We start from the raw sequence: 223,128 nt of genomic DNA on the forward strand, positions 1-223,128 counted from the left end.
GGGGCGCGTTCTCAGAGCAGTAAACATGACTAGCTAACCAAGGTAAACACAGACATGGAAGCTGCTAGAAACAGGACATGAAACAGCAAGACAGGCAGGCAGCCCAGTTGGGCCTGGTTCCTACACACACACACCCTTTTTTTTTTTTTTTTTGGTTTTTCGAGACAGGGTTTTTCTGTGGCACCATGCCCAGTTCACTTTAAGTTTTGATGGCTTAACATTGGTTATGTCAGCTGTGTGTCCGTGTGTGTGTGGAAGCACTCAAGTACCCAATGAATGTGTGAAGATCAGAGAACTTAAAAGAGTCAGTTTGCTCCCTCTACAGCAGTATTTCTCAACCTGTGGGTTGTGGCCCTGGGGGGGGGGGGGGCAGGGAGGGGGGTGGTGTCACATTATCAGATATCCTTCATATCAGATACTTACATTACAGTTCATAACAGTAGCAAAACTACAGTTATAAAGTAGCAATGGGGTGTTGGCTGGAGCGGTTTAAAGAGACCAGAGATGGATGGCGTGGCAGATTGGAACTGCTGGCTGCATCTGCTGTTGATGGAAATTAGTATAGACCCAAAGACCCTGCAACCCTAAACAGCAAAGAGAAGTAAAGGGGCCCCCTCTCCCCACTAACCTTCTCTCTCCTATGTAGCGTTGGGAGGTTGGAAGGGAGGTTGAGGCCTAAGCACCCCAAATAAAGTAGAGTTTTAAAAAAAAAATTTTAAAGCTCTACACTTACCTACATAAGCCATGTTTGGGCAACATGAGGCACTGGCTCTAAACAAACAAAGCAAAATTGCCTTAACTGCTAACAAGGAAGGCAGGAGCCTCAGATAAACTGACCCGGAAGATCACTCTGGGAGGAGTTCAAGGGAAAGAGATGAGTAAAGCACCTGAGATTCAACGATTTGCAGAGTGGACAGCGGCCATGTGATGGTACACCTTTAATCCCAACACTCAGGAGGCAGACAGATCTCTGCGTTCAAGGCCAGCCTGGTCGACACAGAGAAACCCTGTCTCAAAAAAAAAAAGAAAAGAAAAAAAAAGATTTTACAGAAATGAAAAACACACCACTTTTGAGTGTGGGGAGAAGGAGGATGAAATTGAGCTGGCCTTTGGCCAGGCCTGTGGTCACTCAGCTCTGTCATTTGTTACCTCAGTTGCCAGTGCTCCACAGAAACCTGGCCTGGTTTGGCAGCTAGCCCTGGATGTGGCAAGGCTAGGGGTGCCACAGGCCTCCTAAGAGATGTCTCTAGAATATTAGCTCAGCCCTTAGCAGGATACATTTCGTGTATCAGTAGAGTCTGTTTGGTGTTTAGGCAGGCGACTTGTACTTTCTGTCTTTCCCATTGCTAGTCCTTGTCCTCAGAGACTGAAGTGAAGGCAGGAATCAACTGTGGGCCTGTCCTTACCTGCTCTGCAGAAGGCAGCTTCCACACCCTCTCAAAGAAAGGCCTGAGTCATTTCAGCGCACAAACTGACTCCCCGGGAGGGTAAAAACACACCTTTGTTCTGCTGTTGAGAACCCAGAAATGCCACTGTGGTATGCAGCAGGTGCTCATTAAATGGAACCTTCAACTTTTTCACTTAAGACCAGAGGAGTTGCCTCATTAGTTCCAGAGCTGCTCTTGGGAGAGGTCTCTTTGTAATGAGTAGGGAGGTTTTTTGTTTTGTTTTAAGTGTATATTTATTATTATTATTATTAATTCACATTATATTATTATACTCTCGCTCTTATCTTCCCATTCCTACTCTCCCTCCCTCCTCTGCCTAGTCCCCTCCCCTAGACCTCTGAGGGGGCGGGGCCCTCCTATCTGATGACAGACTATTAGGTCTCATCAGGATAGCCTTGCATCCCCTTTCTCTGTGTGCCTGCTAGACCATCTTGCCAAGGGGCCACTAGTGACCAAATCATGGGCACCAGAGTGCACGTCCGAGGTTCAGCAGCAGTCCCTCCCTCCCCCGTCCGAGGTTCAGCAGTAGTCCCTCCCTCCCCAGCCCTCATGTGGAGAATCGGCCGTCCATAGGACACATCTGAACAGGGGGTCTTGGTTTTCCCATGCATTGTCCTTGGTTGGTACTTCAGTCTGTGCAGGATTTGAGCAGGGAGGTTTACCAACAGTGCACTATTCTGTGCATCACAAGCTGGGGAGCACAGGAAGTGACATCGATGCGGGAGGATGTGGTGGCCTGTCCAATGGGCTCTTTTAGATTTTTTTCTTTGATCTTTATATCCTCCTAACCTTTCACTCTTACAAAATAAACAGAAAAGTGATGTGGTACGGATGTGTCTGCCTGCACAGGCCAGAAGAGGACGTCAGATTCCCCCTGGAGCTGGAGTTACTGACATTAGTGAGCCATCATGTAGGTTCCGGGAATTCTGGGAATTGAACTTGGGTTCTCTGCCAAGGCAGCCAGTGTTCATTGCTGAGCCATCTCTCCAACCTCCAAAATACTAAAATATAAATATTAAAAAAGAAAGAGAGAGTTAGGATAAACTGGTTATGGTCTTGACCTGTAAATATTTGAGGAGTGAATTTTCCTTATCAAAATGGAGAAGAAATCTGGAGGCGAGATTTGTTGCAATTCTAAATGTGTTCACCAGGTGGCACAGGAGCACAAAATATGGCTCAGCCACTTTCTATGATTAGAAAGGACATATCCTATTTTTTTTCTTTTTCTTTTTTTTTTTTAAGATTTATTTATTTATTATTATGTATACAGAGCTCTGCCTGCATGTACACCTGCAGGCCAGAGGAGGGTATCAGATCACATTACAGATGCTTGTGAGCCACCATGTGGTTGCTGGGAATTGAACTCATGACCTCTGGAAGAGCAGTCAGTGCTCTTAACCGCTGAGCCATCTCTCCAGCCCCCCTATTTTTTTTTCTTGTTTAAGAAAAAAAAGCACAGCAAATAGGACTTCTCTGTCTCTGTCTCTGTCTCTGTCTCTGTCTCTGTCTCTGTCTCTCTCCCCTCCCCCCCATCAGATGTATATTACCTTTGGATTTTTTTCTTGGGATCTAGGTGTGTTATAGAGTGTGTCTGCACATATGTGTACATCCCTGACTTTGTCCTCCAGGCACCACCCTCACTGTATTTTGAGACAATGTCTCCCAGGGACATGGTGCTGGCCAACTTGACCATGGACTTACTGGCCAGGAATCCCCAGGGATCAGCTTGTCTCTGCCTTCCCAGCACCGGGGACAGCAAACTCGTGTCTCTATCCACTGCTTTCAAAGGGTCAGACAGAGGTCCTTGAATTTGTTCTGTGAGCAGTTGACTCACCTGGCCATCTTCCACAGAGACCTGTTTATGGAATTTTGGAGAACGTCTCACTATGTAGCCAGGGCTGGCTTCAAATTCACAGCAACAATCCTGACTCAACCACCACCTAAAAAGCTATGAATCACCTTGCTTTTTTTTTTGTTTTGTTTTGTTTTTTGATTTTTGATTTTTGTTTTTCGAGACAGGGTCTCTCTGTGTAGCCTTGGCTGTCCTGGACTCACTTTGTAGACCGGCTTGAGACAACTTGTCTTAAAAAAAAAAAAAAAAAAGCCGGGCGTGGTGGCGCACGCCTTTAATCCCAGCACTCGGGAGGCAGAGGCGGGTGGATCGCTGTGAGTTCGAGGCCAGCCTGGTCTACAAAGTGAGTCCAGGACAGCCAAGGCTAACACAGAGAGACCCTGTCTCGAAAAACCAAAAAAAAAAAAAAAAAAAAAAAAAAAGACAAGTTGTCTCTATGTAGTCCTGGCTGTCCTGGCCCTCAGTATGTAGACCAGGCTGGACTTACAGATATTCTCCTGCCTCTGCCTCCATATGTGATTAAAGGCGTGTGCCACCCTTCCCACCCTTACATGTGGAATTATTTCAATGCCTTCTAGATGTGGTTCAATTGTTTGTAGACAGCATCTCACATAGCCCAGGCTGGCTTCAAATTCACTACATAGTCAAAAATGACCTTGGAGCTAGGCATGATAGTATACACCTTTGATCCCAGCACTGAGAAGGCAGAGGCAGTGTTCTGTGGGTTTGAGTCCTGTCTGGTCTACTGTAGAGACCTGTCTAAAAACAAAACAAACAAACAAACAAACAAAAGAAAACGAAAACAAAAAACCCCACAAAGAAACAAAAACCTTGAACTTCTAAGGCCCCATCTCACTTCCCAGTTACTGAGCTGTGAGCTGCTTCTGTGTCTAAGGTTTAGGTAACTGTTTCCTTGTTGAATTTCACCAAGGCAGCACTAATGTGCACTCTCACCACATGCAGGTAGGAGGGGAGTTTCTCTAGTTCACACAGCCTCCTCTCAAAAGTTTAGATCTTTGGCAATTTTGTGGTGAAAGTATGTTCTAAGCCTGGCGGTATTAGCGGTGCCTTTAATCCCAGCACTCGGGAGGCAGAGGCAGATGGATCACTGTGAGTTCAAGGCCAGCCTGGTCTACATAGAGAGTCCCAGACAGCCAAGGCTACACAGAGAAACCCTGTCTCAAAAAACAAACAGACAAAAAACCAAAACAACAACAACAACAAAAAACCCAAACCAAAAAAAGAAAGAAAAGTATGTTCTAACTTTCCATGATTCAGATGTCATGAATACCAATTTTTGTATTGTCAAATGTTTGAGATGAATTTGTTGCTTTAGCATTTGTTAAAAGTATGTGCATTGGCAGGAGAGATTGCTCAGTGGTTAGAGCACTGTCTGCTCTTCCAGCAGTCCTGAGTTCAATTCCCAGCAACCACCTGGTGGCTCACAACCATCTATAGATCCATTAATGAGAGCTGTGCCTTCTTTTGGTGTGCAGGTGTACATGCAGATAGAGCACCCCGACATAAAATAAATATAAATAAGGAAATCTTTCAAAAACATTTTATGTGTGCGTGTTTGTTTGTTCCCTGTGTGCACAGGTACCCACAGGAGCCGGAGGAGGGTGTCTCCTGGAGGTGCAGTTACTAGCAATTATGGACAACCTCATGTGGAAACCTCTAGAAGAGCAGCGAACACTGAAGTGCTGAGCCATCCCTGTGGCCCTTGCTTCAGACAAGCTCATATTTCTTTTCCTTTGATCCTGTTCTGTGGCCCTTAGTGTTTTGTGATCGTCTCCACCTTCTTTTTCCATTATTATTTGTTTTATGTGTGTGTGGGGGGGGGGGACTTGCCTGCATGCATGACTTTGCACCAAATGCCTGTGTGCTGCCGGCAGAGGATAGAAGAGGGTGTCAGGTGACCTGGAATTGGTTAGAGACTATTTGTGAGGCACCATGTGGGTGCTGGCAACTAAGCTTGGATTCCCCCTGTGAAACCAGCCAGTGCTCTTAACCACTGAGCCCTGCATTTATACTTTCTACTAAGGTGCTTAACTATATGCCACCCATAAGCATCTTAGACCAGGCGTCGTAGTGGCACACGCCTATAATCCCAGCACTTGGGAGGCAGAGGCAGGAGGATCTCTGTGAGTTCGAGGCCAGCCTGGTCTACAGAATGAGTCCAGCACAGCCAAGGCTACACAGAGAAACCCTGTCTTGAAAATCAAAAAAACTAAAAACAACAACAAAAAACCCAAAATGGCGTCTTAGTTAGGGTTTCTATTATTGTAATAAACACCATGACAAAACACAACTCGGGGAGGAAAGGGTTCATTTCTTCTTATACTTCCAGGTCACTGAGGGAAGTCAGGGCAGGCACTCAAGGCGGGAGCCTAAGGACAGGAACGGATGCAGAGGCCATGCAGGAAGGTGCTTACTGGCTTGCTCCCTGTGTGATGCTCAGTTTGTTCTCTTTCATACCTAAAACCCACCTGCCGAGGGATGGTACCATCCACAGTGGGCCGTACCCTGCAACACGAATCATCAATCAAGAAGATTCCCCCAGAAGCTGGGGCGTGGTGGCACACGCCTGTAATCCCAGCACTGGGGAGACAGAAGCTGCCAGATTGATGTGAGTTCGAGGCCAGGCTGGTCTACAAAGCAAGTCCAGGACAGCCAAGGCTACACTGAGAAATCCTGTCTTGAGAAAAAAAAGAAGATTCCCCAGCCTGATGGAGACATTTTCTCAACTGAAGATCCCTCTTCTTGAATGACTCTAGCTAGTGTCAAGCTAACAACAAAACAGGACAGAGGACATTTCGACCGACCACCCCATAAACAGCTTACCATTTCACCATGGGATTTTTGTTTTACTATTATCATTTTGTTTTGTTTTTGTTTGTTTGCTTTTCGGGACAGGGTTTCCCTGTTACACAGAACCTTGGCTGTCCTGTACTTTCTTTGTAGACCAGGTTGACCTTGAACTCACAGAGATCTGCCTGCCTCTGCCTCCTGACTGCTGGGACGAAAGTCACATGCCACCACTGCCTGGCTACCGGGCTTCTTTTTTAAAAATAAAGTCTTGTGTAGCCCAGGCTGTCTTTGAACTCTCTGTGAAGCTGAGCTGAGAATTACCTTATACACTTGCTTCTCCTGCCTCCACTGCCTGAGTGCTGAGATCACAGTGTGCCACATGCTGGGCAGGGGTAAGTACCTCAGGGGTAAGGACTAGGAGAAACAATTGTGAGCTTTCTAGAAAAGAACAGGTTAAGATGAATGTGATTCTGAACCTGCTGCTGCAGACACCGGAAGGCTCTGTGCAGGCCCTGAAGGGTGAAGCTTGTCAGGCGAAGGATGGCGCCATAGCTCCTGGGAACTCTGCCTAGTAACCAGATAGCCTGGAAAGTGTCCCAGCATGCTTTGAGGGCTATGGTCCAATCCCTGTCCTCCTCATGAATATGTATGAGTCTCCAGATGTCAGCTGAACCCCCTCCTTCCTGCTCAAACAGAGCAAACCCCGCCCCCACTCTTCTTCCTTCTCTATAATAGCTGGCATCATCTTCAGCTCTTTGCTTCAGAACTGGAAAAATAATGTGTACATTGCATTTTGGGGCCCGAGGATACACCCACAGAATGTTCCAGGGACTAGCATCTCCAATAGGAACCTGGCTTCTAGTAGTGGTTTCACAACTATGTCCCGGGTAACAATGGATCTTGCCATGACAATGAGAAAATGAAACAAGGGCTGAGTCGGGAGAGCTCAGTGCATAGCATAGCTTGTGACCTCCAGCACAGAAAAGAAAGGAAAAGGGGCTGGAGCTGCAGCTCAGTGGCTAGTGTTTGCCCAGCAGGGATGAAGCCCCGGGTTCGAACCCCAGCACCACGTAAAGTGTGGTGGCACACACCTGTAATTCCAGCACTTGGGAGGCAGAGGCAGAAGGCTCTCCACAACAATAAATAATAGAATGTAGTACAATAACTATGGTATAAATCCAGCCACAAGAGTTTGCTGACTGTATGCTTCTTTTTACAAGAAATGCCCAGGCAAGGCCTTGGAAACAGAAACTAGTGAAGAAAATGGGTAAAGATGATGCCACTTCTGTGAGGGCTAATGACAATTCTCCTCAATTAGATGCCAGGAATTAGTTGGCTCCACAACTGTGAATAGATTTTTTTCCTTTTTTAAATATTTGCTTTAGTTTTTTTTTTTTTTTTTTTTTTTTTTTGAGGCAAGGTTTTCTCTTTATAGCCCTTGCTGCCCTGAAACTCTCTCTGTAGACCAGGCTGGAGATCCACCTGCCACTGCCTCCTGAGTGCTGCACTGCCACCGCTGCCACCGCTGCCACCGCCTGCTTGCACCACCGCAGCCTCCAACACCACAGATGGCTCATAAATAAATAAATGTAATAAAAACATAAACTTTACTGTATGTAATTATACTCCAATACAATGTAAAATGACACAAACTTACAGCTCCGTTGTCCCAGCAGTGTTGGAAGAGATGGTGGAAGAAGAAAAGGTCTCTAGGGTGGGGCATCGGCTGCCTCGCTGAGGATCCAGAGACTCTCTCCCAGCTAGAGAATACAAAGGAACGTCAGGCTGGTGACATGGCTTCCTGTGATTCTCGGAACCTACATGGCCGGAAGGAGAGAACTGATTCTTTTTTTTATTTTTTTTTTTGGTTGTTTTTTTTTTTTTTTAGAGACAGGGTTTCTCTGTGTAGCCTTGGCTGCCCTGGACTTACTTTGTAGACCAGGCTGGCCTCGAACTCACAGCGATCCGCCCGACTCTGCCTCCCGAGTGAGTGCTGGGATTAAAGGCGTGCGCCACCACGCCCAGCTGAGAACTGATTCTTGAAGGTGTCCTCTGACCTCCTTATTCATGGCCAAACCCACACTAACATCATCCCTGTTACACACAACAACAGCACTAATGAATAAAATACATTTTAAAGAAGGAACTCAGTCCCATACTACATTTGGGGGGTGGGTGTCAGGCTCACGTGGTTGGTGCATGGCTTTAAACCCCACACTCAGGCAGAGCTTTGTGGATATGAGGCCAGTTTGGTCTATACAAGCAGTTTCAGGGCAGCCAGGGCTACACACTGAGATCCTGTCTCAAAAGAAAACAAACCGGTGTCAGTCAGTTACTGGAAGAGTAACTTTTTTGTTTTTGTTTTTTTAAACTTTTTTGTTTTGTTTTGTTTTTTCGAGACAGGGTTTCTCTGTGTAGCCCTGGCTGTCCTGGATTCGTTTTTGTAGACCAGGCTGGCCTCGAACTCATAGTGATCTGCCCGTCTCCGGAGTGCTGGGATTACAGGCATGCGTAAAAACAAACCCCTCAACCGGAAGAAACTGGAGTTAAAACCTAAGGGCACCTGGACATAACCCAGCAAGTATGGAGACTCCTCTATGAGGCCTGGTCCAAGCTGGGCATCAGGCCAGGGATCCGCAAACCTCTGCAGCTGCTCAGAAATCAAAAAGGGAGGGAGCGAAAAGGGCTGGAAGCAAGGACCAGGACCTGAAGCTTCCTGTCAGAGAGAGGCCCCAGCCTTGAGCCGGGGTAGGAAGGCTGAGGATGGAGGGGGTGGGGCTAGGACATGTGGCTGCCCCCCTCCCCCAGCCTGGCTGGGCCTTCAGCCTGGCTAGGCTGAGAAGGGCAGGGCACCACCTCCTTTGGGGCTTTATCCAAATTCCACACAGTCAGTGTTGAGCTGTCTGAGCCCCAGAGGGGATGTTTAGACTATGACATTCGAATTCAGTTAATCTGCTACATGTGTGGAGACAGAGGGCTCTCCAAAACCAAGTATTAATCTTAAATGCTTTTAGTAGCCTGTTTCATTATGACATTTCTCACACATTTTACCCTCTCATGTCTCCCTCTTCTCTTTCCTCTTTTCCACTAACCCCATTCTCCTTTCATGCCTTTGTTTGTTTGCATTTTATTTATTTATTTATTATTTTTATGGTTTTTGAGACAGAGTTTCTTTGTGTATCTCTGGCTGTCCTGGAACTAGCTCTGTAGACCAGGCTGGCTCCTAACTCAAAGAGATCCGCTGCCGCTGCCTCTCCAGTGCTGGGATTAAAGGTGTGTGCCACCATCAGAGCCAAAAACTTTAAATTTTAACTAACTCAGAAGGTTAAGCAGAGCCTGAAGTGGCAGGAGTTTCCACACTATTCCTCTTCCTCCTGGCCTACCCTTTGTCCTTTCCTCCCCCTGAAAACGAACTCAAAGGAGCCTCTGAGTCACTTTCACAGGGAGGACAGTGAGCTGTTGCCAGGAAACTCGACTGCCATTTTCTTGTTTATTTCTTCAGGATGTATTTATATCACATTGGGAACATGTGGGGCATCTAGAACTTTCCTCCACTCCCGATGGGAATGTTAAACGATGCCATCACTTTCGGAAACAGTTTGCCAGCTAAAAACAAAACAGAAACATGGGTAACCACAGCAGCCAAGCCAAAAGTGAGCCCACAGTTCTGACTTCAAATATTTATTTGAGAGAAGTAAAAACATATGGCAGTTAGCTAGGTGCCTTAGCATAAGCCTGCAAAACCAGCAAGCAGGAGATAGAGGTAGGAGGATATCGAGTTTAAGGGCATCCTTGGTACATAGGAAGCTGAGGCCAGAGTGCTGGGATTAAAGGCACTGCCTCTGTGCTCTGCTTTTCTAAACTGTTGTTGTTAAAAGCTGTGGCTATCCTGGAGCTGGATTTACAGGCAGTTGTGGGTGCTGAGAACTCAAGTCGGGTCCTCTACAACAGCGGCAAACGCTCTTAACGGCAGAGCGCTCTCTCCAGCCCCACAGCTCTAAGTATGTTGTTTACAGTGTACATGCCAGCTCAGCGTAGACTTAGACTTTCCCCTTTGTATCCGTTAGGTATGAGGCGCTCAGGGAATCCACCAAGGCCCAGCAAGGAGACCCTGGCTGTCACATCGGAGGAGGTCTGATACGAGGAAGCGTTAATGACAAGGATGACGAGTGGGTATTAACGGCCCATGACGGGGCTCAAACGCCACCCGCTGTCTTACTAGGCACATTCCATCTTGCTAGGAATGTCTGCCCAGCACTATTAAGGCAATCAGTGCAGGAGTCCGCAGGGGCCTCCGCTTCCAGATGTGAGGGGGGCGGGGACCTTCAGGAGACGCCCCTATGCTCCGTGAGCCAATGAAGGATGAGAGGGCGGGCCAGAGGGAGCGGCAGCGCTGCCATCCAATGGGCGTCCGTCAGGGCCCCGCAGCGGGCCAATGGGAGTGCCCCTCGGCCACGGTGGGAAGCGGCCGGGTGGCTGGGCCGTTGTTGGCGCGGGGCGGCCGAGGCGGCTGTGGCGGTGGCGTTCCCGCTGGGCTCTGAGGTGAACGCGGGCGGCGGGGTGGTGCGGGGCGGGCGGCGGCGGCGGAGGCTCAGGCTCGCGGCGGGAGGCCGAGGCGGAGGCCGGGCCGGCACCAACCGCCCGGGCCCGCAGAGCGCAGCGCCGCCTCTCCCCGAGGCGCCGCCGTGGCGAGTGGCCGGGCCTGAGTCCGCCTCCCCGGGCCTCCCGCCTGCCGAGTCTTCCCTGCCAGAGGTCCGTCCGCCCCTCCGCTCTCTTTGTCTGCGTGTTTTCCCGTCGACAGTCACCTTAGGTTACTGAGTTTCTTTTGCTTGCTTTCCGGGCTCTGCTGCATTGGACTCTTGAATTCGTTAAACAGTCTCAGTTGCCAGGGCAGTGAGGATGGCAGGTGGCCTGACAATGCCCACATCAGCCTGGCCCCTTGTAGCTTTCCGTACCTAAGTCTATTTCTGTGTCATGGGAAGGAGTGATGTAAACATTGGCGCTGCAGTTGCCAGCGCTTGGTCCTCTGCCTTGTATCCTGTATGGAAAGCGAAAGAAAGGCCTGGCATGCCGGGGTGGGAGGGCCTCAATCGTGACAGAAAAACCATGGTAGGGCACCATCTCACCTAAGGAGGCAGCGTCAGCATCAACTAGTCATCCTGTGGCTTTGGATATGATGTACCAGCATTAGCTCTCTGCTTCGGTTTGGTCTGTATGTGTGTGTTTGAAATAGGGTCTATTGCATCCCAGGTTGGCCTTGAGCTTACTAGGTCACCAAGATGGTTTTGAACTTGTGGTTGGTTCTCTGACCCGGTATCCCTAGTGGTAAGATTCAGGCATGAATCATCACGCCCAGTTTTATGGCTGGTCAGGGAACACAGGGCCCTGTATCACTTGAGCCCCAGTCTAGGCTTATCACTTTGATGGTAGTCTTGCCAAAAGTGTATAACCTGAGTTTAGTCCAAGAAAACATCAGATAAACCCGAACTGACCGTCTACAAAATAACTAGCCAGTAGCTGGAAATTCTTAGTAACTGCTGGTAGCTAGCAAGCTCTGATTAAGGTACTAATTAGCCAAATAAGGCAGTGGGAGATGAAACACTAGAGAGTTTTCAAATCAGAGGAAGAAGTAACATCTAAGTGCTTTATGTGAGCCAGGATTGAAACTGAAGCACAAAAGGGGAGCTGGTGGTCTCTTCCTGACATTTGAATAAGGTCAAATGAGATTTGTTACATTTAGTAGATTAGTTACATTTTTTTTTTAAAGTTAGGATTTAAGACTATTAACTTTAACTGCAGTTGGGTAAGTTCTTTGTATTTTAAGGTTTTTTTATTTTTTTGTAACATTTTGTAAGTCTAATTATTCTTTAAATTGAGAAATTAAAAACAATAAAAAGGAATCCCCAAAGTTTTTATTCTTTTGCATGTCATCCCTAAAGCAGAAATGAAACAGAAAGTGACACTTCTTCTTTGCAGTTTTCAGGAAGAGCTAAGATGGCTGAGTTTCCAGACGACCAGGCTGCCCGGCTGTGTGACAACTGGTAAGACATGGAATCTAAAGGTTTGACATGCAGACAAGGTAGCTCTGTAAAGACTTGGGTGGTTTATTGGTAGATTGTAACTGAGGCCATATGGGATTCTAAACTATGCAAGTCATTGTAACTAAAGCCTTTTAACCTTGTGTGTAAATTGCTTGTTTAGAATTTGACAGGGACATTTGTCTGGATAGATTAGGAATTAGAATGGATAAAGCTGGGACTTGGACCTCTGTTCTGTCTTTAATTAATGACCTAGCAAGATGGAGCTAAGGGTGGAGAGATGGCTCAGTGGTTAAGGGCACTGCTTGCTTTTTCAGAGGACCCAGGTTTGGTTCCCATCACCCAAAGATGGCTCACAGCCATCTGTAACTCCAGTGGCCTCTGGCCTCTCTAGACACTGGGCACGCATGTCGTATACAGACATGCATGCAGGCAAAAACACCCATACACATAAAATGAAACCTTTTTTTTTTTTTAAAGATCTTGGAGCTGGGTGTAGTGGCACACACCTTAATCCCAGCACTCAGGAGGCAGAGTCAGGAAGACCTTTCTGAGTTCTAGGCCAACCTGGTCTATATATAGGGAGACCCTTTTCAAAAAACAAAACAACAACAAACCTGGAATGGTTTGGATCCTCACCTTCTGTGGGTGTGGGCAGTGGTGGAAATTGTACACAGTCTTATGTGTGGTCAAGGTCTGCCACTGAGCTACCCGCAGCCCCTAAAGCCTTTACTCACATATAAGAAGTAACTGATTTGTTTTGCTTTTGAGACAGGGTTTCTCTGTGTAGCCCTGGCTGTCTTGGAACTCAGAGATCCACTTGCCTCTTCTTCCCAAGTGCTGAGTGGGATTAAAGATATACCACTGCTGCCCAGCTGAGAACTGATTTTTGTTTGTTTTTTCAAGACAGGGTCTCTCTGTGTAGCCTTGGCTGTCATGGACTCCCTTTGTAGACCAGGCTGGCCTTGAACTCACAGAGATCTGCCTGCCTCTGCCTCCCGAGTGCTGGGATTACAGGTGTGTGCCACCATGCCTGGCTAGAACTGATTTTTTTTTTTTTTAAAGATTTATTATTTATTATGTATACAGCATTCTGCCTGCAGGCCAGAAGAGATGGTTGTGAGCCACCATGTGGTTTCTGGGAATTGAACTCATGACCTTTGGAAGAGCAGTCAGTGCTCTTAACCTCTGAGCCATCTCTCCAGCCCCGATTTTTTTTTTTAATGTCTGAAAAAGTATAAAAAATTGTGTTTGTTTGTTTGAGACAGGGTCTTGCTGGCTAGCCTGGAACTCTTTTTGCAGACCCAGCTGCCATTGAGGTCACAGAGATCCACCTGCTTTTGCCAGTGTGGTGGAAGGAAGGGTTTCCCTTCCCAGAGCCTGGCTTGGGTGTTTGGAACTGAGTCTTGGTGAACTAGATGTAACTAGTGCTGAGCAGCTTAGGAGGAATGTTTTCTTTCTTCTGTTGTGGGGGTGTCTTAAGATAGGGTCTTGCTATATAGCCCAGGCTACCTCAGGACTGGATGACAAGTATGAGTCGCATACTGGCCTTTTCTTTTTGAGATGGTTCACATAGCTCAAGCTAGTTTCAAACTCAGCAACTAATAAAAAATGACCTAAATTGCAGAGCTTCTGTCTTTACCTTCCAAGCACTGGGTTAAGAGATGTGAGTTATCACGGGTAACTACAGCATTAACCCCTCTTTTTCAGTACTGGGGACCCAACTCAGGCTTTCTCAGGAAGCATCATACCTGAGTGTTACAGTATTTTGTATCCGTTCAGCCTACCAAGCAAATAACTGACACAGAGAGACTGAAATGTACTTTAAAGCTGCCAGCACTTCGCCGGGCAGAGTCTGAACTGATTTTAATCTACTCATAAACTAAACAAACTACTCTAAACCTTATAACATACATATATTCCAAGCACTTGCCACTATGACCCCAGGGCCAGTCCTCATCAAGTCCCCACCATCATCCTCCAACCATCAGACTTTCTCCCTCCCTTCCAGGAAGTCCCGCCTTCCACTTCCTGTCCTTCTGCCCAGCTGATTGACTAAACAGCGCTTTTGACGGTTGACACATTCAGCATGCCTCTACAATCCCCCCTTTTAGTCTAATTAAAAAAAACCACAACTTTTACATATATAGTTATATCATTATGCCAATATATATACACAAGAACCACAAAACAATCATTATGCTATAATGTTTTGCTGTCTTCAACCCCATCAGAGACTTGAGACTGAGTAACAGGAAGTGCAGGCTAGCAGCTTTTTTGTATGTGAATATGAGGGTGTGTGAACGGTGCTGTATATCTGTGGTCAGAGGACATCTTGCAGGACTTAATTCTTGCTTTCCAACATGTGGCACCTTTACCTGAGGAATGAGACCTAGACAGGTAGGTGAGAGTAGCCGGTTCCTGGTGTGGTTTTCTCAAGGAAATATCTCTCGCAAGGCAGTGGTGGCGCATGGCTTTAATCCCAGCACTCTGGAGGCAGAGGCAGGTGGATTGCCATGAGTTCAAGGCCAGCCTGGTCTACAAGCGAGTCCAGGACAGCCAAGGCTACACAGAGAAACTCTGTCTCCAAAAAAAAAAAAAAAAAAAAAGTTTTTCTCTGTTTTGCTGGTGGTACATGTTATTTATTTATTTATTTTTTTACGTTATGTTTTTTTGGTTTTGTTTTGTTTTTCTTCTTCCTTTGAAACAAAGTTTTGCTGTACCCCCAGACTATTCCTGGCTCTACTAACTCTCTTTCTCTTTTTTCCCCTTAAGATTTGTATAATTTAGCCGGGCGTGGTGGCGCACGCCTTTAATCCCAGCACTCGGGAGGCAGAGGCAGGCGGATCACTGTGAGTTTGAGGCCAGCCTGGTCTACAAAGCGAGTCCAGGACAGCCAAGGCTACACAGAGAAACCCTGTCTCGAAAAAAAAAAAAAAGATTCGTATAATTTATGTGGATGAATGATTTGTCTGCATGTGTCTATGTGCTCCATATGTGTACCTTGTGCCTGTGGAGACCAGAAGAGGCCACTGGAGTTAGAGGGGATAGTGAGCTACCTTGTAGGTTCTGGGAACGGACCCTTGGTCCTCTGCAACAGCCCTGAGTGTCCTTATCTGCTGAGCCATCTCTCCAGCCCCTTCACTAGTACTTCTACTGAAAACTAATGAGGGAAGAACGGTTTATTCTTTTTAATGTGTCTGAGAGGGTGTCTTGCCACTTCAGAAAGACTGGCGGTCATAAGCCTTGAATCTGCTTGTCTCTGCCATGGCACTGGCTTTTACATGTGCCTGGGAATCTAAACGCAGATCCTCATGCCAAGCTCTCTACCCACTGAGCGAGTGAGCCAGCCTGTTCTGTGTTTCATGTACTGCATGGCGGCAGGAGGGAGATGCTGGTGGAGGAGGGTGCCATGCTGTTGAGAGCTAGAGGAGAGCGCTCTTATAAGTTTTGCTGCTTTTCTCCTCTCAGCTTTGAGCATATCTCCATTGCTGGCCCTGTCCTTGTGGTGAAGGTGCATTGCAGAGAGTGGCTTTCCACTGGTGCTCCCTGCCTCCCACATTAGAGACTCCCCAAATGTCATGTGCATGTCTGTGTAAGTCAGTGACTCCATCATCATTGACATGGATAAAATAAGAAAATGTGACTTGGCTGAGACATCCTGATTTCAGTCTGTTCTAATTTGAAGAAGTCTGAGGTCTGGGACAGTGTATAAATAACTGTGCTAAGGGAGTTCAAACAGCACAGTGGAGAAACTAGTGAAAGCAAGGTTACCTGCAGCAGAGCCAATAAAGAAGACAAGCAGTTTAGCATGGAGGAATGACCTAGCCCACCCCTGTCTGCCTGAGGAACTGTTTACATTGCAGGTTTTGAAAGCTGGTCTTTCAAAGCTGGGGGTGAGCTGTAGAGATAGCTCAGTGGTTAAGAGCTTGTACTACTCCAGCAGAGGGCTTTACAACTTTCTATAATGTGATGTAATGCCCTCTTCTGGCATGCAGGTAGAGCACTCATAATCATTAAATAAATACATACATAAATAAATACATAAATTAAAATCTTTCAAAACAATGTTGGGGGCTGGAGAGATGGCTCAGAGGTTAAGAGCACTGGCTATTCATTTTTTATTTTATTATATTATTATTATTATTATTTTTTTGCACTGGCTATTCTTACAAAGGTCCTGAGTTCAATTTCCAGCAACCACATTGTGGATCATAATCATCTATAATGAGATCTAGTGCCTTCTTCTGGCCTGCAGGTATACATGCAGGTAGAACATTGTATACATAAAAAATAAATAAATAAACCTAGCTGTCCTAGACTTGCTTTGTGGAACAGGCTGGCCTTGAACTCACAGAGATCTACCTACCTTTGCCTTCTGAGTGCTGGGATTAAAGGCATGCACCACCACTGCTGGCTAATAAATAAATCTTAAAAAAAAAAAAAACCAAAAACTTGGAGCACATGCCTTTAATCCAAGCACTTGGGAAGTAGAGGCAGGAGGATCTCTTTGAGTTTGAGGCTAGCCTGGTCTACAAAGTGAGATCCAGGACAGCCAGGGCTTTAAAAAAAAAAAAGTTGGTATTGGACTGGATAGCTCGTTCAGTGGTTAAGAGCACTTATTGCAGGGGCTGAGGAGATGGCACAGAGGTTAAAAGCACCGCCTGCTTTTCCAAAGATCCTGAGTTCAATTCCTAGCAACCACATGGTGCCTCACAACCATCTGTAATGTGATCTGGTGCCCTCTTCTGGTGGGTAGGTGTATATGCAGGTAGAACACTATACATAATAAATAAATAAATCTTTATTTTATTTATTTATTTATTTATTTTTGTTTTTGTCGAGACAGGTTTCTCTGTGTAGCCTTGGCCATCCTGGACTCACTTTGTAGACCAGGCTGGCCTCGAACTCACAGCGATCTGCCTGCCTCTGCCTCCCGAGTGCTGGGATTAAAGGCGTGCGCCACCACGCCCGGCTCAAATCTTTTTTTAAAAAGAGTGCTGGATATTGTGGCACACGCCTTTAATCCCAGTACTTGGGAGGCACAGAGGCAGGTGGATCGCTGTGAGTTTGAGGCCAGCCTGGTCTACAAAGTGAGTCTAGGACAGCCAAGGCTACACAGGGAAACCCTGTCTTGAAAAACCAAAACAAACAAACAAACAAACAAACAAGCACTTGTTGCTCTTACAGAGGACTAGGCTCAGTTCCAGTGTTCAGTTCCCACATTATAACTCAAAGCTGCCCATAAATCCAGTTCCTGGGGATCCAGTGCTCCCTTCTGGCCTCTGTGGGCACCAGGCATCCACATGGAGCACAAACATACATGCATGCAAAACACTTATATGCAGAAATGGTGGTACATGCCTTTGATTCCAGCACTTGGAAAGCAGAATCAGGTGGATGGGTTTCTTGTGAGTTTGTGGCCAGCCTGGTCTACATATAGAGACCCTGTTTCATAAAATAAACCAACCCTTCCGCCATCCACCCACAAACAAGGAAAAAACCCCAACCAACCAAAACCCAAACCAGTTGGGCTTTGAAGCCTTCTCTGTCATCTCTCTTCCCCTGCCCCCTGCCCCCTTGGTTTTCAAGGCAGGGTTTTTCTGTGTAGCCCTGGCCATTCTGGAACTCACTCTGCAGTCAAAGCTGGCCTGGCTCTGCCTATCTGCCTCCTGAGTTGTACACTACTATGCCTGGTTCTCTGTCATCTTAAGAAAAGGATAAGGTACAGCCGGGCGTGGTGGCGCACGCCTTTAATCCCAGCACTCGGGAGGCAGAGGCAGGCGGATCGCTGTGAGTTCAAAGCCAGCCTGGTCTACAAAGTGAGTCCAGGATGGCCAAGGCTACACAGAGAAACCCTGTCTCGAAAAACCAAAAAAAAAAAAAAAAGAAAAGGATAAGGCATTCTTAAGCATTGCTGTTGCATTGTCCACAAGTAGGCAGTTAGTAGGAAAGAAAAGTTGTTGTGATGGAAAATACTTTTTTCTGGGGCTGGAGAGATGACTCAGCGGTTAGGAGCACTGACTGTTCTTCCAGAGGTCCTGAGTTCAATTCCCAGCAACCACATGGTGGCTCACAACCATCTGTAATGTGATCTGATGCCCTCTTCTAGCCTGCAGATGTACATGCAGGCAGAGCTCTGTATACATAATAATAAACAAATAAATCATAAAAGAAAATACTTTTTTTCTAACCAGTATCCTAGTTTAAGCATTGTGTGTGTGTGTGTGTGTGCGCGTGCGTGCACATGCACATGTGTACCACATTGTGCAAGTTAGGGTCAGAGGACACCCTTTTGCGATCAGCTCTTTCCAGCTACCACATGGATCCTGGGATCACATTTAGGTTGCCAGGCTTGGCAGCAATTGCTTTCCTTCACCGAGCCATATCCTGAAATATTTTGTAGTTGGCACTTTTCTTCTGGTTTTGGTTATTCCAGGACATGGGAATATCAGTGATAGAAGGCTTCTAGGACCTGGAAATTGTTCCAGTCCAACCAGAGCTACAAAAACAAGACCCTGTCTCAGCAAAAAGAAAGCCATTAGCCAGGCAAGGTAGTTCATACCTCCATTCCAACACTCAGTAGCTAGGGTAGGAAGAGGGCTATAAATTTGTGAGAACTTGTCTCAAAAAACAAGCTTGGTAGGGGGGATGGCACTGGAGAGATGGCTCAGAAGTTGAGGGTACTGCGGGGCGTGGTGGCGCACGCCTTTAATCCCAGCACTTGGGAGGCAGAGGCAGGCGGATCGCTGTGAGTTCGAGGCCAGCCTGGTCTACAAAGTGAGTCCAGGATGGCCAAGGCTACACAAAGAAACCCTGTCTCGAAAAACCAAAAAAAAAAAAAAAAAAAAAAAGAAGAAGAAGAAGAAGTTGAAGGTACTGACTGCTCTTCCAGAGGTCCTGAGTTCAATTCCCAGCAACTACATGGTGGCTCACATCCATCAATGGTGTGATCTGATGCCCTTCTGGCCTGCAGGTGTGCATGCAGATAGAGCACTCAATAAATAAATAAATAAATATTTCAAAGAACAGAAAAAACAAGAAACCAACCCAAAACAAAACAAGCTGGGCATGGCTGTCTTTGCCTGTAGTCTCACCTTTGGGAGGTAGATAGGAAGAGTTAAGGTGTTTTTCTGCATGGGGATGTGAGGCCAGCCTGGGCTTTGTGAGATCCTGTGGGAAAACACAAACACAAAACCAAAAATGTCAATGGAGACAAAACTGATAGGACATGTATCCATGTGATATCACTGTATGGAAAAAGGATTTGATCAGTAGTAATGCTTACCTTTTTCTTTGGCTTCTTTCTGTAGCAAAAAGGAAATTCCTGTGTTTAATTTTACCATCCATGAAATCCATTGTCAAAGGAACATTGGTGTGTGTCCTGTCTGCCAGGAACCATTCCCCAAATCCGACATGGACATTCACATGGCCACAGAGCACTGTCAGGTGAACTGCCCACTCCCAGATGTGCAATAGAAAAGCCTGTTGTTCCAGAGCCACTTGATTGACTCTTTTTATCCTAGGTGACCTGCAAATGCAGCATGAAGTTGGAGAAGAGGCAGTTACAGCAGCATGAGGTTAGTGTCACCCTGAGAAAGAGGGACAGACTTCTGGGGTCAGGCCTGCCAATATCACAGAGCCATGTGCAGAAAGCCGGCACACAGCCTTTTCTCCATCAGCTCCCATCAAACCCATGCTAAAAGCCCAGTTGAAGCTTTGACTGAGGCCTGCAGATGGGACTGCCCAGCTCTTGCACTCCCCCTTCGAGTGTTCTTTGCCTTTGGAACCACGTCTGTCTGCTGGGGTTTCCCTATTGGTGCCTTCATGGGGTATATGAAACCAGATCTGTGGCTTGTTCTCTATGTTGAAGAATGGCTTTTCCTTTCATTTGTAATTATTTTCAGATAGTGTGTGGGTGTGCTGTCTGTGTGCCACAGTGCACTTGTGGAGGTCAAAGGTCAGTTCTCTGTCCACCATGTAAGTCCCGGACCTCAAAGTCAGGCTGTCAGCTTTGGCAGCAAGCACTCATGTTTCCTGATTCCTGTTTTGTTTGTTTGTTTTTCAAGACAAGGTTTCTCTATGTAGCCCTGGCTGTCCTCGACTCCCTTTGTAAACCAGGCTGGCCTCGAACTGACAGCCATCTTCCTGCCTCTCCCTCCTGAGTGCTGGGATTTAAAGGCCTGTGCTACCATGCCGGGCTATGTTTCCTGATTCTTATAAAGTGTAACATTCCAGCCGGGCTTGGAGAAGAATGAAGCAGATACTTAGTTTCTTGCCCTGTGCTAAACTCTAGCCTCTGTGTGCCTTCCTGCCTTGCCTTGCAGGAGACTGAGTGTCCTCTGCGGCTTGCTGTCTGCCAGCACTGTGATCTGGAGCTTTCTGTTCTCAAGCTCAAGGAGCATGAAGATTATTGTGGTGCCCGGACAGAGCTGTGTGGCAGCTGTGGGCGCAATGTGCTTGTGAAGGAGCTGAAGACTCACCCTGAAGTCTGTGGGAAAGTAGAGGAGGAAAAGAGAAATGAGGCTGCCATCCCTCCTGATGCCTATGATGAATCTTGGAGTCAGGATGGAATCTGGATTGCATCCCAGCTCCTCAGACAAATTGAGGCTTTGGACCCACCCATGAGGCTCCCTGGAAGGCCCCTGAGAGCCTTTGAGTCGGACCCTTTCTACAGTAGCACTGCCAGCCAGAGAAGCATGACACCCCATTTTCCAATTCAGAATAATCTGTGTGAGTTGTGCTTAGCATTAGGAATTGGGTAGTGCCACCATCTCAGGACAGAGGGCAGCTGGAAAACATGCCAGTCACTGGGTGACACTGAGCAGGGTACCAGACTTGCCTATATGTTGTTGCTGTTAGGACTGATGGTGGTGGGCTGACAGTGTCTTAGTCCCCGAGGCACCCAGAGCATGCCTGCAGGTTGTTAACTGGCTCAAGTGTTGTCCAGGTGGCCTGCCTGTGCTTACTCATTCTGCCATCATGCAGATAGGTGAGAGCAGCGTTGAGTCTGGAGAGTAATCCTTCTGATTAGTCATTAGCATGATCATAATGGAGCATTGCTTCATGGTAGAAGTCAGCCTCAGAGGCCCCTGAAGGCAGAGGGCTCAGGGTACTGGTGGGTTGGCAGCTTGTGTTGATCTTGACAGCTTCTCAGGCATGGATGGTGGCTTTCTCTAATGTGCTAGTTGTTGTTTTCTTCCCAGATGAAGAACAACAAAGGCAGGAAAGGAATAGAAGCCGGCAGTCTCCAAAAGAGAGTGCTGAAAATAATGCACACTTGGACTTCATGTTGGCCCTGAGTCTGCAGAATGAGGGACAGGCCTCCAGCATGGCAGAGCAGGGCTTCTGGGGTTCAGTGCCTGAGGCTGATCCAGCTCATGGTGGGCCCACATCTCTCGGTGACCTAAAGGGTAAGTTTGCTTCTTTTGCATAGTCAACAGTTTTTTTTTAAATCAATGTTTTGCTTGCTTGTATGTATATGCATTAAGTGCCTTGGGAGGTCAGAAGAGGGTGTGGATCCCCAAGAACTGGGGTTACTAGGTTATGAGCTACTATGCAGGTGCCAGAAACTGAACCTAGGTTTTCTGCAAGAACAGCAAGTTCTCTTTAACCACCGAGCCATCTCTCCAGCCCCCAGTCACTATAATTTTTGTTAGTCTTATATAACTCATATAAAATTAGAATGTTGAGCTGGAAGATGGCTCAATGGGTAAAGGCATTTGTTGCCAAAACTAACAGGTTTGGAATCAATTCCCATAGTTGGTCTTTGAGCCCCATGGATTGATTGTGCTCATCTCTGAATACAAACATCTTAAATAAATACAGTCAAATGGCACCCACACACCTTTTAATCCCAGTCCTTGGGAGGTAGAGGCGAGCAGATCTCTGTGAGTTCCAGGCCAGGTGTATATAGTGAGATAGTGTCTCGGGGTGGGGGGCAGGGAATATATATATATATATATATAATTTTTTAAAATTTTTATTTATTTTGGATTTTCTTTTTTTTTTTTTTTTTTTTTTTTTTTTTTTTTTTGGGTTTTCGAGACAGGGTTTCTCTGTGTAGCCTTGGTCATCCTGGACTCACTTTGTAGACCAGGCTGGCCTCGAACTCACAGCGATCCGCCTGCCTCTGCCTCCCGAGTGCTGGGATTAAAGGCGTGCGCCACCACGCCCGGCTTTATTTTGGATTTTCAAGACAGGGTTTCTCTGTGTAGCCTTGGCTGTCCTGGACTCACTTTGTAGACCAGGCTGGCCTTGAACTCACAGCAATCCACCTACTGGGATTAAAGGCCTGCACCAGCACACCCGGTTGTATCATACAGCTCTTATTTATTTATTTATAGAATATTCTGCCTGCATGTGTGTCTGCAGCTAGAAAAGGGCACCAGATCTCATTATAGATGGCTGTGAGCCACCATGTGGTTGCTGGGAATTGAACTCAGGACCTTTGTAAGAACAGCCAGTGCTCTTAACCTCTGAGCCATCTCTCCAGCCCCAGCATATAGTTCTTTTTTTAGTGTATTTTTAAGGTTTATTTATTATTGTGCATACAGTGCTCTGTCTATATGTATAACTGCAGGCCAGAAGTGGGCATCAGATTACATTATAGATGGTTGTGAGCCACCATGTGGTTGCTGGGAGTTGAACTCCAGTCCTTTGGAAGAGCAGTCAGTGCAGTCAGTGCTCTTACCCTCTGAGCCATCTCTCCAGCCCCAGCATATAGTTCTTAACAAGAGCCTCTCCTATGTAAACAAGACAAATGTCACAGAAGTCTTCCCTCTTTCTTAAATACTATTCTGTAGCACATGTCGTTCCAAGATTTTATGCATTGGCATTTTAAATTTTGTTGTTGTTATTTTTTGTTTTGGGGGTTTATTTGGTTTTGTTGTTGTTGTTGTTGTTGTTGTTTTTGAGACAGGGTCTAACTATGTAGTCCTGGCTAGCCTGGAAATCAGAGAGCTACCTGTCTCTCCAGCTGAATGGTGGGATTAAAGGTGTGTGCCATACCAGGCTACATTGGTACTCTTATTTGTTTTTGAGACAGGGTTTCTCTGTGTAGCCTTGACTGTCCTGGACTTCCTTTGTAGACCAGGGTGACCTTGAACTGACAGAGATCTGCCTACCTCTGCCTCCCTAGTGCTGGGATTACAGGTGTGTGCCATGGCTCCATTGGTACTTTTGAAAAGTCCATGGTAGCTGTTTGCAAAGCAATTGTCCTTTGTGTCTGACTGTTTTCCATGCCTAGTGTCAGGATACACTTAGGACCCTCTATTGGTGTTCCTACAGCTTTTCTTTTCCTTTTTTTTTTTTTTTTTTTTTTTTTTTTTTTTGAGATAAGCTATGTCTGTATAGCCTAGGCTGGACTCTCCTGCCTCCTGCTTGCAAATACTGAGGCTATAGGGTGTCCATCACGCCAAAATTCTTGCAAGAAGTCTATGCTTGGTAGCCCTTTATGGGTTCTTCCTTATGTAGCTCACTCCTTCTTTACCTAATTGTTTCTTTACTTTTAAAAAGTGTCCTGTTTCCAAATAGTCTCTCCCAAATTTTAGAGAACTTCCTTTTTCCTGTGAAACCTCTCTTTGAAGCAGTTTGGAATTTGTATTGTGTCCTCTTCATTGGCAATCCAATGCCCACTCCCACCCCAAGTCAGACATCCTACAGGGTGAAAGGGTTGACCAGCAGTTGCTCGTTCCTGTGGCCCCAGGTGCTGCTGACGAGACTCTGCTACCCTGTGAGTTCTGTGAGGAGCTGTACCCGGAGGAACTGCTCATTGACCATCAGGTGTGTGTCACTTGACAGCTTCGGACAGGAATGTGAACAGGCTGTGGTCCGTGTGACAGCCACAATAGGCCTTCCTGTGTACAGTGCCTGTGGAGAGGTGTAACTTTTTACCATATGGCTGTGGCACTCAGTGTCAAGTGACCCTTCTGCCTCAGTGTCCCAAGCAACTGGGACCCAGTGCACACAGCACTGTGCCTGATCATAAGGGAGCCATGTTTCCCTTTATGCTCATGTGGTGAGGCTTAGTCCACCATTTCTAAAGCTGCCAAGTAGTGATGAGACATACCCTGCTCTCAGAAATGGAACTGACCACTTTGAATACATCTACTGTTTGGCCCTTTACCAAGCATAAAAAAAACTATTTGGCTTTTGTTTTATCAAATGGTGGTGGGCAGTGTGTGATAGAGGACACGGGGCAGTAGGGAACAGCACAACATGGACATACTCTCCCTGGCTTTTCTAGCTCCACTGCACTAGGATTTAAGTAGTTTCTTGGAGGAAATGTTTAGTAATATAATTTTGCTTAACCTCTTATTTTTTTAACATGTTTTTGAATGACAGACAAGCTGCAACCCTTCACATGCCTTACGTCCACTCAGTACTGGCAGCTCTTCTGTCAGGGGGGTGGAGGATCCTGGTGTCATCTTCCAGAACTTTCTACAACAAGCAACAAGTAACCAGTTAGACACTTTAATGGGCCTGAGGAACTCAGCTGCTGTGGAAGATAGCATTATCATCCCGTGTGAGTTCTGTGGGGTGCAGCTGGAAGAGGAGGTGCTGTTCCATCATCAGGTGAGAGTCCTTCACCTGGAGGCTTTTCTCTAGTCTCCATGTGGGTCACCTGGGAGTGCAGCTGAGCGCATGGCATCACAGACTGCATTTGAGCAGAGAGCTGGCTGATGGAGCGTCACCTTAAAGAGTACAGGTGCATCTTGATTCTGACAGGCAGGCTCTCCTGTTGTGCTATTTGAGAGTTGTGCTCCAGCTCTGGCTTTGCCATGTGGTGGCCTGGGCTCCAAATACTCCTCACAAGTGTCTGGAAAAAGGGTGCCATACTATATACTGGAAAGTTCTTTTCTACTATTTCCATTCTGGAATCCCAGGTTGTTGGCAGAAAATACTGTCGTTCCCCCCCCCCCCCCCCCAAGTTACAATTTCATGAAGAGCTAGCAGTGCAGGCATCGTTCTTTCATTGCTCTTTGTACATCTTGCATCTCAAGGACAAACCTGTTGTTTGTCAGCTAGGAGAGGCCGAATAAGCCACCACAAAAACACTGCAGACTAAGTATGCTTTTCTGACCTCTCAACACCAGCCCTTGCTTCATCTGCCCAGAACCTCAGGAGCCCACAATGTCTGTCCATTCCACTCTCAGGATTTTCTTTGTGGTCTTCAGAGTCTGCTGTAGGTGATGACCTCCCAACTTGCTGCTGCTCTTCTCTCCTTAATATCTGATTTTTCTTTCTTTTTGTTTAGGACCAATGTGACCAACGCCCAGCCACAGCAAACCACCGTGCGATGGAGGGCATCCCTACACAGGACTCCCAGCCTGAAGACACTTCATCCGAACTGTCCAGGAGGCCGGTCAAACACCAGGGTATCAGCTGGGGCTAATTTAGGCCACAGCCACTGCTGGCTCAGGCCAGCTTCCCAGCCCTGCTCTGCAGGAGGCTAGCCTATACCTCTAGTTGGCATGCATGAGGGTCTCCTGGGGAGCTGTGCTGAGGCTAAGTGGGCCCTACATTACCCCAAGCTGTCCTAAGTGCAGACTTCATAGGGTTATGGCTTCCGAGGGAGCTGTGAATCACAGTGCTGTGTGAGCTGTGGCTCCTGACTGCCTTATTATCCTCTGGCTGGGCATGTGCTTCTGAAACCTCCCACCACAACGTGAACTGTGAACAGCTTTTCAGAGTTTGCTCAACAGTTAGGAGACTGTCCTTGAGGATCAGGACATCAGCATGTAGAGTGGACAGTCGGCCCCAGATCCAGCACTAACAGCTAGGGTAGCCTTTCCCTAAAGCCCTTGCCACCTTTTCTTCCCAGGAGACCTGTCTTCTGGTTACATGGATGATGTCAAGCAGGAAGCAGCGAAAGGCTCCGCCTACTCCATGTCTCCCAGCAGAACCATGAACAGTGTGACTACCTGTAACCGACTGTTGAACTCACCATCAGGCCCCAGGTCTGACTGCCAGCCTAGCCCTCCTGGTGTGCTGAAGCTCAACAACTCAGAAAGCCAGGACATCCGCAGGCGGAGTCAGGGCAGCCAGAATGGGCCCATAGCATCTGGGCACACTCCAGTGATCCACTCTATTCGAAATCTTTATCCCGAAAACCTTGCGCCTGCTTTTCCTCATGGGCCCCCTGGGAGATACGGAGCTAGGTAAGCAGCAGCTGCAGAATGGAGCTGATGGTGACTGAGGAAAGCATGGGCAAGGCAGTCTGGGGCTGGTGGGATGGCTCAGTGATGAAAAGCACTTGCTACGAAAGCCTGGTAACCTGAGTTCGATCCTCAGAAACCAAGTTGTCCTCTGACCACCCCACATATGCCGTACCCACATATATTGCACACACACAAAGTAATTAATACAGTGCATTTAAAGAAAAAAAAAAAAAAGGAAGAGTGTCTTCCAGTGGTGCTGGGGATGGAACCCAGGACCTCACACTTCCTTAGCTCAGCCCCCACCTTCATCAAGGAGTCTGGGTTTTCCTGCTGGTGTGCACAGAGGGTTGCTGTGTAGTCGTCACTTCCCCCCACATCGAAGCATGGTTCCTAATCTCTTTTTGCAGTGGGAGGAGTGAAAGTAGTCGGAGCTCTCGGGTCACCCCTGCAGCTGCCAGCTACCACAGCAGAGCAGCAAAGGTAATGGCTTCTGCAGATGCAGATGTGGGTGTGGCTGTTGGGGTTGTGAATTAGAGACCTTGCTGGGCACTCCCAGTGGCTTAGGATCTATACCTTGGATTTTTGGGAGAGGAGCTTTTGGGGAACCAGGCAGCTTCAGCATGTGTGTTCTTTCACTACTAAATGTTGTGTTGTCCAATAGGCAAAGCCTCCAAAGCAGCAGGGAGCAGGGGATGCGGAAGAGGAAGAAGAGGAGTAATGGTGACTGTGGGGGAGGGCCTCTTGCAGCCCACCCCTATGCAGAGCAGCACGTGCTAGTGCAGTGTCCAGCTGCCTCTCAGGCTCATCGAGCAGGAGAGACTCCAGATTGTAATTTTTCCTATGTTATGGCCATTTTGTGTCTTTGAGATTGTGCTGTGGGTGTTTGGGTTTGAGGGAGGGCTAGAAGGGAGGCCCTAGCTGCCACTGTTGGGCAGTAGTGAAATCAGTGCATCTGTGGCCCTCTTGGCCCAGAAGGGCTCATTCTTAGAGATACTATCACCACTGCTTCTTGGTGCTTTGTGGTCCTGGTGGACAGAGAGGAGGGTTCTGGGAATCTTAGAGCTACCAGTGAAGCAATGCTCAGCCTGTGGGGGCCTAAGCTTGGATTTGCAGCATGTTAGGAGCAAGTTGAGCTGCAGGTACATGGATTAGAGGCCACTTTGGTGCTTGTGGGTCACTCATCACCCTCTGTTCTTGATGGGGAATGTACTGCTTTGTTGTTGCTGCCCCCACCAGGGCCACACCTGCCTTCATGAGGACCAAGGCTCTAGTCCCCTCCCTTTTTATTTTACTGTTCTAATTATCTATTTCCTTGTAATAGAAATAAAGTTTGTATTTAGAGCCCAGCTGAGGCTTGTGTTCTTTCTATAGAGATGGAGGAGAGTGTGCACAGTCTCATTGTGTAGCTCGGCTGGCTTTGAACTTGCAATCTCCCTACTTCAGCTTCTAGACTGCAGGTACAGAGGACCGGGCTCTTGGTCAGATGCTCCAGCATGGGTTCTTTCTCAGAGTGCTCAGAATTCAAGGGGTCATGTTCTTTTTCCTTCCTTCCTTTTTTTTTTTAATCCCCGCCTTCGCCAGAGCTGAGGATTGAACCCAGGGCCATGTGCTTGCTAGGCAAGTGCTCTACCACTCAGCTAAATCCCCAACCTCTTTTTTTCCTTCCTAAGACATCTCATGTAGACCAGGCTGGCCTCCAGCTCTCGACTCTCCTGCCTGCCCTCATTGTAATTGCTGCTAGTTTCCTCCAAACTTTGCCCTTTGAAGGAAACTCAGGTTCACTGCACCTAGACTTGGGGCCTAGGGAGGTTTCTCAGACAGAAGAGACACTGGAGGGTTCTCAGTAGCCTCAGCCCTGGGCCAGCTACCATGGCTGAGAAAGACTGCTCAGGATATGTCTCAAGGCAAAACACATGCAATCCTGAATCCCCTAAGGAGCCCAAAAAGGAGCCAAGCCTTTGAAGGACAACCAATCCTACTAAAGTCTGGGAGGATGGGAGAACTGCCTTCCATCAGGTGGCCATGCTGCTAATTCTTAGCAGAGCCAGGACATTGAGAAGAATTATTCTGTCCCCCCCAAATGGGACACACTGTAGGTCAGGTGTGTCACTCACTCATACCTCAGACACCAGGCTCACTGAGGGTGGCTAGCTCAGAAAAGCCTTCCTCAGGAGCCAGAGAGCATGGCTCCTGCTGTCACTGTCATCCTCTTGGCATTTCAAACAGGTGGCAGGAAGGGTCCACAGCAACTTAGGCTTGTCCCTGGTGGGGATGGAGCACAGGCCTGCCAGAAAGCAGAACTCTCACCCCAGGACACTGTGGATTGGACATGGTAAAATGACAGCGGATTGGCTTATGGCTTGTTAGTAATTTGCTGTCCTGAATAGCTATGGAGACACTTTTAAAAAACAGCTGGGGGTGGTGATGCACACCTGTAATCCCAGCACTCGGGAGGCAGAGGCAGACGGATCTCTGTGTGAGTTTGAGGCCAGCCTGGTCTACAGAGTGAATCCAGGACAGCCAAGGTTCTGTGTAACAGAGAAACTGGAAAAACTAAAAAAACAAAAAACCACACAAACAAAAAACACATGCAACTAAATGTAGCTAGACGTTAAGGTCTCCCTGAAGTCTCTACAGTCTGCACTTTTTAATTTCTCAGCCATTCTGGTGTTTACAGCCACAGTTCTAAGGCATTCCTTTGACACTTGTTCAAACTGTCATGTGTGCTTCAGTGTCTGCAATTCCCTCTGACTTCTCTGAGTTGCAGGTACTATATGCCCTTGTTTAGACTTTTTAAAAAATTAGTGTATAGTAGTTGGAGGAGATGGTTTCATTATGACTTCTTCATAATAAAATGCACATTTTGTATGGGCTGAGTCATGTCTCACTGTGTAGTCCTAGCTGGCCTAGCATTTACTACATAGATCAGACTGGCCTTGAACTTCTGGCAGTCCTTGCCTTCTGGGGGTGGTGGTGTGAGAGACTGAGTCTCATGTAGCACAGGCTAGCCTTGAGCTTTCCCTTTTCCTTCTCAGTGCACCACCATGCCTAGCCCCATCTGAGCTGTTCGTCATGAACTGGTGCTACATATCTGGCCGTCCCAGTTGGGTTTTTTTGAGACAAGGTTTCTCAGTTTGGCCTTGGCTGTCCTGGACTCCCTGTATAGACCAGGCTGGCCTTGAACTCACAGCGATCTGCCTGCCTTTGCCTCCCGAGTACTGGGATTAAAGTTGTTTTGTGTGCCGGGTGAACCTGGCTCTTACAGCCTGTCTTGGCTAGGGTTAGAAGACATCTTTCACTTTCTAGGTTAAAGTCTGACACGAGGATGATTTTCTCTTAAGCTTTGGACTCTTCCTAGGATTGGAAGTCCACCCTGTGTCGTGTGCTGCATCCATCTGCTGGTGATAAATGTCCACTTATCTCTTCAGAGGCTTCCTGATTACAGCTGTACTTATCCCAACAACTTAAAAATGTCCCTTTCCTTTGTCTTTCTGTCCTCCAGACTGTGACTTCTTTTTCATCTTAAGCTGTTTGATGCTAATCCTCAAAGCCTCTCTTCTGTCATCTCACATATTTTTTCTGATTTAATGGAATGAATACTTTTACTGGGTTGTGGATATCTTGTCTTTGTTGTCCGTTTCCAGTGTGGACTTTCTCACTCATCATGTCAGGATGGACACAAAGTGCTAAGGCAGCTCCCAATAGCCTTCACTATGGCAATCAGCTGGCACTTTGCCCAGACACCCCAGAAGCTTGTCTTGCAGGTCCTTCCTCTAGGTCAGTTGAGAGAAAATCCCCCAGACCCCATGTGCTTGAAATTCCATTGTTTTCTCCTGGTTCACAGGCCCTCCAGTCCCTTCCTTTATACTTACCTCAGCCCAGCTCCCAGCCTATTTCTTGAGGCGGTCTCCTCATACACCAGGCTGGCCTCAAACTCATAGACATCCACCTGCTTCTGCCACCTGCCTCTGATGCTCAGATTAAAGGCATGCACCACTATTCTTGGCTATGTTCCTTTTAAAATGTAAACAGGAAACAGCCTGATTCCTATGCGGATGTCCTTCAGCTCAGTTATTTCAGAAATTGTAAATTAAAAGGAACCACTACACAGATTTTTCATAGTTTTGAACAGATCTGTGCCCCTGGTCCCCTTGTCTTGTGGTTCTCTAAATAGAGACTCACAGTGCAGCATCCCTGCAGATCTGTGCACACCCAGGGATGTCTGAGATGTTGCAGGTCGGTTGCTTCATTCTGCTCTTGCAGACCTCACCTTGTAGGCTGGGTTGGGGCTATGGTCTGTGTAGTCTCTCAAATGGGTGAACACGCATCCCTTTCTACTGGTTTTCCGCCCAGTAGAGCTGCCATGCATGCATTGTGCGAAGCCCCCAAACAGGGTCATACTGCCACAGCCCTGCCCATGCGAGTGCTGCCCTCTATCCCAGCAATGCTCCCCTGCCGAGGACAGCTGCAGCACAGAGTGAGGGGCCTGGTTCTGTGGAGCAGGAAGTCCTTGCTGTGCCACAGGTGTGAGCAGAGCAGTGAGTTGAGTGGTGGCTTGTGCTGTTTCCATGACAGGATAAGGAAGGAGAGCTGTTTGGTTGGCACCCACATGGTCCTTTCTGTCCCTGTGATGAAGATGTATTTAGGAGTCTGGGTGAGGATGACCATGGAGCAGTAGGAACGGACAAGCAGGTCAGAATGGAGATGGGATCCCTGAGACAACAGAGGCTCTTTGGGGTGGGTGGTTGCTGTTGAAACAGGTCTAGATGCACTGCCACCCCAGGAGGACTGTTTAGGAACGGCCAAGTTCATCCAAGGTAACAGTTGGCTCCAAGAACCCAGACTGCCTGTCAGGGCAGAGTGGGCAGCACATGCAGGGCTAGGCTGAGCTCTGACCGTGGCTCTACCCTTCCGTGTGGAAAGTAGACTGAGGAGTTTCATGGAACAGGAGGAAAGCAGTTCAAAGGCTAATGGAGTGCACAGAGACCCTGCTAACTACAGATGTTAATTCCTAGCCTCTTGTGACACATAAGCATCAGAGCCATCTAGCAGTGCCAGGCCGTGAGCTTGCTTAGCAAGAGGAAAGGATCACACACTCTTAGGGTCAATCAGTTAGATGAAGGTTATTTATTGGTGTGACTTTTTCCTGTAGTGAGCTTCCTTTACACAGCAGAGTGTAAATAGCATCAGACTGAATGGGAAGTCTGTTAATGCAATCATAAATAATTATAATAAATATACATCAAGTAACTTTACAGCACACATTGTTCAGGGCCAAGGCTGGGTCTGTCTGGACCTCAGTGTGCTCGCTCTCTGGGAGAAGCAGCTGAGTCAGCAGCAGAGATCTGATCTCACAGCATCATCTAACCAAGGAATGGGCCAACAGAAGCTTCCAGAACCCTCCTGGGGAGGTAGCTGACAGAATCTCAAGTCCACTCATGGGAAGAGGATCAGAGGGAACCAAAGATTTGGGGTACAGGAATGAAAACCCACATTAGTAAATTCAAAGGCTCCTTCCTTCTGTAGAATGGAGTCAGGATCCTTGAGGTCGCTGGGCGGTCTCAAGCAGCGGCCACTATCTTCTGTGGGAGCAGGGCCTGCTCGGGCCCTCACCTCCAGGTGAGTGCTGCAGCTCAGTGACTGATGTGGCCCTCACACTGAGCTGGGGCGTATCACTTCCTCTGGTGGGGTTGAGTGGGGGTCTTTTCTGTAACGGTCCTCAATGCATTTCCTAAGCGTAACAGGGAGGAGATGGATGCTGGCATGCCAGCCCTGAAGCTTGCACACCTTCCAAGCAGGCCAGGTGCTGTGGAGAGAGGAGCACACCCTCCTCACGCTCCTCAGGACTTCTGTGTGCACAGTATCATACAACAGCGACAGCACTGCTGTGACAACTGGCAAGGCCCAAATGACAGTGTCCAACTGTTGGCATGTGCTGTTCTTGAATGAAGTACCATTGGACAAAGACTTAGTTGGGGCACAAATGCACTAGGATAGTGGGTGAGCCTGCAGGCAGCTCAGCCCTGGCACACACACATGGGGCGTGAAGGGTGTTGGGTAGGCCAGCCAGGGCACAGACGAATGCCCTGCAGTCTCCCTCTGGGTCACTGATGCAGCCCTGGTTGGGCAGAGCACCTCAGACAGTCTTTAGAGGCGGGTTGTGACCCTTTCCTGGGCTGCTTACAGCACTGTGGTGAGGAAGGGCCATCTGAGCACAGAGTCGGGTAGGCTTGAGTCATGTGCTTTCCTGTGCAGTCAGTTGTAGAAAAGGCTTGTTCAGCACTAACCCTCCAGCTCCATGGTCTTTTCAGCTCCAGCCTCCAGACAGACCCAACCTGTCTGGGAACTAAGGCCTGGAGTAGCTCCTGGTGTCTACTCCTGAGGTGTCCTCAGGGGAGACTCTGCCCAGGGCCCAGAAGAGACAGGCGGCAGATAGGGCTGCCTGGATGGAAGAGACAAGAGGCCTCTGGAATTTCCTTTAAAAGTAAAAAAAGAAAACAAGGCCAGGAACGCACAGAAAAGCAGGAAGGTTAACTCAAGCGCCCCGTGTCCTTGAATGTTTGAGCACTGGCTCAACCATTTCAAGATGGGAGGAGGGAGACCTGCAGACCTGCAGAAGCCGCCTCTGGGAGAGATGCCAGCTCAGGGCAGGACTAGCCATACACATCTGTGGAGACACTGTAGCCAGAACAGGACACTTTGTGTGGCTGAGGTCGTCTCACCCCCAGCTTTCCACTGGTGGTTCTATGATGAGGAAACAGCTGGAACCTTGTGGCAGCAGACTCTGGTAGCCATCAAGGACCGTGTCCAGGAAGATCAAATTAGACACAAACTGTCTAGGAACTAAACTATCCTACAAATGTACCACAAACAGGCAGCAAAAGAACGGACCCTCACAAAACGTACACATACAAAAGGTGTCTTCCAGGTGGCCCTGGGACACGGATGAAAGTTCAGAAAAGCAAATGTGGCCAGCTCCTCACTCGGGGCCCCAGAGGGATGTGCCTGCACTGGCAAGCTTCCCAAGCCGGCAGAATGGTGCCTTGGTGACAGCCTTAATCCTTCGACTCACTCCCATCAGCCACTCAGAGGATCTTCTCGGTAGTGAATGGCACAGCGCAGCTTCTCCAGCATGATCTCCAGGGAGGAGTACTGGGGGAGCTTGATCATGAACATGCAGGTCTCCACGCGGATGTAGCGCGAGTCAGGGGAACCTACAGAAGATACAACATCCACTTTGGAGGGCTGGAGACTGGCTGGCTTGTGCCTCCAGTCTGGCCTCTTGGGCACCCACCTGCATATCTGATAGATAGGTAGGTAGAGGGAGGGCGTGTGTATGTGTGTGTGTTTGTGTGTGTGTGTGTGTGTATGCGTGCATTGTATGTGTGGGTTTCTGTGCATGTGTGCCTGCATGTTCTGCAGTTTAAAAGGACAGAAGGAGCAGTTTATCCCCTCACTTTGGAGCTGGTCAAGCAGGCTGGATTGGCTACAGTAAACCTGTCTCTGCTTCGCCACTGCTGGGATCATAAGTACTCCACCATGCCTGGCTTTTAAAACTATCAAACAAACAAAAAACAGGGACAGAGTAGTGGTAGTGGTGATGGTAGCAGCAGTGGTACATGCCTTTAATCCCAGCAGCACTCAGGAGGCAGAGACAGGTGGGTCTCTGTGAGTTTGAGGCCAGCCTGGTCTACAGAATGAATTCCAGGACAGCCAGGGTTACACAGAGAAACCCTGTTTCAAAAAGAAAAACAAGAAACAAAAAAGTGTATGTCTGTGTGTGTCTGTAGTGTTCCACATGTGTGCAGTCAGGGGACAACTTGCAGGAGTCAGCTCTCTCTCCACCCCATCAGTCCCAGGGATAGAATTCAAGTCAGGCTTGAGTCATCTTGCTGGTCCCAGGCTATCCTTCCCTTCAAATGTGGGTTCCATGGGCCAAACTCCTATTGTCCTCAATACACCTGTCACACTAGGGTTTGATTCCCCAATAGGGAGACAAAGCTATCCTTTTAACTGGGCATGGTGATACACACCTATAATCCCAGCACTTGGAAGGTAGAGGCATGAGGGCCAGAAGTTCAAAGTCACCCTCAACTACATAGTGAGTTTGAGGCTAGCCTATGATACACATGATGCTGTCAAAAACCCAAAGAACAAATTGTCTTTTTTTCCCTGTCCCCGCCCCTGAAACAAGGTTTCACTGTGTAGCCTTGGCTGTCCTGGACTCACTTTGAGGACCAGGCTGGCCTCGAACTCACAGTGTTCTGCCTGCCTCTGCCTCCTGAGTGTACGAATTATCTTTATGCATTTGAAAGATTAGAAACTAGGGGTATGGGGCTGGAGAGATGGCTCAGAGGTTGAGAGCACTGCCTGCTCTTCCAGAGGTACTGAGTTCATTCCCAGCAACTACATGGTGGCTCACAACCATCTGTAATGTAATCTGATACCCTCTTCTGCAGATAAAGCACTCATATGCAATAAATAAAATAAATCTATTAAAAAAAAAAAGAAACTAGGGGTATGTCTTGAAGGTATTTAGCCTCCCTAGCTCACTGGAGTCCCTGGTTTTTTTTTTTAATATTTATTTTTATGAATGAGTGTTCTATCTGCATGTACACCTGCAGGCCAGAAGAGGGCATCAGATCACATTAGAGATGGCTGTGAACCACCATGTCGTTGTTAGGAATTGAACTCAGGACCTCTAGAAGAGCACCACTGCTCTTTATGTTTGTTTGTTTTTGGAGACAAGGTTTCTCTGTGTAGCCTTGGCTGTCCTAGACTCACTTTGTAGACCAGGCTGACCTTGAACGCACAGTGATCCGCCTGTCTCTGCCTCCCGAGTGCTAGGATTACAGGCATGTACTACTGTGCCTGGTGCAGCCAGTGCTCTTAACCACTAAGCCATCTCTCCAGCCCAGGAGTCCCTGGATTTAATCTCTAGCACTGCAGAACTAGAAATAAAATAATAAAAGGGTAAGCAATTTACAATTTACAAGCTGTGGCTCTTGGGCTACCTTTAAAATGCTGGATGATTGCAGCTTCAGGGCTGGATGGCCACAGTGCTCACCATGCCTCCCCATTCACACTTGAGTCCTGGTGTGTGGGGTCTTGGTCACTGATCTCAACAAGGACCTACGGGTTGGTCCTACCTAGAGCAGGAGCTGGGAAGTTCAATACCTGCTGTGCCATCTGGAGGGGCAATCTTCATGGGGTATGGTGGCACATGGGCTGTGTCAGGACCCCCATCCTTGCAAGGGCAGGTGAAAGGGATGCGCTCCTGGTTGCAGGCAAACTTGATGAACTTGCACAGTTCCTCCTGCGTGAACATCTCCAGAGCCCCCCAGAAAAGCTCGATATGCTGGTCTGTCTCCATCAGCCCCACCTGGTACATGGTGTGGGCCTGGGGAAGAGAGGCGCAGGTGTGAGCTGGCCTGGCCCAGTCCCAGGTAGGGTGGGAGCGGGGCTGCATGTGGACCAGAACACAGGGCAGTTGTGGTGAGGGCAGAGTGCTGAGCCAGGCCTGAAGGAACTGCCTACCTTCAGGAACTCCAGGTTGATGTACGGGAGACCACAGGTACGCAGTTCCATCTCCAGCGGGCTGAGGGTGGTGAGCAACTGCAGGGGGATGATGGAGCCCAGGCCAGCACGCACAGCAGTCACACACTCCATGTTCTGTAGCTCACGCAGCCGCAGGCTCCGGATGGCTGCCGCGTAGATATCCTTGTTCTCCCAACTGCTGGGTCGAGGACCACCAGTGAGTGGAGAGTGATGGCACAGCTCTTGGGCTTGAAGGCCATATCCACCCAGGCAGACATGCCCTGGCTTCACAGCTCACCCCTCCCCTCAGAGCTGTTGCCTGAAGCCAGTGGCTCTTAACCTCCTAATGCTGTGACTGATACAGTTCCTCACATTGTGGTGACCCCCAACTATAAAATTATTTTTATTGCTACTTCATAACTATAATTTTGCTACCACCAAATTGTAATGTAAATATCTGTGTTTTCTGATGGTCTTAGGCGACCCCATGTGAAAGGGTCATTCAACCCCAAAGAGGTCAGGGACCCACATGTTGAGAACCACTGCCTAGAGGGAAGCCTTTGGCTAAAGATCATCTTCTTGCCTCCTATCTTACGCCCCCCTCTCTGGGAACATACCCCTTTCCCTAGCCCGGTCCATCCCCTCCATATCACACACTCACGCCACAGGCATGTGCCGACCACGGCTGCACAGCTCCACCTCCTCGCCAGTCATGGTCAGGTAGGTGAATCGGCAGCAGGGCTTCGGCCCTTCAGGGCTCTCCGTGGCCAGGTGCTGGGAGGCAATCTCGGCACACAAAGCCTCTAGCTCGCTCTCGTCGTTGATCTGTGGGGCACAGGCAGGGTGAGGCTATCTGCTGCTCTGCTGCCAAGGTCCCTGGTGGATACTGACATGCTCAGGGCCCATGAGGGGCCTCGACAGAGTCGCCCACAGTTGAAGGCTGTGCCTGCAGCATGGTAAGCAGGCTCATGGGACCTGAAGTCTAGGCTATCTAGAGGCTGTAGCCCTCTTCCTTGTATATCTGAAGATATTCTTGCTGCCACCATTCTTTTTTATTGTTGCTGCTTTTCAAGACAGGGTCTCTCTGTGTAGCCCTGGCTGTCCTGGACTCGCTCTGTAGACCAGGATGGCCTTGAACTCACAGATCTGCCTGCCTCTGTCTCCTTGAGTTCTGGGACTAAAGCGTGTGCCACCCACACCTAGCTGCCACCATTTTTTAACAGTTTGAGGCAAGGTCTTGCTAAGTTGCCTTATGTGATGTGTAGGCCCGACAGACCTTGAACCTACTATCCTACTGTCTCAGGTAACTAGGATTAAAGACCTGCTCTGGACACCTGGTCTGAGACTGACTTTTTGGTCTGGTTTGGTTTGTTGGTTTGAGCCATGGTCTCACTGTGGCCCTCAACTCCCTATGATGCTGGAATAACCTTGAACGCTTGAATCTTATGCCTCCACCTCCACTGGGGTGCACTTCTGAGACTGACTGTTTATGTGTGTGTGTTGCCTGCACTTGTTTCTGTGCATCACATGTATGCAGTGCACAGAAGAGTGTCTAGGCCAGAAGAAGCCATTGGATTCCTTGAGACTGAAGCTACATATGGTTGTGAGGTGCCATGTGGGCTGCTCCAGCACTGTGCCTGTCTGGTTCCCACTATGATGATAATGGACAAAGCCTCTGAAACTGCAAGCCCCAATTAAATGCTTTGTTTTATAAGAGTTGCCTTGCTTGTGCTGTTCTGAGAGGGCAAAGCAGAGGCAAGAATGCCATCTCCACACATGCCTGCATCTGGATGGGCCCCATGCTCACCTCTTGCTCCCTTTCTGAAGCCCTCAAAACAGTTCAACATTGAAACCCAACCTGGTATATGTGTGCATGCACACATCGAGACACACACCTCATCTTTCAGCTGCCTGGAACATTCCTTTGAGTTGTATCCTTGGTTACAGACATGGTAAATGGGCCCCATAGGGTGGCAGCAGCCTGGGATGCCAGAGGCTCTGCCCCTGAGACAAGCTTTCTGTGGAGGGTCCCAGGCCCGCTCCCTGGAAGATTGGGTCCTTATGGAGTGCTAACCCACATGACCATGGGGCCCTGTTGCCCTCAATGTGCCTTCACTCACACTCTCAAACTTCTTGACGTAATTGTAGGTGAGGATGTCTGCTTCCTGCAGGTCCTGGTCGGGGTCAAGGGGCTCGCCAACCAGTGTCTTCCAGAAGGAGGGCAGCAGGTCCAGTGGGAGAGGCACATCTGCACGAATGGCGATCCCCAGCAGCTGGCCTAAGAAGTGCAGCAGCTGCTCCTCCCCGTAGGTGATGGGGCTTGGTGTCAGGATGTACTTGCCCTGCAAGAGCGAGGTCAGGCTAGCTCTGAGCATGTGCCCAGGCTGGAGGGAAGCTGCGGAGAGGGCACACCCAATTTCCGTGCTTGGTCAGCTGGGCATCAAAGCTGTCCCACCTGGGCCAGGAAGGTGTGTGGAGAGGGGCAGGACCACGGGGACACTGAGCCCAGCCCCTGCCTCACCTTGTTCTTGTTGACAGCAGAGCTGGGGCAGAGCAGGAGCAGTGAGAGTGAGGAACTCTGCAGCTCCTTACACACCTGCCACAGGAAGTGACGGAAGGAGCCACCTGCAGAGCACACAGACTGTCAGGTCTCAGCATGGACTTAAGAGTTAGCTGGATAGCACTGCCTCCATACCACCATCTGCTGGGACCACAAGATCAGCTCATTTGCCAACTCTTGAGATGTGTGGAAAGATGCTTGCCTGTTTCAACATGGAGGCCTGGGGTTGGGTCTGCTGAACTGCTGACTCCAGCTCTCCACAAAGCTACCTGTGCCCAGGCTTAGCTGTCTCCTGTCATGTGGGATGGGGGTGGGGTGGGGTGGGGAAATAGAATCTGAAGCCTAAGAAGCAAGGGAGACCAGTGGCAGTCCCAGGCTTGGTTTAACCCGGTTGGCATCCCCAGCTGACGGGCTCGCTTTTGGCCAGTGCTGCCTCCCACCATCTCTCAGAACTGGCTGTGCCTCAGTGAATACATGTGCGGACGGCCAGAGTGGCAGCCTTGCAGAAACAGCTGGGACTCCTGTTGTCCTTCCCACTCAGAATGCTCCTGCTGGTGCCCACAGGTCAGGAGGCTACAGCAATTCAGGATACTGTAGGCTGGAAGTGGGCCTTGGGGAAGCCCAGTCTGGGGCAATTGTCAAAGCCTGAGAGGCTAGAGCCTGTTGCCTGCAGGGCCTCAGTGTGGAGCAGCAGCGGCCTGGCTGACTGTAGAGGCTGCTGAGCTTTCTGCTCCCATCAGTGCATAGGTAAGAGGCAGGTGCTGCAGCAAGGCTGCACCTGACACTTAGGGATGCAGCTGCCCACAGAAGCAGGGGTCTGTCTACAGTGCTCCCTGACTGTGAGGCTGCTTGTGTGCCCATGGGGCAGGACAGAAGGAAATGGGGGTGGTGGTAGAGGGGTTTCTTCACCGACTTACAACAGGAAAAAATTCCTGAATGGCTGGGACCAAGCATGATTAGCAGGGCCAAGGGACATCTCAGCTGTTCTCCATTGCCTCTGAGTGTCATGATGCTGGGTGCCACATTAACGGAAGGACTCCAATGTCTATGTCTCATGGGCAGCTCAAGTTTTGGGCTCCAGCAACTGCTCAGCTGTGCCTCTTGCTGTGAAAGGTGCGTGGGTGGCTGTTCAATGTCACAAATAAGAATGGGACTAGTGTGCTAAGAGGGGTATGGTTCCCAGAACTGGAGAAACCAGTCAAGGTCCCCCACACTAGTGCAGGCACCAGTTCTCGTATGCCTGAGGACAAGTCAATGGAGGCTAGCCTGACTTCTGTAGCCCAGGACAGTGAGGCGATGGCATTTACTTTCTTCCCCTTGTATTGAGGATGGAGCCTAAGACCTCACAAAAGTACTCTACAACTGAGCTCCACCCCTAGTCCTCTGCACCCCGCCCTCCAGTGTCTCTACCCCATTCCTCTGCCCCGACTCTTCCCCATCCCATCCCTCTGCTCCTCCAGCTTCTACACCCCTATTCCTCTCCACCCCATCACTTCATGCCTCCAGCCCTGTACGTCCCTGTCTGCACCCCCAGCTCCCCACATACCGCGCTCTTTCTACCCTGAGCCCTCTCCACTCCCAGTCCTCCCTTTCCCTGTTTTTTTTACGTTGAAGACAAGGTTTCACTGAATTGCCTGGGTTGGACTTGAACTTAACTTTATTCCCCTAAACTGCCTCAGTCCTCCAAGTGACTGGGATGACAGGACTGTGCCACCAGACCTGGCTGTGGCATTTCTTCTTGCCAGCAGGGTGTCATTCTGTCCCATCCCTCCCCACAATGGGAGTCTGTGCATCTGCACCCAGCCCAAGAGCCACTCACTGGTGCCATGAACCTCTTCCCCAGTGAAGCGGATGTTGAAGGCATATGTGGGGTCACCGCCACTAGCCAGCTTGACGCAGAGCTGAGAGGATGGCACGGAGGCCAGCTGCCGGGCAGCCTGGCAAAAGTAGGAATTTTCAGAAGCTCGGATTTCCCCTGGAAGTGAGAAGGGACCATAAGCTATGGTGGCCATGCCCTGCCTGTTCAGCAGAACACACTCAAGCCAGGCCAGCTGTGAGCAGAGCTCTCTGCCTGTGCCTGTGTGGTGCTCTGGCAGCTAACCTAGAGGCTCCCAGAGGCTTTCCTCAAAATTCACACCTGGCTCCTCTCTCGAAATTTTCATGTCTCTTTCTGCCCCACATAACAATCCCGTCCTTAACTATAAGATTGGGGCTTGTTAGCAGTCAGGCCAGCTTCTGCAGCCCTCTTTAGTCGAGAGGAAAGGCATGGGGGATTGGGGTGGGGCCCGGTGAGCTGAGCCCCTCTGCTTGTCTGTCCTGGAGCTGGAGGGCCCACATCAGGAGCCTAGTGCACAGACAGCGCAGCCAGATGAGCCGTGGCTGGAACTGCTCCGCCATTCTCTGGGCCCTTCCCTCGGGGTTTCAGGGCCAGCTTGTCTAAGCACTGCGGTCTTCAGAGCCAGCCGTACCTCCCACAATTTCCAGTGGGTCTAAGGTGATCTCAGGTGCTGCATGGTCAGCTGTCCTCTGCACAGTGGCATTTAGCACCCGATTCATCACAGTCACCTTTGTGTCATAGAAGATCAGCCCTGAAGAGGAATATGGGAGAGAGGTGGAGGTGTAGTTGCTTTTCCTTATTCCAGTCACCCCCATAACCACTGGGTAGCTGTGTTTATCTCCCAACCCTTTGGAATATCTCCTAGTCAGGCTGTAAGTGGGAGATAAAGACAATATGTAAAGTGCCATCTATTTATGTGTGTGGCCATGTGTGCACAGGAACACATGTGTGCCTATGGGGAGGGCAGAAGTCACCAGCAGGTATCTTTATCATTGCTCATCTTATTTTGTGTGTGTGTGTGTATGCGCACACGCATGCACATTCCTGTTTGAGTGTGATACATACAGAACAGCCAAAGGACAGAACAGAACAGTGAACTCCCTGAATCTACCTGTGTCTGCCCTACCCATCCTTATGACATGCTGAGTACATAAGATTGGACAGACAGCCTTGAACTTACTGGTTCCTAAGGGCACCTTGGGCAGATGGCACCAACCTTATTTCTGAACGCTTTGAACTGTTACAGTTTTTCTCTTTTTCAGAGCTCAGCCTACTTTGGATTAGCTTCTCTTGGGGCTCCTGGTGCTTGACAGAAGGCCTGCCCACCAGCAGTAAAGGGTGGGCCTTCCTGCTCCCCAGCTCTGACAGCAGCCCCACCACTGACCTTTGGCCTCCTTCAGCAGGGCAGCAATGCTGTGCGTGTACATGGGTGTCTGACGCAGCTCCACCAGGGGCAGGAAGAAGGTCTCCAGTGTGGTGTTGAGAGACTGGAGCAGTGCAAAGCGCAGGCGCAAGCTCTCGATGGGCACATCTGCAAGGAGAAGGTGGTCAGCTGAAGGTCAGCCAAGCCAGAGAGGCAAACTCAGGAAGTGTCTGCTCCTAAGGGGGACAACTAGAGTGGTGTCAGGGGCTCCCCTCAGTGGACATTTATCCCTGGGAGCCTGGAGATACTGAGGTCCCTTCCTATGTCTTCCCTGGGCCATGCCAGGGCTGCATATGGTTTTAGTAACTTTGTGGAGACAGAACCCAGGGCCTTATGCATACCAGGCCACCACTCACTCCTGAGTTACATACTTGGCCCTTGGGTATTGGTTTCTTTGTTTGTTTTGAGACAGGGTTTCTCTGTGTAGCCATGGCTGTCCTGAACTTGCCTTGTAGACCAGGCTGGCCTTGAACTCATAGAGATCCACCAGCCTCTGCCTCCGGAGTGCTGGGATTAAAGGTGTGTGCCACCATGCCCGGCCCCCTACAAGGTTTTTAAACTTTGAAGTAATTACAGATTATAAGAAGTGTCAAAAGCAGCTCAGAGTCCAGGATGCTAATCACCCATCTGCCTTCAGCAGTGGCAAGAAAACTGCTCCTGGGAGCTGTGCCACTGGCACACTGCCTTTCAGCTAGTTACCCCTTGTAGCTATGTCCCTTCCCTTGTGAGAGACTTATATCAGACAACTTGCCCATCTTTGTCTCCTGGCATCCAGAAGAACCTGGTCCTTGCTGCCAGGTGAGGCTGTGGCCCTATGGTGCCTGTGCACAGCCCTGCCATGGCTCTACCAGGGTGATGCTTGTGTGGAATAATGGACTCCCTAGTGCTTTGTTGCTGTTCATTCCTTGCTTTTAAGAAAAATATACTGCCCTCCCTGAGAGCAGGTCAGCAGAGATCTGACCTCTCACCTCATAGCAGCCTGACCTCAGTGGCCATGAGGGAAGGTACGTCTGTCCACTCTGAGCTCATTCCCCTACCTGGGCTTTGTTTTCATGAGCATTAAACGAAGAGACTAATTTGGCCAGTGTGCTAGCCCTTGCAGTTGATGCACATAGGGAGCCCTAAGTATTTCTGAAGCATGGAGTACCCCTAGAGGCCACATACTTGAGAGACAGGCCATCCTGGGGTCGGTGGCATCAGCTGGGTCAAGGTACACTTCATGAGGGTGGAGCCGTGCTGGTGTGACAGCAAGATGGCGACACAGCCGGTTGATGTACTGCACTAGAGCCACATCCATCTCCAGGGTCCACTTCCGGGAGGCTTTCTGTGCATGTCGGACATCGATGCAGGCACACCTGGGGCAACACAGGGGTGTCTTTCAAAGATTTGAGGGGGAGGTGAGGGAAACCTCTTTCACAGCACATGGGCATGGAGGAGTCTTATGGGGAGCCTGGAAACCCACACGCACAAGTGCTTTCCTCTTGTTAGGCAGGGGAACGGGGTCCTTGGGTGACCTGGGGTAAAAGCACACCCACATCTGAGCTTGGTTTTACATAGCTCAGGTTCCTGTGAAGCATGGGGCATGGTGCCCACCTCATCCATGTGTACTGGTCAGCTCCTGCCGGTACCAACATGATTCCCCTTAGCCAGTCACCACATTCCAGCATTTACCTGCACAGCTCTTAGGACAGACAGACCAAGGTGTACCCACAGGGCCTTACTGCAAGACTGTATTAATGCAGTAATACTAGGTGCAACCTACATGCCCATCCCTGGAGACAGCTGCCTAAACTGCTGTACTTTACAATGGAACTCTGGGCAGCCAAGAGAGTGACAGCAATGGAACCCTGTAACATCAAGGAGGTGAAACACCGGGAAACCCAGACTGTTGGCAATGTCTTCAACAGGGCTGAAGACACCACCTTCTAAGCCACATGGGGAGAGATGGGTCCTGAGCATCACAAGCTGCTTCCCTGGGCAGAGCCAGGTATGTGGGCTGTGTGTACATTCCTCTCCCACAATCTCAGAGCTGTCAGCTGGGGCAGGCTGGGCTCCCCAGCAGCCAGAGGTCATGTGCTAGGTTGACGAAAGCATCTTGGGAGGGGACAGGAGAGTGCAGCGTTGCTCTCTTCACACTGGAGAGTTCTTGCTGGCCCCACTTGAGCTGCCCTTAGACAAGCCTGTGGTGAGGAGGGAAGAATCCTTCCACTGTCACATACAAGAACAGTCACCACAGACTCCATCGATGGCCCTGTTAATTCCCTCTGACTCAGATCACAGCTCGTAGTCCAAAAAGTCCTCTAACCTAATTAATATCTACAGTAAATAAGCAGATTCTCAAGTCAGGGTAGAGTGCAAACAGTCCCCCAGGACCACAAAGGATTGGCTAGGTTTCCTACAGCTGGCTACATGGTCAGAGTGTACTGAATGAGCGTCTCTCTGGAGAAGCACTCTGTGAGCATGGGGTCTCTTCTGCCAAGGAGTTCTCTGAGATCGGATTTCTCACAAAGTCTGGATTCGACAGCCCCTCCTTTGTGGCTACGCATGTCCAACCATGGACAAGGCTGAGGGAATCTGTGTGTAATTTAGAGTGATGACTTCCTGCTTGGGATTCATCTGTAGACAGGTGTGGGCCTGGGAGAGCTGCTGAGCCTTGCCTTACTGGGCCTTTTCTGAGATGGGAAGCAATGGAGGCCAGAGGAAATCTGAGGAAGACTTTAGAGTAAGTGTCCTGGTTTGGACCAAATCATGTGTCCCAAATGCAATGTGATAGTATTTAGAGAGGTAATTATGTTAATTACAGGAGTAATTAAAGGTAAATGAAAATCATGCAAGTGGGCCCCAACACAACAGGCCTCACGTCCTTTTAACAAAAAAGAGAGCTGGTCAGTAGTGAAACATAATTTTAATCCCCCAGCAAGACTGTAGCTAAGATAACTACCTGCTAAAACCAGTTCTTTCTTCCTTTCTTTTCTTTTCTTTTCTTTTTTTTTTTTGTTTTTTTTTTTTTGTTTTTTTTTTTGAGACATGGTTTCTCTGTGTAGCACTGGCTGGCCTGGAACTCACAGAGTTCCCAAGTGCTCAGATTAAAGGCATGTGCCACCACCACCCGGTTCTATCCAGGGCTCAGCCTAGAGGAAGGGCAGTGTCTCACCTCTCAAAATGAAGATCAAAACCACAGGATAAGATTGCCCTCCAGACACTTCGGATATCTTGCTTGGCTCGGTCAATGACGAATTTGTGAAATCCCTCTAGAGTCAGGTACTTTTCCTCAGGAACTGATGGCACAGCATGTGCACAGTCAGGGGTGGGAAGGAGGGGCACGGACAGTCAGTCAGGGGTGGGAAGCTCACACACTGTAATCCTTCCTGTGACTCTCTTTGTGGCCTCCTGTCCATGGCCTGCTCTACCTAGCTCTCCGGTGCTGCCTTGCTGTCCCCAGTCCTGCCTCACTCAGCCTCCCGCCCAGGCTTTGGCCTGGTTTCCCATCTTCCCAGGCCTTGGCCTGGCTTCCCGTCTTCCCAGGCTGTGGCCTGGCTTCCCGTCTTCCCCATTTCTCCGAGTCTCAGCAGCACAAGACCTACAGAAGAATTCATACAGCAGTAAGCAGCTCCCTCCGTCTCTGCTTCAGATATCAGGAGGCTCATGTCTTACAGCCCCTCATTGGTTCATGGGTTCAGGCAAGTGCCTTCTAGGAACCCCAAGCAGATTTCCAAATCTTTCCTTTTCAGCTATAACTATCCATTCTTCACCTTAGTTTTGCCTCCCTTAAGCTGATGGCCATCAAAGTTGGCAGCCAGCAATAGTTGCCACAGCCTACACTGCCCTGACTCAGCTAAGACTCAGAGGAGCTGGGCCATCTGGTGAGTCGTCTGTCCTGGAGTGGCTGCTGCCCTTGGGATGGAAGCAGGCTCGCAGCTACTAAGGTACCTTCTTGCTTTTTGGTGGGTGACTTTTCTGGATCCTTCTCATCTGGTTTGCTCTTCTCAGGTGACTTTGGCTTCACAGTAGGCTTCTTCTCACTTAGCGCAGTCCTGCTACAGACCAGAGCTCTGCAGTTAGGAGGGGCGTGCCCACACTGCCTCCCAGCAGGGAGCACAGAACCTCACACACCCCAACTCTGGCACAGGGGTCCCCCAGGGCTCAGTGTAAGGCTTTGTTGAGAGTACATTACAAAGACAGACCAATGCTTTAAGATGGGAGAACTCAGAGACTCTTTCCAGACCTTTCCTTTACACTCAGAGTGGCACTGCTTGGTAAAGTAGGCAGGAGCAAGATTAGCTCCACAAGATCAAGTAAACCTGGGTTGAGTCACATACTCAGGCTCTCAGCTGCACTTGCATCTCAATGCTCCCGAGAGACCACAGGGCAGCGGTGCCCAGCAGCACATGGACCGCACCATGTGCAAGCCATTTGCACACAGCCAGTTAATGAGAGGGTGTAGGATTTCCCTAGTCACTCACACAATTCCTTTAGACACACAGTGCAAGGGCTATCAAAATGGTGAGGATCTGAGCTGTAAACTAAGGCTAGGCATGGCAGCAAATGCCTGTGCTTCCTGACGTGAGGCAGGAGGCTCTCTAGGCTGGGCCTAGCTGGAGTTTTATAGTAAGACCCTGTCTTTTGTGTTTTCTGAAACTGAAACACAATCTCACATAGTCTAGGTTGGAACACACTATAGTAATCTTGGACTCTTGAGTCTGTCTCCACTCCCAAGTGTACAACCCTGCCCTCACCAGCCTTGAGACTCTGTCCCAATAAAATTATGCTCAACATATAGGAAAACTCAAATGTGGAATATTATATAGCTACCAATAAGAAACAAAGTAGGAGGCAGAGCGGTGGCTTGGCAGTTAAGAGTGCTTCTTGTTCTTGCAGAGGCCCAGATCTGACCCTCAACACTCACAAGGTAGCTCACAGCCAATTCTAGGCCCCCTTCAGGCACCTGTAAGCATGGGGTGTACATATATACACTCAGCCAGGGCATACACACCTGCACATAAGTAACAAATACATCTTGTGGGGTTTTTTTGTTTTTGTTTTTTTTTCCTGGAGACAGGGTTTTTCTGTGTAGCCTGGACTCACTTTGTAGACCAGGCTGGCCTCGAACTCACAGGGATTCACTTGCTTCTGCCTCCTGAGTGCTGGGATTAAAGGTGTGTGCCACCACTGCCTGGTGTAGCAAATAAATCTTTGTAAACATTTTTTTAAAAGATGGGGAGGTTAAAGCCAGGTGTGGTGATGCACACCTTTAATCCCAGCACTCAGGGAGACAGAGGCAGAGGCAGGTGTGGATTTCTGTGAGTTGAAGGCCAGTCTAGTCTACAAAGCTAGTCCAGGGCAGCCAAAGCTACACAGAGAAACCTTGTCTCAGAAAAGAAAAAAGAAAACAAAAAACCAAGATGGAGAGGTTTTTTTTTTTTTTTTGGTTTTTCAAGACAGTATCTCTCTGTATAGCCTTGGCTGTCCCGGACTCGCTTTGTAGACCAGGCTGGCCTCAAACTCACAGCAATCCACCTGCCTCTGCCTCCCGAGTGCTGGGATTAAAGGCGTGCGCCACCACGCCCAGCTGGAGAGGTTATTTTTGTCCTGAGCCAAGACCAGTGTTAAACCAGAAATAGGAGGGTGCTCACACTGTACCCAGTACCCACAGAGCTTCATGCATGTTTAGCAAATGCTCTACTACTGAGCTATCTCTCCAGCCCCATCCATCCATCCATCCATCCATCGGAGGCAGGGTTTCACTGTGTAGTCTTGGCTGGCCTGGGGGTGGCTATGTAGAACTATATAGAACAGACTGGCCACAAACTCATAGAGATCCAATTGCCCTAGTCCTCCTCTGAGTGCTAGGATTAGAGGTGTGTGCTGTCATGTCTGGCTAGTTCCAGTCCTCTTTTGACTTTTTGCTTTGAGACAGTCAACTTAGGAACTCACTCACTGGCCGGCTAGGCCTTCAGCTGGTGATCTTTCTGCATTTTGTGCCTGTTATGAAATGAACCATGTATATAGCTCAAAGGACCTGAGGCCCTGCACATGCAGAGTATACACCCTGCTGCTGAGCTACACCCCCAGGCCACACCAGCTTTCCCCACATGCATTAGGAAAGCTTTCTAAAATGACTGCTTTATGTGTACAGAGAAAGTATGACTTATTTGAATATATACACTTTTGCTGCCTTCTCAGTGCCAGCCCACATGCCCAGGCAAGGTGAAATGTTAGCTTGCAGTGGATGAGGCTGAGGACTGAGGGGAATGGAGTGACCTCAGCATCAGAGCAGAAGACAGCTGGCATGCCTGGCTGCCCGAGGGGTGCCGCACTCTCTTGGCCACCCTCTTCCTGAGCTCTGTGGGTGCACACCTGAGGCTGCTGAGCACAGCTTTGTCCTTGGCAGGTGGCTTGGTGACTGGCCGCTTGGTGCTCACCACCTTTACCGGGTGCTGCTCCTTCCCAGCTTTGCTGTACTTGCTCTTATCCAGCTTGGGCTTGGGCACGCCGTATTTCCTCAGGATCTGTGCAGCACAGAAGTACACAAGGAGATTCTCAGGCCAGCCCAGAAGAGGAACCCATGGCTCAGCACAGAGACTGTGGACAGTGAGGTACCTGTGTGAGCTGGTCCTCCAGCACCTTCTTCGGAGGCCGGACGTTGGTGAAGAAGAGGTGTAGGAGGTTGCCTGGGGTCTGGGAGTTGATCTGCTCTTTGCTAAGATAGATGTCAGAGACCCTGATGGGTTTTGCTGGTGTCAGGCTCAGTGTCTGCTCTGAGTGGGCACAGCTTTTAAATATTTCTGTCAGGACCTCTCTGGCCCCAGGCACCAGTTTCTCACCTGTTACAAAATAGGACAAGTCCAGATAATTCTCAGGAACATACTATGCCAGGATACACCCTGCAGGCATCTTTTCTAGCAACCGTACATTTTGTTTTCAGAGACAAGGTCTCATGTAGCTGAAGCTGGTCTTGAATTTCTGATCCTCTTGCCTGGATAGCAACTACACATTTAGAAAGTTAATTAATTAGTGTGTGTGTGTGTGTGTGTGTGTGTGTGTGTGGTGTGTGTGTGTGTGCGTGCGCTACGTTTCTGTAGGTAGATGATGCACATTAGGTGAAAGTAGATAACTGGGTCCTCATCCTTAGGTACCCGCCTTAGTCACATGAGCAGCCTTGCTTACAGTCAGGTGTTACCCTCTGAGCATGTGCTCTAGGCCTCTGCTGTCCTCTCTCTCCAGCTGCTTGGAGCTATAGGCCTCCTTGCTCACTCTAGACTTAAGTCAGCTGTTTATCATCTATTTTTCAAAGGTGTGCACCACCACACTCAGCCTGATTCTATTTTCAGATTTATTTATGTGCACGATTGTTCTGTCTACATGTAAGTGTGTGCACCACAGAAACGCCTGGCATTAGAGGAGGTAAGAGAAGGTAGTACTAGATCCCCTGCGACTGGAGTTATGGACGCTTGGGAGGGGCCATGTAGGTGCTGAGAACCAAACCTAGGTCCTCTGCAAGAGCAACAAGTACCGTCTGGCCGAGCCACTTCTCCAGCCCCAGCTTATATTAAACAGCACCAATGTACTAGACAATCCAAAGAAGAAAAAGACCACACGGGCAGTCAGGACTTGTAGCATGGCAGAGCAGGAACTGAGATGCTGTGCTGTCAGAGAGACGGTGAAGCTGCCAGGGAGAAAAGCAGGGTCTGCACAGCCAGGCATGGCGCCACACGCCTGTAATCTCAGCACTTGGGAAGCTGAGTATGAGGACAAGGAATTCAACATCAACGTTGGCTACATGGTGAGTTTGAAGCCAGCCTAATCTGTAAGAAACGTGTGTGTGTGTGTGTGTGTGTGTGTGTGTGTGTGTGTGTGTGTGTGTAGGGGAGTGCATAAGGCAAAATGAGGCCAAAATCTGCATTAACAAAGCCTTGGGCACCGTCAGGAGAATAACAGAATCAGGGGCTAAAACAGCATTCCAGATTCAAAGTGGAGGAGTCCAGGCAGCGGTAGTGACAGGAAGCCCCTGGCATCCTGTCAATACCCTCTGCTCTCCATCTGTTAAGGGGACTGCTGAGGCGAGGGGATAAATACACCCTCAAAGGGGCAGTACAGGTCCTTGGGGGCAGCAGGCGCACCTCCCTCCAAGGCCTGTGGCTGATGAACAGTCCATGTCAACAGTGCTGCTTTGCATTTGCTGGGCCTGGGATAAAAGCCACTCACATTTTATCCATTTACTTATTTAGTTTTGAAAAAGTGTGCGTGTAAGTCAGAAGACAACTACTTCAAGTAGTCTTTCTCCTTCCACCATGTAGATCCCAGGCACATTTATCCACTAAGCCATCTTGCCAGCCGTCCTCCTTACTGGAAAAGTAGAGGCAGGAGCAACAAGGAGTTCAAGGTGAACCTGGGTTACATAACTAAAAAACTGAAAACTGCCAGTCTGCCCCCCCCCCCCCCCCCCAGCCTGCAGCTCACCTTTCATGGACTTGTCATTGAAGTAATCTTCTAGTCCTGGGCTCCCCTGAGTGTCAAACAGACTCTGATTCACCACAGACACTGTCAGAATCTCCTCTGTTGACATTTCCATCAACTCATCTTCACCGTCCAGACTTGACAAACCAATCAAATCATTATTGTTAAATAAACTTGCTCGGATTTTCTCGATTTTGGCTCGGGACCTTATCTGTATAGACAAAGAGAAAGGTTGGGCTCTGGATGGGTCTGCCCTGGGCAGGCATGGGTGCCGCTGACCTTGTTTCCAGAGAGGCTCCCTCCCAATGCCAACGTGGCCATCACAGAACAGCTCACCTGGGAAGCTCTGGAGCCTAAAGGCTGGCCAGTCCCCAGGAAGGTGGCCCAGCTGGGAGAGGCTCATGAAGGCTCTCGCCTGGGGCTTTATGCAGTCAATGGAGAGGGCACTTACTCTGACAGAGGTGCTGGAGTATAAGCCCAGGGCTTCGCGCGCACCCAGCAAGTGCTGTAGCCAGTGCTGGGTTTTACCTTTCGGCCTAACTCATGCAGAAGTGCAAGAAGTCATCAGATGCCTCATTTCTAAACAAGGAGGCCCAAGAAACATGTGGCATCTGAAGCAGCAATCACCAGGTCCCACACAGCAGCTGCACTCTACATGCCTGGAGTACAGTGTGCGTGGTTCTCGCGCTGCCACCATGCACAGTGCCTCTCACACACTGCGTGGTCCCGAGTGTATCTCCCAGAGACCATCAACCCACCCACAGCAAGGAACTGCCTGTGCCTCATAACACCAGACTGAACGTCCCTCTTAGAGTTGACCTCAAGAAAAGCAGCTGCTCAGAGTTGCCCAGGAGCTCCTCTGAATCCCATTTCGCCTACCAGCTAACTCCTTAGAAGTAACATGGAGAGGCCATGTTGGCCAGGTCAGGGCTGAGTGGCTTTAGAGGCTGAGAGCTATTACCTCCACTACTGCAAAGCCTTTGATAGGACGCGCTGTGAGGGGCTGGGTGTCCAGGGAAGTGACTGTGTACAAGGAGCCCACGTCTGACACAGATACTGTCTCTGCATTGTCCAGCGGTTCCCCTAGGCTGCCCAGGCTACCCAGGCTGCCAGTGCTGCATAAGGAAATGTCCAGGCTCTCCTGGCTGGACACCACATGGGGCTCCAACAGGACAGGAGGAACAGGCAGCTCTAGGCCTGACGGCAGCGGGTCTACTGAGAGGTCACTAGCGGTCTGTGAAACACCTTGGGAGCTGCAGACCGAGGCCTGGCTGGTGGAAGCCGAGGCACTGATGCTCATGGCAGGGGCCAGGCTGCTTGACGTGCTCCCCTCCAAGCTGTCCACACTGGGGAAGCCCAGCAACTTCTCAGACTCCACCTTGCTGTCACCGCCCTCAGCCTTGTCTTTTGGCTTCTTGGGGTCCTCGTCCTGCAGTGGGATGTAGATCTCATCTTTGAAGACGCCACCATGGGCATTGCAGGCCTTGCGGATAGCCCCTCTGACAACAGCCTCATCCAGGTGGGTGGGAATGCCGGAGATCACTAGCAGGCGGCTGTGGGCAGTGGGGCCTACTAGGGCCTGGCAGGCATCGGCAATGGCATCACTCGTCACACCCAGGCCCTGTGGGTCCTTTCTGGTGAGGTGGCGGAGAATGATGAGCAAGGTGAGGGCGCGGTGGAACCACAGCATGTCCTCAGGCTTGCTCCCTGCGATGCTGAGCACAGTGGAGTCTGCGTCGGAGGCACGGGAGGACTGGCGCTTGCTGGAGGAAGAAGCCTTCTCCCGCTTCATCTTGACTTTCTTTCTCTTGGACAGGAGGCTAGGGCTCTGTGGTGTCTGTCCTGGGGAGGAGGAGGAGGAGGAGGAAGAGTCGCTGAGGTTTGGAGTGGTTGTTGAGGTCACCCCGCTAGCTGTGACACTGATATTTGTAGGCAGGGTTACTTCTGCAACTGCCAGGCAGCCTTCCATGAGGGCGTGGAAGTAGGTAGAAAACCTGCCCTGATCGCCCACAGCTACTGCTCCAGAGCCCCCACAGGCACTGCCCGAGACCCAGCTCTGGGTCTCCTCATCGTATAGCTTATGGAGTTCTGACTGTAAGGCCATCAACATGGCCAGGCAGGGGTTGAGCTGGAGCGCGATAGAGGAGGACAGGCCAGATGGGTGCTTCCGCTGCTCCAGGGTGTGTACTGTACGCAACAGCTCAGCCAAGAGGTGGAAGACCAACTCCTTCACACAGGCCGCCATGTCTGTGGTCCACAGGAAGTTTCCTGAGACAGAGGGAAGACAGAGTAAGCATGTAACCACTGTTGCTCACTTCCCAGGAACAGCTCTGAGCTGTTACAGATGGAACTCCACCGATGGCTAGCTGGCTGGACATGGCCTTTAGCCCATGCCTGGGACAGCATGCCCTGCTGCCTGCTTCTGGAGCTCAGGCCAGATGTTACTGCTTTGCAGAGGGTTGGTGTCAAGTCACTAGAATACGTCTCAAGCATGAGTAATTCAGCTCAGTTTCAAAATATGCTGAGCAAGTTGTCCTGCCTTAGTCAACAAGACAGCCTCACTCTGGGCTGGGCATAGCTCTAGTACTGCCAAGGGCAGGAAAGGGAGGAAGAAAGGAATGAACAGAGGGGACTTAGGTAGGGGAGGGGAAGGGAGAGAAAAAAGGAGGGAGGAAGGGGAGTAGTAGAGAAAGCACAAGAGTAAGGAGCGAAGGAAGAAAAGGGAAGGGAGGAAGGATTTTGAGATAATCTCTTTTTTCATTTATTTTTAACTGATGTGTCTGTGTGCCATGCATAACTTTATGTGTACCACATGTGTGCAGGTTGAGGTCAGAGAGTGTCAGATCTCCTGGAACTGGAGTTCATGTGGTTGTGAGACGTCTGATGTGGGTGCAGGGAACTGAACCCAGGTCCTCTGGAAGAGCAGCCAGTGGTCTTAGTTGCTGAGGCACCTTTCCAGCTCATGGCTTACTTTTATTTATTTGTCTGTGTTGTGTCTGTGGGCCGTGTGTGTGCATTATGCACAAAGGTCAGAAGATGATTTCAGATCCTGTGAAACTGGAGTTATAGGTGGTTGTAAGCTCCTGCATCCTACACATGGCTGCTGGGAACCGAACACAGGCGCTCTGCAAGAGCAGCAAATGCTCTTAACTGTTGAGGTGTCCTCAACCCTCACATATTTATGTTTAACACAGCAGCTTTTGATGGGCTACAATATTTAGCTAAACTTTTATAATGGCATTGTTTTCCTTGTATTTTCTCTTATACTCACATTTTATAGTTATGGTAAGATATACTAATTTTCCATTTATAGCAGGGATGCAAAATTTTCTTGAAAATTAAGTATAAAAAAAGAAAGAGGCTAGGAGGCGGCTCAGTTGGTAAAGTTCTTGCCGTTTAAGCATGAAGACCTGAGTCTGATTCTCCCACCCACATATAAGCTGAGCACAGTGTAACTTTGGCTGCTGGGTGGCAAACAACTGCTGCCAGGAGCTTGTTGGGAGCCAGCAGAGCCAAGTCAGTGAGCTCGAGATGCAGTAAGAGACTCTTTCAACACACACACACACACACACACACACACACACACACACACACACACACACACGCTCGTGTACACACGCACACACAGAGAGAAAGGAGTCAAGTGTGGTTGTGCATACCTGTAATTCTAGCATTCTGAAGGTAAAGGCAGAAGTAACAGGAATTCAAAATCATCCTTTGCTACATAAGCCAGTTCAAGACCAGCTGGCTAAACATGACTCAGTCTCAAAAAAGAAAAAAAAAAAATCAAATAACAAATGAGAAACCACCAAAAAACAAGAAAGAAAGGAAGGAAGGAAGGAAGGTAGGTAGGAAGAAAGAAAGAAAGAAAGAAAGAAAGAAAGAAAGAAAGAAAGAAAGAGAGTCTTACACTACCCAGGCACAGTTGATGTGCACAGGAGAGTCCAGGAAAGGAGCATGACAATTGAGGACTGTCCCCAGATAGTAGAGTGCCTGCCTAGCGTGCATAAGGTCTTGGGTTTTGTCCAAAACAAGACAGACATGGTACTGCACACAGGTAACCCCAGTACCTCCAGCCAAGAGAATGACAAGTTTGAGACCACCCTTCCTACACAGTTAGTGCCTGTGTAGGCTATATAGATCTTGGCTTAAAGAAAATCCTACTTGAGGAGAAGAAAGGACTTATGGGAAAGGGAAGGAACAAGAGATGATAAAGAGGAGGTGGAGTGTCTGATTTAAGAAACATATGGTGGCCAGGCGTGGTGGCGCACGCCTTTAATCCCAGCACTCAGGAGGCAGAGGCAGGCGGATTGCTATGAGTTCGAGGCCAGCCTGGTCTACTAAGTGAGTCCAGGATGGCCAAGGCTACACAGAGAAACCCTGTCTCAAAAAAAAAACAAAAAACAAAAACAACAACAACAACAAAAAGAAACACATGGTGTATGAAACTGTGAACAATAAAGTTAAAAAGAAACACCAACAAGAAGATGTACCAATATCTCTGCACACAGGAGTATGCAGTGTTAGGAGATCGAACTCAGGGCTTTGAGCATGCTACGCAGGCACTCTGCCAACTTTGCTCTAGCTCAGGTTCCCAGATGCTCCTATTCCTGTTGCCTGGAATAGAGGGAGGTGGCTGTAGCTGGCTCTATTGAGATGGGGCCTGCAGTGGGTAGGACTCTTCTTGGGGCTCCCAAAGCTGAGCAGGTGTAGGGCCTTGCAGGGAGGACAGTGAACTTGAGCCTCCTGCTCTCTCAGGAGGAGCCTCCTTGCAAGTTCTTACTGAAAACAAGTAACAGCTTCCTGAGGAGCTTTCCAAAGACCAAAGATCAAAGCTCCCAGTACCTAGACTCAAGGCTTATGTCACTTCTTCCATGTCTTTACCATAGGACACTTGTGTAAGAGGACAGACATCCTCCAAGAGAATTCTTCAGCGAACTGCTAATGGTGGCACAGACATCTGTTCCTGCAATAAGCATAGTCCAGAGTAGTGGAAATAACCTACAGGCTTGACCTAGATGCCAATGTCTAAAATTTGGGAGGATCACACACACGCACACACGAAATGTACTTTTCTAGTTTTTTTAAAATAAAAATTCTGGCCAGGAATGGTGGCGTATGCCTTTTGTCACAGTTTGAGACCACCTGGTTTCCATGGAGTAGCCAGGGCTATAAAGTGAGACACTGCTTGCATTTAAAAAAAAAAAAAAAAAAAGACAAAACAAAAAGGCAAACCCACCCAGCTCTGTTAAGACCTCCTTTGACAGTGAACAGTCAGGGCCGGGTCACTGCCTGTATGTCAACAACCCCTTCCCTCTGGTTGTTGTTTCAATGATACATGGCCCCAAGGCATCTGGATTTGCCACCTGGTCTGTTTCACTTTTCAGCAGGGTCTCATTCCTCTGTGTCCATCACCCCAACTCCACCGTACCAAGTTGTTAGAATTGCTTTAGCACACACTCACCTGAACCTCTAGCCATTCAGCTCCCACCTTATGTCCTGATTAATTTTAATCAATATGATTCACCTCAAACCATGAACAGGCAAACATGGATTAAAGTTCAATGTTTCCTTCACATATTTTGGATATGGTTAAAACATCTGACCCCTAAGTTGACCATTACAGTGTTGTATGCTTTAAGTCTACCAGTACTAGCTCTGTGGTTGTAATGTTTCATTTGGTAGCATTGGTTACCTCCATGCCACCCTTCACCATCAAAGTTATAACACACAGCATATGAGACGGTCATTTACACTTTGGTATTGGTGTTTTTAGACAGGGTCTCACTGTGCAGGCCTGGCTGGCCCAGAACTCACTATGCAGACCAGGTTGGTGCCTGCCTCTGCCTCCATGGCAAGCAAACATTTAACACTTTAAAGCATGGCCATGTTACACTTTGCTGCAAGGGCGGCTGCCACCATGCAGTACATGGACTTGGAGTCAGGAAGTCAGGACTGGAATGTCTATTCCCAAGCCCACTTTGGGCGGCAGTGCTCTGACAGGGTGCAACTACTGGGACTACCGCCCACGCAATCCTCCACACTGGTTCCAAGAAAGAGCACCTTACCCAGCAGTTCCACCACGTGCAGGAGGACGGAGGTAGGAATGGCATCAGGCTCATCCTCTGACTTCCCATCACTGTCCTCTGATTTCCAGGACAGCAGCTGCTCAGCAAAGGCCATCGCCAGAGGGAACTCCAGGGGCAGAGAGTGCAAGACAAGCACGGCTCCAGGAGGTGGGGACACTCCTGAGAGAAGGAGCCAGAAAAAAAACACATGTGACTGGTAGCACCTGACCCAAGCAGGTTTGAGAAAGCACCTGCTGCAAGGATGGCAAACAGAAGCGAGCCCTGGACTGCACCTGCTGTTGTGGCAATGGGACAAAAGAGCAACTTCAGGAACTGTCTGGTGAGGTGCTAATTGGCAGGTCAGACATACTGGCTTATATCTGCCACCCTAGCACCTGCAAGGCTGAGGCAGAAAGATTTTGCATTTGAAGCCAGTCTGGGCTATATAGCAAAATAAAAAAATAAGTAATAAGTAAGGAATGGAAAAGATACCAAATGTCTCAAGACCCAGAACTATAGGCAGCGGTGGCACACGCCTTTAATCCCAACACTCAGAGGCAGAGGCAGGTGGACATCTGAGTTTGAGGCTAGCCTGGTCTACAGAGCAAGTTCCAAGACAGCTAAGGCTACATAGAGAGATACTCTCTTAAAAAAAAAAAAAAAAAAAAAAAAAAAAGAAAGAAAGAAAGAAAGGAGAGAAAAAAGAAATTAAAAGAGACTATGCAGTGGTGACAAGATCATAAGGAAATACCCTTCATCCCCTGAGCTCAGCTAGAGCTGAGGCTGACTCGGGCAGACATATGCTGCTCTTTTCTTGTTATACTGAGGAAGAGTGGAGGTCTGGGGTTAAGATTCCTTTCCTTTCTGCTGCCTTTGACCAGGACAGGCAGTAACAGCTTCAAGAGATAGGAACAGCAGGTGCTCACAGGCCACACCAGACCCCAGAAGATTTGTAATAAAGGCTCCGGGAACATTCAGAAACTGGGATTGCTGGAGTCTGCAATGGCTGCAAGGATGAAACTGCAGCTCTGCGCAGATGGAAGGCAGTCCCTCTGTGCCTGGGTGGCCTCGGCCACGCCTTTAATCTACTGTCTCAAACACACTGCCCCAGCAGTCTCTTTCCTCACTCTTAGCCACAGTGACTGGCAGCCCCCAAAGGCAGGCCAGCAGAGCACTGCTGCCTGCCATGTGCATCAGTGTGAGCTGAAAAAAGACTCACCGAGTTTGATGTGTACTTTGTCTGTAGAGAGAACCACGGAAGGGTACTGGTCAGCTGTGGGTGGAGGGGCGAGCCCAGTATTGGCTGGGGAGGCGTCTCGAGGGTAACAGGCAGCTTCGATGAGGTTCAGCTGGCCGGTGCGCTTCACTTTGTGGCCAAGCCCATACACGAGCACACGTGCCCACGGAGCCTTGTACAGAGAGGAGCTGAGAGGAAGTGGGGGTTAACACAGACTTGGCCAGGCCATGCACTGGGCATAAGTCATCTCCATCACCTTTAGAAGGTCGTTCTCTATAAAGCCTAGGTCCCCACAGAAGGAAATACAGGAAGAACTGCAAGTTAGCTTTAAAGGCAGTGTACAGTCGAGGGCAAGGACAGCTGGAGGCACAGTCCTGGGACAGTGCTGCTGGAGTGAAGCCACTGAGCTCTCTCTCCCCAGAACCATCTTCTGGAGAAAGAACAACTTACTCTTTGCGGAATCCAGACTGACTTTCTTTGCAAGACACAACAACAAAAGCCGCTCCAGGGAAATTCACATCCATATTGACTTTGGACTCAGAAATTGGGAATTCTTCGGAGGGGAACCGCTCCGGTGCTGTCTGAAAGGACATGCGTAATAAGCGAGGTGGGTTAGCCACGGGAAGCACACTCCATCTTCTCACCTCATCTAGGACACATGCTGAGAGACAGGCAGGAGGCTGAGAGCTCCCACAGAATGGCCGCCCAGGGGTGGCTCATGGGATGAGCACTATTTAGCAAGCCAATGAACCCCTATTCAGTGGTGTCCACGGGTTTGGCCACCAGCTCAAGCCTGTACCTGCAGGAAGGCGCAGATCTGCTTCGTCAGCTCCAGGAGGTTCTCCTCGCCCTGGTGCAGGGTGCGGGTGATGGCCACGCCGAGCCACTCCCTCAGCGTCTGAGAGCTGCCCTGGTAGAAGAGGTCGGTGGCAGAGCAGCTCTGTGAGTGGATGCAGTGCTGCAGAGACTGCGCCAGGAGGATGGAGCTGGAGCTGATGGTGCCGTCTGTGGACAGGAAAAGAGAGGGACGGTGACAGAACTGCAGTGGCTAGGGCCTGGGAGAGCCTGAGAAACAGACAAGGGAGGAACGATTCCTCAGGAAGGATGGAGTGGGTGCAAGTGGGAGATGGAAAGCCCTGGGCCACCAGGAAAGTGGGAGGGAGTCAAGAGTTTGTGGCCTTGAAACCTGTGCTTTCTTTTTAGCAGTAATATAGTGCCTCAAATAACACCTTCAGTGGGCACCCAGGCCTCTCTTGTTCTGTGCACATGTATGCACACTGTGTATGTGCATGCCTGTGGAAGGCAGGGCCTGGTGTTGGGTGTCTTCCTCAGTAGCTCTTCACAGTAGTTCTTGAGCAGGGTCTCTCGCTGCAGCTGGAGCTCACTGACTAGATTGACCTCTGCTCAGGGATCCTGGGTCTCCAGCTCCTGAAGACTGAGATTATAGATGCACACCACACCACTGTGCCCAGCTTGGTTTTTCAAGACAGAGTTTCTCTGGGTAGCCTTGGTGATCCTGGGCTCACTTTGTAGACCACGCTGGCCTCGAACTCACAGTGGTCTGCCTGCCTCTGCCTCCTGAGTGCTGGGATTAAAGGCGTGCGCCACCACGCCCGGCTGTGCCCAGCTTTTTATGTGGCTGCTGGTGACCTGAACTGAGGGTCCTTGTGCTTGTGTAGCAGGCACTTTCCTCATAGCCAGCTCCCCTGCTGAGTTTCTTAGAGAGCAGTGTGGGGTGGTCTGTGCAGCTGCTCTGGGCCAGCCTCTGCTCCACTGAGGTTTGCTGAGGTGAGGGTGACTGCTCGGTCTTCACGGCAAAGCTCTTCTTGCAGGTATGTTCCTCTAAGTTGGCTTGTGGACCCTGGAGCTGGCAGGCTAGTGGGGATATGCTGACTGGGACGCTGTGGCTGCCCAACATGCCATGGGCTCACAGTGCTGCTTGCACCAGGGTCTGGGAGGGCGCCTGTGCTTCCTACCTTAGGTGCTCAGAGATAAAAGGGAAGTTGAGGTGTCATAGGCAGACAGAGGAGCCCTCAGTCTGGGGCGAACCGAAGAATGATTGTCACACTTAGTACTGCTCAGCTGGGCATAGAAAGCCCTTGGCCCAAGTATCCCAGGCTTAGCTGACTCACATGAGCAGTTACAAAGCAGGCCCTGGCACGGGAACTTCTGCTGTTTCCCCAGGGTCAAGCAGAACACTGTGACATCAGTCCCATGTACAGTGAGGAGTCAGTGGATTAAATGATGAGAGCGAGTGTGCATATCCGCTGTCTAAGAGCAGACGGCATGGCTATGACAGGCCTCCCTGACTCAGTCTGTGTGACCTGGGGCTCAACCGTGGGGCTCTTTTCCTCTTGCCAAGTCTTACCTGGGAGGGGAGGAGCGAGAAGCTGATTGGACAGGAGCTGCAGGTGCTCTAGCGTGATGTCTCGGATGGCAGGTATGTGGAAGAGACGAGTGAATAAGTGAGGTAGCTTGGGGGCGAAGATGTTGAGCAGGGCCATGCGACAGTACAGCCGGGCCAGTGCAGCCTCACAACGCAGCAGCTCTCTGAGGGAAAAGAAAGGTGAGACTTGCTGAGTGTGATGATGGTCTGGCCGTCACACCTGAGCAGAGCTCTTGGGGATGGGGTGGGGATGAAGGTGATGATAGATGACACTTCATCGCAAGTTTCTCTGCTGGCTCTATGTTCTGTGTTTCAAGTAACTCACTTGAGTTTTAAATAAAAGCCACAGTAGTTTTCCTTGTTTTCTTTCCTCCCCAACTCAAAACACCCTGGATAAAGAAATGAAGATGTGTGTCCACACAAAACTTGTAAACAAATTCATAGCTACAGTGTTTATTAGAAGTGTCATATAGTGAGTGGTAATTCCACATGACTGGCTGCTACAAGGTAAGATAAAGGGATAACACAGATTGGCATAATCAGAGTGAGATGACCACACAGATCCCTGAGGCAGAAATGAGTCCAGTGTGCAAAGATCAGAAAGACCAGCGTGGCCCAAGGAGGGAAGATGCCTCAGAGGCTCACAGGGTACTAGGAGCGGGTATGGTCTGAAGTCCTTCATGTGAGGAGCAAGCTCTGCCTCACAGCTGACACCACTCTTTCAGAGTGCACACGCACCAGCTGCCTCTGCAGAGAGCTTACCAGGAGGCCTATAGGTGCAGTCTACAGCAGCAGTTCTCAACCTTCTTAATGCTGCAACCCTTTAATACAGAGCCTCATGGTGTGGTGACCACCCCCAGCCATAAAATGATTTCGTTCCTACTTCATAACTGTAACTTTGCTTCTAGTATGAATTGAAATGTAAACGTCCGCTATGTAGGAGATCTGATATGTGACCCCAATGAGATGGCGCATGTTGACCCCCAGATTGAGAGGATCAAAGAAGGAAGTTTGGTATAAAATCTAATTCCATCTCACATGCCACGTTTGGGTCATCCAAACCCTTTCCTCAGACCCAAAAAAACAGCCTTTGTCCAGATCTCCACTCAGCTCTTCTGCAAGTTGGGCAGCAGCTCATCATCCTGAGACGCACTGCAGGTGGGGTGGTGGAGAGGAACTGCTCCGGTGGCAGCAACTGGGCAGAAGAGCCTGGAGCTCTGCCCAAAGTGCTCTCAAAGGTACTGGCTCTGACAACTACTACAGGCTGTGTAGTCAGCAAGCACACACCTGAGTTGTCACTTGGCCCTGACCTTCGTGGATGAGAGTGCAGACTCCTGTTGAAGTGCCAGTGTTGCATGCCACTCTTCCTGCCCTGTTGTCTTGCCTAACTGTTACCAACTGTGCCCTGTTGTTTTTGTTGTTCTGGTTTTTTTGTCTATTTGTTAGTTTTTGTTTTTTGAGACAGGTCTAACTATGTAGTCCTCACTGTCCTGGAACTTGCTCTGTAGACCAGGCTGGCCCGGAACTCAGAAACTGACTTGCCTCTGCCTCCTGAGTGCAGGGACTAAAGGCATGGGTCTGTGGTCTGTTTTGATCTGGTGACTAACTGAACTTCAGACAATCCTATGGAGTGAAGTGATAGTCCAGTGGCACAGCATTAGGTGGAGGAGGCTAGGTGGAGGTGGAAGCCTGGAGCTGCCAAACAGAGGCAAGCTGAGCATGGCGGCTCACTCCTACACCCTCAGCACTTGGGAAGCAGAGGCAAGAGGACCAACGATGTGAGTCCGAAGCCAGCCAGGACGATCTAGTCTTAAACGGGGAGAGGGAGTTAGAGACATACTCAGCTCAGTTCCACACTGACGCCCTGGAGAGAAACCGGTTCTTGTAGCTGTTGCCTGCACTTTAGCTAGGGCTGTATGTGTTAGATTCAGGTGATCTTGAAGCACAGGGACACACCGCAGGGTCTGGCTGAGGAGGGACTGTGATGTACGGACAGGCAGTGTGACCCTGGTCTGCAGAGGCTCTTACTAGAGAACCCACTTGTTACTCTGCCTTCCTCTCAACTGCACCAGGGATTTCTATGAGGAAAGGAATGTGTCATAGCCGAGATTTTGTATATGTTTATTTTTTTAAATAAACATGATCCTTTGGTGGCCTGGAGTTCATATGCAGACCAGGCTAGCCTCCAACTCACAAAGATTCTCTTGCTCTCTTGAGTTACAGGGACATTATTTAACAGTGCATGACAGGGAATGGTGACTAATTACCATTAGGCCTTCCCATGTATAGGGCAGGCTCGTATCCACGGTAGCCCTGTGCCTCCCAGAATTCTGCACACAGCCTGTGTTCAGGGTGTACTTGGTCACCAAGAAAGAGCCAGCTGGCTGCTCCTGTCACATGGATGAACTGGGTGTCTCATCTGCTCCCTCCTCTGCGTGTCCTCATCTCTCTAGTTGGCTCTAGCCTCACGAACACATTAGAGTGCATGTAACATCGGCCATGTGCTTCTAGATCTGCTTCTGCCCGACCCCTGCCATTGCTCTATTGCCTTCCACCTCTTAGCTTTGAAGAAAAAGTATAAATGGAACATATGGAGAAACACAGTAACTAAATCTGTATTCCCCCAAAGAAGGAAGGCCCAGATTTACCTGTGAATTTGAAGGTTGGTATTGTCCAGTGTGACCAGCCCATTGGTGGCAGTCCTTCGGTAGCCTGCAGGGGGTCGTTCTAACATATCAATGGGGTACCAGTACCGCACCAGCACCCCTTCACTCCTGAGGTATGTTTCCACCTGCACCAATTCATTCACCTGTAGTGGAAAAGTCAAATTCCAACCTTATTTTCTGAGAATTGACTTTGGTTTTCAAGTTTATGCAAATATATATGTATACATATGTATGTGTATACATACATATATAATCTTTAGATATTATGCTATAATTTATATTTAGTTGCTATTTTATGAGTAAAATTAATGAACCCAAAGGGAATTTACAATACACAAGTTTATCTAATTCCACCCCCCCCAGTGTGTGTACATACACACATACACACACATACACACACACACACAAACACACACATATATATATTTTTTAAAGGCATGGTCTTATTGTATACTCCTTGCTGGCCTGGAAATAACAGAGATCCACCTGTCCCTGCCTCCAGAGTGCTGGAATTAAAAGCACACAATACTACACCTGGCTAAAGGATTCATTTTTATTATGCACATTGAGAGCAGAGGACCTTGGCGGCCAGAAGAAGGTGTTGAGTCCCCTGGAGCTGGAGCTACAGGAGGTTTGAGCTGCCAAATGTGGGTGCTGGTAACTGAACTCAAGTCCTCCATATGAGCAGCATAGGCTGTTTTTTTTTTTTTTTTTGGTTTTTCGAGACAGGGTTTCTCTGTGTAGCCTTGGCCATCCTGGACTCACTTTGTAGACCAGGCTGGCCTCGAACTCACAGCGATCCGCCTGCCTCTGCCTCCCGAGTGCAGTATAGGCTCTTAACTGTTGAGCCATCTCTGAAAGCCCAATCTATTGTTTTGTTTTGTTTGTTTGTTTTGTGCGTGTGTGTAGCAAACCCAAGGCCTTGTACATGAGGGTATCTACTATTGAGCCTACCTAAAAATTATTTTTTGTTCATTTTGTTTTTATTAAGAAAGGTCTTGGGGGAGGGCAGGGCTGGAGAGATGGCTCAGCAATTAAGAGGTCTGCTCTTCCAGAGGTCCTGAGTTAAATTCCAGACAACCACATGGTGGCTCACAACCATCTATGATGTGATCTAATGCCCTCTTCTGGTACACAGGTGTACGTATACAGGTGTACATGCAAATGGAGCATCATATACAATAAATAAACAAAATCTTAAAAAAAAAAAAAAAAGGGTCTTGGGCTGGAGAGATGCCTCAGAGGTTACAAGCACTGCCTGTTCTTCTAAAGGTCCTGAGTTCAATTTCTAGCAACGACACAGTGGCTCACAGCCTTCTATAATGAGATCTGGTGCCCTCTCTGGTATGTTTGTGTACATTCAGGCAGAACACTGTATACTTAATAAATAAATAATAAAGAAAGGGTCTTACACTGGGCTGTGGTGGCGCACGCCTTTAATCCCAGCACTCGGGAGGCAGAGGCAGGCGGATCGCTGTGAGTTCAAGGCCAGCCTGGTCAAAAAAAAAAAGGGGGGGGGGGTTGCCTTGCGATATAGCTCTCCATTCCCCTGCCTCAGTCTCCTGACTGCTGAGGTTGTTGGTGTGAAGCACCACTCCAACTTCTGTTGTGTTTTGATGTGTTTATATGTGTTGGGGGGGTGGGGGGCGGAGTACGTGCTCATGTGTACACGTGTGCTGTGTGGGTGTGCATGCTCAAGTGTACATGTGTGTGGAGGCTAGAGGCTGATGTTTGGGGTCCCTAAGGTAGTTGCTTTCTACCTTACTTTTTTGAGACAGGGCCTCCCACTGAACGCAGAGCTCCCCAACTTGGCACTGTGGTTGGTCAGCAAGCCCTGGGGTTCCTTCTGGAGTCTTCCTATCCTAGCACTGAGATCACAGATACACTGCTGGGTTTGAACTAGGTCCTAATGCTTGGGCTGTAAGGACTTTACTGACTGAGCCACTTTTCCACTCTATCTCTTTCTCTTAAAGATTTGTTTTTATGTATTTGACTGTTTACTTGCATGTACTCCACATGTGCTTCATGCACAGAGTTACAGAGCGTTGTGGGTTACAAACACAGGTCCTCTGTGGGAGCAGCAAGTACTCAGAACTGTTAAGCTAGTCTTCAGTATCTACTTCCAATAAATCCTTAAAGTATAAGGTAATACAAATAAACCAGTTATTTTTTAAAGTCTTCAGGAAAAACACGAAAAAACTTCAAGTAAAAATTAGAAAACACAAGTTTTGTTAAAATAACCCTTGTGTTATTTTGTAAGTAATTTTTTGTTTGTTTGTTGCTTTTGTTTTTTGAGGCAGGGTTTCTCTGTGTAGCCTTGGCTGTCCTGGACTGGCTTTGTAGACCAAGCTGGCCTCACACTCACAGAGATCGGCCTGCCTCTGTCTCCCAAGTGCTGGGATTACAGGTGTGACCCACTATACTCGGCTTATGAGAAACTTTTTATTGCCTATATTTTAAGTAAGTCTTTGATAATCCCTAAGTAAAAGCTATATTGGTATTTGACTCCAGAATGCTTATGTATGAGCTTACTTTTAATTTCTACCAATGAAATACAGCTATCAGACAGATTCCTTGCTTTTAAAAATTACTAGCATAGAGGCTGGGAATGAGGCCAGTCACAGCTTTCAAAGCTCTGTCCCCACTCTGCCCCATGACATTTCCCTCTGTCTCTCCTCTACTCATGTCCCTTCAAGTCCTTTTGAGCCTTAGAGAGCTCAATAAAATGGAGACAACTATTGATGAGCTAAGACCCTCATGTGACAGAGGGGAAACAGATGCTCAAAAGGCAGTGGGATCATGTGCTCAGAACAGCTTCTCTCTCTCCCACGTCTCTGCAGTCACAGAGCCCCAGCCTACATTTTTAGGGCTTGTCTGTATAACAATCCGGATGCTGTCCTCAAGGATAACAGGCTACTCTGCTCTGTACTGAACAGATGTGAGACAGTGACAGTGGATGTGACTGGCAGCACGGAACCGCAGGGGCTCCAGGTGTAGCTTCACTCCCATAAGCATTAGATGTTCTCATCGAGTCTTCCTGCAGCTGTACTGCTGTTTGGTGCACCGCCCCCCCGCACCCCCCACACACGGGGTTTCTCTGTCTAGCCCTGGCTGTCCTGGATCAGGCTGGCCTTGAGTTTACAGAGATCTGCTTGCCTCTGCCTCCCTGAATGCTGGGATTATAGACTTGAGCCACAGAGCCTGGCTTCCCTCTTTTCTTTTCTAAGATTTATTTTATGTTTATTTATGTGTGTCTGCGTGATTGTATGCACATGTGTGTGTTGGGTGTTAGGGTGATGCCCTGGCGCTAGAGTTAAGGCATCTGTGAACCTGACATGGGTCCTGAGATCTGAACTCCGTTCCTAATGATAGAGTGAGTGCTTCTAACCACTGAGCCACCTCTCCAGCTCAGTTTCCTTGTTTCTAACTTGAAGAGAAATCTGAAAGCACACTGCCTATTTTGTGAGTCTGTGTAGGGCGGAGGACAGCACCCCAGGGCTTTGTACGTTTACACAGGTTTAGCATCCCAGCCCATAGTCTCTTACAGGAGCCTCTCTACATACAGGACTGGAGTAATCAGAGAGGCTGGCTGTTCACTTACTGAGTCAACATCTAGGACGACTCCGTGAAGGCCGAAGGTTTTTAGCATCCCCCGGATGGCAAATTTTGGCAAGGCAGTTCCCACGGTACTGCTGGCTACATTGCTGCTGTCTGGAGAGCGGGTTACAACCGTGAGACCTGAGGAGGTAGAGGAAGAGCTGCTGGCAATGCTGGAATGATCTAGTTGGCTTGAGAAGTATTCTGGCAGTTTCTCAAAAGGTTAAACACTGAGTTACCAGATCACTCAACAACTGTACTCAGTTCTCCACTCCGATCTATACAGTACATATGTGTTTCTCCTGGAGAAATGAAGATGTGGGTCCACACAAGAGTGTGTACACAGATGTTTAGAGCAACAGCATCCTAAGAGGCAAAGAGTAGGGCCAATTCAAAGGCCATCAGTGATGAACAGAAACAACTACGGGGTCAAGCTATACAATGGAGTATTGCTTTGATCCATGCTACATGGACCGGGCAGCCAGGCCTGAAGGATCACATGATAAAGGATTCCATTTGTCACAAAGGTCCACAACAGGTAAGTCTACAGACAGGAAGTAGAGGCACAGTCCAGAGACTAGCAAGAGGGAAGGACAGGCAGATAGGAGAACACAGGATTTCTCGGAGGATATGAACATGCTAAAGAATTACAGAAGAAATGGTTTGGTGGTTACATAGCTGTGTGATGACAGTAAAAGCTGCTGAGACAAACAGTTAAAAAGGTAATTCTTGCCGGGCATGGTGGCACATGTCTTTAATCCTAGCACTCAGGAGGCAGAGGCAGGTGGATCTTTTTGAGTTTGAGGCCAGCCTCGCCTACAAAGAGAGTCCAGGACAGCCAAGGCTATACAGAGAAACCCTGTCTTGAAAAACCAAAAAAGAAAAAAAAAAAAGTAATTCTTTCGTTGGTGGTAGTCACGCTGGGAATAATTGAACCAAACATCTAAGCAGTTGGGTGTGCATTCTACCACTAAGCCATGCTCTCCCAGCCCTCACAAGAATAAAAAAAAGAAATGGGGTGAGCTGGGGGAGGAGCCACAAATATAAATATTCCTCCACTTATCTGTGATGTACCTTTTTTTTTTCTGAGACAGGGTCTCTCTGTGTAGCCCTGACTGTCCTTGAACTCACTCTGTAGACCAAATTGGCCTCGAACTCACAGAGATCCGCCTGCCTCTGTCTCCCTGGTGCTGGGATGAAAGGATGTGCTTTTATTTATATTTATGTCTACATGTGTGTGTGTGCCACATTGTCTAGGTGCCCACAGAGGCTAAAAGACAGCATGTGATCCCTGGAGTTGGTGTTCTAGGTGGTTGTGAGGCACCATGTGGGTGCTGGGAGCCAAACTCAGCTCCTCTACAAGAGTAGCCAGCACCCTTAACCACTGAGCCATTTCTCTAGCCCCAACTATGATGTATTTTTCTGAGGAGTATGAGGCAGAATATAATGAGTGGCTTTACAATTTTTTGTGTATACATTTTTCTGTTGTTTCTTCAAAATATGTAACAGACTATCTTAGGGAAAAGCACATGTGTTATAAAAAGCTCTGCAAACCAAGAGCACATGTTTGGGGTTGTGTTGTCTGCTTGCTTGTTTTTGAGACAGATCTTCGCATAACCTTGGCTATCCTCAAACTCAGTAAGGCCAAGGCCGACCTTGAATGGATCTTGTTACTTACTTCTCCCAAGTGCTTAGAAGACAAGAGAACACCATCGTGCCCAGGCCAGGAAGCCCACCTGAAGCCCTTAGTACAGGCCCCGCCTCCTCCCTCTACTCTCTGCCCAGACAGCTGCTTATGCCATGAGCTTTGGGCATGTGGGAGACACTGACTGCCCGAAGCTGCATGCTCCCCCGTGGCCCACAGGACACTTGAGGGCTTCCTGTCAGAGCCTGGAAGAAGTCAAGTCACTCAGAGTAAGAGCACCCTAGGGGAGCCAGCAGCTGCTCCTTCCAGAGGAAATGTCACACACAGAGCAAGGAGGAAGCAAAAGCAAAACCTTTTCGAACTTTGTCAATTGTGAACTTGTTTGCTTCATCTTTAATGTCCTCAATGGTGGGAAGATAAAGGTCTCTCGGGATGCCGCCATTCTCCTCATAGAGAAATTCAACGGTCTGCCGGGCGATGTCCACCATGCCTGCAAACACAGCAGCACACTGAGTAACTTCTCAGGGAACACAACAGGGCACTGACTCATGCTTGGAATGAACCGATGCTGGGACAACAGTTTGGACGCGATTTAAATACTGACTGTGTCACTTCCAGGGCCTCAGAGCTGTGCTCAGGGCTGAGAGCACCTGAGTCAGCACTGATGGTGTGCAACAAGGTGGGAATAGCTGGAGTTGCTCAGGACAGGGTGGTTGCCAACAAGGGCACACAACTATGGGGACATTTAACTTGAGCTAACTCTGAAGAACAAGGAACAGGGCAAATGGGGAAGCTGTTTGTTTCTGATTTGCTTGTTTGTTTTTGAAGACAGGGTTTCTCTGTGTAGCCTTGGCTCTCCTTGACTCTCTTTGGAGACCAGGCTGGCCTCAAACTCACAGTGGTCCATCTGCTTCTGCCTTCCGAGTGCTGGATTAAAGGCGTGCGCCACCATACCCGGCTTGCTTGTTTTGTTTTTGAGATAGGGTCTCACTATGCAGCCCAGGATGGTCTTGAACTTGCCACCTCTTGTCTGGTATTATCTTTATATCCAGCTGCTCTGTTTCTTCCCATAGGGAGGGGATATAGTTACGCTTAACAGCAAAATCAGCACTATCATATTAATTATTCTAAGGCAAGAAAAGAGAGGTCTAAGTATTTGGGAACAAAAAGAAAAAGGAAAGTGCTGTGGGAAGTTCAGCAAGGGGCCTGGTTTCTTTTCTGTGGCCATCTAAGACCCACAGTGCTTAGACACTGTGTGCAAAAACATGTGGGCTGGCATGAGACTGCTGCTGCTTTTAAACAAGGCCAGCCACCACATAGCTACAGTCCTCCCTTCCGTTTGCTGGTCTTGCTATAATGAAGAGAAGGACGGCATAGAAGGAGGCAGCTGCTAGGGTAGGCAAGAAGCTGGACTCCACTTGACAAAACTACAGAACAATAATCTTGGAAGCCAGGTGTGGTGGTACACACCTTCAATCCTAGCAGAGGCAAGTGTATCTCTGTGAGTTCAAGGCCAGCCTGGTCTGCAAAGAGAGTATGGGACAGCCAAGGCTACACAGAGAAACCCTGTATTGAAAAACAAAAACAAAACAAAAAAAAATTTAAAAATTAAAATAAATAAATAAATAAAATCTTTGCAACTGCAGAGGAGGAACAAAGATACTGTTTGAGGAACAAGCCAAGGGACAATGGAAAATCTCTGTCAAACCTTGCAGAGCATGTGGGTGGCCCATTAGCTTTTCTCATGGAACCTGGTATCAGAAGTTGTCCTCTGGGCAGGAGGAGCCATCCCCATCCTCCTTGTTGTCTTTGCCACTGATAGCACCATCACCATTGCTACTGTGACCCTAAGCGCACTTCCAGGATCTGCTCTTAGGTCATGTGACTGGCCCACTTCACACATGCAGATGAGCTAGAGGTCACTACTGAGTCCATTGAAAGTGAGGCAGCCTGAGCTCCACCAGCTGATAAGCCACCATCTGTGATCTCAGCTGGGAGCATTCTCCCGTGGGGCCACACAGCCTCCCAGGACAACTCTTCTAGCTGTACCAGCACATTCCAGCTTCACAAGTCACACTGCCATGGAAAAGAAAGCCTAGCGATGATGGCAAAAGACCCTGCACTCACTGAAATAGGAGGCAAGACACTACCGAGCCAGACACGGCCATCTGAGGCCCTCTCCCTGAACTGTGTCTCCCTGATCCCTCCAGCCTCTCAATGACTCTTCAGAACAGAACACAGCAGACCTAGTTGTAAAGCACCCTTGATCTGGTCCAGGCCTGACTTTCGCTCAGCTTCATTGCGGAAGCGTCTTCGGATGGTAGGGAAAACCTTGGTCTCCCACGCTTTCACAAGCAGAGCGTAGTGGTCCTCCTGTGGGGAAAGGAAGCTCGTGAGCTGAGGAAGAGCTTCATCAGGCTCTGGTGGTAGCTCTACACAAGGATCCGCATTACTCAAGCCTAAACACAGCCCTGCCTCCCCTGCCATCCAAACCCTTCCTTCCCCTCACAGCGAGCCACTCCCCATCCCTCCCAGCAAACCCTTCCTTTCTCTCCAGGCCACCCAAATATTCTAATGAAAGCTCATTTCCTGCTGAGTTACCATCAAGGCCCTTCACCTTTCAACTCGTAGACCTCTCTCCTGAACATCCCAGCCTAGCAGACAGCACTACTCATGGGCAGTGCAGCGCGATGAATGTGTCAAGGACACAGCTGAAAGCTAACAGCATCGGCCTTCTCTCCGAGAGTCACCAGGGAGCTAAGCAAGTGCTTCCCAGCCCCGACCCAGGCTGTGGATTCTTACCTGTGGAATGTCATCATCGTCATCATCATCACTTTCATCATCTGCAATGGGAGGTGGGTGGGGATCCGGGCCAGAGGTGATGAAATTTTCATAGCTGAGCTCAACTTTATAATGGCAGGAGGTGTCACTATCATATTCTGTAACAAAACACAATGAGACCCTTCTTTTCTTCTCTTTCCTTTCACAGGTCTAGGTATGGAATCTTGTCCATTCTAGGTATGGCTTCTACCACTGAGACATGAACCCAGCTTCTGTCTGTCTGTCTGTCCACCTATGTATCTATCTATGTGTCTATATATCTATGTATGTCTGTATGCATCTATACCTATCTATATACCTATCTATGTTTCTATGTGTCTATCTATCTATTTATCTATCTAAATGTTGAGATAGGGTCTTGCTAAATTGCTCAGGCTGGCCTTGAACACCCTGTAGCCCACACAGGCATTAGATTTATTATCTTCCCGCTTCAGCCGCCTGAATTCCTGGGATTATAAACCTGAATCACCCAAGTTGGTTTATTATGAATTTTTAAATGATCAGGAAACATTGTAGCATACAATTTTCCACCATGTCCTTAATTCTATCATTTTATTATTACTCAGTAATTATTATAACTGATGATCTCAGTTTAGAGAGATTTTTAAAAATGGGTTTAAAAAAATGAGCAATACTATAAAGTTAAGTGACTGTATACAAACGTCTGGGCTTTTAGCTTCCTACACCATACTTCCTACACCTACATTTTTAGCACCATGTAATAGGAACGTTCCCAGTCTGACCCACCTCCTGTGTCTTTCATTATGAGAGTCTCTCACTGCACTGAGAATGCCTGAATTTAGTGGGCTTGTAGAGTTCACAGCACTCCCGATAACACTAGCAATAGGGCGAAAGGATGACATATGTGGCTTACGTTGCTGGGCTGTGGCCACTGCTGCAATGCGGCATGGTGGTCCATGAGTGCCTGGGTCTGATGCAATACTGGTACCAGCATCGTTGTCACTGTCAGATGCCATGGCAAATGGCAAGGCCTCAAAGTTGGCGCTGATCTCCTCCGCCAGGTCAGTACACAGGTCAGCTGCATTGCGATGGGCCTGCCCTTCAGCATATGCAAAGGGGCGGGAGCCAAAATTGGCTCGAGTTTTTGTATTCTAGAAAGAGCAAATAAAGGATTTAGAATTATTTACATTTTCTTTTTCTTTTCTTTCTTTTTAAACAAAGTGTTGAGGCCTGCTTTCCTTTTTAGCTTAATTGTAGCTCCTCTGTTAACACTTGCTTTCATCTTTAGCATAACCGAAGCCATTTTAGCTTTAGTCTCCATTGTGATAAGGTGAAATTGAGTCCAAGTTCTCAGGCTCTGCCTGCCTGACACAAGAATAGCCTTTACTTATAATTCCATACTTGCTTAGAATAAAACAATGGATGATAAATGCATGTTCAGCCTGAGTTAAAGATAAATGTATAGCAAGGCATGGTGATGCCTATACTCCCAGCACTCCGGGGGGCAGAGGGAAGTGGATCTCTGTGAGTTCAAGGCCAGTATGGTCTACAGAATGAGTTCCAGGACAGCCAGGACTACACAGAGAAATCCTATCTTGAAAAAGCAAAAAGAAAGAAAGAAAGAAAAAAAAGAAAGAAAAAATAATATATAAGTATATGCTCTGTTAGAATTAAACCTCAATACCCTGCTATGTTTCTTTCTCCTGGAAAACTATAAAGTCCTCAAAAGTTCCCCTCCCCTAAATCCCAGCCAGTCAGCTTAAAATCCTTGTCTAGTTACCTAGATACAATGTACCTAGAACAGAATTGATTCTTCTTACTTGGTTATGGTCTTTTTTCTTTAAAAACTCTGAGAACAGCTCAGTGTCAGTTTTGGTTCCTGAATCAAGACTGTGTCCCTGACTGGTCAGACTTTGCTAAGCGTTCAAATAAAATTCCATTTCTCTAGGTCTGGTGTCCAAGGGGTCAGCGTGCAGCTATTCCTGAACCCCCAAAGTGCACCTTCACTGAATGTTAAGTCTAAAGAACAGTCCAAGAGTGGGCAGGCAGGGAAAACAGGCAAAGATGCAGGTGTAGGTGAGCTGTGCCTGGAGTGCTGCATACACTGTCTGCCTCCCTCCTGCCCTCCCCTCACACATGCTCAGGCTCCTTGCCACTCACGGTCTCTAACACTCTTATCCTTTCCTGGTCAACAGGGCTTTGCTCTGTAGCCCAGGCTAGCCTCAAACTCTTAATAATCATCTTCTTTTAAAAATTTATTTAGTTTTCATATGTACGAGGATTTTGCATGCACCTATGTCCATATGTCTGTACACCATATGTGTGCTTGGTGACCACAGATGCCAAAAGAGAGTGTCAGATCCCTTACAGATCTGGCGTTACAGATAGCTGATCAGCTCTCCAGTTCCATCAGTCTTGACTTGTCTCTCAGGAGCAGGACAACAAGTGTGCACTACCACACCTGACCAGTAAGTAGCTTTGCTCAACACCACTGCACCTGTGCTCATCTCTCTGCCTGGAGCATTCTTCTCATTGATTTTCCAAGATGAGCTAATCTCCAGGTTTGGCTTAAAGAGCCTGCTTCAGAGGGCAGAGAGATGCTTGGTACTCAGAGACTAGATTCCCACCCTAAGGATTTATTAGTTTGTTGTTCCATGACTATCTGACTAATACACTATCTGTTGCTCCTATGACTATCTGACTAATGTCTAATTGCTCCATTTGGTTATAACATGACACAGACAGATAGCATCAATGCCTTGTTCTCTGCCTCAGTTCAATGTGGCACTTGCATACAGACACTGGGCACATATTTGCTGAGTGAATGAAAGCATGGGACAGGGAAGGAAACGCCATTCTTCTTGAGACAGGCGTGTGCTGCTGATGACTGGCTGCTGAGTACATGAGGATGGGTGCTGGAGCATGGCCTGGGAAGTGGATCTAGATGAGGAGCTGCAGCATGTCATCAGTAATAATAGCAGGTGTTCCTAGGTGCTTCTTCAAAGTCAAGACACCCTTGAAGTGTGCGTACATGGGTGAGGGCATGCCTATGTGTGTGGATGTGCTTGTGTGCCTGCATTTGTGTGAGTGTATGTGCACGTGTGTGCGTGGGTACATGTGAGTGTATGCATGCACACCTGGTGTGTGTGTGTATGTGTGTGTGTGTGTTGAGGTGGAGGAGTGTTGAACTTTTGAGTCTTCACCAAAGAACAAATCTCCAAGCTCCTGCCACTCTACATGACTCAGAGGGTTGGTCTCATAAGCCATCTTCAGAGATATTTCATGGAAGGTCAGATGCAGGTACACACTAAATTCTGGACACAGCATCACTGGGCCCAAGACTACAGGGTCCACCAGGGAAGAAAGCACTTGTCCAGGCTCACTGAGCCCCATCCTGTGCAGGGAATGGTTACATAAAAGCCTTTCTCCTTCCCTTCTGGCCAGGACACATTTCTGAAGAGAATTCACTCTTCTTTCCTATTCAGGTAACTCACCTTTTTCTGAATGTGAACCACAGGCCACATCCCACCAGAGACGTCCTCCAGGTGCGGTGTAAGGTGCTGCCCGCAGTATGTGAAATACACCCGGCCTTTGGCTGGCTGCCCTGGAGGAGGTGGAGTCCCGTCGGTCCTTTCCCAGCCGATCCCTGCCACATCACCTACAGCAGGAAGGGCACACACATTTCCCTAGTTTATTATCAAGTGAACTTCTAATTTGCAACTACGTGACTGAGGGACAAACGCAGATATATCTGTTTCCCGAGTTAGAACACAGAATATGAGAGCTGTGGTGTAAATATTGGACAAGGGCACGTGTTTGGTTTTCACTCAAAGACAAATGACCTCATTTCCAATTGCTAAGTTTATTTAACTTTAACCCATCTAGGTCCAAGGCTGGCACCCACAGAAGCACGCAGAGCAAGAAGGCCCCACTGCACTCACCAGGAGAGAGTGTGACATCTAAGCGCACGCTCTTCCACTGCAGCAGACTGGAGCCATTGTAGTGTACAGCTCGGCCATTGCTGGGAGGAGAACAAGAGGGTCAAGGCTGAGACTCGCCAGCCATGTGGAGGGACAGAAGGAAGGGGCATGCAAGCAGGGAATGCTTTCCTAAACACTTGCAGATTTCCAACTAGCACTGTCCACAGTAGGCTTATATTACAACAGTCCAGAAGACCCTAGGCTACATCACTCCATCGTGGTATACGGACTCACATATGTTTGGGAGTGAAGAAAGCCAAGGTTGTTGATGGAGGACAATCAGCAAAGAACCATATGGAGGAACCATAAGCACCCACAGTGGAAAGTAACACTTTCTGTGCCAACTTCCTCAAACACAAGAATGCACTTTGGTTCCCTGAATGTCTATAAACACCCATGGGAAGTCACTCTCTATGGGACACTGACCCACTTTTACAACAGAGCATCACTATGTAGCCATGGTAGGCCTGCAACTCATCAGTAGACCAGGCAGCCCTCAATCTCACAAAGATCTGCTGCCTCTTGAGTGCTGGAATTAAAGGCGAGCCCGGCCATGCCTGGCAGCACTTTATTCTTTTAGCTGATGCGGGAACAGCCATTTACTTGTGGAAGAGGCAAGTGCCCACTGGATTGGTCCATGCCCCATCACGCTTCTCAGCTTCTGTAGCAAAGCCAAATGAGACGATTGGTCCAGTGTCATCATCAGTGTCTCCATAGGAAACAATCTCAATTTCCCAGTAAAAAGATGGGGCCTGAAGAGATAGCAGCACAGGGTGACAGTCAGAGGAGACAACTGGCCAGGCCTACCACCTGCCACTTCTTTCTGGTCTGAGATACAGGAACAGGCAAGTTGCCATGAGCCTTCTCACCTGAACTGGCAGGGGGGAGGTGGCATAGATGAACGTGCCTCGGGGAAGGCCTCCTCCAGCGCTGGGGTCAGCCAGGAAGGTGACGGAGGTGAGGCGAGCGGAGAACATGCAGGCGCGGACTGGAGGGAACACCCGGGAAGGGCTCCAGGTGACCTCTTTGGGCTGCGATGGGGGAAGGAAGGAGGATTTCACTCCACAAAAGCAGGTAAATCTCATTATGCTCTCACAGGAGAAAATAATTTTTATCTGATATGATTAAAACACTGGTTCTCTTTTTCTCTCTTTTTCATTTCTGGTTTTAGTGCTGGGAAGTGGACCCCAAAGTCTCACACCTATTAGGCAAGGCCTCCCATCAACTACACAGTCCCTGCCCACCCCTATATTTACATGACTTAAAAGTTTATTGTCTGGGCTACAGAGAGGGCTCAGAGGCCTGCAGAGGGCCTGAATTTATTCCCAGTACCCAGTTCCAGGATGTCTGATGCCCTCTTCTGGTTTCAGATGCAGCATGCACGTGGTACACACACAGGCAGGCAGAACACACTGACACACACACAAATTTTTTTTAAAGATTTCTTTATTTATTATTTATATTCTGCCTGCATGAATACCTGCATACCAGAAAAGGGCATCAGATCACATTATAGATGGTTGTGAGCCACCATGTGTGTTCTGGGAATTGAACTCAGGACTTCTGGAAGAACAGACAGTGTTCTTAACAGCTAAGCCATCTCTCCAGCCCACAAAAACAAATCTTTTTTTTTTTTTCTTTTAAATTTATTTAATTTTATTTTAGCATGAGGGTGTCAGATCCATTCGAACTGGAATTACAGACAGTTGTGAGCTGCCATGTGGTGGCTGGGAATTGAACCCGGGTGGGTCCTTTGGAAGAGCAGACAGTGCTCTTAACCGCTGAGCCATCTCTCCAGCCCCAAAAACAAATCTTTAAAAGAGAAAGCTTTACAAGTTTGTTTTTGGTTTTTCAAGATATGGTTCTCTGTGTAGCCCTGGCTGTCCTGGCACTCACTCTGTAGACCAGGCTGGCCCTGAACTCATAGAGATCTGCCTGCCTTGGCCTCCCAAATGCTGGGATTAAAGGTGTGCGCCACCACCACTACCCAGCATGAAAGTTTAATCATTTGGTTTTGTTTTATAAAGATTATCTTATGTATTTTCAAGGTGATCATGTTCCCTATGCCCAATCCTGCTGCAGTCACTCCCCTGAACCCCAACTGCTCATTTTCCTACTTGGCTCTCTATTTCTCCCAGGTCTTGGCTTTCCCTTTAAAGGACATTCTCCTGTCATCATGCTCATCCTCCCATAGTCCCATGCTCACACAGGACAATCTCAGGTCAGGGTTTAAAGAGAAGCTGCGTTCCGAGCTCACTGCTCAGCCGGGCAGCGGGGTCTTCCTCAGGTTGGCTGCCTCATGCTTCCAATACTTAAGCCTGCAGTGCAGGCTTCCCGAGGAGACAGCTCTCTCCAGCCACCAATTCCAACACATCCTACACAAACAACTGCAGCCACTGAAGGTCCTGACTGCAAGGGCATCATCAGATCACAGGCTGCCAGTGCAGCCTGGTGTGCACAGCACGGGGTGGACTCTGTGGTCGAGGAGCAGCATAGAAAGGGCCTCACCCTCTGCTGAGAAGGAAAAGCTGGATGTGAACACAGGAACCCGGTGGCCAGCAGAAAGCACACCTCAGTGTGTTCACCATGGTAACTGAAGATGCTGAGGTGCCAGGTGATGTTTATACATGCTTTTATTTATATGCACCACTACATGGCTCTCATAATGCACACTTTGACGTCTCTAGTTGAAAGTCCGTGGCTTCAGGCATGTTGCTGGAGCTGTGCAGCCATGAGCACATTCTGGTCTAAAGCAAACTGAGTTCCCACACTCGCTGGACGTCAAGCCCTAGTCTCACACTCACTCCTCTCCATCCCAGCCCCTGCTGCTTCATCCATGGGTTTGCTGACTGCATAAATGCAATCAGGAAATGTGTGGTACTGTGTGGGCAGCCTTTTTAGGTCATGTCATGGCCCACTGCTTGGATATTATCATATTTTGCCAATCCATTTAACATTTGATGGACATTGAGGCTGTTTTCACTTCTGACTATTGTGAATAAAGCTGCTACAAAGACAAATGTAGCAAATTTTCAGATTGGCTATTTCTGTGTTTTAGTTACTCTCAGTCATGCTCTAAGAGTCAGAGTTTAACACAGAACATAACGCTTTTAGTATTGTGTGGCTTTTTAAATTTTTTTATTTTTTATTTGGTTTATCGAGATAGGGTTTCTCTGTGTAACCTTGGCTGTCCTGGACTCACTTTGTAGACCAGGCTGGCCTCAAACTCACAGTGATCCACCTGCCTCTGCCTCCCGAGTGCTGGGATTAAAGGCGTGCCCCACCACGCCTGGCTAGTTTTGTGTAGTTTTGCACATATGCATGTAGAATCACTGGGCCTCCCTCAATCACAGCCACTTCATTTTTTGAGACAGAGTCTTCCACTGATTCCGCCAGACTGGCTGGCCAGTGAACCCTAGGGACTTCTGTCTCTACTACCCCAACACTGGGACTATAGGTGCATGTCTGCAGGCCTGGCTTTCACATAGGTGCTGGGAAGCCAAACTCAGGTTTTCAAATGTTCATTGCTAGACCTTTACCATCTCTCTGGTTCCCTAACTTTTAAAAAAGCTGGGTGTTTTTGATTGTTGTTTTTTCCCCCTGAGACAGGCTCTCTCTGTGTTGCTTTGACTGTCCTGTACTCACTTTGTAGACCAGGCTGGCCTTGAACTCATAGTGATCCACCTGCCTCTGCCTCCCCAGTGCTGGGATTAAAGGTGTGCACCACCATGCCTGGCTGGGTTTTGTTTTTGTTTTTTTTTTTAATGTTATTAAGACATCAAAGAAATTAATAAATTTCAGCTCATTATTCTTTGGCATCCAGAGGTGACAGTGTAGCTGTCAAAGGACTGCACATGCTCATTCTAGGCACACACCCTACCTCGAGCTCTATCCTCAGCCCCACACGCTCTCTCTATGCCACACCCTTTAATGGCAGCCACAGCCTGCAAGGAGGCACTGAGCCTTCTCACCTGTCTCCGGTCAGCCTGCAGTGGAGGTGGCGGGGGCCGAGCACAGTCCCGGTACAGCATCCGGAGCCTCTCACATTGTACCTCTACAACTGCCAGCCGCTCTCCTGTGGAGGGATACAGCAAATCATCCAACAGCTCCCAGGAATGGCGCCAAGCCAATGACATCACCTACAGTGACCACTGACGTCTTTACAAAAGATGAAACGCCCTGAGCCCCTGCCTCCTCAGCTCAGCAGCTGTGCTGGGTGGGTGCAGGTGGGCTTTGGAGCAGAGTATCCTGGACTTGGCGTTCCCTGTGTCTTCCAACCCTAACCCCAGAGCAGTGAGGGTACCTAGGCCTGCAGGGCTTTTGAAGAGGAGATGGTGTAACTCGAACAAAGCTCTTAGATAAGACAAACTCTCAGCAAATGACACTTGTGATTCTTATTGTCTGAAAAATGGAGCTCTACCCTCTTGATTTTATTTTACTCTTTTAAACAGGGCCTTTGAGTTAAGGCTGGCCTAAAACTCAAGCTCTATCTGGCCTCAGAGTTCTGATCCTCTTGCCCCAACCTCCAAAGCTATAGGATTGTAGGCATGCCCCCACTCATACCAGGTGAAGGCCATTACACTTAAAATTTAAATTGATTTTATATATTAATGTTGACTGGGCATGTGGTACCTGCCTTTAATGCCAGCCTCCAGGCAGGTGGATCTGAGTTTGAGGCTATCCTAGTCTACATCAATAGTTCCAGGCCTGCTGCAGCTACATAAGACTCAAAACAAAAACAAAAACAAAAACAGCAAGCAAGCAAAAAAATAAAAACCCACCCAACCAAACAACCTAAGAACAACAAAGAACAAAAACCAACAAACAAAAACCTTGTACTTTGTTGTTGTTTTTTTACTTTTTTGTTTGTTTGTTTTGGCTTTTTGACATAGGGTTTTTCTGTGTAATCTTGGCTGTCCTCAAACTCACTGTGATCCACCTGCCCCTGCCTCATGAGTGTTGGGATTAAAGGCAAGCACCCCCACACCCAAATATTTAATTTTTAAAAATTGATTATTATATATAAAGTGTTCTGTCTGCACGCCAGAAGAGGGCACCAGATCTCATTGTAGATGGTTGTAAGCTACCATGTATTGCTGGGACTCGAACTCAGGAACTTTGGAAGAGCAGTCAGTGCTCTTAACATTTGAGCCATCTCTCCAGCCTCTTGTTTTGTTTTGTTTTTGAGACAGGGTTTCTCTGTGTAGCCTTGGCTGTCTTGGACTCAATTTGTAAACCAGGCTGGCCTTGAACTCACAAAGATCCGCCTGCCTCTGCCTGCCAAGTGCTGGAATTAAAGGCATGCGCCACCCCCACGCCCCTAGCCCCAGGTCCTGTAATCTTAAATCCAGGATGTCAATACAAACTCTGCACTTAGAGTTTGTTCCCGACCCACAGGCAGAATGCACAGCAATCAGTGAGTTCATGTGAACACAGAAAGAAAAACTCAGGCATGGCTTGGTGCTGGCTGAAGAAGAGTACTGCTTTCCTACAAAGCTGAGGCCAAAAGCCCGTGTGCAGCAAAAAAAAAAAAAAAAAAAAAATGTGAGGAGAGCTGTCTCTGGAGCTCAGTGTATGCTGACTGTGGACACATCATATTCCATGCGGCACTGTGCAGGAGCTCACTGGACACTCACCAGCGCTGCACTCCTGGGCCACGAGGTTCAGAACTTCCACAGCTGCTGGACACTGCTGGATGAATTCTTCACAAAACAGGCTGTCTTCTAAAAGCTGCGCCATGACCAGGCATGCTCTTAATGTTAAAAGATTCACATTTCAAAATCATCAATGTTCATTCTTTAAGATATCAACTGTGAAAATATTTCAGTTTTTCATTTGTACTTCTTATTTATCCACAGCAGACCAGCTTAGAAATATACAGTTGGCTCTCCATATCCACGGGGGTCTGGACCTATGGATTTGACCATCCAAACTGAAAATATTTGAAAAAAGCTTCCCTTGTAATGACTGTGTATGGACATTCCCTTCTGGTCACTGTCCCCAAACAACACTGCTAGCACAGCGGTCCTTTCACAGTACTGGCCCTGCACAGGGAAGCTAAGAAGTCCAGAGACATCTTATAGCAGTGCAGGCCCTGTGGGCTCCACATGTGTGGTATTTGAGGATGGCTCTGTAAGGCTGCCCCCATCCCCATGGACTGTTGTGATGCAGTTTCCACTAGAAGAAGACACAAAGTGCTGTGTGACCAGTAGTCAAAGTCTGCCTCACTGTGCCTTGTGAGCAATGACAGAGCTCTGGAAGTAGGAAGGAATCCAGAGGAGGCAAATCTGCCTCCTGATTTTGCTCAGGTAAGTTTCTGAGAAGTCTACAGTGAGGAGAGCCGTGTTACTGTTGTTTGTAGGGAGACAGCTCCTCTCTGACACAGTGCTGAGAGCATTCTCTTGTTTTCCTGTCACCAGGTTGGAAAGGAGTCATTTAATGAAGTGGCCATGTGACTCCTGCAGTAAGGCAGGTTCATTAGCAGAGCAGTCAGTGCAGAAGCACATGTGAGCCCACCCTGCATGGCACACAGTAGCAGTCACTAGGGATGCAAACAGAGCTGAAGGAAGTGGGAACACAGCTGTGACAATGGTGCCTGTTACTTAACTGACATGAGCTTCGGGCTATGGACCCTGAAGGCCAGGCCAACTTACCTTGTTCTGATTTCAGCCAGGAGCCGGACAACTGCCATGACAGGTGCTGAGCCGTCTCCTGTTGCAGGAAGAGAGGTGTGGATAGAGAGGCTTCCTTCCTGAGGGAGCAGCATGGACTGGACTGCCTGGACTACTTTCTCAGTAATGGACAGCTTATGAAGAGGCAGCGCCTGTGGCAGAGTGAGGGCCAGAGCAAAAAGGACAGGAAACAAAGGCATCATCAATATGTGGCTATCAAAATCACCACAGAAAATCAGAAACCAGGTCAAAGCAACCAAAAATAACATATACTATGGAATATCCACAGCTAACATCTAGATGAAAACTCTCCCACAAATGTTACTGTGACATCATTACAGCCAGGACCACAGGTTAGAGTGAAGCCCCTCACTTCCCTACAGCACTTGTCCACCCCACAGCAACAGTCAGCATCTACACAGGTGCCTGACAAAGCAGGCGAACATCACCTTACCTCTGACCTCGGAACACAAAGTCTAGACAAAGGAATAGTCAGCGTGTCTGTTGCTTGTGACGTCCTTCGGCAGTCCACAGGAGGGAATCTGACTGTAGCTATTCCTTCCTGCTCATTGATAGAAGCCACAACTCCGATGCTGCCTGATATTCCTCTACCTAAAACCTGAGGATGGAGATTGTTAGCACCACTTGCCAGGGTCAAGTGGAATCAACTATTTAAAAGGACAAGAGGAAGGCTTTGCGGCTGCCACATCAGAGCTATAGTCATCACTGATTCTGATGTAGGGCCAAGCCCAGGACATGAGCAGGCCCACAACCTCACAGTATTATGAGCCATGCCATCATCTCAAACCTTCAGCATTAATGACACCACAGGACACAAGTACCACAGCTAACACCATCCAATGCTGCCTGAGCATTTGAGGAATGCACAGAATGATGCCGATGAAAACTCGCAGTTTCTCAGATGTGCTCCTTAGCTTGAAGGAATAAGACTAGTTGTCCTTCTGGGTAAATGATAGCATTCTACGTAAGGGCTGGTTCATGGGGAGAAGGTAGCAATGCCTGGGGAAAGCTGGGTGGGTTACCTGGACCTCAGAGCCTATCTTGATTGTCTCTTTAAAGCCTCCAAGTGCACAGAGTGCGGCAACAGCCTGGCGTGCGATCCTCTGAAGTTTGGCAAGTTTCCTGCCACTGCTGCTCCCATTTTCCAGGATGCTTTCTGCATATTTCCCCAGCTGTGGAATGTACATCAGTGCTCGAGACAGAACCTGTGTGTAAGGAGGAGGATGACAGGCGCTGGGAAGACAGCTCAGTGCTTAAGAGCACTTGCTGTTCTTGCAGAGGACCTGGGTTTGGTTCCCAGTGCCTACATGGTGGTTCACAACCATCTGTAACTCCAGGTCCAGATACACGTGGTACACATACATATATAAATGTAGGCAAAGCACACACACACAAGATAAAATACATCTAAAAAAAGGAGGGCAGGCATTGGAAGTTAAAGCATTGGTTATTCACTAGTCATCCCAAGAATAATGGAATGATTAACACTGCCCTGGGGCCCAGCTATCACAAGAACTCTGGATATACAGATAAAAACTAGGGCTGAAGAGATGGCGCAGAAGTTAAGAGCACTGGCTGCTCTTCCAAAAGTCCTGAGTTCAATTCCCACTGACCACATGGTGGCTCACAACCATCTACAATGAGGTCTGGTGCCCTCTTCTAGCCTGCAGATGTACATGCAGGCAGAGCACTGTATACATAATAATAAATAATAAATAATAAATAGTGGGAGGACAGAAATAGGACTACATATCCTCATAATATGGGAGAATGTAGCACTCTATTGCAAACTCACTAAAATCAAGCAGTCGTTCGTCTGAGGGAAAGCCATTCTCATGGTCTGCATCTTGGGCTTAAGCACTAGGGCCTGAAGAGTGGCAGTGGGAAGGGGAACTGATTATCGACCTGTGGTTCAGGCAACTAGATTACTGTGATAGAGCAGTGCAAGACAGCACTCGGCAGTGCATCTACACAGAGGCTGCCCCAAGACTGCAAGCACACTGAACATGGCCAAGAAACCAAGAATACGTGATGCCATAATGCCAGGACCACTCTGATGCAAACAAAAAGAAGTAAGGCCTGCCATCGTCTCTCTGACGTACTGTCCTGACTTCTGAAGAGTCAGAACTAGCAGGGGCAGGAGAGACTGCAGGAATGCAGGTGCGTCTGACTCGCTTGGGAATGCTGTCTCCTGGATGACCTTTGCTATGTGTGGCTGGAATGCTGCTTCACTCGCACTCCCTGGGCTAAGCGGCAGGCCCGTGCTCACCTTTTCTGCCGTTGTGGTCCATATTTGAGCAGCGTTAGACTCAGGCGCCATCAGGAGGCTGTGAAGCAAGGCGATCACTTCTGCAGCCATGCTATTTGCCACATGCCCGCTGATGAAGGGTCGCACAGGGTCAGTCCTGCAAGTGTGAACATGGAGACCTTTCAATGCTTAGTGATGTTTAAAAGTACAGAAAAAAAGACTGGCAGTGGTGGCACAAGCATTTAAGCCCAGCACTGGGAAGGTAGAGGCAGGTGGATCTCTGTGAGTTTGAGGCCAGCCTGGTCTATAAAGTGAGACTAGGACAGCCAAGGCTACACAGAGAAACCCTGTCTCAGAAAAAAAAAAAAAGTACAGAAAAGCGAGTTAATGTAGGATGGAAAGATTTCTTGTTTACTCATGAGAAGGGCTCACACAGGACAGACAGATTTGTTGACTGATAAATGAGAAGCAAAATTGACACTAGAAAGAACCACTTCATGACTTTTTTTTTGTTTTGTTTTTGTGTGGTATGTGAGGAATCCTCTGTGCTATTCTCTAAGTCTCTTTTGTCTCCCAAGGGTCCACAGTGATTAAAAGTGTGGTCCCAGGTGGTGCTAATGGGAGGCAGTATAATGTATGGGAGGTTGGAAGGCTTGTAGGTCACTGGGGACTTGGCTTTGCAAGAGCTATTTACAGACAGGGCTGTATAAAAGCCTGAGTTCGGCGCCTCCAACTATCCCTTTGCTCCTAAACGGAGATGTAAACACTTGCCCAGGCACATGATCTGTCATGTTGTGACCAAGAACTGGGCAGAACCAGTACTATACCCCAGAGCCTCCTAACTTAGGAATGCTCTGCAGCAAGGGACACAAGTTTCTTACCTGGGGATCAAAGAAAGTCACAGCTACTCCCCACCTACAGGTGTACACAGCAGCATGAAAAGCTCCTGCCAGGCGACACTCTCCCAGGAAGAAAGTGGGGAAGGAAGCACTATGCGCAGGGCAGCTCCCTAACAGCAGCCTCAGCACCGCCTCTGTGCTCTCCCTGAGCCGTCCAGTGCTCTGGGAGCAGCCTCTATAACAGTGAGGAGCGTGTGCTGCCTCCTCCTCATCTTCAGCAGGTGAAGGGAGGGCATATGATTCAAATCCTACTTGTTAACCTTCTGCAGTGCACCTGGAGGAGCTTGGGCAGGTGGCCCCTCCCTGAGGGGCTTACCTGGCCAGTTCAGAGTTCCTTTCTCGGCAGATGGAGGTTTGGGCAGTTTTCTTCTTGTCCCCTGTGGACAGCCCGCTAACAGTCTCTGGGTTGATGGATTCTACCGGTGGCCCAACACTGACAATAAGGCCCGACTGTGCCCACTTGGTTGCTTTCCGGAGGGCGGCTGAGGCCTCTTCGGTGATCACTTCACAGCAGCCACCCTGGGGTGTGGGTTGAAGATACCTGCATTGCTCATTTCATTCTTCCCAGCTCACTCTCTCTTAGATTTCTTCCCTATCACTAAAGTGATAAATACCACAAACACCAGAAAACACATACACAGGGTACAAATTCCCATAACTCTAGGTCCTCTAGAGTTTGCCTTTAGAAATGGCGACTTTTGGGATTACAGCGTACAGTCTGCTTGACTAGTTTTGGCTTTTGCTTCTAGATGCCTGGCATTTCATTATTCAAGCGTGCTAATATCTTTAGCCATGCCTTACTTATAGATACATAGATTCTATTCTGCTTGGTTTTCAAGGAAAACTGAAGAACATGCTATGGCCTCGCTATGTAGCCCTGGCTAGCCTAGACCTCAGCTCTGCCTGCATCTGCCTCCTGAGTGCTGGGTTAGAAGGTGTACGTACCACTGTGTGTTTCACCCTTGATCTTGAGATGTCTATTTATCTACACCTGACGCTAATGAAGATTTCTATCTGACATGTTAAAAAAAAATTGTTCATCACTTGCTTTTATTCCTTTAATGAGTTGTGAATATGAGTGGACGTTATCTATAGTGATGGCAACCCTTTAACTACTGGTCCCCCTGCCTCCTCCACCTCTGGAGCAGCACGCCTGGTTTACAGAGTGCTGTGGATCACACCCAGGGCTTAGTGCATGCTAGGCAAGCACTGGCGCAGTGGAGCCACGTCCTCATCCCTAGAAATTCTTGACTATTATTCTCTGAGCAGCTTTTCACTTCTTCAATTTCATTTTAAAACTACAGACCTTTCTTAAAAGGGCTAAGAAAATTTTGTAGGCAAAAAACAAAAACAAAAACAAAAACAAAAAAACCCTCTTACTAGGAATGTCACACAGTGGTACAGTGCTTACCAGACATGGATGGGGTCTGGGTTCAGCCCCCAGCACCGCATAAGCCACAAGAGTGGTACACATCTGTAACCCTGGCCCTGGGGAATTGGGGGCAGTAGGGTCAGAATTTGAAAATCATTTTGGCTTAGTAAGTTTGAGTGGACATCTCATTTATGTTATTTATGTTGCTCAGGCTAGCCTCAAATTGAGCTTCAGCTGGGACTACAGGCCATGCTACCACAACCAGCTGAATTAATTTTTAAAAGAACAATTTCTTTAAAAACAAACAAACAAATAAACAAACAAACAAACAAAGGAAACCAGACTTGGTGGTGCAAGCCTTTAATCCCAGCACTCGGGAGGCAGAGGCAGATCAATCTCTTTGAGTTCAAGGCCAGCCTGGTCTACAAAGTTAAGTCCAGGACAGTCAAGGCTACACAGAGAAACTCTATCTCAAAAAACCAAAAAAGAAAACAAACAAACAAAAAAAAAAACAAAAACCAAACAAACAAAAAAACCAAACAACCCCCCCCCCCCCCCAGCTTCTTCTGGAAGTCCACAGTGTGGCAAATGCTCTCCCGTTAGTTTTATCCATGTTGTTACCTTGGTCATGTCTCGATCCATCTTCACAACTTTTTCCATGTTTGCCCCAGTACCAAGTCGAAAGGGCCGTCCTTCTGAGCTACTGTAAGACAGAAGGCAGAGAAGCTGAGCCACTTTAATGTGAGAAGAGGCATGAGTCACACCCAGTAACCAAGTCATGTGCATGTCCTGTTTAGTGCTAAAACTGGCTTGTATGTGTGTCTGTGTCTATATGTGCATGTGTGTGTGTGTGTGTGTCAATGTGTATGCGTGCACCACAGGCTGGCTATAGATATTAAAGGACAACTCATATGATTCTGTTTTCTTCTTCCATCAAGTAGATCTAGAGACAAAACTCAGGTCATTAGGTTTAGCGGCAATGCATTTTTTCTTTCTTTCTTTCTTTCTTTTTTTTTTTTTTAGCTGAACCATCTTACTGGATATAAAACTAGCTTTTAAAATCCATAGACTTTTCCTTAATAAAAAACCTTTTTCATAATTATAGATATTTTAGGACCCAAAATGTTTTTTGTTTTTCGAGACAGGGTTTCTCTGTGTAGCCCTGGCTGTCCTGGACTTGCTTTGTAGACCAGGCTGGCCTCAAACTGACAGAGATCCCCCTCCTGAGTGCTGGGATTAAAGGCGTGCACCACCACGCATGGCCATTTTTTTTTTTAATGATATTGACTTATTTATGTGTATTGGTATTTTGCCTGTATATATGTCTGGGCAAAGGTGTTAGGTTCCCTGAAACTGGAGTTACAGACCATTGTGAGTTGCCATGTGGGTGCGGAGCCATCTCTCCAGGCCCACAAAGTCTGTTTTTAAGAATTCTAATATTAAAGCTGGGCATGGTGGCTTTACTCACAGCACTGGAGAGGCTGAGGCAGGTGGATCTCTGTGAATTTGAGGCCAGCCTGGTCTACAAAGTGAGTCCTGGTCAGCCAGGGCTGTTACATAGAGAAACCCTGCCTTGAATAACCAAAAAAAAAAAAAAAAAAAAAAAAAAAAAAAATCTGATATTAGCACTAAGGAGGCAGAGGCAGGTGGATCTCTGAGTTGGAGGCCAGCCTGGTCTACAGAGCAAGTTCCAAGACAGCCAGGGCCACACAGACAAACCCTGTCTTTAAAAAAAAAATTAAAAGTTTATGTGAAAATGAAGCATAAACAATAGTATAGGACAAACATGACATTTTTGGACAGTCCTTCACCTGAGCACTTACTATGGCCATGCTCAGATGGGGCCACCTGCTTCCATACACCATCCTGGCCAGCAAGGGACCCACCCATGTGTATAACTTCACAGATGACTCAGATGAAGAGATGTTGGTCTAAGTGACCCTGGGCTATAGAGCAGGCCTCCCCACTGCCTTGTAAGGAAAACAATGACATGCTTTGTTTCCTGGTTGAATCATTGTATTATTTATACTTTAGTCAGTTAACAGTTTAAAAACTCTCATTTTCAACCTTGGCAGAATTTGCAGATGGCTGAAGAAGCACTGACTGTCTTTCTCACAGCTACAGTCACTGCAGACCCCACAGGACACAGGAGTGACTGAGCGTGCTTGAGCTCCCTGCTGGCTTACACAGGAAGTACCGAGTGCCTGCTCACACTAGGGTTCTAGAGGCCTAGGCCTGCAGTCAGGGGTGTCAGGGGTGTCAGACACCGGTGTGTGCCTACTTGGGTTGTCAAGATGGCTCAGGCAGCACCATAGCACATGGTTAGCAGTGCCTGTGACATGGGTGGTCTCTGGTGGCATGTAGCTATCAGAGTCATTGCAGTCACCTCAGCAACGGCTGCAGGACTTCATGTGAGGACTGGTCTTCCCGCTTGTGGATAAATATGGAGAGCTTGCCGTCCACTGCTTCACTCTCTTCTCCAGGATCTTTATCTCCTTTTAAGGAGTTCTTAGGACTGGTTTTTGTCAATGTGGTGTCCGGTTCAGAAGCAGTTGGAGAAAGAACCGTCTGACATCCTTAAAGCAAAAACCAAGGCCCATTCAGAAACACTGCATCCCTGTTTGTGTGGCTCCCCCATACATGAAAACCCCTTTCACCCCTCCCTCTCCTGTCTCCTTTATCACAGAATGCACAGGCGCATCTGGGGCCTGGCCACAAGCAGGAACTGATCTCCAGACACCTTCCCTGTGTCCAGGCACTCCTCACCTGGTACCACATAGTCGGCCAGCTTGGCTAAAAGCAGGGAGGCGATCTTGGAGGCAGGGTCACTCGGGTCCTCCTGCTCACTGTTCAAGGAGGGGACGGAGTAGCTCCAGGGTGGAAGCTCCACATTCCCACAGTCCTCTACGCTCATCAGTGGTAGAGCGGCCCGGCACAGCTGAAGAATGATCAGCACCAGCTTTGGGGATGGACGCTGGTCCAGCAGTAGGGAGAGGAGCTTGGACACACAGGCTGGCTGGCTCAAGATGGCTTTCCCTATGTGGCTCCTGCAAGAGGCGGATGAAAAGGGCTCAGTGTCAAGGTCACCCACAGACATCGGAAGCAAGTGTCCCCTAGGTAAAGCTGGCTGGACAAACCAGCAAGCTCAGACCTCAGGAAGAAGACACAGACTTGACACTGTGCACATGGAATAATTGTCTGGAGCAAACATTCAATGAGTGCTTGTAAAACTGAGCAATACCACCTGGAAGGAGTCATTTCTTCACCCTTTCTGATCTCTGGTGTCTCAAGCTCAAGTGTTCAAGACATTTGAGGGAGCACCAAGACTAGAAGCTGAAACTAAAAGCTTTGCAATTCTGCTCTTGTGCCTTCAGAACATGTGTGCCCAGAGCAAAGCTGTCACATGGTGTTACAGCCCCCAATACGGGTGACCTGCCACAGCCAAACCTACTGAGCCAGCAAAAGGCAAAGAATACATTACCATGTACATGACATGGGAACGTGGGGTAATTAAGCCCACAGAGAATCACCCCTGTTTAAAGATGCAGTGCAAAAGAACAAAGTAATTACAGGCCCCGACTGAGTCTGTGAGTGTGTGGTGCTGAGAATGGAAGCTGGCTGGGGTCCTGTGCACATCAGACAGCACTCCGCCCGCCAGCCTGACTGATCCTCTACATCACTCTGACTTGGCTGACATTTGTGTTTGGATGCAGGTGCATATGCCTGCAAGGCCAGTGGCTCGTACCATCAAGTCACAAAGCAAACAACAGCTCATTGTTCCTTTAGATAGCCTCACGTTTTGAGACTAAATACTCTGTTTCAATGACTTTACTCACTACCATTTTCTTGAAGCATCAGTGTGTCAAAAAGGTCTGGGAACTCAGACGTTCCAAAAACCAACAGAAGCAAAAGTTATTTCAACCACTGACGGGAAAACGGGGCCGGCCATACCTGGAGAGGTCATTGAGAAGACTCAGGACATCCTGCAGGGCGTCGTTCCCAGCAGCCTGATTGCCACAGCACTCTGTGGCTCGAGCAAGGTGGTTGGTGAGGAGACTGGACACCTGTCGGGCCAGCCCTGAGTGCACAGCCTCTGTGGAGCCACCTTCAGAGTTGAAGAGAGGAAGGAATAGTGAGGAGCACACTAGCTTGTAATGTGGGGAATTCTCCCTCTTGGGCTCCTTGCATGGGGAGTCCTCCATCTTGGTCTCCTTGCATTAAAGCATCCTTTGGTCTCATTTTATCATTTTTTCCCCCCTCCGAGTAGCCCTGGCTCTCCTGAACTCACTTTGTAGACCAGGCTGGCCTGGAACTCACTGAGTTCTTCCTGCCTCTGCCTCTCTAGTACTGGGATCAGCATGTGCCACCACGCCCAGCTGGACACATTTTCATCTTGTTCAGTGTTCCCCTAACCCATCAGAGCCTCATTGGAGAGCATCTACACATCAGCATACAGTGCTGAGGGGAGGCCTTCTCATGAGAATGAGATACAGTTAGTTCCTATTTATAGACTGAGTGACACCAACTTCCATGTTCACTCTAGTTTCACTTCCTAAGTATCCTTCGTGAAGGCCACAGCATACCCTGGGTCCCCATGCATACACAGAACCTGGGTCCACACATACACACTGTCTTTTCAGCTTTTCAGTCCTCTTGCTCACATCCCCGCCCCTCAAAAGCTGTGCTTGATCTCCAGCTCAGCTAGTCTGATCCATAGCACCCAATGTGCCCTGGCTCCTGCCACACTGTCATTATCTGTTCACCAATTTCCTTGGCCAGATGTACTTATTTTAAATGTGTGTGTGTGCACACTTGAATGTATGCACAAGTGTGTGCAGATACCAAACAGGCCAGAAGAGGGCAGCAGGTCCCCTGAAGATGGAGGTACAGGGGTTGTGGGTACTGGGAACTGTACTCTGTCCTCTGAAGAGCAGCAAGCACTTTTAACTGCTGAACCAATTTCCAGCCTCCAGACCACAGTTCTTAAAGGACAATGGCTTAATTCCTCTGCTGTCTACTGTGTAATATAATAGGCTATTAGGACATTAGAATACTAAGTGAGGGTTTGCAAATTGGCTCAGTAGGGAAACATGCTTATTGGCAAGACCAACAACCTGAGTACACTGCCTGGGACACACAGGATGAAAGGAAATAACTCCCACAAGTTGTCTTCTGGCCTTCATGTATGTACACAAATGAATAAAAACTACACGTATGACCAGGTCCGGTGGTGCATGCCTTTAATCCCAGCACTTGGGAAGGCAAAGGGCAGGTGGATCTCTGTGAATTTGAGGCTAGCCTGGTCTACAAAGTGAGAACAGGACAGCTAAGGCTACACAAGAGGAACTCTGTCTCGAAAAACAAAACAAACAAACAAAACACTCCAAAAATCCTACATATACATATGCACACACATAAATACATGTAATAAAAATTAGGGCATGGTGGCACATACATTTAATCCCAGCACTCACAGGGCAGAAGCACGTGGATCTCTGTGAGTTCAAGGATAGTTTGGTCGACATAACGAATTCTAGGGTGGCCTGGGCTATTAGGAAATGCTGACTAAAGAAACAAAAACAAAAGCCAAAAACCAAACAGAAAAGTATAAACACAGATCTTGTACACTGAGGAAAAGTGCTTTCTAGTTAACATTAAAAAAATTAAATGTAGCTAAGTGGTGGCTACATGCATCTTTAATTCCAACACTTGGGAGGCAAACACAGATGGATCTCTGAGTTTGAGGTCAAGCTGGTCTACAGAGTGAGTTCTAGGACAAGCAGAGCTACACAGAGAAACTTGGTCTCAAAAAAACAAACAAATAAGGCCCAGCACATTGGTGCATGCCTCTAATCTCAGCACTCGGGAGGCAGAGGCAGGCAGATCGCTGTGAGTTCGAGGCCAGCCTGGTCTACAAAGTGGGTACAGGACAGCCAAGGCTACACAGAGAGACCGTGTCTTGAAAAGCAAAAACAAAAAACAAAACAACCCCCACAAAACAACCAACCAAAATACATAAAAAATACGCAAGCGATTTGAAAATTAAATATATGAGCGTTTCCCCTGCATGTGTGTATGGGAGGGAAGAAGAGGCTGCCAGGTTCTCTTGGACTAGAGTTATATATAGTAGTAAGTCAACATGTGGGTGCTGGGACTCGAACCCAGGTCCTTTGCAAGAGCAACAAGTGCTCTTAACCACTGAGCCAAGTCTTCGGCTTTTTAATTAACTTTTAAAATTGGACTAAAAGTAGAATTTGAAAATATCCTCTTTAAAATACAATGACACAATCATTTCACAGAGATATTTACATGGAGACTGTTGGTGTCACAGGAATATTTATATAGAAACTTTCTCAATTTGGGGGCACCTTCCTTTCAGGGCTGGTGTTGTCAGGTACCGTAGGGTAGCTGTGAGTTTTCACAGAACCATGCCCACGTAGAGTCTTATGACCTTGTCAGCCTGTGAAGGCCATGGGACTAGTAGTTGGATACGGATGGCCATTTCCTTTGTCACCCACAGGAAGTAGAAGAGTCCGGCTGCTCACCTTCCTCTTTCTCCCACTCCACACAGCGGTTGGCCAACACCTGGAAGGCAGCCCAGGCCATGGTGGCCACCTTCTGCTTCTTGGTCTGCTTCTCACTGGAGCTGGACTCGGTCTGACTGCTCAGACTGCAGAGCCGGTCCATGAGCTGCACAAGGCCACTGCGGACCAGGCACTTCTCTTCACTCCTGATGAAGGGCAGAGAAGGGATGCAGCACACCGACCAGCCTTTGGGAAGGCCAGGGTATCAGAGAGGGCTGCAACATATCAGCTCTTTTGGTTAAGGGTGCTGCCATGCACAATGGCCCCGAACGCTTTTCCTGCTATGGTGATGTCTGTGAAGAAGGCCATTCAGAATCAGGGCTGTTCACACAGAACACCCAGCCAGGAACCGAGGGGTCATCTCAGGAACAGACAACATGGTAATCTCTTATCAAAAAAATCACCCTGTGTTTTGTCTCCATGCTTCTCTGTGCATTCTGTATGTCTGGTGCCTTTGGAGGCCATGGGACTGGAGTTACAGACGCTGTGAGGCACCATGTGGGTGCCTGGAACTGAGCTTGGGCCCTTAGGAAGAGCAGCCAGCGCTCTTAACAACTGAGCAATCCCCTCCCAGTAGTTATCGTATTAAGAAGGAGTCCATGAATACTGAACAGCTCCAAGCTACTAGTTAAGTGACCCAAGAAATAAAAGAATTGTGCCAAGATGAAAGAGTCTTATCAGATATGTATTTTTTTGAACCTCCAAATCTGCATGGTATAATACAATCCTAGTGGCAACATTTGGTCACAAGCAACTTACCTAAGGAGCTGTCAGTAGGACAGAATCATTAGGAGGTATTAGATAACCAAAACCAAAAAATCCAATTTGACTATTTTATTTTTATTTATGTGTACGCATTTGTGTCTAGTGTAATGTTTATGTATATTTGTGTCTAGTGTATGTGCAGGTGCCTGCACATGCAAGAATAAGGTATTGGATCCCTTGGAGCTAGAAACTGAAGTTATATCCTCAGCAATAGCAATATGTGCTTTTAACTTTTGAGACATCTTTGTAGCTCCCCAAATCCAATTTTATAAAGTAAAAGAACAAGATGAACAAAACAAGCTGCCTTCTACTTATCTGACCACTTTGGGTATAAGCTACACATGGTAAAGGGCACGCCGTACTCACCTGGTGTAAGGTATGGTACACAGGAGTCCAATGCTGTTTGCACAAGCAATAGGGTAACGAGCACACAGAGACACCACAGAGGTCATGGTCTCACCGAAGGCTTCCTGGACCTGTTCCACCATCCCGCCACAGGTGAGCTCTTCAATTCTACGAGACAAAATCAAGCTCAGATCTCCAGAAGACATCAACAAGGGAAGCACATTTGCTCTGGCAGGAAGCCCAGTGGCAAGAATCCAGAGCTAAAAGTATCTTGGAGCCCGTCAAGCTCAGTGTCAAGGGCCACAGAGCCACAGGACAGTGCTGGGAAGGATTCCCAGGGGTCCCTCAACCAAGATGGCCCACACTTTAGAAACCTCAGGCAATAGTGCCTTAGGGAGCACTAGATGGGGCTCTCTACTGCAGGGTTCTTCAGACCCTTTGGTGAGGCTAAGACACACAGCAGTTGTCAGAGCAGGGAACAGTCACTCATTCCCCAAATGTAGCTGATAAGAAACCAATGATCTGAGACACTTCTGTCATATCCTGCGCAGCACTGAGGACCGGCCATGTACTTACACTAATGCAAGAATGGAGGCCTAGACGGATTAGCTAAGTGTCCCTGTCCAGCTCATGCTCCAATTACCAGCAGAGGATGGGAGCCCAGGTGATAAGAAACAATCCTTTCCCAATGTAGAGACACAATATGGGGCAGATTCTATTTTAATTAATATTAACTATGGGCTCTGGCACAGAAACCATCCCAGACACATGCCAAAGCCTTCTACTGAGTTAGGATCTCTAACGCTGGCTTTAGAACTAATCAAATAAAAATTGTCACTAAAGTGTGTAAAAGGAGCTGACTGAATCACTGGAGTCAATGCAAAACCGAAGGCGACAGTGGGTGATCCTGTGTGTCCATGATTAAACAAGAGCTAAGCGTAAAAACAAACGAACAGTGGAGCTCTGGGACACAGGTCCCTAAGGACGGCTAGAGAAACAGTGTTAGCTAAGATGTACAGAGAACAATCATAACTCTAGGGGCAAACATCACAACTCACCTATGTGAGAACATCGCACATGCACACATTCACACGGACAAAGAGAATCAAGGAGTTGTTTATACGTACACAGTTAGTTCAACAAACCCAAAAAGGACAGGGGGCAATTTAGGACTGAAGGTGTGAAAGAGGGCTTCTTCACACTGTTATGTATCCTGTAGTGATTTTCAAAATCATACACCACTATAAAAATATTTGAGGACAGCTGAACAGTTGCAGCACACACCTTTAATCCTAGCACTCTAAAGTCAGAGGCAGGTGGGTTTCTGAGTTCGAGGACAGCCTGGTCTACTGAGTGAGTTTCAGGACAGCCAGGACTACACAGAGAAATCCTGTCTCAAAAAAAAAAAAAAAAAAAAAAGCTGAGGAAAGACATTAGCAAATGCCACTGTGTGCTTTTGCTCATGGTGGATGGAGCAGTGTGAACTAACAGACACCACTGAACTGACCTGGGTCCCCGCTGGAGGACCATCGTCACTGGCCTCCACCAGGTGAGTCACTCCACTGACCTGGGTCCCCCCTGGAGGACCACTGTCACCGGCCCCGCCAGGTGAGTCACTCCACTGACCTGGGTCCCCGCTGGAGGACCATCGTCACTGGCCCCCACCAGGTGAGTCACTCCACTGACCTGGGTCCCCCCTGGAGGACCACTGTCACCGGCCCCGCCAGGTGAGTCACTCCACTGACCTGGGTCCCCCCTGGAGGACCATCGTCACAGGCCCCACCAAGTGAGTCACTCCACCGACTCGCACAGCAGCAGTCAGCAGCTCCCGCATGTGCACCAGGGCCTGCTTTCGAGTGTTTCCCCGCCGCCACCTTGTCTGTGCAGCCAGAAGGAAGCTGCTGCTGGACACCTGAAATGCACAGAAGAGAGTATGCTGACTCCCAGGGTTGTGCATGCTCCAGCTGCCAGGGGCCGTTCATCAGAGGTCCCCCACATTGTGACCTACCGCTTGGTCAGGGTTGGTGCCAATGAAAGCAAACAGCTGCCCCAGCAGGACGCTGTAAGTGGGCTTGTCCCTGCTGTCTTCAATGGCCAGTGACTGCAGGAGCGTAAAGGAGCTGCTGCGGTGGCTGGTCACATGACGACGCCTACAGAAAACAAAACTGTAATAGATGAGCAAACAAGAACCACACTTAGGGAGGCCATTGTGAAAACCGAGTGCAACTCCACATTGGGATCCCCACCCTGGCCAAAGACTTTTTACCTCTGATTTGCTCGAGTAAATTCCAAGTCTTCATTACCAATCATTTCCAGGTCAGAAGGAGCAGACATGCTTCGAAGGAAAACAGGCTGCCGGACAGCATGCGACGCCACCTTTGTCTCTGAGGCTGATTTGCATGCTGCAAGAAAAAGGAAAAGTGCTTAATACTTCTGCTGTCTGATCTGTGTGGAGGCAGGGAGACAGCTAAGCACAAAGGAAGGACCGTGCTAAGAGCATCTTCACTCGAAGGGAGTGAAAGTAACTTTAAAAACTTAAATTTGTGGATAAACTTCATTTCAGTTTGAATTTTTTCTGTTTTGGTTTTTCGAGAGAGGGTTTCTCTGTGTAGCCCTGGCTGTCCTAGATTCACTTTGTAGACCTGGCCTTGAACTCACAGCGATCTGCCTGCCTCTGCCTCCCGAGTGCTGGGATTAAAGGCCGCCACCACACCTGGCCAGTTTGAAATTAAGTCTTTTTTATTAAATTGGTTTTCCAAAGAGAGGACAAACATTCATTTAATAACTAACAGTGTCCACCATTCACTGTAAGCCCTCTAGGGAGTAGGAGTGCTGGGGCTGGAGCTCAGGTCCCTGGCATTGGCCTAGCATGCGGAAGGAAGGCCTGAGAGAGAAAAAGGGCGAGAAGGCAAAATGGAAGCATTCTCTCTCTCTCTGTGTCTCTCTTATCTCTCTCTTTCTCTGGTAATGGCAGACTGTGTATTAATTAGTAGGCAGGTACTAAGCCACTGTGCTATGTCCCTGTATCTTCACAGGGTCTCTTTGTTGCCCAGACTGGGTTTTGTTTTGTAGCTGTATAATCTGGAACTTGGAATTGTTTTTGCCTCACCTTCCAAATTTCTTAATTAAAATAAACACAGAGTCATTTATTTCAGAAACTGCCTTTGACCCTGTGTACTCCTATGAATATTAAGCTGACTTTGGGCTATCTGATGATGTCTCTACTTTCAGATAGTTGGTAGAGTAAATACTACATTTGAGCTAAACTATGGTTGGCTTTCCTGCTAGACATTCCACTAACCACATCAAGACAATGGTTGTATTACTTTAATTTTTTTTCAAATGATAAATTATATTTATACAGTAAATAAGTATCAACAGTCAACACAAATCAAAACCAACCACCAGCCCAGGGACTGAGAAACAGCTTGGGTGACTTCCTTCAGGGTGTTCATCAGGAAGGGCATGGTGGCACGTGTGCAACACACATGGCAGTGGCCAGTGGCTTCATGATCAGTGCAGCGGGTAACTGGGACATGCGCTGGGTGGCCTGTGGGTAGAGGAAGCCTAGTGGCTATTGGGATGGGGCCCCAGTCAGAAAGGCTCTTGTCTTCGCAGCATAATCACTGGCCCTTATTTTAATTTTTAAAAACATTTATTTCAGCTAGGCGGTGGTGACACATGCCTTTAATCCCAGCACTTGAGAGGCAAACACAAGAGGGTCTCTGTGAATTCGAGGCCAGTCTGGTCTACAGAGACAGTCAAGGACACACAGAGAAACCCTGTCTCAAAAAACAACAAACAAACAAAAGATTTATTTCATTCTTAAGTGTGTGAGTGTGCCCACATATGTGTGCCAGTTTTCATGGAGGCCAAAGGAGGGGATCCAGTCTCCGGAAGCCACAGTTATAGGTGTTGTGAGGCTCCCAACATGGGTGCTGGGAACTCAACTGGGGTCTTCTGTAAGAGCAGGAAGCACTCTTAACAACTGAGCCATCTCTCTAGTCCCATACTTGTTTCATTAAAAAAAAAAAAAAAATCCAGGGGCGGCGGTGGCGGTGTTAGCGGCGGCTGCAGCAAAGCGTTTGGCGCGATGTCTCACACTATTTTGCTGGTATAGCCTACCAAGAGGCCAGAAGGCAGGACTTACGCTGACTACGAGTCTGTGGATGAGGGCATGGAAGGTGTTTGTAAAATGTATGAAGAACATCTGAAGAGAGCGAATCCCAACAGCCCCTCCATCACATATGACATCAGTCAGTTGCTTGATTTTATTGATGATCTGGCAGATCTCAGCTGTCTTGTTTACCGAGCTGATACACAGACGTGCCAGCCTTATAACAAAGACTGGATCAAAGAGAAGATCTACGTGCTCCTCTGTCGACAGGCCCAACAGGCCGGGAAGTAATTGAATTGGAGGCATTAGGGGCTGGGTAGGGCTTGGAACAGGTGCATACAGTGTGCTGTAGTGAACATTTTGTATGATAGTGATCTTGTTTCCATTTTGTTACACTAGAGCCAAGATCGAATGTGTGACATGAAACGCGAATGATATTTTTATTCTGAAACCCATGTCCCCTTTGCTCCTTTTCTTTTTCTTTTTTCTTTTCTTTTCTTTTTTTTTTTTTTTTTACTTAAACATTTTTATGATAATTCAAATAGGAAGTGTTTTTGCCATTTAAGGTTGGTTCAGGTCCTTGAAACTATTCATACCTGCTTTATAGCAGTGTGTGCACTAACCCTTCTGGGGGTGGGGTGGTGACAAGGTTAGTTTTGTCCTCTGGGAAAGTCTTAATGAAAAATAAAGAAATGTTCTGTAAAAAAAAAAAAAAAATCCAGGTGTTGGTGGCACACATGTTTAATCCCAGCACTTGGGAGGCAGAGGCAGGTGGACCTTTATGAGTTCGAGGCCAGCCTGGTCTACAGAGTGGATTCCAAGACAGCCAAAGCTGCACAGAGAAAATCTGTCTCAAAAAACAAAACGAAACAATACAAAAAATGAGTGGTTGGGGAGATGGCTCACACATTAAAGATCTCGCAATCCTCTCAGCCTCAGGTGGAGGAACAGAGAACCCCAAGCCAAAGTAAGCTGGCTAGGGAGAAATACTAGTCACATGGGTGAGCTCTGGGCTTCATCCAGAGAGCCTGCCTCATGGAGTGCGGTGGAAAAGCATTACAGATAGTTCCCAACCTTAGGCCTGCTCAGGCACAAGCACGCATTACACACCCTCTCACGCTCCATACACACACATGAAAAGGAAGTGGAAAAAAACAAAAACAAAACACTGAAATGAAGTTAAGTTACAATTATAGAGAAAAGTCACCATATATCTTAAGACCACAGCTTAAACCTATGGTAAGGATGTCTCTCAGGTGCTACCACCAGCCTGTTATCCCTGAGACTGTGGGTCCCCTCGAAGGTGCTAGCAACTTCAATGGAGTGACTAAGGTTTCCATTAAAAATAGGCTGTTTTAATGAAACAAAGACAGTTGTGGCCAGCGATGCATATAGTTGGCTATGCTGGTAACTCACTGATTTCCCTGGGGGACACATTTTTAGACTAAGAATTAAAATGGGACCTGGAAGAGAGGCCTGGAGGGATGGCTTGGAGGTTAAGAGCACCTGCTGTTCTTAGAAGACCTGGGCTTGGTTCCCAGCACCCATATGGTGACTTACAACCATTTGTAACTCCAGTTCAAGGGGATCCAATGCCTACTTCTTGCCTCTGTGGGCATCAGACATACATTCAGGTGAAGCATTCATACACATGAATTAATTGTTTATAAAACTTAAAAAAAAAAAAACTTTAAAAAAATGTGACCTGGGGATTTATAGTAATGATCAATTCATGCCAAGTCTTGCCATAAGATCCTACATAATGCAAACCCAGTCTTGAGTAAAGAAAAAGAGATTGGCACATTCTAAGACTCACAATGTTGGTGACGCAAATGCTTCTGTTCTCTGAAATACTACTGCTTCTATAACTACAAAAACCATGAACTTAAAACAGGGGTCACTGATTATACAAGCACGCGCCACTGGACTCCTTAGGCACCCCAGGAGGAGCCCTCAAATCTAAAGGGGACACATTCGGGATGACTCCATAGGGATTAAATTCTTAGAGACTAAAGAAAGTAAGGGGCAAGAAGGGAAGTGTTTATATTTCCTTCTCTGTTGTTCTAGATCCCAGGAGTGGATTCTTTAAAAAACAGTTGGTGTGTATTTTATGAACAGAGTCAGGCCGGAGCCAGGAGCAGTACCAGGCGTTTCTGCCGGTGTCCCTGAGATGCTCCTGGTGAGGCCTGACTGGGCTGCAATGGTGACGTGCAGCAGCAGCTCCGCTCGGTTCATCAGACTCTTCACCAGTGTCTTGGTCTTGGCCAGAGGGTGGGAGGGCTTCTGAGTAAGAGAATTCACTTCTTGGAGGAACTTCTCCCTAGAGAGAGAGGCTGGGGTGGGTTTAGTGGTTCTCCAGCTCACCCTGCACAGCCCTCAGGGGCAAGGACAGGAGGTAAGCGATCTCCTAGTGAAGCCTGCTCACCTGCCCCCCTCCATCCAAGGGTTCTCTGGTTTTGTTTCAAATGCCTGTGCTACCTTCTGAGAGTTCAAACCAAAGCTGCTGACTTACCAGTAAGCTACACTCTGAGTATCTAGTGAATGCACAACACTGAAAAGCCTAGCAGGGACTGGACCTCAGTGACCTGAGCACTGAGATGAGGAGTCAGCCTTGAGAGTGAGTAACGTCACTAACCTCAGTGAGAGGACCATGTTTTCAAGATCATTTCCATCAAAGGAGACTTCCTTCATTGAACACAAAAGTTCTAGTTCTTTCATTTTGTTCTAAAGAAGGAAAAATCAAGAAAAGATGGTATGCATGACCTGCAAGAACCAAGTTCACTGTACATTTGTTAGCAGAGACAGATGCTGGGGACCAACCACCACCTTTGGTCTGTGCACTCTGCTACTGTGAGGAGTGATCCTGGTTTTGTTTTCGCTTTTGCACTGCCAGAATTAACCCAGTGCCTTGGACATGCTGAGCGAGAGCTCTCTTTACCATGGCACTGCAGCCTCAAGCTAAGCCTTCAGACACTGCGTCTCCATCTTCCTGCCTTGACTTCCTGAGTGCTGGAATTTATACTTTTATGTGATGGTATAAACATTAAAAATCACATGGTCTCTTTTCTGGGGATTTCTAACTCAAACTGTAATTTAAAATTTTTGCTTTGGTTTTTAAGATTTGAAAGCAAAATTTGATGACAGTGGCAATTTCTTTTCCCTCTTTTCTGTCTCAGTGTAGGAGTGTGTACACATGTGCCACAGTGCCTGTGTGGCTGGAGGACTATTCCTTCTACTACATGGTTCCCAGAGCTGGAACTCAGGTCCCTAGACTTGGTGGCAAGCACCCGAACCCACCAACAATCTCACCAGCATAAAATGGTAATTTCTTTAGCTTTAAAAAAAAAAAAAGATTTATTTATTATTATGTATACAGTGCTCTATCTGCATGTATATCTGGAGGCCAGAAGAGGGCATCATATCACATTATAGATGGTTATGAGCCAGCATGTGGTTGCCGGGAATTGAACTCAGGACCTTTGGAAGAGCTCTTAACTGCTGAGCCATCTCTCCAGTCCCGTTTAGCTTTTGTACAAAGCCATCAACCAGTTAAAAATCAGGTCCTTGTATACTAACATGTCAGTCCAGCTCCTTCCACCTAACCCTTTAGAGAATGGGCACGTCACACAGTGTACAAGGTTTCAGGAAACAACACTACCTTTTCTGCATGCGTGCGTGCGTGCGTGTGTGTGTGCGCGCGCGCGCGCGCGCGTTCACAAGCACACATGGTCCCTCTACTCTTTAAGTGGCAAACCCCAGTGCTGACTCTCACACTGTGCTCACCTCATTGAAATGGTAATCATAAAAGAAAGGCACACTGTTCTCCAGCTTCCCCTGCATGGCATCCTCGGCCTCGCTCTGCCACTTCTGCTCCAGTTCAGCCACACTCTAGGAGGGTTGAAAACACAACATGTACACAGATGCACAACAGACCAAGGGCAATCTGTAAACCTGGAGTCTGGGCTGACAGCTATTGAGCACTTCTGTACTTGCCAGGAAAGAAGCCGCTTCCAAGGGTGGACACATGCTTCCTTCCAAGGGTGGACACATGCCTCCTTTCTCACTCACCTGCAGCTGCCTCTCCATGGCATTGAGCTTCTTAAAGGTCTCTCCCATAATCTTACACAGTAAGTCATATTCCTCAGCATGTTCTTCCTGATACTGGAAATTGATCAGGGACTGCAGTGCATCAACCAGGTTCAAGTGCTTAATAACGCAGGATACCACCATTTCCTCCATGACATCAGGCTGAATTACCTCTCTGTGAGACAATGGAAACCAGTCAGGTGTGTTGTGAGCTTAACTTGGCAACACCATATGCAGCAGGCTGGAGAGTGTACGCTTTGACTCAAACGCTGGTCCACTGCAACCCTTGTGTTAACACTGAGGAAGACATGGTGGCACTGCAGACAGTATGTGCTAGCAACTAATTTAGTATACTAGCCGTTTAAACTAACACTGCCTAATGAAGCTGAAAATCAAAATTAAAGAATGCTCCCTAAGTAAGATTTGTATAATTTGAGCTAGAGTTGTCTCATAGCTGGAACAGGTCTAAAACTCTTGACCAGATGTGCCGGAAGCTGGGGGCAGGAGGACTCACTGCCACTCCATGGCAGCCACATAAAAGCAAGGTGACTACACATGACTAAGGCCTTGGTGCTGAGCACGGAGACAGGAGGGTACAGGCACTTCACCTGGTGAGCTTCATTCAGTAAGAACCCATTTCAAGAGCATGAAGCTGAAGAGTGGTAGAGCAGGGTGCTGCATGTCCCTTCCCAGGCCTCTGTGCACTCCCACATACTCAAAATAAAAACCAGCTTCAGCACCATTCTGCTTCTGATACTGACTTCATGCAGTGCTCAGATGTGGGGTGTAGAGCCTGTGGGGGCCGGGTGAAGGAGATGTGGGGTGTAGAGCCTGTGGGGGCTGGGTAAAACAGATGTGGGGTGTAGAGCCTGTGGGGGCTGGGTAAAACAGAGTGCCATTTACAGAGCCTGGAGGGCTCAGTGGGGACTGGGCTTTGTTGCCAAGTCTAAGAAGCCAGGTTTGATCACGGGACACATCATGGAAGGAGAAAACCAGCTCCTACAAGTTGTCCTCTCATCTGCCCACATGTGCCATGGTGTGCATATGAACCCGTCCCACAAAAAAAGTAATAAGACAAAAAGTGTTTTCTGTATTTGTTTCATTTAAAATTTCATCTACTCTTTAGAATTTTCTCTGAAATGGGTAACTTTGTCCCTGCTAGAAGACTTTAGGTAAGAACACAAGCACACTGTGCTTGTCACTACCCTGGAATCACAAGGAACGATATTCCCAGACAGATGCCAGAGGTCAAGTGGAAGGTCAAATTGTCAGAGAAAAGTCTAGAACTTGCCAGGTTTTACTATGCATCAGCATCCCATGGGAAACGTGCTAGGACACCGCTAACAGCCTCACCCCAAACTGTTCCAACAAGTGTGAAGCAGGGCTGCATACCAACATTCCCAGGGGCTGGCTGGCTGTGAGTGGAGGCCAACAATGAGAACTACTGGCTCCAATCTTACCTGGTGGCCCATCTAAATACTTGGCTCCTATCCATTAAGTAAACACAGGATTTTCATATAGTTGAACTGATTTTTTTATGGCTGTGGGGCTCAAATCCAGAGGCTTATACAAAGAAAACACTCTCCCACTGAGCTACACCCCAACCTCAGGTAAACTCAAGTTCAAGGTTCACTTGCTAGACATATAATAAAACATGGCCTCCCCGCTGTCTGAACATACTTTATACTTGGTCTAAACTGAGGTCGTGCACGCCCAGAAATTTCCCTGAGCTTTATCATGATTCCTGGAGGCAGCCTGATCCGAGGCAGGTCAAAGTAGTTCCCAACAGGAGGCACAAGGACATCCGAGGGGTAGGTGAATTCTCTGTCTTCTTCTATGGTCAGTGGCAGTGGAGATGGACTTGGAGTAAGGGCAGGGGAGATAACACCATTGGCCTCCACCTGCCATTGGCACCTGAGGGGAGAGAGAGAGAGAGAGAGAAAGAAAAAAAAGGAGGTTCTTCACTCCCTCAAAGCTACTTAAATGGTTGCAGCTACATCAGACCCTGAAAGCTCACATGCTTTGTTGGGTTTGTATTCAACAAACCTCCTGAAGCTAAACTGAGCACTGTGTGAAATAATCTCGGGAATCTATCTCCTTTCCCACATGTTATTAGGAATCCCTGGGGCTTTAGAGTAAAAGCTGAAAGCATCACATGGTTACTACCTCCCACCCCATTATGTCTGATTTGCTCATCATCTACCCTCCCTTTGGGGATCCTTCAACTGTACAGTGTTTGAACTGGAGTTCCAAGATGTTAACGAAAAATTAGCAAGGTAAGGCTGAGAAAGGCAGGAGGTGTTATTTTTATCCCATTTCTAAGGTACTTAGACATCAACGAGAGGGTTGGGTAGTGGCACAGTTAGCTGGGAAATGCACTGAGTAGTTTTCCACACGAAGTCCATTTCTGCATGTGGGCAGAGCTAGTCCATGCAGACCTTCTGTTTGTTACCTTTGTAAAAGTTTGGACCTCAACAGCTCCTGACAGGCTTCCTCTTCTTTGGTAATTTCTGGTCCGTTGTACAGGATTCTTAACATGGAACAAGCTAATACAGACAGACCTAAGGCCAGGTCTACCAGGAAGGGCAAGCCTCCTGAGACATCCTCCGAGGACTCCTATAATGCAGACAGGGGCAAACCACACGCACAGGTCAGCGGACACTGGCAGAGCACTGCAAGCTGTGCTGCACCACACTGGACCATCCCCACTGGGTTTTCAGAGCAGCACTGAGTGGAGCAGCTATGGGAATTTGGTACAGTACCCAACTCAGGAATAGAGGCTTTTTGCACTGGAATGACACTGAATGAGGTCTCAATGCAGTTTTAGGCGGTGAACATCTTGTCAGACTTCATATCAGAAAAACCACAGAACATGTGCAGGAAGCTAGGTGGCTTGCTCTCAGCTATGCCTAGTCAAGTGCAGACCTTTATTCCATCAACAGCTGCACTTAAGTTACCTGGTTCCTAGGTAGCAACCATTTTGTTTGATAAACAGAGACCCCTGCCTGACAAGGAGCACATACTAGCCTGCAGTTCTACCCTAGAGGCTCAGTGCTGGGTCAAGCTCAAGCAAAGCTCAAGTCTACAGTACAAGCCAAGAGGAAGTCCAACTCCTAACTCAGAATCCAAGTGCTTATGTCAACTGAGTATCTTTGCTGCCTCTGCCCTGAGGGAACATGCTGGAGCCAGGTCACCCCCTAGGCCTCAGAGAGTCCTAGCCACAGTGGCTCCTGTGCTGCTGAGCTGATTTTAGGTCGCAGCTCTTCATTCCATGAAGTGACCACTCACTCCTGCTAAGTTCCTACTTGCTGATGGAGAGACAGATGGAAGAGTAGCTCATATTTGCCCGGTTTCCAAGGCAAATATGATCTATATCACCAAGGCACACAGGAGAAAGTTCACTCTGCCCACAGCAGAGTTAGGGTCAGTACCTGAGCGCGAACTGTGCAAGCAAAGCCCCACATAGCTTTGTCAGGAGTGTTGTGTTCACGGCCACTTCTCATTTCAAAGGAGAAGGTGACTGTATCGCCTTCAACCTTAAGATTTAAGGGGGAAAATGAACTTTAAAAAAAAAGACAAACAATTTCCAAAAGAGCAATGTATTGCAATGTATTTCAGAAACTGATTTTTTCTTTCCTTCTTTCTTCTTCTTTTTCTTTTTTTTTCCCTTTTTCTTTTTAGATAAAGTCTCACTATGAATTCATGATCCTCCTGTCTTAGCTTCTAAGTCATGGATTATAGGAGTTTACAACCAAATTTCTTTCCCTTTTGTTTTGCTGTTTTGCTTTTGTGATGGGGGTCACTCTGTGCAGCCCCGGTTGGCCTATTACTCACAGAGATCCATCTGCACTCTGTCCTGTCCCTCCCATCTCTTCCCAACCTCCCTTGTGTCATCAAGGAAGCAAAGAACAAATCTGGATTCAGCTTAGCCAGATAGCTCAGGCAGACTGCTGTCACTGGCTAATTAAAGCGGGGACATTGTGTGTGCGAGAGACAGGCTCAGGGAACATACTGAGTGCATTTGGGTCATGGCTTCTGATCCCTGTTTGTGCTCTGGCCCAGATTATAAAGCAAGATCTGAGTGATACAGGTTTGAAGACTGATTGTTATTTTTCTTCAAAGACCAAATTCACTTGAAAACATTAACTAAAAACTTTTAAACTGCAGTGTTTGGTGCTCAATGTCCAGAGCAGAACCCTGGGAGAACTAGCAACCCCAGCCCCGAGAGAAGAAATATCTGTGACAACCACTGGCCATGAAGAACCCTGTGGATGGATTCAAGCTCTGGCATGGACAGGGGTCTGATGTCCTCCAAGCAAAAAGAGGGTAATTCTGAAAGCAGTGGGAAGGTGATATGCCTAGCCATGTGACCCCCCTAACTAAGACAAATCCTCATAGCAAATGTGTTCTGGGGTGACAGTTAGTCCTCAGCCCTATAAAGAACTTATGGGCACCTTTCTTTTCTAGAAAGAGGTTGTGACTTGATACCATACCTTCACCAAGTCCTTCGGCCAACCAGTTCCTAAGACACTACGGCTGCCATATCCCAGAGTGTTGCCTCCGTACTCAGCAACCTTCCTACTGTTTGTGTTAGGCCCCGCGTATATCACCAACTTCAAAACAGAAAATAGACCGTTAGACTGTAAAAGAAAAACAAAAACAACATCTACAAATAAAGAGGCTGCAAAAAATATTTGTAAAAAAAAAAAACAACAACAAACAAATACATTTATAACCAGACACTGGTGTCATTCGTTATAACATAACTAATAGATCCTCATATGTAAGGTCTAACTGACATAAGTTTGGAGGCAATCAGCTGTTAGTATTTACAAGATAATCAAGGAAAAATAATGATTAAAATTATTAACAGGCATATTTCTCATATTTTCCAATCTATATTGGCACAGGAACATGAAGGGTTAAATAATTACACTTGGATTGTGTGAGTGCATTTCTCAAGTAGCTACTTCTCATTCTAGTTATCTAAACTCATTAACAACAGATGCAGTTTGGCCTCTTCAGTCATCTCCAAAATTAATGAAATAAGCTAATATAGGCAGATTCTAATACCTAAGAGCATCAAAAAAAAAAAAAAAATCAATGAATAAATAAGGATTAAAAATGCAACAAAGTGAAAACAAGCCACACATTCTTAAAATGTTGCTTAATGGTATAAGAAGAAATGACACAAGTATGGGCCAGGAACATGGCTGCTGCTGGTAGGGACAATTTTCTTCTGTTAATCCTATTCTCCTATCACCCATTTATATCTAAATGGAAGATTTGGCTATTATTAAAGTTTTGCGTGCATGGTATGTGTGCATGGGGCACGTGTAGGACAGCCCATGTGGGACGGTCAGAGGACAGCGTTGTGAAGTTAGGTCTCTCCTTCCTGTATGTGAGTTTCTGGGGATTTGTGTGAGGTCGTTAGGCTTGTGCTTCAAGAGCCTTACCTACTGAGCACCTGGCCCTCGCTGGCTGCTTTCCTAACAGAAGAGAGTGACAGCTCACTTGGCATGCAAGTGTGTCTAGAAGAAGCGGAGCTCTGGCTTCTGTGAGCAGCAAGCCCAAGGGTACAGGATGCTGACACACCTGGCAGCTAAGTTAGGGTGTGAAAGCTGCAGCTTTAAGCCTGGATGCTTGTCAGCTTGTGAGCTCTTTCCTTTTAGACCTCTTGCTGACAGCATCCAGGGACCATTGGGAAAGTGAATATACTTTTGCCTCTGTGGGAAACCTCCTTGCGCATCGTAATTCTAATGTATAGTGCAGGCATAACTTGGTACACACCAGAAGATGCAAATTATTATTTTTTAAAGGAAAAACAAACAGATATCAACTAAAGGAATAATGTCTGCTTGCACACCGAGGAGGCAAGGAAAGCCAGAGCCAGGCTCCATGGAGCATCTTAGCTACAGGCCAAAATGAGTTTTGAGGACATGTTTTCAACTCCTCCGTACACCTGAGACTCTTGATGCTCCTAAAATCTAATAGGAAAGGGATCTGACATCTGCATGTGTCTTACCATGTCAAGGCTCCCTTAATGGAATTAAGATCATTTGCCCTCACTCTGCTCACAAGGGGCAGAGATGACAAGGAGGTGGCCAGCAACTGAGGACAACATGTACAGTGCTAGCTTGTGTTTTCTTTCCTTAGCCTTTCCTCATGAATCCAACGTGGTGGTGGATTACAATCCAACAGCAAGAGAAGAAAACCCTGCCTTTTCTGAATGGCCAGTAAGCCACTAGTTGGAAACTCCTCTTCCTCAAAATCTACATAGGTGCCTGAGACAACGGCAAAGAAGAGAAAGCAAGCCAGACTCAGGCATATCTGAAGCCTTCCAACAGCCACCTTCTTCCATAGGATACATGAGAAGCCCCAAGACCTGGGCAGTGCGACCTTTGCAACTGACCTGTCATCACACATCTGGGGACTCTCAAGAGGGAAGGCAGAAAGCAGCAGAGTCACAGGGAGACATCTGCTCATGGTGCTTAGAGAGACGACATGTCTACATGCCTACAGCACGTCTGCCAGACGCACAGCCCTCAGCCACTACCCTCCAAAGTACTACCTGAGGGGAATCTCCTGAGAGGGACCTAGGGAAGACATTAGTCAGAAATGATGGCCAGTGCAAAGAAAAATAAGAAGCAGCTAAGCAGAGGTGGCAGTGACAACTGATTCCTGCTTACTTTGTCATAGTCGTATTGGGACGAGCATCGACTATCAAATCGTAGATACAAGCAGCGAGCTCCTGGGATATGAACAGTCTCTTTAAACTTATAGTTATCTCTGACAGGGTGTACTGTTTCCACAGTCTTCCCAGCAGCCCACGGGGCAGGGATCTTTAAGCCAGTGAGAAAGCCTGGCTCTTCCTTTTCTTCTAGCATTCTAAAACCAGAGAAAAAGAAAGTGGAAAACAAACAACAAAAGCAAACTTGAAATGCAGAACACAAGTTAAGAAACTGTTCTTAAGTTTCCCACAGCACACAGTATGACAACCCTGCTCTGTGAGCACTGAGTAGGCACAGAAGGCATCTGGAAGTGCTCTGTCTTCACACCTCTGTTCTCCCGCTGATAGGCACTACACTACTTCTCCCACAGGCATTTACTGCTCCTTCAGGGGATGAGCTTCCCAGCCAGGCCTCACTAACGCCCTGCAGAGTTGCTAGGGTGGGGCTTCAGGCTGGGCTGCTTTCCCCTTCCCCCAGTCTCAGTGTCCAGAGTCTCTATTTCTTCCAAGTGCACTTTCACTCAGGAGAGGCGACACCAAGAAACCCCCTTCTCCATTTCCAGTTCCAGAGCCCGAGGCTGCATGAAGCCACTTCCTTTGCATCATCTTTGCTGCAGAGCTGCCCTGATGCCAGCCATGCACTGTTAGGTAAAAAGATAGGTCCAGCACTGGGGAGGCACATGCTGGAGGGTCAGGAGTTCAAGGACAGCCCGAGGTACACCATGAGTTTGTACACAGGGAAGCTTTTGCCCTGTAGTCCCATCTCCATGAGAGGCTGGAGTGGAAGAGATACTTGAACCCCCACATCCTTAAAACCAAGTAAGCCGGGTATGGCGGTGCACACCTTCAAACCCAGCACTCAGGAGGCAAAGGCAGGCAGAGCTCTGTGAGTTTAAAATAGATCTATCTGCATAGTGAGTTTCAGGCCATCCAAGACTACATAGTGAGACCTTGTCTAAAAACAAAACAACAACAACAAATTCATAACTACAACAGACACCACCAAAGCCAGACACAAAAGAACAAAATCTACTAAATCCACTGCTTCTTGCAGGCCTCCTGTTAGAAGAGTGTCAGCCAGGGCGTGGTGGCGCACACCTTTAACCCCAGCACTCGGAGGCAGAGGCAGGCAGATCGCTGTAAATTCTGAGGCCAGCCTGGTCTACAAAGCGAGTCCAGGATAGCCAAGGCTACAGAGAGAAACCCTATTTTGGAAAAAAAAAGTTTCAAGTCAATTTTGAACGTTTCCCTTCACAGAGGGGGATGCAGTCTAACTTGTTCCTGTAAATTTAAGATAATCCTGTAGCTAGCTGTAAAATTCTGGCCTTGAAGCATTTTCTTTTTTATTTAGCTAATCCTAGCTAAAAGTCACTGTCGTAAGGAGCACAAGGCTTTCACCAGAAGAAAACAAGGGAGCTCCATGCGCGTATTACCTTTCTTCAGGGAACAGCCTGCACTTCTGGTCTGAGGTGCCACACGGGGAACAGCCCACCTCGGCAAAAACTGGACACTGGGTTTTGAGCAGCAAGGCCGTCTGAAACACAAACCATCTATGAGTCTTAACCAGGTGGCTCCTGACATGGTCTTGCTACCCTCACATCCTTGCTGCTCGCCTCTCAGAAGTGCCTCACTAGTGAGGCCACCTCCCTTCCCCCTCCTGGGCTTTGCTCTCAGCTGGCGAGGACTCAGGACACTGGCTGTAAAGCAGGCTGTCAATGCGGCATAGGGCATGCTAGCACTTTTACAGCTGGTTAGCCATTAGCACTTGCTAGACCACAGCCAGCCATTAAGTCACACAAACAAGTAAAATCTCTTTTAACACAGGACTTGAAGGTCTTCTTGGTTCCTGTAAAGGACTGGCTATGTTTATAGCACCTTGTGGGAACAGTGAGCTGTGCAGGGAGCAGGTCAGCAGGGGGCCCACCTGGCTGGTGTAGAGCACCAGCTGCACAAGCTGAGGCATCAGGGCATCCGCCATGGTCAGGGTCTGCAGATTGGGGTGCATCAGGGAGGTCAGCAACACCGGTAGAAGGTGACCAAGCATAGTAGCCTTGGTAACTTGCTCCAAACCTTTTAGCCTACAAGTTCAGGAAAGTACACATTCTAAGCAAGTTCATGTATGAAGAGCAATCATCCCGTCCTGTGCCTGGCCAATTCCCTCAGACATTATCTCTTTAAACTAGTCAATTCCACCCACTTCTGAACCCCAGCACTGAGGGAGAGGGGAGGAAGGCTTTTCGGTTCAGGCCACTCATCTCCAGGCCCCTCCCAACACTTGATAAATGAGTCCTGAAATGCTCTGGCTTCTCTGAGTACTTAGTTCCTTCCAGGTCTCTGGCCTCCCGGCTGCTGGCTCCATGCTGTGCTGAGACTCTGAAAGGAGGGGCAAAGGGCTACACAGTGGATGCTCCTGGAGTGGCAGCTGAGACTCAGGCGTGGCACAGACACAGACAGATTCGTTTTAATAACTTTTACAGCGGCAAAATATACCTAATGTATAACTTCCTATCCTAACCACTTTGAAGCATACATTTCAGGGCTAGAATAATGTACAGTCATTATCACTGCCTACTCCTCTGACTCTATTTATCCTGCAAAACCCAAACTCTACACCTGTTTGGCAATAACTCCCCTCCTCTAGCCTCAGGAACTATTTTCATGCACCCTACTTTTTTCAGTAAGAATCTGACTACTAAATAGCAGAGTTTTGATTTGTCTGTAAAACCACTCTCTTAACATTGTGTTTCTCTGCTAGAGGATTAAAGCTTGCTGGCCTCTCTGAGAAAGAAGTAAGCCATATGAGTTCGCCAATGTTACTTGGATGTTGGTGTTAGAAGGAAAAAAATGGAGAGGCTGGAGAGATGGCATAAATAAATCTTTAAAAAAAAAAAAAAAGAAAAAAGAAGGAAAAATGGGCACTCTATTTCAGCATCCCCATTACACTCCACCTATCCCTTGCGCTGGCAGTGGAGATCAAAGGCCTTCATGAGCCTGGTGTGCTGCCTCCCGGGTTACAGTGTTCTCAGCCCAGTTCCCAGCTGCAAACGGCAACAGCCAAGACGCAGGGCAGTCACACTGAAGCAAAGACTGCAGCACGCTCACATCGGGTCAATATATCTCAGTGTCCAAATCATAAAAATACAGCTTGTAACATCTTGAAAACCAAGCATTGCAGGGATTTTGGGCAAAGATCTGAGAAGGCGGCTACTGTGAAAGGAGCTCACTCTCTCCTGCATCTGGAGACTAAAACGTGAGTAAATCCTGAGGTCCTGTGTCAGCCGTCACCTTCTGGGCAGCAGATGGTTATCTGTTCCACTAAGTCAATTCCTCCTCAAAGGAACTAGGCATAGCCCTGAGGCAAATGCTTAAACAGCAAATCTGCACAAGAAAGCCTGTAAGATCAACTAACCTAGACCCATAGGGGCTCACAAAGACTGAAGCACCAAACAGAGAGGACCCATGGGATGGTTCTAGCCCCTCCCCGCCCCCACATACATAACAGATGTATAGTTTGCTCTTCATGTGGGACCTCTAACAGCAGGAGCAGGGGCTGCCTATGACTCCGTTGCCTGCTTTTGAATCGCATGTTCCTAATTGGACAGCCTTGCCTCTTCTCAATAGAAGATAGGCCCAGTCCTACTTGATCTCTCAAGGTGGGTTGGTGTCCACATGAAGTCTCCCCTTCTCTGAGAAAAAAAGAAGTGCAGGACAGGAGGAAGGGAGGGTAGGTGGGAAGGAGGGACTGGGTGGAGAGAAGGAAAGGAAATTTCCTACATCTTTAATCCCAGCACTTAGGAAGCAGAGGCAGGTGGATCTCTGTGAGTTCAAGCCTGGTCTATAAAATGAGTTCCAGGACAGCTAAGTCTATGTAGAAAGACTCTGCCTCAAAAAGAAATGAATGAATGAATGAATGAATGAATGAATGAGTGAGTGAAATAGAAGGGAGGGAGGGAGGGAGGGGAGGCGGGAGAGAGAGAGCGAACAAACAGAACGAAAGGAAGCATGGATAATTTGAGCGTCATGGCCTCACCTAAAAGTACACTAAAGTGTAGCACTGACCTTGGCTTTGCAACACCATCTCAGCCCTGTCTTGCAAGCATGCCTGTACACTAGACAGTCACCTGGATGCCTCATGTGCTGAGTCTCAGCCGGCACTCCCCACACTCACTCACCTCTGTTCTCGGTCAGGCACATCACTGTTTATCAGGGCAGTGGTAACCTGCTGCAGCATTTCCAGTACTTCATCACATCCAGTCAGGATCTGTGTGGCAAGAGCCAAGATGCTGGCCTTTAACTCCTAGGCAGAAGAGACCGTAGATTAGTCGCCTGCCTTGTGATGAGTATAGCACATTCTCAATGACAACATGACAGGATGCATTCATCCAGATGAAATGACCAGAGGAAGCCTCATGAAGCGAGCTCCTCTTGGATAGGAGGGAGGAATCTGATTTGGGAGGCCAGAGTCTGGAGTGCAGCTAGAAATGTGCAGAATTTCACAGCAAGGCCTAGCTCCTGACCCATCCCGCACAAGAGCACTCCTGGAGGCCCAGACACTGTCCAGGTGGAGGACTGCCTTGGGTGGTATGAGCACAGCTAAAGGAAAAAACACAACAGTAAAAAGCACACGTATAGGCAGTGAGCAAAAGGAGACAAACCACAGCATGCTGAAACAGGACAAGGTGGCCTGTCCTAGTGTCTTATCCCAGCACATGTGAAATGCAGCAAGTCAGAAAGCAGCAGCAGCTATGGGCTACTGAACACAAAAGAATGGCACAGACTGTCTGCGAATGCAAACTGTTAAGAAACACAAGGCAACAGCACAGAACAGTTCAGTTCACAGCTATTTTCTGGTAAGAATACTAGTGAACTATCTCTCTGCACAGCATCTCTGGATCTTGTTTTTCTTAGAAATGCTAGACCACCTAGCCCATTCTGCCTTTGCCAAGAGTCTTTTCCCCCCTTCTTTCCTTCCTTACCCGCTCCGTCCCTCCCTTCCTTTTAAAGCTGTGGCTGTCCTGGAACTCTCTCTGTAGATCAGGCTGGCCTAGAACTCACAGAGATCTGTCCTAGGAAACTAAGACCAGACAACTTAAAGCAGCAGGACTGGCAGTTAAACACCATCGTTCTAGGACTTCCTGAGTGGAAATTTCAGGGTGGTCAAGTCATAGAGTTTGTACCAATTTCTCTATATTTCCACAAAAGTGATGCGTTTTCTTTTTTTGTTTGTTTGTTTGTTTGATACAAGTCTGTGTGGCCTGCAGCAGCTCTGAGCTCTCTGTGGACCAGATGGTGAACTCTGGCTTCAGTGCTCCTGTCTCTACCTCCTGAGTGCTGAGATTACAGACATCCAGGACCACACCAGGCTTTGGATAGTTTAATTGAAAAAAAAAAAATGGTCTTTCTGTTTTGTTTTCAATAAGGATGTTCAAACTCAAAGAGAATCCATCTGCCTTTGCCTCGTGGAAGCTAGGACTAAAGGTGTGCAGCATCATGCACAACTACAATTTATTTTTTAAGTGTATGTGTATAAATGTGAGACTACGTGAGTTTACGTGCGGGTACCTAAGGAGTCCAGAAGCGGGCATCAGAGCCACTGGAGCTGGGGTTACAGCTAGTTATAAGTTGCCATATGGGTGCTTGGGAAGAGCCCAGCTTGAATGTGGAGCTTAGGGGAGAGCCTTCAAGAGCTGCTTCTCTCATTCCACGTGGGGCCTAGGAACAGAACTCATTTCCCCAGGCTCAGCCACAAGCACTTTACTGGCTGAGCCATCTCACCAGCTCTCCTTTTGTTTTGAGGTAGATCACACTGTGGCTCAGGCTGGCCTAGAACATTCTCTGTAGCACAGGCTAACCTTTTATTTTTCAAAATCCTTCTGGCAGCCTCTCAAATCCTGGGATTATTGGTGTATGCCCCCAGATCCAGCTCATAAAGAGGAAATTTTCAACAACAATGCAAATAAGGACCCTGACTATCTGTCAGAATTACAACAGCCACTGCTATAGAAACATCTGTGCAGTACCATATTATCATATGCAAACAAATGAGTTTGCACAGATGCTAATTTAAAATAGTGACAGAAATTAAATGAACAATATGATTAGAAATTATTTATACAAAGAGCAAAATTTATCATCCTAAGTTACTTAAGTAAAAAGACTATAAAACCATCCAAATGTTGGAAGTGGTTACAATATAACGCTCTCAGATTGACTAGATACAATGAGATCATTTTTGAGTGTCAAACTTTACAATTCCTGCAGAACAAAAAGAAACAAAGGCACAGAGACCAACAGGAGCAAATGATAACATGAAAGTGTCACACACATGGTGTAACCACTGGGCAATGACAAAGAAATGAGTGGCCTCATATCTCTCACAAAAATTAAGCACCACTGTGAACCCTGACATCATAACACATAGAAACTTAGCGACTGGGGAGAAAGCGTCTTTGAAATAAAGCTTGGTGTTTACCTGTACCTTCAATGTCTCTCCCTGCAAGGAGCTGTCACTGTCATCATTCTCGTCAGGCTTAATCAAAATAGTGTTACTGAGAAGGTGATTCTGAACTGCCATCAGATAGCGCAGGCATGAGGATGCAGCCTTTAACACAAATAAGGACATTAAGTGACCTCCCTGTGACCGGAAGGGCTCATGTGCCCCTCATGTGTCTAAAAGATATCCCCCAAGAGAAACAATAAGAGGAAGCACAGAGACCAGAGCACAGTTTCTCAGGGGAGCCAGGTGGACACATAGGCGCTGACACACTTACTAGCCTTCCTACCTTCCTGCCTTCCACTTTGAGGCCCTCAATGGCCTCTCTGAAGACTGGCTCAGCTCTCACTCACCCCTTAACACCCTCTCTTGGGTCTCACTCACATCTCTACAGTAACAGAAGAAACTCTCACTACAAAAAGAGAATTCCAAATTCAAACAACCAGGCATTGACACTAGAGAGCGGGCCTCAGGAAGGAGTGTCTGTCTGTCTTGTCTGTCTTTTCTCCCTTCGAGGACTTGTCCATATGCACATTTCCAGTCACCTACAGACTTTCCTGAGAAGAGACAATGCTGCCCCAGTAAAGTCCTCACTTACAGGCACCGTTGAAAGGAGCTTCTGGAAATCATCCTTGGAGACAGTTTGGCACTTGGTGATTAGGATACAGGATTCTCGCACAACAATCTTCAGGATGTAGTGTAAGAGCTCATCATTGAGTCTTTAAAACAGGAAAACATAAACACTTGCTAAGAGACAATGAAAAAGTTAGTTCATTCTGTCAGCAAGCCATTAAACTGAGAGGACACATCACAAACCAAAATGGTGCCCTACCTAATTCAAGCATTTTAGAAGTAAATACAATACAAACCCAAAGGCGGGCCCTACTAGCTCTAGGGAGCTTTTTTCACAGAGAGCAAACCAGCTGCTCACCAGATCTCCCTCACTCATCACTTCTGCTAAGGACTTTTCCTGGCCCGAAGCACTTCACTGATAACGTTGATCACAATGAAATATGTTATCTCAGCTCTCAGGACTGCAGCAGGTTTATTACCTTCTAGCGGGCCTCGAATTTAGCTCAATATGCTGGTCACCTTAGTAGCTGTATAGCAGGAAACTAATGACCAAACACATTTAAATATAAATAATCACTAGAAAGGGGGCCAAGAGTAACCAACACAGAGTGTGTGCTGTAGTCTGAGTGAGACTGTTCCCCTAGGCTCGGGCATTTGGTGCTGCTTAGGGAGTGCAGCCTGCAGGAGGAAGTGGGATCTAGAAGCAGGCCTTGAGAATTCAAAGCCTGTGCCACTTCTACCTCATGCTTTCTGCATCCTACTCTGCCGTCACACCTGCTGTTTGCAGCCCAACCAGGCAGCACCCTAATCCTTCTGCAACTGCAAACCCCAGATAAACCCTTTCTGCTAGGAGTTGCTCGTGGTGCTAGTGTCTAGTCACAGCAGCAGAGAGGTAGCCGGCCCCACCTGTAGTGATCGTCCTCATCACTGCCGAATCGGTTGTTTTGAAGCTGCTCGGCAAGGTTGGTGAGGATCACATCTCGAAGCTGGGAGAGTCCGCTGTTTCTCTCTCCTGATGCAGAACAGAAACTCTATGAATGGCCCTGGAAACAGCACTCAGAAAACCCATCTGCACTGGGCTGTACTGCCAGCATCGGGAACAAGTTTAAGGCCAGCTGGGAATAATCTTAACAAACTGCACCTCCCACCCAAAGAAAAGTGATGTTATGTTTAAAAGGGTTCCAAAAAGCAGATGGAAGACAACCCAGGATCACAGTGTTCAGACTCATACAAACAGTAGCAAACAACACCAAGGCACAGCTGCAGCCAAGACACAGCTGCAGCCAGGACATCAGCTTAAGTTTTGTCTCCTGGAATATTATAAAGCAGTGTGGTTTTGTTACTTCTTTAGGTAAGTGCTGCTTTTAAACACTGAGTGTCTTTACCATGTCTTATGTTCAGTCTAAATTAAAAAGATGTTCAGTTATATAAAAAAGCAAGCAAGCAAACAAACACCCTCAGTTAGAAATCATTAAGAAATTGTTTTTGTTTGATTGGTTCTCTTTTGTTTGAGACAGGGTCTCACACATCCCAGGATGCCTCTGATCTCTCTCTATAGCTGAGGATGACACAGGATTCCTCATCGTCCTGCTTCTACCTCCTAAGTGCTGGAATTACAGGCATGTGCCAGCATGCTAGAATAAGTCATTAGAAAGCCAGGTGTGGCGGCACACGCCTTTAAATCCAGTACTCAGGAGGCAGAGGCAGGTGGATCTCAATGAGTTTCAGGACAGCATAGTCTACAAAGTGAGTCCAAGATAACCAGGACTGTTATGGGAAGAAAAAAAAAAAAGCCCAAAAAACAAAAATAAAAAAGAAGTCATTATAAGCATCTATACTCCAGATTCTAGAGCTAGGTCATAGGAAGAGGGATAAAGCTTAAGGATACTTGAATCACAACTTCTGCTTTCAACATGAATGGCCTCCATGCACACGCTTTTGTCGTTGTTGGTTGTTTGGGGGGTAATAGGAGGAAACTAGGAATTCTTGCATGGTAAGCAAACTTTCTATGCATGAATGACAGCACCAGTTTTTTTGGTTTTTCTTTTCTTTTTTTTAAAGATTTATTTATTTTACACATGTGTGTTGCCTAGATGTATGTATGTGCATCATTTGGCATGTCTGGTGCCAGCACAGGGCAGAGGAGGGCATCAAATCCCCTGGAGCTGGAGTTACAGATGTTTGTGAACCACCACGTGGTTGCTGGGAACCAAATCAAAATCTTCTGAAGAAACAGCCAGTGTTCTTAACTATTGAGCTCCAAATACACTTTTTCAAGTATGCTGACTAATAGGAAGAAAATGAGAACCCACTGTGTCAGTGCCCAGCTGTTTCCTTAAGAACAAGAGAGAACAGGATATTCGGCTACCCCGGTGGCTAAGGAGAACTGAAAGTTCAAGTCCAGGTGGGAAACTTAGTGACACTCTCTCTCACAAAGTAAAAGGAGGGAACAGGAGAGAAGGCTCAGTGGTTCCCAGCACCTACACCACCTGTTACTCCAGTTTCAGGGGATCTGACACCTTCTTCTGGCATTCCATGGGAACTTCAAGTATGTGGTGCCCAAGACATGTAGATAAAACAACCAGAATACAGAATATAAATAACTGAGTCCCAAGTAAAAAGAGGGCGTTGGAATATAACCATTGTTTGAGTACATGCTTAGTACATTCAAAGCCCTAGGTTCAATTCTTAGTAATATACACATGCATGCACAGTTGTTCAAGGACACTTCCAGGAGAATTCTCACCTTCTGTTAAGACCAGCTTAAGTAAGTTATTGATTTCAGTTTCACCTGGGTATAAGATATTTAAGCCAGAGCTGAAAGACAGAAAAGTCAAAAAGTTTTAAAAACATTCCACAAAATAAAAACTCTAGCTATTTAAATTTTTGTTAAAGATGCCAGTCTGGACAGATACAGTGGTATGCACCTATAACTCCAGCTCTTGGGAAACTGGGAGCTGAGGACCTCATCTCAAGTTCAAGGCCAGCCTGGGTTACACACAGGAAAACACTGGCCATCACCTTCCCAACCCCAGGAGAAGTTGGGAGCTAAATTCACAGACATGATTTGGTCCAATTGTTTCCTCTAATAAAGGAGATCTTTCCACCATTTGCCGATGAATTACCAAAATGATCATGTGTGTCCGACTCCATGAAGAACTAGTAAAAGACAATTTGAAAGCTATGAAAAGTCAGTGTTGACAAGCAGTTATACTGACATGTTGTCCCTGCACACAACCACAAATCACAAGACAAAGAGAAGGCCTCATCTCAGCTTTTTCAGAAGCCTGAAAGAACAGGGTGGAAAATAGCATCACACACAGCCTGAATGTGTCCTGTGTCTCATGCACTTAAAAAGCCATCACAAAGACAGAACAATACCACCCCATCTCCACGGATTTCTGCCTGATACCACATTGACTTATTGCTTTAATGTTCAACAGGAAGTAACTGAAAACAGGAAAAACAAAAACAAAAACAAAACCCCTGCTCTCTGTGCTCATTCCTGCCAGTCTCCATTGGCCTCTAAACTACATTTGGTTATACGATGGCTCTACTTCTATGAAAATGGGTTGAAATAAAATAACAAATCAAGAAACAATACTGGGGCCATCTGAGGTACAGAATGCATTTGAGGCCAGCTTGGTCTACGAAGTGAGTTCCAGGCCAGCCAGGGCCATATAATAATTTATTAAAAATAATTAATACTTGGCATAAGGGCACATGCCAATAATTCCAGAAATTGAGAGACTGAGATATAGGAGGATCTCAAGTTCAAGGTCAGTCTGGGCTATATCCGAAGACCCAGTCTCAAAAACAGAAAACAAAAGAAAAATGCCAAGAAACCGAACCGAACCAAACCAAAACCCAACCCAGAAACAAAACAACAAAATTCTCACTAGACTATGGCCCACATGTTCACTAGAGAGGAGGCTGGGAGGACAGGCCAGTAGATAAGATCCTTGCTCTGAAAGTACAAGGACCTGAGTCCCATCTCTAGCACCATGTAGAAAAGCTGGACACAGTGGTAGACGTCCTGTTCCACTGCTGGGAGACAGAGCCTAGAGGACTCTTGGGGGTTACTAGACAGATAATCCAGCCAACTGGGAAGGTCCTGGTTCCCTGACAGACCTTGTCTCAAAAGATAGAGCTAGTCAGTATCAGCCTCTGGCTTCTATATGCACACACATGTGCACAGACACAGTCAAAAATACGCTTTAAGAAAATAATTTTAATTCACTAGAGAATCCACAAGATTTTTTTTTTTTTCTTTTTAGACAGTCTCACTGTGTATCTCTGGCTGGTTTGGGACTCACTATGTAGGGCACACTGGCCTTGAGTGCACAGAGATTGACCTGCCTCTAAAGTGCTGGGAATAAAGGTGCATGGTGCTAAGCTAGGCCAGCAAGATTTTTAAAAAATATTTCTATTATTACTGTGTGTATGTATATGCATGTGTGTGCGTGAAGTCATGCTCCTGCCACAGTGTGTGTCAGGAGTCGGTTCCCTCTTTTTGCAGGGATTCTGGGATTACACTCAGGCATAATGCTCGGGCGGTAAGTGGTTTGTCCCACTGAGTCATCTCAGCAGCCCTCCAAGACTCTGAGCAGGTTGATGAGGACTAGTACGACTAAGCGCTGTCCTACATCAGGCTACCACCTCATAAGCCAACACAGTAGGTGTCATTCTAATCGCACCTCACAGCTGAGCAGACAAAAGCCACAGCCAGTGGAACAGCAGAGCAAACTCTAGACACCAGGGCTGCTCATGCCAAACATGCTCGCTCTAAAGCAGCCTGCCACACTCACACTTGGAACAATCGAGCTGCTTGCAACTGTCCACTTACAACCACTGCAGCAATTTTGCTTCCTAGGAGGTGGTGGCACTCGCCTGTAATCCCAGCCCCGGGGAGGGGCACTGGGGGCGGGGGCAGGGGTTGGAAGCAGGTGGATCTCTGTGAGTTCAAAGCCTGGTCTACAGAGTGAGTTCCACGACAGCCAGGGCTACACAGAGAAACTCTGTCTCAAAAAAAAAAAAAAAAAAGTTTTTCTTTTCTTTTCACAAAGGAGACAACTGTGTGGGCTGCCTTTGGTGCTGGGGAAATGCTCTTCAGTTGGTGAGGTCCATACACTATAGGCCGCAGAAGGGGTCCCAGTGCATTCCTAACTCTGCAGGGAGCACTGAGAAACCCACTTGCTGTTTACCTGATGGCAAGACAGACCTCCTTCTGAATTTCAGGGCAGATTTGATCTTTTGGTGCCATCAACAACTGCCAAAGTAGCAATCCTGACCGCCGAATGATGTCTCGGTTCCTTTCAGTTTGTGGGCTGAAGAAAAATTTAAACACCACCTACAGAAACATAAGGGGCAGAGCTAAGTATGCACATTCTGCCGGGATAAAATTAGCCCTCTAAAAGAAAGCACATGGTAGCTGTGCTTAGAAAATATAACAGGTGCATTTTCAACTCCACTCTCTTCTACTGCACAACAGCATATAGTAAATACCTTCCACACACTGACAGTGGTGACTAGACAGCACTAGGCCAAGTGCAATGCACAGGATGCTGACAACCCTAGTTAGAGGACTGCAAGGCGGCAAGATGCAAAGCAGAGCTGCTGAAGGTGCTTCTTCAGGGAGGAGGTGGCTGCTGCCTGTCGTCTGGCTAAGCTCCCCATGGCACACGTACCTGAAAGACAACGAGGATGCAGCGTACAATGCAGGTATTGCCATTAACCATGGCCTTCTCCATGATGTCACAGATGCTGCTCAGATGGCGCGCCTCAATTGGGTGCTGCTTGCCCAGGACGCTTGTGATGGGAAGGTTGGGGTTCGTGGCCAGAAGATTGAGCTGGTGAATGCACATGGCGCCTACATGGTGCAGTAGCTGGTTTATGACCTCGCTCGTGCTGACGGCCTCTTCTGGAAGATGCAAAGGAAGCACAGTGAGGAGAGGACAGACATGGCAGTGTCCCAGAGAGGCGAGTCGTCAGGGCTCAAAAGCTGTGTGCACACAAGGACAGACTCCTGGTGCCATCGATGCCACTGGTGCTGCAGCACCCTTCCTGCCAGATGTGGGATGTAAATATCTGAGAACTTCCAGTTCCTAGAACACGGGTAGCTATCACTTACTGGGCTGGTTCTATGTGCTTAACAATGGGACAGTTTGACATGCATGGTTACAAATTTAAACTCTTTTACGCCTGATTATAGAGCAGTAAGCAAAGAGGGAGAGAGGGTAAGTTACCTACATCACACACCCACAAAGTGCATGAGCTCAGGTTTGACTTCAGGCCATCCCAGCCCAGAATCCACATGGTGGAGAGGACACATACATACATGCACACACACAATAAATAAAAATGTATTAATTACTCTGATAATTAATACATGTTCACTCTCTTTCCAGGGGGTGGAGTTGATGCCCCTCCCTTTAGGTGTGATCTGAACTCCTTCTAGCCAATGTACAGAAATGGTAGAGTGGAGAAAGCACAGGGGCATTGCTGAAAATAGGTTGTCAGTTTTGCCATCCCTCCCAACTGGTCAGGTTGATACAGACCCTAAGATATAGTGTGAAGTGAAGGGGACTTGACCATTGTGCTATACTCTTGGCTAATAACTTGAGTATAGACAGATTCTCATAAAGCCCAGGCTAGGTGCAGACTCACTAGGTAGCCAAAGATGATCTTGAACTCCTAATCCTCCTGCCTCTGCTGGATACCCACTAGACTTAACTACAATAGTTTTGGTTTTGGTTTGAATAATTTCTTGGGGTTGCGGATGTAATTCAATTAGTGGTATTTGTCTAGTATGTATAAGGCATAACATAATTCGGGTGTATGATCCCCACATTGGGAAGTGGAGACAGGAGGATCAGAAGTTGAAGATCATCCTTAACTAGATATTGAATTTGATTTTGTCCTGGAATACATGAGACTCTGCCTCAAAGTTTGATTAATTCTTTCTTTTTCTTTCTTCTTTTTTTTAGATTTATTTATTATTACAGTGCTGTCTGTATGTACACCTGCAGGCCAGAAGAGGGCATCAGATCACATTATAGATGGTTGTGAGCCACCATGTGGTTGCTGGAAATTGAACTCATGACCTCTGGAAGAGCAGTCAGTGCTCTTAACTGCTGAGCCATCTCTCTAGCCCTAATTATTTATTTATTATAGAATTTTTATTCATTTTGTCATAGTCATCATACTTTCATTTATTTTTTTTCAAGATATTTTTACTTAGTTTTTAATGTACTGTATTTTCCAGCATATAAGATGACTTTTGTTGTTGTTGTTTTTGGTCTTTTGAGACAGTGAAGTCTCCACTGTCCTGGACTCACTTTGTAGATCAGGCTGGCCCTGAACTCACAGCAATCAGCCTGCCTCTGCCTCCTGAGTGCTGGGATTAAAGGCGTGTGCCACCATGCTCAGCACTAAAATGACTTTTAACCCCCAAAAATCTGTGCCTAAGTCAGAGCCTGCAAATAGACACATGCCTGAGTCTGCTGCACAGGGTGTACATTGGAAAAGGGACAGTCTTATACAGCGAGTATATTCCAAACTCTATTAATAATGCTAATATTATGTCATTTGTCTTATATGCCCAGTTGTCTTATATGTCGGAAAATACAGAATTTATAATGGCTATGTTAAAGCTGTCTTCTACCAAGTTCAACACATGATTTTCTCTACAGTCTCTATAGGGCTGGACTCCATTTTTTAACCCCCTTTTCCATTATTGTTCCTATTCTTTTTTTTTTAATTTATTTGTCATATATACACAGTGTTTTGACTGCATGTACACCAGAAGAGGGCACCAGATCTCATTATAGATGGTTGTGAGCCACTATGTGGATGCTGGGAATTGAACTCAGGACTTTTGGAAGAGCAGACAGTGTTCTTAACCTCTGAGCCATCTCTCCAGCCCTACTGTTACTATTCTTGCATTTGGTATAAAGATGAAGCCAGGGCCTTGCCCCTTCTGATTGTCTCTCATACACTGAGCCACACTCCCAGTTCTGGGTTTTATTTCAAGGCTTGGTGACTGTTAACCAACAGTCATAGGTGGCACCTCAAACTCCTGAGCTAGGAACACTTTAATCCTATGTAGATCTATTTGCAAGGGGGCATCCAAGCTGGACAGCTATAAACTGTGCCTGATATGTAATCTCCGTTTGGCCCTCTGACAATGTATTTGGTTTACATTTATCCAGACATGAGCATACAGCAAGGGCCCTTTCAGGCTCCCTTACTGAGGGCACTGTATAGAGGCCCCTGTAGGGACTCATCAAATCACCATGAACTTTGCTGTTCTGCTGAACTAAGGATGGTGGTGCTGCTGCAGCTGAGACAGAAGCTCAAGTCTAAGTCCAGCCCTCAGGAAGCAAAGCTGCTGATTTTCACAGTCGGCCCCGCTCTGGCAGGATGGCTATCATGACAGGCTGAATGGAGACTAGAGCAGCCTCAGCTAAAAGTGCCACAGGCTTCCACTGTTCTTACCCAAAGTGCTGAGGGCAGTGTGCCAGTGGTTGTTGTTTTGTTTTTGTTGTTTTGTTTTGTTTTGTTTTTTGTTTGTTTGTTTTTTTAGATAAAATTCCACTATGAAGCCCTGGCTGGCCTGAAATATACTATGTGAACCAAAACATTACAATAGTATAGGGCTCCAGCCCAAAATCCAATATTCAATGTTGTATTTTGGGTTTTGTTTTGAGGTAAGATGTCAGTCTGGCCCAGCCTGAACTGGAACTCACTCTGTAGCCCAGGTTAGTCAGAATGTAGAGCAATCCTCCTACCTGAGCCTCCCACTTGCTGAAACTACATGAGACCCACCCCAGCACCAATAATCAAAGTGTACATCTAATTTAGATTTTGGGGGAGAAATAAGGATTTTTCCCCCCACCAAGTCAGTGCTTCTCCGTGTAGCGCTGACCAGGGTTTTTCTTTTAAAAGCAGACAATTTCCTCAAAACCTCCCCTGTATTACATGCTTTCTCCTTCCACATAACCAGCCTCCCCTACCAAAGCAACAGTAGGTTCTGGTTCCCAAGTTCCAAGAAGGAAGCAGCAGACACTCTCTGTTGCTGGCCTACATTCTTACCTAGGCTGCACCTCTACTCTGTCATATTTGAAGGCGAGAGGGCTGCTCACCTTTGGGTTCTGTGATGATGTGGCTGACCCCCAGCCTCTGGCACACGTAATGGAAGGCCTGGTTCCCAGGGTTGCACCACTGGTCAATGTAGTCATTTGAGCAGGTCCATAGCATGTTGTTCACTGTATCATAACAGGCACCTGCAAACAACACAGGTCACTAGCTGCTGTGCCACCGCACACCTGAACACATATTCCCCACAGCATCGCCAAAGAACAAAGGGCAGGAATTCTCCCCAGCGCTGACAGCCAGATCTCTACTCCCAAAAATCTATATGACAGGACACTAAATTGGAAGTGAGCAAAAAGCTTGAATTTAATTTGCAATTTGCTCAGTTCCTGTGTGAAAAGGAACAAATCATAAAATATGTGGTTTGCGATAACTAATTCATATGACCTACTTCCAAAAAGGATTCAGGTGGCTTTCATGAAAAGTCCAGGAATCAACAGGAATAGTAACACCAATGCACAAAACAGTCTAGTGGAGTCCCAAACTTCTGTATGTGCTCCCTGGTGGTCAGGACAAGGAGCAAGCCCTGATGCCCTGATGGAAGGCATCAGGTTTGTTCTCTAATGTGTGTTCAAAGTAATAAACCTTTGTATAGCATGGACTTTGGGGACTGTAATGGGCACCATCTTACAACCTAATGTGTGTCTTCCATGGCAGTTCATCTGAGAACCTTACATATGGAGGCTTCCATACTAAGTGCCTAAATTAATGGGTATTAGTATTTAAGGAATTAGAATGCCACAGGGAATTGACAAGATTTTTCTTTTTCTTCTTCTTTGACAAGATTTTTCAAGGGCAATCACTCAAGCTGTAAGTTCCAAGGAAACAGGTGTATTTGTGTCTTACCCAATCCTGGTACAAGAGCACCACGCCCCAGAGAGCTTCCAGCAGCATCTATGAGATCTGCACGACTTGTGAACTGACCATCAGAAATGTTGTACACCAAGCTGGAGGCCAGGACTGTGAAAACAGACAGCTGTTTAACAATCCTGAAGACTATTCTTTAAAGCTTCCATTTTAGGCTGCTAACCCAACTTTTGTTGAAAATTCCCTTTGTTTTCTATTGATAATAACAACAAAGCCATAAAATAAAAGACCTCTCTCTGAAAGTAATGCTGACCAAATGTCTTCATAAGCTTGATACTAAACTATATTTCTGTTTCTTTGTTTGTTTTTTCCAGACAGGGTTTCTCTGTGTAGCCCTGGCTGTCCTGGACAAGGCTAGCCTTGAACTCACAGAGATCCACCTGCCTCTGCCTCCTTGAGTGCTGGGATTAAAGGTGTGCACCACCACCACCCGAACTATATTTCTGAAAGTGATTTAAAACAGCAATATGGACATGAAGGTGCTTTCTCCATCAGGTCAAAGGCAAACTGCTGATCCAGGAAGGCTTGGGCCTCACAATGGCAGCATGTGTAGGAAATGGTTCAGCTGGGCCTTGCAAGTGCTGGTTTGAGGCTGCTCTCCCCGCCAGCTCTCACAGTGGCTCTTACAGACACTTTGGGCTTTTCCCTTACACAGGAGAGGGGGGCAATGGAGAGGAAGGGCTTTAGGGATCTAGGCTTGAATTGTGAGCCCAGCACTTCTGGATGGCATAGGAAAGTAGTCACTAACCTCTCAGGCTCCCACTTGCAAAGCGAGATATAATATAAGGTGATGTGCTGAATAGCGTTATGTTGACCTGACACACCCTCAGCCATCTGAGAGAAGGGAGGCTCAATCGAGAAAATTCCTCCAAAAGGTCAGACTATAGGCAAGTCTATAGAGCATTTTCTTAATTAGTGACTGGTGGGGGAGGACTCATCTCATTGTGGGTGGGGCCACCTCTGGACTGGTGGTCCTGGGTTCCATAAGAAAACTGGCTGAGTAAGCCAGTAAGCAGCACCCTCCATGGCCTGTGCATCAGGTTCTGCCTCCTTGAGTTCTTGACGTCCTTCAGTGATGGATGCAATGTGGAAGTGTAAGCCACATAACCCCTTTCCTCCTCAACTTGCTTTGGCCATGGTGTTTCATCACAGCTATAGTAAGCCTAACTAGGACAGATACTTACCTCACGGTTGCCATGCAGATGAAATGAGTTTAAAATGTCAATCACATAAATGTCAGTTGCTATTGCTGACATTGCACCCACACTCAAACTGTTTTGGTTTTGGACACAGGGTTTTACCAGGATGTCCAGGCTAGCCTCAAACTCTGATCCCCCTGCTTATACTGGGATTGCAGATGTGCAACACCATGCCTGGGGTTATGGACTTTCTTTCTTTTTTGTTTGTTGTGTTTTCTCCTTTGTAGTCTGACCTTAAACTCACTATGAAGCTATGGCTCTTGATCCTCCCAAATACCAAGGCAATGGTTCTCAACCCCTTCAGGGGTTGAACGACCTTTTCACAAGGGTTGCATATCAGATATCCTACATATCAGATCTTTACATTACAATTCATAACACTAGCAAAGTTACAGCTATGAAGTAGCAATGAAATAATTTTATGGTTGGGAGTCACCGCAATGCGAGAACTGTGCTAAAGGGTTACAGCATCATTAGGAAGGCTGAGGACCACCGTATTAAAGTTTATGGGTGTGCTTCACCATTCCTGGCTCCTTTCTTCCTTCTCAACAGTCTCAGTACTGTACCTCTTACGTTTGTTTCCTTTCCTTAGTGGTGGGAACTACACTATTTCCAGGTTAAACTATACCATCTTTTTCTTCCCCTGCCCTGGGGGAGGAAACTCAGGGCCTTGGACACAGTAGGTAAATACTGCACTGAGTGATGCCCCTGCCCTCTTTTTATGTTTCCTACTGTTCTATTCCACAAAATGATCCTTTCCACACTTCTTCTCCAAGTGCTCCTATCACGGAAGCCTGCTCTGCCGCACGCATAGATGACCACACTTCTTCTCCAAGTGCTCCTATCACGGAAGCCTGCTCTGCCGCACGCATAGATGAACACCCATTCCTCACCATTCCCATCTGAGACCTCAACAAGTCCCTCCTTTCTGTTCTGCCCAGTGACGGCCTCTACACTCACATACTGAAACATGTCTGCCTGTCTCCTCTTTCCAACAGTGATCAATAGCCATTTCTAGTTGTCACAGACATCACTCCTCAAAGCCCAGGTACCTCCAACTACCTAACAAGCCCATGTTCTAAGGGCAAGAACTGGTGCTCCAGCATACTACTTGGTCGGAAGACAAGCGTGGGATGGGTGTGTCCTTGTGCTGAGATCCATGGTGACCAGTGTGGAGCAGGCCACAGAAGGAAGCATTTCCTGGGCTGCTATGGAGACCAAAAGAGAGTTTGGGACCAGGCATGGTAACCCACACCTTTAATCCCAAAACTCAAAAGGCAGAGACAGGTGGATTATTGTGAGTTTGAGACTAGACAGGGCTATATGGTAAGACCCTGTATGAAAAAATAAAAACAAGTTTAAAAGTTACATTTTGAAGGCTGGGTTGTAGCTCAGAATAGCAGTGCTGCTGGGCAGTGGTGGTGCACGCCTTAAATCCCAGCCCTCGGGAGGCAGAGGCAGGCGGATCACTTTGAGTTTGAGGATAGCCTAGTCTACAAAGTGAGTCCAGGACAGCCAGGGTAACACAGAGAAACCCTGTCTCGAAAAACCAAAACCAAAAACAAAAAACCAAAAACAGACCCTTATTCTTCTAGAACCGTAGCAAAATAAACTCTTCCTCAGGCTGCCTGTGGTCATGGTGTATATCAGAGCAACAGAAAAGTAACTAATACAGAGATGTGCCAGGAAAAGCATTCCAAATAAAATGTACTTACTTTTTAAAGATGACAGACCACTTGTTCCACCAAAAAGAGAACGGGTGGCAGAGCTGCCTGACCCCCCTGGAGGTGGGACTAGCATCACCAAGTATGTGCCACAGGTATACATGGGTGTCTTCCGAAGCATTTTCAGAGGAAGGCCACAGCTAGTGTTTGCTGGAAAAGGAAATGAAAATGCTTAGTAACTGGGCATGATGGCCTGTGCCTGTAATCGCAGCACTCACAGAAGCAGAGGCAGGCAGATCTCTGTGAGTTTGAGGCCAGCTTGGTCTACAGAGTGAGTCTAGGACAGGTAAGGCTAACACAGAGAAACCCTGTCTCAAAAAAATAAAGAAAGGAAGGAAGGAAGGAAGGAAGGAAGGAAGGAAGGAAGGAAGGAAGGAAATGCTTAGTAAAAGTATCTTGCGTTCTCATGAATCTGATTACAAAATGGGCTTGGCTCTAATGAGGAGTTCAGAGTGAAGCAAAGACAGGCCGCGATTAGACAGCGGGCAGCCGGAGAGATGGCTCGGTGAGCATGAGCACTGTCCTCTTCCAGGGGACCGAGTTTGATTCTCAGCCCCTATGTGGCCATTCACAACTGTCTGTAACTCTAGTTCCAGGGGATCTGAATTCCCTTCTAGCCTTCTAGGCACACAAATGTTGCACAGACATACAAATAGCAAAACACCCATACACATGAAATAAAATAAAATAAATAAATATAAAAAGATTAAGCAGAGACCAGGTGTGGTGACACACGCCTTTAATCCCAGCACTGAAGAGGCAGAGGCAGGAGGATTGCTGTGAGTTCTAGGCCAGTCTACAAAGTGAGTCCAGGGCAACCAAGGCTACACAGAGAGACCCTGTCTCAGAAACAAACCAAAACAACAACAACAACCAAAAAACAAAAACAACAACAACAAAAAAAACAAAACCTGACTCCAGATCTCCTATGGGATAGTCTGGCTGTCCTCAAGGTGTTCCCAATGTCCAGTATGCCTCATGACTTTAAAAATTCTTACACTTACACACACACACACACACACACACACACACACACACACACACACACACACACACCAGCACCACAACAACAACAACAACAAATTCAGCCAGGCGTGGGGACACATGCCTTTAATTCCAGCACTTGGGAGGCAGAGGCAGGCGAATTGCTGTGAGTTTGAGGCCAGCCTGCTCTACGAAGCAAGTCCAGGACAGCCAAGGCTAACACAGAGAGACCCTGTCTCAAAAACCAACAAACAAAATCTTCCAAAAGAATGAATGCTCACATGGAATAAATGTCAACAGAATTCCTCTTGTTTGTGTTTTAACTGGAAGCTGATACTCTAATTAAGCTATATTTTAGTTTATAGAAAATAATTTTTGAAATGATGTATCACTGGCTGGATTGGAACTTACAAATAACAACCTGAGTCTACCTCAGAATTTGCTTAAAGCAAATTCTTGAAAAGTCTATGACTTCACATTCCTTGCAAACAGTTCTGGACACAGAATCAACTGAAACTCCCAGCCACCCAGGGCTCTCAGGACATTCCTCACATGGTGATTATAAACCTACACGGCTTACACCAAGCCATTATCTATACAGTTCTTTCTATTTTGAGGGTCAGTGACTTAAGATACCATCAACAGAATAATTATTGTTTCTAGTCAGGTGTTATGAAATGCACATCATCTCCCCTGCTTCCTGGCACTCAAGTGTGGAATATGTGAGCTCAGCAGGTGGAGTAGGTGATGTCAGCAGAAGTCCACCAGAGCTTCGGGAAGCTGTCAGGCTACAAAACACAACTAATTGTTCATAGTCGTGACAGAGAGAAAAATCATTCTCAAAGACTTAGATTAAAAGAATATGCAAAGTGAAATCTTTCTCTTTTTAAACTATTATGCTTTAATTTGCCCACAGAGAGCAAAAGAGGGCACTGGGTCCCCTGGAGCTGAAGTGACAGGTGGTCCTGGGCCACACTAGGAACCCAACTGTATTCTTCTGCAAGAGCAGCAAGGAAAACTAGTCTTTCTGATGTTTTGAAGACTTCTGTTTCAAATAGCTCCATTTTTAAAAACCATAAGCCCTCAACAAATATATTCTTCCTCAGGACATCAATTTCTGGGGCAATGAAAATCCAAAATGTTAATGAGTGAGTGGAGAACTTTAGGGGCTTTGTAACCTAATATGTTCTTCCAGACAGACCCACTGACAAGCAGTATGTTTTAGCTTGTCACAGAATAAAATGCCACGTTTTCAGTTATTTTTATTTTTGTTAATTATTGATTGGGGGTAGTATGCATCTTTGCCTATGTGTAAAGTGTGTATAAATATGGGTGTGAGGCCTGAGGTCTTCTTCCGGGAGACATTACTAAGGAGTTGTCAACTTTACTTTTGTTGTTTCTGTTCTGAGGCAAGGTCTCACTCTGTAGCCCTGGGTGGCCTTGAATTCACAGAGGTCTGCATGGCTAGTCCTGGGAGTACAAGAGGGCACCACCACACCCAGCTTTTCCCATATATGTTGTGGAATGAATTCAGGTCCTTGTGACCTTACCAACTAAACTATCTTTCTAGCTCCAAAGCTTCAGACTTATGAATGTTCAATGAATTATCACAGATCCATGTAGACTAGAACTGGTGGGTTTTCAGTGTAGGATATCATGTTCAGTGAACACAAAAGCTCATAATAAAAGTACAACAAAATCACATTTTGAATAAAGATATCAGATTTCACAAAAATCTAAATGTGTATGTGTCCATGGTGAGTGGTTTTGAGATAGGGTCTCTCTGTAGCTGAGGCTGGTCCCAAACTACAGCAATTCTCCTGCCTCATCTTTGGAAGTGCTGGGAATTATAAGAATGAGTCATCACACCCTACTAAGAAATCTAAATATAGTGTGCCTTCTGAGGGATGGTTCTGCAGTGAGCCATTATTACTCTTGCAGAAGAAGAGCGTCAACTCCAGTACCCTCATGGTAGGTCACAGCATCTGTAACTCCAGTTCCTGGAGATTCAATTCTCTTCTGGCCTCCATGTGCACCAAGACACAAGTGTGGTCCACAGAAACATATGCAAGCAAAATACACACACACATAAAACACAACTAAAACACACTCCTAAGAGACAGGTCTGGGGTTCAAGGCCATCCTTGGTACATGAGATCAAGACGGAGGGTTGGTGCAGAGCCGGGAAGCAGGTTGTTATTTTCCTTTTTCTTTCTTTAGAGAAAGAAAACAGATTTACTAAGTACCCTGAAAGGAATATGGTGGGCATGGAGGTGTAAACACAGAAGACTTTAGCCTGTCATAAAGGGGTGCCCTCTTTGCATTATTTATTTATTGTGCATGTGCATGCACGTGGAGGTCAGAAGGCAGCTCACTGAGGTCAGTTCTCTGCTTTCGCCTTGTATGTGGCTCTAGGGATCAAACTCAGGCCATCAGCCTAACCACAAGCACCTTCATACAGCAAGCATCTTGCAAACCCCAAAAACAGTGACCTAGGTGAAAAGAACTGATCTGTTTAAAGTGTCTCCTTTAACTCTGATGGACTAACCCATGCTAGAGCAACCACTAATGAAGTACTCACAACGATACCACAGAGGCCCATGCCAACAAGACCCTGTTCCTACATTCCTTTTTTGTTTTTGTTTTTGGAGACAAGGTTTCACTGTTGGCTGACCTGGACTTGCTTTGTAGAGGAGGCTGGCCTCAAACTCAACAGAGATTCACCTGCCTCTGCCTCTGTAGTGCTGGGATTAAAGGCATGCGCCACCACAGCTGGTCTGTCCATACATTCTAACACAGTAATGAAGTATTTCCTGCATAGTCCATTATGAGTTCACCACAAGTTTTTCTTCTTAGTGTTTCAAACACTAGAAGGGTTAATGCAGAGCATCAAATTCTCCTTTTATTTATTTATTTTTTTAATTTTTACTTTTGAGAGCATGGGTGATCTCACATAGCCAAGGCTCACGATCCCCTGCCTTAGCTTCCTAAGTGCTAGGACTGTGATGTATATTGCCAGTGACAGTGACAGTGGAGATGGCTCCTGGTAAGACAGAACTGCTACAGGGCTTACACTGTGCCCACAGGCTGGACCCGCTGGTTACTGCCCAGAGGTGCAGGTAGGGTGAGCCCTGCACCCACAACAGTGTATGCAGGTGGTCAGGAAGAGACAACGCACCTGCTTGATCCTCCTTCAGCGTGTTGGAGATGGTGGAGCCAGTCAGGGCTGCAAGTGTTGCCGACGGGGAGGCTCTGTACCGAGACAGTCTGCTGAGGAGCATCTCATTAATGCTTTTGGCAGACTCGCCCTCTTTTCTCATTAGGATTGTGCGCTCCTGAAGTGGGTTGGCTACAAATACCCCATTTTCCACCTGATATTTAAAGAAAAAAAAAAAAAGGTCCTGAGATGATGCTTCCATTCAGTCAGCAGATACGCTGAGACTATTTCTGTGACCTGGATGCTTACAAAGCATTTTTCGGCCACCTGAGCAAATACCTCTTTCCATATAAACCACTCCCATTCTCTGGAGGTGCTGCTTCAGGCAGGCGCCATTTTCTCTACTGCCTCTGCCTTAAACTGAGCCCTCAATCTCACTGCACCCACCCTTGCCTCTGACATGTCTACCTAAATACCTTTTGTCCCTTAAAATTTAACACATCCACTTCTTATTGCATTGTCCCCCACCCCATGCTCTATTTATGTTACACAACTCTAAATATAACTCTGTAAAAGCATCCAAGACAAAAAACAATCTCGTTAAGCGTGGCGTTCAAGCATTACCCATCTGGCCCGATGAGGAAATCAATAGCTAACGTAAAACAGTCTCTTGCTGCACTCAGTGCTCTGCAAACTGAAATGACAAAGCACCAGTGAGCAGTGAGCAGAGCAGGTTAGGGCATGAGTACCAAATCTGCAGAACCTTAGTGTTGGGGTGACTGCACTATGAGCCAAGCAACTCCTAACCTTGGGAGTTCAGCTGCACCCCCTTGCACAAAGTGCTTTCCTTTGGATTGTTACCTGTTTATAATTCCACGTGGAGGAGTGAGGAGGGTCCGAGACCCTCACTTGATTATCCAGCCACTCCCTACCAGCTGTATGCATCTCTGCCTCAACTGTTCATGGCCCTCTATGCAGCTACAAGGAAGCCCTCATCCCTGTTGGAGAACACCCACATCCTTTAAGTCGGCCTCTCGCCTACAGTCTGTGAGGAAGCCTAATGACTCTGCTTCCCCAGACTTCAGCAACACTCCACCATACAGCTCAGAGAGCTACAGGCTACTGACCTCAAAAACAGGGCACAGCTAGCAACAGGGAAAAGCAATACAGTTAGCAGTGACAAGAGGTTCCTCTCCCAGTCCAGGTCACTGGCCAGCTCCAGCCAGCCTCCCACTACCACACACCAACCAACAATCATTTTAAAACAGAAAGCCAGGAGTGGAGAGATGCCTCAGCAGTTGCGATCATCTACTCTGTCTGTACCTGTAGCTCCAGGGGATGGGGAGGGAAGGCTGGGGATGAGAGGCCACCTTCGGTGTCACAGTCCAGTCAGGCTCTCAGCTGAGGAGAGCTGAAAGCATGATGCTGCTGTGACCACAGGCAGAAGAGCCACACATTGCCACTGCTAGAAGTCACTTGTTTGGGACACTCAGCTATGCAAGATACCCTCCCACAGTCCTTTCCCCTTGTCTCCACTTCTTTCCTTTTCTTCCCTCCCTCCGTCCCTCCCTTCCTCTCTTTCTTTCTGTGTGTGTTGGTTAGTTTTTTGTTTTTGTTTTTGAATCAACCTGACACAAGTTAGGTCATCTTGGAAAAGAGTACCTCAAACTGAGAAAATGCTCCCATGTGATTGGCCTGTAGGTATCTATTCTCATATCTTCTCTCTCTCTCTCTCTCTCTCTCTCTCTCTCTCCTGTTTGTTTTGTGTTTATGACTTTTTGAGACACTATGTAGACCAAGCTGGCCTCAAATTCAGAGACTGCCTGCCTTTGCCTCCTAGAGTGTTGGGATGAAAGGTGAGTGCAACCATACCCTGGCTCAAATTTTCTGGATTAGTGATTGATGTGAAAGGGCACAGCCCACTGTGGGTGGTGACAGCCCTTGGCAGGCAATCCTGGAATATATAAGAAAGCAGGCTGACACAGAGACTAAACTGACAACCAGGGAGCCTGCATGGGACTGACCTAGGCCCTCTGCAGATGTTACAGTTGTGTAGCTTGGTCTTCTTGTGGACTCCTTACAGTGGGAGCAAGGGCTGTACCTGACTCTTTTGCCAGCTTTTGTGACCCTTTTCTTCATACTGGGCTGCCTTGTTGAGCCTTAGTACAAGGCAAGGTGCCTAGTCTTACTGCAACCTGATATGCCATATTTGGTTGAAATCCATGGGAGGCAAATGGAGGAAGAGGAGATGGGAGTGGGGGACAGAAAGGAGGTGGGAGGAGGAGACTGGGAGGAAAGGAGAGAGGAGAAACTATGGTCAGGATATTAATAATAATAATAATAATAATAATAATAATAATAATAATAGTTTTATAAAATATTTTTTTAAAAAGCAGGCTGAGCAAGCCAGTAAAAGCAGCTTCGTCTGTGGGCTCTGCTTAAGCTTCTGCCTTAGGTTCCTGCCTTAAGTTCCTGCCCTGACTTCCAAGCGTGATGGACTATAAGTTCAAATAAACCCTCACCTACCTCAAGTTGCTTTTGGTCATGGTGTTAACACAGCAAAAGAACCTTACTAAAACCATGTGGTGCGGGGGCAGACAAGGGGTACATGTGTCATGACACTTGTTTGGAGGTCAGTGGACAACCTGTAGGGGTCATTCTCTCCTTCCACCACATGGGTCTTGGGGACAGAACCAGGGTGATCAGGCTTGGTAGCAGACTCCCTTAGCTGCTGAGCCATCTCACTGGCCCATATACTCCATTTATTTACACCATACACCCAACTATCTTCCTACAGTGGTTAGCTACTTATTCATCATAAGAGGTATTTCATGACAAGTCACCTTGAAAGGCAAGCCAGTTAGTTAAATTTTGCTGACAGCTTAGGCATTTGGGTTTCAGGGTCAGGTTCTGGCTGGGAAGCCAGCCTGAGTGCCTGAGGTAGAAAGCCATGAGGAGGACGAAGGACTAGGTGGGAAGGGTCTGGGAAACAAGTTGTGGCTCATGACTGCTAGGAGGATGAGCACACAGTCAGTGAGCAGGAAGTGCCCTGCATTTCCACAGGAAGGAGAACGGTTTCTGTAATGGTGCAGAGACCAACCATATCACACACAGCTGCAAGCTCAAGTAAAAAGATGGCCGTTAGACCACTTAACAGCAAAAGTAAGCCACTGCTAGACCAGGAAAGAGCTATGTGGTGGTGTGAGATACATACCTCAAGAAGTTCCAGAGAGGATGGAAAGTCAGGAACAGTGGTACACATCTTTGATGCCAGTGCTCAGGAGGCAGAGGCAGGCAGTTCTGTATGTTGAGGACAGCCAGGACTACTGTGGTGTCTTGAACAGGAATGGCCCCCATACATGTGTGTGAATGCTTGGCCCATAGAGAGTGGCACTATTAGGAGGTGTGGCCTTGTTGGAGTAGGTGTGGTCTTGGAGGGAAGTGTGTCACTCTGGGGGTGGGCTCTGAAGTCTTCTGTGCTTAAGCTACCTCCAGCTGGCACACAGTCTCCTTCTGCTGCTTACTGATCCAGATGCAGAACCCTCAGCTCCTTCTCCAGCACCGTGTCTGCCTGTGTGCTGCCATGCTCCCACCATGACAATAACGGACTAAATCTCTGAAACTGTAAGCTGGCCCCAGTTAAATGTTTTCCTTTATAAGAGTTGCCATGGTCATGGTGTCTCTTCACAGCATTGAAACCCTAACTAAGACAGCTTATATAGTGAGACCCTGTCTTAAAGACAAAAAAGAAAGAAAAAAAGAAAGAAAGAACCGAGCCAGGCATGGTGGCTCAGCTCCTAATCCCAGCACTTAAAAGTCAGGAAGATCAAGAGTCTTAGGACACACCCTGTGAGATGTCTCAGCAGGTATAGGTGTTGCCAACTGAGTACCACGGTGGAAGGAGACCTGACTTCACCAAGCACCCGGTTGGTAAGTTTGAGTAGGACTCCCTAAAACAATTCAAAGGTCTCCTCTCAATCTGAAGTAGACCCCTCCCTAATGTTTGCTTCCCGCTGCAGCAAGGCTGTTTGAGCTGCTCTATCACTTCCAGCAGGCATGGCCTCTGACTACATAATTAAATACCTAAGAACAACTCTGGGTTGTCTTCACAGTTGGTTCATATGTGGGGAATCAGTTTCCCATAAGTTGTGAAAAATACATCTCTACTTTTGTAGCGAGAAATCTACTGACTAGCCTAGTCTTTTCCTAACCCCTCATCATTTGGTGTATGTGTGGGCTTTATTTCTAGAAACTTTAGAATTCTCACTTTATTCTAGGTAATCTAAAATTTCAAAATAATGTACCACAATGTGGGCATTTTCTATTCTTATGCCAGATATCTTTTAATCTAAAGCCAGTATCATTTATCCTGAAATCTCTTTTTTAAAGTATATTTTATTTCATTTTATGTATATGAGTGTTTTGCTTGCATGTCTGTCTATGCACCATGTCTGTGCAGTGCCCAAGGAGGCCAGAGAGGGAACCCGATCCCCGAGAACTGTAGTCACGACATTGTGAGCTGCCCTGTAGTTCTAGGAACCCAACTCTAATACTCTGGAGGAACAGTCAGTGTTCTCATGCACTGAGCTGCCCCTCCGGGCCTCCCTTCTTGCTTAGACATGGCCTTGCTGTGTAGCACAAGTCATCCTTAAGCTCATTAGGTAGCACAGGCTGGCCTCAAGTACATGCTCCGCAGGGGCCAGTTTTCCCAGCCTGCTGGGACACCATTATACCTGGCTTTCCCAAGTTCTTTATCTGGAAAATACACTGGATCCCTCACTGCCTAACCCCCACTACCATCACCCCAATCTACTCAAGCACCCTGTAGCCAGCACTCAAGCTCCTCTGGATCAGCAGCGCTGCCTACCGTGCCATCACTATGTTCCCACCCTCAGGGCAGAACACTATGGGCTCACAGTGAGTATTCAGCTGACGTGCAATGCCTTCTCATAGCTCCAACTGCAACTTCTCAGGGCTCACTTCTGTCTGTGGGGCTGTTCTCCATACTTCAAGTAAGCCCACAAGCATTTCTGCTAAGACTCTCCACTGCAGTGCATGAAGTAATGTTACCTCCTGTCTTGCCAGACTAGCCTTGAGAAAGCTAGGCTCCACTGACTCCACACAGCCCAGAACCAGAAGCCTCCAGGAGCGTGCAAGAGGAAAAGGAGTGCTGAGGAAACTGGGCACAGTGGGTACCGTAAGGGCTGCAAGCTCTTTGTCTATAGACCGGGGGAGAAAGCAAGTAGAAATGTTTTTGCAATGATACAAATGAGAGTTAAACTCACCACAAGTTCAAAAATGTCCATGAAGACAGAATGTCCCTTTGGGGTTTTCTCATTCAGACTGGCAGGGGACCAGATCCAGTAGAAGTAAGTGCCATCTGAGGAAAGGTGCACGGTGCTCATGGTACTGCCTGAGGGGAGGGGACTGGCTGGCATGGGCACTGTCTGGCACACCTGGACAGGAAAGAGGGTCCTTCATTAGAGGGATGCAGAGACTCTGTTTTGTTTGGTTTTCTTTTTTCAAGACAGGGTTTCTCTGTGTAGCCCTGGCTGTCCTGGATTCACTTTGTAGATCAGGCTGGCCTTGAACTCATAGAGATCTGCCCGCTTCTGCCTCCCAAGTGCTGGGATTAAAGGCGTGTGCCACCACGCCTGGCTAGATTCTTTTTGTTGGTTTGTTTGGCTTGGTTCTTTCAAGACAGCGTCTCACTATGTAGACCAGGCTGGCTTTGTAAGTCACAGAGACCCTCATGTTTCTGCCACTCCAGTGCTAGAATTAAAGGAGCGCACCACTATGCCTGGGACAAGATGAAGAAATTCTAATGTAATGTGTCAGCTAATTGACACTTTGAAGTCTAAAAGGAAAATTCATTAGGTCCCTTCTCAGAATAAAACTGTTATTTGTATCTAAGAATAATATATAAAAATTATATGGTAAAATCATAAAGTTCATAAAATCCACTGTAAAATAAATATGAGCAGCCAAGCAACAATTGAAAATGGGGATTAATTCAAGTTAGCTTTTGATAGAAAAATATTTACTAAGTTCTTTGAATCTGCTATGCATGTATGCTCTAACACTAAGAACAAGATTTAAAAAGCAGGCAGGAAGTACATGTCCATAATCCCATAATCCCTGCACCAAGGGGAGAAAGGTATAGGAATTTAAGGTCATTGGTGGCAACACAGTTAATTCAAGGCCAGCCTTGCTTACATAAAATTGTCCTGGAAAAGAAAAGTTTTTTGTTTGGTTGTTTGCTTTTTTGTTTTGTTTTTTGAGAGACAGGGTTTTTCTGCACAGCCTTGGCTGTCCTGGACTCATTTTGTAGACCAGGCTTGCCTTTAACTCACACAGGCTGGCCTTGAACTCACAGCAATCCACCTGCCTCTGCCTCCCGAGTGCTAGGATTAAAGGCATGCACCACCACGCCCAGTACCCCCCCAAAAAGTTCTTATGCCACATGTGGTGGCACATTTCTACTAACCTAGCAACTCAAGAGGCTGAGGCAGGAAGATCCTTCCATGGAACACACACACACACACACACACACACACACACACACACACACACACACACACACACGCACACAGGCACACACGTGCGCACGCACTCAGGGATGGAGTGTGAGGTCAACACAAAGTTCCAGAGAAGTAGTCTCTTTAGAAATTCTCCTAGTAGATACATTTCAAGCAGAGAGGAGCCACATATTTATGCCCAAAGCACCTGACCTGGAGCCTGATTAAAAGTGATTTAATAAACATGCAGGGCATACGGGAAAGCAGCAGAAGAAAGTCAAAAGGAAAAGCAGAGAAAGGGGAGAAGGGAAAGGAAAAAAGAAGAGAAAGCAGGGTGTGGTGATGCATACCTTTAATGGCAGCATTATGAAGGCAGAGGCAGGTGGATTTCTGTGGGTTTGAAGCCAGCCTGGTCTACAGAGCGAGTTCCAGGACAGCCAGGGCTACACAGAGAAACCCTGTCTTGGAAAAAAAAGAAAAAGAAAAAAGAAAGAAAAGAAAAGAGAAAGTCCCTGGGTACCAAAGAGCGGCACTAGACCCAGACCTAGCGCAAAGCACAGGAGCACACTCAGCACCAGCACACTGACTGCCAGACATCAGCATTCATAATAATGCAGCCAGTAAAGACTCAAGACCAGGTTTTAAAAAGAAAATTCAAGAAAAGAAGAAATTAGATTAAAAAAAAAAAAAAAACCAAATAAAAGCCATTAGAGCAGGCTCCTGCCTCCAGGTGCCAGGGAAGACAGTTTTCAGTCATCCCTTTCTTTGCTCAGCCAAGAAATAAGAGTGAACCAGGTACCACATGTCTGTGATCCCAGCAGGAGGTTCAAAGTCATCCTCAGCCAGCTGGGCCTAAAAGACAGGTTAGGGCAGGTGGGCAGCTGGCTCAGAGAGTGCAGAACAAGTCTGGTCACCTGAGTTTAATGTTCAGGTCCCAGAGTGGAAGAGAACCAATTTCCTCTAATCTGGACACATCAACTATGGCATGAGTGTGCCACACTCACACACTGCCACGAAGGCTGGCTCAAAACCACCTGTAATTCCAGCTCCAGGAGATATGATGCCCTCCTCATGTGTACATTGTATGCACTCTCTCTCTCTCTCTCTCTCTCTCTCTCTCTCTCTCTCTCTCTCTCTCTCACACACACACACACACACACACACACACACACACACAAACTCATCCATGCACAAGATGGCAAGATGGCCAGCTAGCTCTGTGGCTAAAGCCATGTGGTACTGAGACTGACTACCTGAATTCCATTCCCAGGACCCACAGGATGGAAGAAGTAGATGGACTCTCAGAAGAAAATGTCTTCCCCCGAAAATGAATAAATAAATAATTAAATGTAATAATAAAAATGGATGTAAAAATCATTTAAATGAACACATTTGTCCAGATAGAAATAAATGATGAAGAAATAAAGAACTGTTAAGACAAATTAAAAATCAGTCAAGTCACCTGGGAAAAGCGCATGGCTAACACCAGAAAGGGGCTGTGCCAGCAGGAAAGCATGAGCTATCACTACCCCTGCCTCCAAGACACAGACCTCATGGTGCCGTGCTACTCACCTGCAGGGTGTTCTGGTCTATGACCTGGAAAAGGGAGTGAGGTTTATTGTCAAAAGACACAGGCCGATGGATCAGGCGGCCACTGCCATAGGCCACCCACCCTGGCTCCAGCTCCTCGTTGCGGCAGTACACAAACCCTCTGGAAGACAAGAGACACAGCTGGGTGCTCAGGCTGCAGTCCTTTACAGGCCGACACAAGATACAAACATTTCTGACCTAATTCTTTATAACAACTAACAAGGCAAAATAGCTACAAGAGAAGGAACATGTTTTACATGAATATCAGAACCGTCAAACTACATCAAATATTTAATTTCCCATAATGATGGAGAAGAAGAAAAAAAAATCAGAGAAGAGGTCTAACTAAATATATCTCAACTATGGGTTTTGAGAGAAGTCACAGGTCTTATACCTTAACTTAAAGTCACCCCTGATCTAAAGTACCAAATCTAAGTACCAAAATGATTTAACCATTTAAATCCACTTATCAACATGAAGTCATGTCATTATTGTAGAGAAAAATCCTTTGGGCTGTAATCCCAGAACTAAGGAAGTGGCGGCAGGAGAATCATGAGTTCAGGGTTATCCTTGGCTAAATAGGCAATTTGAGGTTAACCTAGGCTATAATGACATCATGTCTCAAAAAAAAAAAAAAAAAAAAAAGAAAGGAAGCTGGGTGGTAGTGGAGCATACAGGGGCAGGAGGATATCTGAGTTGGAGGCCAGGCTGTTCTACAAAGTTATCTCCAAGATAGCCAGGGCTACCCTGCCTTGAAAAAACAGGGGGAGGGGGGCGCACAGGAGAAGGAAGATGGCTTGTCAGTTAAGAGTGCTCCCTGCCCTTGCAAGGACCTGAGTTAGTCCCTAGCACCTATATGACAGCTCACAACTAACTAACTCCAACTCCAGGGATCCCAGCCCCATAGACACTGCTTTTGAGCACATGCGTGCACAAATACTACTTTAAAAATACAAATCTTGGGCTAAAGAGATGGCTTGACAGTTAAGAGCATTTATTGCTCTCGCAGAGAACCTGAGTTCAAGTCCCAGCACACATGTGTCAACTCACAGCCATCTATAGCTCAGCTTCACAGTATGTGCCACGGTCTTCTGACTCCACAGAGACCAGGCTTATGTGTGAGCAAAATCGGCAAGTCTTGTTATAAAAGCCCTTTTTTTAAAAAGCTAACAACCAAGAGGACTTTCTGGCTAGGTGAGCAAGCACCTCAGCCAGAGTACTCTTACAGAGTGGGTGGTGGGGAGGGACCTGGCTGTAAGCTCAGACACTGGCTGGTTTCCTCTTCCCAGAGTGTAGCAGAGTTCCAGCCACACTGTGCAAGCCCCACCACTGACCTGAGAGTGCCATGCAGTCCAGAGCCCAGCTTGCTTACTCCTCTTCCAGCTGAGTTGGTGGTGTACAGGTAATGCCCATCTGCGGTGAGACAGCGCCCCAAATCGGCATCTGAAATCAGTCCCACACGTAGTGAGTCTATAAAAACATTTTTCTAATTAAAAAAAAAGGGGGGGGGACTGACTGACATGAATTCCCAACTCAAAAAACAATTTCAATGTTACCACCAGAGTAGATGGCTTGAACCCCTAAATCAAATGCAGAAAGAGCCCATGGAAATTGGGACTGGTTCAGGGACCAAGGACAGATGGTTACTGGCAGGCCACTAAGCTCACCTGCCAAAGAATTTTTCTGCTCTTTTATGAAAAGCAACAGGCCTGAGTCAAGCTTAACATTCCTAACTGACCTGAAATGACTGAGGATGAGTGCTTAGTGAGAAGGGTGGTTGGGAACCAGGCAGTCATTAGGGTCCGTGGGCCTCTCTGAACGGCAGCCTCTTCATCTGTAATATGAGGGTAATAGCGTGTCCCTCAAGGGCTACGCTGCAGCTCAGATCACACAGCAATGCCCCTAAGTTGCTGTCTGGTGCTAAGCCAATGTTCCCTAATGGAAATGGAATTACGTTGTTATATTACAGGCAAATGTGAAGCTAAATAAAATCATCTCCTTTGGACTTGCCATTTGGATATCCCAATTTTATCTGGAAAGAATAGCAGGAAAGCATGACCTCCTTTTAAAAAAATGTCACTACATTTACTTATCTATTAACTTAGTGTGCATGTGCCTGCGTGTACAGTTAAGTGTGCATGTATACATGTGTATGTATGTATGTATATGTATGTGTCTGTGTGTGTGCGTGTGAATGAATGTGTCTGTGCATGTGCATGCGTGTGTGTGCATATGTGTGCGTGTGTGTAGGTCAGAGGACAATCTGTAGACTCTGTTCTCTTCTTCCTTCCATGTGGGACCCAGGGACCAAAGTCAGGTGTCACACTTGGCAGCAAGCACCTGTATGGTGAGCCATCTCTCCACTCCACCTCCCTTTTTTAAGAACAGCAATTACATTTCCCACCTGGCTATGGGTTCCCAATCCTAGAAAACATCTTCTCTGTGTGGTAGTTATTTGACTTACTAAACTAACCTATTTTCCTAAGAATTTGTCTTAAAATGAGGCTGTATGTATTTATTTTTATGCTGTTAGCCTCACTATATTTCAAGGGAATTTGTCTGCCTAAAGCATGTCACAGTAGAGGAAATCCAGTGTCACATCACTCAAAGCAGCACTGAGTCTGCTAGTGCAGGAAATTTCATCTATTAACCGAGGGAATAGGGACTTACTAATTAATTCCAAAATGAAAGAAAGAAGGAACAGTGAAAGTAGACGATCATTTTAATTATTAATTTTACACCTTAAACTTTTTTACAGTGTTTTTAATTAATTAATTAATTTAGAGACAGGTCTCACTGTGAAACCCTGGCTGTCCTCCAATTAACAGAGACCCACCTGCCTCTGCCACTGGAGTGCTGAGATTAAAGGCGTGCCACCACACCCTGTGGTATCTTAACGATTTTTACCTGAAAGTGGTCAGTTACATTTGCTTGCCCATCTTTAGATCATAGTCTAAGTCCTTTTGTGTGTGAGTCTGGCAAGAGACAGGAAAGAAGGAAGCAACTAAACAAAACTGGCCACGAGTTAATAACCCACAGGCTTTATTATAGTGCTCTCCCAGATTCTGCCAATGCTCAGTGTTTCAGTGTTAAAAGTTACATGGACCTGTTCTAACTGGAGAGGCTGAGACAAAAGGATTCCTCGAATCCTAGAGTTAAAAAGCAGCCTGGGCCACACAAGAACCTGCTCCAAAAGAAAGGGAAAGGGAAGGAAGAAAAGGGGCAGGGTGAAGATGGGAAGGAGGAATAGACGGGAAAGAGGAGAAAGGGGCAAGGATGGGGGGGGGGGAGTATTCCAAGAAACACACCCTCCACCTGGACACAAAAGCTAACACAGTAGCCTGATGCTGTCGCCCTGAGAACCCTCCCACTAGGAGAGAGCAGGCAGTCTGAAGAGAGAATAAAGAGGCATTTTAGCTCCATGCAGAGGTGGTGCCCATCACTTAGGAGCACTGCCTAGGCACAGCAGGCAGTCTGCTTCTCTGGCAATGTTCAGGGCTTTCCTTGGCCCCCTCTCAGTCTGCTCCAGAAGGAAAGGGTATAACAGAATGGCTCCAGGCTGTGAGGTTCTGAGCACCCATTGCTCAGACTGATTATCAGGAAGGAGTCTCACAGAGGGCTGGGAATGAAGGGGTGTGCTGGGCAGGCTCTTAATCTTTTGGGAGGGTGTCTTTTCTTATTCCTATTTCATCAGTTGTATAACAGTTAATAACATACTATCTTATAATGTTACAGTGAGTATGTCATAATACCTGATGGCCAACTACAATGATAAACCAGTTTAAAAGCAAAGCCTACTCCTGGCAAGCTGTGCTACCCAGGGGGAGGGCAGTGCAGTGTTGAGCAGAACTGATGAGCCTTGGTGCTGGTCTAAACAGTTACCACGCCAATGCCGAGGCCCAAGTCACCTGAAAAGTCTGGCAGACAGGTCAGTCACTTAAGAGAGCTCCTGCCATCTTTCCTGAGGTTGTGTAATAAACTGGCATGCAATCCTACAAAATTGTGTAAAAATACCCTATCACTGCTTACTTTGTGTAAGGGACTCAACAGTTCAAGCTTCCTTGAACCTTCTTTTGTTTTTAGGACAGGAAGGACCACATATCAGCACAGTAAATGATGAGAAGAAATGGCATCATCTGTGTCTGACCCTCTTGTCCACTGAGCCTTCTGCTCCTCTCAAACTCCCTGCCGCCAAGTGAAGTAACCCATGCCACCCTGCTAGGGTTACAGGAGGGCCTCGGCTGGGGAGCATGAAGCCTGTGCATCTGTTCATCCCCCTGAGTATCGGCCTTCAGACCTGCACTGATAAAGCAAACAATGAGCCCACTGTGATGTGACCTTATGTGCTTAATTAAAAGAACTCAGGGCTCCAGCTAAAGCACTTCCACAGTGATCTAAACCACTCTTCTCACATGCTAGTATTAATCCTGGGGCACTAAGCCCTTTTGTTACCTTTGTTTTCAGAACTGGAGCCAGTGTTGCTGTCTGGTGCAGGCAGCATGTCTTCGTACCCCCAGGATACTATGTGTTTGCCCCCAAGCAAACAGGATGGGGATCCAGGTCCCCCTTCTAAAAGCAGAAGCCTGTAAAAATGCAAAGGAGAATTGCAAAGACCTGAGAGTCTCCATCACAGCAAACCAGAAGTCTAATTAACAGTTTGAAGAGCAAACTCTATGGTTTAAAGGCATACACATCTGATTGATATTCACAGTGCACTTTAGTGAGAAATTACAAGGCCATGCTTACAAGACTCTGGGCCAGGGAGACAGTTCAGTGGACAAAAGCACTAGCTGTGCAAGCCTGACCCCTGGGACCTGTGTAACCACCATGGAGTGGTGCACAGCCCTAACCCAGCACTTCCACATGGAGACCGGAGTGGACAGTCACCCAGAAGTCACAAGGTAGCCTGGAGTGTGTGGTGCAGAAACACACTCTGACACAACAAGGTACAAGGTGAGAACTGATTCCTGCAAGTGGCCCTCTTCCACACACCATGGTGTGTACACACCATACCCAGGCATTATAAACCAATTAAAAAATAAATAAATAAGTACTTTAACATTCTTAAATTTTTTAATTTATCTGAGTATAAAATATACTCATTCAGGGCTGGAGCGATGGCTCAGAGGTTAAGAGCACTGGTTTCTCTTCCAAAGGCCCTGAGTTAAATTCCCAGCAACCACATGGTGGCTCACAAATATCTATAATGAGATCTGGTGCCCTCTTCTGGCATGCAGGCGTATTTGCAGAAAGAACACTGTATACATAATAAATAAATAAATCTTTTTTAAAAAAGAAAGAAAAAATATAGTCATTCAGCCAGGCGCAATGGTGCATGTCTATAATCTCCAGCACCCAGGACGGCAGGAGGAGGTGGATCTTTGTGAGTTCAAGGATCACCTTGGGCTACAAAGCAAGTCTAGGACAGCCAAGGCTATACAGAGAAGCCCTGTCTCAAACAACAACAACAACAAAAAATGTGTATATACAAACACACACTCTACTTTTACTTTTTTTTTTTCTATCTCCCAAGTGCTAGAATAAACATGCACCACCACACCTGGTTTTACACCTCCAGCCTAAATTTATGTTTTATTACATAGATAAATGTGTATGCGGGAGAAAAAGCAAACAAGGGCAAAGAGGGTCATGCATACCCAAATAATATAAGTGGGTCTTACTGGATAATAAGATCATGAGTGATTTCAATTTCTTTAGACCGGAACACATTGTCATCTCATATTACAATAAGAATTCATTACAGATTAGGACATTAAAATTTTTTAAAAATACACTCTAGGAACACTTTCCCATCCTTCAGCAGTTAGCTATGGCTCTTTATTCATTTAAAAATATGAATTATTAACTACTAAGATGTAGTGATCTGTTTATGGCCAAGAGCCTCCTATGCACTTCCTGCTTAGAAGGAGAAGGATCAAAGGGACAACTTACCTATATAAAACATCGGCGACAGGCAGGGAGCCCAGCTCAGTCTGTCTCTGCAGCAAGTGAACTGTGTGGACAAAGGTCTTCAGTGATCCCCTGGAGAGAAAAGGACAGTATGGACAAGCCGCCCACACTGAAAACCAGGTAGGTTAGGCAGCCAGTGTTGGTTTTACTAACCACACGGCAAGGCTCCAAGACAAGTCTATCCACTTTGATAGGTCAGAAAATGTGCAAAATTGAGCCTCTTACCCACAACTATTGGCTCTGGGAGGATGTGAACAGGGGATCAACACAATTCCAACTATGGAAATGTTCTCCTTGCATTTGGAAAGATAAAAATTCCCACTGACACAGAATGAAAAGCACAAGGCTCAAGCACCAAGCACCTGGGAGTATCGTGTACTGACAGTTTCCATCACACACCACCGGAGCCCCAGGAAACAGGATCTCAAGTGTTTCCAAGCTCATCTGAGAGGTCTTTGTTACATTCATCCACTTCCCACGGCATCTCACTTGCAGGAGGCACCATGCACTGATTTTTCACAGTTCCCAAAGCTAGGGGCTCTGGGGAGTCTGGGAGGCCAGCAGGACTTAAAAAACGGTGCTTTCAAGATGCACAAGACCTACCTGGCGGCACTCCAGGTATAAATCACCAGCACCTGCCCGGACTAATGAGCACCTGGATCTGATGAGCTGGTTCTTCTTGCCGCCTCCTTCTCTTAGCCCAGACTTTAATGGGCAGGTATCATGTGCCCAAACCTCAATCGAAACAGAGTACCAGGAGTAGGCCAAGTAGGCCTTGGGCTTCTTCTTAATTTGCTCCGTGCACTACCTCTCGGTACAAAGAACAGGATAAGGCAGGGAGGCAGCGCAGCATAAAGGCACCACCTGTAGCCTGGACATGCTGGCACTGAAACTGGGCACTACTATTCACAACCGCACAACTGTCCTGTCACCCAAGTCCTGTAGATTTTCCTTCCCTCATCTGTGGAATAGGCATAGCTCCCTGGGAGAGCACCGAGTCACTCAGTGTGACAAAAGCCCAATGATTTGGAGAATGTAGAGCTGACTGTACAGCATTCCAGCTTGCTGGTTTAACCACATTTTAAGAGGGATATGTAAAGCCCTTTCATGGCTCACAGCCCATATATGATCTAGGATAGACCATTCTCATCTCCTGCCCCTTCTGGCCTTCCATGGCAGTCCAATGACCTGGCTCCATTGCCACTTGCTGCCACCATCCTGTGGAACTCTCTGCTGCCAGCTCTTGGGCTAGCTCTTTCTCATCATCTAGTCTTCAGTTCAAATGCCAGCTAGCTAGCCAATCCTGCCCCACCTCCATTTAGTTATCATTTACCAAAACATTCTGCTTTTGGCCCGGAGAGATGGCTCTGCAGTCAAGAGCACTTGTGTTCTTGCAGTGGACCAGGGTTCAGCACCCACATGCTGGCTTACCATTGCTAACTCCAGTCTCAGGGAATCCAGTGCTGCCTTCTGGTCTCTGCAGGCACCAGGCACACATGTGGTACACAGACACACATGCAGGTAAAACACCCACACACATAAAATAAATCTAAAAACATTTTTTAAAAACATCCATCCTGCCTTCCCCCACCACCACCATGACCCCTGGTATCACTCTCTGAAATTATGTTACATGTATGTAGCTTCCTTCCTCACTCTCATATAAATTCTGAAATTCTGGAGACTCTCTGCTGCTCCCCAGTTTCTTGATCACAGAGAAGAATGCCTGACATATAATCTGAGCATGAAGGTTTTGCAGAATGACTCATCCTTGAGTCGCTCAACTGCCAGCTCTGTAAAACTAGAGACCTGAACCCCTATAACCTAAGAGTTGCCAAGGCTCCTACCCACCCGAGAGATGTTAGACAGGCATGACCTGCAGCCAGGTGTGGTGAACACAGCTGAGGAGGGAGAACCGTGGTCTCCCTGATAGGCTTGGCTTACATAGGGAGACCCTATGTAAGCTAAAAAGAAAACACTAGATTGATACAAAGATAACAGCTCCCTCCACCCAAAAATAAACCCCTTCTCCCCACAAATGCAGGAGAAACTGGAAACTTCACCCTGCTGGCTAGCTTTCCTGGTGCTGGAAGGTATCAGGCAGGCTGCTGAGAATGAAAAAGTCATCAATAGTCTCACTCAGCTGTGGAGACTGATAACCTCCCTACCGACCTGCCAGGCAAGATGCTCCTCACCGGTGCAATAATGGCATAAATGCTGAAGGTGAGGAGTAAACAACCACTCAACAGCGGAGAAATCAAGCCTGATCAAAGCTCTGTGGCTAGGAAGATGTTAGGTCCTAGTGGGAAAGTTACTATGGTTGTTTTGTTACAGATAAGATATGCCCATTAAATTGTCTTCTAAATATTTATGTTTATGCTCATAGCCTAATGTTGCTGTCAACTTGAGTCAGAGAAGCATCATTTTGCACTAAGTGTCAGATAAACACTCATAACTGGGTACAATATACACGCTCAGCCCTAAATGGGGCATCTACATTGTCTCTCCAAGGCTCAGGGAACAAACATCATGGTAGAGAGGCACAAATATAGAGCTGGGAAGGAATGACATCCTCTGGGTGACATGGCCGTGCGGTCAGTCATAAAGTCAACTACCTGTGTGAGATCTACATAAGACTGAGTCATCACACTGTGTCATGAGTGGAAAGGGGCTGAGGGGGCTTCACCCTTTGAGGATCTACAAGCAGTTAGTGGTTGCTGTGGGAGGGGGAAGTGTTTTCTTCAGTGCTTTAGTCATTGGTAAGGTGCCCAGGCTCCTATGAATAACCCTTCACCCATGCTCCTGTAAGCACACCTAACTAAAGAAGAGGGAGGGGGGAAGAGGATGAGGAGGAGAGAAGGCTGAGGTGGAGGAGAGGAATATTTATTTCACATTTGTGCCAAATAGAATTTGGCACACATAACACACATAATAATTTTAATAAGTATCTGTGCTTAGAATGAGTTCTGGTCCATAATTAAAAAGTGAGTTTAATGATCCAATGTTTAATAACAAAATGCTCAAAACTAAAGGATTGATTATTCCCAAAATCCTGCCTAATGATAGTACTAAGTGGGAATTTTCTCAAAATGGAAGTTTTACATTGATAATAAATCTACTGGAGGCGCACATTGCTTTTTGCATATGCATAAAATCAACCAATGTGATCTGAAGCCTTTATAGAGAGACTCCTCTTTCTGTATCAGCCAAGGTCTCCAGAGTGAGGCTCATGCCAGAGTCTGCAAAATGAGGAAAAGAGTCCAACCTCTAACAGCGTGCTCCAGGCTAGGAAGCAGACAGTGTAGGATGATGTCAACCTTCCTTTAAAATAACTGGAGAGCCAGGTGGTGGCGGTGGAGCACACCTCTAATCCCAGCGTACAGGAGGCAGAAGTAGGCGATCACTGTGTTCTCAAGGCTAGCCTGGTCTACAGACTGAGTGCTAGAACAGCCAGGGCTACACAGAGAAACCCTGCCTCGAAAAACCAAAATAAGAAATGAATGAAGAAAGAAAGAAAGAAAGAAAGAAATTAATTCAGTCAAGTTTCTCCACTACAACTGGGTTTAAAAAGGATGAGCTCACCCTACCCTTCCCCCGTCCCAAAAAAAATTCTAAGTAGGAAAGACAGGTAAGTGACACTAAATAGGCAGCAACCAGTTGGTTTCAGTGGGCATCCCCCTCATACATATGACATCATCGGGCAGAAGAATCACAGGCTGTAGAGCAGCCTGAGCACCACAGGAGGACCCTATGAGTTGGGGAGGGAGCAACTTCAAGCATATTTCCCAGTGACAGTGTGTCAGTCACAGTAACACAGAGAACAACACACATCTACATCTTCACACACAGAGAGACGCGGTTCAGTTAAACCAGGGCCTAGGGTCCCGTGAGATGGTTCAGCAGGCATGGGCACTCACCACCATCCTCATGACCTGAATTCTGAGTCCTGCCAGTTGTCCTCTGACCTCTACACTCACACTATGTCATATGCGTGCAACATCCCTGACAATAAATAAATGTAAAATATTAAAAGTATATAAAATGGGAATCCAAAAGTACAGTCTATGACCCAGTCTTAAGACCAAGTGAGAACTCAATCCTATAATTTGCTGAGAGACTCCTTTATTGACAGACATTAAAAATAAAATCTCTGCAAAAAAAGAAAAAAAAACTGTTGGTGCCGGGCATGGTGACATACACCTTTAATCCCAGCACTTGGGAGGCAGAGGCAGGTGGATCAATGTGAGTTCCAGGCCAGCCTGGTCTACAAAGTGAGTCCAGGACAGCCAAGGCAACAGAGAAACCCTATCTTGGAAAAAACAAAACCAACCAACCAACCAAACAAACAAAAAACTGTTGGCATGTTCTAGTAGACTGTGTACAGTTTACCCTTGTTCACTCAAATGCTGATTTCTCTACCCAACTATCTGGATCAATCTGGACATTGCATTGTGATGTTTATTCTAAGTATCAGCTGTTTCAAGTTTGTGTAAACATGTCACCATTTGTTCTTTGTGTTGCCAATAAAAACCAACTAGCCAATGCTGAGCAATAGCAGAGAATAGGGCGGGACATCCTGATCTAGTGAGGGGAGGGGAGAAAGAAAGAGGAGAGGATGGAGCCAGGATGACACGGAAGAGAGGAGGAGACCGGCAAGCACCAAAAGGAATGAGCCAGACCTAGGATATGAGTAAAAGGCAAGTATAAAGTGGGAAATCAGAAGGGGAGGAAACTATCCTAGCATGGAGGGTTAGGATGGAGTGACTAATGCACAGCAGTGTACTATAGGGTAAGTAACTAGATCCTAGTCTCTCTGTGTAGTTATTTGGGTATTAAGCTGGTTAAGCTGATTTCACTAAAACATTAATTTTATTATTTATATATTAAATATAAATAATCATTCAACAGCAGATATAACACCCCCTGCTGATGTGGACGATGAGCCACCTGAGAGCAACCAGCTACAGCCAAGGCTGCTACTCCTAGCTGCCATTACAGCAGAGCAGCACACCCAAAACTGGACCCATTACATGTATGACAGACTGACACTCAACACTGGAACAGAAGCACACACTGAGTCACCCATGAAATACACCTGGTGCAAGTGTCATCGGGGCATATTATGTCATTTCCTTACCTGGCACACGCCAAAGCCACCAGGGCAGCAGCAGCATTCTCCTTCTGCTTGTGCGGGATGTGTCGGCCTGTGTCCGAGGTCTCCTCTAGCCAAGAGCACAGCAAGGTTTCTATCCCATTGAGACAGTCAGCAGGCTCCTTGGTCAAGCTCAGAGGCTGACAGTCACGCAGGCAGTTCAATAGCACCTCAGCGGTTATGTTACAGAGGGAGGGGTCTGTTTTACTCTGGGATTGAATAAGGGGGAAGACCAGCAGGAGGCCCACCCGGGACGTGAAGGGCGCTTGCTCCGGTTGCTGCAGCAAGCCCTGGCGCTTGAGCAGGGCCAAGGTCTCCTCATCGCCTGACCCTTCCCTTTCATGCTGCTCCTCCAGGGCCAGCTGGCGCTGGGCATTCCACAGTCCACGCAAGGCGTTCAGGCGGTATTCCAGCAGGCGGGCGTAGGCATTGCTCTGATTCCCACAAACAGAGCGCAAACGCTCCGCTAATTCCGTTGGGTTCTTGGTCTCAAATGTTAAAATCTAAAGAAAAATACAATAGAGAAGTGGGTATGTACTGCCTTCACAAAGTCATTATGGAAGCATATATGCATAGTGCCAGGTGGGCGGCTCACACCTTTAATTCAAGCTCTAAGGAATTACATAAGATCCAAAGCCACCACACCCGGCTTATATATAGCCTTTCTAACCAAACAGAAAACATGAATTGTAAAGTTAGTTCTTCACTGATGGACACACAGGGACGGACGGACACACACACACACACACACACACACACACACACACACACACACACACCCGGCAGGCTTTTCTGTTTGCTCCTTTTAACATCCAGAATAGAGCATCCAGGATGATGGCTCACTAACAGAGCCATGCTTAACCTGCTTTGGTATGATCCTCAGCAGCAAATATACATATACATAGGCTGGGCGTGGTGGTGCATGCCTGTAATACCAGCACTGGGGAGGCAGAGGCAGCCAGATCTCTGAGTGTTTGAGACAGCCTGGTCTACAAAGAGAGTTAATTCCAAGACAGCCAGGGCTACGCAGAGAACCTGTCTTGGGGGAAAATACGAATGTGTGCATCCATGCATACATGCCTAAAGAGACTAGACTAATGAAGAGTCCCCATGACAGTGAGCAGTGCAGGCCAATAATCCCAGCACTCAGAGGATGCTGGACAGAGTTCAAAGCCAGTCCAAAGATAGAAGAGAGGAAGGAGGGAACAAGGTGAAGAAACCTGGGATGCAGGAATTTCTTTGCCTTTCTTACCCAGGGCGTGGCAGGTAGCTCTAGCTTACTGCTGTAAATCTGCATCTTGAACTCCTTTGCTTCCTTGTCTTAAGAGTAATGGGTCTTTCTCAGTTGAAAACCTAAGTTGCTGAAAATCTAGAGGATGCCTCCTGAGAGCTACACGTTTTTGCAAGAAAATAATGGTGAATCCTGGGCACTTAAGAAATGGATGACTCAGTGGTGGTGCTCGCCTTTAATTCCAGCACTCAGGAGGCAGAGACAGGTGGATCGCTGTGAGTTCAAGGCCAGCCTGGTCTACAAAGCGACTCCAGGACAGCCAAGGCTAACACAGAGAGACCCTGTCTCAAAAAAAAAACAAAAACAAAAACAAAAACAAAAAACAAAAAACAAAACAAAAGAAGGATGACTTGGGCTAGAGAGATGGCTCAGAGGTTAAGAGCACTGGATGCTCTTCCAAAGGTCCTGAGTTCAACTTCCAGAAACCACATGGTGGCTCACAACCACCTGTAATGAGATCTGGTGCCCTCTTCTAGTGTCCAGGAACACATGGAGGCAGAACACTGTATACATAATAAATAAATAAATCTGAAAGAAAGAAAGAAAGGGATGACTCTTTATCACAACATAGACAAATTGGGGGTGAGGTGACAAGGCTCCCTCCCTGGAACAGGAGTTACAGTGGTGAGCTGCTATGTGGGTGCTGGGAATTGAACCTCCACCATTTGGAAGGTCAGCCAGTGGCTCTTACCTACTGAGCCATCTTTCCAGCCCCATAGAATTTTAGATAAATATAACATATTGTATAGTTTTATTATACTTACTATTTACATCAATATTACATTCTTAGCTTATGTTGTTATTAAATGTTATTATTTATGTCAAATATCATACATATTTATAGTTTGAACCTAACTATAGATTTTTTTATGCTTATCAGTATATTTCAGAAACTGTTGGAGATTTCTAATAAGAATAAACTGCTGGATTTAATGGTACCAAGTTGCTTTTTGATTCCTGGGTTCAAAAAATACGTGTATTGGGGCTGGAGAGATGGCTCAGAGGTTAAGAACACTGACGGCTCTTCCAGAGGTCCTGAGTTCAATTCTCAGCAACCACATGGTGGCTCACAACCATCTATAATGTAACCTACTACCCTCTTATGGCATGGCATGACAGGGCACTGCATACATAATAAATATTTTTAAAAATACATGTATTGAATTTTTTACAAGTTACTTTAGTGGATGACCAGTGTACGGAAGGAAAGCACACACGAGTGGATTGTATCCCCAGGAGTCATACTGGACAGAAGAAATCACAAACTGCAACTTATAATTAGTCAAGTATTCCATGACATGACCTATGTACTTTAATGGCAGTTGTGCTTATTGACTTGGCAACATCCAAAGTTGCCCTCAGCACTCTCTCCTGCAGCAACTGTCCAGTCTTCAGATCACCCAGTCTGAAGGTCATGGCCCAGAGCCACTTCCTGCAGATGTCCTGTCTTTGGGCTTTAGTAAATCAGTTCAGGGACACTCTATTCTCGTACTTATGAATACTGAGTGACTTGTCTCAGGTCCTTATATAAAACCACTGCTCTCAGTGACTCTTCCTGACCAAAATGCCATTAGAAAATTAATGTTTTTCTAGTGCTGGAGAGCTGGCTCAGCGGTCAAGAAAATTAATGTTTTTCTCTTTAAAACAGAGGAAAGCAGCCGGGTGGTGGGGGTGCGTGCCCTTAATCCCAGCACTGGGGAGGCAGAGACAGGCAGATAGCCAGGGATACACGGAGAAACCCTGTCTCAAAAGACAAAAACAACAACAAAAACCAAAAAACCAAAGGAAAGCTATTTAAAGAAAAGAGAAGCTCCCTGTCACCCTTAACCGTAATGGTCACTAAGTCCTTTAGTGGTAAATGCTGAAGTCACCCCAGTTAAGGAAGTGACTTCCAAAGTTACACAGGGCCTCAATGCAATTTTCTTATCATATATGTGTCTGGAATTTTAAACTAAGGCAGCAGTCATTCTGGAAGGTGATTAAATAGAAGGGAGGAAAATGCTCTTTGCAGGTTAAGTCCAATTTTGACTAATATTAAATAGTTAAAATAAGAAAAATTGGGCTGGAGAGATAGCTCAGTGGTTAAGAGCACCGCCTGCTCTTCCAAAGGTCCTGAGTTCAATTCCCAGCAACCACATGGTGGCTCATAACCATTTGTAATGTGATATGGCACCCTCTTCTGGCTTGCAGGAGCACTGTATATGTAATAATAAATAAATAAATAAATCTTTAAAAAAAAAGTATATTTCCAGGTGTGGTAATACACACCTGTGACCAATCACTGGGGTACAGAAGGAAAGATCAGGAATTTCAGGATCCTTGGCTGCACAGTGAGAGTGTGGCCAACCTAGGCTACATAAGACCCTTTCTCAAAATATAAACAAACAAACAAACAGGGCCAGAGAGCTGGCTCAGCAGGAGAGAGTGCTCACTACTCTCAGTCAAGACCCAGGTTTGGTCTCCAGCGTCCACGCCTGTAACTCCAGTTGCAGACAATCTGATGGGGGCCGGGGGAGGAGGGGAGGGCTGACATATTTTTTTAAACAACAAAAACCATGATATTTGTAAATGACTGGCCGTCAAACAACAGTGACAGAAATGGACCCGCTGCCAATTTAGGAAACATCTGGCAGAATCATCTCCAACACCATGGGAACCGCTCTAGTTCCTGTCCACTGCATGGGGCTGACTGGGCTCTGGCTTGAGGTAAGGGTGGGAAGTAAAATGGGAAATCCACCACAGATGCTGCATGCTGTGAGCCATCAATGAACACCACAGTGTTAGAGTCTCTGGAAGGAAATGACAGTTACAACTAAGACTCATTCCAGTACCAAGGACACCAGCCCCATTACTGTAAGTGCTGTGACCCAACTATGGCACATGCTGGAGACTAGCCCCACTACTGTGCGTGCGTGATGTGTTCCCACTGCAGCACATTAACCAGGTGAACCCGTCCACGTGCTCAAAGATCAACTGATGAACTTCCAGCCTCACACAGTTTTTCAGCAGTTTTAAGTTTTTAACCTTCAGAAACTGAATTTTTTGTAGATTTATTACATATACAGTGTTCTGCCTACATGTACACCTGCACACCAGAAGAGAGCATCAGATCTCTATAGATGGTTGTGAGCCACCATGTTGGTGCTGGGAGTTGAACTCAGGACCTCTGGAAGAGCAGTCAGTGTTCTTAACTACTGTGCCATCTCTCCAGCCCACAAACTGAATTCTTAATCTACTTTGCTGATTGTTCTACTACTGTTCATGCTAGGCAGATAATAATCATGCCAACAGGATGGTATTAAGAAGTTCAAAGACCAAAAAGGCCTGTGAACCGAGTGAGTGAAGAGTGAATGGAAGGGTGGAATTCCATCTCTAGTAGAAAAGGCTAAGTCAAAAGTGGATCACTTATCAATTAAATTCAACCCTCCAGCTGCATAGCTTTACCCCATCTTAGAAACACGTTTATTCAAACTCACTTTCAACAGTTCCTAGTTTTCAAAAGGACCTTCACCTAACTGGCATCTGTGATATTAAATTCCACCTTACTTCATTAATTTAGCCTTCAATTAGTGCCAAAACTGGAATAAGCCTGACTTGCTATGAGGTCAGTCAGCTTTGGCTTTGGGGTAAAACTTCTTCTGGCCCCTGATTTTCCCAGTCTTCCTATGAATAACTGCAGCTGACAGAAGGGCTTAGACGATATTAAGGGACCCCAGGCACACAGGCATTGTGGTGCATGCCAATAACCACAGCACTGGGGAGGTCGAGGCAGCAGGATCAAGAGGTCAAAGTCAGGTTTGGCTACAGAGTAAGTTCAAGGGCTACTAGAGTGACCCGACTTCAAAACAATCACCTCTCCCTCAAAAAAAAAAAAAGCTAATGTAATCTTCAATGCATCAGAATTTCAGTGTAGAGCCAAGGCAGGTTATGACCTCATTTACACTTTAGAGTGGGTAACCTGAGGCTGGACTGTCTTGTTTTAGTTTCAAGCACCATATTTTAAGAAGCCAGGTGTGGTAGCACAGGCTAAAGACAGAGGCAGGTGGAGTTCTAGGCCAGTCTGGTCTACAAAGTGAATCCAGGACAGACAGGACTACAAGAGAAACCCTGTCTTGAAAAAACAACAACAACAACAGGCTCTTAAGAAATCACAGAGAGTGTGTGGAAGGGGATGACCCAACTAACACGGAAAACATGTCACAGGAGAAATGATCAGAGAAGTGGGGGAGCATGGCCTGCAAAAGAAATGAGATGTGAAGGCTGCCTTCATGGAACGAAAGGCTATCTGTGGAAGAGGAAGACAGACCCTCTATAGTCCTGAACCAGGAACAGAAAGTTAGTAAGAGCATAGCACACTGAAAACCTCGACTAACGACTCACAGTCTGCCTCACCGTCCTTGGTGGACCAGCTTTACAGAAGCCCTGAGTACAGAGACATCTGCTTCTTAGGTCAACTGGGAAGGTCAAGCCAGGGACTGGGATCTGTATTTAAAAAGGATCTCTAGGTAATTTTTTAAATAACACAATCTTTATTAAAGACTTACTGTAATATAACTTACATATCATAAAATCCATCCACTTCAGAGTGGTTCTCCCCAGTGGCTTTTAGTATATGCATATTGGAGAGCGTTTTCACCACCTCTCTCCCAAGAAACCATGTATCAAAAACAAAATCAGCCCCCATCCCCACCCCACACACCCGTTTTCCAAATGATCCAGCTCTGGAAACACTATTTTAATCTCTACAGAGAGCTATTTGTTCCTGCCATTCATCTAAATGGAATCATGCTAAGCACGGTCTTCTGTGGCCAGCCTGTCTCCCTTAGCATGTTTTCAAGGCTCATGCTGTTGCCGTGCGTCAGCTCTCAATCCTTTATCCCGTACAAACCCATGTCTATTAACTCTTTCATCAGTAGATAGCCATGTTAGTGCTAATGAAGAACACTGCCATGAACATCCACGCACGGGCGATGTAAACATGCTTTCATTCACCATGTTATAACCCTAAGACCAGGACTGATCATGCCACCATCTGGAGGAGCTACTAAACTGCCATCTAAGATGGCCGCCCCATTTCACACTGCAGAGTATATGAGGATTCCAACTTCCCCAACAGCAGCTAACTCCTGTTATCCCACCTCTTGTCACCAGAGCCATGCTAGTGATGTGCTGTGGCATCTCCCTGGGTTTCAGCTACACTTCTCTGCCCACTAATGACATTGAACATCTTCTCTCAAGTGTATTGGTCATTTGTATATTTCTTTGGGAAAAGACTAGTGCAGGGCTGAGAGTATGACTCAGTGACAGCAATTAGCTAGAGCAAGACGGGGTGGGGGTGGGGGGGATAAAGAATAGCCCATTTGAAGAAAGGGTAAATTTGCCAAAACAATAAAGACAATAACTGTAATGGACAACACATATCAAGTAAGTCTAAGCCAGGCATGGTGACATGCACCTAAAGTCTCCAGACAGGTTGCTCTACACAGTGAGCCATCAATACAAAAAAACAAACACCAACAATGATTTGTATGAGTTTTACAGAATTGTTTAGTTAAATATCCTACTGATAAAATATAAAAGCTGCAGCTGGAGAGATGGCTCAGTGGTTAAGACCTCTGTCTGCTCTTCCAAAGGACCCAGGTTCAATTCCCAGCACTCACATGGCAGCTCACAACTAACTATATGTAACACCAGAGGATCCAACTCCCTTACATTGACATACATACAGGCAAAACACCAATGACACATGGTGTGTGTGTGTGTGTGTGTGTGTGTGTGTGTGTGTGTGTGTAGTTCAAGGCCAGTCTGTTCTACATAGCAAGTTCCAGGCCAGCCAGAGTCACATATTGAGACTCTGCTACAAAAGTTTAAGAAGAAAGTGTACCTTATTGATCTCTCTCCTCTCGTAGTCAGGAAATCAGGATGAGACCTAGAGCCTCACATTGCCAGGTCAGCAATCAACCACCAAGCTGTACACCCCCCCCCAAACAGTTTTATGCATTTTCATTTAGAGACAGGACCATGGAGTCAGGCATAAATGGGACATTCATATAATTCTTGCACCTGGGAGATGGAGACAGGAGAATCACGAGTTAGAGGTAGCCTTGGCTATATAGCAAGTTCAAAATCAACCTGGATTGGCTGAGAAGATTTTTCAGCAATAATAAGAAAGGTGAGGGTCGGGGGAAAGAATTTCTAGGCTGGGGCTGGAGAGGTGGCTCAGAGGTTAAGAGCACTGACTGCTCTTCCAAAGGTCATGAGTTCAATTCCCAGCAACCACATGGTGGCTCACAACCATTTATGAGATCTGGTGCCCTGTTCTGGCTTGCAGGCAGAATACTGTATACATAATAAATAAATCTTTAAAAAAAAAAAAAAAAAAAAAAAAAAAAAAAAAAAAAAAAAAAGAATTTCTAGGCTGGACTTGAACATACTCTGCAACCTTTGAACTTGCAATCCTCTTGCCTCCCCCTCTCAAGTAGCTGAGGTTGCAGGCCTATGCCCCAGGGTTGGACCTTTTATCTTAAGGAGTCACACTGTTCAGCACGCAATATCCAGCTGCTGTCTACTTCTAAGTGACTTCCCACAGAAACACTTGTGCATGGGGTCAGATCACATGCACAAGAGCAGTCACAGCCCCACTTTTGATGATACCAGGCACACTGTCCTAAGTCATGCAAACAGAGACACACAGCAGCGAAGATAATGGAAGTACACAATATGGAAGGACCATATGAAGCAAAAAACAGCCACCAAAAGCCACATTTATACAATGAAACCTCAGAAACACACAAAACCCAGTTCTTTGTTACTTGGGTTTTTGTGCATAACATGATGAAACAATAAGGAAAAGAAGAAAGAAGAAAGAGGGCATTCCAGACAGTGTTCTGAGGAAGAAGGAGCGCTGGACTGTAGAGAACACAGGGGTCTGAAGGTACTATGAGGACATCTTTGCTGCTGTTTGACACAGCGTCTCACTTTGTAGCTCTGATTGGCCTGGAACTCACACTATAGACCAGGCTGGTCTATCAGAAATCAAAATCTGCCTCTGCTTCCATGTGCTGAGATTAAAGGTAAGTGCCACCATATCTGATTCTGCTCCTTTAAATTTAAAATGGAACTACAAAAAAAAAAAAGCATTTTCATCAAAAGAAAATCCAAACACACACACATACCATGAATACCAATAAGAATGTGTATATATCGTATATACATGTAAACCACTCTCTGTGTAGTATATATAATAATAAAAACACTGGTCTGGGCATAGTTGCACACTCCTTTAATCCCAGCACTCAGGAGGCAGAGGCAGGTGAATCTTTGTGAGGTCAAGGCCAACGTGATCTACAAAGCCAGTCCAGGACAGCCAGGGCTACACTGAGAAACTGTCTTGAAAAACCAAAATAATTATGATGATAATGGTGATAAAAACACTGCTTCGGGCCAGGCTTGGTGGCGCACGCCTTTAATCCCAGCACTCAGGAGGCAGAGGCAGGCGGATCGCTGTGAGTTCGAGGCCAGCCTGGTCTACAAAGTGAGTCTAGGACAGCCAAGACTACACAGAGAAACCCTATGAACAACAAAAACAAAAAAACAAAAAGCAAAAACAAAAAACAAAAAACCACTGCGTCTGTACTAGCTATTATCCCAGCCTGGAAAGCAGAATGTGGTCACTGAGTTCACTGCTGAGAAGAAGTCAGTGGGTTCCCTAGAGACGTAACTGTACCACACACATAATGAGACTATGCCCAGCGTATAGTATAAAAAGCCCAAGAGCTGATGCACAAGCAGGCTTGGGGCACTGCTGTGACCTCTCTGTGTCTGTAAGGGGCCACCTGGGGGAAGAGTGGAACCTACAAAAGGAAGAAGGAGTAAGGGAGACTGCTGCTAAGGAGACAACAGCTGGCCAGGCTTAGACATAGCCATTCTAGTTACCACAAGGACAGAGGTGCTACAGGCAGATAGCAGACAGACCATCAACTGAGTAAATATCTCACAATGCACAGGCCAGCCCTTCAACCAAGAATGAGCTAGCTCAAGTGTCAATGGTGCTGAGGTTGGAAGTTCTGTTTTGTAGTGACCATCCGAGACAGTGCACACAAGAAGGCTGGCAGCTACCATCCCACATAAAGTATGATGAGACAGCTTCCCACAAGATACACACCTCAGTGAAACTTTTCCTTGCTCAGCTCTCACACGGGAGACGTGCTGAATGCGTTAGCTACCAGGAGGATTTGGATGGGTTAGAAGGTTCTCAAGGATGACATGCCAGATCCGTTCAACTTTATGTCTCCTGCACGAACAGCTCTTTGGAAAGTTTCTCAATCCTAATACACAGCACCTGGCACAAGTCAATCACTCAACAGCACCCACTAATCTTACTACAAAAGACTATTCCAGATCATCGCACATTCTATCACTATACCTTATAAGATAGTCCATTTTGTACTAATATATCTCCAAGTACCAGAGAACCCGACACATGTCAGGCGCCAATACTTGACTAACAGTGGTACCCAGCAGTACACACATCTTCCCTCTCCTCAAGCACAGCAAAATAACAGAAGAGCAATGGACACAACTAGACACCATTCCAAATGCACACCAGCCCTGCATTTTCTTTGAGACAGGCTCTAATTTAAACAAGGCTCCCAGAATGGGTGCCATCCACAGAGACAGTAAGTGTATTTATGCGAATGTCTTCTAACTGCTGGAATGTGAGCATAACTCAGTAAAAATCCCTGACAACCATAGTACCCCACTAAGGACCTCTAAGAAACAGGAAAAATGCTGCCTGCTTTGTGTCATGGGTTTGTGCCTGTCTCAATTCCTACTCATAGCTGTGCCTAACAAAAACTGCCTGGGAACTCTGTCTATCGCTTCACTGGCTATTTCTTCTCAATGGAAAAACTTCACTTTAGAATTCAAATTCATCTGTCGCTTTAGTCTGCAAAGAACAAATGTTCAGAAAAACTAACCGACTAGCTAAAATTAAATGTACCTTTCCTAGCTGAGACTTAATGCTTTTGGAGGTGGATTGGGCATGAGCAAGGAGAAGCCACCAAAAGAACACAGTACATATTCCTTAGGTCTTCTTCAATTCCCTTCTTTGCAAAACCAGGGAGAATCTAGAAACTTCTAGTGAAATTGACACATCAAACACTGCTCACACAAAATAACAGTACTACTCCAGCCCAAGAATGGGCTATATCCTTCAGACATCAGAAAGCACACACTGGCTCATGGCCTGTAGCTTCACTGTCAGCATCTGCTCAACTACTGGCTCTGTCCTATCTGTGATCAGAGAAAGAATCAGCTTATACAGTCTTATCTGGCAGCAAAACTTTCTTCGTGTTTTATCAATTACAGGCAAGATGATTCAGTGGGTAAAAGCACCTGCCACCAAGGGTGATGACCCGAGTTTGATTCCCAAAACCCAACATAACAGTAAGGAGAAAACAGACTCTCAAAAGCTGTCCTTTAACCTCCATATGTACACGCATTTACATACACAAAACTAAAATAATTTAAGATTCTTTAAAGTTTCATAAGTTAGTGAGGGGAAAATACACAAAATGTCTCTTTGTAAAAAAGACTTGTTTTTATTTTTGTGTCTGTTTGCACACTTGCCTGTGTGCCGCCCGTATGCATGCAGTGCTCAAAGGAATCAGTAGAAGACATCAGGCCCCATGGAACTGGAGTTACAGGTGGTTGTGAGCCTCATGTGGGTGTTGGGAAGCAAACCTGGTCCTCTGCAAGAGCATCAAGTGCTCTTAACCACTGAGCAATCTCTCTAGACCCAAAGATGTCTGTATTTCTATTTTTTTTTATGGATATGGATGTTTTGTCTGCGTGTATATGTATGTACCATGTGTGTGCCTGGTACCTCTGGAGGCCAGAAGAGGGCATCAGACCCCATGGAACTAGGAATACAGCCAGCTATTAGCTGTCATGTGGGTGAGAGGAATCAAACCCAAGTCCTCTGCAACAAGTGCTCTTAACCACTGAGCCATGTATGTATGTGCACCACCTGCATGGGATGTCCACAAAAGCAAGGAAAGGGCCCTGGATTCCCTGGACCTGGAGTTATGTAGGTTCTAAGGGGTGAGTGCTGGGAACCAAATACAGGTCCCCTGCAAGAGCGGGCAGCAAGTACTTTTAATTTCTGAGCCATGCAGCCCCCTGTTTTTATGTGTGTTTATGTGTGCTCCCAGTTTCAGTGGCACACAGCTTTTAATCCCAGCTCTTCAGAAGCAGAGGCAGGTGGATCTTTGTGAGTTTGAAACCAGCCTGGTCAATATAGTAGATCTAAGATAGCCAAGGCTATATAAAGAGACCCTCGAAAAAATTAATTAAATTAAAAATTTTAAAAAGAAAAAGAAAAGAAAACCAAGAGTGAGTAATGGGAAATAAGATAAGTAAACTTCAAGCTGGATGGTGATGGCGCACACCTTTAATCCCCTCTGCTTGGGAGGCAGAGGCAGGTGGATTGCTATGAGTTCGAGGCCAGCCTGGTCTACAAAGTGAATCCAGGATTTTCAAGGCTTCACAGAAAAACCCTGTCTTGAGAAGAAAAAAAAAAAAAAAGGTAAGTAAACTTCAGGACCCAGCTTGCATTTCCGTTCCCTCCTCTAAGCATCACTGTCTGTGGAGCACACACTGGACTCTTACTGTGGATTGAGAAGAAAGCTATCACACTCTGGTCCCTAAAGCAGTGATGCTCAAAGCAGAGCCAATGGCAGGTGGTGAGAACTGCTGACTTACAACATAAGGACAGTATGTTGTCCCAAGCTGTGTTTGCTCTTGTGCCAACTGCTTGCCAGATGAACCTATAAACACATTCCACTTATGAGTGGTGTGGGATAGGGCAATACATAGAATGCTGTGTTTGAGCACCACCCCCAGAAACAGCTCTCTTCTTAAAACACTGAGATATGGTCAGTTTTTATAAAAGTTGAACATTTTAAAGGCCAAGAATTCTAACTTCAGGCACAAAAATCCTTTGTATGTTTTATATTTGGGGACTGGAGAAATAGTTCAGTGATTAAGAGCACTAGTTGCTCTTCCAGAGGACCTAGGTTCAATTCCCAACACCCACATGGCAGCTCACCACTGTCTCTAACTCCTGTTCCAGGGGGTCTGACACTGTCTCCTAGCCTCCACAGATACCAGACATGCATATGCTGCACAGACATGCATGTAGGCAAAACACTCATAACCTAAAAGTAAATAAATATTTAAAATAATAATATAAATTTCATATTTAGTCACATCACTACAGCATAGGAAAAATGACTAGAACAAATAAAATTGGAGCTATTCTATGAAGGAATCCACGTGAGAAAGCCCTGCACTTCACTGGGGTAACTGGAGCATCTCTATTGTATAAGTGTAGAGGCACAATAAAGCACCAAACAATTTTATGGCTGACAGAAACAGAGCTCACCAAGCAGATTTTAATATGTCCTTGACCTGGCCACTGTGATACATCTGATGTGTCGAACAGAACCGTAGGCCAAAACTTAGACTCCCTAAAACACTATGTAGATCAAAATCCTGTTTCAAGCAAAAATGTATGCATAGATGATTTATATAAATATATATATATATATATGGAGCTGGAGAGATGGCTTGGCAGTTAAGAGCACAGACTACTTGTCTGACAAGTAGTACCCACATGGCAGCTCACAACTGTCTGTAACTCCAATATTTGACACCCTCACACAAACAAACATGCAGGCAAAACACCAATGCACATAAAATAAAAATAATAAAATTATTGGTGTGTGTGTGTGTGTGTGTGTGTGTGTGAGGGGGGGGTCAAGATGACAACAGCCAGGTGATTGTGGTGCACGCCTTTAATTCCAGCACTTGGGAAGCAGAGGCTGGCAGATCTCTGTGAATTCAAGGCTAGCCTGGTCTAAAGTGTGAATTCTAGAACAGGCAAGGGTACACAGCAAAACCCTATCTCAAACAAAGCAAAACAAAACAAAAGGGTGGGAGAAGAAATGGCTCAGAGGTTAAGAGCACTGGCTGCTCTTCCAAAGGTCCAGAGTTCAATTTCCAGCAACCACAGGGTAGCTCACAACCATCTATAATGAGATCTGGTGCCCTCTTTTGGCATGCGGGTATAAATGCAGACAGAATACTGTTTACATACATACATACACACAGACAGACAGACAGACAAAACACTATTTACATACATACATACATACATACATACACACAGACAGACAGAACACTATTTACATACATACATACATACACACACACATACATACACAGACAGACAGAACACTATTTACATACACACACACATATGTACACACACATACATACACACACATACAGACAGACAGACAGAACACTATTTACATACATACATACATATATGTACACACACATACATACATACACACACACATACATACACACACATACAGACAGACAGAACACTATTTACATACATACATACATACATACACACACATACAGACAGAAAGACAGAACACTATTTACATACATACATACATACACACACAGAGAGAGAGACAGAACACTATTTACATACATACATACATACATACACACACACATACATACACACACACACATACATACACACACATACAGACAGAAAGACAGAACACTATTTACATACATACATACATACACACACAGAGAGAGAGACAGAACACTATTTACATACATACACACATACATACACACACACACATACATACACACACATACAGACAGAAAGACAGAACACTATTTACATACATACACATATATACATACATACATTACATACATACACACACACATACACAGACACACAGACAGACAGATAGAACACTATTTACATACATACATACATACCATACATACATACACACACATTTTTTTTTTTAAGTACAGGCAGAGAAATACTGCAAAGTAATGTTAAAAATAATCACTAAGCTGGGTAGTGGTGGCGCAGGCCTTTCATCCCAGCACTTGGGAGGCAGAGACAGGTGGATCGATGGGAGTTCAAGTCCAGGACAGCCAAGGCTACACAGAGAAACTCTGTCTCAAAAAAAAAAAAAAAAGGAAAACCGAAATAAATAGATAATAAATCTTTTTTTTTTTTTTTTTTAAATGCAGGCACAGAGGACTGGAGAGATGGCTCAGTGGTTAAGAGCATCACCTGCTCTTCCAGAGGTCCTGAGTTCAATTCCCAGTAACCACATGGTGGCTCACAACCATCTACAATGTGATCTGATGCCTTCTTCTGGCCTGCAGGGTACATACATGCAGACAGTACACTGTATACTTAATAAATAAGTAAAACTTAAAAAAAAATACAGGCACAGAAATACTGCAAAGTGATGTTAAAGTTCTGCTCATGGCATCTCAATGTCAAGTCAGCCTCTAGCGGTCTAAGTGCGAACAGAAACCCCGCTTCTGAGGACGAAATCAGATGAAAACACACGGCTCTGCTTTGGTTTATGAGTTGATTTATGAGTTTCAGCTTATGCATGCTGAGAACAGATGGCAAAAGAAATTGGCCTGAATGTCACTATGACAGTACAAATATGGTGGTCAGCAGGAAATATATTATGCTTCATTTCAACCTTTCCTAGAAACAGCACCTGGAAGTTGTGGAGTGAAAACAGGTGAGCAGGTGTGGGAAGATTTTCTGGCAAGAGCTGATGGGAAAGGAGAACACCCACCCAACGTGTTACTCTCCGCTTAACTCCAGAAATGCAATAAGAAAGGTTGGAAATACCTTGAATAATTTTATATTTATTTTTGTAAATGTTACTGGTATTAAGAATATGGCACTTCTTATATTTGTATAAAATGTCTTTTTAAAATTCAAAGCCTAAGCTGGGCGTGGTGGCGCACGCCTTTAATCCCAGCACTCGGGAGGCAGAGGCAGGCGGATTGCTGTGAGTTCGAGGCCAGCCTGGTCTACAAAGCGAGTCCAGGACAGCCAAGGCTACACAGAGAGACCCTGTCTCAAAAAAAAAAAAAAAAAAAAAAAAAAAAAAAAAAAATTCAAAGCCTAAACCAGGCATAGTGGTGCACAGCTTTAATCCTAGCACTTGGGGGGCAGAGGGGAAGTGGATCTCTGGGTTAAAGGCCAGCCCAAGAGACCTAGTCTTAAAAAAAGGGAAAAAAGGGGGGGGGCCTAAAATAAACATGGTATCCTTCTAGTACAGGCAAACAATGAGAGCAGTAAGAGTTTCTGTAGAACAGCATATTATTTAAAAACACTACTTCAGGGTCAATGAGATGGCTCAGCAGGTTAAGGCACCTAACACCAGGCCTGTGTTAACCCAGGGCCTACATGACAGGAGGAGGAAAATGACTCCTGAAAGTTGTCCTCTGACCTCCACACATGGCACTGTATGCATGCGCGCGCGCGCGCGCGCGCGCGCGCACACACACACACACACACACACACACACACACACACACACACACACTAAACAATAAGAGAAAAGGTTATTTCATGTAGTTCCTCAGGCTTTGGCTTTTCTGAGTCTTACAGCACAGCCGTGCCTCTTGTCTAGACAGTCTAAAGGAGACTCGAAGATTTGCTTCTGGGAGGTTCCAGGCATCTATTTTGGTTTTCTTTCCCAGTGTGCTAGTGCTGCCCAGCAGCCCATGTAGTAAAACAGAAACTACATAAAATCTATTATATCCTTATAGGCTTTGCACATTAGGGTTCTTAGATGAATTCATTCTTTAAGTCCCCAAGAAGTCTAAGACCTGAACAGGGTCTTCAAGTAAGACTATTTCATCACAAGAAAAAATAATCTGATAAAAAATAATAATCTGATAAAAAGATAAAAAACTGGCCAGGAGTGGTGGCCCAGGCCTTTAATCCCAGCACTCAAGGAGGCAGAGGCAGGCAGATTACAGTGAGTTCAAGGCCAGCCTGGTCTACAGTGAGTCCAGGACAGCCAGGACTACACAGAGAAACCCTGTCTCGAAAAACAAACAAGCAGCCGGGCGTGGTGGCGCACGCCTTTAATCCCAGCACTCGGGAGGCAGAGGCAGGCGGATCGCCGTGAGTTCGAGGCCAGCCTGGTCTACAAAGTGACCCCAGGATGGCCAAGGCTACACAGAGAAACCCTGTCTCGAAAAACCAAAAAGAAAAAGAAAAAAAGAAAAACAAACAAGCAAAAAGATAAAAAGCCTAATAAGGCTCCAGCAGGACACTCTCTCTCATTGCCCACTGTGCACACCCAGGCTGCTCTGACGTTGGCGCTGATCCCGTGGCCCTTACAGCAGAGTGCCCTTTGTCCCCAGGTCATCGAGTCTCTTAGTAGACGGCTGTGGCGCCTCTGGCTAACGTGACTAGTAGGGTGAATAAGGAAGAGAGCGTTCACTTAAGGAATCCAAAGAGTGGTAACAGCAAGAAGTCACGTCCTCCCTCCAAAATGTGCAGTCAGGGGGATCACTGAATACCATTTCCTCTCCACACAAAGAGCGGTCAGTTGCCTTGTTTTCTTTGATACAGATATGTAAAGTACAAGACTTTTGTCTTTTATTTGAGACAGGTCTCATATAGGCTGCTACTACTACTTCTTCTTCCTCCTCTTCCTCTTCTTCCTCCTCTCCCTCCTCCTCCTGTTTTGTTTTGTTGAGACAGGGTTCTCTGTGTAGCTCTTGGTGTCCTAGAACTCGCTCTGCAGACCGGGCTAGCCTCAAACTCACAAAGACCTGACTGCTTCCGCTAGGATTAAAGGTGTGTGCCACTGCTGCTTGGCTCTGTTTGAACTTCTAACTTCTGAGTGCTTCGATTAAGGACATATGCCCCATGCCTCACTTTAAAACAGGAACTCTACACCAAGAGCTGGAGCCTGTACACTGCACTGGAGTGACACTAGCATCTTTTCATTTGTGTAAGCATCCCTCAAGCCAGGGTAAAGGAAAACGCTAGTCTTGCAGTTAAGGGAACAAGTCTGATAGCAGATGGAAGCAGGCACCTAGCTGTCTGTGTAGGAGCATCAGATAGCCCGGGCTGCCCTTCCCAACCTGCTTATCAGCTTCAAATCTCCTGTTTCTAAAATAGCTGGCACTTACTGCAAGAAGGAAGCTTCTGGTGTGGGGAGGGAGAGGGCTAGTTATCTGGTCATTAGTGTGGCTGGGCACTATCAGACTCTCCAAACATGCAGGGCGGAGTAGGCTAGTGTCTGCTGCCTGACACAGATAAACTGGCTTCCTCCTGCCGTCTCCATAACATGACTCACAGCAGTGTGGAGAGCTTTCTAGCTAAGCAATTTAAATCATCTCTCAATAGTGAATAACTGAATGAGTGATTTAGGAAGAAGACTACTCGAGCAGATACGCCAAAAGCCATTTTATAAAACTCTGGATCTGTCTTTAGACGGTTGCTAGTGGCTGGGTAAACAAGGAGGACTCTGTGCTTTAGTACACAGGAAAGGTGCCTTGAGGTGATGCAGGTGACAGAGTACTTGGCCTAGCATGCACAGGGTCCTGGGTTGCCCCCAGCACAACACAAAATGGGGCAATGGTGGTCAGCCAGTACTTGGGAGGAAAAAACATAATAAATTCAAGGTCATCCTCATCTAAAATAGTGAAGCTGAGGCCAGCCTGGGCTACATAAGACCCTGTCTCAATCAATCAGCCAATTGGTAGGAAGGGCAAAGGGCAGGACTGAAAGGTGTTAGCTTACTCCATCATCAAACAATTCATGAAATGCCATAACATTCCTGGGATCCTGTGCTGATGGACATACGCTTCCATTGCTAAGGATGTCAGTACAATATGACTAAGCACGACCTACGGGCACTTAGGAGGTGAAACTCTCCAAGTTCAGGGATGTGCATACAGGGTGCTCCTCCCAGGAGCAGCTAGAGGCAGGTGACTCTAGGAGCCGTTCTTTTCTTTCTTTAAGATTTATTTATTTATTATGCAGTATTATACAGAAGAGGGCGTCAGATCTCATTACAGATGGTTGTGAGCCACCATGTGGTTGCTGGGAATTGAACTCAGGACCTTTGGAAGAGCAAGCAGTGCTCTTAACCTCTGAGCCATCTCTCCAGCCCCTTTTCTTTTCAATTCTTTCTCTCTCTGTCTCTCTCTCTCTCTGTCTCTCTCTCTCCTTCTCTCTCTCCCTCTCTTCCTCCTCCTCCTTTTTTTTGAGACAGGGTTTCTCTGTGTAGCACTGGCTATCCTGGACTTGCTTTGAACTCACAGAGATCTGCCTGCCTCCACCTCCCAAGTGCTGGGACTAAAGGTGTGCGCCACCCAGTTCTAGGGACCTTTCTAAGCAGATGGACATTTCCAGAAATCTACACCCTTCCCTAAGTTGTACAATACATTATTAAGCCCATTTCCTGATGGTTTCACTTTTACCATCTCCTGACAGAGCATATGACAGTATTGAAAGCATAAGAGCACCAGCTGCTTCACCAGAGGGCCCAGGTGTGTTCCAAGCATCCATGTAGAGGCTCACAAGCATCTATAACTCTAGTTCCAGGGGATCTCACATCTAATATACACACAGACATGCAGGCAAAACCCTCATACACACAAAAGAAAATAAATAAATTTAAAAGAAAGAGTAGTTGTTAAGATGTTTTTCACATTTTTCTAATGCATGTTTCCTTCTTGGATTTCAGTGACTGTAAAACAGAGACCCTTTCACACACCAAAGCAAAACCCAATATAGGACCAGATCAGTGGGGATGGACTGCTGGGGGCGGGGGCACTTGCAGCCAAGCCTGACCACCTGGGTTCCATTCCTGAAACCACATGGTAGAATGAGGCAGATTCATGTATGTTGTCCACTCACCTCCACGCATATGCTCATGCATATCCACAGGTACACACAGGCACTCGTGCACACACATACACAAAGTTAAAAAACACAAATGTATATATGTATGTACGTATATACACACACTCAAGTAACTTCTAAATTTTAACTTGACAGGTTAGGCTAAAAGAGCCTTCATTTCCTAGCCTCCTAGTCTCTAATCTGCTTGCTAGTGGTATTTCAAAAATGAGCCTTTTTTGTTTTTTGTTTTTTGAGACATTGTTTCTCTGTGTAGCCTTGGCTGTCCTGGACTCACTTTGTAGACCAGGCTGGCCTCAAACTCACAGCGATCCGCCTGCCTCTGCCTCTCGAGTGCTGGGATTAAAGGCGTGTGCTACCACGCCCCGGATCAAAAATGAGCTTTTTTTTACATGTGAAGGGTAATTCTGCCCAACAGTTTGACAGACTAGGCTATGCGCTCAGCAAGATTAACAGTTGTGGTTTTATTCCACTGGGTTCTGAGGCGATGGTAAGAGGGAACAACCAAGGGTCAGTCGCCCCATGAGTGGGGAGAGCCACGCTTCAAATCTCAGAGCACTCTGGGTCCTCACTACAAAATTATGTTCTCAACGATAATCTATGCTGGTTGCTTCAGAGGACTCAGGTTTGGTTCTTTCCAACCACCTCCAGCACCAGAGGACTCTGGCTTCCATGAGCATCTACAATGATACGCACATATACTCATGCACTGACAAATGCACATAGTATAAATTTTTTAAAAATCACAAAAAAACAAAATAAATAAGTTAAAGAAAGCCAGGCAGTGGTGGCGCACGCCTTTAATCCCAGCACTCAGGAAGCAGAGGCAGATGGAGACCTCTGTGAATTGGAGGCCAGCCTGGTCTACAGAGCTAGCTCCGGAACAGTCAAGGCTACACAAATAAATCCTGTTTCAGAAAAGAAAAGGAAAAAATTGGGCATTGTGTAATTAAAAACTTTGTCCAAAAAAATAAACAACGACAAAAAAAAAACAAAAACAAAAACAAAAAAAGATGAATAGTAGCCATACAGATCAAATGTTTGTCCATATTTAAACAAATGAATTAGCCCAATGACTTGTTTTGTTTTTGTTTTTTAGAGACAGGGTTTCTCTATGTATCCCAGGCTGCCCTGAAACTCATTCTGTAGACCAGGCTGGCCTTGAACTCAGAGATCCACCTGCCTCTGCCTCCCAAATGCTGGGATTAAAGATATATACCACCACCACCCAGCCCTCAGTGACTTTTTAGAAATGTGCTATTACATGGGCAGGTGTATCTGGTCACATTTCAAAGCTATTATATTGATAGGGGTATTGGCATTACCAACTGAAGATGTAGTTCTTTCAGGTTTCTTAACATTTGAATATTTCTGCTCTTGAGACAGTGGCATATGTAGTCCATCTGACCTCTGACAGTATACATAGTCAAGGATCATCTTGGCTCCTGGGCCTCCTACCTTCACCTTCCCAAGTGTTAGGACTACTGGTCTAGTCAGCCACACTCAGTTCATGCAGAGCTGGGGAGTAAATCTAGGGCCTCGTGCATACCAGGCAAGCACTCTACTAACTGACACACATCTCTAGCCATTAGTAAGCTTTGTTTGCACCCCTAACTCCTGAATTATAAACAGAGGTCTCAAGGAGCTGGGTAAGAGGCCACCTGGAACAGTCACTGATGTCTCCACCCTGTGTGACCCTGAGAAGAATGATGTCTATCCCTCTGACTGGCCAGCTCACAGTCTGTGAACAGCCACCCTGCCTATATCTAGTGTCACATACAGTTTGACTTGACTAAGGTATAAGGACACGAGCACTACAACCCCCCAAAATATCAAAGGACTGCTAAAACTAAAAGGAGCATCGCAACTGGCAGGGCACTACATCCAAAGAGAAATGAGACTCAACCACTCTACAGCTGCCAAACACTTTCCAAACGCTGACTGACATGGCACTGACGAGCCCCAGAAACTCTCACTATTCAAGAAGGTAGCCATTCGAGTGCTGCCATGATACACACAGTGTTAACGGGTAAAGCTGCGACGCTTGCTAAGCTAAGGGCTCAACAGTATATGCTGTTCACATGCTATGGATTTTAATAAGGACTAAAACATGCACTTTTTAAAGATAACTTTCTTTTTTAATGTTTAGTTAATTTTTAAAATTTGTGTACGTTGGTGTGGGGGTGTCAGATCTTGGAGTTACAGACAGTTGTGCGCTGCCATGCGGGTGCTGGGGATCGAGACCGGGTCCTTTGGAAGAGCAGGCAATGCTCTTAACCACTAGGCCATCTCTCCAGCCCCTCAAAACATATGTATTATATTGCCTCTTTTTTTTTTTTTTTTTTTTGGTTTTTGAGACAGGGTTTCTCTATGTTAGCCTTGGCTGTCCTAGACTCACTTTGTAGACCAGGCTGGCCTCAAACTCACAGCGATCCGCGAGCCTCTGCCTCCCGAGTGCTGGGATTAAAGGCGTGCGCCACCACGCCCGGCTCTTATATTGCCTCTTTTTTTGTTTGTTTGTTTGTTTTTGTTTTTGTTTTTGTTTTGAGACAAGGTCTCTCTGTGTTAGCCTTGGCTGTCCTGGAGTCACTTTGTAGACCATGCTAGCCTCGAACTCACAGCGATCTGCCTGCCTCTGCCTCCCGAGTGCCTCCCTCCCTTCTTTCTATCTCTCTCTCCCTTCCTTCCTTCCTTTCTTAGGTATGTGTATGGATGTTTTGCTTGTCATATGTCTGTGTACCATATGGATACCTGGTAATTGTGGAAGTCAGAAGAAGTTGTTGAATTTCCTAGAATAAATGTTACAAGCAGTTGGTAGCTGCCATGTGGGTGCTGGGAATCAAATCAGGTCCTCTGGAGAGCAGTCAGTGCTGAGTCCATGAGCTCGCCCTCCTGCCCTCAGCTGGCTTCTTATACAGCTCAGGACCATCTGCACAGCAGTGGCATCCACACAGGGAGTAGGGCCCTCCCACACTAATCATTAATCAAGACAATGGCCTATAGACTTGCCTACAGGCAATCTGATGGAGGCATTTTCTCAACTGAGGTTCCTCTTTCCAGATGTCCATAGCCTGTGTCAAGTTGACAAAAACCATCGAAGACACATTATTTTATTTTTAATTAGGTGTGTGTGTGCACCTGTGTATAGGTATCTGCACAAACATGGGGGTGCACTTGGAGAGCACAGGAGAGTCAAATGCCTGGAGCTGGAACTAGAGGCAGTTGTTAGCCACTCCACATGGGTGCTGGTAACAGAGTGTGAGTTCTCTGCAAGAACCGTGCATGCTCTTAATCATTGTGTCATCACTCTAGCCCACTGTGTACCGCATTTATTATTGCTGGGGGAGGGGCACGTGCCACTGTACACATGTGGCGGTCAGAAGACAAGTCTGTAGAGTTGATCCTCCCCTTCCACCTCTACATGGGCTCCAGGAGCAATCTCAGGACTTCATTCAGGCTTGTACAACAAGCACCCCTTCTCACTGAGCCCTCTGAACAGCCAAGGTGAAAAAGATATTCAGGAGTTATTTGTGCTTGAAAATAAGCAGAGTTGTTTTATTCATGTGTAGTAAAATGAATGTGTTTTTAAAATTAATAAGATAATAATAATAATAATAGTAATAGTAATAATAATAATATCATGAAAATAACTTGAGATATTCCAAAAGAAAAGAGAAGCAGCAGCATCGGGCTAAGGGGTGTAGTTCGGTAGGCAGAGTACTTGCCTAGCACACAGGAGCCCTCGATTCTGGTCCCTGGCTTCACAGAAACTAGTCGCAGTGGCTCATGCCTGTGATCCCAGCACTCGGGAAGGGGTTGCAGGAGAGTCAGGAATCCAAGGACAGCTTCTACTACATAGAGTTTTCAACCAGCCTGGGCTACATAATGAGACCCTGCCTTTAAAAGGGGGGGGGGGGTGTTGGGGGATGGTCTGATGTATTTTGATGCTAATTAATAAAAAGCCATCCCACCTGGGCAGGGCAGAGGAGACAGAGGTGTTACTAAGGGTCCCAAAGAGGACAGAGAGGAATCCTGGGAAGAAGAAGAAAGACGGCCATGAGGAGGAAGGAGACCTGAAGGGAGAGGAGTAGAAGGTGCCATGGGTTAGATGGAGGAGAAGCACGTGGTCGGTGTGACGGAGAATCTGGCCCAGATGAGGAACATTAGCAAGTATTTGGGATTATGGATGGGGGGTAGCTTGATAGAAGTTATTAGAAGCAGATGGCATGGGACTGAGGCAGAGATTCCATGCCGGCCCCACTATGGAAAGTAGTTTAGAGGATTGATATCTGCCCTGGCCCAGGTTAACTAAGGCTACTTTAAAATATTACAAGTGTCTATATCTTAATTGATTGCTAGCCGGGCCTACAGGTAATGCAATAGGAGGGCATGTGCACCTCACTTTTGCTTTAAATAACTATGGACCATGCTGGCATCCTTGCCCTGGATCCACAGACAGCACAATAACTGTGTGAACCCATGGAAGAACTGTTAACATTTAAACATTTTCTATCATCACTGAAGAGCTTGTGTTTGAAGCATCATCCCAAGAATAATGTTCCCCTGAGTAGCAAACCTCAATAGGTAAAATGCATGACTTGATAGACCCAAACAGAAAAAATAAATGAGACAATGAAGAGAAGGGAAAATATTAAGACTACATAAGAAATTTCTTTGTGCCAGGCGGTGGTGGCGCACGCCTTTAATCCTAGCATTTAGGAGGCAGAGGCAGGTGGATCTGGATGCTTGCCTGGTCTACAAAGTGAGTTCAGGACAGCCAAGGCTACACAGAGAAACCCTGTCTTGAAAAACCAAAAGGAAAGAAAGAAGAAAACTCTTTGTAAAAATTCTTGAAAAAAAAATCTTGAAACCTGTAGGAATAAGTTACACTTTTCCCCATGTGTTTATAGTAAAAAACAATATTAATTCTGTTGAAGACAAAAAAGGCAGTATATGCTTATTTAACTCCATCAATAAAAACAAGACTATAATTTTTCAGTTTTAAAGATATTGAGGAATATCCGTTCATCCATGCTATTGCATGATTTTAGAATGTACCATGCCACTAAAACCTTAAAGAATCCAGTACGTGAATTATAATGGGTGTTTCAACACCAAAGCTTGCATCCCACAAACGGTGTTATTATTAAATGTCATCTGGGTGAGTTGCCTCATTTATTTCATTCATTTATTTCATTTATAACTTCTATCATTTACCCTCACAGGAGAATATTTCATAAACAGGAAGTGGAAGCTTTTAGGGTTTGTTTGTTTGTTTGTTTGTTTTTGAAATAGTGTCTCATGTAGGCCAGGTTGGCCTCAAACTTACTTTGTAACCAAGGGTGATCTTGAGTGTCTGTCTAATCCTTTTGTTCCCCACCTTCCAAGTACTCGAATTGCAAGTGTAACATATCCAACAAGTCCAACTTTAAGTGATGCTGGGGATGGAACCCAGGATCTCATGCATGCTAGGCAAGCATTCTACCACATGATCTACATGCCCAGCCCCACGGGGTAGAAGTCTAATAAGTAGCAGTGCTGGGCTAAAAGCCATCTAGATATGTAGTTGATATCTATACCTAGCTCCCTCCGTGTCCACGCAAGCCCTGAAGACTCTGTCAGTATGAAGCCCCAGGTATATCATCATCCTTTAAGCCCAGGCACCACAGTCTGTGCAGCTCCACATGGTACTGTGCACTCCAAAAATGATAGGCAGGGCTGGGAGAGCAACTTAGTGGTACAATGTCTACCTGGAATACGCGAGGACTTGGGAACTAGCAAGGGGGAAAACAGCCCCTACTCCAAATGATGTTCAAAGCAAACCTTACAACAGAACATTTGCTGTCTGTGCATGCAGATGGCAGTGTTGTGCCAGATACATGCTTATCACTTAGCTCCAGAAGCAAGAAGAGGGAGGTGTGGGCACCAAATAGAAGGACTTAGAGAGACTGGCATAGTGGTGCATGCCTATACTTCCCACACTAGGGATGCCAAGGTAGAAGGATCACTACAAGTTTAAGGCCAGCCTGACCTACCTAGGGAATTCCAGGAAAGCCAGGGCGACACAGTGACACTTTGCATCAAACAAACTAACTGTAGTATATCCCCAGCCATTAAGGTGATAGCCTGTGTTGGACTTCAGTTCACAACAGAAAATATAGTTCTGGGGGTAGGGGTGGGAGAGGGTGCACGTAGAAAACTGGCTGGCCACATTTCAAGCGCTCCACGACCCGCCACCTGTGGACAGCAGTGATAGCAGGATTGCAGAATTGTACAAAGTGTCTGAGTAAAGAACCTTGTCAATGCAAATCTTCAAGCACACTTTTTTTCCCCAGCTTTTAGAGACTTTATTTTCCTTCCATTTTCCCTTTGCTCAAGTGTCTGCAGAGCAGCTCAGGATCACTCAGTAGTGGCTCCAACCCACTCAGTGGCCTGCACTGTGGGAGCCGCTGAGCAGTCCTCAGAGGCTGGCTGGACAGTCCAGTCCTCAGTAGGGAACTGCTGGATGGGTACAGCAGGCACCTGCACACCCTCGGACCAGTCTGCCACCTCTGGCTGTGCAGCGGTGAACTCAGGAGCTGGCGCAGTCCATTAGCCCTGGAATTCCTCCTTGGTCACGGCCTTCTCAGCAGCAGCCTGCTCCTCCTTCTCAATCTCCTCTGGGTCTCTGTAGAAATAAAAATCAGGCATAACCTCCCATGGGTGCTCACGGGAGATAGTGCCACGCATGCGGAGTACTTCCCGGGCCAGCATCCACCACACCAGACCCACTGAGTGAGCTCGCTTGTTGTTGCAAGGGATGCAAAGGAGAATCCGTGTTGCACAGAGCAATGGTAAGCGGGCTGACGTAAGAGGCTTCTGTGAGGGGCTGGTGGTCAGCCCTGGGGTGGGTCATCACTAGAAGCCGTGGCTCCCTCAAGGCTGCTTGGATCTGGTTAGTGACAGTCCCAGGTGTGAAGCGGCCAGCAATGGGAGTGGCTTCAGTGAGTGGCCGCAGCGAACTTCAGCACAGCTGGCTGGTCAGTGCTCCTGGAGGAGATGACGCTGACGTCAGCGGGGTTCTCAATGGCAACAACAGCCCGAGCTGCAAGCAACAGCTTCTCCCATGTCCTCTTCAGATTTATGGTGTAGACACCATCACTCTTCCTTTTGTAGATGCATTGCTCCATCTGAAAGTCAAGGTTGCTGCCACCTAAGTGGTTCCCGCAGCAAGAAATTTGAGGACATCCTCCTCCTCCAGCTGCAGGACATCAAGGGCTCCAGACATTGTATAAGCTTCCCTTTAAGTTACGACGGCAATCAAGTACAACGTAAAATAGACCCCGTCCCTGGACAGTGTGGAAAGCTACAAGCATACTTTGTAGGATGAAGAAAAGTACTCTAGAGAAGTAAAAGTGAGGTGAACTTATCTTTAAAACATTTCTGGGGGGCTGGAGAGGTAGCTAAGAGGTTAAGAGCACTGACTGCTATTCCAGAGGTCCTGAGTTCAATTCCCAGCAACACGTTGGTGGCTCACAACCATCTATAACATGATTTGATGCTCTCTTCTGGCCCACAGGTGTACATGCAGGCAGAGTACTGTATACATAATAAATAAATCTTTAAAAAACCAAAACTCTGCTTCCTGATACTTCAGCAGTTAAGACCACTGGCTGTTCTTGCAGAGGACCGGGCTTTGAATCCCAGGAGCATACCTGCAGTACTTGCAAGCTGCAATGGAGGGGTGGCAGGTTCCAGACCAATCTGGATTACATCTCATAGCCTGACTCAAAGGGACAAAAGAAACAGACAAAAACAACTTCCTCACTAATGGTAAAATGTTTTGCAAATGGGATGAAGTCAGATAGATCACATAAGAATATCAGCCCTGCTCAACATCAACAGGTCGTAGAAAGTTTACAGGAATATAACATTTCCTGCCACAGAAACTATGCAAAGGTTTCCAGGTATGTGGTCATTTGTACATCAAACAATTGCACATCACGTGGTCTTTGACAAACATAGACTAAAATGAGGGAGACACAGGGAGAAAGGGATTGCAGTTGAGATGCCTATGGGCCTTTCCCAGGTAACAATTTTGAATGAGTCAAAAATTAACTATAGCATTTGCTTCAGCAGCACATATACCAAAATTGGAACAATACAGAGAAGATTAACACGGCCCCTGTGGAAGGATGACATGAAAATTCTTGAAGAGTTCCATATTTAAAAAGAAAATAAACAGCTGGGTGTGGTGGTGCACACACACCTTTAATCCCAGCACTTGGGAGGCAGAGGCAGGTGGATCTCTGTGAGTTCCAAGGCCATCCTGGTCTACAGAGAGAGCTCCAGGACACCCAGAGCTGTTACACAGAGAAACCCTGCCTCAAGAAAAAAAGGAAAGGTAAATAATAACTGTAGGGGCCGGGCATGGAGGTGCATGCCTTTAATCCCAGCACTTGGGAGGCAAAGACAGGCAGATCACCATGTAGGAGACTAGCCTGGTCTACAGAGCAAGTTCCAGTACAGTCAGGGCTATATAGAGAAGCCCTATGTCAGGGGGAAAAAAAATCAAGGAAAGGGGGTGGGGGGAAGCGAGCAGGTGAGAAGAGAGAAGAAAGCAGCAGGACAAAAAGCAAGAGATCAAATCTACCAACAGCCACAACACAAGAGCTCCTGGTTTTTCTACGCCATCCAATAAATAACTACACATTGTGTTAGACTTGGTGCATCTGCAGTCAGTAACGCAAACCACAAATACATACACAAAGTACAAAACACACACAGGACACAAGACACCCATTACAAATATAAACCAAGCCGGGCGTAGTGGCGCATGCCTTTAATCCCAGCACTCGGGAGGCAGAGGCAGGCGGATCGCTGTGAGTTCGAGGCCAGCCTGGTCTACAAAGTGAGTCCAGGACGGCCAAGGCTACACAGAGAAACCCTGTCTCGAAAACCAAAAAAAAAAAAAAAAAAAAAAAAAAAAAAAAAGTTAAAAAAAAAAAAAAAAAACAAATATAAACCAAATGTCAACATTTTGTCAGCATGAAACCACTCCTTGAATGAAGCATCTGCAGTTGTTAGAGTTCCTAAACCTACAATTTGCATGAAATTATGCATTTCCCTGTTGCTAACCTAAAACTGCCACAGACCATGCTTTGATCTAGTAATGCAAATGCTGGGGTGAAACACTGGGCATTACGATGCATGTATTCCAGAGTACACTCATGGTCATCAACCCAAGGTTCCACACACACACACTACTGGGAGAGAGCTCATACGGGATTATCAGTATGCCTTTATGTTATAACATGTCAATAGTGATATTTTGCAGAAACATATCTTAATAATCACAACAAACTTCAAATTCAAATAGATAATACTAAGACTTTAAAAAAAAAAGAAGGGGGGCTGTAGGGTGGAATTTGTCTTACAGTGAGTGAAGATAACAATTAAATTGTGTCTGCCAGTGCCAATGTACTCTCGGTAAATAAGTTTGTAAGAAAATATATTTGTTAAGAAAATTGAGCCTACAGGGAGCTAAAGAGATGGCTCAGCGATTAAGAGCACTGACTGCTCTTCCAAAGGACTCCGGTTTAATTCCCAGTACCCACATGGCAGCTCACAACAGGCTGCAACTCCAAGATCTGACACCCTCACACAGACATACATGTAGGCAAAACACCAATGCACATAAAATAAAAATAAACATTTTTTTTAAAAAGACTTTTTAAAAAATCATTTAATCCCAGCACTTGGGAAACAACCAGTCTGGGCTACATAGTGAGTTCTAAGTCAGCCAAGGCTACATAGTGAGACCCTGAACTCAAAATAAATAAATAGATAATTAAGGGTCAATAATGTAGTTCAGTGGGTGGGTAAAAGCACTTGCCAGGAAACCCTGACAACCTGACACAAAGTTGTCCTCCAACCTCCAGTAAATGCACAATAGCATGCCTGTACCTCCCTACATACAATGCACATAGTAACAACAAAATGTTTTAATGTTTAAATTCCTAGAAATTTGGATTTTTTTTTTCTTTTTTTCTTTCGAGACAGGGTTTCTCTGTGTAGCTCTGGCTGTCCTGGAACTCATTCTGTAGACCAGGCCACCCTCGAACTCATAAAGATCTGTCTACCTCTGACTCCTAAGTGCTGGATCAAAGGCATGTAACTCCATGGCTGCTAGCCACCGTAAATTTTAATGGCTAAATTTGTATTTTAAAATAGCAGTTGTGAGCCAGGCATGGTGGTGCATGCTTTTAATCCCAGCATTTGGGAGGCAGAGTCAGGCAGATCACTGTGAGTTCGAGGCCAGCCTGGTCTACAGAGTGAGTCTGGGACAGCCAAGACTACACAGAAAGACCCTGTCTCGAAAAAAGAAAAAAAACAAAAAATGACAAAAACAACAGTTGTGAAGAAACATTGTTATTTTGGCAATTATAGCACATGCATAAATAAGCATGCAACCATAAGAGCTGTTTTTTATATCTATTTCAACAAAATGTATGCAACATATTAGTAAAGAATACAGAAAAGCCTGCCCTGGGGGGCATGTGCCTTTAATCCCAGCACTGGAGAGGCAGAGGCAGTTGGATCTATATGAGTTTGAAGCTAGCCTGGTCTATACAGTGAGTCCAGGTTATCCAGGGCTATATAGTTAATACCATGTCTGAAAAACAGACAAAGGGGATGGTGAGATGGCTCAGAGGTTAAGAGTACTGACTGCTCTTCCAGAGGTCCCGAGTTCAACTCCCAGCAACCACATGGTGGCTCACAACCATCTATATCATGATCTGATGCCATCTTCGGACCTGCAAGTGTACATGTAGGCAGAGCACTGAATACACAATAATAAATAAATCTTTAAAAAAAACCACAAACAAAAAATTTTAATACAGGAATTACAGAAAGGATATAATCCCTGTTTTCTATACTTAAAAATATGAGTTACAGAAAAAAATAATAGTGCAAAGAAACCTAATTTTGATCTAATGGTGTGATCCCAGGCTACTTATGTCTCTGTTCTCCATATTTTGTTTCTGCAACATCAATTTATTAGTTCTTTGAGGCCAAAAGGCACATACCACAACACAGTGTACTTAATATCAGCATCCTCTACATCCGAAGGATGCACACTAGCACTTACATTAACGTGTTAGAGGGGACCTTTTTTAAAAATTATAGATTATGGGGGCTGGAGGGATGGCTCAGAGGTTAAGAGCACTGGCTGTTCTTCCAGAGGTCCTGAGTTCAATTTCCAGCAACCGCATGGTGGCTCACAGCCATCTACAATGTGATTTGATGCCCTCTTCTAGCCTGCGGATGTACATGCAGGCAGAGCACTGTATACATAATAAATAAAGATCTTTTTTTTTAAGTATAGATTATGTATTTGTTGGAGATGATGGTAGCAGTACACACGTGCTACAGTGTGCATGGTGGGAATAGTTGTATACGGTTTCTCCGTGCAACAAGCCCTGGCTGTCCTGGACTCTTTGCAGACCAGACTGACCCTGAACTCTGCCTCCTGAATGCTGGGATTAAAGGTGTGTACCACCACACCTGGGTTTCTTTGTTTTGTTTTGTTTTACTTTTTAACAATTTTTTAAAAGATTTATTTATTTATTATTATATATTCAATGCTCTGCCTGCATGTACATCTGCAGGCCAGAGAAGGGCATCAGATCACATTATAGATGGTTGTGAGCCACCATGTGGGTGCTGGGAGTTGAACTCCTGACCTCTGGAGGAACAATCAGTGCTTTTAACTGCTGAGCCATCTCTCCACCCCCCAATTTATTTTTTTTTTATGTGCATTGGTGACCCAGACGTCTGTGTGATATATGTCTGTGTGTGGGTGTCAGATCCTATGGAACTGGCCTTACAGACAGTTATAAGCCTCCATGTAGGTGCTAGGAATTAAATCTGGGTCTTCTGGAAAAACAGGTAGTTGTTCTTAACCACTGAGCCATCTCTCCAGCTCCTGGGATAGTTTTTATTATCTGGATTACTAATCAAAGTTAATGAGCCAGGCGTGGTAGCACACAACTTTAATCCCAGCACTCGGGAGGCAGAGGCAGGCAGGCAGATTGATGTGAGTTCAAGGCCAGCCTGGTCTACAACGCGAGTCCAGGACAGCCAAAGCTACATAGCCAAGGAAAAAGCCAAAAACAAAACAAAACAAAAAAAGGAAAAAACCCCAAAATTAATGTATGCCAGGAGGTGAATGAAACTAGGCACAAGCAAGGTGCTCTGAAGCAAAGTGATGAAAGCAGAAGATGCCCACAGGCGGCAACTCTGGCTTCCTGGGTTGTCGGGCACAGCACACATTTCCTGGGCTGGCGGGCACAGCACACATTTCCTGGGCTGGCGGGCAAAGCACACATTTCCTGGGCTGGCGGGCAAAGCACACATTTCCAGGTAACAGTTTTTTCTATTGCACCCCTCTATGGAGTGCGAACCAGTAGCTTAAGCATACGGGAAATTTAAACAAACCCTTGAATTCTAGAACAGTTACCACAGTGTACAGAAAGAGGTCCTAGCAAAATGCTACCTAGGTATAAATTGGGACTTTGGGCAATAGATTTGGCAGTATCCGTTAAAATTTACAATGGGCAGCAAGCTTAATCCCAGCACTCAGGGGGCAGAGGCAGACAAATCTCTGAGTTTGAGGCCATCCTAGTCTACAAAGTGAGTTCTAGTACAGCCAGAGCTACAAAGTGAGACCCTGTCTCAATAAACAAAATAAATGTACAATGGCCACCTGTATGCTTCAGATCGACCCTAGAGAAACACTTCCTCACATGTTCACTTGGGTGTACAAAAAGAGGCCCCAAAGGGCTGGTTTTCATAATGAGAAACAACCCAAATCCCACTGTGCTGAGCTGGGAAATGACACCTTGCAAAATGTCCCTCTCTGGATCTCTAGAAGGCATGTGTGTGACAAAGGAGACGTTGCAGATGAGGTTATGCTAAGTGTGTGGAATGGGGAGCTTCTGATCACCTAGAGATCAAAACATCAGCTATGTGCCAGGCAAGGTGACACGTGCCTTTTACCCCAGCAGAGACAGGCAGATCTCTGTGAGTTCCAGACTAGCCTGATCTACATAGTGAAACTCTGTCTCAAAATTAAAGAAAAAAAAAAAGAGGCATTACACAATTCCTGCAGGCTCCACCCCTTTTGAAATCACTGTACTCGTCCCATAGTCAGTCACGTTCATTGGGGACGACCGACTGAATGTTCCTTGTGTTCACCCACCAAGCACTGCTGTAAAGAAAGATGAAGGCAGGTGAGAAACAGGAAGCAGGATGCTGTGGGGACCTGAGAGTCCTTGCATAACTGACACCACAGACTCTTAGGGCCTAGGGAAGAACAGGCACAGGACACCCGGCCCAGGAGCCCCAGCCAACAGGGGGTGTTTTACAACAGTAAATATGGAGCCCACAAGGTGATAAAGCTCATTTGTTTAGAAAGACTTTGAACAAAGAACAGGAGGAAGACTGAATGCATCTCACCATACTGCCAATAAGCTGTGAGGCAAGGAAACTGCATGGGAATCACTGAAAAACTAAATAAAAATTTCTCTAAATAAGACCTATCTCTGCTGCTAGGAAAAGAAATCTGTAGATAAGATGTTAGCTGTTCAGTGACCAGCTGACTGATATGCATAAAAGAACTTTCCAGAAACAGCAACATAGCACCTTACCAAAATAACCTAACAATAACAATAATAAACATTTTCTTTTTTTTTTAAAGGAAATTCTTCCTTTAAATTTTTTTTTATTATTTTATGTGCATAGGTGTTCTGCCTGCATGTATGTCTGTGTGAGGGTGTCAGGTCATGGAGTTACAGACAGGTGTGAGCTGCCATGTGGGTGCTGGGAATTGAACCCAGGTCTTCTGGAAGAGCAGTCAGTGCTCTTAACCACTAAGCCATCTCTTCAGCCCCATTTCCTGCCTTTTTAAAAAAGATTTATTTATTTATTATGTATACAACATTCTGCCTGCGAGTGTGCCTGCTCGCCAGAAGGCGGCATCAGATCCCAGTATAGATGGTTGTGAGCCACCATGTGGTTGCTAGGAATTGAACTCAGGCCCTCTAGAAGAGCAGACAGTGCTCTTAATCTCTAAGCCATCTCTCTAGCCCAATAAGCATGTTCTTATTGTGGTGGGGCAGGGTGTCTCCTCGGCTCTATAGTCAGGCTGACTAGGACTCATGGCAACCCTGCCTTGGCTTCCCAAGTGCTGGGATTGTAAGCATGCACCACCCTGACGGCTTGTCTCTCTATGTAGCCCAGGCAGGCCTCTGACTCATAGCAACACTCTTGCTTCAGTCTCCTCTAAGTGCAGGGGTTGTAGCCATGCACCTACTATTCCTTTTTAATTAATTAATTTTGAGGGATAGTCTCATGTAGCCAGACTAGGTTTAAGCTTGATGCACAGGCAAGAATGACCTTAAACATCTGATCCCTGTCTCTTCTTCCTGAATGCTAGGATTAAAGGAGTGTGCCACTATGCTGGTTTATGCAGCTCTAGGGATGAAACCCAGGGCTTTGTGCACATGAGGCAATCTCTCTACCAACTGAGCTGCATCCCTAGCCCTACACTTCTAAAATGATCACTGTCTAAAATGTTAAGAACATGATCCCTAGGGTGGAATCCGATTCCAGCCTCAGCTTCGCACTATGATCTCTATCAAGCCACTTAATTTATCTGTGCCACAGTTTCTGCACTGGGGATGGGATAGATACCAATACCCAACCTCTGGGCTGGAGAGATGGCTCAGGGGTTAAGAGCACTGGCTGCTCTTCCAGAGGACCCAGGTTCAAATCCTAGCAGCAACATAGCTGTACACAACTGTTTAGAATTCCATTTCCAGGGGATTTGACACCCTCACACAGACATACAGGAAGGCAGTTCACCAATGGAAATTTTAAAAATTTTATTAAGTCTTTTAAAAAGGGAGGGGGGGCACTGGAGTGATGGCTCAGCGGATAAGAGCACTGTCTGCTCTTCCAGGGGTCATGAGTTCAATCCCCAGCAACCACATGGTAGTTCACAACCATCTATACTAGAATCTGTTGCCCTCTTCTGGCATACATATATATATGCAGATGGAGCACTCATAAAATAAAATTTAAAAATTAAAAAAGGGGGGGGAGGCTGGAGAGATGGCTCAGAGGTTAAGAGCGCTGCCTGCTCTTCCAAAGGTCCTGAGTTCAATTTCCCAGCAGCCACATGATGGCTTGCAACCATCTATAATGAGATCCGGTGCCTTCTTCTGGTGTACATGCAGGCAAAACACTGTGTATATATGATAAATAAATAATATTTTTTTAAAAAATGCACCCAGGTGTGTGGCACATGCCTTTAATCCCGGGCACTCAAGGAGGCAGGGCTACACAGAGAAACCCTGTCTCAAAAAGGAAAAAACCTAAATAAATAAATAATTAATTAATTAATTAATTAAATAACCAACCTCACCAAGCAGATCAATGTAAGTTCTGAGGCCAACCTGGTCTACAAAGTGAGTCTAGGACGGCCAAGGCTACCCAGAAACCCTGTCTCAAAAAAACAAAAAATGAAAAAACAAAACAAACCAAAACAAAAAAACCACCCCAACCTCAGAAGGCTTTTGTGGAATTTAAATGTGATAACAGCCATGACCTGTTTCACAAAGGCCTGGCATGAAGTACAATGTGCTGTGGTCACACCAGCAGTACAAGTGCTGACAACGTTGAGAGGAGTTATTCCAAGCCACGTGTGGCAGAGCACACCTGAAATCCCAACTCTGGGGAAGCAGGAAGACCAGGAGTTCAAGGTCATTCTGAGCTACCTATCTTCAAGGCCAGCTGGGCCTCTCCATTTAAGACCCCACGTCAAACCAACAAAAGATAACGTTCAGCTCTTGGCCATACTGCCCCCACAGCCCTCAGAACTTCATCCTTACTTCATGCCCTGGCTTGCTGTGCCTTTCACCTGAGCTCATCCAACAGCAGTGACTTGCATCAGTGCTGGATGGCTGTGTGCCAAGAGGAAACTACTGGAGAACCAGGACGGTTTACTCATTCATTATCGCTCCCCATTCTAGAATCTGGAATTCTAGAAACTTGGTTCTGAACTTTTCCAAAGTACTGATAGTATTCCAGACAGACCAAACGAAGCCCAAACCTCATCCTGAAGGTTCTCCTGTGCGTGTCACAGCACACAAAGCCTTGGCTGCTTCAGCTGAACAGCTCCAAACCCAAATGGTCTTCTCTCAAACAGCAAAACAAACAACATACAACCCCCTGCTGCCTTTCACTTCCTAAGCAATACCCAGAACACACTCTGGCCGTGTGGAGATTGTGTTTGTTTGCTGAAGCATAATTGGCATACAATAAACTGCACATATTTAAACTGTAGGATCTGAGTTGTTTTGACACATATACACATGAACATGAAATGATACCACAACCAAACCAAAACATCCATCACCTCAGAACCTCACGTTCCTTTCCAACCTTCTCTCTCTCTCTCTCTCTCTCTCTCTCTCTCTCTCTCTCTCTCTCTCTCTCTCTCTCTCTCTCTCTCTCGCACCCTCCGGGCCCTCTTTCCAGGCAGTCATCACAGAGCAGCTTGGATTTTCGGCAACTTCATATAAATGGAATCTTACAGTGTACGTTCTGTCTGGCTTGTGCGTTCAGCGAAATCCCACGCACTATCTACAGAGCATGACTTCTTGTTGACTCCCAGAGTGCTGGGATTACAGATGTTTGATGGATTAAAAAAAAAAAAAAAAGATTTTATTTAATTAAAAATCTTTTAAAGATTTATTTTATGTATATGAGTATTTTTTTTTTTTTTTTTTTTTTTTGGTTTTTCGAGACAGGGTTTCTCTGTGTAGCCTTGGCCATCCTGGACTCACTTGGTAGACCAGGCTGGCCTCGAACTCACAGCGATCCTCCTGCCTCTGCCTCCCGAGTGCTGGGATTAAAGGCATGCGCCACCACGCCCGGCTTATATGAGTATTTTTGCCTGTGTGTGCAGTGCCTGAGTTTCTCAGGCGAGGGCATCAGGTTTCCTAGAACTGGGGTTACAGATGGTTGTAAGTCACCATGTGGTTGCTTGGAACTGAACCCAGGTCGTCTGAAAGAATAAGAACTCTTAGCCACTGAACCACCTCTCTCCACAGAAAGATTTAGGCATGAAGGTTTGTGACTGCCTCAAACTGGAAACATCCCAAATGTCTAACAAGTGACTAAGCTGGGTAATGGTGGCGCACACCTTTAATCCCTGCATTTGGAAGGCAGAGGCAGGAGTATCTGTGAGTTGGAGGCCAGCCTGGTCTACAAAGTGAGTCCAGGACAGCCAAGGCTACACAGAGAAACCTTGTCTCAAAAAAACAAAAAAAAAAGGAAAGAAAAAAAGGAGGCATTTGATAATGTAGGTTGAAGTTCCAAAAGCCTGCTATTTACTGTTCATATTTATTACAAACTACAACTAGGGACAATCTCAGTCTCTCTCTCTCTCTCTCTCTCTCTCTCTCTCTCTCTCTCTCTCTCTCTCTCTCTCTGTGTGTGTGTGTGTGTGTGTGTGTGTGTGCACTAATTAAAAAGCTAATTATTTATTTTTCTTAATGGGTCCAAAATATTTCTTCCCTACAGTTTAGGCTAATTTATTTGTTTGCTGGGATTAAAGGCATGCACCACCACGCCTGGCTGAAGACAGCTATTTTCAAATCCAAAACAAAGGGGGATGGAGGGGGAGGTAAGCAAGAGACATATGTATGAAATATCACAATGACATCTATTATTTTGTTTACTAATTTAAAAAATTAATATAAAATAGGCTCCGCTCCTCATTCCTAATTCACTGTGAGACTCAAAACCTTACTTACAAGGCCCCACTTGATCAGCAGCCCCCCAACTTCCATCACACTTCTCTCCCTCTCTCCTTTCTGAATAAGAGCTCAGAGCTCCCAACAAGCTAAGGATAGTTTCCTCAGAACCTTGGCTCCTGATGTCCTCTCTGTATAGGATGGTCTTTGCCCAACAGCCATGTGTCACACTCTCACTTCCTTCAAGTCTCTGCTCAAAAGTCTGCCTGCACAAAATAGGCTCCCATCTCTCTGCCTCGCCTATCTTCTCCACAGCACTTACCACTTGTCATCACACACATGTGCACTAGCACACACACACAGAGGCACACATGTGCACACACAGGCATGTGCACACATACACAAGTTGTTCCTCCACATCAGTGGGCTCCGTATCTTCACATTCAACCAACTGTGGATTGAAAATATTCAGAAAAATGTTGGGCTGGTGCCTGTATTAACCCTATACAGAGGCAGAGGATTTCTGTAAACTCAAAGCCAGCCTGCCCACATACTGAGATCCTGTCTGAGAAGAAGAAAAAGAGGAGGGAGAGAAAATTGCAAAAATTAACTCTCATTTGCTTTGTGGCAAGCACAGGAGCACTGAATCCACACAAATGAAGTGATGTGTAAGCAATCCCCTCCCTGCCTGCCTGCCCTGCAAAGCTCCTCTCCCTATGTGAAGTCATCCTGCCCTGTTTGTGTGCACTGGGACAAGACACAGGACATACAGCCATCATTTTCTCCTAAGCAACACAACACTGCCTGCCTGTGCTACACACACAGCGATGACTTACATGCACAGGAAGCTGTGCGAAATCTATGTGCTAAGATGATAGCCTTTTATCCACGAGCTTCAGCATCTGTGGGGTTTGGTATCAACAGATTCTGGGTCCAGTCCAAGGACACTGTGGGATTGTGTATGCAGGATTCTTATTACTTGCTGTAATCTACATCTTCATGCTGAAATATAAGCTTTTTAGAGAAGGAGGCTTTCATTCCACTCCCCGCCATGCCCTCCGCACCCAAAACAGTTGAATTCACTTACTTCTAACCTCCACAAGACACTGCCTACACTCCTTCCTTGAAAACACTATTTATTGGATGGGTTTGGCTTTTTCTCTTCAAAAACTTGTCTATAATTTACTGGGAAGAAAATCAACTGCAGATGCTCTGCTCAGATCCATTTTGAGCACCTTAGATTTTTTTCTAGCTGACAGGTAACTTGTACAGCACCAAGAGGAAAAGGAACACTGGAACCCAGAGGCAAAAGGCCCAAGCCAGCTCACGACACAGCTTGGCATGTTACTCATGTACCTCAGCAGACTCTCTTCTCATCACTGTCTAAAACCAGGGAAACACATCTCCAAGGCGCATCATCTCCAATGTCCCTCCTGTGCTCTAAAATTCTGTGACTCTACAGTCTTATGCATTATGGTTGTCCCTCATAAATTATTCACCTGAGTGTCAGCCTTATTCCTCATCATTTAAAATCCTTAGTGGAAGAATTCTATAATTGGAAACCCTATGAGGAACAGCTGCTATTCCTACAGGGTCTACTGGAGAGATCTGGGAGAAGCTACTTCACAGGAGCACTAACATCCCAAAAGATACCTTTTAAAATACCAATCAACCTGGAATCTTCCTGAAACACAAAAAAGAAACAGTTGCTAGAGGAAACAAAGTAGGTTAGAAAGGTGGTTCTGTGGATGAAGCACTTGCTTCGCAGCATGAGGAGCTGGAGAGATGGCTGGGTAGTTAAGGGGATCCAGTTTAGATCCCCAGCATCCCAATAAATTAATTCTAAGCATTAAAAAAATATTTAAGGCTGACTGTGGTATGCACACCTTGGGAGACAGAGATAAGCAGGTATGTGAGTTCCAGGCCAGCTTGGTTTGCATAGGGTCCAGGGCAGCCAGGGTTATATAGTGAGAACCTGTCTCAAAAAAATGAAAAAATAGCCGGGCGGTGGTAGTGCACGCCTTTAATGCCAGCACTTAGAAGGCAGAGGCAGGCAGATCTCAGTAAGTTCGAGGCCAGCCTGGTCTACAAAGTTGAGTCCAGGACAGCCAAGGCTACACAGGGAAACCCTGTCTAGAAAAACCAAAAATAAATAAATAACAATAAATACATAAATAAAGATCTTGAGGAAACTGCACACTTACTCTGCTTTGCTCTTGCTACATTCCCACAATGGATACAACATAACTGTTGCAATGTGTAACAAGATTAACCTCTGACAACTTAGCAGCACTGTACTGGGTACAAGGCATACATTTAAGAACTATTATTAGTCAGGTGTGTGAATAGCACACTACTTACTTCTCCAGATACTGTAGTCTGTAAGTGGAAAGAAATGAAAACAAAACAGTTCTCCATTCCTGCCAGGCCCAATTCTTTTGGAGAATTAATCAACTTGGTAATAGCCTTTCCTTTAGAATGAAGCATTGCTGGAAATAGCTGTCAAATTTCTCTCAGGACACAGACAGTAACCATTTGAGGAACATCAACTGAATAACTCTCAGTTGTTTAAAATAATTCTACCCCTTCTAATCCGAAAACTCAATTGCATACACATCGAACAGTCTGGGCTGAGGAATTTAGGTTAGTCTCCAAGGAACAAAGAGTACCATCCACTTTCCACCTTTACACAGCAGCGCCCATTAAATACAGAGTCCACCATCCCACTATCAGAGCCCTCGCGTTTTCAGGCGGTTAACTCAGACACACCTTGCCTTTTAGAGAATAGGCCCAAATAAAACATCATTGTATTACGATTCCACGTTAGGGATTCTCTATCAGCTTCCACGTTATCGTGGCTAGACTGTAAAATATGTCAATTAAGAGTTCACAGTCAGAAAAAAAAAAAAAAAAAAAAAAAAAAGAGTTCACAGTCGGAAATCCGGAAGCCACATCAAAGCCAGACACACAAACACCGCGGACTGCATTCGCATCTCAGGCACGTCCCAGAGTCTCACTGAACGCGATCAGATCTAAGCCGTTTCCAGAAACACACAGTAATAGGATTCTAACCCATTTCTATAAATGTCGGTGGTCCTGAGTGCCAGGATGCATGGAAAACCGCAAAACACAAAAGACCCTGCGCGCAGGTCCTCCTGTCTGCGGCATACCCCAGGGACCCCTCCATGCGACAATACGAATTTCACGACACTCCACGCTTCCTGCACACCAAACTGTCATCCCACAAAGTGGAAAGGAAGCAGGGTCAGAATCCACCTGGCCTGGATGAAAACACCACAACGGCCAAACATTCCCACCTCTAGGCAAACGCGAAATCTAGCTAGGGAAAGTTCCTATCCACAATATGCACATTTGGTTTCCTTGGGGTGGATGGGGGTTGGGGGAACACCACAACTGCTGAGACTGGCGATGCACCTGCCACCACTCTGAGCCTGGGCCTCTCAGACACTCTTGGTAGCGCGCGCGCGTGTGTACACACACACACACACACACACACACACACACACACTCACACACACACACACACACAAACACCGTCCGCCCTTGACTCTTCCCAGGCCGTGGTGTAGCATCCCTTTCTCGCTGTCCACACGGCCGGCTTCCCTGACAAAGGCCCGGGTGTCAATCCCAGGCACCGCACAGACAGGTTGCAGGATTGCTTATGGTGGAAAAAGCCTGGCAGCTGTCACTCCGGTCTCCCCAACACACAGGCGCGCACACGCAGGCACACAAAATCAACACAGGGCTGGGGCTGAAAAAGAAGCAGAGCGTGTGCAACCGCTCAAAATACAAAAGGTCTCCGGAGCGCTGGCACCTGGGCGCGCCCGCCAAGGGACTCCCGGTGCGTGGGGGAGGGGAGCGGCCGGGCGGTGGCTGCTGCCCGGGCTTCAGGCCGCAGCCCCCCGAAGATGCTCTCCAGAGTCGCACACACCTGCGGCGGCCTGCGGGGAACCTCACTCACCTCCAGGTCAGTGTCGGTGGCCTCCGGGGCGCCGAGGATCTCGCTGGGCAGCTCGGCCAGGTCGGTGACCCGGATTAGCCCGTCGTGCAGAAAGATGGTTTCCTCCTTCACCGAGAGCCACTGCGCCGAGTCCGCCGCCGCTGCCGCCGCCGCCGCCGCTGCCGCGGCTGCCGACGAACCCATGGCAAAGGGAAGGTGCTGCGGAGACGCCGCCGTCTCAGCAGCCCATGGCCGCCCGCCGCGCCCGCCTCGCCCGCGCGGCTCCGCCCTAGGCGTTCCGCGCCGCCATCCCTGCCACTCGCCAACCCCAGCCCGGGAGACCCCGGCCCCGCCGCCGCCGCCGCTGCCGCCGCCGCCGCCGCCGCCGCCCTGACGAGCAGGATCCGCCTCTGCCGCTCTGCAGCCAACTGTCAGTAAGACGCCATCTTGGGGGCGGGGTTCCCGGCATGCCCCGCGGGGCGGACAATACAGGCCCCGCCCTCCAGGCCGTATGACCCCGCCCACCTCCCCGCCCGGCCTCTATAGCCAGCTTCAATGGCTCAGGAGCATGACATCTTAGGCGCCTCTTCCCTTGCTATCTGAGGCGATCTGCTGCCGCCGAGGGAGAAGACAACCCGGGTCCCTTTCCTTCCTTGCTCAAGTGTGCACCCGCTGCTCAGGCGAGAGCCTCATTCTAGGAGGATCATGAAAGGTCAGCACTGTTATCTTTTTAAATGAGATAGGTTCAGAAGTCTCTCCTGAGACGGGGTAGTTCAGTCCTACAGGACTAGCCTAGCATGTCTGAGGTCGTGGGTTCCATTAACAACACATTGAGTAAACAAACAAAACAGACTTGGTGGTGCACGCTCGTTGTCCCAGCGCTTGGAAGACAGAAGTTGAAGGACCACTGTAAATTGCAGGCTAGCCTGGTCTACATAGCAAATTTCAGGCCAGCTGAGCCTGTATAACATGTTCCAGGCCAGCCGGGCCTACAAAGGCCCTGTATCCAAAAAGAGAGATAAAATAATTAACTAATTAAATACTAATATTACTAGAGGCTGGTATATAATAGGTATTATACACTTGGTCATGAGAACGTGGTAAAACTCACAGCAGGTGGTTAGTATTTACTACAAAAGCAACCGACATCTGATGAAAATAAAGCATCTATTAACAATGATTACCCTCAGGCTAGAGAGATGGTTGACAGGTTTAAGAACACTGCCTGCTCTTCCAGAAGACCAGGGTTCAATTCCCAGCATTCAGAGGGCAGCTCACAACCAGTTATAAATTCGGTCCCAAGGGATCTGACATCCTTTCCTGGCCTCCAGGATCACTGCACACATGTGGTACACAGACACATACATAAAAATAAAGATTTTTAAACAAAAACGGTGCTTTCCTCCTGGCTCCATTAGTAAAATTACAAGTTTTGTTATATTCAACACTGACTTTCACCTTTGAAAAATGTGTACTTCAAGCTGGGTGTAGTGGCGCACGCCTTTAATCTCAGCACTCGGGAGGTAGAAGCAGGCGGATCGTTGTGAGTTCGAGGCGAGCCTGGTCTACAAAGCAAGTCCAGGACAGCCAAGGCTACACAGAGAAACCCTGTCTCGAAAAAAAAAAAAAAAAAGAAAAAGAAAAAGAAAAATGTGTACTTCCCAGGTGTGGTTCTGTACACTTTTAATCCCAGCACTCAAGAAACAGAAGCAAAGGGACCTCTATGAGTTCAAGGCCAGCCGAAGCTACATAGTTCTAGGACAGCCAGGGCTACATAGTGAGATCCTGTCCCAAAAACAATCATCCAGGACTGGAGAGAGGGCTCAGAGGTTAAGAGCACTGGCTGCTCTCCCAAAGGTCCTGAGTTCAATTCCCAGCAACCACATGGTGGCTCACAGCCATCATAATATGATTGGAGGCCCTCTTCTGGCATGCAGTTGTGTACATGCAGGCAAAACATTGTATACATAAAAAATAAATCTAAAAAGAAAAATCCAAAAGAATGTGGCTATTCCCCTACTATTCATTCAACATGTGTATTGGGATTCCTTGTTCTTGGTGTGGGGTTTTACAGGGACAAGTAAGGCAAGAAAGTCTTCTCTTGTGGAACCTACAACCCGATGGGGGAAACAGGCAAAAAAGAAGAAAACAACACAGTGGGCAATTGAGAAATGAAAACAATAATAGACAGGTGTGAAGGAATGGAGCCGGCATGACTCTCAGGAATATGGTGCATGCTTAAGATGCACATGGCCCCTGTTTGCACACTGCTCACTAATAGAGGTATAAAGTATGCCTGTAATCTTGGCACTATGAAGATTCAGACACCAGGATGCAGAGCTCAAGGTCATTTTGGGCAGTTTGGCAAAAATCAAGGTCAACCTGGGCTAAGTGAGACTCTGTCTCAAATCAGCAACAACAATGATAACATAGAGCCAATCTTAGTATGCCTATAATCTCAATATTCAAGAAGCCAAAACAGGGCCAGGTGAGGTGGGCCACGCCTGTAATCCCAGCACCTGGGAGGCAGAGGCAGGTCGATCACTTTGAGTTCGAGGCCAGCCTGACCGACAAAGACAGTTCCAGGAAGCCAAAGCTACCCAGAGAAACCCTGTCTCAAAAAACAAACAAACAGAGCAGGAGAGATGACTCAGAGGTTAAAGAGCACTGGCTGCTCTTCCAGAGGTCCGGAGTTCAACTCCCAGCAACCACATGGTGCCTCACAACCATCTATAGTGAGATCTGGCGCCCTCTTCTGGCATGCAGGTGTATGTGCGGGCAGAACACCGTGTACATAATAAATAAATCTTGAAAAAAACAAAACAAAAATAAACCAAAAAAAAAAAAAAAAAAAAAAAGTCTAAGGCATGTGGTAATGCTGCAAGCCTTTAATCTCACTATGGAGGCACAGGCAGGTGGATTTCTGAGTCTAAAGAGAACGTCCAGGACTACACAGAGAAACCCCGCCTCAAAAAACAAAAAACAAAGCAAATTATCTAGGGCTGGGCAGTGGTGGCACACACCTATGACCTCAGCTTTTAAGAGGCAGAGGCAGGTGGATCTCTGAATTTGAGGCCAGCCTGGTCTACAGAGTGAGTGCTAGGACAGCCAAGATTACACAGAGAAACCCTGTCTGAGAGAACAAAAAACCAAAAGTATCTATTTACTTTTTAAAAATTAATTAACTTATTTATTTATTTATTTCTATTTTTTGGTTTTTCAAGACAGGGTTTCTCTGTGTAGTCTTGGATGTCCTGGACTCACTTTGTAGACCAGGCTGGCCTCGAACTCACAGCGATCCGCCTGCCTCTGCCTCTCAAGTGCTGGGATTAAAGGTGTGAGCCACCACGCCCAGCTTCTATTTAATTTTATGTGTATGAATGTTTTGTCCCCTTGCATATCAGTGCATCCAGTGCAAGCCTGGTGGCATCAGAAGTCAGAAGAGCTCTAAGGCAAGTCAGTTGAGCTACATTCCCAGCCCCGGTGTATGACTTCTTTTAAAAATTGACCCTGCCAGGTGCCGTGGCACATACCTGCAATCCCAGCACTCGGGAGGCAGAGGCAGGTGGATCGCTGTGAGTTCGAGGCGTCTACAAAGCGAGTCCAGGACAGCCAAGGCTACCCAAAGAAACCCTGTCTCGAAAAACAAAAACAAAAACAAAAACAAACAAACAAAATTGTCCCTTCCACAGGGCAGTGGTGACACATGCCTTTAATGCCAACACTTGGGAGGCAGAGACAGGACGATCTCTATGAGTTTGAGCCTAGCCTGGTCCACAGAGCAAGTTCCAGGCCATCTAGAGCTGTACAGAGAAACCCTATCTTGAAAAACCGTTTAAAAGGCCCCGCAGCTCTTCGACCTCCGCTGGCGCTGCCGCCTCGGAAGATTAGCAGGGAGAGGAAGCTGGAGAGAAGCCCACTTCGCCTGCCCCTTGATCCACACAGCACCACCAGGAGAAAAGATGCTCACCCGCGCCAAGCTTACGCACCCTCCCCCTCCCCCCCGCTCTGATCAGAGCTAGATCCATCAATGCTATCTCGACCAGAGCCTAGGACTGGAGAGGGCGCTACAGTATTTAAAGGAGCACAGAATGGTGTGTGCCGGCGGATCTGAAGGGAGTTTCAGACCAGTGTCATCAGCAGAGGCTTTGATACTGCTACCACATTCATTGGTGCAGGTGCTACGACAGTAGGAGTTGCTGGTATTGGAAGAGTCTTTGGCAATCTTACCATTGCTTATGGCAGAAACCCTGTACTGAAGAAGCAGCTCTTCTCATAAGCTAGCCTGGGCTTTGCCTTGTCTGAAGCTATGGGTCTCTTTTGTTTGATGGTTGCTTTCTTGATCTTGTTTGCCAGATAACAGAAATCACTACCCGAAATGTTGGTATCCATAGCAATTACCGATGTAATTCTGTGTACCTTTCTGTGACTCAAAAAACTAGTGCTGGTGTCATGGAAATGTGTGTTATTTCCAAAGTCATTTCATTAAAGGTGAAAGGTAAAAACTTAAAAAAAGAGTGGGGTAGGGTGGGAAGGGGGCTGGAGAGATGGCTCAGCAGTTAAGAGCACTGGCTGCTCTTCCAGAAATCCTGAGTTCAATTCCCAGCAGCCACATGATGGCTCACAACCATCTGTAATAGAATCTGAATCCCTCTTTTAGTGTACATGAAGACAGAACACTCATATACATAAAATAAATGAATATTTTTTTAATCTTAAAAAATAAAAAAAGGAGCTGGGCATGGTGGTGCATGCCTTTAATCCCAGCACTCGGGAGGCAGAGGCAGGCGGATTGCTGTGAGTTCGAGACCAAAGAGAATCCAGGACAGCCAAGGCTACACAGAGAAACCTTGTCTTGGGGGGAAAAAAAGCCCATTAAAAAACAAAACAATTGGGGCTGGAGAGATGGTTTAGTGGTTAAGAGTGCTGCCTGCTCTTCCAAAGGGCCTGAGTTCAAGTCCCAGCAACTACATGGTGGCTCACAACCAACTGTAATGTGATCTGATGCCCTCTTCTGGCCTACAGGTGTACATGCAGGCAGAATTCTGTATAATAATAAATAAATCTTTTTTTAAAAAACTATTTATTTGCCGGGTGGTGGTGGCGCACGCCTTTAATCCCAGCACTTGGGAGGCAGAGGCAGGTGGATCATTGTGAGTTTGAGGCCAGCCTGGTCTACAAAGTGAGTCCAGGACAGCCAAGGCTACACAGAGAAACCTTGTCTCAAACAAAACAAAACAAAACAAAAACCTGTTTATTTATTTTTGTTTTTTCTTTCTTTCTTTTCTTTATTTATTATTATGTTGCTGGGAACTGAACTCAGGACCTCTGGAAGAGCAGTCAGTGCTTTTAACCTCTGAGCCATCTCTCTGGCCCTTATTTTATTTTTGTTTTGTTTGTTTGTTTTGTTTTGTTTTGAGACAACCTTTCCTTGTGTAGCCTTGGCTGTCCTGGACTCACTTTATAGTCCAGGCAGGCCTTGAACTCCCAGAGATCACCTGCCTCTGCCTCCCCAGTGCTGGGATTAAAGGCGAGTGCCATCACCCCCTGGGTGGCATTCTCTTTTTATTTTTTATTTTTTAGATTTATTTATTTGTATGAGTCTTCCCTTATATGTATGTATGTGCACCACATGTGTGCCTAGTGATGTCAGAGTTCAGATGAGGCATGGGATTCCCTAAAACTGAAGTTACAGATAGTTGCAAGCCACCCACTAGGTGCTGGGAACTGAACCCCAGTCCTCTGTGAGAAAAAGAGTGCACTTAACTGCTAAACCATCTCTCCAGCCCTTCCTCTCTTTCTTGACAAGGCCTTGAACTTGCTCTGTAGAAAAAAAAATGACCTTAAACTTCTTGATTTTTTTTTTTTTAACCTCCACCTCCAGAGGTCTGGGATTACAGATGTGCACCACTCATCCAGCTGGGATCCCCTTCTGTACCTTTGCTTTGGAGAACAAGCAAGAGGAGAGAGGGACCATGTTGGCCAGGTAGCTCTCAGAGGAAGATGGTGCAGGCAAGAAGACCTATAAGTCACCCACCTGTGAGGAGAGGGCATGGGCTTGTTGATGGAGATCTCCTAGTGTCCCAGATGCTGGTGCAATGTTGGCCTTGGCTGGCCTTGGCTCAGGCTGGGGCCCCTCAGGGATTTTACAATGTCTCCCCTTTCTGTTGACATTTCTGTTCCAGAGGATGGTCTGAACTGAGCCTGTAATCCTTATTGGGTGCTCAAATATGCAAGTGTGGCACTGAGATAAGCCATTGCTACGACGCTGACGTACAGCTTAAAGATAGTTCTAGAAGGAGCTGCCAAACAAATTTATAAGGGAATTGACAAAGACGAGGAAAAGCATATATACACATCTGTCAAACACACAGGAACACACACAGCCGAGATTATTTCCATTTCGCTAATCACAGTCTCAAAGAGGAAGCACACAAGCCTCTGCCAGCAATCTCCTTTCTTACGCATCCAGTAGGCCAGGTTCATTTTGGGGTCTCATTATTTTTTGCTCTTGGGTGGGTGTGGGAGCAGAAAGGCAAGGAAATCCGATTAAAGAAATTCTAGAAAATCTTCGTGGAGCCCCACTGAATTAGCAGAACTAAGGGACAGCCTTGGTGAAAACCTCCGACCTGAAGCCGACTTGAATGCAGTTACCATTGACGTCTGGAGGATGCTGTGTGATCCAGCGCCCCCTCGTGGGCGTCCGAGGCATTGTTGCCTTAAATTACATAGTTCACCTTGGAAATTTGTAAAAACATTCATGGCCGCTGCAAAAAAAAACAAAAACAAAAACAACAAAAAAAAAACATTAGGTAGCTCATGTTTTTTGAGACTGGATCTCCTGGAGATCAGACTGTTCTATACTCAATATATAAACAAAGGCTGGCCTTGGCCGGGCATGGTGGCACACTCCTTTAATCCTGGCACTGACTAGAGCGCTGTGAGTTGGAGGCCTCCCTGGTCCACAAAGCGAGTCTAGGACAGCCAAAGCTACATAGAGAATCCGCGTCTTGAAAAACTCTAAACAAAACAAAACACCAACAACAACAAAACCTGGCCTTGAAGTTCTTGCCTCAACTCTCTCAGTGATATGTACATGACACTTGGTTGGTTGTTTTTTACTCTATTTATTTATTTATTTATTTATTTATTTAGAGATAGTTTCTCTGTTTAGCCCTGGCTGTCCTGGAACTCGTTCTGTAGAACAGGCTTGTCTCACACTCACAGAGATCTGCCTGCCTCTGCCTCCCTAGTGCTGAGAATAAAGGCATGTGCCACCTCTAACTGGCACACATTTAGGGAGGGGGAGGTGATTACAGGCGTGGCTCTTTTTTACTTTTTTTTTTTTTTTTTCTTTCTTTTTGGTTTTTCGAGACAGGGTTTCTCTGTGTAGCCTTGGCTGTCCTGGACTCACTTTGTAGACCAGGCTGGCCTCGAACTCACAGAGATCCGCCTGCCTCTGCCTCCCAAGTGCTGGGATTAAAGGCGTGCGCCACCACGCCCGGCCCTTTTTTACTTTTTAAATGATTTGTTTTTATTTTTTCTGTACGAGTATTTGGCTTGCATGTGTGTCTGTGCACCACCGTGCATGCAATGCCCATGGAAGCCAGAAGAGGGTGTCAGATCCCCTAGAACTGGAGTTACAGGCAGCTGTGCGCTGCATGTGGGTGCTAGGAATTGAACCAGCCAGTTCTCTTAACCACTGAGCCATCTCTCCAGCAACTAGGCTGCTTTTCAGTATTCTTATCTTGAAGGGCTGAAAGTCACATGATGTTCTTGTTTTTTTCCTTTCTCTTCATGACTTTAGGATACTTGCAGGCTGCTTTCTGGAAGTTACTTATTTTCACATCTCTCTCTCTCTCTCTCTTTTTTTTTTTTAATTTTTATTTGTTTTATCTTATGTGTGTGCATGTTTTGCCTGTGTGTATGTATGTACATCATATGAGTGCCTGGTGCCCTGAGAGGTTGAAGAGGGTGCTGGCTCTCCTTAGACTGGTTACAGATGCTTGTGAGCCACCATGTGGGTATTGGGACTCAACTTGAACTCTCTGCAAGAGCAACAAGGGCTCTAAACTGTGGAGTCCTCTCTCTGGGCCCTGGTTGCTGTTGTTGTTTAAATAATTATAAAATGTGTACAAAAAAAAAAAAAAAAAACCCCAAATGCTTTTTCACCTTAGAAAAAAAACAAAACACTTAGCAGTGGCCCACGCCTGTAATCCCAACACTCGGGAGGCAGAGGCAGGCAGATCCCTGTGAGTTCAGAGGCCAGCCTGTTCTACAAAGCAAGTCCAGAAAAGCCAAGGCTACACAGAGAAACCTTGTTTCAAAGGGGGGGGGGGGAGAAAGAAAGAAAGAAAGAAAGAAAGAAAGAAAGAAAGAAAGAAAGAAAGAAAGGGACAGGGGAGTGCGGGGAGTGGTGGCTGGAGAGATGGCTCAAAGGTTAAGATCACTGGTTACTCTTCCAGAGGTCCTGAGTTCAATTCCCAGCAAGCACATGGTGACTCACAATCATCTATAATAAGATCTGTGCCCTTTTCTGGTGTGTAAGCATACATGCAGACAGAACACTATGCACATGATAAATAAATAAATCTTAAAAAAAAAAAAAAAAAAGACTGGGGCTGAAGATATTGTAGTGATCATTCTGGAATTTTGGGTTCTCCCTTGTTTGTTGTCTGAGACAGAGTTTCTCCGTGTAGCCCTGGCTGTTCTGGACTCACTTTGTAGACCAGGCTGGTCTTGAACTCACAAAGATCTGCCTGCCTCTGCCTCCCAAATGCTGGGATTAAATATGAATGTTCCCTGAGCCGGGCTTGGTTTCTTTCTTTCTTTTTGTTTCTGTTTTGTTTTTTTAAGATTTATTTATTTATTTATTATGTATACAAAGTTCTGCCTGCATGTATACCTGCAGGCCAGAGGAGGGTATCAGATCACATTATAGATGGTTGCTGGGAATTGAACTCAGGACCTCTGAAAGAACAATCAGTGCTCTCAACCGCTGAGCCATCTCTCCAGCCCCCCTTTTTTTTTTTGGTTTTGTTTTTTGAGACAGGGTCTCTCTGTGTAGACTTGGCTGTCCTGGACTGGCTTTGTAGACCAGGTTGGGATTAAAGGCATGCGCCTCCGGGCTTGGTTTCTTAAGAAAACAAATATTTTAAGAATGTGTTTTCGTTTTAACCCCAGGTGTAGGGATATGTGGGTGCTTCAGACTGTTTGCAGCAGCTGACTGTGATTTGCCTCATGCTCTTACAGAGGCATGGTTTTGCCAGCTGCACTTGGAATTCTGGGAACTTTTCAGAAGGTATATAAATGCTAGAGGCCCAATAGGTGGGGCTGGCCTTCCTGGTCTACAGGGTGAGTTCCAGGACATTCAGGGCTATACATTGAGACTGTGTCTCAACCAATCAATGACTGAAATAATAAAGAATGTTTAATTGGATATGATACTTCACTAAAAACAAACTGACAGATTTTCTAATTTTGTCTGAAAAATTGTGCCTGTGCAGTTAACAATTCTCTATTTCATGCCTACTGTCCTCTGGCTAGCCTCAGGTGACCATATTCCGCTTTTCTTGACTTTACTTTTTAGATTCCACATCTGAGTGGGATCAGGCAGTATTTGTCAGCCTATGTTTTTTTTTTTTTTTTAATTTTTTTTATTTTATGTGCATTGGTTTGGGAGTATCAGATCACCTAGAACTATAGTTACAGACAGTTGTGAGCTGCCATGTGGTTGCTGGGAATTGAACCCAGGTCCTCTGGAAGAACAGACATTATTCTTAACCACTGAGCCATCTCTCCAGCCACCCAGACTATGCTTTTTTTTTTTCAAAATATTTATTTACTTATTATGTATACAGATCTCGTTATAGATGGTTGTGAGCCAATATGTGGATGCTGGGAATTGAACTCATGATGTTTGGAAGAGCAGTCAGTACCCTTAACCTCTGAGCCATCTCTCCAGCCCCAGACTATGCTTTTAATTACTCCACTTGACATTGCATTTTCCTGACTCAACTTTGTACTGGAAAATGACTCAATTCCCCTTCAGGATGGACTAAGTTCTCCATTGTGTAGATTTGCCACATCCTCTTCATCTAGTGACAGACACATGTGCAGACCACACCTTGGCCATAGTCCTGAATGCTACCACCTAGGCCAGGTGTGGTGGCACAAACCTGTAACGCCTGTAATCCCAGCACTAGGGAGACAAGAGGCAGGCGGATTGATGTAAGATCCAGGTCAGCTTGGTCTCCAGGTCTCCAGAGTTCCAGGACAGCTTTACACAGAGAAACTGTCTTAGACAAAAAAAAAAAAAAGCTGGGGTGGTGGGGCACTGCCTTTAATCCCGGCACTCGGGAGGCAGAGGCAGGCAGATCTCTGAGTTCGAGGCCAGCCTGGTCTACAAAGCAGGTCCAGGACCACCAAGGCTGCACAGAGACCCTGTCTCGAACCGAAAGGGGGGGGGGGGGGAGACCAAACAAAAACAAAAATAATGCCACCACCTATCCTTAGTAGCTAATAATAAAATAATAATAATGCCACCATCTATCCGGTTCTCTGGTATCTCCACTAACCCAGCCTCCACACAAGAGTGACCTTTCAGAAGTTCAGCATTGTTAGCCCTGTATCTATTTGCAGTGCACCTGCCTGGTTGCCTAAAGGCCCTCAGCTGTTTTGTTCTACCTCAGCTGTAGTGTCAAATTCCCACAATCTCGGTTAACTTCAGCTGTGGCTTAGCCAAGCTCTGGCTGAATCTCTGCTAGACTAGAAACAAGAATCTGGAGAAGTCATTTGAGAATGGCCCCTTAGGCACATTTACTTGAGTACTTAAGTTTCTGCTTGGGAAGGATTTGAGGTGTGGCTTTGGTTGGAGGTGTCACTGGGGGCTGGCTTTCAAATTTTCAGTAGCCCACACCTGGGATGTCTCTGCCTCACAGTTGTGGTCTGTGCTTCAGACCCATGTTCCCCACCTTCTGAAACCAGAAGCCCCAATTAGCTTTCTTCTCTAAATTGCCTTGGTTATAGTATCTCTTCAAAGCAATAGAAAAGTAACATAAGACAATCCTCAATTGTCCGCTTCTGTTTATTAAAACCACTTTTCACAGGGCATCTGATCATCCCTTCTTACCTTGCCCCTCCAGGTCCCATGATGGATGCCATGCCTGCAGGAAGCCAAAGACAACTGGCAGGCTGCCAGCTTCCCAGCCCACCCACTGTTCTTGATGTCAGCCCTGGCTCCTGCTGTTTTGGGCAGACATAGCTGTGTAACATGTAGGAAGTAGAGCTCTGAGAGTACCTTTACCGGGGTGGGGGGCGGGGAAAGCAGGGCTGCTATGGCTCTGCATTCCCACCCCTCCCCCCAATTAGGTAGAACAGAGCATCAGGCACCTTCCTCTCACTTTCCACTTTATTCCCTTGTGAATTTTGTTGGTTGGTTTCTATTTTTGAGACAGGGTTTCTCTGTGAAGCCCTGGCTGTCCTAAACCCACTTTGTAGACCAGGCAGGCTGTCCTGGAACTCACAGCAATCCACTTACCTCTGCCTCCTGAGTGCTGGGATTAAAGGTGTGTGCTACCACGCCTGGCTCATCTCAGAATAAAGAGAATCATCAGGGCGTGGTGGAGCACACCTTTAATCCCAGCACTCGGGAGGTAGAGGCAGGCGGATCACTGTGAGTTCAAGGCCAGCCTGGTCTACAAAGCGAGTCCAGGACAACCAAGGCTACAGAGAAAGAAACCCTGTCTCAAAAAAACGCCCAAAAAACATGTCAGGGTACCAAAAATAAATAAATTAATTAAAAAAAAAAATCAAAGCAGCCAGGTGCATATGCCTTTAATCCCAGCACTCCATAGGCACAGCCAGGTGGATCTCTGCGAGTTTGAGGCCAACCAGGTCTACAAGAGTCCAGGAAAGCCAGGGCTGCCACACAGAGAAACCCTGTCTCAAACAAACAAAAGCACCAAAGCAAGACACTAATAAATGCAAAGCCAAGAATATTGGTCTAAAATGTGAGATAACAGGCCGCTCCCATGTAAAACTAAACCCATAGAAAAGCCGGCCTGTAATCAAACACCAGCTGAGGAATGGGGTAGAAAAGGCAGGCTTGCAGAGCCCCCTGGATAGCCAGCCTCGTTGATGAGCTTCAGACCAAACAGGAGATCCTCTTACCTGCCAGGACCACAGGAAGACCCAGGAACACTCCCAAAACACTCACCCAAGACACACACCACACAAAAAGGACATGAAGAAAGGTACGAAGCTGTTTAATTAGGTTGTTAGCAACTTAGAACACCAGTTTGTGAGGATACATCCCATTTGTCAGGGAGAACTGAGACCGCAGGTAGCCCTGCAGCTGAGGAATGGCTTTGATCTTTGGCAAAATCTGTGAGTCCACAGTTTTCTGATCAGCCTTGCGCTGCTCGGTAATCTCGTATTTCTAAAGAGAAAAAGGAAACATTAAAAAAAAAGCAAGACTCCCTGTAAAGCCCTATTTCTCAGGGACTGATAAAAACACCTCACAGCCTTCCCCCTCAGGGTTGGTGAGCAGCAAGTCAAAAAGGACCAGCTCCAGTCAGACACAACACAACTGCTTTAGCAGTGTGGAGCCTGCTCCACCCACTCCCACTGAGATGCAGAGCATGGCGCCACGGCAGCACGCAGGAAGACCTCACCTCCTTCTCCGTGTCAAAGATCTCGCCCTCCTGGTGCCTGGGCTTGCGCAGCTGCTTCTTCTTGAAGTAAGCGTCTGTCAGGTGTTTAGGAATTTTAACGGTGCTGATATCAACTTTTGTAGATGTGGCAATGACAAACTTCTGGTGTGTTCTGCGTAGAGGAACTCTGTTAATGGCAAGAGGTCCTGTGGGAAAAATAAGTTTGAAAAATAAGGAATTGGCATTCAACAGCTAAGATTTGGTCTGGGAATGGCAGCACGTGCCTTTAATTCTAGCAGCAGCAGCAGCAGCAGCAAGAGAGGAATGCAGATGTGAGTCTGAGGTTAGACTGGTCTCCAGTGAGATCTTCTCATAGAAATGGGGCCAGGGAGCTAAAGAGAGGGTTCAGTGGTTACATGTGATGGCCGCTATTACAGAAGACTCATTAGATTTCCAATACCCACAGAGGGCTCACAACTGTGAGCTGACAAAGATGCTACTTGCTCAAAGATCTGTCTATCCAGGGCCTTTCAAGGGACCCAAGTGAGACGGAGGATCATCTTTACACATGCTGATTGCTTGTTTGGAATCCCTGTCCTTGAGATGTGCTGGGATTAAAGGCGCGCTCCACCTTGACCAGCCATCATTCACTTTTCATCTGCTTACAAGCTGCACCTTCATGCCAGCACAGCTGCAAACACATCATGGGCCAGGGAAATGCCTAAGCAGCAAGCAGGATCCCAAATGTCACATCACTGCTGCTCTGCTTGGAAAACTGTGTAGAGCGCACAAATTCCCTTTGTCCATGTCCTATGTAGGTCCCAGGGGTCAAACTCAGGCTTTCAAAGACATTTATTTACCAGCTATGCCAATACAAGAACATATTCTTGCTCTAATTAAACCCGACTGGTATAGAAAATGAATACTGCTAGCAAGACAGCAAGTTGTCCTCTGACCTCTACATGGGCTTTATGGTATGTGTACCCTCCGCCACAAGCATTTATGTCTAAATTTCTAGGTAGGGAAATGCTGTAAGTTTGAGGATACTTGGGGCTACATAGCAACACTCGTCTCAAATCACAATGCAAGGGATAGGCACATGCAATCCCAGCATTCAAACAGCAGAAGTTTCAAGGGTAGTCTGGGCTCCTGTCAAAACAAAGAACAAGGATTTTCTTACCAGTCACAAGCAGCAAGCCACTTCCCAGTTGCTTCAGGAAAACCACTCTCTAGAAGCCAAACAAAATGACAGTAATCGAATCCAACTTCTGAATTAACGAAAGCATAAACACAGATGCATTAAGAAAAGACCTGCTGGGCATGGTGGCACATGCCTTTAATCCCAGCACCCAGGAGGAAGAGGCAGGCGGATCACTGTGAGTTGGAGGCCAGCCTGGTCTACAAAGCGAGCCCAGGACAGCCAAGGCTACACAGAGAGACCCTGTCTTGAAAAACCAAAGAAAGAAAGAAAGGCCTAACCAAGGGGAGGTGTGGGAGCGCTCACACTGGGCTACATGCAATCCCAGCAAAAGAAAAAATAGATACTGCATGGCAGTATATGCCTTTAGTCCTGGCACTCAGGAGGCAGATCTCTTGGTTTACAGAAAAACCCTGTCTCAAACAAAAAAGGCCTGCCCCAATTATCAGAAGGCACTTCTAATTTCTATCCATACACAGCCTAGCTAATCTAAGGAAATAAATCACACATGCAACTCACAACAGCACCAAACAACTTATACTAAAGGGTTAAGGGCTAAACTTGTTACAGAAAACAAGAGAATAGTTCCATTAGGTGAAAAGCAGGATGCACTAGGCTGTGTGGGGGAGGAAAACAAATGAAAAGCAAGCAGACTATGACCTGGTGCCCGTGGGACAGGACACTGCTCACCTTGCCCCTGTGGCGTCCAGTGAGGATGATCAGGACGGTCCCAGGAGTGATGCTGGCACGCAGCTTTCTCACGTGCTGACTGAAGGGCTTTTTGCCGTGGCTCAGCAGCTTCCGAGGCACGTCTTCAGTAGGATAATACCTAGGCTGGAGAGAGTGCGCGCATCGCAGATCAGCAGGGCTGAATTCAGAGCCACAGCCCTCCAAACCCCAAAAATGTTAAGCCTCAGAAACATGGAAAGGAAGCGCTCCTAGACCTGCGATAGCCACTCTAACCCAATGTTTTCTGAGACAGGGTTTCTCTGTAGCCCTGGAACTCACTCTGTAGACTAGGCTGGCCTTGAACACTGGGAATAAACAAGTGTGGAACCACAGGAATGGAACTCAAGCCCTTCAAGAACAGCTCATGCCCTTAACTACTGAGCCATTCTCGTTCTTTTGGGGCGAGAACTCTAGTGCACTTCTTCAGAATTACATCTCAGACAGATATGGAGAAGGCAGGGTAACAGGGAGCTTCATGTTAGCCCAGGCTACCTGAGACACTTCTCAAGCACAGTAACCAGAGAGACTTGGTGTGTTTTCTCACTAAGTATGTTGAAAGCCAGGTGTGGTGGCACACATCTATAACCCTAAAGTTACACACCTAAGGCGGCAGAGGCAGGCAGACCTGCCAGTTCGAGGCCAGCCTGGTCTACAAAGTCTAGGACAGGCAAGACTACGTAGTGAAAAAGGTAAGCATGTCAAAACCTCTTCTACCTCAGCAGCAAAAACACAACTCACGACATTTGTACCACAGCTTTCTTAAACAACTCACACTAGACCCAGGGGTGGTGGCCCACGCCTTTAATCCCAGCGCTCAGGAGGCAGAGGCAGGTGGGTTGCTGTGAGTTCGAGGCCAGCTTGGTCTACAGGGTCTAGGACAGCCAGGGCTACACAGAGAAACCCTGTCTCGAAAAAATAAAACAAAAAATCCCCACGCGCTCCACTTGCAAGGGAAAAAAGCCAGAACCTCAGGGTGTTAGTCCCACACTGAGCCACGCTCCAAGCCTGACAACTCACTTCCAACTACACTAGATTGGCACAGCCTCTTTCAGACAGCCCTCGACCCTGAGAAAAGCCACAGAACCCAGCAGAAGTTAAGAGGCACCCTCCACACCCAGAATCCCTTCTCTCCTAGTAAACTGGCCCAAACCTACATATTAGGCACCACAGACCCACACCTCCACAGCAATCAAATATAACTCTAAATTAAATTCCCAATTTACCATTTTTCGGAGCTTCACCACTCGGGTACCGCCGTTCTTGTCACCACAGACTACTTTTGTGACAGTGGCACGGAGCTTCTCCCTTTTCTTCTTCCTCTCAACCTACAAGGACAAATCAGTCAAGGAGCCTGGCAGACAGCCTTAACCACTGGACCTGAGGCACGGGGGTGCGGTTTCCCCTCCTCTCCTACCTTGGTCTTAGCAGCCGTGTACTGCTTTTTGTACAAGGCCTTTCTGGCATACATGGCAGACCGGGAGTACCTGCCAATTCCTCTAACCAGGACAGGGTTCCGGCTGCAGTGGCGCTTCCCCTTCTTGGACTTCACCTTAGGGTCGCCCTTTTTGGCTGCACTGGCGGCCGGGGGCGCAGCATCGCCACCAGCCTTCTTGGCCGCAGGCTTCTTCTTTGTGTCAGGCTTCTCGGCCTTTTCACCTGCCATCTAGTGATGTAAAAAAACAAACCAAAATACAAAAGGCATTTCATCAACCATCTGTAACCAGCCAGTATCAAGACTGCTGTCGCCTGAACGCCACACATGCCAACTGTCCAGCTTTTATGCTGTGAACTTTGCGGCTCATTATTTTACTCTTCCCGTTCTGGGAATAAGAAGACTTAAGACAACCGTTGGGTAAAAGTCCAGAGCTTGGAGGCCCCGCTTTACGGCTTTCCATCCCCCCGACTGCTTACTGTGCGACCCGCTTCAGTGCCAGCAGCCCACAGGCAGGGGCCAGGCAATGGTTCGGGGCCGCGGGTTGCTCTAGCACGGGACACTATGAGAGGCCCAGGGCGACGGGCCCGCCATAAATCCAAACCCATGCACCTACGCCGAGCTTCTCAGATCGCTCTCGCTCTCAGGGGTCTCCCTCGGGTCCCGAAGCCGCCTCGTGCCCAACAAGGCCACCGCGGCGCTCTCAGGACGACTTCCGGGGGAGCCGGGGAAGCGGTTCCACGCTCCAGCCGGAATGTCCCCAACGTGGCCGAGACGGGCTCAGCGGAGAGTTCTGGAACCCCCGACCCCCGGGGTGGCACGCCGCCGCACAGGCAGACCCTCCTCTAAGCCTCCACCGGATACGGCGGCCGGCAGGGCACAGCGACTGTCTCGGGAGCTACGCTCGCTCGCTCGCCGGGCTCCCCCTACTCCGCCAACCCGTGACAGAAACGAGGCTCCCGAGAGGGCTGGCGAGTGACCTCGACTACTGCTGGCCCCCAGCGGCGAGACCTCGGACGTCCCCCGCTTCCGGATGGTCGAGGATTGGGGTCCCGAGAGCGCCTCCCGTACGAAGGCCCGCCATTCTTACCTTGCAAGATGGGAAAGAGGACTAAGGTCCCGGCTTCCGGTCTATAAGCAATGACGGGAGGTGTCCGGAATCACTTCCTTCCTGTGTGGGGCATCAAGGGAAACGTAGTTTTTCTTACACCATTATTAAATGAGACTTACCCTGACTTTTTTTTCCCCTTAAACGCAGATGAGGGGGCTCAGAGAGAAAAGGCGCTTTCTCCTAAAATGATAAGAGTTTGGTCCTCGAGACCCACGTGGTGGAAGGAGAGAACGGAGTTTTACAGAGTTGTTCTCTGAACTGCATGGGCGCGCACATACAAAATTAGAATTAAAAAATAAAAGTTAAGGGCTGAAGAGATGGCTCAGTGGTTGAGAGCACCGCCTGCCCTTCCAAAGGACCAGGGTTAAATGCCCAGCAACCACATGGCAGCTCACAACTGTCTGTAACTCCAAGATCTGACACCCTAACACCAACGCACATACAAGATTAAAAAATTAAATAAATTATTTTAAAAATAAAAAAATAAAAGTTAGGGCCGGATTCGGTGGCGCATGCCTTTAATCCCAGCACTTGGGAGGCCAGAGGCAGGTGGATCTCTGTTAGTTCGAGGCCAGCCTGGTCTACAACGCAAATCCAGGACAGCCAAGGCTACGTAGAGAAACCCTGTTTCGAAAAACCAAAATAAGCCGGGAGTGGTGGCGCATGCCTTTAATCCCAGCACTCGGGAGGCAGAGGCAGGTGGATCGCTGTGAGTTCGAGGCCAGCCTGGTCTACAAAGTGAGTCCAGGATGGCCAAGGCTACATGGAGAAACCCTGTCTCGGGGGGGAAAAAAAAAAACAAAATAAATAAAGTTAGTGGGCCGGCTGTGGTGACTCACGCCTTTAATCCCTGCACTCCGAGGCAGAGGCAGGCAGATATCTGTCAGTTCAAGGCCAGCCTGGTCTACAAAGTGAGTTCAGGACAGCCAGGGATACCCACAGAGACAGACAGTATTGGCAGGACTTTTTGTTTGTTTGTTTTTTGAGATAGGGTTTCTCCGTGTAACAACCCTGGCTGTCCTTGACTCACTTTGAGGTCCAGGCTGCCCTTGAACTCACAGAGATCCGCCTGCCTCTGCCTCCCGAATGCTGGGATTAAAGGCGTGTGCCACCCAATAATAGAACTTTTTAAAAGGTGCTAACATTCCCATTCTCAAAGGAAAAAAAAAAAAAGCCAGGCATGGTGGTACACTGGAGAGATGACTCAGAGGTTAAAAACATTGACTGCTCTTCCAAAGGTCCTGAGTTCAATTCCCAACAACTGCAGGGTGGCTCACAATCATCTATAATGAGATCTGGTGCTCTCTTCTGGCCTGCAGGTATACATGCAGGCATAGCGCTGTGTACATAATAAATCTTTTTTGGTTGTTTTGTTTTGTTTTGTTTTTTGAGACAGGATTTCTCTGTGTAGCCTTGGCCCATAATAAATAAATCTTTAAAAAAAAAAAGAAATTAAAAAAAAGAAAGAAAGAAAGAAAGAAAGAAAGAAATCCAGCTGGGTGTGGTGGCTTGAAAGAAAAAGAAAAAAGAAAAACTCCTATTACTAAGAATAGTCAACAAATAGAAGACTATAGAAGTAATGTGTACGTGTTATTCTAAGCACTTTGAACAGAAAATAACGGTTATATGAGGCGTCTGTATGATGCCCTCAGTCCTCTTGTGATCACCTGAGTTCAATCCACAGGACTCATGTGGTGGAAGGAGAGATCTGAGTCCCCCAAAGTTGTCTCTACCTGCGTGCTGTGCCATGCTCCCACCCCCAGCCCCACAAACCCACACAAACATGCACATACAATACATGCACATATAATACATAAAAATGTAATTAAAACATAAGGGGCCGGGCGGTGATGGTGTACGCCTTTAATCGCAGCACTCAGGAGGAAGAGGCAGGCAGATCTCTGTGAGTTCAAGGCCAGCCTGGACCTCAAAGTGAGTCAAAGACAGCCAGGAGGTTACATGGAGAAACCCTATCTCAAAAAACAAACAAACAAAAAGTTCTATTATTGGGCTAGAAAGACGGCTCAGTGACCAAAAGCACTGCCTGTTCTTCCAGAGGTCCTGAGTTCACTTCCCAGCAACCACAAGGTGGCTCACACTGGTTGGCCTCACCTTTTCCAAACCTACTTTAATTGGGGTTCTTTAAATGCTTACACCTCTCTTCCAACCCGCCCACTCTAGACAGGAGAGAAAGGAGTTTTATGGGAACAGAGGAAGCAGACCTTGTTGGATTCAGTTCCTGGAAGCAATTCCCCTGCCGTAGTTGGCAGGATTTCAGCAGACCAGCAATTCCACCAACGTTGCTATTGGAACCTGGAGCAGCTGGAACCCGGAGCCTCAGTCGGAGCCCATAGCTTTGTAGCCTTTGCTGGAGCAGTTTCACTTGGAGCATCTCAAAGTGGAGCGATGAACAGCCAAACAAAACCAAGACCCAAAAAGTCCCCATGTTCCTGTTTTGGGCATATATATATATATATATCTCCCCTCAGAGTCTGTACTAGGATGTGTTTCAGCTGGCAAAAACCAAGCCCCCACATGAGGTGATTTGTCTTCTTGTGGATAAACATCACCTGTTCTCTTACAAGTATGTTCTCCATCCCATACTTGGGATCAAAACAAAAATATGTTTATGTACATTGCATATCCCCCTTTCTATTAAAAATAATAAACTATATACAATAAAAATAATTATGAGAATTATACAGTGAAAGTCACATTTATAAGGACCAGTCCATTTATAGTTGACAATCTTGGAGAAATTATTCCACTATCTGTTCTATCCTACTGAGTCTTATCATAGTGTCCAAAGCTTTCCTAAGTCACTTTAATTTACATTTATCAACCTCTAAACACGTTTTTAGCTCTTAAAAACTAAAGCTGATAGTAATACTATGGCTATCTAGTCTTCATGCCCATCAGAGACTTAAGAAGGAAATATTAGGAAGGAAGTGCAGGCAAGCAACTTCCAAAATTATAGACAGGACAGAGAGAGTTGACTACCTAGACAGTCGCAGGTTTTTCCTCCATCGTTGGGACATCCAGTTTTCAGCCTGCCAGCCCAAAATATCAGACAGACTGTTCTGTGAAGCGGGACTTTTAAAGGACTGGCCCACCTAGTCTCTGCAAAGCTGGACAGCCAGTTTCTCAGTGTCATGCTTGATCACAGTTTGGACAGTCAGTCTGTTATCAGCAGTAAATATAATAGTTCCTCAGACCAGTGGCTATTCTGCCACTATTATTATTATTATTATTATTATTATTATTATTATTATTATTATTATTATTATATTATTATTTGGGTGTGTGCCCACATCTTCACTGATGTAGATTGGAGGTGCTGCCAGGAGTGAAATGTGTCCCTCTGTTAGAAAAGCCCTTTATTATTAAATGCCATATTCTGTAGATCTCTGAAGTGTTAGAAGATCATCTATCTATTTACTATAGTGCATAATCATATCTGTCTATCTATAACTATTTATTGATCGATAGACTTATATATCTCAGTATATCTAATTAAACAAGCATTGCTTGTTTTTACCTATGCCCTATCTGCTTAACTTTGAAAACATATATAAGAAACTAAATTAAAGCTTCTTTTGTTGTTGTCCCATTTTTATTCATTGGTATTATTTTGAGATCCTTGTGATTATCCACAGGGAACCCTGGGAACCAACCTCAGGTTGTTGGGTTCTTTTGCTAGAACATTCCATGTTCTTAACCACTAAGCCATCTCTCCAGCCATGAAGCTTCTTTTGTAATTAAGTAAACTAGTATCTAACAAGACTACAAGTATAGGTGCCTAAATACTAAATTGTATCTCCAACCATCCTGAACAGTTTGTAATAGTTAGCTCTCATAAGACTATCAATTTACATCACATTTTAAAATGAGTTGCATATGTACAGTGCATTAAGCAAACATTGAACAAAATCTATCAGTGTACAATATGTATAATACATAAAGCAAAAGTTGAACAAAATAATCTTAAGTGTCTGTTGATCTACAATACCAATGTAAAATATTTGAGCCTAATAGGTTCAATAACCTACCTCTTATCCTGTAGTTCTATATCCTCCCCTTTTATCCTTCCCCTTTTCCTATCCTTCCCCCAACACTAGGTAGGGTAGAAAATAAGAGAGAAAGAAGGATAGAGGGGAGAAAGAATTTCCTAAATGTGACCTTTACTAACTTATAAACAATCTCCAATACAATAACAAACATTGGTAACCCACCAAGAACACCCATCCCACCTATTGGGAATGGAGGAGTGCTGTTCTCAAAATTAATTTTTGCTGTCTGGAGGTAAAAACATCTTTTGGGAACCCTTAGAAAAATAAGATTTTGGCCAAGTGCTGGAAAAGCTAGCTGTATCTGCTTCTGCCCAGCCTTTTTGAGATCAGTCCTTTGGGCTAGCCCTTTTTTATTTTTGTTTTTGTTTTCCAAGACAGGGTTTCTCTGTGCAGCCTTGGCTGTCCTGGACTCACTCTGTAGACCAGACTGGCCTTGAATCAGCAATCTGCCTGCCTCTGCCTCCTGAGTGCTGGGATTAAAGGCATGCACCACCACACCTAGCTGATTGGGCTAGCCCTTTTTCTTTTTTCTGTTTTTCTTTCTTTCTTTTTTTCTTTTTTCTTTTTTGTTTTTTTGAGACAGGGTTTCTCTGTGTAGCCTTGACTGTCCTGGTCTGTCCTGGACTCACTTTGTAGACCAGGCTGGCTTCGAACTCACAGTGATCCACCTGCCTCTGCCTCCCAAGTGCTGGGATTAAAGGCATGCGGCCACCACTGCTTGGCTGGGCTAGTCCTTTTAAAGATATGCATGTAAATTCTTGAGGAAAACAGTAGTTGAGGCAGTCTTAGGTTGAATCACCTGGGCTACCTGCTTTGTCTTCATTTGTATCTGTTTTTTTGCTCTGAAAATAAGCAAACTTTTGAAAGTATTAATATAGGTATGCTTCTACATATTTTTGGAATATGCACGGTGTAAAAATTATCTAAAAATAAACATCTGTCCTATTTTTGAGCAGGTATAAGGCATCAACTTTATATGTCTGTTTGAGCTGTAATACCCAAGCTGTATGAAAGAATGTCATGTTATAAGGATCAGGCATCCCTTAAGGTTCCCTTGCTATATGAACACATTCATGTTTTAGGTAGTAAGAGGCCTTTTCTGGTCAGATGTAATCTTTATAAGTTTTGTTGGTAACCATATTTTTTTTTCACTCCCTGTAGATACAGAAGCAAAACCATGTCCCCATCTCTTTTCATATATTTGGAAACTCAATACCTGTGAAGGTCTGTGTTTGGGCAGTGGGCACAGCTTGTGAGTACTCTTTTTTTTTTAACTATACATTTTATATTTCTTTTTTAAAAGATTTGTTTATTTATTATGTATACAGATCATATTATATATGGTTGTGAGCCACCATGTGGTTGCTGGGAATTGAACTCAGGACCTCTGGAAGAGCAGGCAGTGCTCTTAACCTCTGAGCCATCTCTCCAGCCCTTGTGAGTACTCTTGATCACACATACCAATACCTTCCTCAGAAGCATCTACCATTTCACCCCTAATTTCATCATTGACTGTCTCTGTGATTGCAAGAACATTAATTTGAGTACTCCATTGTTGTGAACGCTCCCTTCCCCATTGACTTATGGGTATGTCAGCCATATAGGGCCTCAGCTTCCCTGTCTGCCCTTCTGGTCCCACACACTTAATCCACCGTATACTTTGTCTTATTTGAAGTAATTTACCAATTCCTATAAAATGTGTATAAACCTTCTGAAGTGGCGAACTTGGATTCCAATACTTTTGAGAAAGGATCACGAAATCTGCGCCTGTGTCCACCACATCTTCTTCTTTTTCTTTTTTTGTTTTTGTTTTTGTTTTTGAGGCAAGGTTTCTCTGTGTAGTGTCCTGGACTTGCTTTGTAGACCAGGCTGGCCTCAAATTCACAGCAATCTGCCTGCATCTGCCTCCCGATTGTTGGGATTAAAGGCGTGCACCACCATACCTGGCTTCACACCTTCTATTTTTTTTTTTTTTTTTTTTTTTGGTTTTTCGAGACAGGGTTTCTCTGTGTAGCCTTGGCCATCTGGACTCACTCTGTAGACCAGGCTGGCCTCGAACTCACAGCGATCTGCCTGCCTCTGCCTCCTAAGTGCTGGGATTAAAGGTGTGTGCCACCACGCCCAGCTCACACCTTCTATTTTAACACCAATCATTTGTACCATTAATTTAAGTCTCTGATCATTAACCACTGTTTGCCAGAACACACGTCTTCCAGTATTCCCAAATGCACCTGTTCTTTCTACTGGAGTGGCTTTGTCCTTGTTGTAAGGAGACAGTAACAGCTGAGCAATTCTATTCCCTACATTAATTTGCATCTCCTTCTGTACATATGCCATGATTTTAATTTCTTCCTTATATTCCCCATCTGTAATACTGGGATGCACAGTAAAGCCTTGAAAAGTTAATCCACTTCTTCCCAAGATTATTCCTACTGTCTCTGAAGATAAAGGACTATAAACACCAGTGGTTATTTTATAACATTCAACCTGTGGGGATAATGTAAGAGATTTATCTGAGGCCAGATCCAAAACTGCCCTGCCTTCAGTAGCATGCATTAAATCATTGATACCTAGTCTTCGTTTTCCTGCAGGTTTGTTTCTTCCTGGCTGACCAAAGAAAGAAGGCTCCTGTTGTTTGCTGCAGCGCCTTGAGCTAACAGACCCCTCCTTTCATTTCCCGATGGCAAGAGATTACCTTGTACATCTCTCTTGGGTTGACAATCCCTAGACCAATTACAGTTTCTTTGTAAATGACCAATACCGGGTGTTTTGATATCTGAGACCTCTAGCTATAGCTTGTCCTATGATACTGTTTTGATGCTAATATTAACTGTCTCTCTTATCCATTCATCTAATGAGGCTCCTCGTGCTTTTAATGGTCTAATTGCTCTCCTACATTCATTATTGCCTTTTCATATGCCATGATCGGTTTCAATGCCTGTCTGGTCTCAGGATCTGGTATGGCTCTATCTAGACCTGAACCCAGTCTCTGTAAGAATTCTGTGAAGGCCTCTCCAGGGCCTTGAAATACTTTAGTAAATGAAGTGGTTGTTTCACCAGGCTCCTCAACCATGTCCCAAGCTATTAAGCCTGCAACACAACATTGTTCAATTACTACATCTTCCGATCAGGCTTGTTTTCTTAAGTCAGCATAACGCCCGTTACCAAGCAATTGGTCTTTAACAACATTGATCCCCCTTGTCATATTTTGTTGTTCTATTTTCATAGCTTCATTTCTCCACCACGATAACCACTGTAACTGTTGAGCAGCTCCTAACACAGCTGACACCAATCCCTTCCAATCTTGGGGAATAAGTCTATGCTGCGTAGCCCAGTTACTTAACATTTGTTTAACATAGGTTGAATGCCTTTCGTAACACATGGTAGCCTCTTTAAGATGCACCAAATCTAGCATATCTACTGGACACCATGCCATCTCATCATAAGCCTCACCACCATTGTTGGAAGGGATATGTTGTGCAAAGACCGGAAACTCTGACAGTGTGTAGCCCTAGAGAACTCCTCTATCGGAGCACTTGTCTCCAAAGCCCTCTTGGCCTGTCTGCTTTCCCGTTCCTCTAGAATCCTTACAGCCTCTCCATCTTCCTGTTTTTCTCTGCCCCTTTTCACACACTGGTGCTCAGACCACCTGACGCATGGGAAAGGGCGGAGCAGCAATTGTGGGAAACTCTGGCTCTCAGTTACCAGGTGCTTTTCCTTTACCAAAGGTGCTTTTTGTTTTCCAAATGCTTCAACCTCTAGCCACAAACTCTCTAAGTTGTACAGCCAATTCTGCAGTCCTTTCCAGAACGATAGAATTTACTGACCCTTCTGGTTTTCGTGTCTTATCAGTCTTTCTTGCAATCTTTTAAAAAACATAACACAGTAGAGACCAAGAAAAAGCAAAAAATTTACTCTGGGTATAAAGCAGGAAAGAATATTGCAACAGCAGCAGCGATTTTGCTGACACCCTGAAACAGCATTGCTATATTTTAAAAATCTGTATCTTCCTCCACAACATTAGAAGTTAAGTTACCTGTTATGCCCAAAGCATGTTGGGTGCCACCGGTTGGCTTCATTTTTTTCCAAACCTACTTTATTTGGGGTTCTTTAAATGCTTATATCTTCCTTCTAACCCACCTACTCTAGGCAGGAGAGAAAGGAGTTTTGTTTGTTTGTTTGTTTGTTTTAAGATTTATTTATTATGTATACAATGCTCTGCTTGTATGTACACCTGCAGGCCAGAAGAGGGCATCAGATCACAAAGTAGATGGTTGTGAGCCACCATGTAGTTGCTGGAAATTGAACTCAGGACCTCTGAAAGAGCAGTCAGGGCTCCTAACCTCTGAGCCATCTCTCCAGCCCCCAAGAGAAAGGAATTTTATGGGAACAGAGGAAGTAGACCTTGTTGGATTCAGTTCCTGGGAGTGATTCCGCAGTGTAGTCCGCAGGATTTCAGCTGACCAGCAATTAAACCAAAGTTGCTCTTGGAACCTGGAGCAGCTGGAACCCGGAGCCTCAGTCAGAGCCCATAGCTTTGTAGCCTTCACTGGAGCGGTTCTCTCTTGGAGAGTCTCAAAGTGGAGAGATGCACAGCCAAACAATACCAAGACCCAAAAAGCCCCCACATCCTGTTTTGGGCATGTATATATATATCTTCTCAGAGTCTGAACTGGGATGTTTTTCACCTGGCAAAAACCAAGCCCCCACACAAGATGGTTCGTCTTCTTGTGGATAAACATCACCTGTTCTCTCACAAGTATTTTCCCCATCCCACACTTGGGATCAAAACAAAAACATGTTTATATCTACTACCCACATCCATCTATAATGAGCTCTGATGCCTCTTCTGGCATGTAGGTGTACATGAAGATAGAGCATTTCTATACATAAAATAATTAACTAATTAAAAATTCTATTAGCTAGCTAGCTAGTGTGTGTGTGTGTGTGTGTGTGTGTGTGTGTGTGTGCGCGCGCGCGCGCGCGCTGTAAGAACTTCTATGCAGGTGTATGTGAGAGTGCAGAGAGCCCATGCATGAATGCAGAGAGCCCATGCATGAATGCAGAAAGCCCATGCATGAATGTGTGGAGGCCATGCATGAATGCAGAGAGCCCATGCATGAATGCAGAGAGCCCATGCATGAATGTGTGGAGGCCAGGAGAGTGTCCTGTCCTAGCACTTTCTGCCTTATTTGTTCAAGACAGGACCCCCCCCCCCCCTCTCGGTGTTTTGAGACAGGGTTTCTCTGTGTAGCCTTGGCTGTCCTGGACTCGCTTTGTAGACCAGGCTGGCCTCGAACTCACAGCAATCGACCTGCCTCTGCCTTCCAAGTACAGGGATTATAGGCGTGTGCCGCCATCACCCGGCTGAGACAATATCTCTTTACGAACCTGAAGCTTATTTTATTTGGAGCATTGTTGACAGGAGGCCAGCAAGCTCAGGGATCCTTCTGTGGTCTATGACTGCTGAGGATCCAAGCCCAGACAGGTCCCTGTGCTTGCTCTTGCCCACTAAGACCTCTCCCAATCCCCTCAGCACTGATATTCATTGAGTTTCTGGAGGAAAGTACTTTTCAGCAGCTTTTGCTGCAGAAGATGTCACAGTGAAGTACGGAGTTGCTCGCTTGAGACCTCAAAGCTGGAGAAAACAGGTTCTGTTAGTGACTCAGGCTAGAGCAGTTTTTTTAGTGTCTCAAGACCTGCTGTTCCATTTTCCCTGCACAGAAAAGGAAGGAAGGAAGGAAGGAAGGAAGAAATGAAGGAAGGAAAGAAAGAAAGAAGGAAGAAAGGAGTCTGACAATGCCAGAAGTCTTTCATTCTGGTCTTCTGGTTAAATGACCTGATACTGAAATAATAGCATAACTGAGCTCCCTCTTGTGTTTGGATGTGGTATTACAGAACTCATGATCATAAGGTAAAAATAATTAAATTCCTGTTTCTAAGTTTTTGAAACAGGCTCTTACTGTGTAGCACTGGCTATCTCAGATCTCTCTAAATGGACCAGGTTGGCTTTAAATTCCTAGATATCCTCTTGCCTCTGTTTCTGCCTCCCAAATACTGGGATTAAACCTGTGAACCACCACACCCATTGAGTGCCTGTTTTTACCTTTTTTTTTTTTTTGCATTTATCTATTTTATTGTGTGTGTAACTGTCTAAAACAACAATAATAAAATAGAAATAAAATATAAAAATCTTACTATGTTATACATTTTGGATATAGGTGGGGATTTGTGTTTATTATATGTATTACAAATTTTGGGTGTGGGTGGGAAATGTGTGTTTATATAACTATTGAGAAAACTCTGGCAGTGAATATAACAAGCCATTAACACTGGTGGAGAAAGCTGGGTGCCTTTGACACAGCCATTAATACCAGTACTCAGGAGGCAGAAGCAGGTGGAGGTCTATGAGTTCGAGGCCAGCCTGGTCTACAGATCTAGTTCCAGGACAGGTAGGGCTACACAGAGAAACTTTGTCTCGGAAAACAACAACAACAACAACAACAGAAAGTGTTCAAGAAAGAAACAAAACAAAACAACAAACAAACAAGCCAGGCTTGGTGGCACAGGCCTTTAATCCCAGCACTCACAGGCAGAGGCAGGTGGATCTCTGTGAGTTCTAGGCCAGACTGATATAAAAAGAGAGTGCAGGACACCCAGGGCTTGTTACACAGAGACATCCTCTCTCAAAACAAAGTGAAAGTAAGAGAGTGCTGATGAGATGACCCAGCACTTGCTGCTCCTGTAGAGGATCCAAATTTGGTTCCCAGTACCCATGTTAGGCAGCTAACAACTGCCTGTATTCCCAGCCTCAAGGGATATGATACCCTTCTCTGACCTCTGAGGGTACACACACACACACACACACACACACACACACACACACACACACACCATACACTGATACATGTATATATAAATAAAAATAACTCTAAAAATGGTAAAAGACTGAGAGCTATATCTTAGTGATGGAATACTTCCTCTCGCATACAAAGTTCTGAAACTCTGGGTTTTATCTCAAGTAACACTGGCAGGGGCTGGGATAGGAATTGCACTTAACTTGCAGTTGATGGAAAATGAAGGCTGGAGAGGTAGCTCAGCAATTAAAATCACAAGGTACTCTTGCAGAGGACCCAGATTTGGCTCCCAACACCAACATGGCTGCTCACAACCATCTTTAATTCCAGTCCTAGAGGATCTGATTCTCTATTCTGGCTTCTATGGCACCAGACATGCATGTGATGTACAGACATACTCATGGGCAAAACACTCATATACATAAAAAATAAGGTAAAATATACATATTTGAAATAAAAGAACATAAAAGGGTGTAAGAGTGGAGTGAAAAAATAAGCAAAAGTGACTGGTTTTGGGTTTTGACTCTTTTTTTTGTTTGTTTGTTTGTTTGTTTGTTTTTTCGAGACAGGGTTTCTCTGTGTAGCCTTGGCTGTCCTGGCCTCACTTTGTAGACCAGGCTTGCCTCACACTCATGGCAATCTGCCTGCCTCTGCCTCCCAAGTGCTGGGATTAAAGGCGTGAGCCACCACCACCCAGCTTTCAATTTTTTAAAAAAAGATTTATTTATTTAGTATGTATACAGTGTTCTGCCTGCATGTACACCTGCAGGCCAGAAGAGGGCATCAGATCACATCACAGATAGCTGTGAGCCACCATGTAATTGCTGGGAATTGAACTCAGGACCTCTGGAAGAGCAGACAGTGCTCTTAACTGCTGAGCCATCTCCCAGCCCCCAATTTTTTTTTTAAATTACAGATTATATCACACTTTCCTCATCTTTTTTTTTTTTTTTTTTTTACAGATTTATTTATTTATTATTTATACAGCGTTCTGCCTCCATTCTAGAGGAGGCCACCAGATCTCATCATAGGTGGTTGTGGGCCACTATGTGCTTGCTAGGAACCGAACTCAGGACCTTTGGAGGAAGGGACAGTGCTCTTAACCTCTATGCCATCTCTCCAGCCTACTTATCTCATCTTTCCCAATCAATAGAGCATTTAAAAAAATCAATGGAGCGCTCTGCCCAAGTATCAGGATGTAGCTCTCAGCTACTTCTCCGGCACCATGCTGCCGCCATGCTCCTCGCTGTGATGATAATGGACTAAGCCCCTGAAACTGCATCGTCTCAGCCTATCCCATGAGATTTCTATATCAATCTCAAGTTAAAGGAGTGTCTGAGTGAGGACTGTGATCACCTTTGCAGCTATTGTCAGTACTGAGACGGCCACATCATTTGGTACCAGTACATAAGTTGTTCCACCCTTCAGGATCTTTTCCAACACAGCGAATTCGTTACTCATGAAATAATAGTGTTGATTATTCATAATGTCCTGACAATAGTGGAGAAGCTACACAAAGCTGAGATAGTTCATGGAGACTTGAGTCCAAGGAGTCTGATCCTAAGAAACAGAATCCATCACCCCTATGACTGCAGTAAGACCGATCACGCTGTGAAGATAGTGGACTTTCCTACAGTGTCGACCTGAGGGTGCAGCTGGACGCTTTTGACTACAGTGGCTTTTGGACTGTGCAGATCCTGGAAGGACAAAAGATCCTGGCTAACTGTTCTTCTCCCTACCAGGTAGACCTGTTGGGTATAACAGACCTAGCACACTTACTCTTGTTCAAGGAATACCTGAATGTCTTCTGGGATGGGCTCCTCTGGAAACTTAGCCGAAACACTGCTGAGCTAAAAGACTGTGAGGAAAGTTCTTTGTGCGGATTCTGAATGCCAGCGACGAGTCCACAGTGTCTGTTCTGCGGGAGCTTGCAACAGAAATGAATGGGGTGTTTGACACCATGTTCCACAGTCACCTGAACAAAGCCTTGTGGAAGCTGGGGCAGGTAATTAGTCCTGCAGCTTTGCTCCTTCAGCAAGACAGGCAGTGAAGGCTCTCACAGATCCCTGCCAAAGCCTGACCGCCTTGTGGAGAGCAGGCCTGCAAACACTGTGTTTAATTTAGGGCACGTTAGCAGTCTGTTTCTACCAGAGGGTTACTCTAAGGCTGTATCCTGGCAGCCTCACCTGTTTTATTCAAAATGGATTCCATACAAATGGGTACTTTTTAACCCTTTTGTTTCTGCTTTCCCCTCTGTTTTTCTCTTTTGTAATTTTGTAACTTGTACTCTCCCACTCACCATGTATTTCATAATAAAATGATTTTTGTTAAAAAAAAAAAAATCAACGGAGCAAGGTGGGCGTGGTGGCGCACACCTGTAATCCCAGCACTTGGGAGGCAGAGGCAGGCAGATCACTGTGAGTTCGAGGCCAGCCTGGTCTACAAAGTGAGTCCAGGACAGCCAAGGCTACACAGAG

At 46.5% G+C, this 223,128-nt stretch overlaps 3 protein-coding genes, 2 non-coding genes and 2 pseudogenes across 6 annotated transcripts; 3 read left to right on the top strand and 4 right to left on the bottom strand.

The window, feature by feature from the left end:
* Window positions 1-10,842: 10,842 nt before the first annotated feature.
* Window positions 10,843-27,657, top strand: Trafd1 (TRAF-type zinc finger domain containing 1). The gene is made up of 12 exons (XM_051161580.1): window positions 10,843-10,863; window positions 12,088-12,152; window positions 19,463-19,598; window positions 19,676-19,729; window positions 20,477-20,882; window positions 21,356-21,562; window positions 23,857-23,933; window positions 24,495-24,725; window positions 25,408-25,528; window positions 25,975-26,311; window positions 26,719-26,791; window positions 26,973-27,657. The coding sequence occupies exons 2-12, from the start codon at window positions 12,106-12,108 to the stop codon at window positions 27,027-27,029; spliced, it is 1,746 nt and encodes a 581-aa protein (XP_051017537.1). The 5' UTR covers window positions 10,843-10,863; window positions 12,088-12,105; the 3' UTR covers window positions 27,030-27,657.
* Window positions 27,658-30,748: 3,091 nt separating this feature from the next.
* Hectd4 (HECT domain E3 ubiquitin protein ligase 4) lies at window positions 30,749-192,820 on the bottom strand. Of its 2 annotated transcripts, none has more exons than XM_051161587.1 (76): window positions 192,623-192,820; window positions 151,710-152,227; window positions 146,555-146,644; window positions 145,055-145,185; window positions 141,937-142,045; window positions 140,585-140,723; window positions 137,780-137,950; window positions 132,516-132,708; window positions 128,345-128,503; window positions 125,410-125,523; window positions 124,554-124,694; window positions 121,098-121,330; window positions 120,615-120,760; window positions 118,157-118,227; window positions 116,317-116,422; window positions 115,436-115,556; window positions 114,823-114,945; window positions 112,517-112,641; window positions 110,269-110,422; window positions 109,778-109,878; window positions 108,304-108,502; window positions 106,108-106,227; window positions 105,046-105,150; window positions 104,067-104,230; window positions 103,295-103,528; window positions 101,597-101,789; window positions 101,312-101,416; window positions 100,164-100,252; window positions 99,673-99,848; window positions 95,678-95,813; window positions 95,420-95,561; window positions 95,157-95,323; window positions 93,433-93,579; window positions 92,263-92,447; window positions 89,669-89,822; window positions 88,484-88,764; window positions 88,104-88,293; window positions 86,339-86,420; window positions 84,662-84,864; window positions 83,468-83,603; window positions 82,221-82,403; window positions 81,632-81,796; window positions 81,160-81,329; window positions 80,143-80,258; window positions 78,478-78,581; window positions 75,376-75,537; window positions 75,110-75,258; window positions 74,468-74,547; window positions 74,021-74,184; window positions 71,440-71,677; window positions 70,527-70,663; window positions 69,971-70,097; window positions 68,077-68,214; window positions 66,084-66,220; window positions 62,465-62,625; window positions 59,799-59,980; window positions 58,230-58,435; window positions 57,881-58,011; window positions 57,413-57,618; window positions 56,194-56,373; window positions 51,087-52,393; window positions 50,129-50,336; window positions 48,269-48,492; window positions 48,026-48,177; window positions 45,599-45,705; window positions 44,823-44,946; window positions 42,833-43,023; window positions 41,630-41,776; window positions 40,877-40,996; window positions 40,228-40,383; window positions 38,370-38,473; window positions 37,969-38,190; window positions 36,510-36,673; window positions 35,849-36,044; window positions 35,489-35,711; window positions 30,749-33,525 (listed from the first exon to the last, which is right to left on the bottom strand). In XM_051161587.1, the coding sequence occupies exons 1-76, from the start codon at window positions 192,803-192,805 to the stop codon at window positions 33,389-33,391; spliced, it is 13,254 nt and encodes a 4,417-aa protein (XP_051017544.1). In that variant the 5' UTR covers window positions 192,806-192,820; the 3' UTR covers window positions 30,749-33,388. The 2 variants fall into 2 exon arrangements, with proteins under 2 accessions (XP_051017544.1, XP_051017543.1); XM_051161586.1 differs by having other exon boundaries at window positions 114,817-114,945.
* Window positions 97,505-97,976, top strand: LOC127202802 (enhancer of rudimentary homolog; annotated as a pseudogene).
* LOC127202800 (40S ribosomal protein SA-like) lies at window positions 176,969-178,205 on the bottom strand (annotated as a pseudogene).
* Window positions 178,943-179,045, top strand: LOC127204072 (U6 spliceosomal RNA). Its single transcript, XR_007832428.1, has one exon. It is a non-coding gene; the product is annotated as a U6 spliceosomal RNA (small nuclear RNA).
* A 12,031-nt stretch (window positions 192,821-204,851) lies between the features above and the next one.
* Window positions 204,852-208,844, bottom strand: Rpl6 (ribosomal protein L6). Its single transcript, XM_051161592.1, has 6 exons — window positions 208,596-208,844; window positions 208,405-208,506; window positions 207,143-207,286; window positions 206,435-206,483; window positions 205,276-205,460; window positions 204,852-205,040 (listed from the first exon to the last, which is right to left on the bottom strand). The coding sequence occupies exons 1-6, from the start codon at window positions 208,842-208,844 to the stop codon at window positions 204,888-204,890; spliced, it is 882 nt and encodes a 293-aa protein (XP_051017549.1). The 3' UTR covers window positions 204,852-204,887.
* A 245-nt stretch (window positions 208,845-209,089) lies between these two features.
* LOC127204098 (small nucleolar RNA SNORA42/SNORA80 family) lies at window positions 209,090-209,223 on the bottom strand. The gene has a single exon (XR_007832448.1). It is a non-coding gene; the product is annotated as a small nucleolar RNA SNORA42/SNORA80 family (small nucleolar RNA).
* Window positions 209,224-223,128: the final 13,905 nt, after the last annotated feature.

Source organism: Acomys russatus, chromosome 19, assembly GCF_903995435.1.
Source record: "Acomys russatus chromosome 19, mAcoRus1.1, whole genome shotgun sequence".
Taxonomy (NCBI): Eukaryota; Metazoa; Chordata; class Mammalia; order Rodentia; family Muridae; genus Acomys; species Acomys russatus.

Bases quoted from the DNA above. Each gene is read 5' to 3' on its own strand.
- Rpl6 (XM_051161592.1), bottom strand. From the start codon at position 208,844: ATGGCAGGTGAAAAGGCCGAGAAGCCTGACACAAAGAAGAAGCCTGCG. The intron at 206,484-207,142 runs GTGAGCAGTGTC...TTTGGCTTCTAG, and splicing joins CTGGACGCCACAGGGGCAAG to AGAGTGGTTTTCCTGAAGCA. The intron at 205,041-205,275 runs GTGAGGTCTTCC...TTTTCTCTTTAG, and splicing joins TCTTTGACACGGAGAAGGAG to AAATACGAGATTACCGAGCA.
- Trafd1 (XM_051161580.1), top strand. From the start codon at position 12,106: ATGGCTGAGTTTCCAGACGACCAGGCTGCCCGGCTGTGTGACAACTG. The intron at 19,730-20,476 runs GTTAGTGTCACC...CTTGCCTTGCAG, and splicing joins GGCAGTTACAGCAGCATGAG to GAGACTGAGTGTCCTCTGCG. The intron at 24,726-25,407 runs GTGAGAGTCCTT...CTTTTTGTTTAG, and splicing joins AGGTGCTGTTCCATCATCAG to GACCAATGTGACCAACGCCC.
- Hectd4 (XM_051161586.1), bottom strand. From the start codon at position 192,805: ATGGGTTCGTCGGCAGCCGCGGCAGCGGCGGCGGCGGCGGCAGCGGCG. The intron at 128,504-132,515 runs GTGCGTTGTCTC...TTCCTTTTCCAG, and splicing joins GCTGAAGGAGGATCAAGCAG to CAAACACTAGCTGTGGCCTT. The intron at 121,331-124,553 runs GTGAGCAGCCCT...TGCATCTTCCAG, and splicing joins CATCATCACAGAACCCAAAG to AAGAGGCCGTCAGCACGAGC.